We start from the raw sequence: 211,621 nt of genomic DNA on the forward strand, positions 1-211,621 counted from the left end.
TGTGACTATACACAACACCACTGCACTGTACCTTTAAAAATGGGTAAGATGGTAAATTTTGTTATGTGTTCTTTTTACCACAATTAAAAAAACAGTTTTATAACTTGCAATGAGACAGATGCCAATATATAAAATGCTATTTTCAAATGATAGTCAATGTTTCATAAAACAATGGTAGGAAAATTGTGCAGGAAATGAAACATATTATATTTGTCTTGGGACATTTTATAAAATAATTATAAAAACATGAATTACTAGAAAAAGTGAGCGTGAATGTAGCAGCAATGCTACTTTGCTATGGAAGTTCTTATTACATTTTTATTTTTTATCATGTATTTATTTATTTTAGAGAGAAGAAGGGGGGAGAGACATCAGTTTGTTGCTCCACTTGTTGATAAATTCATTGGTTGATTCTGTATGTGCCCTGCCCAGGAATTGAACCCACAATCTTGACTTAACAGGATGATGCTCTAACAACTGAGCTACCCAGACAGGGCATGCTAGGAAAGCTTTTAAACACTCGTTTCCGCACAGCTCATGCACCAGCCACATCCCACCAGACCGCATGTGTACAGCACAGAGACCCACATGCCACCAACACAAACACTTTATTAGGGAATGTGTGGAGCCTCAGTCACCTGGCACAGCACACGCCATCACCATCATCATCAGCTCTCCTGACAGACACCGTCCAGACCCCAGGGATGGGGAGGGAAATGCTGCTCCTCATCTCCTGCTCTGTGTCCTCCACCGGAAGGATGGCCGATTCCAGAGCCACTCCCACAGGCGAGCTGTGCGGCTGCTGACATTGCAGATGGACGCAGGTTGGGAGCCCCGAGAGGCTTTCAGCAGTGTAAGAAAAGCCTTTGCTCTCTGGTAAGAGGAAAGACAAATTAATTAACTTGTTAAATCCTTCCTCTTAGCGAGCACAGAGCAGTCAGTTCCCAGTAGTGCCAAGCATCCTCGTCCTCGCTTCTCTCCACGTTCCCATTTGTGGTTCCAGAGGTCCTCGAAAAAGGCACGGGTGCGCGCGAGTCGCACAGGGCAGCCGAGGAACATCTGTAATGTTAAATAAGTCATAGCACTCTTAAGTTTGTATATATGTAGGTCTAGATGGAACTTGCTTCAAGCATGACACCAGTCGCATGAGTGCTTGATCTGGATATTCCTTTGAGATACAGTAAAACTCAAGGTATCCGCGCTAGGATTTATAGGAAGAATTAAACATTTTGTAATATTTTGCACAATAAGCATAATTTATCACACACCAGCCCCATTGCCACATTGAAGCTTGCTGTGTTAAAATCCACGGCTCATTTCCTCATCTAAATCGATTCCTTTAAGAATATTATTGACAAATAATTCTTGCTGCACCCTCAACAGAGCAAGTGATTCCCAATTGAAATTAATTAAAAACTATCTAAGAAATACAATAATTTGAGAAAGGTTGTCTAATTTCACATTACTCTCAAAGAATGGGAATTATGAGAAAATCTTGATTATAGCATCATAATTACTGATTTTGCTGAAATAAAGGCAAGAAAACCAAAACTCATAGAATAAATATATAATATTTTATGAAGCATGTATGTTTTTATTTTAGCTCTCATTCAAACATCATCAGCTCATCAAGAGATAGCCAGTCACGTGCGGTAATAGTTAGATTCAGTCCTTTTTGACACTTTGCTGACTTTCAGTCATATAAAAACCATAGCTTTACACATACTTTATATTTTGTTATAATGAAGGTATCTTTGTCTTAACTCATTTACTGTTGATTAGTTGCATTTATACCTTTTATATATTTAGCTCTATGGTATGTAGAACTCCATTTGCATCTTGTCCTGGAACAACCAGTGTTTGGATGGATTTGGTTGAGGGACCTGCCCAGGGCCATGCATGACCCAGATGCCTTGTCTCTCATTCAGACATGTATTTAATGAGCACCTACTGGTTGCAAGGCATGGAAATTAGGCCAAGAGGTATAGTTCACGGTCCCTATTCTTGGGAGGGCGCCTGCTTATAGTGGAGGTCAGACAGACCTGTATTCGGTCATGGCGCTCATGGTTCCACACACACCAACTTTTAATTCAAATGGGCCAGTGCTGAGTCCACCGGGTTCTTACTGAGTGGCCTGAGGCAAATGTCTCCTCCTCTCTGAGCCTCAGTTTTCTCATCTGTAAAATGGGGATAATAACAGTACCAACATCACGGCGTTATGACAATTAAATGAAATTAAATGTGTATTTTAGTTATCTATTACTGTGTGACAAAGCATCCCTAAAACTTCATGGCTTAAAACAACTAGCAGTTCTTGTTTCACAATTTCTCTGGGTCAGGAATTCAGGAGTGGCTTCGCTGGGTGCTCTGGCTCAGGGATTCCTCACCAGGTTATAGTCAGGATGTCAGCAGGAGCTGCGTCATGTAAAAAAAAGCAGGGGCTGGAGGATCCGTTTCCCAGAGGGCTCCCTCCCATGGCTGTTGCAGAAGCCCCAGTTCCTCGATGGCTTCTTGCAAGAGGCCTTCATCTCTCACCACCTGGGCTTCACAATACGTGCCTAAGTGTCTTCAAGGTGTGGCAGCTAACTTCCCCCAAAATGAGTGATTCAGGCAAGAGGTGGGAGCAACGGTACCTTTTTATGACCCAATCTTTGAAGTCAACATCATCACTTCTGCTTTATTCTATTCATTTAGAAGCAAGTCACTAAGTCCAGATCACCCTTCAGGGGATGGAATTAGGCTCCACCTCCTATAGGGAGGAGGACCAAAGAATTGGAGGGGCATATTTTAAAACCACTACAGCAAGAAAATGCTTAGCAGAGCATCTGGTAAGTAAGTGCTCATGGTGAGTACCATAATTATTTCCCATGTTTGTATTTCATTGGACAGTTACCAGGGTTCTTTGCATCCCTTGCTACATTTAATGTTCATAAGAATCCATCAGTAGCATTATTTCCATTTTACAGATGAGGAAACTGAGGCTCAGAGAAAAATGAGTTACCTGGAGTTACAGAGACATTGATGGTAGAGGTGGGGCTGGAACCCAGACCCTTGTCAGCCTTGTAGGATAGCAATAAGCCAGGCTGTTTTTTTGTTGTTGTTGTTGTTGTTGTTGTTTTTAATAAATTAGGACTTTTTTTTTTTTTAGTTTATCTATTTATGTTTAGAGAGAGGGTAAGGGAGGGAGAAAGAGGGAAACATCAGTATGTGGTTGCCTCTCCTGCACCCCCAACTGGGGACCTGGCCCACAACCCAGGCATGTGCCCTGACTGGGAATCGAACTGATGACCCTTTGGTTCACAGGCTGGCCCTCAATCCACCAAGCCATGCCAACCAGGACCAGGCTACTTCTGGGATTGCATTCTAAAGTACCTGGAGAAGTCTGAAACGTACAGAAATCTAACAAGCCATGGTCAAGGGCAGCAGCTCTCCCAGGAGCAGAGGGCAGGACAGGATGGAAGGAATCTGACAAGTGTGCAAGAGGGAAGGGACGAGACAGGGTGTGGCTGGTGCAGAGAAGATGCCATTTGAGCATGACGTGCTGAGGGATCAGGGCCAGGAAGGGGTCATGGAGAGAGACCCGGGACAAGTGTCGGCAGTACCCAAGGATAGACTGATGACACAAGTGACCACATCTGAGGGCTTCCAGCAAGGCGACGGAAGGTTGGGTAGGCTCAGGGGTGGGATGGTGCAGGCCAGTATTAGCCTTGGAGGGAGGGGCTCCTTGGAGACAGTCCCTGCAGCAGAGGAGAAGGCCAACTTTGAGTACATACCTGGGGCTTAGAGCAAAGCTTTCCTGGGGTCAAACCCTGATTCCACCACCTCTAAGCTGTGTGCCCTTAGACAATTTCTAAGCCTCTCTAAGCTAGGCTTCTGCAACTACAGGGGAGACAGTAATATCCACTGAACCCGTCCTTGTGCCCCTTATGCCCAGAATAGACACATCTCTCAGGAAGCCTTCAACACACTGCGCTGCTTATTTGTCTTCACAGGGTAGGCAACGCAACTGTCTGGAGCCTCACTGTCCAGCACAGTAGCCACTAGCCTCCTGTGGCTACTTAAGTCCAAATATAAATTAATTAAAATGAAATATAATAAAAAATTCACTTCTCAGTTGCAAGTCATATTTCACATTCCTCAACAGCCACATACTACTTAGTGGCTACCGTAACCGTACCATTCAAAATGGAAGATTTTCATTGCTGCAGAATGTGCTGCTGGGCAGTGTTGGTTCACAGCAGCACGCACTGTCCAGCAGAGATAATGCAAGCCACGTGCGTAATGTTAAGTTCTCTAGTAGCCATGTTAAACAAGTGAAGATCCACAGGTAAAATTAAGTCTAATAACATATTTTATTTAACCCAATATATCCCAAATACTATTTCAACATGTCACCAATATTTGTGGGTGTCTTTTAATTTAAGTATAGTGGGGATACAATGTTATATTAGTTTCAGGTGTACTCACTGATTTTTTTTCAAACTGTCAATGAGACATTTTCCTTTTTTTATTCAAGCCTTTGAAATATGGGGTGTACTTTATATTTATGGTACATCTCACTTCTCACTGGTCACATTTTGAGTGCTCAATAGCCGCACGTGGCTGGCCAGTGGCTACTTAGCTGAGCAGAATGGTAGCAGAGCACAGGCCTGGGGACCTGCAGAACTGGGTGTGAATTCTCCCTCTTCACCTGCTGCAGTGCTGTGCGGCTTTGGGAAGTTATTCTCTGAGGCTCAATGCCCTTATCTGTAAAATGGCTGTGATACCCTATATGTGATATTATAATATAGGTGACACTGTTATAGTCTTATGTGATATCATTATATTATCATTATGTAATTAACTTGCATATTATTACACCAGGCAGTGATTGTTGTAAAGATTAATGGTAAATGCCCCTTGTGGTGGTGGTTGTTACTATTACAGGTTACCCATCAGGCTGAGTTCCAGGAGGACAAGGACCAGGATCTGTTTATCTCCTCCCCTCTCCCCCTGTCCTACCCCTCTGACCCCAGCCCCTGACCCAGAGCTCCCCTCTCTGTCTGGGCCTTTCTCTGTTGTTAGACAGGTGTGAAGGTTGCTCAACTTTCTGCCCGTCCCCACCCCAGTGTCTAGCTCAGAGCTCATGACTCAAACTCAGCAAACATTTTCATCCCATGAGGCAGTTGGTTCAGAAATCAATTCCCCTGTGGTGAGTGGGGGCCAGGAGGGAAGAAAGCTCTGGGCTGGGAAACAGGAGACCTGCTCATAACTCCATCCACCTTGAGTAGGTTACTTTCCCTCTCTGGGCCTCACTTTCCCAATTGGAAATGGGCAGATCAAGGCCCTTTCGTGGCACCTATGCAGCTGGTAATGAGGCCTCTGCCAGTCAGACTCTGCTCAGAGGAGGGAGCACCACAGATGTGTCCCTCCCACACACACAGCTCCAGGGGTACCCTGTTAGAACACTCTGTCCTTGTACTCTGAGGAAGAGCCAGCAAGCCCAGGAACCTCTGGGTAAAGTCTTGTCTGCTGCGCGCCACACCACCCAAACCGGAGCCTGGGGCTGTTATCGGCTGGGTCACGAGGTTCTAACGTTCCCGGGAGCCTCACCCAGCACCTCAAGTGGGGCTTACTTGAGGTGGGGTCTTTTCAGTGAGGATCCGGTTAAAATGAGGAGATGGGGGGCCTAACCCAATGACTGGTGATCTTATAAGGCCCGAACCCCAGGTCTTCTGACCCCAAGGTACCTGCCTACCCCCTCCCTCCACTGAGAAGGGTGAGAGAAACCAGCTTGTCATCTCGGCTCAGCCACTCACCAGCTATGTGACCTTTAGCAAGTTTCTTAACTTACCTCAGTTTCCTCATCCATGAAACAGGTATATTAGTATTTACCTTGTATGGCTGTTATGAGCCTTAAATGAGCCAATGTAGGTAAAGCACTCAGAACAGTCTTAGCTCTCATGGGTACTGTTCAGCTGTTCGCTGTTACATTATTTTTTGCTGTTACATGTGTGTGTGTGTGTGTGTACATATAGCTTGATGTTATATTATTACATTATTTATAGTACTAATACTATTATATTATGTGAATTATTGTCATATTTACTTCACATGAAGCAGATGGAAAAGGAGGCAGCATTGGCACTACTGAAGCATCCCAGGCAGTTAATGAACTTGACCTTGCTCAGTCCTTACATCTACTCAATGTGGGTATTATCACTGCCCCCCATTTCACAGACAAGGAGACTGAGGCTTAGAGGAATAAAACAGCTCACCCAGGATCACACAGCCAGTCGGTAGCAGAACAAAGATTCAAACACAGTTCTGACTCCAAAGGCTTCCTGGAGAAGAACTAAGCTCTGGGTTCTATGACTGAGTTTCTATAAAAAGCAACCAGTTCATGCTCCTTTCTGCTAGAAAAACCTACTCCCTGGATGCTCTCTAAAAGTTCTGGCCCCATGTTGAGTCCTTTTAATCAGGGTCCCTATGACTGCCTCCCCCTGTGGTCTTAGTCCCCACCATGGCCTTGTTGGGTCCTTTCAGGACAGGCCTTTACTGCAGCCAGAACAACCAGGAACTCAGAAATCTCCCTTTCCACAGCCTCATTTGCATAATCCCCACAATCCAAAGCGGACTCAGCTTTCCTTTGTGATATTAATTAAGCAGAGGAAAATGTCCTGGGGAAGGAGAACAGGCTCCCGATTGTCAATCATTGTTCCCATACGCTATTCCTACGGTTTGTCCCTCCCGCATATATCATGAATGTGGTGCAGAAGCAGAATTCAGGAATTAGAGGTTTGAACTGGCCCCATGGGTGCCCCATTCCTGTGTTCCCCTGGGGCTACCTGGGCCCCTCGAACCATGGGTGGAAGGAAAGCCTGGCCCCTGCTCAGAGATCAGCCATGGTAAAGGTTAAACATTCTGATGCGTGACAAAACGTACTGTTAGCATTTAAAAATTAATCCCAGAGGAAAATAATAGACAATTAGTTAATAGGTGAAATAGACAAGCTGGCTGCTTTCCAAGGTCATCTCAGGCAGTTACTGTGCTGAACTCTGCCCAGCCTTTGAGATGATCCTAGAAAAATGAGAACCACCCACCTGGCTTCCTTGGATTCCCCTTGAGCTCCCTGTCCCAGCCCTGTGGGTGGGAGTCTGAGACCACTGCCAATCCTGCTTGAGAACCCAGAGAACATCTCACTTCTGTCACCCACTAACTCTCTGGGTGACCTTGAGTTCATCACTTTTCATTTATAAAGTGAGAGGGGTGGAGAAGCTGATGGGAGGCTTTTCCAAATTTAAAACCTCTAGGATTCTGCCATCATCAATATCAAACACTTAGAGCAACATCTTGGGGCCCGCTTCTCAAGAACAGAGTTGTCCAAGGGAAGTCTGGACAGGCTGAGAAGTGTGGGCCTCAAATCCCCTTCTCTTTCCCCCTTCTCAGAATCTCTCCTGGACCCCAGGTGCCTAGTCCCATCTGATCGCAGAGATATTGTACAAAAGCACCCAGAGATCTGAGTTCTAGTCCTGACCCTGGGCAGAGCCATTCCCTTTCCCACGAGACCCAAGGGCAGCAGGACTATGGACTGCCCAGGGGCCCATGTGGTGGCATGAATGCTATGCCCACCTTGGGCTGATGTGCCAGCTGGGCCAATCCCAGTCTCTCCTGAAAGACACAGGGTCAGGCACTCAAGGTGGGTGAGAACGGGGAGAGTCTGCACAGAGAAGGTCGGTCTTAGAAGCCTCCAGCAAGCATCCTGAGAATATTTGAAGGGGTGAATGAAATAATACCTGTAAACTAACTGCTCAGCACAGCCCCTGGCAGCTACTGTTATCATGAACTCAATGACTAGAGACACCCCAGATTCCAAATAATCAGAAATCATGATCAGCTCCCTGCCCAAGGCTTTTGCTGGGATTCATTAAGGCCTGATCACAGAGTAAAGATTCCTGGTATTTGATTGCCAGATGTGTCCTTCCAAAAACTCCCATGTCATTTTCTTGCAATCCGGAGAATTGTCACAGCTCATATGCCACCACTTCCTGGAAGCCTGCCTGCTTATCATCTTCCCTTCTCTTTATCCATCCTCCATCCATCCAATCATTCACTCACCCATTTCATAGATACTTCTAGAACACCATCTTGTGCCTAGTCCTGTTTAAATGTGACCCAGCTACAATATTTGCCTATTGGAGCTCACTCTTATCCAAGAACCTTTCTAGAGAGTTCAGCTACACCTGACCTGGTTATATGACTTTCTCCTTTCGTGTTTCCCCTACCCCAGTGCCCATCCCAGTCTGGGTCTTCTCTCATTGTGCCCGGATGGGGGCAGCTCCCCTGGCCTTCAGTGCCAGCTCATCAGCCCAGCAACCCCACCCTGCGCCTCTGTTACCAGGCATCCATCAAAACAGCTCTTGCAAACTCCAGAAGAGAGGCAAACTGGGAAACAGGTGGCCATAAAAACCCTGTTTACTCCTATGTGACGCAAAGATCAAAGTGCCCTGTATCAGCTCCATGGGCAAGGATAACAACCTTTTACCTGGATTTGGCACTCCACAGTGTACAGAGGTGTTTCCCATCTCCTGGCTCCTTTCATCTCCCAGCAGGGCCCCTGCCACAAGGAAACTGAGGCTCACAAACTGATATAATCACCCAGAGCCATACAGAAAGTAAATGGCAGCATTGGGATTTGAACTCAGGTCTCCTAATATTTAATCCAGTGCCTTTTCAACCACGTTACTGCTTCAGAAAGGCTTTAACCTGGGGGTCAGGGGACCTGGCTCCCAGCCCAGCATTCATGAGTCTGCTGAGTGACCTTAGCTAAGTCACTTCCTCTCCTGGCTCTTGTTTCCGCTGTGAGGGCTGCCCAGCTCATGAGATTGTTGTGAAGATCAAAGCAGTTGACAGATGGGAACAGGCTGAGGAGACAGGCTACCCACTGCAAGCCAGACACACACCCACCCCATCAGGACCCTCGGGTACAAAAGCTGGACAATCTAGGCTCTCCTAACTCCCAGAAGGAAGTGACTCTTTGGCTTTAAGTGGAAATTCCCATGGCTCACAGACACTGGGCAGCACTTTATTACCTGTTCCTAATGCTATGAATGTTCTTTGTGATGGTGAGAGAGAAGTTTTGATTCAGTATAACAAGCAGTTGCTCATACCCATAGGCCAGGCCCTCTGGGATTCAGAGGTGAGCAGGATGCAGTCTGCCCTGAGGGGCTCCTTGTCTAGAGGGGGCCAGGAGCTAGCAGGGAAAGGAAACTAACGACTCACAGGTATCTGCTAGTGGTGGGTGCTTTGCATGTGTCCTCTTATTCTATATTCACAACAAGCCTGTAAGCATTAAGCCCATTTTACAAACAAAGAAACTGAGGCTCAAGGTCACACAGGATTTGAACACATATCTCCCTTACCTGCAAAGCCCAGACTCCTTCCACTCTGTGAGGCTGCTTTGCAAGAATACAAGATGAAGGAAATTGAGGTGTGTGACTTCAGCCTGCTGGGGAGTTTGGAGACAGCTGGTTGACCTACGGCAGGATTCCTAGAGGACGTGGTACATGACAAGGTATTCGGAGGATGAGTACCATCCTGGAAGACAGGAACAGGAGAACGTGGTCCGGAGTGAAGCTGAGTATGAGAAGGGCTTGGGGGCGGGCGTGGAGGATGCTGCTGGAGCTCTGAGGACAAGAGTTTTGCTGGAGCAGGGGAGACCTGGTGGTGAAGAGTGGGAGACAAGACCGGGAAGGTGGGCTGGGTCCCGTTCCTGAGGGGCCTTACCTGCCAAGCAAGGCAGTTTGTATTTATCGCAGGGAGCACTGGGGAGCCATTGAAGACTTCTGAACAAGAAAGTGGCTCAACTGGAGATGGAGCATGTCAGGAAAACCCTCCAGGGGCTGGAGGGTTAAGAGCAGAAAGTTAGAGAAAGAGGATGAGACTAAATGAGATCCCTCCCCTATATGTCAAATAATTAAAAACATCAAGCACTAACTGTGGGCTGGGCTCAGTGCTAAGAATTTCACCTGTTATCTTGGTCCACACTATTATTAGCCCATGTTACAGATGAGGAAACCAAGGCACCGAAAATTGGAGTGGCTACTCCAAGGTCACAGCACTCAGAGAATGAGGAGCTGGATTTGAAGGCAGGCACTCCCTCTCCCAAAGCTACAACCCTTCAGAATGAGAGCAGGACAGAAGTCCTTTTACAGAATGAAAACTCAGATGACCTTCACCCCCGAACGCTAGTCCTAAAATGGGATGAAGACCAGGGGTCAAAAATGGAAACCCAGGACCCCTGCACGTCCTGCCATGGGCAACCATCACTCCGCGGATGCTCTTACTGTTGCATTAACTTGCATGACCGCCAGGTGGCAGTGGAGATACTGGTCGCTCAGAACCGCAGCCCAGCCCAGCCTCCTCCAGCTGCAAGTCACAAAGAACCAGGGCTGGCGTTGAGGAGCGAGGAACAGGGCGGCTTTCAGGGGACCCTCCCCTCCTGGTTGCTCCTCTCCACAATCCCTGCAGCCTCTGTGCCTAGAGGAGCATTTAAAGCAGAGCTGTGTTCGCAGGTACCTTCAGGTGAAGCAGGAAGACAGGAGAGAGTTGCCAGCTTTAATGGCCATCTCTTTTCTGGGATAGTACACGGCCCATAGCAATACTGTTACCTGAGAGTTTTTAACAACCCAGGGTGATGCTCACTCCACAGTGCTAGGTCGGTGAAAAAAGAGGACACAGCACTGTGCATACAGCAAGATTAAAGTTACGTGCACAATAAGTGTGCCTAGAAACATGCCTGGAAGAAGTGGATCAAAGCACTCGCAGTGACTCCCAAGCCGGGGAAATTACGAGTGGTCTTTGTTTTCCTTCTTAACTCTTCTATATCTTCTTTATTTTTAACAATGAGTGTGGCCTACTTTTATTATGAGGCAGAAAAAGATTTTCTTAAAAGAGGAAGAAAGAATATTAGCTATCAAGATTTTTTTTCCCAACTCCTCTAGGAAGCCTGCCCTTCTCCTCCTCTGTGTCCCTGGAGGGTGTGGACAGCCTCTGTTAAAGAGCAGTTTTTACTCCGTAGGGTAGTTATGGCTGTCAGGGTCTAAATCGATGCTATTCAATATGGTAGCCACTAGTTACTAGCCACATGTGGCTCTTGAGCTCTTGAAATGTGGCTAGAGGGAATTCACAGATGCAGAAATATAAAACACACACCAGATTTCAAAGCCTTACTATGAAAAAAAGAACGTAAAATAGTTTATTAATGATGTGTTAAAATGATATTTTTGGATATACTGGGTTAAATAAATATATTCAAATTAGCTTTACCTGTTTCTTTTTACTTTTTCATGTGGCTACTAGAAAATAAAAAATTACATATAAGACTTGTATTATGAGAAAATAAAAAATCACATGTGGGGCTTGTACATGGTGCTGGTCCATGAGCTTCCTGAGGGCAGTACTGTGGCTGCCAGCTCAGGCTCAGAGAAGGAAAGGGGCCTATATGAGGACAAACAGCAAACCAGTGGCAGAACTAGAACTTGAGCCAGGTATCTACTAAAAAATTCCCAGCCTGGCACTGGTTCCAGGTGTAGTCTGACTCATAACTGACCATGTGCCCTCAGTCCCGCATCACGACAGAGAAAGGGCACTGGCATGGGAGTCGGAGACCCAGCTAGACTAAGAGGTGACTTCTATGTTTTCTGCAGACTCTGTCCCTCAGCATAACACATTTCCCTTTCAGAAACCCCTTCAGCTTCCTCTTCAGGAATAAGGCCTCAAAGGAAAGCAGGGGGCAGAGAGCTTATTAGCATCTCCTGGTATGGCTGAAATGAGGACACAGGTCCTACTGTCCCCAGTGAATTCACGACACTGAGAAAGTCAGGGTTGAAAGTGGCCTCAGATAAATCATCTTGGTCAATAACCTAATTCTGCATTTGTGGCAAGGGGGGGCCCAGAAAAGCTGAGTGTCCTGTCTGAGGACACACAGCAAGTTAGGGAGAGCTGGAACATACCCTAGAGTCTCAGTCTAGGGCTATAGAGGCCAGTCCAGTCCCATAGTCAAGGAGGACAGAGGCATGGACAGGTACCCATGCTGCTAAACCAAGCTCATGCTGGCTCCCCTGGCTCAGATCAATTCATTCTCTACCAAGGGCTTCCCACGGTGCTGAAAATACAATCCATAGTCCTCCTCCATGACCTAATCTCTCCCATGCTCCAGCTGCTTACCACACTTCAGCTGCTTTTCCTAGAAGGGACCCAGCATATTCCCACCCTAGGGCCTTTGCATCTGTAGTTCCTTCCCCCCAGAACTCTTTTTCATACTTTCCCATGGTGGCTCCTCATCATCCAGCTTCCATCGGTCATGTTTCCTCTTCAAAGAGGCTTTCGAAGATCCGCCCTGGCTAGAAGAGCCCCTTCCCTCAGTCCCTCACTATCCCACAATCCCATCACCCTGTTTTATTGTCTTCCCAGCATTCATCATTATCTTTTTAAAATTTTTTACTTATTGATTTTTAGAGAGAGGAAGGAAAAGAGAAAAAGAGAGAGAGAGAAACATAGATTTGTTGTTTCACTTATTTATGCATTCATTGTTTGCTTCTTCTACGTACCTTAACTGGAGATCGAACTCACAACCTCGGCTCATCAGGATGATGCTCTAGGGTGTATTTATCATTATCTTAATTATCTTATACATATATAGGTCTTCCCACAGCAGAATGTAGGTTCTAGAAGAGCAGGGCCTCATCAGGCAGATTCATGGCTGGTTCCCAGCATTCCCAGTATCTAGCATGTAGGAAGTACCCAAGTAGTGTTTATTAAATCAAATTTGATTGAAAGAGAAGTGGACAAATCAGGTCACTGAAGCCTAGTTCCAGCCCCCCAGCCCCCACCCCACAATCCGCTGTGTGTCCTTAGGCAAGTACTTTTCCCCCTCTTTGGACCCCAATTTCCCTTTCTGAAAAGTGGAGCTCCCACTACTGCCAGCCTGGCTGGCAGGGGAGGCTGGTTGAATTAGCATCAGTCTGGTTGATGGGTGTGAACACTGCTTTGTAAACTGTTAAAGTGTGATTGCAAATGTGAGTAGCTGTTGTCATTAGACAAATGAAGCTCAAGCCGCCTCTTCCTCTGCAGAGGAGGAGATTGGGTCAGAGGCTCTATGGGGGCCTCCCACCCTGGCAGTGTATTGTTCTGAGTTGGGCACTGCCTGCAGGTAGCTCACAGTCTGCAGCCGTGATAGAGATAAATGCAAATAGAGATAAACAAGCTGAGACACCAGCAATGGACTATCCTTCAGGAAACAGATAATAAGTGCAAATGGTCTGAGAGGGGGTGAGGCCAATGTCAATTAAAGTTCTTGGTAGGGGGTAGGGTGGGGCCAGATCCAAGCCATCAGAGTGGAGAGGGCACAGCTGGGACAAAGGCAGAGCTGAAGGCAGTTGCCACAGTGACCAGTGAGGAGGGGTCTGGCCAGACTGCAAAACTCAGGCACCCTATAGGATCCCAAATGGGGAATAAAATAATGTTTAGGGAGAGAAAGATGGGAGTGAAGAGGGCTTTATTGTACTATTATCACCATTTTCCTTTTAGTCAGTTAAAGGCTCTGGACTGGTATCTATTTAATTATATAATGCGGAGTGAGTGACTTCCCTCTTTAGGGCTCAGTTTTCTTATCTGTGAAATGGGGATGCTGGAAGAGGATGAAGTGACTCCCTGATTCTATTCATTCATTCATGGAAGGCACAGGGCATTAGCACTGGGGTAGGACAGTCCTGGTGTGAGTTCTAGCTCTGACTTGCTGTGTGACCCTGGACAAATTACTTAACCAGTTCTCAGTTTCATCATCTGAAAAGGTCAGCACTACCTCATAGGGTTGAAAGTTAAGGGGGACAATGTATAAATAAAGCTTAGCCAAGTGCCACCTACCAGATCCTTAATGAATGCCACTGCTGTTCCTATTTTGAGTAAACGAGGGTGGTACCTCTGGGGATGGGTGGGTGGGAACAAGGGCCTGGGGGATAGAAACAACAGAAGAGCTGGATCTACCTAGCACATAATAGGTACTCAAGAAGTATTTATTGACTTGGGAAGGGGTGGGGCACTGGGGAGTCCCATAGCTTGGAGCCACTCTGCCCAGGAAAGGGATTCTTGCCCCAGGATGGGCCAAGCTCAGAGTTTCGTAGACTTTGGGCCCCCTTCAAAGTCTGAGAAGCAGGAACTAAAAATAAAGGCAGTCCCACCCCAGTGGATCTTGAACCTGGTCAAAGAGGACTCTGTAAGCTTAAGCGAGTGGAAGTCCCCACACATCCCATTTCCCTCCTCTCTGCTCACTTCTGCCCTGTCTCCTTCCCAGGCAGTCTCTCCCAGCCTTTGAGGTTCACTTCCTCCTGGTAGCCTTCCAGGATGAGGCCCATTTCACTTGGACTCTTGAAGCTTCAAAAGATGACCCAATTTTCCAAAGTCTGTAGTGTCCTTTTCTTGGTATGAACTGTAGGCTAGGCCCTGAAGGGAAAGGATCACAGGGATATTTTGATAGTTTGTGGGACAAAGGGACAGGAGAGGTCTGGGTGGCACAGACTAAATTTAAACTGTCTGTACCTCCACTAGGCTCTTACACCCACTTCAGAGAGTGGGAAGGTCCTGGTGAAGTCTTGTTTGTCAGCAGTGAGTCTCTCAAAGGCCAGGGGCCCTGCCCTGACGATCCTGAAGGCCCTCTGAAGCCCGCCCACCCTCCGGCCTCCGCAAAGCCTGTTGTTAATGATGGTGGTGATGAAGGCTGTCAGAGCAGGGCCGGGCCCACAGCGATGGAAAAAGGGGCTGTGTCCTCCCTGAAGGGACAGCCACGCACAAAACCGTGGCTGCACAGACAGGTCCATTCCATAAGTGGGGGAGAGGGGCTTCCCCGGATGCCCTCAGTCGGTCTCCTTCACCCCAAAACTGTATTGGGAAAGATGTACAGAGCAGAAATCCAATGTACAGATAGGATGGTCTGCAGGGAGGGTCTCCTGCTCTGGCTCAGAACAAGGCGGGGAAGGTAGGCCTGGGGTCTGCCTGCCAGGGCCCGGCCCACCCCTGCAGGAGTGACCCCCCAGGCCCTCCTGTTAGCTCCAAGGCCCATTCTCCCGGGCGGAGGCTCCAGCCCAGTCCCAGCGCCTGGGAAAGCCGTCTGTTTTGTTCCCATTCCCGCCCCCGCCACCCACCCCCCCTTTCTCTCTCTCTCTCTCTTTCTCTCTCTCTCTTTTTCTCATTCATTGCAGTTCGGTCCCTTTCGGAGCCACAGGGACCCGGTGGCAGGGCTAAGGCGAGAAGGTGGCACTCCCGGCCCTGACAGGTAGAGCCAGAGTCTGCTTTGGGCAGACCCTTCTTCCGCCCTCCCCGCTGGTCCCCTCTCCCTGCCCCTGTCAGCCGCGCCAGACGCTCTCCGGCTTTGCAGCATTCAATAAAAATTCAGAAACATTTGGGCTGAAATCGCTGCTTTATCTGGAGGAGCCACAGCGCCGGGAGAGACCACTGCTGCGCGGGGGGAGCCCGGTGTCTTCATAGCCCGAACACGAAATATTTCCGCACTCCAGCGCCCGCGCTGCCCGCGGGTGACACGGAAGATGCGTGAGACCGGGTACCGGGGGGGCTCCCGCGACCAGCTGGAGTCCACGGTGCGCGTATGAGGGCGGCCCACTGGCCGGGCTCCCCCCGCGCCCGCGGCTCAGGTGGGCTGTGCCCAGCGCTGGCGGAGCCCGGGTCCCCGTTCTGCCCGGGCTGGATGGCTCATTCTGCTGGCTGCGCGGTGGCGGCGGCTGTGTGTGCGCCGCGCCTCGCCGCTCCCCCCCGGCCCCCCGAGCCCGGGGCGCGCGCTCTCGCCCGGGCCGTCCGGGCCCCGCGGAGCCGCGGCCCGAGGCCCCGGGAAGCGCAGCCATGGCCCTGCGGAGGCTGGGGGCCGCGCTGCTGCTGCTGCCGCTGCTCGCCGCGGTGGAAGGTGAGCGGGCGGGCGGGCGATGGGGGTGGGGAGCGGCCGGGCACGGGCGGCCGCCGGCGCCCACCTCCGCCCCGCGGCCCGCAAAGTTTGCCCCGGGGCTCGCACCGGGCGCAGGTGGCCGCGGGGAGGTGTGTCCGGCCGCGCCGGGAGGTGCGGGCCCCGCGAGCGCCCGGGCAGCGGCGGGCGCTGATTGACTGTGCCAGGAGGAAGCGAAGGGACCATCTTGCCGAGGCTTTGTAGCCAGCCGGGCAAGCACCGCCCAGGGCCGGGGGCTGCCCACGCGCGCTCGCCGCCCCTGGCCCGGGCACTCCTTCGCGCCGGCCTGGCCTTGCTCGCTGCGGGGTTGAGGGGCGCCGGCCGGGGGACCCGACTCGCAGTCGGGGCTGGAAAGTTTGGCAGGGAGCAGTAGGCGGGAGGCACCGCTGCTGGCCAGGGTGGGGGCTCCGAGTCCGCGCCCCCGGGATGCGGTCGGCACCCCGAAGAGCGGGCAATGACAAGAGTGGAAGTGAGCGCGCTAGCCCGTTGCGCCCGTGCCTGCCCATCGCCCGCGGCGTACAATGGGGTCCCCTCCCCGAAAGGACTACGGGGGGATGGGTTCGTGGGCATCTCTACGCTGCGCGGGGTCTGCGAGCACCCCTGCCGGCCACCGCCCCGCTGGCGGCAGAGCTCAGCGTGGCTGCTGGAGCCCCGGGAACTTTCCAGCTGCCGTCAGGGCCGGACCAGATGCTCCTGCCATGTGTTGGCCTTGGCCAGGGTCGCTGGGCCGTCTCCCCAAGGTACCACTGACCCCCAAAGGGATAGGAGGGTTGCCAGGTTTCCAGAGCCAGTTTCCTCTGGAGGGAAAGTTAGTGGGGTCTGGGTGTGCCCACTAGAAATGGCTGAGCTTGTAGGGTAAGAAATGAATATGAATAATGGTTCTCGTGTGTACAGCACTACAGTTTTCACACCACTTTACAGTTTGTAAAGTACTTCACACTCTGTGCAGCTCTTTGTGGTTTACAACATGCTGTACAGTTGACAAGGTACTTTAGAATTACACAGTACTTTCCCACCCACAATTTAGTTGGATTTCCCAAAATAAGTCTTCCCCAGAAGCCAGGTATGATTCTTGCTTCCTTGTAATGAATGGGGACCAAGGTTAAGTAGTCAGTGGGTGATAAAAATAGAACCCAGGTCTGAGGTCTCTGAAACCTGGGCTCTCTGCACTTTGCTAGGTCTTGTTCCTAAACTCCATCCAGGATTCTTCCATCATGGGCTGAAGGGTGAAACATATGTACACTTATCTCAGTCCACTTTGGGGTAATGTGACACTCTCTTCCCCTCTTGCAAATCAAAAACAAACAAACAAACAAAAAAAACCCCAAAAGAGATCCAACCAGACCAGGGGACTGCAGCCTCTGGGAATGGCACAGTGGGGATCATGATATAACTTCAGTTTCTCTCTCAGCAATGAGTGCTTTAGTGACCATAGTTCAGGGCGTGAAGGGGTGACCCTTGATGGCAGTCACAGTTCTGGCACTGAAGCCCCTGTCCTCTGGCTCCTGGAGGTTTTGGAGGCTGCCTGTGGTTTCCTGGTGTTGGGCCACTGGGGCTCTGAGGGAGCTATGAGGCCCTGGGTGTGGAGGGCAGCCCTGGTCCTGGCTGCTGGCGGGAGCTCCCTGGCATATGGCTGAGGTACCACTTATTAACTCTGGCTTTGGGGAAGTGACTCATGCATTGGCCCACTATACATTGGGATGTTTACAGTATTATGGGGAGCTTGGCATAAATATTGCGATGTAGGTTGCAGTCAGCGGTGCTGGAGGGGAAGAAAATTGGCCCCTCTTTCATTGGAAGAAGCCTGGGCGTGTTTTTAATTACTGTGGGGTAGATGGAAGGGCCACCTCTGTCCAGCCATGGCTCTGGCAGGGGATGTTGGTATCTGGTAGGTTGTGCCCAGTCTGGACCCTGGACCCTAGACACAGGGCTGGTTGGTCAGCTGCTGACAAAGCAGGAGAGGATGGCCACTCAGGTTGCCACTTCGGGACAGGGTGGGAAGAGGGCTGTGGCGGGCATCCCAAACCTCATTTCAAGCTCTTTTTTTGCCCCCCTGGACACTAAGGAGTCTAGTCCATTAGGATTTGACAAGGAGCTGACCAGATGGATGCAGAGATGGTATGAGGTAGAGGTTTGGGCCCGCCCTGCTTTTAATTTCCTATGGGATCCTGGGCCAGCTCCCTTCCCTGCAGGGACCTCAGTTTCCCTGGGTGTAAGATGGTTCTATCATATGTACCCTACTTCCCCTCTCTGAGCCTCGGTTTCCTCGTCTGTCCAATGAGGGTGATCATGATGCCCATCCTGCCTGCCTCACTAGGGTATTTGTGAGATTCAGACCAGATAGTGAATGGGAAAAGCCCACCCTAAAGAACTGTGTGAGGCCTGTGGGGGCTGGAAGAGTTGGGTGGACAGTTCTGTTTACGGCACATCCCTGAAGACCCCAGGATCCTCCTGGAAGCAGCAGTCTGTGGAAATGGGACTGAAATCTTGCGGTGGTGGGAGGACAGCCCCTAGGGCTCCCAGTACCCAGAGACATGTGGCCACCATGCCTTTGCTCTTCCCCTCCAGTAACAAGGCTGTTTTGTGCATGAAGGTCCTAAGATGTCCCCAGCCTTTGGAACGTGGAAGAAGAGAGGGTGTGTGTGTGTGTTGTTGGGGAGGACTCCTGGGTTAGGATGGTGAGCTTATTATCTCCCTAAAACCATAAGACCCCCACAGGAAACAAATCTAGAGCATGTAATGTAAGACTTAGCGGGGCATGGAAGTGCTCTGGGGACACATTCAACAAAAGAAGAGGCCGGTGACAGACCAGCCACTAGATGGAATCCAAAGGTTGAAGTTTAGAGAAAGTCAGGTCGCCTCTGTGCATTTGTTCATTTGATCTCCAAATGTTTCTGGAGCTTCCTCTCTGGCTGGTGCGGTGCTGGACCCTGGGGTGGGCAGGGAGGTAGGGGAATAGCAGACAGGAAAAACAGTTGGCAAGACATAATGTGATAGGTGTGTCCCAGAGCGCCACCAGGAGGAAGTTGTCAACCACTGGGGCAGCAGAGGCGGTTTGGGAGGGAAGAGGGTTGTTTTGTCATTTATGGCTTTGTCCTTTCCTCATTTTCCCACTCTCCATTCTCCCTGAAAGGAAACGGTCTCCGCCACCTGTCACCCTAACGAACTGGGCTCTCAGATTAAGGAGGTTGACTCTGGGACTTAGAGGAGGAGGAGAATTCTGCCTAGAAAAAGAAACAGTGTATGTGAAGACGTGGAGGCATGGTAATTGGAGACGGACTTGGGTGTATCTGAGGAAAGCAGGCGTTGAAGGCAGCAGTGGAAGACGAGGTTGAGAATAGAGGGCGGGGCAGGTCCTGAAGGGCTCTGAGGGGAGGGCTAAGGAGTTTGGACTTGATGCTGAGGGTCGGGGGAGCCTTTGAAGCTTCTTGAGTCATTGAAGGGACCTGGCCAGATTTGTGTTTGAAAAGATCCCTGACTTACGTGGCATGTTCAGATGCGCCCAGCCTGCTCCTGCGCTGTCCAGGAAAGGCCAGCCTGTGCATTCTCTGCTAGACTGTGAGCTCCCTGAGGAACCTCAGCTGGCTCGTTTTTGTGTCCACAGCATGGGACAAAGAGCTCAGTTCAAATGCCCTGCCCCAGCGGCCTCCCTGATGCCTTAGCTGAAACAGACCCAGTTCTGCCCCTTTTTATCCTACCTGCTTTAACACCTGTCACCACCTGAAACGTATCAGAGATTCGTTAGTCTCCTTGTTTTGTGTCTGCCTTGCCCACTAGACTGTACACTCCAGGGAAGAGGATTTTACCTGCCATGTGTGGTATAGCATCCCCGTACCCAGAACTGTGCCCAGTTGCGTGAGTGCCCAGTAACTGAGTGATGCGGTCAGCTAAGGAACGCTGAATGAATGAATGTTGAGTGAACAAATGAGTGAATGTATTATATTGTGTTATGCAGTAAGTACCAGAAGAATGACCCAGAGATGGAGGACAGGGTCTGTCTGGCCAGGGAGATGAAGGAAATCTTCCTGGAGGGGGAAGCCCAGGGTATGGTTTGCGGGAAAGTGTTCAGGATAATGCATAGACCAGTTCAGTCAGAGTTAAGGATTCAAATGGACCAGCAGCAGCTATGTGTTGGATAGGTCCCTCCCTTATGGGGGTCGAGGGAGCCTGCCTGTCCTCTACCCCTCCTACCCCCACCCAGTCCTCTACCTAAGACCCAGCGACCTTCAGTGGGATTAATTTGGAATTGGTTTCCCTTTTATGTTTGTTTCTTTTGCTTCTCATTTTTAAAGGAGGCTGCTTTCATGTATTCATCTTAACCAGGAAATCAGGGCTTAGATTTAAAACCCAAGTGCTGTAGAATTTAAAGGCAAGTTGGCTTACTCATTCATTCCTCCATCCAACCATATATTTTATAAGAGTCACTGGGCACCTATTCCATGTCAGGTGTTGGATGGGAGAAGGGATTCCGGCTTTGGTGGGGAACAGGCCCAGCTGACTTCACAAACAATGTGGGGTAGAAAAGGCACAGCCATTGGGGCAGTCAGACTTGGATTCAGATCCCAGCCCTGATCCTCAGGGATTCCTGTGGACACCACATAAAGTGTGAGGCACATGAGCGTGTACGTTAGATACCGTCCTCAGCCCCCTGAGGTCCCCTCCCTCTGGTTACCCTAAGGTGTCGTCGGTGATGGCTGTGTCCTAATTTGGCCTCTTTTTTGGCATTTGGATTGTCCAGGCAAACAAACCAGCCCTCAGGGTCTCCCCCAGCCTGTCCCGTGAGGTTGTCCTTCCTGGCACATTTGGCCCCTGTCATCAAGGTTTCACATCCACCTGAGCCAGGGTGGGGGCAGCTGTGCTGAGCACCTCTGCCTGCCCAGAGCTCACCTATTAGTTGAGGCCAAAGGTCAGATCCCTGCTCACAGAGAGGGCCCTACAGGAAGGGGTGGATGGAGCTGGCTGGTGACCAGAGGCCTGGGCTGGGCAAGGCAGGGGAGCTGTGCTTCCTCGGAGAGTGGAGGGGTGAGATCAGGGTGGCCTCCTGGCAGAGGTGGGCCTGGCCTGCACCTCCAACCATGACCCTGTCCCATCTAGTGGCCTGGTCTGCTTGCCTGACCTAGCTGGAGATTTGGTAGATCAGTAATGAGGCCAGGGTGGGGGACGTTGGGGGTTAGAGGGTTGGGGGTCTATATTTTTACACACTCCCCAGGTTTTTTCCATTGGGCAAGCAAATTTGCCCCCCAGTGACCTAAGATAAAATGCTGGACTCCTGGGAAAGAGAAAGAAACCTCAGCAGGAAACTAGAATAAAGACCGAAATGAACTCAATCAGTTAGCGCCCACTGGCCTGCCGGCTGCTGTACACCGAGAGGCTTGGCTGGGGAAGGGCAGGGCGGGAAGAGTGTTTGCACAGCTCACAGGGGTGTGGCGGCAGTTGATGTTAACAGCACCTGGAAGCTTCCAGATTGGGATCGGCTCGGTCTGATAAGCTGCCTTGAAAGCATTTTAGGGCCTTTTAAAGCGGCTGCCTTCTGAAGGGTGGAAGAGGGGACACCTGTCTTCCTGGCACCCCTGTGTCACCTGGGGGCTTACCTAGGTCACCTCACCCTGGGCCTTGCTAGGTGAGTTTCCTGGAGCCATCTGTTGCCCTGCTGCAGCCCCTTACGGGTGGAGGTGTCCCAGGGAGACCTTGTCTGCTCCGTGGCCTTGATCAAGTCATGCGCTCTCTTAGCCTCAGTTTCCTCATCTGTAAACTGGCCTGTCAGAGGCTCATGGCGAGGATTAAATGAGATCTTGGATACAGTGACTAACAGAACATGGATGGAGCCAGTACTCATCTGTTGTCATTATTACAAAATGTCATTGTTCCTTTTTCTGAAATCCCACAGCCCTGACCACTTGCACTCTTTGAATAAGCAGCACAGCCTGGAGGTTGTAAAGAAGGGTGTTTGGAGTTAGCCCGTCCTTTACTGTGTGCCCTCTGGCCAGTTTCTTAACCTTTCGGAGCCTTGGTTCGTAAGACTCAATACTGTAATTGTTCCTTGCTCTTGATATGGTTGTGAGGAATGAATGCGTTAATCTGCTAAAGACTAAGTTGAGTACCTGCTTCAAGTGTGATGGGCACGTGGTCTATATTAATTGTTGCTGGTACTGCTTGATACCAGTCAGAAACTGGATTCAGAGAAGGGGAACGTGGGTGCCATTTCACTAAGGGGGGTTCTGTCTCCAGCTCTTCCCCACCTCTGAGTCTCTCTTACTCATGGGTGGTTGAGAGGCCCCTCTAGTCTGCCTCTCTGAGTTTCACCCAAGTTTTCCTCAAAGACCCCATCCTTATCCCAATTCATCCTCCCTAATCCTAGGATCCTCTGTGGCTGTGCCTTTCTTCCTGGCCGTATGCCTGCCAATGCCAACTTCCATGCCATGATAATAATAACAGCCATCAGTTCTTGTGCAAAACACAGTACTAAGGGTATTGTACACATGATCTCATGCAATTGACCCAAGAGCCCTACCAGGTGATTTTATTATTACGTCTACTTTAAAGATTAAGAAACCAACGCTTAGAGAGTAGTGGCCCAAGGACACATAACCAGGGAAGGGGAGGCAGGGATTTGAACCCAGGTCTGAGTGACTCCAAAACTCATTCTCTTTATTGCCATTCAAGCAGCTTCTGGAATGTGCCTCCCGGCTTAGAGGAAGGGCTTGGCTCTGGCGAGGGTCTCCAAGGCAGCCGTCCAGCCTCTGACTCCATCAACATCCTGAGATAATGCAAGCAAGAGGGTTCTGGAACTCACAAATCTGCCATAAAAATGCAATCTCTGTCATAATGGTCAGAATAATGTTGTTCTAACTTAGACAAATCGGGTGTTAACTCATTTCATTGCAAGGGGCGCCTCCACAGAGAACTGAAACTATGGAATAGTCACAGGGCCATTCATAACTTCTACTTCCAAATCCATTAGCTCATTGGGTTTTACCGGCAACTTGGTAAGTGGGCAGGAGCCATGGGGCCCATTTTAGAGATGCGGAAACTGAGACCTGGCGAGTAACATGATTTGCCCAAGATCAGTGGCCAGACCTGGCTTGAAGCCTGAGGCCACTCTCAATGGCCCCAAGAGCATCAATCCAATTTGAATTCTTAGCCAACATTTAAAAATCAAGAGCTTTTACAGAGAAATTCTGTTTCTGGCTTCTCTGAAAAGTCAGACAATCTGGCTTCACTGGGCCCACATTCCCACATGGCCACAGTTGGCTGGAGCTGAATAGTGGCTGGCTCTTCAGACAGAACATGCGAGCGCTACGGGTGATTCGCCACCAACTTGAGCCACACGTCTGCATTACTTGTCCGGCCCCTGTAGAGTTTGAGTTTGCCTTCTAGATCTGCCCTGTCTCTCTGTGTGATCTGGAGTAAATTACTTCTCCTCCCTGGACCTCAGCTGCCTCTTCTCTGAAATGGGGAGATGGGACTCAGTAATTTTGGGCGCCTCTTCCAGCTCCAGGATTCAGTGCCCAGTGCTGGGCTTCACACAGGGAGAGGAGAGCTATAAAAAGTACAGGGTTCTGTCCCTGGAAAGTGTATTGGTTATCTATTGCTGCATAACAGGCCAACCCCAAAATGTAATGGGTGACTCAGTGGGTTGGCCGGGGTCATTATTCTGCTGTTCCAAGGTGTTAGCTGGGGTCACTCATGAGACCGCCCTCAGCTAGGCTGTGCTGGAAGTTCCATCACGGTCTCATGGACAACACTGATGCCCTGGTAGGGGTGGCTGAAAGACTGCCCCCTCTCTCACGCCTCACCATCCTTTACCTGTCAATAGTCTAGACTGAACTGTCTTCCATGACTGCTGTCTCCCAAGAGGGTAAAGTGGAAACTGCAAGAGTTCTTGAGGTCTAGACTGTAATGTCACAAAACATCACCCCTGCGGTAAGAGCATGTCACAGAGCCATCTCAGATTCATCCCAGGCTTCCTTATCAGGTTCAGGGAGAGGGAGAATATGCTGGGCTTGATTTTCTCTTAAGTCATTAAGGGAGACACACTCAGCTCACTCTCAGTGATTTAACACGTAAAACTTGACTATGGATTGTCCAAAGTCTCAAGGTGATGCCGGGAGCTCATTGTCCCAACCTATTCCCTCCACTGTTCGCACACATATCCCTGGGCTCTGGGCCACCCTGTGGTCCAAACTCAGATTTAACCGCTCTGCTGCTTAGTGGGAGGAGTGGCTTTGTGCTTAGTGATGGGAGGCATTGTTGGTGGCTATTATTTTTGGAGGCTTTCTGCCCCAGGGAGTTTATGGTCTCATGGGGTTGGGGTCACAGGAAGCCAGAAACCTCATTCCCTACCTTCTGTTCCCTCCCACTGCACCCCAGCATCGGCTTCCAGCGTTATCTGCCTCCTGTGAGAGAGCAGGGACGTGCCGTTTCTCCTGATCCTATGCCTGGCGCAAGGCCTGGCTCATGATAGGCACTAAATAGGTGTTTGCACAATAAAGGAACCTACAAATTAATTAAAACTGGCAGCCCAGACCATAGATATTCAAAACCTGGCCTGAGGCTTGAGGCCAGAGGAGGCGGTCCTGGACTGGCAGGATTGAACTTGGAGGTGGGGGGGAGGTCACATCACCCCTCTGGGCCTCAGTTTTCTCATCAGTAAATTGGGGGTGATGATTTCAGCCACCTCGGAAGCTGTGCCAAGGAGCAACTGTGTTCTTCACCCACCCAGCAAAGAACCTTCGATGGTGTGCCTGGCGCTTGTCACTCCCACCCAGGGGCCACTGTAGGCGTAGGAAAGCAATGGAGGAAATCTAAAAAGTCTAAACGCATTGGCCAGTTGCTATCATTTCTAACTTTGGACCACGGGTTGGTTCAGAGCACATGGAAATTTGCGCAGATGCTGAGGGGGCAGGTGGAGGCCACTGAACTCTGAGCATCACCTTCGAAGATGTGGTGAAGACGAGGGGTGATGCATAGTCAGATTTGACATGTTAAACCATTGAGCAAGAAACAGGGCTTCTCTTGGCCAACCCCAATATGATAAGAAGTTCCAGGAGTCCTGGCTGGAGGTCCAAGGCTCCCACGCAGGCCTGGACTGTGGGTGAAGGAAGGGAGTGAGTGTTAGACAGCGGTGTCCCTGGGAGAGCACATGTCCTGTCTGAAGAAGCAGGTGCTGCTCATTCCCAACCGTGCTGGGTCTGGGTTCAGTTTTGCCGGATCTTCTGATTTGCAAAGTTCTGATATTTTTGGAAAAGCTAGTTTTTTAAAAATTTTTATTCAAGTTACTCTAAAATACAGTCTGGCCAAACCAAAGCCTGTTTTCCAGCTGGATTTGGCTTGCTGGCTAGCAGCTTACAAGCTCTAGTGTAGGAGTTTGGGGGAGACAGGTAGCAAAGGTATTGTTATCTCCATTTTGCAGATGGAGAAGCTACTGTTTAGAGAGCTGAAGTGACTTACCCAGAGTCACACAGCTGGTAGGTGCTGAAGGTGTTAAAAGTGCCCCCCAACCTTGAATTGGAGAGTCTCTTTTCCTGTAACTTCCCGCCACAGTTTCTGTTTCCCACCTTCCGGAACAATCCAGGAACATAAGCTCCTTCTTGCAGGCATCTGTCACGTTTGCAGGCAGAGAGCCTCTCTTCCTTCAGTTTCTGCTTTGAGGGCAGAGTGGGAAGAATGGAAGGCGCAGGGCCTTTGAGTCGAACCATGTCAGGTTGGACCTCTGGCTCTGATGCTTACACACAGCATAACCTGGGCCCTTTAACTTACCTCTTTGAGCCTCAGTTTCCTCCACTCTAAAATGGGGTCAGGAAAGGCTTCCTAGAAGAGGCGACTTCTCAGGTGGATGTTAAGGAATAGCCAGGCGAAGAAACTGCAAGGCCAGCGTTCCAGGCAGCGGGACAGCATCTGCAAAGACCCAAATGGGAGGCCTGGAAGTGTACAGTGTATCTGCGGAGCTGGAAGGAGCTCTGTGTGGTTGAGAACAGGGCATGCCAAGCACTGGGGCGGGGTGCAAGCTGCCTGGCCCCAGCAGGGAGAGAGCGTGGGGTCAACATTCCCATTATGGCGACGACATATGTCCACAGCACCAACTTGTCACTTGGCCTGAGTCCATGGGAAGCCGGAAGGACAAAAAGCATCTGAAACATGTAAGTGGGGAGAAAGCGGCTTAGTGCCCAGTGGGATGCGTCCCGCCTGAATGGGGCTTCTCCGCCTCTCACGGGGAGGCAGAGCCTGGGAACAGCCTCGGCCAGAGCCCGTGGGGCCTTTCTGGAACCCACGAAAGGCTGTGGCCCAGGGAGTCTGTTCGAGTCAGGGCCCCAGCCTGTATGTCCTCTTGCCTGTCCCCATCAGTGTCAGCTGTCACTCCCCATGGCCTCAGATGGCAGCTCCTGCGGCTCTCGGGAGAATAGTCGAAAGGGCTCCTGAGCTGCCAAGGAGGCCCTGATGCCGGGTGTCCCCAAGTGGGCCCGGAAGCCCAGCCATGCCAGTGAAGCTCGGGACTCCCTTCTGACTGGCCCCTTCTGGAGCTGAAAGGTTCCAATGTCCCCTTGGCCTGGGTCCAGGGACACAGAAAAGGCGGGAGACATCAGGGGAAGATCCTGGATTTGGAGATAGGCAGGCTGTTAAAATCCTGACCTTCCCACTGGCCAGGTGCGCCAGCTTGGGTAAGTCGCTTCAGCCCCCTCAGCCTTGGTTTCTCATCTGTAAAATGAGGATTATGTCACCTAATTTGTTGTTTGGGGAATTAAAAGAGATAATGTATGAACAGCAGGTGTTTGCTGAACCTCTCCTGTCCTGTTTCTCAGCTTTTCAGTGAGAATCGTAATAGTAGTAGTAACAGCAGCAACAACTAGCACTTATTGAAGGCTTGCTAGAGACCGGGAACTCCATTTAGGGGTTATTACCTGCTTCCTCTAGATTAAAAAATTAAGACTTAGAGACATGAAATCATTTGGCCAGTAATGGTGGAGCTGGAATCCAAAGTCCGACAGCCTGACTTTAAGATATATCCACACAGAGCTGATGTCTTTTCATTCTTTAAAAAAATTAGTTAAAACATACAAAATGTTGCAAGTATAGTAAGATAAGCACCCATATATATCTTTCACCCGGATTCAACAATTAGGAACATTTTTGCCACATTTGTTCTCTTTGTATGGTGTGTGTATGTGTATATGCATATGCATGTATTTTTCTGAACCATTTGAACATAGGTTATAGACATGGACAAACAATTAATGTTTACTGAGATCCATGTATGTCTAAGGCCCACTTTCCTAAGCACTATCTTACATCACTCTGCCTGGCACACAGTAGGACTTGAATATTGGCAACAATTAGGAAGAATAACAGGTATTACCCACAGCCCACCAAGCACTCCCCCTGTTACCTCATTCAATCCTTGCTGTGGCCTAGGAGGGACCTATTAGTGGTGTCTTCCTTTTCAGAAGAGGGGAGAAAGACTGAGAGGTTAAGTAATTTGCAGCAAAATGTGAACTTGGAACTTTCACGCGTGTATGCTTGACAGCAAGGCTGGCCTACAAGATGTTGGGGATCTGCTTCTCTCCCCTCCAGGTTTACCCCTATTGTAGCCACCTGAGCACAACCCTGGGCAGCTGACTGCAACTTCACTCCCAGCTGCAGCTGGACGTGGCCCGTTTTCTCTGTAAACCAGGGGGCAATTATAGAGGCTGGTGGACTTGTAAAAATTGGGGATTGGCCCAGGGTCCCCTGTTAACCACATGGTTACTGGGTTTCTAGAATCCATCATGCTGTTTCCTGGTGCCCCTTGCCTGGGGACCCTCCTCACTTCCTCTCTCTGGCTAATTCCTGCTGCTACTTATTAAGTCTTAACTTGAGCATCTCCTCCTGTTCGAATCCTCCCGTGACCCCTGTCTCTGGTCCTACCCCTTTTGTGTGTAGTGTTGAACCTCCTGTCCTTGGTGGCCTCAGTGTTCTTGGTGGCACCTTGTGTTTATGTATTTTATATTTCCCAGCTTAGACCATGCTGTGCACTGTGTCAACCGGTCTGGTTTCCCCACAGCCATACTGGGTGATCCTGTACCATACTGATTGGGTAGCGTACAGTTGGATCGGTGGGTAGGAGCTGAGTACTTGGATGATTTGAATGATTGTGAGTTGGATTGATGAGTGGGTGGGTGGATGGATGGGTGGATAGATAGAATGGCTTATGGAGATTACATGGATTGGATGGCTGGGTGGATGAGTGGTGAATAATGGCAGGATGGTTGCATGTTTTAGATAGTTGGGCGGATAAACGGATGGAAGAATGAACAATCACCAAAAATCAGAGTGCATTTCTCTCCCTCAGATTCCCTTTGCTGTCTGACCTGTGGTTATTTCCTTTTTCTCCAGTTTCTGAACGTAGAAGGGGTTAGCAAACAGCATACTCCCAGGGTTTGGAGAACCTTTCTGAGCCATTGACTGTGGATTTGCCAAAGATTCTGCACTGGGGAGTTCTGGAGAAGTTGGCCCCCAAAGTGAACTTCTGTAAAGTAAATCCTATTTTCCATTGACTTGGCTCACGCTTTGGGAGATATGTTCCTGCTGTCAGGGGCTGGTGCTCTTGGAGGCTGGTGACAGGTGGGGGAAGAGCTGAAACTCCCCCGGGCATCAGCTGCCCTGAGCCTCCACTCACTCAACCTTGAGAGTGGGCTGATGCTGGCCAAACATGGGAGCTTGGAGCCAAGGGGAACAGATTTGGCATCTGGTCCCAGAAGCCTCCGCTGCCAGTGGGATGCTATGCTGCTAGGCTTCTGGGACAGCACGCTCAGTCTCCTCCAGACTTATCTGTTTCCTTTCATTTGCCCATACATCTTTACCTCCATCGGGTGGTCCCACTCTCCTCCTCCCACCCATCCATCCATCCAACAATAATTTATGAAAGCCTCCAGGATGCTGGGGGACATAGAGAGGAATTGAACAGAATTGACATTCTGATGTAAAAATATTATATAGCAGCAGAGGGACAGGCAAGTTCTCTTTCCTCTTCCTCCTTCTCCAGCTCTTCTTTCTCTTCTCCTTTTCCCTCTTTTCTTCTTCCATGATCAACGTCATCATAGCAGCCTTCCACCATTGAGTTCCTATTAAGTGTGGGGCACCAAGCTAGCTGCTTTTCTAACATGTTCTCATTCATTCCCCTCAACAACCCTGCATAATAGTTATTAGCACTTGTTTTTTGGATTAAAAAAAAAAACAACAACAGATTCACAAATGTTTAGTAATATGACGAGTATGTACTTGTGTGTAAGATTTTCGAAATCTGTTGAGTGCAAAGGGCTGGCGGGGAAGGCACATTGGTCAGGCAGGATCTTTGACACTCAGTGGATGGAATGAAGGACATTCTCAGCAGAGGGAATAGCCTGAGCAAAGGCCTGGAGGCTGGAAAGGGGCAGGTTTGTAGAAGCCACAGTGAAGGAAAGAGGGAAATGGCAGAGGAAGCTGGCAGAGGAGGCTTGAGCCAGGCAAGAGAGGCTTTGGGTGGCAAGTGACAGTGTTTGGACTTGATGCTGGAAGTAGTTAGGAACCACTGAAAGAAATCAAAAGCAAGGAAGGGTTTAGGAAGATGGCCATGGATGGGCATTGGGGGGAATATCAAGAAGAGGGAGAGGCAGGCTGGAGGTTGGGTCAGGCTGCTCCGGTCTGGCCTCGTTTAAGCCAGACCCTGGGTACAATGTGGTCCTACCCAGCTAGCTACTCTGGCCACAGGAGGGTCCAAGATGTAGCAACTATACTGGGAGTGGGGGTCAGAGTGGTGGGGATCATGGCACAGTGAGCATGTCAGGGAAGGGCAACTGCCTGGACCCCTTCTCCCCTGGTTAAAGCCCTCCAGCTCCCAGAGAGCTCCTTGGGTCCTGTCCCACCCCACCCATTCCACTCTTTGGTGCCAGGGAGAGGCTGTGAGCACTCTGCTGGGGCTCTGCTCCTCCATAGAGTCTGAACACCCCAAGCAGTGCTCCAGGAGTTACCCTTGAATACAAAAATTCCAGAGCTGGACACGTAGAGAAACAGGCCCAGAAAGGGACACCCACTGCCTGAGGTCACACAAAACCAGTAGCAGGCCTGGAACCTGGGGCTAGGTTCATAACTACTAAAACTTTTCCCATGGGAGAGAAAATCTTTAAAATCAGTGGCTCCCTTTTCTAGCTTTACAGACTGGGATGAAGACCCTTTGAGAATAAGGTGGGATAAAAATAAATAATGGGCATTTAAAAAATGACTTAACCATTCTGAATTTCAGCTTACCCTTCTGTAAAATGGGAATAAGAATGATAAAACTAAAACATCTAGTCACTTCTTCTCCCTGTAAAAATGTATCCTTCATACAGGTACTTGGCCTGGAATATAGCAGGTGTTCCGTAATCAGGGAATGAATGAATGAATGAATGAGTGAGTGAATAAATTAGGGGTAGTCACCATTTAAGGGCCTCTTACAATGTGCCAGGCACTGCACAAAACCCTCTACATGTAAAATCCTGCTTAATCATCAGAACAACCCTTTTACAGATAAAAGGTTTTCTGGGCAGTGGAGCTGGGATTGAGATCCTGCTCTGTGAGACCCTGCTGGCTGCTGTATTCTCTTCATTCCCCTTCCCTGGACCCTAGTTTTCCCTCTGGAAAGCTCCAGGGCTGATCTGTGACCTCCTCAGGGTCCTTGCACATGGACTTCCCACGGCTAAGGATCCTAGATTGTTCTGCCGATCATGACCAACCCCATTCCAAAGGGAAAAGACCTGGAGGTTTCTTGACACTTGCTTCCCCTCCTGGGACTGGAACACCTGCACCTCTGTGGTCTCCTTGCCAGCTTCCCAAGGGGCCCCAAGTTGGCCTCCAGACAGATCTGCCTGGATGGCAGCACCCGGTGGCTATCGGGAGGGGCGTTTTCTCCGCACCCTGATGGCGTCTGTCCCAAGGTGCGAGGCTCCAGCTGCACGCGGCGGGCCGGGCTGCCGCTCTGTCTGGAGCGCTGCTTGGAGAAACAAACACAGCTGTGTTTATTCCAGAAATTACACATCCTGATAATCTGCTCACGCGGGGTAATGCCTCCCAGTTAGGATCACAGGGGGAGCCACACTGAGTTTCCTGAATTTGTGGGTGGATTTTAATGCTCTGTGACAACTGTGCTGTTGAGCAAACCTTGGCCAGAGAGTAGACCTCAGTCAGCGGGCACCTAGACCTTGGGAGGTACCGAGTTCTCAGAGCGGTTGGTGATCTCACTTGGGCATGAGATGCTGAGAGGAGAGGACCGTTTGCCTTGAAATCTCCAAATTGGGAGATTGGAGCCTGACAGTCCCCACCCCTGGCCATGCTGGGACACAGAGACATGCAAACCTATATTAGGAGAACTGGATCTGGGACTGGATTTTGAATACAATCAATCATGTTGTTTTTCTAAAACATTTCCATGATCTCCTATTGCTTTCAGGATAAAGAGCCACCCTTCTCATGGCCCAGAAGCCCTGCTTGGTCTGGCTGCAGCCCGTTCTGTGGCTCGTCTTCATCACCCACTTGGCCTAGCAGCTCCAGCCACTCTGGCCTTTCAGTCCCTCACACTCCCCACGCTTCCTCCCACCACGGGGACTTTGCAGAGGCTGGTCTCTCCTCACTCATCACCCAGTTAATTCTCACCCATTCTCTAATTTTTCAGGGATGTTTTTCCCTGAGCTTCTGATAGCGCCGCAGGCCAGTCCTTTGCAGCATTTGTCAAAGTCATAATTTGAAAATAATTAGTGTTTCCTTGATTGTTTCTCTTTCTTCTCCCAAACTATAAATTTCACAAGAGCAGGGATCATGATTGAATTGCTCCGTCACTAAATTCCCTGGGCCTAGCATTGTGCCTGGCCCATAGTACGTGCTCAATAAATATGTATTGGTTGGAAGAATAAATGAATGAATGAGTGAACAGTTCTTGGAGTAAGCAAAAGGAAGATACGCTTTTGTTTGTTCTTTTTTGTGACAGTTGGCAGAGTGCTGTGACATCCGTCATTTCCCTTTAATTGAACAGACTGGTATTGAAGTCTGCAGGGGCTTGGCACAGAGCCAGGCCCCAGGATGGAGGCGGGGACCTGAAGTGAGTCAGGCATCATGGGCCTTGTCTTTGGGAGCTTACACACTAGATGAGGTGCATAGCCCCCAGCGACTGTTTTTCAAGAGCGACCGGTGAGGATTCTGACACTGACATTCAGGGGAAGTGGCTTGGTGGGGCCACATAGCGGCTAAGTGTGGACGGATGTACACTCAGATCCGGTGGGCATCAAGTCTGCTGACCCTTCTCCTACTTTTCTCTGGCACTCAGATGGGTGGTGCAGCAGGGTCCCTGGTCTCTGGGGGTCTGCAGCCTTGTGCCTTGATATCCAAGCCTTTTACCAGTGCAACTGTGGACAACATGGACTGTCCTGCTCCGTGGAGCTTTCCTTCTAGTGGGCAAGACTGAAAATACTATCTAGTGAGCAGGTCAGGTGGTGGCAGTGCCAAGAAGCAAACTAGAACAGAGGAAGGGGGACCAGGGAGCCAGCTGGAGGAGAGTGGCCAAGACGGATCAGGACAAGACCAGCGTTTCAGCACAGGGGACCTTTAAGCAGAGGCCTGAATGAAGCAATGGAGGGAGCCCTGAGGGAGAGTGTTCCGGGCAGAGGACAGACAGGACAAAGGCCCTGAGGCCAGTGGAGCAGAGGGTGAGGGGAGAGTGGTAAATGACCTCAGAGGGGAGGGGACCATGGTCGAGACTTGGCTTCTGCCTTGAGAGAGATGGGTGTGGTAGAGGGTTTTGAGGAGGCAACAGGATCTCACTTGTGTTTAGAAAGCGCCACTCCTCCAGGGACGCGGGCGAAACGGGCGACAGGAAAGAGCCTCCGCAGAGTCCAGGTGGGGAGATGGTGGTAGTGGGACTGGGGTGGCAGTGAGGGGTAAGGGGTGGAAGGGGGAGGGGTGATGGGGGGCGTAGACCTGTTGATAGATAGATGGCCCTGGCTTTGCTCCCTAATCTCCATTCAGTGGGAGGGGGAGGGAGGGGAAGCACCATGTGCTTCTTATCGCTCTGACCCTTCACCCTTCCACCCACCCTAAGAGGCTCTGTTGGGGTTTGTGATGTGGAAGCATCTATCTTCTTTTTCTAAGATAAATTAATAATTTATTAATAATTTGATCTCTTGGCAGCTGCATTGATGACGCCAGCATGTGCTAGACCATTCTGGGGGGCTGGGGGGCTGAGAAGCAGGGAAGAGCCTGATCCGAGTCCAGGTCCAATGTGGTCAGGACTTGCTGGGTGACTTTGAACAAATTCCTGTCCCTCTGTGGGCCATGGTTCATCTATCTGTAGAATAAGAGATGAGACTTCTGCCCTGGCCTGCACTACCTCATGGCCACCGTCCTTGGACCTGCACATATTAAGTACCTGCTGTATGCTGGGGTGCTTAGAGAGATATGGAGAGGACTAAGCCTTTTTGTCAGTCTCAGTAAGAGGACTGGGTTAAACAAAGGACAAATGTTGGGCCCAAGATGATTAAATAAAAGCAGGACTGGGGCCACAGCACAGGGTGGCTGACCGAAGGGCTCTGCATCCACACCAGAGAAGTTCAAGTCCTGGTGCCAGCTCTTACTAGGTGGGACCATGGAGAAGTTGCTTCCCTATTGGTAAAATGGGGATAATAATAGTCCCTACCTTATTAGGTTGTGACATACAGTAAGTGCTTAATAAATGATCAGCATCATTGTGTAGAAAGCAGGGCACAGAAGCCAGAGCTGGGAATGCCTGTGTCCAGCCTTTGCCCCTGACCCATGCCCAGTTGGAATTTGCCTGACCCTTGGTTCAAGCAGTCCTAGGTTTCCCCCTTAGGTCTCATGCAGAGCCCAGCAGCAGTGGCCTCAGGAGACAGCACCCTCTAGAGGAAGGACTCCGCTTCAGCACCCGATAGGTCATTTTTAGGCTGTGTGACCTCAGACTGGGTACACAGCCTCTCTGAGCCTTAGGGGTGATGAGCTTCCTTCCCCATTTGTGCAAGAGGGGATCATAAGGAGTCCTGCTTTTCAGGGTTGCTGTAGGGATGAAATAAGAACCCATTTGGAAAGGGCTCAGAGGGTGGGGCTCAGCAAATTCTGGCTCCCTTCTGTCCATATGTGTGGGCCAGCTGCCTCCCAGGAATGGGAGCTAAGAGCCGCAGGGGCCTGGGAAAGGTGAGGGGGCATGAAGAAGGTGGTGGGCAGATGCCTGGAGGTGGAAGGCAGGAGGAATCAGGGGAGGGCTCGGTAGAAGGGGGGGCGGAAGGTGGCTCTAACAGTTCTCTTTAATGTTTGAGAAAAATTTTCCCCATATTCATATAATTAAGATTATTTTTTTAATGGTGCGTTGAAACAAAAACAGTCCATTTTCGTATGACCTCATTTCATTCAACACCCCCACCACACACACACACACACACACACACACACACACACACACAGGACTAGATTTTGAAGCTCTTCTGTGCTTCTGCTGGAGGGTTTTTGTTGTTGTTGTTGTTGTTTCCTCCCTTAGCAGGTAAATATTTAGAGATCCCCCTTTACTTTCTGACACTGCAGCTCTCTGCAGTTCATAAGGCACGTTCACAGCACTACACAGGGGCTCCTCCTGTATTTCTGCAGGGGCTGCGGGTCACTGTGATCCACCCCTGGCGGTAGGACCACACTGCCTTCCTCTTTTTCCCAGCAGCATCTGGCCCAGGACCTGGCACGTTCATCAGTTGAATACAGATGAAGAATGAGGCCCATAATACAAATGAGGAAACTGAGGCTCAAAGAGGTGAAAGGATTTGCCCAAGTGGGTTTTTTCCCAGATTCACAGGCAGGACTCTCCAAATTCTCTGTGTGTCTCCTTCTCCTTTATGGTTTAGACTTTCAGATGGGAGAAGAAGACCCAAAGAGGACAAAGGACTTGTGCAAGGTTACAGAGTGAGGAGTAATGATAGAATGACAAAAATTATTAGCACAACGTGGGCTTTACAAAGTAGGTTCACATTAATAGTAATTAGCATACACTGCAGCCTTACTCTAGTTATATTGCCTTGTTGAATCTACCACTGTGAGGCAGGACTATTACCTCTGTTTTCAAGATAAGAAAACTGAATCTGAGAGGTCAGGAACTTGCCCAAGGCCACACAACCAGTAAGTGCCAGAGCTGGGATTTGAACCCATGATCTTCTAACTCCAAAGCCCATGCTCATAGCTATTACATCAGGCTGGCTGGAGTTGGTGGGGACAGAGCCAGGAGTTGAATCAGACTCCAACTTTTGGCCTCTAGCTTCCAAAAACAAAAGCACAGGCAAGAAGCTGCCCTTATCAGGAGCTCCTGAGTCGGGGAGGGCCCCCACTCGGAGACCAGCTTGGGGTGTGGCGGAGGTCTGGTGTCTCTCCCAGGCCCTCTGTGTGGGGGGCTTGGCAGCAGCCACTGCTGTGGCCCCGCCTGTAGGCAGCGGGCCCTGCTGACTCTTCAGGATTAAGTAACCCTCCCTTCACACACACCTGTGTAGTTAACAAGGTCCTTTCACCTCCGAAGTCTCAAATGAGCCTTGGAACACCCTTGTGAGATGAGCAGGGCAGGGGTCCTCAGTCTTCAGGTGGGGAAACTGAGGCGTGGAGGTGTGTACACCCCCCAAAGAGTGCTACAGGAATGTTACTATTCTTTGGCTGTGGCTGTGGTTCTTCTAAGTCATGAGAAGCTGACAAACACCATGAACTCCACCTCCCAGAAGAAAGAGGCCTGGCACACATGCTTTTGTATACAATTTCAGGGAACTCACGCATTAAACACTTGTGTTTTCTTGCTCTGTGGTGCTGATGATAATGATGACAGCATCGTTTTATTGAGCACCTACTTTGCAGCAGGCAGGCTGTTTAATGCTCTGCATACATTATTTCATTTAATCCTCATAGCTGTCCTGCAAGGTGGAGAAAGCAAGGCTCAGAGAGGCTAACACTTACTAAGCTGGTATAGGAGGGATTTGAACGAGCTTGGCCGGACTCTGAAGGCTGTGCTCTTTGGCCCCCGTCCTGGGGAGAGGGTACAGTGTTCTAGCACCCTCCAGAGGCTGTCCTGAAGAACCAAGGGCTCTGGGCAAGTTCCAAGTGCATTGTAAGTTACTGCCTGCGGAAGAGGAGACCTGTGCTGACCTCCTTCGCCTGGGGTCTGAGCAGGGAGAGCACCGGACCAGGCCTATCCAACTCCCGGGACCCCCATCACAGTGGCCCTTCTTCCACATCCTAGGAGTCTGATTTGAGGGCCTTGGAGAGAGCCCCTCTCTCCAAGGAATTTGCCTAGAAAGTTCTGTATGACTGGAAAATCTGCAATTTAAGCTGGACTGTTTGGCTTAAATGACGGGTGTTTCCCTTCCCCGAAATTGCCTTCCACCCTAGGGTGGCCTCATCATTCTTGGGGGACGCTCAGAGCTCCTTGGAAATGAGTCAGTACTGGAGGGTTGACAGACCCTGAGCTGGGCTTTGGTCTGGGGGCATCAGTGGGGCCTACAGGCCACAGTCTGGTCCCCAAAGACCCCAGGAGGAGGCCCCTCATAGCTTCAGCACAAGACCCGGAGGTGGCCTCTGCCTGTTCGTCCCTCATTAGCAGCCTCAGAAGTCTTGTGTGGTGGTCAAGAGTGTGGGTTCTGAAGTCCAGTGGACCTGAATTCAAATCTTGCCTCAGCCACTCACATGTTCTGTGGCCTTAGATAGGCCACCTTCCCTTGCTGAGCCTCAGTTCTCCATCAGTAAAGTGACAATGGTCATATAATACAAAGAGGCACATAGCACCAGGCCTGGCACAGAGGAAGTTCCCAATAAAGAAAATAATGGTCGGCCATCATTATTGTTGCCATAAGTGGAGGACGGAAGGAAACCCATCACCTAACCTCTAAAAGTGTGTGCAGGTGGGTGTCTGCAGGAGGCTGGTCAGGGTTAGGTCTTTCTTTCCTCCTTGGTGTGATGGTACCTGGAGGGGCATCAGGTAGGGAGCAAGCAGGCAGGACTGGGGGAAGGATGGGGATAAGGAGGCCCCTCTTGCTTGGTTGGTGTAGGGAATGAGGCCCCAGGGGCACAAAAGCGTCTACCCTTCCATTTCTCCTCCCAAATAATTCTGGAGGCTGGACAAAGAGTTCCTCGGGCCCTCCTTCCCAGTGCATGAGCATGGGCTCCGTTTAGCTGTCCCCCTCCCTACAAACCTTCCTTGGTCACCATGCTGGCCAGAGCATGATTCCTCCGGGGGGGTGGGAAGGGGTCTGGGAGCATCAATGGGACCTGCAGGCCGCAGTCTGGTTCCCATAGGCCCCAGGAGGAGGCCCCTTCACCGCTTCAGCACAAGGCCCTTTGAGGGTGGGGGCAGTCTCTGCAGCCCGACACGTTTGTGCCGTTGACACTGTGGCAGGGTCACTGCGGATAAAGGCGCTGCCCAGACCCCGGGCCCAGCCTGGAATGGGGCTTTCTTGTCAGAGAGGAGCTTTTCTTCCCAGTGCACTGTGCGGCGGCGGCAGGGGGTCACCCAGCCTGGGAGGATAATGGAACTTTGCTGATGGAGACACAGAAACGAGCCCGTCCCCCCCCCCCCCATCAGAGCTGGGGGAAGGGGGAGGCGGGGGGCTGCTAGTTGGCTCAGAAATGTGTGCTGCCACTTTGGCAATGGCTCTCTTGAGTGGATTCTGAAGGGGAAGTACAACCAAGAACTTGGGACTCCCCCCAGAGGCCTCTGGGTGTCTGTGAACCCAACCATCCGCCTGCCTAGAAACCTTGGGCAGTCATCCAGTGTCTCGGTTTCCTAATCTGGCTGCTTTACGGATCTCGGGAGAGAGTACCCGGGCCAGGGTCAGCATGGCCCTTTTCATCTGTGCCTCCCTTTCTCCCTGGCTATTCCAGCTGCTCCCCGACTCTCCATCCTAACCGTCTCCAGGCCTTCCCTTTCCTCTCTTGGACCATCTCAGTTCCTTGGGACCCCACGGAGCACCACCACTGAGTCCCCAAAACTGCAGCTCAACCCGTGTTACTGCCCTGCTCAGACCTCAGGCTCCTTGTTGTCTAAAAAGTCAAAGTCAAACCCCTTCTCCTAGTTTATCAACCCAGCTGTCTGGTGACCTGGCCCCTCCTGACATCCTTCCTGTCCTTGTTATTCTCATCTGTAAGCTCTGGGTTTTATACATATATGTCATAAGCTCCTGTTCCCCCAGGCCTTTGTTCAGGCCTTAGCTGCTGCCTGAAATTATTGCCTCTCTCTTACTTCTCTGTCTGGTGAACTCCTAGTCATCTTCCAAGGCCCAATTCAAATGTTCCCTCCTTAGTATTGGGTTGGTCAAAAAGTCCATTTAGTGTTTCTGTAAAATAAAAGACAGATTTTTCATTTTCACCAATAACTATTGATTTGAATATTGAGTATGTCAGCTATCTCCTGCATGGTATAACATCGTTGATTGTTCTCAATTAATGTCTCAGTTTGATCGCTATAAACTTCAGTTGGTCTACCTGACCGTGGAGCATCATCCAGAAATCTCTAGCATGTAACTTAGCAAACCACTTTTGACATGTTTGGTCAGTCACGGCACTTTCTCCCTACACTTCACAAATCGAGTTTCAGTTGTGTTTTTACTTTTCTTGAAACGATAAAGCATGATATGCCGAAAATGTTGCATATTTTCTTCCATCTTCAATATTAAAATGGCTACACAAAAACTCACCAATTTTGATAAGGTTTTTAAAAAGTGCATGCTGATATGACAGCTGTCACAATACAATCTAATGAAATCGTTTCTAATTAAGTTAAAGACAACTAAGTGCTACTAGGGCCATCTTAGGAAAAAACCAAATGAACTTTTCAGCCAACCCAATACATCCTGCTCTGCACCCACCATTAGCCCTTCATTCACAACTCTGTAGATATGGCTAATTTTGTCCACATTGCCCTCCCCCACTAGACTGGAATGTGTAGAGTGTCTTTTTTTTTAAAAGTATATTTTATTGATTATCCTATTACTGTTGTACCAATTTCCCCCTTTGCCCCTGCCTCTGTCTGGTACCCCCCATTTCCTCCAGCAGTCCTCCCCTTAGTTTATGTCCATATAAGTTCTTTGGTGTCTCCATTTCCTATACTATTCTTAACCTCTCCCTGTCTATTTTGTACCTACCAGTTATGCTTCTTCATCCCTAAACCATTTCCCCATTTCTCCCCCTTCCCCCTCCCGGCTGATAACCCTCCAAATGATCCCCATACCTGTGACTGTGTTCCTGTTCTTGTTGTTTGCTTAGTTTGTTTTTTTAGATTCAGTTGTTGATAGTTGTGAATTTGTTGTCATTTTATTGTTCATAGTTTTGATTTTCTTTTTCTTAAATAAGTCCCTTTCACATTTCATTAAATAATGGCTTGGTGATGATGAACTCCTTTAGCTTTACCTTGTCTGGGAAACACTTTATCTGCCCTTCCATTCTAAATGATAGCTTTGCTGGATAGAGTAGTCTTGGTTGTAGGTCCTTGCTTTACATCACTTTGAATACTTCTTGCCAGCCCTTCCTAGCCTGCAAAGTTTCTTTTGAGAAATCAGCTGACAGTCTTATGGGAACTCCTTTATAGGCAGCTCTCTGCTTTTCTCTTGCTACTTTTAAGATTCTATATCTTTAACCTTTGGCATTTTAATAATGATGTGTCTTGGTGTGATCTCTTTGGGTCTAGCTTATTTGGGACTCTCTGTGCTTCCTGGACTTGTATGCCTATTTCCTTCACTCAATTAGGGAAGTTTTCTTTCATTATTTTTTCAAATAAGTTTTCAATTTCTTGCTCTTGCTCTTCTCCTTCTGGCACCCCTATGATTCAGATGTTGGTACGTTTGGAGATGTCCCAGAGGCTCCTTATACTATCCTCGTTTTTTGTTTGTTTGTTTGTTTGTTTAATTCTTTTTTCTTCTTGCTCTTCTGGTTGAATGCTTATTTCTTCCTTATGTTCCAACTCGTTGATTTGAATCCCGGCTTCATTCCCTCCACTGTTGGTTCCCTGTAGATTTTTCTTTATTTCAGTTAATATAAACTTCATTTCCTCCTGGGTCTTTTTTATATTGTTGCCATACTCAACAAGTTCTTTGAGCATCCTGATCACCAGTGTTTTGAACTCTGCATCTGATAGGTTGGCTATCTCCATTTTGTTTAGTTCTTTTTCTGGAGTTTTGTTCTGTTCTTTCACTTGGGCCATATATCTTTGTCTCCTCAATTTAGCAGCCTCCCTGTGCTTGTTTCTTTGTATCAGGTAGAGCTACTTTGACTCCTTGTCTTAGTATTGTGACCTATTGTAGAAAAGGCACCTGTAAGTTATGTGGGACAGAGCATTAGGTAACCACTAGGGCAGGGCGGTCCACTTCACAACTTTGTGGCTCTATGTGCAGGGAGGGCTCAGAGAGGGGATAGTGCTGCTGCCTGGCTTCTGGAGGTTTGCCCTGCACTCACCCTATTTCCAGTCATTTCACTTACTCCTCTTATATGACTGATGCCCTTCCAGCTGTTGCCCTGGTGCTGTATTTCAGAAGGGCTGGATCTGTGTACATTCTAAATTTATGTGGGTTATGAAAGTCTGGCAGTTTTTTCTGCTGCCCCAATCCCCACTGACTTTTACAGCTAGAAGTTATGGAGATTTATCTTCCTGGCGCTGGAACCCTGGGCTATGTGGTCTGGCCTGGGGCTGGGATCGCTCATTCCCAAGGTATCCCTCCTGATTTTTATCCACCACACATGAATGTGGGACCACCCATTCCACCGCCACCGCCACCTCTCCATGCCTCTCCTCCCATCTCTGCCCATCCTACCCGTCCGGATGAATGTGGTTTCTTTAACTCCTTGGTCATTGGGCTTCCATACAGCTTGATTTTCTGATGGTTCTGAGTGTTATTTGTTTTGAGGTCTAGTTGTGATTCTTTCTGTAGTTGCACGAGGAGATGAAGCATGTTTACCTACACCTCCAACTTGACCAGAAGTCTTGAGACTTATCTTAGTTGTCACTGGGCCACTAGTGCCTAGCGCAGAGTCTTTGACCAGCTTTCTCTCAAATCACTGTTTATGAATGAAGAAATGAATGAATACATCGCCCATAAAAATAACTTCCTCCTCAATCCTAGAAGCTTTTATAACTCAGCATGAGGCCCCCACAAGGCCTTGGAAGTAGGAGGAAGTGATGACAATATGCAGGCTTTCCAATACATCTAAAACTAGGTAGACCCTTGGATGAATTTGAACCAGATCAGGTGGCTCTTTCATCAGCTGGCCTTGAGATGGCCTCTAAGTTCAGGACTTTCTTGAGGCAGGACCCAAGGAAACCATTTAAAGTGAAAAAACATCAACTCATCTCAGAGATGAGAAATCACCACTTTGGGGCCAAAGCATTCTTGGGGACTCAGCCTGGCCCTGCCCCCACTTTGGGAATGCTTTGCAGAGTAGCACAGATGCACAGATGGTTTTATTCACTTGGGAGTCTAGTCTTAGCTTCCGTTCCCCTCTTCCCTTTATCATTGTCTTGTTTCTAAATATGCCTGCTCTGTCCATGTTTGTGTTGATCTTTTCAAAGTGAGAAAACCTCAAAGGTCCTTGGTCCCAAGCCATCAAGCAGCGATTATAAATAATAATGATGGTCGTGAGAGTAACAGTTTCTCTCCAAGCATGCCTGGGTGCCAGGTGCTTTGCCAAGCTCTGCTTGTTCCTTATTCCATTGCATCTTCATAGCAGCTCCTGTGGTAGGTGCTACCAGTATCCTCATATGGCAGATGAGAAAACCAAGGCTCACAGGAGCAAAATCATTTCCCTGAAGTCACCCAGCTAGTAAGGAACAGAGCCAGGATTCAAATCTACAGGTGAGTTTCTTGGGCTTTCCTGTTCTAGGACGGCACCACACCCATTGGTCTGTTCATTTATTCGCTCAGTAGCCATTTACGGAGTGCATATGGTATTATTAGTCATTTTGATCATTTATTCATTCCTTGCATTCAATAAATGTCTACTCTGTGCCAGGGCTCTGCTGTAGAGGTTTCCAGGGGAGATGAGATGTGAGCTGGGCCTTGAGGCTGGCAGAGAGGAAGAGGGGTGTTCTCAAGCCATGGTGGAGGAACCCCTTGGGGTCCTGCAGCCTGGCACATTGGGGATGGCACCCCTGGGGCATCGGCAGTGAGCAGCACACTCAGGAGTCTGGGTGGGCATACTGAGGCATGCTCAAGGTTTAGGAACCAACCCCCCACAGCCTCTCTTAATCCTTCCACTTTTTTTTTTTTTTTCCACAACATCATCCCTGCCTGAGCCTCATTTCTGAAATGGGCTAACCAGGCTTAGCTTACCTGGCTCTTCTGAGACCTCAAAGAGCTCATCTGTGTGGAGGGCCTATCCTAGTCAACCAGACCCAACCCAGTCTGGGCATTTCTGGCGGCACATGGAGAGGTGACCCTTGGGCAGTCACAATCAGGAGAAACTGGTCTGAGCCCGAACCCACACGGCCCAGCAGCCCCTGAGCTGGGAGTGGAAGGCAGCCTCCCCTCCCCCACGCACCCAGCCTGGCCTGGAATCAGACTCAGATTTGATGAGTGATTCATAACCTGACGCTGCAGAAAGTTGTGCCGGGCCGCAGAAGGGCTGCCCAGGGTTTGTGGTTTTGAATGCAGAGAAGAATTCCCTCATCGGCTCAGGGTAGGATAACTTACTTGTTGAGAGAGACATTTTCACAAAATAAATCCTTAGAGAAACCAGGCGCTGAGGCAGGGAGGCCTGGGGAGGGATTATCTAAATAAACCCCGTTTTTGAAGCTTCAGGTCCAAACGATTTGCCTGAGCCTTTTGTTGCTTCCTTGTACTCAACTTGAGGTCCCCCATGACCCTGAGATCTTTTTCAATGGTACCAATGCAGCCAGACCCTTTCCAACTGGGTGATGTCCCATCATTTGGTCTCACTGGAATCCTCTTCAACAGCAGTCATTGGAGTAGTTTTCTCCTTTGGGGGAGTAGGCATTATGATTAGTCTATTATACTGTATTTAAAAATCAAGGTTGATGTTCATATTTTGGTCAGGACAGTTCTTCCTTTTGTGGGATTGTCCTGTCCATTGCAGGATGTTTAGCACACCAGGCTCTGGCCTGTGAAATGCCAGTAGGGCCTCCCATGGTCACGATGCCCTGACAGTCCTCCAAAGGTTGGACGCGTGGCCCTGGGGTCCTGAAGTCCAGCAGGTTACAGGTGGCACTGCTTTGGCATCAGCATTGAGCAAGCATGGCCGTGAGTCTAGGTTGTCATTATAATGATCAAACCACAGCCTTGCATCCTGCCACCCTCAATAGCGTGCCGTTCCTTGCGCTCACCCTGCCCTTCGCTACCACCCTGCCTTTGCTCCTGCTGTTCCCTGGGCCTGGAATGCCCTTCCTTCCAGCTCCATCTTCTCCCAGAGCCCTTTCCAGCCCAAGGAACCCCCTGTTTGGAGCACAGCAGCATCATGCTGGCTCCTCCACTCTTATTGATGTGTGGCCTGGACTCGGTCCTCAGCTCTCTGAGCCCCATTTTCATCAGGGAGATGGGGAGAACTGAACCTTCCTCCCATTGTGGATTGTACGTGTACATCTCTTAACTTGGTGCCAGTGGAGTGAACACCTTGTCAGTAGGAAGCACCCCTGCCTGGCCTTGCCTTCCCTGTTGAAGGCAAGGATTAGCACCCCAGCCAGTCCACACTGCTCCCCTCTGCCCACCTCTGTACCCCATGCCCCGGGCCTCCCCTGCAGTGGTGGAAGGGGCAGCCCTGCCCTCCATGGGCTCCTCCTACCCAGCAACACTGGCCTGGTTACATCAGCAAGGAGGGTGCCGTGTGGATCAGTGGGCGTGAGTTAAGGTAGACCATGGGGATGCTGCTGCCTTTGGTGACCTGCCCCTCCCCCCACATCCTGTCCTTCCATCTGATTGCTTCCTGAGGCTCTCCCTCCAGCAGCAACCTTGGGAGACATCTCCTTTCTCACCCTGGGGCTGCTGGGACTTGTCTCCCTAACCTGACATTTCAAAAGTCCGTCCCCTCCACTTTATCCTCCTTCTAAGTAAAACTTAAAACTGCGTTCCTGGAGCTGTCTGTTTTCCCTCCCCTCCTGACACCTGGCTGCTCTCCCCCCAGCCCACTGCCCCCCAGTCTCCCTCTTATCTAAATCCCAAGGCGTCTTGTCTCCCCTTGAGAGATAAGGGGATTCCCTGTCCTCCACCCACCCGTCAGCAGATACCATAGTTGCTCGTCAGGCGCCCATTGCCTGACACTTAAAATAACTCCTGGCACATAGTAGGCACTTAAATACTTGTAGTGTGAGTGAATGGACTGTGGCCCGTCTGTGCCTCCTATTTGGCAATTTGTTGTGAAAAGCCTCAGGGAAGGCAGGATGCATTTGCTCTGACAGCCTGGTTTTCTTCCCAGCAAGAAAACTCCATCAGCTTCTCACTTAGGCTCCAGCTCGGTGTACTAATAGTCACAACAAGAACAACAAGAATAGGTAACCTGCATGAAAGTGTAAAATGTGCCACACCTTCGGTGCCCATCCCTGCGGTGGGCTCTGTTTTTCTCCCTGGTTTAGAGATGAGAAAGCTGAAGCTCCGTGGGGTTAAGGCAGCTGCCCCCAGTGGGGAAGTGGTAGAGTTGGGATCTGAACCAGGTCTGGGCCTCCAAGGCCATGCATATCATCCCCACCCCACACCTCTGCACCATTTTATCTTCCTTGCAAACTTGTCCTATTACAGATAGAAAGCTGAGGCTCAGAGAGAAAGACTTGCCCAAAGCCCCTGGATGAGTTGGTGGTAGGGTGGGCAACCATGCCATGGCCAGACCCAGGCCCCCTGCTTGTGGGCTCATGTGCATCATCCTCCTGGCCCATAGGAACTGGGGGCTATCATGCCCATGAAAGCTTCGCTCATGGTGTGATCAAGTCACAGGTCTCTAACATCAGGACTGCCCGGCTGATATAGGAGGTTGCCCAGAACAAGGCAGGCTGGAGACAGACAGCACTTTCTGTGTGCGGGGTGGGTGTAGGACTAGCCCGGGCTAACGGTGGGAATGTCAGTGGACAGGGTTGGTTTGACAAAAGGTGTTAAGTGGGGGAGCTGGAGCTCCCTACAGTGTTGCGAGCTCCTCAGCCTCACCCAGATCAGAAGGAGAATGGGGTTCATCAGCTCTATTCCGTGTGCTTTGATGTTGCCTTTCTGGGCAGAGAAGTGCAACCCCCAGATTTGCCCAGGAGTCCTGTTCCATTCGCACTGTGACAGATCAGAAGCACAGAGGGGCCTGGTGTCTGTCCATGGACGTGACTGGTGTGTCCAGCTGGCGCTCATCTGGTTTCTGTGACAATCTCCAGCTTATTTTTCAAAGCATGTCCCTGTGCCCTTCCACATCCCACAAGCAGCTGGCAGAGTGGGGAAATGGCAGGATTGGTTTAACTTCTCTGTATGCCACAAGGCTTGGGGAGAAAGACCTCCAACCACATAGTGGTCACCTCTGTTCTGATCAAAATCCAATAATGACCAAGAGCCTGCTATCAACCAGACCCTGGGCCAGAGTGTGGCAGTGGGAAGACCATGCTTAGATGCCTGCCCTCAAGGAACTTAGAGCCTGGAAGCAGAAAAGAACCTCACAGACATGGGACAACCGCAGCTTAGACAACTACTTCAGAAGAAGTTGTTAAGGGCTGGTTGGATCTGGTAGGGAGGCCGGGGAAGGCTTCCTGGAGGAAGTGACACACATGTGCAGCCTGAAAGATGAGTTGGGAGTTGACCTGGCTCAAAAGGAAGGGAGTGTGCACCAACCAGGGGGAATAGCTTGGGCAAAAGCCCAGCAAGAGTATGGATTCCTGGTGGCTGAAAGGACCTAGAGTGGCTGGAATTGAGAGGTTGGGGGAGAGTCAGGTGGGCTGAGGCTCAGAGACCTGTGGGCTTCTGGTCAGGCCCCCACCTGCATGTCCTCACACTTGGAGCAACAGAAAGCCAGCCATTCCCGGGGAGAGATGAGGTGGTGAAATTGACCTTTCCTGAAGAATAACATAGCCTCTTGATGGACCACATGGGGCATTCGAGGCCCTCTGGCCACACTCCCCTCCCTGACCCCTCCCACAAGGGGGGGTCTCACTCCCACTTTTCAAGATGGAGAAGTCAGTTCAGGAAGGTGTTAAGTGTTTTCTTCATGAACTTCCAGGAGGGAGCAGAGCAGCTGGGATCCAAACGCAGCTCTGTCTGAGGCCACGTCCACACACGTCCCACTGCGCCCTTTTCTGATCTGCGGCAGCCTCGGGGTGTAAATCCTTTTCCTTCTCAGCATTGCTTCCCTCATTTCTGGAAGTGGGTTAGGACCTTCCCTGCCCCCCTCGTAGGGGATGTTGCCAAGTCAGATGAAATAAAGGATGAAGTGACGGCCAGTTAGAGTGGGTAAGCCCTTCCGTCCAAGCCTCTTAGTTTATAGAAGGGGAAACTGAGGCCCAGAGATAAGGCTTGGCTGGCCCCAGATCACACAGCCAGGAGGCAGCAGGGCTCAAATTGAAATTCGGGCTTCTGCACGAGCTGTTTCAAATCAGAAACATAGGTAGAGCCATGGACAGGGCAGAACCAACTGCCTTTTGCTCCAGTCTTGGGCACTGGGCCCTTAGGCTCATGTCTGTCCATCCCGGGCAGAGTGGCTGTAGACCAGACATAGGCCCAGGCCAGATTAATTGTAGTAATAAATAGCTAAAATGTATTAAGTACTTTCTATGTGCTGGACTCGGTGCTTAGTGCTTTTGCTGAATTAAATTATTTAGTCCTTGACATTGTTCCCCCGGTCAGACTCCAACAAGGTTTGTGAGCTCTGGACCACCAGGTCCTTCCAGGGACTCTTTGTCATGCTGGTAGGGCAAATCAAGCTCCTCCAAACGCCACCTGCCAGGGGCCAGGGGCAGGGCTCTGAGATGACTCACCCACCCAGAGGAGCAAAGCAAACACGTTAGAGAGTCCTGTGGCCCATGAGCTGCATTGCCAGACCCCCAGTCATCGGGACCTTTGTCAGCATGGACAGCCTGTGGTAGAGTCGTCCGGATTCCACTGCCACTCAGTCGCGACCTGTCTCATCACCTGGGATGAACTTTGTCTCCTTTTGTCCGTGCCATGACCTCTGGAACCCGTCATGCCATGGCGCTGAGCGAGTCTGCTAGAGGGGAAGGACAGGGATGTTGGCAGGCCCTGCTCTGCCGCTGACGTGCTGTGTACCTCCAGGCAAGTCACTTCACTTCTCTGTGGCTCTGTTACATCATTTGGCAAATGAAGATAATGACGCCTACCTGGCCGAGTTGCGCAAGTCCAATGACAAAGCACTTGTAAAGGAGCTGGCAGAATAGCACAGGGGATGAGTGTTAGTGTAACTCTAAAGCCACATTTCCCAGTTTCAGTCCTGCTCGCCTCTTGATCAAATTACTTATCCTCCCTTGTCTCAGTTTCCCTGTCTGTAAAATGCAAGAATAAATCTCTGTTTCATTGGTTACTGTGAACATTCAGCATGTTTTTACACATAAATCTCTTAAAGCTTGGCATAGGATAAGTGCTCAATAAGTTTTGACTGCTGTTCTTATTTCCATTCATCTTTCCTTCTCAACCTGCTTCTATTCTCACTTTGGCCACTGGGAAACTCAGAGCAAACTCTGTTTCCTGATTACAGTCATTATCTCATCCCAGATTCATAGAACCATTCTCCTTCCCTTACCTCTAAGGGCTTTCTGGATGCTTTTTAAATGTAAATGGAATTTAAATATTATATATATTTAGATACTAAACTTCTCTCCAACTCTTTCTAGAAATAGCAGAGTACGTAGTATTTATGAAAACCAACGGAGTAGGCTACACATGTCATGGAGCCTTTTGTCTGCGGGCTCCTTCTCACCAGGGGCTGTCCCATTCCTTTGTAGTTGTGACTTTGGTGGATCCCAGCACCTATTGGTGCCCGGGAAAAGGGATGGGGGCAGGGATCGGGAGGCGCAGTGCCTAGTACAGGGGTGGGCACATCATAACCATCCAGCAGAGACCTGGGAGTGAACTGAGCAGTTCAGACCAAGGTGCCAATTCCACGCTCATGACAGAAAGTGTTTTTGGTTGTCTGACGTCACACATCTCAGCAAGACCTCAGTTCCCACCAAGGAAAGTTGTCCCTCCCCGCTCCTCTTGGAGGGAAGAGAAATAGAAGCTGAGGGTACTGCTCCCCCTCACACCCTCCCCCAACCCTGGGTAGCTTGCGTCCACCTGAGCCATTACGTCACTCATTCAGCCAACAAACTCAGCTGGGCCTCCATTGGGTTCCAGCCATGTACGAGAAGCTGAGGGGGCTGAGATGAGTGGGACACCCAGAAAGACAGACAGACAGACAGACAGACAAACAGAAGGATAGGTCTGAGGAGAGCATGCAGGAAGTGCTACAATTACTGTCATCAAGACATGTGATTTGACAAAGGGTGTTTTTCTCAAATAGAATTTATTTATAGCAACTGTCGCGCTGTGAGTGCCAGCTCCGTGCCCAGAGCTGTGCTAAGCCCTTCATTTGCATTATTGTGTTGACACCCCTGCCACCCAGCCACCCTCTGAGGTGGGAGTTCATCCTTCATTGGCAGAGGAGGAAATGGAACAGAGCAAGGATGTGACTTGCCCAGAGCAGGTCAGAAATGGAATTTAAAGTCCACCTCCCTATGAGAAGAAATGGAGAGTTTAAATCAGGGCTGACAAAGAAAATCCAGGGCAGGGGCGGTTGCCGACGCAGTTCCAGGTTTTCAGCAGTCGAGGGGCAGCAGAGGGAAGGGACGGGGGCGCAGTGGGCGCGCTGGCCCCAGCTCTTCCCTGGCATCAGAGGTTTGTGCTCTGCTCTTCCTGGAGTCCCAGGTCAACGGAGCCAGACTTTAGATGTGCTTTAAACCGTGTCCAGCAGAGCAGACTCTGGGAGGAACACGGAAATGGCATTAAATGACATTGAATCACACGGTAAGAAAGTTCCCCTTGCCTTCTCCTCCACCCCTGCTGATTACTCACGGAGAAAGTCTCTGTTTCCTGCCAACATGTCTCTAACACCTTGCTGACAGCCCCTAATCTCCCTTTTCAATAAGGAAAAGCAGGCCTCAAGCTCAGACCCTACTAGGGAGCTGGAATGCCAGAGCACCGTCTTGCTTTCATTGTGTACAATTTATATCTTTTTATTTTTATTTAACAAACACATAGACAGCACTTAGTAAGTGCCACTACTTTGCAAATATTAACTCCTTTCATCTTCACCACAACTTTATGATATAGGTACTCTTAAGATTTTCTTCTTACAGATGAGTAAGCTGAGACACAGAGAGGTTAAGTGACTTGCCTGAGGTCACACAGTGAGTGCCAGAGCAAGGATTATGAGCCCAGGCGGCTGGCTCTCCATGGGCCATGTTCTTAACCACCTCATCAAACTACTTCTGATTATAGGAATCAGTGCTGGCTTTCTTGTACAGTAGCAACCTGATTTTTCCTCTACTAATGAATTTGTTTCAGAAAAAAAAAAGAAATGCGTGAGTTACTTTAAAAGTATAATTCCAGTGGTTACATGTTCAAGTCCTAAAAATAGTTCAGGAATAACTGAAGTTTGAGGAACTCTGGTCTAGTCCAAGCTCTTCATTTGGCAGTGGAGAGGCTGAAGCTGAGAGAGGGCATGGGACCTGCCTAAGTAAGGTCACGCAGCCAGTGAGCCTATTATCCGCCAGGGCAGATAGGGCTCAGATCTCACCTGTGGCCCACACCCTGTCTGCTTCCTGCCTTCCAGGCTGCTGGGACACCTGGAAGGAGGAGTGCTGAGGTGTGCTCACCTGCCTGGCAGTGCCTGTGTGCTGTGACAGGATCCCGTTACTTCTGCTGTTCCCTGCACAGGCAGGCCCGTCACCCCAGGCCCAAGCCCACATCAGCATTTTTTTCCACCCGCTGAGCTGATGTTTGCCACAGGCTCTATATTCTCTCCCAGGTCTCGGTGCAGCCTGAGTAGCAGTTGGTCCTCAGCCTGCTTATCAGTGCTCACCTTCGTACCTTTCTAGAGGGACATGAACTGGGTTTAAATCGTGTTTCTACCATGTCTCCATCTTCAGCAGGATGCTTGGCCACACTGACCTCTCCTGTCCCCACGTGTAAAGTGAAGAGGAACAGGGTCATGGACAGTGGCCGGAAGGACAGGAAGTGAGTTGTGCCTGCTGCCCAGAAAGGTAGGAGCAGATGTCACTGCTCTGCTCCTTTTAGAGTCACTGGTCTTCAGGGCCACCTCCTTGTCCTGGAGGTTACATAAGGCTACGCTGAAGAGGAGAATAAGTTGGGGTTGTTGTCCCCATCACAGAGATGAGAAAATCAAGGCCAGCTTTTCCCCCCATCAGGCCCTGGTCTGGAATTCCACTCATGGGCCTTGGATCTTGGCTGATCATTAGCTCCATGGCCGTGGGTGGGTTGTTTCTCCTGTCTTGGCCTCAGTTTCCTCATCTGTCAAATGAAAGCGAGCATGCAGGATTATCGCGAGGCTTATACTTGATGAATGTCCTTTGTCGTGTCTGAAGCACTCTGCAGATGTTATTTATGACTGTCTGTATGCCTTGTGTAGACAGAAAAATCACTGTGCAACACTCCTACCATATAGATGGGACATACAAGGGAAATAAAACCCCCTTTCCAGTCAGAACCTCTGAAAATGGCCCGATGGAGTTGGATCTGGGCTGATACTTTGTTTCTCACTCATTCTTCCAGTCAACAATCTGTTTGCACCCCCTACTGGGTGAGGCATCTTGGTGTGAAAGAGAGAGCATTAGCTCCAAAGTCTGGCCACCCTGGATTTGCATCCCAGCTCCCCCCGCCTTCTGGCTGTGTGATCTTGGGCAAGTCGCTTCACCTCTCTGAGCTCCAGGTTCCTCCTCTCTAAAACGGGGACGATCAGAGGACCTGCCTCACCAGGCTGTTGTGGGGAGTAAATGAGCTGGTGCGTGTGGAATGCCTGGCACACACCCTGGTCGCTACTTTGTTGTCTCATTGGCACTCCACTAGGCTCTTGTGGCCGATTCAGGCAGGTTTGGCAGACACACAGATCAGTCCCACGTCCTGGTTGAAGGAGCCTGGGTGCCACACCCAGCTTAGGTGGTTAAGGAAGGCCTCCCTGAGCCAGTGAAAGGGGAAGGAAAGGGCACACCCAGCGGAGGGATCAGCCCAGGCAAAGGCTTGGCGTCCTGAGAGGGAACCGTCTCTGCCTTCGGCTCCTTCGCTTGGGCTGTGTGTGGGGGAGAGGCAAGAGACGAGGCTGCTGAGTAGACAGGCCCCCCGGGGACAGTTTGTTGGAGGAGCTTGACAAGGTTAAGGATCTTCCCCGAACATCCTTTCACTTCCCCTCAATAACCTGGTGTGGATCTATCATCCCTGTATTTATCTAAACCCTTGCTGGACCCATTTATATCCTCAGCCTCTCCAGCTTCTTGGCGTAATGAGCTCCAGATGTGAAGAGGGGGCCTTCCCAAAACCTCTGCCTCCAGCCCAGAGGGTGCTGGGATTGGGGGGACGAAGGGAAAGACTTAGAGCCTGCTCCCCAACCTTGGCTTCACCCTGACATGGGCCTAAGACACAGCTTAGGGTAGGTGCTGCATCCCTGGGGGTTCCAGGCCACTGCAAGACCCTAATCCTGGACCTGAGCACGCTGCAGGCCAGGACATGTGTGGGCTCCTACAGGGGCACCCCATAGATATTGAACCCACTGTGGCCACCAGGAGAGAGATGGGCCAGCCAGGAAGCTCTTCCAACCCACAAAGGTAGTAGAAATATCCCCAAGCCAAACCAGAATGTTGGGGCTTGAAGGGGCTCAGAAACCTTTTGTCCTGTGGTTTTCAGTTGTCAGCTTCAATTTCTATTGTCTCGAGCTGTATTTTCACTGTTGTTCTTGAAATGACTCACTTTTCTATTTGCTGGAGTACAGTTGCCCCTCTTATCTTTGGGGGACATGTTCCAAGACCCACAGTGGATGCCTGAAACTGTGGATAGTAACAAACCCTACATACACTGTTTTTTCCTATACAAACCTATGATAAAGTTTAATTTATAAATTAGGGACAGTAAGAGATCAACTAATAATGAAATGGAACAGTTATAACAATATGCTCTAATAAAAGGTATGTGAATGGCTTTGGGGCCATCATTATAAAATAAGGGTGATTTGCGCACAAGCACTGGTACCTCAATAGTCGATCTGATAACCGAGGTGGCTACTAAGTGACTTAATGGGCAGGTAGCGTATATAGCGTGGATATGCTGGACAAAGGGATGATTCATGTCCTGGATGGGATGGAGCAGAGGTTTCATCACTCTGCACAGAATGGGGTGCAATTCAAAACTTATTTACTATTCCTTTCTGGAATTTTCCATTTAATATTTTCGACCGTGGTTGACCGCAGGTAACTGAAACTGCAGAAAGTGAAACTGGATTAAAGTAGGATGATGGTAAATGTATAAAGGGAAATCCATATCCTCGCCGTGAATAAAACACCAATATCTTTTGACACAAACAGAAGGTCGCTAACTACAAATACAGCAGAAACGGGACAGGGTGATCACAGTCCACCTGGAGACTCAGGCGTACTGTCTCCGCTGGGCTCCCGCAGAAAAAGGGGGCTCCTGTGACTGGGTGCAGGGGACCAGAGGGACGGGGGAAGCAGGCAAAGGTGACGCAAGAACAGGTTACGGAGCTGGTCACTGCCGTGGGCACCTGGGGCCCGATCTCACCGGGGCCTTGTGTGGGGCCGTGGAGCCTGACCTCGGCATCACCTGTCCCACCAGCCACAGCTGCTCATGCAGAGGTACTTCCCTGGCACTTTCCTGTTTGCTCTTTGTGACAGCATGCAGGCTCTGCGGGCACTCAGGCAGAAGTGAGGGGCAGGTAAAAGGAGGAACAGTTGAGGCGAGGAGACAGTGCCGCACGGGCCGTGAGCCTGAGCGAGGCCCGGTTGCAGCTGGTGCACTTGCCTGGTGTCTCAGAGATGTGTTCGTCTCCAGGGAAGAATCTCTCTTTGAGGGAGCCGGGGTCTGAAGAGAATTAAAAGGGGGGAAACATTCTCACTGTATAGTATTCTAGAATGCAGGGTCAGGTCCCACTAAGTCCTCTCGCAATCCCTGTGAGGACGTAGGTCCAGGGAGGGGAAGGGACTTGTCCAAGGCGCACAGAAGCGACAAAACTCGGTCCTCCTCTCACTGCACCGACCTGCCGTCCCCAAATTCATTTTTGCTCACTTTTACCGTTTTTAATATTTTTAGATGGATATAGGAGAGGGGATCCCCAAGTTGAATGGGCAGGAGGCTACCTTCAGCCAAGCTATTGTCTGTGGGATGAGCCAGAGCCTCAGAAAGGCCCACCTGCCCCAGTGATCACCCTTCCTCCCCCGACCCCCAGTCCAGTCAGTGCCCTCAGGTTGAACCTCTGGGTCCTTGCTGTTAGAGGAATGACACGGGGCAGAGAGGAGAGCCATCTCACTGGCTCTGAGAAGGCTTCCTAGGCAAGCTGGATACACTGAGTTCAAATCTTGGTTCTGCCCCCTGCTGGTCACATGACCTTGGACAATTACATCACTGCTGTGGCCTCAGTTTCCTCATCTGTAAAATGGGGATAATACAGTGCCTATCTCACAGGAGTGTTGAAAAGATTAAATAAGGTAATACATGTAAGTGCTTCCAAATAAGCCTGGCACAAACACTATGTTTGCTGCTATTTTTATTATTATTACTATGCACAGGGAAGAAAGAAAGGAGACTCCCATTTATTTAGTTCTTAGGAAGGGCGAAGCGCTGTCCCTTCATTTTGCAGAGCTCATCTTATGCGATCCTCAGGACAACTCTAGAAAGGTAGTTCTTTATCAGAGGAGAAGGTAGGGTTTCAGGAGCATAAGTGAGGTGCCCAGGGTCACACCATTGTGGGGGTGCAGCCCACATTCTGGACATATGGATTCCCACTATATGGACTCAGACAAGGTGGGGAGGTGGGGATGTGCCGTGGAAGGATCCAAACCAGCACCTCCGAGGGCTCTGGGGCGGGGGTGGGGAGACAGCAGGCTGGAAGGGGCGGATGGGGCTGGCTCAGGAATTCCGGGGGAAGAAGCTTGTGCTTTCTCCCACAGGCACTGGGGAGCCACCAGCAGGCCACAAGCAGGGAGTGACATGATAAAAGGGGTGTTCAGGACAGGTCTGCGTGGCTGCGGTTTCAGGATGGATGGGCAGCAAAGGGGTCCGCAGGGGAGGCAGGAATCTCAGCTGAGTGGCTGGACGGGAAAGGTCCCTTGGGACAGTCACAGACTGACCTCCCAGGACCCCGGGGCAAGGCCCAGTAGGGTCAGGTCCATGGGCCTGAAGTGCTGAATGGGCTCCAGAGATCCCAAGCCTCCTTCTCTTTGCCAGTTTTCAGCTTTATCTGGGAGTCTCCGGAGGGCGTCCGGCTGGCCGCCTGCAGATTTATGAGGTGTGGGGGAATCGGTGGGGCGGACAGGCGGGGTGGTGGGCCCATGAGGCAGGCTTGGAAGAAGAGGGGGAGGGGGTGGATGTTCCCCAGCCCACAGACACGCTCTGACACCACTTCCACCTGGGAATCCAGGTGGCCCCATGATGGCACGACCTGGTGCCACCACTCACCATTTCTGAGACCCTGCCCTGGGCCGGGCCAGGCCAGGAACCCAGCACCTGCTGCCTCAGTTGCACCTCACAGACACCCTGAGGGGTGAGTAGAGAGGGGCTACATATAAGAACCTGAGACATGGGGAGGCTATCGCCAGTGGGGAGCATGCTCCAGACCTTCTGTTCCAGGGTCAGAGACGCCTACAAGACTGTCAGGAGCAGGTTACACACAGGATGTGTGTATGATTCCTTTTGTGACTTTCAAAGGGATGAATATGCATTCATGCCTCCTTATACAGATTTTCTGCACAGTGAAATGTCTAAATGATATTTGATTGTGACTACTTCTGGAGAAAGAGCCTTGACTTTTCACTTTTTACTCTTCTATAATGCCTTATAGTAAGCATATCCTTTTTTCACTTTAAAAACTGTTTTTAGAATTCAGAGTAATGGCAGGGGCTGATGGTGGAGAGTGAAGGGAGGGCCTTCTCCATGCTGGGTGGGGGGGGGGGGGTGATGGATGGGCTGCTGTTGTGGGGTCTAAGGATGCTCAGGGCTGGGGTCACTGTCTCTCTGCTCAGAGCCCCGCCCCCCAGGAGACCCCAGCCTCACTGGGGAGACCCTGCTGATCCACATGCAGACAGGCAGTGGGCACTGAAGGGAAGCTGTGAGCAAACTTGATTCAGCGGTGAATCCAAGTCTTTGCTCTTTTACTTCCAGCTGTGGTCTTGAACACATGTCATTTCTCCGAGCCTCAGTTTTCTCATCTGTGTAATGGGGATCCTAATGTTACTAAAAATCAGACTGTGGTCACTATGTTTAGGCTGTTATTTTTTAGGTGTGAGGATCCCCAGAGCTTTAAAGCACCCTGCCAGATGTCCAGGCCTCCAGCCTGGAAAGGCAGAGGGTCAGGGAGGAGTGTGTGAGGCCACACAGAGGGAAGGCAATCCCTCCTAGGAGGGGACTTCCTCGGCCGCCAAGCGAGGACAGGAAGACTGGCAACGCCGGGTAAGGGCACCAAGCAGCCCTTGCATCGAGGCCTGGCAGCTAGCACTCATTCTCATGGGTGCTGCCCCCCACCCCCCAAGTGGGGCTCGGGCTCTGGGACATCCATGATGCAGGACACCGTGGTGTCCGTCCCGTAGTCAGCTAATGAACTTGCCAGGGAACCAAATCAGATCAGGAGCATTTCCTCCTCCGGGGCTCTGCTCTTGCTTTGCTTCTGCTTGGAACAGGTTTCCCCGGCTCTTTTCCTGGCTCGCTTCCTCACCTGCCTTGAGGCGTCCTGGAAGAGCAGAGCACAGCCGCTAACCACCCCGAGCCTTTGGCAAAACCTTCAGGCCCCCGGAACCACAGTTGTGTCACCGATAACAGGAGGACCCAGAGGCCTGCCTGTTCCCTTGTGTGCCCCATGTACCCTCGGCTGTGGGACCTGTGACCCTTTGTTGTTCTTAAGGGTGGTCTGCTGCCCTCTGTCTGTCCTGTCCCCCCACCCCACCCCACGATCTGCATTGCGTACTCCTCCAGCACGAGGCGGCATCTCGATGCTCAGTGAGGGTCTGATGAAGGAATGAAAGGCCACGTGGCAGGGCCGCTGTGAGACAAGCACAGGACAGGACAGTGAAGGGGAAGTTCCCTGCACACCGAAGTGCTGCTCTGTCCTGGGGCACCGCGCCTCCCTTGACGACAGCAGCCCCTCCTGTAGGGGCCGCTCTCCAAAACCGCACGTACCTGGTGGTTCCCGCGGCCCACGGCAGAGCCTACCAAGCCAGACTGGGGGCCCAGTTGACAGCAGGCTTGGGTGTTGGGGGACAGGACTGCCCTCCAGGGCCTGCCTCGAGCCCACCCATGCATCACTCTCTGCTCATCCACATAAGGCTGACACACATTAGTTTTCAAAATGCACCCACATCTTCTCATGGATCATACGTGCCAAGCTGCTGAGGCAGCTGCGGTAACACAACCCACCCATTTTACAGCTAGGAAAACTGAGACTTAGAGAGGTGCGTGTTTGATTTATTCAACTACAGCGTAATCTGATTTAGCCCTGCCCTCTTGAACCCCAACGTTTGATAGGTGTGGGGTACTGAGAAACAATTACTGGTATATCCCAGTGTGAGTTGAGGGGTGGGACCCCTAGAAAGGGGGGTAGAGGGAGCCCAGTAGGTGACCTTTGAGCCATGCCCTGAGGGCTGAGCAGAATTTTGGTGGGTAGGGTAGGCTGAAGGAGATTTTTGGCTAAGATCAATTCCAGGCTTCGCAGTGGGGGGCCTGCTTTTTAATGACAGGAGTGGCTGGCGAATGGAGTAGGAGGGGCAGGCAGGAAAGGGGTTGGGGGGGTGGCAGGAAATTCATTCCAGGAGCCTGGCACATAGTAGGCTCCCTGTAAGTGTTGGTGAAAATGACCATTAGTCTCATCTGGACCTTCACCTGTGGGTACTGGGGAGCCACCCACAGCCCCTGAGTGACAGGGTCTGAGTTATGAGTGGGGAGGCAGAAGCAGGGTCTCAATCCACATGTACTATGCTTTTGCTTCTCATAGGTCCTCCTGCCCCACCTGAGCCCCCTTTTCTGGCTCCAGATGGCTCCACCCCTGTCCTTGGGTAGCAGCTTCCCACCTTTCCCAAAGCCCCAGCTCTCTGGCCATAGGAGGGTCAGCACGTGAGTGTGGTTCACACGCGCCCCCATGTCTGAGAAGGCTGATACAGCTGGGGGAGATGACACAGAGGGAGACCAGGCCAGCTGTGCATACCCCAGGGCCTGCAGCGGTCCCTTCCACCCGATACAATCCATTATTCGCTCCTCCCGGGGCCTTTCCACCGTACCAGCCACACCCTAGCAAAGTGGCCTGAGGACCCTTATGATGGTGGCTTTGGGATAGTTATGATGACAGCCTTGGGAGGGTGGCAATGTTTTGAGAGGGTGTAAGATCCCGTTTAGCTTTTTTCTCTCATCTTCTCCACAGCCCTGCATAGGCAGATCCCTTTTTTCCAGATGGGAAAACTTCAGCTCAGAGAAGGGCATTCCCTCACCCAAGGCACACAGCTCAGGCCACGGTCACACCAGGTGGCTTCAGCTGTCTCTGGAGCCCATGGTCTTGCCAAGTGCAGGTCTGTGAGCTGATCCAGGCTGGCTGCCTCAGCATCACCTGGGAAGCTTGTTGAAAATACCAATTCCCAGCTATAATTGCCAGCTTGCTCCAAAGATTCTAAGTCTTTCCATCTTATGGAGTGAGGGACAGCCAGGACTGGTGTTTTCAAAAGGCACCTGAGTCCATTGTGACGCACAGCCAGCTGCTACCCTGCACCACTGCCAAACGATGTTAAAAACATTGTGAATTATGTGAAGAAAAAAAACAGAGTGGAAAGAACACACCAAGACATTGGCAGTGATCCTGTAGGGGTGGAGGGCCAATAGGGGGCAGATGATTATTATTTTACTTCCTTCTGACTTTTCTGCATTTTCCAAATTGTCTTTAATGAGCATGTATTGCTTTTATAATGAGAAAAATAAGCAACAGAGGATCTGGATGGGAGCGACGGGGAGAGGGGTGAGGTTGAGAGTTGGAGATGTGCTTAAACAGACCTGGGTCAGGGCCCAGCTCTGCCTGCCCACCCCCACCGCCCTCAGCCACTGGGCTCTTGGGCAGGGTACCCCATCTCCTGAGCCTCAGTTTCCTCAGTTTCCTCATGTAAAATGGGAAAACCTCAGAGTGTGGCTGGAGGTGCCACTGAGATAATTCCCCGTGGCCAACAATTGTCCCTCCCCTGCCCATACCTCTCCTTCCCTGGTAACGGTGCCCATTACCCAGGACACCCTTTGCTGCCAATGTCCAGTTGGAGCCTCCTCCCCTGCTCTAGCCCAGACCCTCATAGACTGTGGAGCCAGTGGGGGCTTTGGGGACCCCCCTCAGCCAACCCCATTTCACAGCTGGGGAAACTGAGGCCCAGAGCAGCCACAAGATTGGGCTGCTGGCTGCGGTTGCCCGGGCACGGGAGGGGCGGATGTGTGTGCGCTGCTCATCGCTCTCCCTGTCGGCACCGTGCTCAGTGTGTGTGAGGGGCAGCAAGTCACCATCTGTGTTTTCCAATAAAAGAAAATGAAAATTGCAGCACATTAAAAATAGCTCAATTGGGATTCCTCGCAGGGCTCTGAAGCCTGCTGTGACAGAGACGCCCGGCCTCCCTCCCTCTTCCTCCCAGGCTGGCACCACCACCACCAGGAAGTCATCTGAGGCAAACGTCTCTTGGGAGGGGCCAGGGTACAAGCAGTGTCCCCAATAGCACCAACTGAGGGGGGGCATTGGGAGCCCCAATTCTGGCTTTCCAGCTCCCAGGTGCTGGTGTCCAGGATCTCGGGGTTCATTAGAGGCACAAGAAGATAGAGCCGTATGCCACCCCACTGGGTGGACTCTGGACCCGTCTGCCCCCAGGTTCCCAGGGCCTTCAGCTAGAGCTCCTATCTCCCAAGGATGTCACATAAGTGATGCCCTGTGGCAGAGAGGAAGCCCCCCGCCCCCCGCATGACTTACTGGGTCTCGAACAGGCCAGGACCCTCTCTGGGCCCGTGTCCTCCTCTGTACAGCGGGGATATTGACAGAGGCTGCAGGAGTGGTGGGTGAGTGGGCTTCTGAGCCCCCGTGTGCTCGTTTGAAAGGAGGCTGATTTAGGTGTTTCCCCTTAGGGTATGTGAGAGAGACGGAATGAGAGGGCATCAGCAAGCTCTCTGCTTGGTGCCTGGCATGCACAGGTGCTCGGCGAATGGCCACAATCATGATCCTTCTCACTCTGCTTATTTCCTGTGAAATGGGAATGTGAGGGCGAGCTGTAGGAAGCCTGAGTGAGGTCATACTGGGGACAGCTCTGCACAGGCCACACTGTGAGGAAGGGCTGGCATCCATCTAGGGGTGCTGGTGCTGTGATTCTCAGAGAGTCTCTTTCTCCCCCCCGGGGTCCAGCCCTCTGCAGGGTCCTCTTGCACCTGTGACTTCTGCTACCATGCAGTCTTCTGTGAGGCAGACAAGGGAGCATAGTTCATCTCCCTGAGGCCCAGAGGGTGCTGGGGCAGGCAGGCAGTGGCCCCAGGTCCCACAGCCTGGCCCGCAGCAGAGGTCCACCGCCTGGCACCAAGGAAGGGCCCGACCTCCCCATGTCTGGCCTGTACAAGTAGAACCAGGCCACATCCTGCTGGATGGCCTGAGGCGAGTTATATCACGTCTCTGAGCCTTAGTTTCTTTATCTGTAAAATGGGGCTGATAACAGTTCCCATGCTTTGGGAAGATTGGGTCCTAGGCAGGGCTTGGCACGTGCTAAACACTAGATAGACCGTAGCCCCAAGAATAGCCCACCCCCACTGTGCTCTCCCATCCATCCAGAACAGAGATGGTTGCTGGGCCCACCAGTACCCAATCATACGGGGTCACACCTGCCCTGCCACAGCCCCAAGCCTCTCTGGGACATACACAGGGGCAAGCAGGGCTGGAAATGCTGGGAGGGCTCTCCTCACTGTAGCTGCGAATCCCCAACCCCCCCCCCCCCCCACTGCCCTCTGTCAGCAGAGGAACTTGGCTTGTTCTCAGTGGCAGAAGGGAGCGAGTGGGGTTCTTGAGGATGGAGCAGTTACTGGTATGCAGGAGGTGCCCACTTTCTCTATTAAGGATGATGATGTGTTAGTTTCTTATTGCTGCTGTAACAAATTACCGCATTTTAGTGGCTTAAATCAACACACATTTATTCTCTTACAGTGCCAGGAGTCAGAAGTCTGAAATGGGTGTTACTGGGCTGAAGTCAGGGTGTCAGTGGGGCTCCGTGCTCTCCAGAGGCCCTAGAGAAGCATCCAGTGCCTTGCCTTTTCCAGCTGCTAGTGGCTGCCTGCAGCTTTTGGCTTGTCGCTCCACCCCCTCCATTGCTGAGCCCCTCACTGCTCCTGTGCTGCCGTCTTCGTCTTCGCTTCTCTCTAACTCTGCTCCTGCCTCTCTCTCACAAGGATCCTTGTGATTGCATCGGACCCACTTGGATAATCCTGGATAATCCTCCCATCTCAGAATCCTTAACTTAATCTCATTTGCAAAGCCCCTTTCGCTATGCAAGATACTAGGCACAGGTTCTGAGGATTAGGATGCAGACATCTTTAGGGGTGGAGGGCACTGTTCTGTCTGTCTGCCTTCTCCTTGACCAGAGGGGCCTGACCAATGTGGATGATAATAACAATACCACTCTGAGTGCCTGCTTTGTGCCAAATTGTGTAGAAATTTGAGTTATAGTAATGACAGCCAATATTTTACCGAGCACTTACTATATAGCCAGGCACTGGGCTAAGCACTTTCCGTGCATGACCTCATTGTCACAACCACCTGCAAGGCGAGCACTGATGGTATTCCCATTCCACAGCTCAGGAAGGGGAGGAAGTGGCTTGCCTGAGGTCACTGGATTAGGAAGTGGGGTTCCAATGTAGATCTGACTGCTGGGCCCACACTCCCAGCTCCCTGGGGTACACCACGGGATCCGTTGCTCCCCTGGCGTTTGGACCCTCCACTTGGGTTCCACCACCAGGCTCCTGCTGTCCTGTCCCTCTTGTCTCACCGTCCAGTTCTGCCCACCGTCCAGCTCTGACCCTCGCTCTGACGGTGAGAACCAGAGTTGCTTGATCAGGTGGGTGTTACCCTCGCCAGTCTGTGGGTTCCTCCAAGAAGGGGCTGGGGCCATGCTGGGCGCACAGTAGGGAGTGTGTTGGAATCAGAGAAGAGGAGACCTGCAGGGTGTGGAGGACTGCATGGAGAGAGGGGAGTGTGTGAATCCCTGAAGAAGTCTCTGTCCAGTGGGAAGTGCAGAACTGGCAGCCAGACAATCTGGCCACACCACTGAGCAGCCGACTCACAGCCTTGGTCCACGCCTTTCTTTCAGAGGTTTTCTGTCTGCAGAACAGGGCTCCCATTGCACTCTGTCCCCTCTCAAGGTCGTCAGGAGGCACTGGCCGTAGAAAGCCCCAAAGCAATGCCCATGGGCACTGTTACTCTCTGATCGATCTCCAGGGCCCTTCCCTGGTTCCTTCTGTCCACCTCAAAGAGCCTCCTGGGGCCCTTCTCTAGGTCTGTGTCACTGAGTTTTAGGCACCCCCCCAACATGGCTGCCTCGCTATGGGGTCTTGGACCAACCCCCAGGCTGCCTCAGTCTTCCCATCTCTACATTGGGTGCTATTTTTATGCCTCAGTCCCTGGTGTTTCCCCTTCACAGCTTCTGCAGGACTGACAAGGAGCCTGCCCACCCTAGGGAAGCCTCTCCCAGCCCCCCGGTTAGCCTGGTCAGCTGCCTGGCGAAGGGGCAGAGGGGCGGGAGACTCAGGGACGGGAAGGGAGCACATATTCGCCATGCTCATTCAGTCACTGGCTCAGGGACGATTCCTTCCTTAGAAACTCCCTGTTCCTGGCAGCCTCCATCAGGGTCTTCCCGCCTCCCCAGAGAGCTCAGTTGTAACCAACGGGAAATGGGACAGATAATTGCAACTTTAAATAAGGCCAAGTTAATGCTCCCTGCCAGGCCCAGCACGAGGGACTTGCTGAGCGTCAGTGGGAGGCAGCGAGAAGCCCCAGACGGCACTCAGAATCCCAGTGCTGCCACCAACTCCCTGGTGACCCCAGGCAAGTCACTGCCCTCCTCGGAGCCTCCTTGTCCTCATCTGTTAAAAGGGAACCAAACGGCATCAGCTGTGAAAAGTAGCTGGCACAGTTCCTGCCACGTAGTAAGTACTTAGTGGCTGGAAGTCAGGGTTATAACCATCATCCCTGTTCAAATGCAGCTGCCCATCCCACTCCATCCCAGAGGTTTCTCTGAGAGCTGTTCTCAATACTGTTGGTCTCAGGTAAGGAGGTTTGATAAAAATTGTGGTTCTAACCTCACCTGAGCTAAGCTGAGTGTGCAAGGCCTGGTGCTAAGAGCTTTGCATTCATACCTGGAGTAAGGCCTGTTCAGTGCTCCCATTTCCCAAATGAGGTCACTGAGGCTTCAGACCTGGAGTGGATGTGGGGCCGAGAGAGCCAGCAGGGAAGAGATCAGGAGTACCAGTCAGCACAAGGAGGCAGGACCACCCACCAAACACCTTTACCCTATAAAGGGTGCACGCCAGCATGGTGAGATGCTTGAGGTTCCAAATCCAATTTCTCCATTAGGGCAGGAATTCCTGAGCCTGTTCCCAGCGTCAGCAGGTCTGCTGGGGCCACCCCAGGATGCTGCTGCTGCCACCACCACTCCCACAGAACTCACTCCAGTGTGGTCCTGGGGAGCTGAGGGCTGATCAGGGCAGGAAGCTTGGCCTGACTGGCTAGTGGTCCTGTGATCTCCTAGGTGGACCAGCCTAGTGGCACAGCCAGCCACCTGGCAAGACTGCTCTTAGCTAAGTTCTAAGGCAGGCCCAGCCCAGGGTGTTGGTGGGTTTCGCACAGGCTGCCTGCTCACCATCTGACATGGCCTCTCCTTGTGCTTGGGGGAGCTATCTCCTGGTCACACAGGACACCAGGAGCCACCACATTCTGCTCAGCATCCAGCATTGTAGGACCCCTGCTGCTATCCAAACAACAGTCTAGAAAAGGGCATCAGACACACTCTGGTGAAGAGTGACCCAGACAAGGGGCATCTAACCCAAGGTGGAGAAGGGGGCTGGTAGTCAGGGAAGGCTTCCTGGAAGAAGAGATGCCTGACCTAAATCTTAAAGGATAAAGAGGAATTTTCTAGGTGAAGAAGATTGGCATCCTGGGCAGAGGAAGCAGCTTGAGTAGGTGAAGGAGGCAACAGGAGAGTTTGGCACATTTAAGGAACTTCTCTTCCTTGCCCTGGGCTTAGCTCCAGCTCCTCTGCCTGCCCGCCATGCTCCCATCTTTTCAGAGAGGGTGTTCCCGGCAGGGGGATGGCCAAGAGCAAAGGCTCAGCAGTAGGAGACAGGAAGGGCCTGACAGTGGGCAGACTGGCCCCATGGGGTGGAGCAAGATGCAGTCAGGGTCAAAGATCAGGGTCAGCCCATGGAAGGCCTTGAATGTCAGATTGGTCTGGATGGTGATGGAAGCATCTCTGCCTGGCCCATCTGCACCTGGTCAGTTTCCCAGGGCAGCACTGGCCTGGGGCCTATAAAATACAGGTGACAGAGAGGGGCCCTGCCCTCTGAGGATGAGGGCTGACCTCGGAAGCCTTTCGTGACTTCATGGAATGGTCTCTTGCACAGGCAAGATGTCTCCTCTGCCACCATCTCCCACCTGAAGCCAGAAAAGTCCATTGCAGGTAAAGTGACTGTCGTGGTTCACCTCAACAGGCAGTGTCCTCCTGACGCTTCTCAGGCTGCAAAGGCACCCACAAGTTGTGGTGGAAGATCACCGGACTGGGTGTCAGGTGGCCTTGTTCCCTGCCCATTCCTCCTTCCTGGTGACAGCCTCCCACCTATGGGACCAGGTCATGCCTACTCCCTGATTCCGTGCTGTCACCCTTGGGCCTGAAAGCCCCTCTACCCTTCCTGACCCTACCACCTGCCCTAGCCCCAACCTGAGATAGTGAACTCCCAAAAATCTCCTTGGAGTCATGAAGGAATTTGGGTCACATAGCCCAGAAATCAGAGTCTGCCTTCCCCACCAGCTTGCAGGGCATCTTGGCCCACTAACTTGTCCTCACGGAACCTCAGTTTACTTATCTGCAAAGTGGGAATAGTGATACATCCCTTGAAGGGTTTTGGGAGGCATAGATGAATTTAGATGTGGTCCTGGACATCTGTTGCCTGGCACAGTGCCTGCCATAGAAAAGGTGCTCAGTAAATTGTTGCCATGAGTATGGAGATGCCAGGGGTAGTGGGTGGTATTCCCTCACCTCCTGGCTGGTCTCCTTCTGCCTGCATCTGGCTCAGGGGACCTCTCCCCCCACTGTCCTCACCACCCCGAGGGCCCCCTCATTTGTGTCCTGTTTCTTCTCAGCCATATCACGAGCCCCAGCAGCTCATGTCGGAAGCTGTCAGGCCTGGCTATTTATCTGGTGTCGCCTCCCTGGGTATCAGGGGTGGTGGGGAATGAACGGTCACTGATGATGAAGACATGGAGGCTCTTATCACAAAGACGATGATGAGGAAATGCTGGGCAACTCTCTTGAGAAACAGCAACACATGAGAAAACACCCTGGCAGAGCTGTGTCTGCTTAACCACCTGAGATGCGAGGCCTAGTTGGCACGTGAGTCCAGGGGCTGAGAGGGAGCAGGTGGAGGTGCGCTGAGCAGAGATGTGCCCTGGTGGAGTGTTGTCTGTTTTTGCCTGAGATGCCCCTTTCAGACTGTGCAACAGGGGACCACAGTGGAGGTGAGGCTGTCCTCATTTCCCTGGGCCCTTTGTGGGGTGTAATGGGCCTCAGTCATATCCATGCCTGATATGATAGGGAAGCCAGGTCTATAGGCCAAGGGGGACCCCATGAAACAAGTTTTCTGGAGGCAGAGAGAAACCAGGTCCAGAGACAACAGGAGAGACCCCAGGACGCCAGCCTGAGCAAGGGGCCAAATCCAAGGGTAAAGTCCTTGGGAACAGGAGGTGGGAGCCATTAAGGAAGGGTTCAGAGTTTGCCCCAAATCAGCACTGTTTTGGTTTTTTTTAGGTCAGTGACAATGTCTATTTTTGATTCTCTAGTACCTAGCAAGGGTCTGGCACATAGTAGGTGTTTAGTAAATGCAGGCTGACCGGGTGGGAGGTGTAGATAGATGAGCAACAGATTTTTAGGTGTATAAGTGAGTGGGGTAAATGGATGGGCAGGTAAATGAATAGGCAGGTGAATGAATGGTCAGGTGGGTAGACAAATGAAAAAAAAAAAAAAAACGAGAGGAAAGGGAGGGGGTTTGTTTCAGTGAGAAGACGGATAGATGGGTGGGTGAATGGATACCTAAGTGGGATGCTAGATGGATGGGGCGCCGAGTGGAATGTCTGACGGATGGGGTAACTGATAGGGGAGAAGGGTGGATAGAGAGATGGGTGAATGTATGGCAAGAAGGCAGAACAATTTCCTAAATGGTTGCTTGGATTGGGTGGTTCAATGGATGGATGGGTATGAGCCTGGGTAGGTGGGTAGGTGGAGGGGTGGGTGGATGGTTGGGTAAGTGAATGGAGGGAAGGAAGATAGCTATGCCAGTGGGTAAATAGGTAAGTGGGTACGTGAGTGAGTGGGCGGCAGGATAGTTTGTGGATGGTTGCAAGGATTGGATAATTGGAAAAATAGATGGATGAGCGACTCTGTGGGTCAATGGTGAGTGAATGAACAGTAAAATCTCATGTGGCTAAATGCCTGACATCTTGCCCAGAAGCAGAAGGGTGGTCTGGATTCTGGGATTTGAGTTAATTGTCCTTCCCTGGGAGAAACCAGTGCCAATTAGGCAAATAGACCCAGTCCCAGCGGGTCCTGCAGCAGGCATGCTAATCGACTCCAACCTGACAGACCCCGGCTTAGACTCAGTGGCCTGCATCTTATTGACTTGTAATTTATACCCACACACATCCAAAAGGGTTTGAGATGATTTATATGGTAAACCTGCACACAACAGGACAGCTAAAAAATAAAGTGAGAAAGCAAGAGGCCACGGAGCGGAGTGGTTGCAAGTGTACCTGGTTCACCTGGATCTGCTGCTCACCAGCTGTGTGACATGGGGCAGGTCGCTTAACCTCTCTGAGGCTCATTTTTCCCCATCTATAGAAAGAAAGGGAGGAAGCGACAAAGGAAGGAAGAGAAGTTGCTGTACTGGGAAAATGTACGAATGATGAATGGATACCCAAGTGGGATGGTAGAGGTACGGGTGGGTGGATGGGTGGATGGTGGGTTACTGGGTGAGTGGAATGGTAGATGGATAAGGTGAGAGGGCGGATAGACAGATGATGGGTGGAGGGGTAAATGTGGACAGTAATAATTCTAGCTCATAGGATGTTGTGAGCATCAAAGGATACCATCTATGTGACAGCTCAGCACTGTGATTGGCACTAAGTGCTTTGAATTATATAGTGTAAAGAGCCATCTCGATGTGACTATATTTCTTGGAGGAAGAACCCAGACTGCAAGTGAGGCTGATAGTGTAAGCAGGAAAGAGCATTTACTACCTGAGTAGGCTGGGGGCGGGGGCGCAGCGAGGAGTAAGGTGGATTAAACAGAGGCTAAGTGTCACCACCGTGAACCAGACTCAGCCCTGCCCGCTCGGCGCTCACAGTCCTGTTGGGGCTGAGGATGAAAAACAGTCACAGGGCAAGGTGGCAAGGGCAGTGGTGGGAGATACACATAGGACTGTGGAAGCCCCAGTGCTGGGGTCATCAGGAAAGGCTTCTCAGAGGAGGCGACATTTGAGATGGGTCTTGAAGGATGTGTTTGAGTGTCCCAGGCAGGTCAGGAGGGCGAGCAATGTTGCAGGGAGAAGAAAGAGCATCTCGAGGGCCCGGGTGCAGAGCGGGAGCTCTGTCCAGTGGGCAGAGAGGAGATGCAAAATATTTAGCAACTGCTCAGAAGGAGTGTCAACTGTAAACAGCTGGGGTGCCAGGCCTCCTGCCTCCATTAGCCAGCCTGCAGTGGTTCCCAGCTCTGCCACATCTGGCCAGTGGCCGCCTGAGTTTCTTCTGGTCTTCTGGAAAATGGCTGTGCCGATTGTTCCCACCTCACGAGGTGAAGTCAAGAAGTGCTCAGCACAGCGCCTGGCACACAGGAGGGGTTCCGTAATGCTGGCTGCCATCACTATATTGTTATTACCTCCTTAGCAGGAGGGAAGGGTCATTCATTGAAATAAAGAGACTTTAAAGATTAAAATTCAACAGGCAGGTGCTGGCTGCAAGAGGCAGCCTGGTGTGTCAGCAAGGCTCAAGGGTAATAGGCCTGGGTTCGATTTCTGACTGGCTGTGTGACCTTGGCCAAGTCACCTAACCTCTCGGAGCTTCAGTCTCTTTATGTATAAAATGGGACCAGTAATGCGTCCCTCAGGGTTATCCTGGGGACTGACGGAGCTCTTATGTATAGAGGGCTGTTCCCAGCCCTGCCTCCCTTCCTTTCCTTCCCCAGGAAGCCCTGGTGTTCATTTACCGCCCACCCCCCCACCCCCAGCAACCCCTTCCCAGACCCCCATCCATCATCCTGTCCTTTGCGGAGGTTAAGTGGGTCCCCAAGCAGCGAATCCAAACTCTCCCGAAGTCCTGGCCTCACAATGCGGCCCGCTGTTAGCAAGCAGCCCGGCTGGCCCGGAGGATTGGGTTTCAGCCAGGCGGCCGGCGCTGGCGGATGCCCAGGCCAGCGGCGGGCAGGCGGGGGACAGAGTGGAGGAGCTGGCGTCGTGGGACTCCTCCGCCCCGGCCTGAGAAAACAAGAGTAGGCTCCAGGCAGGCAACCGAGGCAGAAAAGGGCCTCTGGCAGCAGGAGGACAAGGAGGGGTATGTGTGCGAGAGTTCTGGGCAGAAGGATTTTACATTAGCTGGGTCCCCTTTCCGTGAGCCCGAGGACGGAGCAGGGGGCCAAGCTGGAAAAACAACGCGCTGCCTGTTGGCAGGCTTTACCTTAAAGATCCGCAGCCTTCCCAGAGCCTCCCATGGCTTCTCTGGCAGTGCTGTACCCCACTTGCTTGGGCCAGTGACCCCGAGGTCCTCTCAGGCAGTGATCCTCATCCGGGTTTTAGAAGAGAGGCCTTCCCGAACCCAGTCTGCTTTTTTATGACTGTGTGACTTTGGACAGGTCTCTTAGCCTTCCTGGTCTCAGTTTCCTCATCTGTGCAGCCGGGATAACAGTGCCAGCCTTGCGGAGTGTGCGGAGTGATTGGCTCAGGGCCTGGCACCGAGAGATGGTCCATGAAAGCTGTGATACTTCCCCCTTCCTTTTGTGAGGCAGCATGGCCTGGTGGTTCCTGGGGTCAGACCAAAGAGGCCAGATCCTGCCCTGCCCCTTGCTGGCCATGTGGCCTTAGAGGATTCCTTGATCTCTCTGAGCCTTGGTTTCCCTGTGGGGTTGCTCTGGGATGTCAATGAGACAGGGTTGATGAAGCACCTGCCCACCATTGGCCCCCCAAGAGTGTTAGTGATTTTCACTGATATCTTCAGCCTTTGCACATTATAAGAACTGCCTGTGGCCAAAGCCTCTGTGGATCCTCGCGCAACCCATTTTACAGATGAGGAAACTGAGACTCAGATGGGGTGACTTTTTCAAGTCACCTAGCTTGTTGATGGCCTTGAACTTTACCTCCTGATTCCTGGCTGTTGCCTCCTCTTGGAATCTCCAATTTCAACCTCGGCAAGAATGCTCCAACTCCCAGCCATTGGTAGCCAGGGTCTGGCCTCCAGACTGTGGCTGGCTTCTCACCAGGCTGTCGCACTGTAGACAGGCCTGTGTTTGAGTCACCCCAGCGCCTTTAGCCCCAGACAGGGAGCAACTGGAGATGCTGGGAAGGGTCCAGAGTAGCATCTGCTACTTGGGTTACACGCCAAGCTGATTTGCTGCCTGGGCTGTGGGCTGCTGGCCAGTCTTGAGTAAAGACCCCGGGGAACAGCTACTAGGTGTCTGTCCATCTTTAGGACAGACAATGTTCTCAGGAGAGACCACATCACTACACCCTTTAGGAATCCGCATTGATCCAGAGCTCCGCATTGCCTAAGGGACAAGGCCCAGACTCCTTGGCCCCACCTCCAAGGTCCTACATGTTCCAGCCCCATCCTGAGTGGACCATATCCCTCCAGGTAGCGTTTTGCTCCCACGTCATGGGACAGAAGTTCCAGTGTGGTGCAGTGGTTACGTGCATGGGCTTTGGGGCGAGGCCCTTCACCACTTCCTGGCCATGGAAACCTTGAACACCCTCTCCTAACTTTAGTTTTCCATCTGTAAAGGGAGAAAATAAAGCACCGAATTTACAAATAGTTTCAATGAAAGGTGATAATGAATGCTAACCCCTTACCCAGAGCCCATGCCTGACCCCTGTGCTGTCCCCTCTGCCCACCATGCTCTGCCCTCTCGGCCTCTCCTGACTTCCTTCTAACTCGGTCTTCAAGCCTCCATTCAGTCACTTCCTCTGGTCGCCAGGGTGGTACTACTACCCAAATTGCCCCAGAAGGTCATCCCTCTGTACCTTTGATTCTGCTGTGCCTACGTGGTGTAGCCCTCTCCTACTCTCCCAGCTCCAATGCCACCTCCTCAGAGGCGCCTTTGCTAATTCCCTGGTCAAAGCTAATTCCTCCTTCTCTGGGGTTTCCTGGCCCAGACTGGAGCAGCCTTTCACTTTGCCTCTCCCTGTAGAAAGTTCACGTGTTAGGCACTTGCTTGGAAGGCCCTTGAGAGAAAGACCTGCTGACCTGTTTCTGTATCCCCAGTGCCCAGCACAGGGCCTGGCACTCATTAGGTCGAGTAGACATTCATTGGTCTTCTTACTTAACCCAGAATTCAGGGACAGCTGCCAGCTAGAAGGAGCCTTTGAGCAAAGTTTTGGAAGAGACGTCAGCCACGCTAACAAAGCTGGAAGGGCCAGGCATCCCACAGAGAAAAATATGGAATGGTCAAGTCACCAACGCCCGAGGAGACAGTGCCTCTGAGAGCAGAAGGAAATTTAGGGTGTCTGGGCAGTAGTGGCACAGGAAAGTGAGGCTGAAATGTAATTAGCCGGCCCGGTCAGCAGCGGCCGTGAATGCGTTGTTGAGGGGCTAGGACTTTATCCTGCTGGCAGGGAAGCTCTGAAGGGCATTAAGCTCAGTTAAGACATGATCAGACATGGGCTTTAGAAACATCACGCCGCTGTCGTGTGGAGGTCCAACACCTCCACTGTGGGCCAGAACCAGTTCTCTGCCAGGGCTGGGGATACATGCAGTGGTGTAGAAGTTAATCACAGAGCCTCCCACCCCTGGTGAGGGCCCTGGGAGACTTTGCATCAGCAGGATGTCACCTAATTCTTACATGACCCATTTTACAGATGGGGAAACTGAGGCCCAGAGATGTGCACAGGTTTGCCCGAAGTCCCACACTGGAGGGTGTCAGAGCCAAGGTTCTAGCCTGGACACTGTGCCCCACTCCCCTGCTCTCCTTCCTCCTTTCCCTTCCTGTCCTCACACAGGCCACACAGGGAGAGAATAAACACAAACAAAAGGCCCCAGGGTTTTTTGTTTGGTTTGTGTTTGTTTTTTAAGGCTATTGCTGTGGCATCTTAAAAATAACACAGATGTGGAATGAGACAGACGTGAGTTCAAATCCTAGCCCTGCCTGTGTGCCCTTGTACAGGTTCTTCAACTCTCTGACGTAAGTTTCCTCATCTATAAAATGGGATTAATAATATGTACCCCTCCTTCCAGAGTGTCATAAACCTGAAATGGTATTTAGAGTGCTCAGCTCAATGCCTGGCACACAATAGGCACTTAATGAGAGCTCTTCCTTACTTCTTTGTAACTCTGACGTAACTGTCTTTAGGGCAAAACAGTGTCTGTGGCCCTAGACAATTATAATCCAAGAGGGGGCCAGACCGAGCTGACCAGGGATAGGTCAGGGAGCAGAGGGTGACCAGCCACCCCCGCCTGAAAACAGAGTTGTGGTAGCGCCCGCCAGGGCCCCGCACAGCCACCCTCCCGTTGGGCCCAACGCTAACAACGCTAACGACTTCAGTGTGTCTCCCTTTTTAGCTCAAATATTTCTGAAATGCACACTGCTCCTTCACACATAGCCGGAAGGGCCTGGGGGCCTCCCCAGCCTGTGCAATCAGGGCCTCCTGATTGCTTTCTTCTGTGCCGTCTCCAGGAAGGAGAGAGGGTGCGAGTGCAGTGGGGCCAGGCCCAATGCTGCTCTCCGGGCCCGAACCCTGCCTCCCACTGAGGAAAGCATTCTGGGCTGGTGGCTGGAGGCCCTGGTTCCAGCTTTCATCTGGATGCTGAGAATCTGTGCACACAGCCTCATTTTCTCCTCTGTTCATTACAGCATCCAGGGCTTGGGAACTGGACATTTCCACGGGGCTAACCAAGGTGGGAGTGCCCAGAGGCAAGCCAAAGGACAGAGTTAGGCAGGGTGGGACGGGACCGGCGAGGCTAGCAAGCATGTGGGCAGGTGGACATGGTCCAACAAGGGGGCCTTGGAGAACTACTGAGCCTTACTGGGCAGCCGCAGCTCCGCCTCTCCAGGCTTCACCCTCAGCTCCTACCACGCCCTGCCCTACCCTTCACCACCATTAACTCCCACAAACCATCTGCTGCTCACCTTGCCTTTGCCTCTGCTGTCTCATCTGCTCACCATGCCTTGCCTCTCCTGATTTCCTTCTAACTCAGTCTTCAAGCCTCCATTCAGAGTCACTTCCTCCAGGAAGCCGTCCATAAATGGGACATGTTCTTCCCTTGCTTCCCACATCTAGTGCTCATAACCCACAGTACCCCGTGCACATCAACATTGCTGTCTTTGTCACATAGTGTGGTGATTAATTATCTGTGTACAGTGAAAACAGCATCCATTGCATGAGAGATTGTCATTGTCACAGTGGAGATGGGGTTGGAGACATTTCCAGCACTTCAGAGGCAGTTTGATGGAGCCTAGTGGTCCCCAAAGCCTGGGAAGTGAAATGATGTTAGGTATTTTGCAGGCATTTTTAATTATAATAATCTTGTGTTTACTGTCCTTTTTATGGCAAGTGATACTGGTTTTCCATTTATGATAATGATTACTTTTCCTCTTTAAAATGCACTTAAGAAAAAAGAGTCAGCTGGAAGCAAAAGAGTAAATAAGTACAGGTTGTAGGTTAAAATGGCTGAAGCCAAGAATGTCCTGATGAAGCAGAACACTAGCATGTGTTCAAATCCTACAGTTTGGTGGTGGTGGTGGTGGGGATTCCCTAGTGAGGGTAGAGCTACTATATGCCAGGCCCTGTGCTGGATCTCAGAGACCCTCAGAACCAGGACCTAGCACCTACCCTTTGGAGAACCACAGACCACCGTAAGAACCTGGCAGACAGGGTCAGTTCCCACCCAGAATATCTGCAAGTGCTAGGACAGAGCTATGGGGTGTTATGGATTCAGGAGGACTTCCCAGAGGAGGTGACCTGAGTTGAGACTTCAGGGATGAGGAGATTTAGAGTGGACAAAGAAGGTGTGGAGGGGGAGAAAATCAGAAGGAACAGTACGTGTGAGTTGTGAGGTACAGGGGTGAGAGAAAGCACCACCCATTCTATGCAACTGTTGAGAAGCTCATGAATGGAATAGATGTGTAACCCCGGGCAAATTCTGAGCCTTTGGAAGCCTCAGTTTTTCCATCTGTGAAGTGGGACAGTAACCCCTATCTCTTTGCAAGGTAGCGAGAATGTTGGTGAGGTTGTCTGGCTCCTAATAAAATCGTCAAGGACATGAGCTTTCTCCCTTTGTAGATTTTTGGGATCAGAGGGGAGATGTCTGGGGTGTTTGGAGGAAAAGGAAAGAAGTGCTGGTGGTGAAAATAGGGCTCAACTTCCTGGACCCACCCAGGTTCCTGAGACAAGAACTACTATTCCATGCCCTGGGAAACTGAGTTTGACTTCTGTGTTTGGTTTGAGAGGAACAAAGGGAACTCATGACATTCCAGGAAAGCAGCATCAGACAGACTGGGAAGGGCTCCCCAGAGGTTGTGGCCATCAGGCAAGAGACTGATGTTTGTCAGATGTTGGCAAGCACAACCTGGGGTGGGGTGGGGGAAGGAGAGCCTAAACTGAAGCCTTTTGGACCCACTTTCACTTTCAGGGGCCACCTAATGAGTTCAGAGTAAATGGCGTGTGTGCAGGTGCTGGGTCAGCCCAAACACACCACACTCAATCTACGAGAGAATAATGTCGCTTGCTCAGGACCTGCTTTGTGCTGGGCTCCAAGCTAATCCGCTTCCCATCACATTTAGTCCCCCCTCCCACCTACACTCAGAACGTATTGTGGCAGTTGTCTAGGTGAGGAAACTGAGGCTTAGAAAGGTTACGGGTCCAAGGTTACAAAGCAGGTAGGCAGCAGAGCAGGTTCACTAAAATCGAAGTCTCTCTGAGCTCCCAAACCCTAGTTTATCTGCTCTGCTACCTACCCTTTTTTCAGAGGGTGAAGGGAGGTGTCATCATTGAAAAGCAAATGGCCCTGTGTCCCTTCCTGCCACAGCCCCACTGGCCACAGCCCTGAGGGGAACAGCTTTCATAGAGGTGGGCTTCCAGGCAAAGCCCAGACTGGCATTCTCCGAGAGGTCTGCAAACTTCACACTCCTTAGTCTGTTCCTGTCTGTGAACCAGGCAGCCTTTGACTTCCAGTCCTTCTGAGATCCTCCCTTGCTTGTTCCAGATGCGGAACACAGAGTGGGCAGTGGGAGCCCCTGGTCTGAGCTCCCTGGGAGTCAGCACCAGCTCTTAGTGTATGACTTTTGGCAAGTCGTTTGCACTCCCTGATCCTGAGTTTCCACCCATACGGTGAGGATGTCAGTTCGCAGTCCCTCCCCTGGGCTGTGGAATCCTCCAGGGCTTGGCCTCTGGGTCAGCCCAGGAATCCAGCTGAGGGGTGGGGCCACCTGCTTGGCGGGCTTGCACCCGACCCCTTTCTCATCCCAAGCAGGGTCTCTCCTCTCCCTTGTTCGACACAGCTCCTAGCAGCTGTTCCTCAGGCCCAGGCAGAGAGCCTGGCTTGGCGCGTCTCTGGCTGAGGCCGATGAGAGAAAACAGGTTAAAAGTTCAGTCCTTGTTCTCTCCAGGAAGAAAAATCTGTAGCATTCGGAGTGTGAAAAGGAACCCTTTTTTCAGCTCCAAATCAGCACAATAGGACTTCCCTCCAATTCGCCATCAAAAAGACGCCCTTGGCACTGGACTCCACCATCCCTGGCACCTCCCTTCCCCCATCGCCAGCCCCCAGTGCAAAGGAACACAATGACCACAAACAAGCCACTGACCGTCATGGGGACACTGCTGCATCCTCTCTTGTCAGTTTGCTGGTCTGACTGGGGTCATGTCTGGCTAAATGCTTCCTCCCATCCCCACCGCCCCAGCCCTAGTTCAAGACTTTGTTTCTCCCGTTGCGATCTTCAGAGCGGCCTGGACGCTGAGCACCCTACCCCCACTCTCCTCGTCTGGATTATCCAGTGACCCTCAAACTAAGTGTCTAGAAGTTTACAGGGTAGGAGGCAGGGGACCTACACATACCGCTCTGCCACCAACTCCTATGTGATCCTCAGGGAGTCTCTTCCCCTTCTCTGTACCTCAATGGCTCTGTGCACAGAACGAGGCGGTTGGGCTGCACCAGGGATAGGATCTGAAATGATGGATGCTAGTTTCCCAGAGCACTGTGGTGAGATGATGCATCATGCCGCCACAGCGCATGGGGATTGATTGGCGGTGCCTGCCCTGGGCACAGAAGGGGAGAATGGCAGCAAACGTGTCTCTCGCCCACTCACACTGAGCTCGGTGGCATGGAAGGACCAGCTGTGACCCTCTAGGTCTCTCCACCTACTCGCTCATAGCTAGTTGTGACCATACCTCATTTCCACTCTCAGACTGACCTGTTCCACAGTAGAGTCTTTCTATTGATTGTTTTCTGTTCAGCGTACCCAGCACAGGGCCTGGTACAGGATAGGCATCAGGATATATCAATAGTTGTTGAATGACTGCTTGAAAGGGGCCAATTTAGGTCCGATCAGTGCACTGGGTGGTGACCCTTTGCTCTCCCCACAGAAACGCTGATGGACTCAACGACAGCGACGGCAGAGCTCGGCTGGACTGTGCATCCTCCATCAGGGGTGAGTCAGTGGCTCCAAACCCTGCCTGGTCCCCCAGAGCATTTTGGGTTCTGCTGCAGGCCCTAGATGCCCACTCACATCCCAGCCCCTTTCCCTCCTTCAGAGCCCAGGGCCAAGCCTCTCATTGCCCTACCCACCTGGCCCCCTACGATTGGTGCAGTGCCAGTTACCATGACAACATGCCCATGGTATCCTCAGGGTGAGGCTCAGAAGTAGGCACTTACACTGTCCCCTTTTAAAGATGAGGAAAGTGAACTGTCATTTCCTGAGCACCCAGTTTATGTCAAGCACCTTTCCACATATCACCTCTGCTCCAAAGGGGGAGGAATCACCTCCATTTTACAGGTGAGGAAACTGAGGCTCAGAGAGTTCTAGCCACTTGCCAGGGGCCCTACAGCTAGTAAGGGACAGGACTCAGGTTTCTACCCAGGGCTGTGACTGAGTCCTATGGGCCCCCTTTCTGGGTTCTTCTAACACAAGGATCCCCCTCCCTGAGCTTTTCACACCTCCTTGCACTCAGTAATCTGAGCCCATGTAGTCTGCAGCTCCCAAAGGGCAAGATCAGGCCCAATTTCCAATTTCTCTTTCTCCCTGCACCAACGAGCCCAGCACTTGCATACAGGCTGTGGGCTAAGACTCCTGAAATTCTCTCCCGATTCTGCCCCTCACCAGTTCTGTGATTTGGGGCCAGTTCTTTAACCTCTCTGAACTTTAGTTTCCTCATCTATAACATGGTGCTAATAATGTCCTCACAGGACTCTTGAGGGGTTTTCCTACAGAGCATCTAGTACAGTGCCTGGCATAGAGCGGGCTCCCAATAATGAGTAGTTACAATAACTATTGCCATTGTCATTGTCACTGTCATCAGGTTTAATATCATTCCCTCATCCCCCTGGTCTCTAGGGAGGGCATTGGGCTCCCACAGCCCATCCCTTCCCTTCCCCCAACCCTGGCATCTGTGCTGGGACTCAGCTGCTGCCCCATGAAGCTGCATAACTCAACCCCCTCAAGACTCCCCCAAAGCCTGTGCTCTCAATAGGCAGGGCCCAGGGTCAGGCTTCTTTCTGTAGCTCTTTCTTGTCACCAATTTTCCATCTGTGAAGGCGGCAGGGCCCACAGCCCCACCCTGCCAGTAATGAGGCCAGGCTCGGCTGCAGGGCCCCCGGACGCAATTATTTGGGGTGTTTAGGCTGCAGGGCCTCCGCATGTTAATTAGAGAGAGGGGAGAAAGGCAGAGTGCTCTAATTAAGTGCTCTAATTAAGTTCTGAAGAAGAGCAGTGGTTGTAACAAGGGGCTGACTTTGTCACATGGTACCGTAAAAAGAAAAAAAAAATTAAATGCAATGTAAGGAGCTTCAGAGCCGCCATTGAAGTAGAGACTGGGCCAGCAGGCTTCACTCAGCCTTCCCCACACACACTCACCCTTCACAGCATCATCCCTCTCCGGGCCAGCTGCTACCGCTCTGCTCTGTGCAGACTTGGCCCAGAGAATTGGAGGGAGACAGAAGGACAAAGCACACCCACTTGAGAGTGACAATCCTCCCACCCCCACCATAGTCATATTTGGCAGTTGGGGAAATAGAGGCCCAGAGGGGGGAAGTGACTTGCCCAAGGCCACTGTTGGGTCCTCATGTTTCGAGGCTGTGTGGGCAAACACCTGAACGGGTCTGGGTCTGTGTGACCTGGGTCAAGTGAACTCACTTCTCTGGTCTCTATTACTTCACCTGTAAAATGGGGATAACCATACACACCACGTGTGATAAACATGACAAAGTATATGAAATCCTATCAGCCCTCAGCCCCTGGGCCAACATGGGTGGGAGGGGGTGCTCTGCTATTGCAGTTCTTTTGGGTCTACCCTTTCTGGGGCTATCTACTCCGGGTGAAGCCAGCCACCACCAAAGGGGACACAAGAGAGGGAGGGGAACAGTAGCGACCCTCAACATGCTCTCAGCTCTGCCAGGGAGACCAGAGCAAGGGGGCCGGGATGCCTGGTGCCCACCCAGGCAGATTGTCCCTGGTGAATGCAAACACACAGCCAGGGCAGAGCCTGCTGCCAGAGGTTCCAAAAGGATGGACGGAGAGGGTGAGAGGGTGAGAGGTGCTTGAGGAGGGCACAGTGCAAATAAAGGCTCAACACTACAAGGGGCCATGGCCTTTGGGGGTCCCTGAGGAGAGAATGGGTCGTGTGCCCTTCCAGTCCCAACTTCCCAGGGCCCACCTTGGCCCCCTCCAGCCGTGAGGCTTGGGAACTCTCAGCTGCTGTGAGGGCCCAAGCTGGGGCCAGGAGGATGCTGAAGCTCCTACCCAGGGCAGGAAGGGTGGGAGGTCACCCTCCCGGTACCATCTTAGCCACTTTTGGCCCTAAATCTTGGGTTGCTGTCCAGAGAAGGGTCCTCTCTTCCCAGTCATAGGGGTGAGGGTTCATCTTCCACTGGGTAAGAGTCCCTGAGGGCACAGACTGTGTTTCCCTGGTCAGACGGGGAACTTCCAACAGGCAGAAGTTCTGTCTCCCTCACCAGACTGGTAGGTCCCCTGGCAAAAAGCTACATCTGCTCTCAGGGAACCCCAGGGGGTAAGGACCACCTCTGCCATCTTGACTAGGGGAATACCAGGAGCAGGGTATGTGCCCTTGCCATCAGACAGGCATGTCTCCCTCCTAGACAGGAATTTCTCAGGCCACGGCCATGTCTCCACCTCAGTTTGGGAGCTCTGTCATAGGTGGGATCGTGTCTCCCCCATCAGACTTGGAGGCCCCTGATTCTAAGAGGCCTGTCTGCCCCCAGTCAGACCATAGGATTCCCTAAGGTGGGGTCTGTGTCTTTCCTTTCTGGGCATCCCCTGGGGCTAAGCCCCTCCCTCCCCCACCTGACTAGCATTTCACCCACAGTGGGAAGAGGTGAGTGGCTACGATGAGAATATGAACACGATCCGCACATACCAGGTATGCAATGTGTTTGAATCGAGCCAGAACAACTGGCTACGGACCAAGTTCATCCGGCGCCGCGGCGCCCACCGCATCCACGTAGAAATGAAGTTCTCGGTCCGTGACTGCAGCAGCATCCCCAGTGTGCCCGGCTCCTGCAAGGAGACCTTCAACCTCTATTACTATGAGGCTGACTTTGACTCGGCCACCAAGACCTTTCCCAACTGGATGGAGAACCCGTGGGTGAAGGTGGACACCATCGCAGCTGACGAGAGCTTCTCTCAGGTGGACCTGGGTGGCCGGGTCATGAAGATCAACACCGAGGTGAGGAGCTTCGGGCCCGTGTCCCGCAGCGGCTTCTACCTGGCGTTCCAGGACTATGGCGGCTGCATGTCCCTCATCGCGGTGCGCGTCTTCTACCGCAAGTGCCCCCGCATCATCCAGAATGGCGCCATCTTCCAGGAGACGTTGTCAGGGGCTGAGAGCACTTCGCTGGTGGCTGCCCGGGGCAGCTGCATCGCCAATGCTGAGGAGGTGGACGTGCCCATCAAGCTGTACTGTAACGGGGACGGCGAGTGGCTGGTGCCCATCGGGCGCTGCATGTGCAAAGCGGGCTTCGAGGCCGTGGAGAACGGCACCGTCTGCCGAGGTAAGAGCCACAGCGCCGCGGTGTCCCTGCAGATGCATGGAGCGGGTATTGGGCCTGGCGGCCGGGAGGTCAGGCTGGCAAGGGCAGTGGCCTGGAGCTGACCGTGGGGCATGTGGGCAGGGCTTTCCCAGGCCACAGACGTGGTTCAGCTCCTTAAAGGGAGGCATTTGAACAGCACTTCTTGATGGATGAGGGTACTTGGAGGTACTATAGGGGGTTGCAAGATGATTTTAGTCAGGTGAGGATAACTTTCTCGTTTTAATTATTGTATGAATATTATCTGATGCTAAGTGGTGCTTTATTTCTTCATGTCCAAAAGTGATACAGTTTCCTTCTTAAGAAAATGCATAGGTCATCACATTGATAAGTTAACATTTATTTAGCTTTTTCTGTATTCGTCAGCATAGGCCAGGCTATGCTGAAATGACAAAACAGTAGAAGTTTGTTTCTCACTGCTCCCTGTCCATTGGGGGTCAGCTTAGGACGATTCCTCCCTTCTGGGAGCCAACCAGGTGGAGGAGCCACCGTTGGAATGTCATGATCACCAGGGAGAAGGCAGGAGCGAGTGTGGCAGGTTGTACACGGGCTCTAAGCTTCTGCCTGGAACGGCCCGCACATCACTCCATGCTCATTTCAGTGGCCGCAGAGCAGGTCACGTGGTTCCTTCCAATGTAAAGAGATGGGAAACGACATTCCACTGTGAGCCAGGCCTCCCGACCGTGACTTCGCCGTGTGCTGGGCACTTGATGTGTCTAACTCCTGCAATCCTCACAAGAACCCTGTGAGGGAAAATGCCATTTTAAGAAATTAATAAATAAAATTTAAAAAACATTTTAAAAAAAAGAAATTGAGGCTCAGAGAGCCCTACGCTCATATAGAGTAGAGGGATTCCAAACTTCCCCTCCCCCAAACCACTATGCTGCTTAAGTTAATTTGAGGGAAACATTAAACAATACTCCAGGTAGTGTTTGATTATGGCAAAGAATCGCAAAGGTAGGTTGTAAACTTAAGAAGTTTGTAAGAGGTCCTGCATGGTGATAAGAAGGCTGTGAAGGTAGGCACTTGGGTTCAAAGCCCAGCTCTGCTGGTTATTAGCTGTTTGTCCTGGGTCGAGTTTGAAACCCTCTTTCCTATGGTGGTTGTGAGGATTCAACAACTTAAGACCTGTAAAGCACTTATTATGGCCTCTAGTACACAGTAAGAGCTTAATGAATGTTGAATAAATGAGATGATGTATACAAAACCCAGCCGGACACAGGTACTCTGCCAGGTGAGCTGTGATGGTGATGGTGGTGGTATAGAAGATTGGAAGCCTGTTTGTTCCTCCTCCTCGTGACTTCCCATTGGAATCAGACCCTGGCATGCTCCAAATGTCAAACTAAGAGTTTGGACCCTATTCCAGGGGCCCTGAAGAGCCAGTGAAAATTTAGCCAGGGGTGGTTGCAATGGTTCTCATCTTTACAAAATGTTCTCATGTCCACCGTCTCCATAGTTTCCCTGCTCCTGCCCTCTGGGCATTTTAAAGGTCCCTGGGGGGATACATGGAGGTACAGGAGACAGAAGCAGTGGCCTGTGGGGAAGCTACTGCAGTGACTGGCATCCACGCTGCTGGGGAAGAGAAAAGTAGGGTCAAGGGATGTTTGACAGGGGGTCGGGATGACAGGTGGACATGGACAGGAAAGGGGGAAGGGGAGGGATCAAAGGGAACAGGGAATTCCAGCTTGCAGGGAGGTGATGGACCCAGAAAAGAAATGGGCAAGCTAGAAGAAAGGCTGGTTTCTTGGGGCAGATAACTGATCTGGGTTTCTATACTTGAGTGTGAAATTGCACAGCCTTGGGAGATGGCAGGACCTGGGGGTGAGGGGATAGAATCAGTCACTCATTGCTTGTTGCGTATTCACTCATCAGAGCTTCCCTGCACCTGCTCTGTGTCAGACCTTGTGCTAAGCATCAGGTATGACGGAGAAGAATCTGACTGTAGCCCTGTCCTTCTGGAGCTCCCAGTCGGGACAGACTAAATGAATGAGGGAGGTGATATGTTAGCCTTACTTTAATAGGAACTGCTCAGGCTGCAATGGAAGTGAAAAAGGAGGGAAGGCTTCACAGAAGAGGTGACATTGGAGCTGGGACTCTTGGGAGAGAGAGATGTTGACTGGATGGCCCTGGCCATCGGGAGGATGGATCTGCATGACAGAAGACCTGGGGACATGAATCAGTGTGGGCCATTAGGGGGACAGGTAAACTATTTGCTATGGCTATGGCTAAGGGCTCAAGGACGGAGGTAGGAAGAACTGTCACTCACTGGAAGGGTGCCCAGAGAGGAGGTGTATGAGTTACCTGTTGCTGCATAACAAGTCGCCCCCAAATTTAAAATGATAAATATGTATTATTTCATAGTTTCTAAGGGTCAGGAATCCAGATAAGACTTAGGTAGCTGCCTCTGGCTCATTCACTCCTGGGGTTGCCACCAGGCTGCAGGTTTATCTGAAGGCTCGACTGGGGAGGGGTTCTGCTTCCATGTCACTCACATGGTTGTTTGCTGGCCTCAGTTCGTCACCACACGGTCCTCGCATATATGCAATGGCTTACCCCAGGACAAGGGATCCAAGAGAGTGGGAGAGTACCCAAGACAAACGCCACAGTATTTTCATAACCTCATCTCAGAAATGACATTACTTCTGCCATGTTCACTTCATTAAAAGCGAGTCACCAAATTCAGCTCATACTCCAGGCAACGGAATTACACTGGGTGTGAATGCCAGGAGGTGTAGCCACTCTCTGGGGCCGTCCTAGAGGCTGCTTGTTCCAGGTAGCTTCTCTCGAGTCTAGGTTTCTGCACATAGTAGGGCTCCGAGGTAATGCTGGAGCAGGGTGTACACCCAGCCCTGGCTCCCTTCTATCCCAATTCTTCCTCCTCAGCCTACAGCTTGCCCAAGGCCCAAGCCCAGCCAACCTCTGGGTGTGAATAGAGGCCAGTCAGAGTATGATTAATGAGCTCAGGGAACCAGAAGGACACCAGCTGCTGCAGTGGCCTGCGCCGCAGCCACCCAGGTGTGGGGCTGCTCCAACCCAAGTCCCACAGGCATGGACCCTGCTGGCCCAGGACGTGTGGGAACGGTGATTACAGCTCACATCTGAGATGTTGGCAAAGAGCTTTCTCATCCTCTAGCTCAGGGATTCTCAGCCTTTACTATGCTTCAGAATTCATTAGGAAGTTCGTTAAGATGCAGATTCCTGGGTCTGGCTCTGAGGTGGAGCCAAGAATCAGCATTTTAAAGCAAGCAGCCCTGATGCTTCTGTGACAGGACCATTTGCTCATCAGACACACGATGTAATAACACATCCTTGGCAGATGATGACCGCAGGCCCAGCCCCTCACCACCCACCCAGGGAGCATCCACCCTAAAGCATGAAAGGGGACGTGAGCAGAATCTCAGGGAGGGTATGGTTTGTAAAGACCCATTTAATATTGAAACATAATTTGATAGGAAAGAATCCATTACTTTGTGAATAAGAATTAGAGAAAATAAGGCAGGATAAAGTTTCTTTGGCAGGTAGGGCTAGGAGTCCTCATGCGGAGTGGCCACCATCCCAGGGGTGGGCAGTGGTAGCTAAGGAAAGGTGGGAGGTCCCAGTGGACTGAGTAGTTTATGGAACTAATGGTTCAACTGAGTGAATCGGCCCAGCTTTCTTGGTGCCTACTGTGTGCAGGGCGCAGTGAGAAGGAGAGGGGCCTGGAAAAGCCAATCAAACACCCAACGAGCATGTACTGACTACAATCTGCACCCTGTTTAGCCCTCTAACAGATACTTACAGAGTACCTTCCATGAGCCAGGCACATGCCAGTGCTGTGATACATAGTCGTGAACATGGTGGACACATTCATTGCCCTCCCAAAGTTTTTAGTCTGGGTGGGGGAATGGGAGAAAATAGAGATGGAAAATGTTAATGAAGAAATAAAATAGTTATAGACTATGATGCATGGAACGAGAAAAAAAAAATAGGGTGCAACAGTAGAGATCCAAAGGAAGATCTGCTTTAGCCAGGTGATTCAGGAAGGCTTCTTGGAGGTCAAATCATTTGAGCTGACAAGCCATCCTGGGAAAGCTGGAGGAGAGTGCCCAAGACTCAGCGATTGGCTCCAGTGACTACTGGATGAGCAGGGGACTCAGACACATGGGGAATAGGCAGAGCATGATCCTTCCAGAAATTAGCTCCATCCAGGCAAAGCTCTTTGAGAATATGAGAAAGAAGGCATTTTTTTCTGGCAAGGAATCTAGAATGGCTTCAAGGAGGCATTTGAACTAGACCTTGAAGAATAAGTAAGAGTTGAATGGGTGAAGGAAACGAGAGCATCGTTGGTCAAGGAGTCGAATGCATAAAGGTCCTGAGGTGTGACAGTACAGAGCATGTTTGGTGGGTGTCATGTGACTTACGGGGGTACAGGACTAGGGCATGACTTTCCCCTATTCATCCACCTGTTCACTGTTTATTGAGTGTTCAATCTGGGCCTGCACTGGCCATACAGCTGCCAGGTGGGGATTCCTGGGACTTCCTTCAGAAGAACTCTGCCCCCTTCCCCTACTCCAGTCTCTGATCTCCTCAGGATCACAGTCCCCGATGGGTCTTGCCACCCGCAGATCTGCTGGGGCCGGCAGGAACATAGCTCTCAAATTTTTCTCTGCAGTACCTGCTCCCACCATTTTCCTGACTCTTTCCAGATACTTATGGGTTTGATTGTGAATGTGCCCCTGCCTCAGTTTTTCCAAGTTCCTCTCTGTGTCCTTATTTTCCTTGGTCTGTCTTTTTCTACCTACTCGTCCATGCCCATCAAGAGCCCCAATCTGGCCACTATTGGGGGCCCTGCCCTCCTCCCTCCCAGTGGCAGACTCACATCTATATGGGGGCACAGGGTTTTTTAATAGCTTGGACTGGGAGAGGGGCAGCAAGCCAGCAGAGGGGGGGAGGATGGGGGTGTAGAGGGGGGAAGGTGAAGGCATATGTCGATCTTCTGGCTCCAGCTCAGACTTCCCAGTTCCCAGCTGCTGGACCTCTCCTCCCAGCCTCTCCCTCTCCTCCTCCCTGCCCTGCTTGGCAACCCCCAGCCTTACTTTCTCTCCCACCCATGGCCCCTCCTTGACCTTGGCTTTGCAGACCTGGTTTCAACCCACCCACCCCAGCTCTGCCTTGTACTAGTTGTGTGACCTTGAGCTAGCACTGACCCTCTTGCAGCCTTTGTTTTCTCATCTGTAAAACAGGGTAAACAGAAGGGCTGTGGTGCAGAGTAAATGAGAAAATACCTAGAAAAGTGTCATAAAAATAAGAATAAGGATTTTTATGAACTCTGTCTTTTGCCTGTGAATTTTTTTTTCTTTCCTAAGGAGCTTTTTATTTTGAGGAAGAAAAAACATATCTTTATCACAAAGGTGATACAGGTTATTTGGTGAATCGTTAGAAATTACTGATAAGCAAAAAGGAGATAATTAAAATCACATTAAAATTAAAGTCTGATAACCACTGTTAATGGACTGCTATAGATCCTTCTAGGTGTATTTGTGTGTATATACACATACTGACCTTTTTGTAAGAAGAAAAATGAATCCCTGCTAAAAATGCAAAAGCATTTTCGACTTATTAATATTTTATGGACACTTTTCCATGTCATGTTAGATCTACAGTATCATTTGGGGAGGCTCTTACAATCCCATACGGTAGTTCGCCGTGATTCACCCGCCCGTCCTCTAGGATCGACACATACATTGCTTGCAGTTTTTTCCATCTTAACTCTCTGGGATGGTTAAGCAGGGATGGATGTCATTGTCCCTCTGTCTTTTTATACTGCTGCTGGTATTTGCGTAAGATGCATGTCCAGGTGTGGAATTGTGGGGTCAAAGGGTATGTACATTCTTTAGAGCTCTGGACACACTTTGCCAAATTAGCCTCCAGCAAGTCTGGACTGGGAGACCCTCCTGACAGCCAGCTTGCAGAGTGCCTGTTTGCCTGCATGCTCACCAGCATGAGGTATTATCCCCGTGGCTTTGTTTTCTCCCACAGTCCTTTGCTTCCCTAGCCAAGGGAGGGAAGGGCCAGGGGCTCTCTCCAGCTCTCCCTCCGGGCAGCCTCCTTCCCACCCTGTTCTCAGCTTCAGCCCTTCCCACAGAGGCTGGACCAGTGGCCCAGATGTGTCTGCGGGGGCGGGGTACGGCCAGCCTCGGAGTGAGGCGGGGGGAGCCTGCCAGCTGGCAGAGCCTGTACTGGCTGGGGAAAGGGTGTGAAGGTTGGAATGCTGGATGGAAGGAGAGGCCCAGAACCCCCACACACAGAAAGTTCTGCACACACAGAAAGTTCAAGGGCAGAGTGGAGAGGCCCAGCTGGGGGAGGGAGAGGGGTGATAGATTCTCCCTCTAGACCCCCAGGCTCAGGCCAGGGCTGAGACCACACAAGCCAGCCTTTGGGGAAGGGGATTGGAGGGGGAACCTGGCCAGTGCACTCAGCCTATTCAGGTCTTTGGTCCTAAAAATTGGGAGTCCCCCCTCCCCTATTTCCCCTTTCCTACATTCTCTCCGAATCTGTTCTTGTTCACAACTCTCTGTCCATCTGTCCATCCGTTGGTCCTCCTGTCCATGTACTCAGCCATCCAAGCCATTAGACACCCACTGAACAGCAGCTTCTGGTTTTTGGTCCTTGGGTGCTTGGTGATGTCTTCGAGGAGGACCAGGAAGCTAACACACACTGAGCGCCTATCATGTGCCAGCAATTGGGTCCTTGGAAAGGTCAGTCATGGCCTCTGCCCTGAAGAGTGACCCTGTGTACAGATGTTGACAGATGTCTGTGCAGACAGTGAAGGTGGACAAAGGCACCCAACTCATCCAGGGGAGTGTCATCCAGAGCCACAGTAGTCACTTGTAGGCTTCCAGAAAAGGGGGCTGTTCAAGTGGAAGCTGAGTGAGGAATTCGCCAGGAGAGGGGAAAGTGTAAAGGCCCCAAGGCAGCCAGTGTGGGTGCTCCTGGGAAGGGTTAGAGTATTACTTTAGCCCTCTCTCTTCTCAGAGGCAGCTAATTGGAAAGATCTGGATATCTGGACATGGGGTGATTCTTCCTCTCTGGTTTCATGTTCCCTCAGGGGTATAGGCAGGAGATACTGGATCATTTTGGCTCCAGATCTTCCTAAAAGCTCCTTCATTTTTCACTCAAACAGCACTCCCAGGCGCCTACTGTGCACTGGTCCCCAGGCAAGGTGTGGGCGCTGCAGAGGTGAGGAAGACCCTTCTGCCTTCCCGGAGCTCCCAGCCTGGGCTCGGGGAGACTGCTCTCTCCGTAGCTATAGCCTTGGGCCCTGAGGAGGAAGTTGAGGAAGAGCTGTGGGCTTCCTGGAGGAGGAGCTGTTGTCCTGGGGCTTTGGAGAATGAGACACTGAGTGCAGGAACTCATTTAGAAAGAGATGGTCACAAAGCATATTGATTTTTTTTTTTTTAACACTGGCCTCTTGCTGACCGTCAGACAAAACAGGGGTGGGGGGTTGGAGGAGAGGGGTTCTTGGCGGAGGGGTCACTAGGGTTTAGTTCTCTGCTGCCACAGGGCCGAGTGAGTCAGAGACCGGCAGGAGCCCTGAGAGTCTCCTCAGGGCTGGGGGTGAAGGGTATCCTGTGTGCCCACCCCTGGGTTTATGCTGTGTATGCTGCATTATCTCATTGCATCTTCTGCTGATAGAATTAGCTGCACTTGACACATGAGGAAACTGAGGTCCAGAGACAGTCAGCAAGTAGCCCAAGGCCACAGAGCTAGGAAATAGCAGAGGCAGACTGTGAACCTGGACCAGGAGTGGGCCGGAGCCTGCGTCCACTCTGCCCTGCTGCATGCCTCCTGGATTTCTGAGGCAGCCCCGAGGTGGTAGAAGTGAAAAGAGTCTGACAAATAACCCACGGAGGGGCTCACCGGCGGGACTGTGGGGAAGGAGGGGGCTGCCCCAGTGGGACAACCACAGGGGTTTCCTGGGAGAAAAGAGAGGCCTGTGATTGAGCCTTAAAGGATGAGTTGCTTTCATATCAAGGGATGTTAGGCAGGATGGAGCAGGGTGCCAGGGCCAAGGCTCAGCAGTGGGAAAGTCCCTCCTTGTGCCGAGGGGACACAGGCCTCTGGGAAGGAGGCCCACGCAACCCTGGCTAACCTCTTGTCCAGAGATGGGAGTCCCCCATCCCCCGCACAGCATTTACTGGGTACTCAGCTCATGCTCCCTTTTTGCACAGGAACCTTGTTGGATACCCCATCAGATCAGGAAACAGATTGAGGACAATGGTGACATCCCTTTTGGGTGTCAGAGGCAGGTGTGTGCTCTCATGCCCCCCACTTCTGATTTCTTCTGTTTCTCAAAGGTGTCAGATAGGCTTTGTAGCAGGAATTCGGTACTCATGGACCAGGCAGCTTCTCACCCCGGGTCTCAGTGACTCTCAGTCACCCTCAGGGTTAAGGATCATCATCCCCATTTTACAGAAGAGGAAACTGAGTCTCGGAGAGAGTGAGCAGCTTGTCCAAGGTGACACAGGAAGGAGTAGGATTTGAACTGAGACCGTCAGACTTTTCAGCCCCTGCGCTGTCCTCTCTTGGCCCCAGACTGGCCTCAGACCCCCGAACTCACCGGGCTGCGGGGCGCAGGTTGCCTCCAGAACCCTCCAGCAGGACCATAAACAGCTGGGGAAGTTCCCCTCCCTCCAGCTGCTGCCTTTCATCTGGCTGGGCTTCGGGATCTGGCAGAGAGGCCCGTTTAATGAGGAAGTTTATGCATTTAACAGTTTAAGCCTTTCTAAGCCTGTGGTACAACAGGATTTGGGAGCCGTTAACAATTCTGTGTGGTTAAGAGATTTTCATTGCTCTGTGGCAGCTGGCTCTGTCTTCATAGGTCCCACTCTGGGCTCTACCCACCCTGCTGGAGCACCTCCCTCCTGGGGCGCTTTTCCTCTGACCCCATCCTGCTGCTTCTCTCCTTCTCCCTACTCAAGCCTCCAGGTATAAACTTTAACCTAAGAGGAAAAACTGAGGCCCAGAGGGGGAAAGGAGTTGCCCATGGCCACACAGCAGGCTAGAGAATTGTACTGGGACCTGCCTGGCAAAGCCTGAGTCCCCCACCCAGACTGCCTTCCTTGGGGTGGAGGGAGGAAGGACATTATATTGTTAATTTTTTATTGGCAGAATTTACAAAGCCCCTCTAAAACCAGCATCTGATCCCTACTAAGGCTTCGGGGCAGGGAAGGGTGGGGTGACTTGCCCAGGTTCCTTACCCTTGTCAGGTATAGAGCTGACAGCAGACCTCAGGCCTCCTGAAGTTCTAATGAGAATTCATCACCCTGTACCACATTGTTTTGTTTTGTGCCTTTTCTCATAGCTTGGGGTGGAAGTGCCATTTGTAATTATAATGTCTTACATATGTACACTATTTATTTACTTACACCCTGCCTTGTTCCAGAAAAGCTTAGAGGCTGCATTTGTAGATTGGGGCTCACCCTATGAGATACTTTGATCTGAAGGACACCCACACAAGAGAAACAAGGCAAAGGTTATTATCGCCATTTCTAGAGACAAGGAAACCTGAAGCTAAGAGAGGACCTGGTTTCCCTGGGGTCACATGGACTTCGGGGACAGAGCTGGGACTGGAACCCAGTGCTCCAGCCTCTGAGGCCTGGGCTCTCTCTGGAGCCCCTTGTCTCTAAGATGAAAGCTCCCTACCTCGTCTGTGCCTCCACCCCTGCAGGGTTGAGACTCCAGGGTCCCCTTGAGTCTCCATCCTGGGTGGGAAGGGGTAGGCTGCCTCCGGGAAGAGTTCTTCATGGCCCAGAGGATGCATGGTTTGTGTGAAAAGGAATGATGTGTGGGTGGGCTTGGTGGGATGAGAACCAGCCCCTGACAATCATACGGAAGAATTGGCTGGGGGTGGGGGTGGGGCAGGGCCTCCCTGAGGAGTGGGCTGGCCTTGGGCCCCCTACCCTCTCTGGTATCTCATGCCCTTTGTCCTTCTCCAGGCCTTCCCAATCTTTCCACAGAGCCCTGTGGAGGTTGGATGCTCAGGGTTACTACCATCCCCTTTTGCAGATGAGGAAACAGGTTCAGAGAGCAGGTGACTTGCTCCAGGCCACACAGCCAGTAAGGCCATGTAGCGCCTGTTGTCTGGTAGAGCGTGAGCAGAGGGCTGGGTTGGGCTTGGGAGCCCGTCAGAGCCATTTCCCACCTATGTCCCCTGCAAATTCTGGGCCCAGGGCCTCATGTTACCCTGGCCCTTTCCAGGAAATCAGACTTAAGTTTCTTCCCTTAAAGGCATCACCATCTGATTAGCAACATTTTAAAGACCCAAGAGTGGTCGCTGGCCTTTTTGCGCTGCCTGGGCGGGCTGTGCAGCTTTGAGAGCCCCACATCCGTATCCCTGGCAACCCTGGCCTGGGCTGCCCTCCCCCCACACCCTGCTGTCAGAGCTGGCTGTCTGTGGGAGCTCCCTGGAGGCCCAGGAGGGATGTGCGCGCTCGCAGGTGCTGGTTCAAGGCAGCAGCTCCCCAGCACGCAGTGTATGCGTGTGCACCGGCCCCATGAGGCGTGTAAGGGTGTGAACTGGGCCTGCTGGGAGTGTGTGTGCCTGTGTGTGCACATGCCATTGCCCGTGCAGGCCGCCCTGGAGCCTGCTGCAAGTCATTACTGTCCCCGTATTCATGTGTTCCTGAGTTTCTCTGACGTGCCCCAGCACATGTGTGTGTAGGGAGTAGCATACTCATGCGTGTGGTGGATCAGTTGAACCCGTACCTATAAAGGAACACATGTCCCACATCAAATAAGTGCATCTACCCTGGGGTGGGGGAATTCCCTGTCTGTGTCCTTGGGTACACATGTCCTGGGTCAAGTAGCTGTGTGTGTGTGTGCATGTGTGCTTGTGTGCACACCCACCCACAAGGACATCAAGACAGAGTATATGTGTGCATGGGTCCATTTGTGTATTGTATCAGACCACATGTATGTGCACTTGAAAATGGGTATTTATGAGCATGTGTGTGTGCATGTACGTGTACTGGATCAACTGGTGGAGTGTGTGTATGCGTGTGGGATAAACACATATGCACACACACACTTTCTAGGGGGCAGGATGTCAGAGCCATTGATTTTCTGTCTCTTAGAAATTCCTTTTGAGGGTCTCTTCATGTCTCTTTCCTGAACCAAAGCCAGTGGTCCCAACGTTCTTCAGACAAACCGGGCCCAGTTTACAGCAAGACGCTGGCTCTGACCGGCCCACCTCCCTTGTTAGTTGTGTGCAGAACACGTACCCACAGAATCTGTTTATCATTCGCAGGAAAGCATGGGGTGCCGTGGTGGGGTGCGGTTGGAGCACTGGGCTGTGGTCAAGTTCATTCAGGCTCCACCGTTTTCTATTCGTGTGGCCTTGGGCACTTCCCTTCACTTTCTGAGCCTCTAGTTTCTCGTCTGCCAAAGAGGACAGGGTGGTGAAGATGTGAGGACGAGGCCCCGCCGAGGCTGGGGATAGTGACTTCTCTCACGTCTGTCCAGGTGTTAGGTTTATGTAGCACTTTCACCTCCTTCCAGGGACAGAGGCTGTGTCTACACAGTGCCCCCGAGCAGTCGGCAGGGACAGGCCTGCAGAGGAGCCACTGGGCACGCGTGGGCTGTGCGGTCCTGTTGTGCACTGGACCTGTGCTCCGAGCACTTGCCTAAGGTCACCTCATTTCATCCTGGTCACTGCCCTCTGTGGCGGCTGGCATTATCCTCATCTCCCAGAGGAGGAAACTGAGGCCAGGGTACTGCAGGGACTTCCCTGAACCTCACAGCGGGCCGCAGGTGGCAAGCAAGGATCCGGACCCAGGTCCGGCTGGTTCCTGAGCCTCCCTGCCCCATTTCAAGAATGCTTCCTAGAGAGGGCAGGAGTAGGAGGCCGGGCCTTGAGGGATGCCCAGGCCCCACAGAGGGCCGGATGGCGTGCAGGCCCCAGGCACCGTGTGAGCAGAGATGCAGCAGCACCAGGCTGGAGGAGAGCAGGCCCTTCAGCCTCTGCCGCCCACTCGGGCACTCCCTGCCGCTTCCCCCTCCAGATGGGCAGCTCCTCGACAGGGTCCCCTCCCACCCCTCACGCTGCAGGCTTTGTGGCCCAGGAAGAATGCCTCTCTTTATCTGCTGGATGCCCCTTCCCTTTGATTCTCCTCTCCCCAGCGTCTCTGCTGACCCCTGTGTGTTGGGAATCCAATTAGAGGAGCGGATGGAGAGAATGACAGCCGCTCCGAATCCCGCCCCAGCCCCTCCGAGCACGCCTGGTGGAGCTGCAGGCAGCTCGGACCTGCTCATCATGCCGGCCCTGTGCTGGGCTTTATGGGGATTAGCTGCCTGGGATGGGGGGTGGGAGGCACGCTGCAGATGGGACCAGAAGTGATGCTGGTGAATGTCACATCCCAGGGGAGAGGAGAACCCCACACCCTGCAGAATCCAGCTTGGGGAAAAGGGAAGGAGGAGAGAGGCAGGCTGGCCTTGACAAATACTGAGCCACCCTGGCCTATAAGGGTACTTGGGTAACGATGGCCCAGCTGTGTTATTTGGTCCCCCATTTGAGGCTTGGAGGGTCGGGCCCAAAGCTAGACTGAGCAGAGGTTGCAGCCAGACTATTGTCTGCCTAAGGTGGGGAGAGGGCCAGAATTTCCACCTGGGAGTAGCTCCAAGGGGTTGCTTTGATTGCAGGCTTGGACTACTGTCATGAAACTTCATTTGCAAAATGCTTTATATATGATGTACTGGGCACACTAAGGAATGGGGAGAGGGCCGCCCCTAAGAGATAGTGTCTAAAAAACCACCCACCACTAACCACTCCTTGGCATGGTCATCAGACTAAGACCAAGACCATGCCCTTTCGTACCCAGCACCGCAAAATTACCCTCTTGTTTTACAGCTAAGGAAACTGAGGCTCCCAAAACCATAAGGCCAGTTTCCAGCAGAGCTCATTGCCTTTCCTTGACCCCACTCCCTACCTCCTGAGCGAGGAGAGTCTCCAAAGCCCCCTCCCCAAGGTGGGGTGTAGGATCTGAGGAGGTAGATTTGGGGTCCTCAGGGAAAAAGCAGCAGCCTCTTCCCACTCCCAGGAGCACAAGGTAGAATAGGGTCTGACTCTCAGCCCATGGACCAGCCAATGCCCCGGCCCCTCTGGGAATAACTGGAGCCTACTGTCAGCCAGGCCTCTCGCTGAGCCTGAGCACAGAGGGGGATCTGAAGTGGCCTTTGCCTCCAGGAGCTCACAGTGGAGAGAGACAAGGAGACCCTGATGCACAGGGGGTGGCGTGTGTAAAGTGGGGAGCTGAGGACTGACTGTGAGGACCCACAAGGGGGACTGGGAAATGGGGATGGCACCACACCCAGCCTGGGAATCCTGGGGAAGGGGTACCTGAGCGGAGACCTGGAGGACAAGCCGAAATAGCTTGAGCCTGAGAGGCAGGGTAGTTTGGGGCTTCCAGGGGTAGGGCACCTGCCCACCCCCTCCCATCCTCATTCCACAGCTGCCTGGGCTGGGCAGGGCAGACCCACCTCCCACCACGGAGCCCCACAGGGCTGCCCAGCTGTGGCCACCTGCCAGGCCTGGCAGAGTTGACAGCCTTCGGATGTTCAGCATCTTTAGTAAGAATCACCCCCGGGGTGGGATTGTAGAGCCTTGGGAATCCCCTGGCTGTCCCTGGCCAATCACAGCAGATAGGAAACCAGTGTCTGAGAATGCACATTAGAGACCCAGCATTTCTCTAGCACGTACACTGTCTCCTCAAATCCCACATCAAGCCTGGGGAGCAGGAACTGCTACCCCATTTTACAAGTGAGAAATGGTTCCAGAGGCAAAGGGACTTGCCTACACTCACAGAGCATGTTTATTTATGGAACCAGCATTTAAACTCAGGAATTCATAGACCTTTGCCACAACTCAGGGCTGCCACAGCCAGTGCCTGATATCAGTGTATTGTATTTGTGTTTTGGTACTTCTGTCCCATCATGCTGCCTGGCACATAGTAGGTGCTTAGTGGGTGAGTGTGGACGGGTAGATGGATTGATGGATGGATGGATGGAGAAAATCAACCAATTGATCTATTCTTCCTTACCAAGTGCCTTTAGGAAACAAAAAGCAAAACTGCCCTGACCAGTGTGGCTCAGTTTATTGGGCATCATCCTGCAAACTGAGGGGTCACGGATTCAATTCCCAGTCAGGGCACATGCCTAGGTTGCGGGTTTGGTCCCCAGTCGGGGTGTGTACAAGACACAACCGACTGATGTTTCTCTCACATCGAGGTTTCTCTCCCTCTCTTCCTCTCTCCCTGTCTCTCTAAAAAATAAGTAAATAAATATTTAAAAACAAAAAACAAATCATCACCAACTCCCATTCTGCCAGCGAAGACCATATTAAATATGAATTAATCTTTCAGCTCAGTTCTCGGGAATACAAATGGGAAGAGCATGTGAACCCCAGAGAGCAAGAAAAGACACCCCAGTTTGCTTCCCACACCTGCCTGGGCCTGAAAACACGTACTCACAAACACACACACGCACATACACTCACTCACTCACACCCTCCCTCACAGCTGGTGCATCTGGCCAGGACAGCTAGGACAGAGCTCGCAGGACAGCCCTCTCTAGGGACCTTACCATCACCCCCACCCCACCCCCACCTTTCCACCTCCCCACCTCAGCTCCCCTTACTCTGAGCTGGGGCCCCTTGTCAGTGGAGGCCTCTCCAGGCTCAGCCCTGGCCCTGCCAGCTCTACCCATTACTGCATACACATCCCTTCCTGCCCCGCTGTTCCCTCTGAACTTGACTCCTCGCCTTCCCCTTTCTTCCTCCCTCCTCCTCCCTCTGTCTCTCCCTCCCCTCCTCCTTCTCTGTTCTCTTTTTCTTCTTGTCTTTTGGTGTCTCTGCTTTGATCGGCTTCCAGTCTCATCCTCTCTCTACTGCCCTTCGTTCCGTCTCTGTCTCTCTCTCTCGAGTCCTCTCTGTGTCTCTCTCTCCCCCTGACCCCTGACCCGCACCCTTCCCCGGCACCTTCTTCCCTTAGGCCGCAGGGGACAACTGGCTGGTGCCTGGACACATCAGGGGCCCTGGGTGAGCTGTGGGCCCCACAACCCAGACACCCAGGGGTCAAGCTGGAGTCCAAAACAGCCCCCACTTCTCCCTCGGGGAGGGGCACGGGCACCCGCACACCAGGACAGCAGCTTCAGTCTCCTTGCCGTCCAGCCAATGGAGTCATCAGCCAGGCTGAGACAATCTCCTTAGCAGTCGGTTTACTTGCTGTACATGCCTGTGCTGAGCAGCCCAGCCCAGGTAAGGCCTGGCTCAAGGCCGGCATGGGCTCCGTGTTCACAGAGCCCTGGTTCTGATGCCCACTGTGCCCCAAGCAGGTGCCTCCACCTCTGAGTCTCTGCTTCCTCATCTGTAAAATGGGGACAGGAGAACTGGCTTGGAAGGGCCAAGCTAGGCCCAGGTGATGATCTTAAGCAAGAAGAGTACCCAGGGTTCTGCCTGACACAAGCAGGTGCGCAGGGCTGGCTATGGAAGACAGAAGATATGGGCTTTACCCTCAGGGGACCCACAGCCCAAGGGAAGGCTAATCAGTGAGGGGGGTTCACCCCCTCGGCCTCTGAGGGGCTGGTAGAGCCATGATCAGAGCGCATTTACCACTGAGGTCAGAGCATGGGGGCAGATGAAGGGGTTGGAGATCAGGGGTCACGGGGAAGAGGTCAGCCTAGGGGGCTTTGGAGGGCCTCAGTCCTCCAGTGATGCTGGGGCTGGCCTCAGCGGGAGCCATAGCTGGGGATTCAGCCTAGGGCCTGGTTGGTTTAGAGTTTGTCAGTCCAGGGGGTCTCGAGCATTCGTGGTCAGCCCCCCGCTTTTCCACCAGGGCTAGAAGCATGCAGGTTCGGATTGGCGCCCCCAGAGTCCACAACATTCTCGGGTCACCTCTGTCCCATGCTGGCCACAGGGGGCCTAGCCTGTTAATTCTGAAGGGACTTCAGAATATGCCAGAGTGGCACCCTGGTTTGGCATGACCCATTTCTGTGTCCTTGAACCACACCCATGCTCTCTGAGCCTCAGTTTGCTCATCAGGGCCTTTGAATAGATTCAATGAGGTACTGCAGCCCAGAGTGGGTGCTGGGTAAACGTCCCCCAACCTCCCGCAATACCCCCCAGAGTGGAAATTCCAGACCTGCCCCTCCCCTCGTGGCCCGACGTGGGCCCTCCATGTCAGGAGCTGACCTCCCCTCCCACGGCCTGAGAAGTCTGGCCCCCGAACGCTTTCGCCCTCTGTCCCTCCCTCCACCGTCCTGCGTCCTGCGACCACCCAGCCCAGCCAGCTGTGAGCAGCAGCCTCCCTCCTGCCCACCCCGGACCCAGGGGTCAGCAAGCCTCCCAGCGTGGGAGGAGGGCAGAGACTGAGATTCTACTGGGGGGTGGGGGGGCGGCGCTGAGGGCGAGGATGAGGCAGGTGTGGGGGCAGGGGTAGAGAGAGAGCTCATCAGTGCACATGTCCCTGCTAGGGGCCTGCAGATGTGTCTGAGGATCTGGGAGGGTGAGCCTGGTGAGAGAGACAAAAGAAGGGAGTGAGCTGAGAAGCTGCCGGGTGGGAGGCTGAGCCCATTTGTATGCAGCGGGAGCAGGAGCCCAGCAAGGCGGCTCTGCAGAGGCGTCTCCATTCCCAGGGCCCCAGAGGAAGCACGTCGACATCCATGCCCACAGAACCCTCCCTCGAACCACCCTGCCCAGCCCGAATTGTCCAGGTGGGGACACTGAGGCTGGGAAGCCACCTAGCAAGTGAATGGCGGAACTGGCACTGGAACCCAGCCAGCCCCCTAGACCCTGGTTCTTCCTGTTACTGAAGTGCCCCTGGGGACTCCAGCCAGGTGGAGAGTTGGGCAAACGAAGAACTGAATGACCAGTTGATGTCTGTAAAGTGCTCAAGGCAAACATTTTGTGATAGCTCAGTAATCCTCATGCAACCTACAAGTATGTGCCTTTTTTAATCATCCCCTCATTTATAGGCAGGAAAAGTGAGGCACAGAGAGGTGAAGAGACTTGCTCAAGATTATACAGCTAGTCAGAGGAAGAGACGGGGTTCAAACCCAGGCCAGCTGCTGCTAGTCTGTGCTCCAGTCTCTGTGCCATGCAGCCTCTTAGAATGAGCAGTCCTTAAAACGCAGGGACTGTTACCTCTCTGTTTCCCTGGTTCTGAGCACTGGCCTGACACATAGCCAGTGCTCAGCGGTGCTTGCTGAGTGTATGAATGGGTGAGTGAGAGGGGCTTCACCAGGGGACGTCTTCCCAGGCTCCAGGAGTCCGGCTCTCTCAGCACGGACCTACTGCTAGTGCTTGGCCCCCATCCCCACCCCCACCAGGCAGGTGTTGGCTGTGCTCTCCATGGGGCCAGGCCCCACCGGGACAAAGCCAGGGCTGCGCCTGGGCGGCCCAACCCCAGTGCAGGCTGAAGCTGCTAACAGGCTGGAAATCTCTTTTGTCAAATCCTGCGCTGCCTCCAACCTCCTTTAATTAAAGACAATTAGTGCTTTCAGCCCCTCTGCACAGCTCAGCTCTCCTGTTTGCAAACACACAGCTGCGGGAGCTTTGTGGGCACCCCCACCGCCGCCGCCCCCAGCCCCGCTTCCCCAGAGACACACAGAGGTGCCTTTATTATCAGCACTCAGGCTGCAGCACCAATAGGCGGGTGGCTCAGCTCAGGGGAGGATGGAATGCTTCCCAGCGAGGCAGGGGAGCGGCAGGAGCTAGGGACCCTGGGTGGTCCGACACACATGAGCCATGGGTCCTCTTCTTCACAGAACACCTGTGGGCACCAAGTCCAGCTGGGACAGACCTGCCACCTTCCTTTCTTCCCCTCCGTCTTGATCATCTGGGCCCTGCTTAGGATAGCTGCCCGTGTATTTTCTGTAAGAACCTTCTACCTGACCTGGGCCGTGCAGGGCACAGTTGCTGGCCTTGAGTGCCACCGTAAGAAGGAAGGAAAGGGAAGAAATGGCTTTTATTGACCACCTGCTGTATGCTAGGGCTCTGGCTCTGCACAGCTTCGTTCTGTGGCATTCCCATTTTATGGACAGAGAGGCCAAGACTCAGGACGGCTCAGCAACTTGGTCAAGCACAAATAGGGAGTAGCAGAAACGGCAATCAAAGCCAGGCCTTTGGACCCGAGCATACTAGTTAGACCTAGGTATACTAGGAGACCAACCTTTTGGAGGTCAAAAGGTCATCTGTGTGAGCACCCCGCCTGCCTCAGCCTCTGTGGACTGAGTCTGTGACATGGGCAAGGCAATGTCTGGCCCATCTGGGTGTTGATGAGGGCAAAGGTATAGCCATGCCCTTCAGGAGCTTCTAGTTGAAGGGACAGAGCTGTGAACAATGGCAGTGACCAGTAATAGTAAGTGCTCTGCGGAATTCTCTGGTAGCACAGAGGTGGGAGTGATGTTTGCAGGGGGCGGGGAACACATTTGAGCTGGTGCTTAGGGATGAAGAGTTATTCTCCAACAAGTGGAAGTGGGCAAGAGCATTCTAGGCAAAGGCCAGGGGCATAAAAGAAAAGCAAATTCCAAGAAAGGTGAGCGGTTCAGGCAGGAAAGGTGTCACTGTGCCCATCGTGGATGCGGGGGATAGAGACCCAGCTGTGCTGAGTGACCCTCTAAGGTCACACAGCGAACAGTGCTGGATGGGGAGCCTGGCTGCCCTCTGACAGTGTTGCCGGGGCCACCGCCCCTTCTCAGCACAGTTCTAAATTGACATCATTTGCAAACAGTTGATGAGGGCCTTTCCCCCTGGACTCTTGACGCCAGAGGGAAACCATGTCTGGTTTTGTTCACCTTTGTATCCCAGGGCCTAGCCCTCTTCTGGCATGGAGCAGGAGCTGAATAAGGATCTGCTGAGTGAATGAAATGTCCCAGTGAAGGCATGTGATAGGCCTGTGAGCTGCCACTCTTCCTTCTGGGCCCAGACAGACAGCACACATCTATCACCACACTCTTCCACACAGTCCATAAGGACCCCAGGCAGACTGCTTGGAGCTAGCGTATGTGTTGAAATGTATGTCCCTGCGGAGTCAAGTCCAGGGTCACATTTGCAGATGAGAACTTCCAAGTAGGATGCTTTCAAATGAGGATGAAGGGATAATAATAATAACTTAGCATTCACTGAGTGATTTCCATATACCAAGCATACTTCTGAGTATATTTAATTCCCCCATCACCCTTATGACATGGGTATTCTTCTCATTTTACAGAAAGGTAAGCTGAGGCACATACATCACTAACTTGTAGGGCTAGGGTTCAAATCCAAAGAGCCTTGCTCCAGAGTCATGCTGTCAACCGCTATGCCACACTGTCTCCCCGCTATTGGTGTGGGACCTCTTAGCCCCCAGAGCTGGCCACCTTAAGGGCTGGTGGACATCCAGTCTTGCTATGAGGCCCTGGGCTTCTTCCCCACCAGTGGAGACTCGAAAGCTGAGTTAGAGGCGGCAGGGCCAGGCTGGGCCTGGGATCCATCTGCCTTTCGGCAGCTCCAGGCCCACTTCCTTCAGCCTGGACAGCTTCCCAGTGGTGCCTTTGCAGGCCCTTTCAAGTCCCCTGGCACTCCCAGCCCCACTTCCTGCGACCCCTGGCCTGGGTCTGACCCGCTCCACTCAATTTCCCAAGATGAGTTGCAGAAGCTGCGGGGTCTGTGTGCAGAGTCGGGAAAATTAACGAGCTGCTCCCTGGCAATTGGCGGTTTCCAGGCACCAGCTGGCCTGGAATATTTACTCCGCACCCTCAGAGCAAGACAATTAAGTGGAGCTTAGGCTAGGGTGCAGAGATGGCTACAGGTCAGACGGAAACCCTCCTAAGATGTTTTTCTAAGGGATCAGTGCCTGCGAACAAGTTTCCAGAGAACTGCAGTCTTTATTCATTCTTTTTAATATACGACATATTAACACATGTAACATATAAATATATATTCATTTATTTAGCATTTACTATGTGCCACGCTCCTTACGTGGGTTATCTCATTGAATCCTTACCTTTTCTCTGCAAGGTATACATAGTTATTCCCATTTTATAGATGAGAAAACTGAGGCCCAGCAAGGTTAGGAGACATCTCCCAGATCACACAGAGGAGCCGAGATTTGATTGTCGGTCTCTGACTCCAAGCTTCTGCTTCTTGCCATCGAACAAATTTCCTTCCTGGTCTTTAAGAATGTATAGCACTGTGTTAGGCACCAAGGATAAGCCAGGAGCAAGAGAAGACCCAATGTGTGCTGTGCACCTGTTCTGTGCCAGGCAGAGAAGAATAAGAGAATGAGACCCCTTCCCTGACCTGAGAAGTGCCGAGTTAGAGGTATATGCTGTGCGATACATTGATCCCAAGAAGGTCTGGCCAGCTCAAATCAGTTCCGAAGGTGGAGCAACACTGCACTGAGGAAACAAACTTTGTTTTGGGCTTTGAAGGCTGAATAGAAGTCTGCCAGGTGAAGATGGGCGGAAGAGCATTCCAGCAGGAAAATTTGGCATGGATACTATAGTGCTTTGCGTGCTAGGGAGGTAGCACAACGTTGAGTGTGGTGTTGAGATCATTGGGATGGGGACAGGAGGAGCAGAGAGAACAGAGCAGACAGTTGGGACAGATGGAAAAGGGCCTTGAGGGCCTGGAAGCAGGTTGGACTGAGTGGCTCTTATGCCAGAGACCTGGGCACTAGCCAGAGGGAAGAGGCACAGGAGACAGGAGAGGGAGCCAGATGCCGCCAAGGCCATGCTGCAGCCAGAAGCACGCAGCTCGGTATCACACAGCAGGGTTTCCCTAACCTCTGGTCCTTGTCCTGTCCCCTGGGCCTCCTGGCAATGAGGAGGGAAGGGAAGGGAACAAGCTGGTTGCTTGGTTATTGAGCCACCTCCTTCTGGCTGCCTTCCAGGAGCATTAGGTCCACCTGTCTTCCCCCAACCCCCATACTGGGCCACTGCTAACTTACTCTGTGACCTGGGGCAAGTCATTTCTTCTCTCTGACCCTCAGTCTTCCCAAAGGTCAAAGAAGGAACTAAACCAGAGGTCTCTACTGGCCCTCAACCTATGCCTCTCAGAGTTCTCAGAAAATGAGTGGGGAAGCACTGCCTCTTGGGAGTCTCCCCGTGGGTGGAGATGGGAGCAGGGAGTGTGGGGACTTCCAGTGACAACCAACTCCAGTGGAGATGTCAAGGCAGGAAATTTCTTTTTCCACCTCTCTGCCCCCTAGTCCCACCCCCATCCAGGCTACATCTTATTCCTTGTCTCTTAATCTCCTCTAAGGTATCACTTAGTGCCTGTCATCTCACCCCATGGCTGGGAAGGCTCAAATGGGGGACTCTCGGACATCCTGACACACCAAAGAGGCTACCTATTTGTGCAGGCTAAGGTGCAGAGATGTCCCCGTCTCCAACCCCATCCAGCCCACTGGCAGCCTCAGAGTGGCCCCTTATTAAAGTGCCCTATACCCTGCTTTTAGGGTGAGGTAACAAGGGTTGTCAGAAGAAACTGGGTCCGGTCTCAACTTGACAGTCAACTTGCTGTGTGACTCTGGGTGAATTCCTTACCCTTTCTGAGCCTCCATTTTTCTCATCTGTACAATGAGGGAGGTTGAATAAATGAATGGTTCTTGGCCCCAAGTGTGTATGAGGATCACCAGGCCCCCATGCTGTTGGTCTGAGTAAGAGCCCAGCCATCCTGTGTTTTGAGCACTGTTCACCTAGGAGATCCCAAGGGCCAAGTTCAGCTCCAACACTTGTGAACTCCACTTCTCCTTTGACCCAGTTTTGGCCCCTCACGCCCTGACAACCAGGACCACAGAGCCCTTCGGCATCAGCCCGTCAGCCCGCCACACTTGGGATATCCACAGGCCAAAATATCATTCTTCCCCCCTCCCCCTACCCCTTTCACTCTCAGTAGGGCTTTCCCTGAGCCAGTCTGTCCTCGTGGGTGGCCTGGGTGAGATGAGGGGCTAAAAATAACCCTGCCTGAGCACTGGGAATAGAGAGCAAAAACCATGTACAGGAGTTCAAGGGGAACGAACCTACTCAGTAAGCTGGACATAAAATCTCAGCCTCAACACTGCTTAGCTGTGTGGCCCCGGGCAAGTCAGTTCACCTCTCTGTGGCCCTGGACATCTGTTGTAAAATGTAGGCATGGCCCTGACCTCTCTGGACATTGGAGGAGTGTGAAATAATAGCGAATTTAGGCACCACCAATCAGTGCCACCTTGCCCCAGATGTCCTTCCTGGCCCAGGAGAGAAGATTGCGAATCTGCAGCCCTGCCAGGCGAGGGAAGGTGGGGTGCCCAGAGCCTCTTGGGGGCCACCTGGGGATTTTCCACTAGGTTTCCATTTATGGTGGGCAGCAGTGATGTCAGAGAAATCACGGAACACATTTTGTTAGAAAATTAATAAGGAACGGATTGAGATGGAAATTATGAGCCCTTGGAAACCAGAGGGGGGGTGTGTGGGGTTGGTACTCAGAGGTGCCAGACCCACCTGATTGCGTTGGGGGAGGGGGCCTTTCAGAATGAAGGAAGTTGGGAGTGGGACTGCAGAGAGTGAGAGGACTGTCAAGGCAGGGGGGCTCCTGGGCCAGCCAGCAGGAGACGGTTAGGAAGGGGCTTCCTAATCTGCATCTGAGCCTTAGAGTACTACTCATCTGGGGAAGGGGCATGCTAATAGTTGTGAGGAGTAAAGGAGGCCCGGGACCAGCCTGGTGATTCTGGAGCTACGAGAACAGTAGCCGCTTCGTCACGGGTGGGAGGGAAGAGTTGCTGTTCGCTCCATTTGAGACTCTGCCAGCACCCTGCCCCCAGCAGGCCTTTGGTGAGTGTTGGTAGAATGGCCAGATTGATGGATTGTTGGATGGACGCACAGATGGACGGACAGACTGGACTGACAAAGAGGTGAATGAATGACTGCAAACCACACTTCCTGGCACAAGCGCCAGCAGCTGACATCTAGTACCCTTTAAATTGATTCTTTGTAATTTATTATAATTAGTCATATTATACTCAATATATTATGTACTTATGTCATGGTTCGTTATTGGATCTGTTATAGTTCTTTAAAGTCCACCAGCTACCTAATACTTCTCTGTTTACAAAACACATGCATACCCGCCAACTTGCCTCATCCTCACAACAACTTGTCAGGCAGGTCCTCTTATCCTCCTGTTTTCCAGATAAGGCAATCCAGGCTCAGAGAGGTTCAGTAACTTGTCAAGGGTCGCACAGCTCATAAGTGGCAGGGTCAGAATTCAAACTGTGGGTCTTTTGTCTTTGTGGGACACTGCCCACTGGAGTGGGTCCTTCTGAGTGGGACATTCCAGGAAATGTGGAGCCTGACATGAAGGTGTAAAGGAAGGGAGGGAGACATTAGGGATGGGAGCAAGAAGAACAGGCATCAGAGATCGGAGGCTGAGGATGGGGATAGCCCAATGCCTATTCAAGGGTGTGGTCTAGCTCCCTGTGGGGGCATGAGGAGCCTATGCCACAGGAGGCTGACCTTGAGACTGGCATCTCTGACATCTGAGGTGGGTGCTGGTGCTACCAGGGTTGGCTGGAAGACAGGGTCAGCAGCAGGCACCACAGGCCTCAGGAGATGGGTGGGCATGCCCAGATTTTTCTGCATGAAGTATGCGGGTGCTGGTATCACTGTCCACCAGCCATGTGAACACAGCAAATGACTTCACCTCTCTGAAAGTCGGTGTCTTCCTCTGTAAAATGGAAGCTGCAGTAGGACAAGTCAGGGAGCCTTCACCTCCAGAACCCTTTACACAAGAGCACTCAGGGCACGTGGCTGGGCTCCTTGTCAGTTACCAGTATTCTATTCCACTGGAACTGCCTCCCCACTTCCCCCTGAAATACATGCACTGGCACTCTGCAGACTGTACCCTTAGATCTGAGGTTGAAAAATAGCAGTCACCGTGTTTATTTGTTTGCTCTTATTTATTTACTGAGGGCCTATTGAGTGCTAACCTTGAGCTTAACTTAGTGAACATAGTGGGGCGCTGTGTCAATTACTCAAGTTTACCTGGGAAACAAGTAAACAGACTATCGCCGTTCAGTGTGCTGAGCGCTCTAATGCAGGTAGACGGCCAGGGCACAGCGGGAGCAGAAGGAAGGGCCTCTGTGCACCTCTGCAGGGGTGATGCTGCAAAGGAGGGATAAATGGATGGGTAACAGCACCTACTTTGTCCCATGCCATCTTTTCTGTCCATTTCTCTGTCAAGCAGTTCTTCTTGCAACGTGTTATTGTAGCCTCATGCCCACTTTGCAGATGTGGACGCTGAGGCTCAGAGAGATAAAGGAACTTGCTCAAAGTCACACAGCCAAGAAGCCAGATCCAGCTGAGGTGCATTTACTTTCAAAGCTACTGAGGTGGGCTGGGTGGGCTGAGGCAGAGCCCAAGGAGAGTAGAAGGAAGCAAATGCTCCACACCTAGCAGCCCAGAAACCGAGTCTTGGCCAGGCCAGCCGAAGCCACTGGCAGCTGTGGTTTACAAGGCTCGGGGCTGGCCTGAGATGTTTTGCTTCACAAATGCACGCCGGCTCATCTGGGGTGAGTTTGCGCCTTTATGAGTGTTCTTCAAAAGCCTAGCTCGGCTCCATGCCGGTCACCATGGAGACGGCTCTGGGTGGCTGAAACCGACCGCCCTCTGTGGCCACGCGTGAAGGCTGCCAGGTGCTGGGGCCAGCACCACGCTGGGTGGGGCAGCCACAGAGGCCTTTCTGAGACACTTGTTGAGGGCCAGGAGGTGAGGGATTAGATCCAGCTTTCATGAAAAGGGAAAAGGTGGAGTCCTCATCACTGGCAGCAGTATCTCCCCCCCGCCCTCCGCCCTTGGATCTGGACAGGCTAAAGCTGAGCGGTGGGGGGACTGGATTTGAATTCCGGACATTGGCTGCACACCCACCCATCCTAAAACTCTTGCCCCAAAATCCCGTTTTGTAAATAGGGAAGCCAAGGCCAAGTGAGAAGTGATTTGCCCAAGGTCACCCACCAAAGTAGAGACCAGATAAAGCCTGTTGCCTTCTGCTCTGAGTCCAGGGCTTGTTCTGGTCACCATGAAGCTGCTCAGTCAGACCCGAGGTGTGGCTGGGCCCCACTTCAGGCCACAGCCGGGGTGCAGGCAGTCCACATTTGGAGGAGGGCTTGCTGGCTGGGAAGACGGCCTGAGCCCTGCATTGGCCCCCAGCCCTCCTTGGCTCTAAATTTTGGTCCAAGTCTCAGGGGCTGTTCAAAGATTCCAAAGGCATTTGAACATTTTGGAAGCAATTTGTCAGTCCTGGAAGCTGTTCGAAGGCTCCAAAAACGATGTAAATGTTCCAGAATCTGTTTCATTTGCAAAGGGTGTTGTTCATGGTTTCCAGAGTGGCTTGAGGTCCTGGGCGAAGATCCCCAAGGAGGTGTGGGGGTCTGAGGCCAGAGCATGCTGACAGCCCTGGGCAACGCTGGAGGTGGAGCTCCCACCAGGGTGAGCTCTGCGCGTTCTCTCCCTGGACTCAGCCTGTGAAGCCACCAAGTCCCTCGGGGCACCTGCTGTCCCCAGGAGCAGAACGTGTGTGGGTGTTGGCAGCAAAAGGACAGGCTTTAGAACTCAGCTTTATCATACACAGGCTGAGTGACCTGAGCCCAATTACTCACTCTCCTTGGGCCTCCTTTTCCCCATCTGTAAAATGGGGGTGATACCGCCTTTTCTGCAGATCTGACTGTCCCTTTCCCACCTCATCTCAGGCACTTGTGGGGTTAGGCAGAAAACAGAGATCACCACCCTCCAGGGCTCGTTGTCGCTTTTCTAACTGCTCCTAGGTGTAAATTTGGGGCTTTATCCAGGATGGAGGCCAACCTGAAGTAGTTGACCTGCTAGCCCTCTTCAAACCGCACTTCCTGGACCCTGAGGCCCAACCCTGTCATGTCCTGTCATGGGGGAGGAGCCAAGGAGCCATAGACTGGGCTCAAGGCCCTGGTTGACCAGGAAGGCTCGTCCCTGCCCCTGCCCCCATGGAAGGTTCTCTCTGGTCCAAGTCCCAGTTGTGCCTTTTCCCCTCTCCATACCGCCCCACCCCAACTGCCATCCCCAATATTCCTCCCTCCAACCTTATCCTTGGCCCAGCTACCCTACCCACACCCACCAGTGCCTTCTGTCTCGAATTCGCCATTCTGTCTGCTTGAATGCCTGTTCCACTCTGACACTTATACGCTGCACACGCGCGCACACACACACACACACCGTGACCCCCCTGGGTCTCCTCTGCCTCTAGCCCCCATGCATCTCCTGGTACTGACTGGAGTGGCACAGTCCACTCTTGAGGTCTGTCAGCTCCTGGGATAAAACCCTTGCCACCCAGTGACTCCCAGAGCACCAGTATGGGATGAGCCTGGGTGTGGAGTCAGACACCCCCAAGGCTTGACTAGGTCTCTTAACTGCTGTGTGACCTTGAGCAGGCTTGTGGTTAAGCCCCTCCTTAGCCTCAGTTTCCCCCTCTATAAACTGGGAACGATGTCATGCTCTGCCCAGCTCCTGGGTTGTTGTGAGGGTCAAATGAGGCCATGGATAGGAGCGAGGTGTATAAACTCCAAAGTAATAACACTGATGGTGGCTGAGTGATTTGCTTAAGGTCATTCTGGGAAATTGGTGCCAAACCAGGACCTCAGTCCAAGGCTTCCACAAGGGCATTGCTGAAGGCTTCTGCCTGCAGAGCCCCAGCTCATCCTGGGGCCTCTAAGAAGTTTTACTTTTCTGCAACTCCCTGACCCACTTGCGGGGCTGCGGGCAGGCGGGCAGGCTCCCAGCTGGGGCGACCCGCCAGCAGCTGACTGCTGCGCTAAATGCATCACGCTTCCCGGGAGACAGGAAGATCGATACAGTGGAGAACGGGCAGCTTCGCTCGATGCCACAGCCAGCCCCCAAGGGTGAAAATGAGCCAAGAATAAACACAACCGGGCCCGCTCCCCACACAGGGTCAGCCCAGGCCAGACTGAAATGATGTGGATTTGATGTGGCCACCTGTGGCGTCATCATCATCATCATCATTGTGCCAAGCAATGCTGTTGGGCCACACACTGTTCTAGGTTTGTTGTTCATTTGTTTTTAACACATGTTAACTCACTGGATCCTCACAACCACCCTTTGAGGCAGGTATTGACATAGCCTCCATTTTATGGATGAAATGTAACACAGAGAAGTTTTGTGACTCACCCAGGGTCACATAGCTAGAAAGTAGCCCAGCTAGGATCAGAACCTACACCTGCCTGGCTCAAAGCCCATGCCATTGCTGTTGTAGAATATTCTGCAGCTTTTTTAGTCACACAAAAGACTCTGTGGCCACCCACTCTGACACAGTCATGGGCTCCTTCCTGCTCAGAATGCCTCCTCCAGGCCTCATCTCTGGCCCTCCCTGTGCTTTGGCCCCTGAGCTGCATCTTCAGGGCATAGAATGTGCTTCAGCCAGATGCTCCTTAACAGGATGGGGGAGGCGCCTCCCCAGCACATGCCCTGATCATCCTCATCCTCATCCTTCTAGAGCTCAGAGCCGGCAGGCTAAAGGTGGGCCTGGCTGCCAAGGTCACTCTGGTCATGGGAGACCTCCCCCTCCTCTTGGCTGGCATGAATTCTCAGGGACCTAAACCCTGGACTGGACTGGTCTTAGTATCATTGCCCATCTGCCAAAGCAACACGTACCCATAGCCACGGATTGGCCAGCCAAGGTTTTACCACCGCCATACCTCACAGGTGAAGCAGGACAAACCCAGCCCCAAGTTTCTTGGGGTTAGGCTGGGAGGTAGGAGAGATGATCGGGACACAAGATGTGGAGCTGCTGAGTGGCAAGGGCCCAGCCCTTTGATCTGCTCCCTAAAGGGCAGCTCAAGTGGTAGGAAGTGTGTGGGCTTTGGTGTTAAACTCAGTTGGGCCCATCCTGGCTGTGTGATCTTAGATAAGACACTTAACCTCTCCGAGCCTCAGACTGTTGCCTCCCTTTCACCTTTCCCTGAATCAGGTGATCTGTCCGCATTGTGCTCATCCTTTCCATCCCTTGAGTCCAGTACACCTGGCCAGCCCCCCATTACCTCCTGCCTCAGTCCCACCCCCAAGTCATCCTCCAGCCTCCCTCACCTTTGCATCTGTCATAAAGTCATACACCAAATTCTGTCTATTTTTCCCCCCTAAAGATCTGAGTAGTCGCCTCCCCTTCAGGCCCCAATTCCTCCTGACCCTGGTCCAGGCCTTGTCGTCTTCTTCCTGGATTCGTGCAGCAGCCTCCTACTGCTCCCCGCCTTCCCCCTTCCCTGTCAGTCCATTGTCCTCTGGCAGTTCTAGAGCCATCTTTCTAAAACAGGAATCTGGTCATGTTGTGTATCTACCCAAGACACATCCTGATTGCACATAGGATAACCTCCAAGTCGTTTCCATTCTACAAGGCAGGCCCGTCACCACCTGGCCCAGCACCTCCTCCCACCACTCTGCCTCCAGACACACTATGCAGCTCCGATGTGCTGGTGCTGCCTCGAAGCCTTTGCACATGCTGTTCCCTTGGCCTAGAATTCCCTTCCTTTGCCCTCTCCCTCACCATTCATCTAACACCCATTTATCCATCAGGTCGCAGTTTTGACATCACTTCCTCCAGGAATCCTTCCTTAACCCCTGCTCCCCAAGACTGGGATAGTTGGCCATCCTGAGCTCCCATACCCCCATCATAACAGCTGTCCCTCTGAATTGTCATCATCTTTTTACATTCTTTCCCTGCCCACTAGGAAGGGGTTCCCCAGCCCACCCCAGGCCCTCTGTCCCATGGTAAATCTCACTGGACAGCTAGTCCCAGCTTCTCCAGGGCCGTGCTGCGAGACTTCAGGCCAGTGCCTTCCCCTGTCTGTGCCTTAGCTGCCAAGGATCTAGAAAAAGGCGAAGCTGAACTAGATGACTTCTCAGGGCCCTGCTAGCTCTACAGTTCCACACCTTGGTGTCACAGTGGATGTCCCACTCTCTCCCAGTCTTTGTACCTTTTCATTCTGTCTCAAAACTCTACCTCCAATGACCGCTTCTCACAATCTGGGCCTCTCTCACAACACTTTTTCTCCCTTTTTGTCCCCAGACTTCCTGTGAGGACTGAGGCCTCCTTTATGTATCCCTAGATCCAGGTCAAAGGGCAGGCCTGGAAACCTCCCTGGTCCCCCTACCCATCCTCCCATCATGGGACCTACCATCTGCACAGGCCCAGTAGGGCCATTAACTCACCATGAGTCAAACAAAGCTATAAATAAGTAAAGGGGTGAGGGCTCCAAGGGGGCTCGACCCCAGCTGGCTGCCAGTCTCTGGCCAGATCCGGGGTCTCGACTGCCCCAGGACGAACTCAGCCTGACAGATCTTGACGTGTCATCACTGTCCCCAGAGAGTGATGGGTAAATCACCAGGCCTCTCTGGCCCCCATTAGTGTCAGTAATTGCCAATCAATTTCCTGGGATCCTGGTGGGGAGGAGGCCCCTGGGTGCCTCTAGTGGGGAAGCTACATCTAATGGCTTTTATTTGGATTGCTGCAAATTGATTGGGTTTTTTTTTTTTTTAATGGAGCTCTGGTTTTCCTCCTTGCATCCTAACTACCCCCTCTGGGACATTTAGGCCAAAAGATGAGCGATAGCAGGACTTTACTCTCCGGAAGCTCTGAGACCAGCCAGGGCTGGCCCCGCCCACACCACTCCCCTGTCCTCCATTCAGCAGGCACGTCCTGAAGCCACAGCCGCAGCTCCCACTTCTCTGGCGGTAACCCCACCCCAGGGCTTCTCAAGGTTACCAGTTGAAACCTCACAACCACGATGTGATTTGTATCACCGTCCCCAGGAAAAGATGAGAAACCGTGAGACGGGCTCAAAAAGGTGACTAGGCGTGGCTGCATTGACAGCTCTTTCTGGCAACCAAGCCTTGGTCTTCCCATCTTTACATGTACATCTCCAATGCGCCGCATATAAAGTGATAATGATCCCCCCTAAAAGCCAGAGAGCTACAGGAGTTACAGCTTTCATGTAGCTGCCAGGGAGAAGGTTCGCTGATGATAATAATAATGGCAACAATCGCAGCCGTTATTTACTAAGCCCTTAATTATGAAACAGAGTCTATATTTCATTTCCTCCTTAGAACTGTGCCGGGTAGGATGCATTATTATAACCATTCCACACATAGGGAACTGGGACTCAGAGGTTAAGTGACTTGCATAAGATCATTCTGATTATTAGTGGTAGAACTAGGATTCAAATAGGTGTGTTTGAATCCACGGCATGCATTTTTAACCAATTTCTTTCCATTTGGATTGTGATTGACAGGAAACTGAATAATATTGACTTAAACAAAATAGGAGTTTATTCCTCTCTCAGCTAAATGAAGTCCAGAACAATATTCGATACACAGCCACTCCATGATCACAAAAGTCCCAGGATCCTCCTTTCCTGGTCTCATGATCTAAGTTTGCTGCTAGAGCTCCAGGCATCACATCCACATTCCAGCGAGCAAAGAAGAGAAAAGGATAAAGACAGACATGCGCATTTCTTTTAAGCACACCCCCTGGAAATTACGCCTGCCATTTTTTGCTAACATCTCATTGGCCAGAACTAAATCACATGATGATATCCATCTACTCCTGATTCCAGGAGTTCATATGTCCAACTAAAAATCAGCAGCTATTATTAAGGAATGAGAGGAGGCCAGATACTGGGACAATCATCAGTGACTTCCATTAGCATCACTCTATGTTTAGACTGAATTTTACAGTGTCATCTGATAAGTCATCAAACCCAGCTTCCTAGTATCCCATAAGAAGAGCTTCAAGCCCTGAGAGGGGACGTAACTTACCCAGGATTGAACAACAAAAAAAGAACTGGGCAGATCCAAGTTCAAAAGCCTGTCTTAGTCACAAAACCCAAGCTATTAACACAATACCCTATGTCTTTCAAACATACTGGGAACTTTCTTCTCACTCTTGGATTGTTATTCTCACTTTCCCATTTTCCCCTCTCCCCTTCCTGGGACTTAGGTTAGTGGCACTTTGAGGCTTCTTTTGGCCCCTGGATTGAGTGACAGAGGACCTGATCCTGTTCCCAACATCTGTATATCTATACATCTATAGATGTCTGATCATGGCCCTTGGTACTCTCATCAGAGGGTCTTAAAGGTCTTTCCTGCTCTGACAGCCTATTTATGAGAGCCTCAGGAGCTAAGGGTAGCTTTTGCATAGCAAATGTAACCCTAGTGCCAACAGAGCTGTATATTCCTCTGCATGTGAGGCTCAGAGGTGGTACTTGTGGGAGGAGAAGGCACTTGTGGGAGGGGCAGTGATTAAGGTCCTGGGATGATGCTGGGAAGAAAGAGTAATCTTGGTTAGGCATTTACTATGCACCAATTATAGTACTACAATAAATGTGAATAGGTTATACCTCCTTATTAATAGACAATGACTCTTCGGTAGGGTTAAAATAAAATTAAACCAGCTTCCTGTTCTTTAGAAAAGACACATCTAAAGCAAAATGGTGATGTCAAAAGTAAAGGGATGGAAAAAGGCTTACTGAGCAATACTTAAAAGAAATTTTAAAATAAAGGCAAAAACAGAAAGCAGAAGTGGCAGTATTATTACTGTCCCTATTTTACAGCTGACGCTCAGAACAGTGAGGTGACTCACTTAAAGTCATGTCACCCCTAAATGGCAGAGGTGTGATTTGAACCCAGGCCTTTCTGTCTCCTAAATTGAGCTCCTCTGGGAATGTCTAGTTGCCTTCAATAAGCTGACTACTGTCATAACCTTGACATGATGGGGTACTGATCTGGAGCCAGGTGCGTGCCATCACACAGCAAGGCTGGAGGGGGTGTGAGTGAAGGGAAGGCTGAGTTGGCCCATCAGGACCAGTGCCGGGTTGGGCATGCACCAGCCTCTGAGTCAGAGCCTGTACCGACTCCCACAGTGCCTGCCAGGTCCTACTCTGGCCAGCTGGTTCCAGCAGAACTCCAGGTCCAGCACCCTCAAAGGCCTCTACCCCTTCTTCCCAGTTTCCAACCTCCGATGGAGGCTAGGATGAGCCACATGACTGAGTTCATGCCTGGAAGGGAGCTCCCTCTGCCTGGCATGGGGCAGCAGGCCTAGAGGCTCCCTGGGGACAGTCTGGCAGTGGTCAGGACCCAGTCCCAAGCTGAAAACCTCTGAGACCTATGTGTACCCCGACCAGTTCCAGAGCAAGGGCAGAAGTGGGGCCAGAAGCAGGTCCTCCTTGTTTCCTAGGAAGAACTGGGCAGGGGACCTTGGGTCCAAGTCTTAACTATGCCACATTCTCTGCACAAAGTAGGATCTAATCCTATCCCAACCAGACAGATCCTCCCTGCAGCTAGCACACACACATGCACACAGCTCCCAGAAAGCACCCCCAGCTGCCTCATTCCTCTAAGCTTTGTGCATACAACAGAGCATGCAGAGAGAGGCTACCTAACCTTTATTCTGCTAATCTGTCCCACCCTTCACAACTCAACTTGGGTATCACCTCCTCCAGGAAGCATTCACTGACCCCTCCTACTTCTGCATTATAATGGATAGAACACTGGGTTTGGTGGTCTGTTTACTTGTATGTCTTCCCAGCTGGCACATGGACCTTGACTTGAGGAGTGTGGATGGGCTTTAAGGAGGTTTGTGAACTCATTAAAATGATCCACAAAATGGTTTCTGGGTGTGCCTGTGTGCACTGTCGGGGAGCAGCAGTCATAACTTTGATCCGGCTCTCCTGAGACTCACTGCTGTAGACGGTGATGCTTTCCTAGTCAGGAGCTGTGCCCGTCACTGTATTCTCGAGTGATATGTAACAGAGGCAATAGAATAAATATTAATTGAATGAATATTGGATGAATAATTTGACGGATGACCTTAGGCAAGTAACTTCACCTCTCTCGATCTTGGTTTTCCCATCTGTAAAGCGGAGGTGAGATAGGGATCCCACTGCCTAAGCTTTTCCTCGTTTCCGTATCCTCCTCTACGCTAGTCCCTCGCATAGTGCCTGATCCACAGTACCTGTTCAGTAGGTCTGTATGAGAGGAATGAATGGACAGGTGATTTGGTAGGTAGGTAGAAGGAAAAATCTGTTTAGATAAATGAATGATAGTGAGTAAATGGGTGAGTGGCCGCTGCATGTGAAGATTTAATAGACGTATCGGTAGGTTCATTGGATAAACAGATGAATTAGTGGATAGGAAGACTGGTTGATGGATGGGTTAATAGAGCGAATAGATGGATGAGTGTCCAGATGAATGACTAGATGAATGGGTTGGCAAAGGAAAGGCTAGATAGTTGGGAGGGGGTGGATAAGTAGGTAGGTTTTTGATAAAAGATTCAGTAGATGAGTAAAACAGATGAATATTTGACTAGATGAATCACAGGTGGATTTGTGAATGATGGGTAAATGGATGGATGGCTGGTTGGCTGGCTGGATGGATGGGAGAAGGATGAGGGCTTGGGTAGATGGGTGGATGAAAATTATAGACCAAATTTTTATATGTGCATATAGGGGATTATGAGGTATTTGGATGGATGAACTAATGGACAGGTAGATGGGTAGACTGAAGATCAGATAAACAAATGGGTGGATAGGTAGAAACTACACAAAACGTGTGTGTACATATGTGCATAAGGGAGGTATAGAATGTTTGGACGGAGGAACTAAAGGATGGATGAATGGGTGGGATGGATGGAGGGATGGATGGATGGATATGATGGATCCGCAGATCTATCATCTGGTAGATGAATAGAAGGAAAGAGGGGAGGGAAGAAAGATGGCCTCCATCTAACCCTGGCCAAGGAGCGGTGACGCAGGGACAGGGATTCCCTGTGTGCACAGCTGGTTTGCAGAGCACAGAAGCCACACCTTTCTCCCAAAGTCTCTGTGTGTTGGGCCCCAGCTGAGCTCTTCCTTCCCATGAGTCCAGGGTCTTGCTGGCAGTGTCAATGCTCCAAAACTGATGTAGGAGGGAGACAAAGGGAGTGGGCAGACACTAGGGCCGGAGGGAGGGTGGGAAGATGGCGGGGGGGTGCACCATTGGACAGCCACCCCTGTGTCCTCAGCTCCGGAATGAAGCCCCGGAGAAGGGCTGTTCATATTTCTCTCTTGAACAGGGAGCTGACATTAATGAACAGCTAATTAACATCTTGGAGTGCGATGGTTCCAGTGTCAGTGTCCCTAATTAGTCTCGCGCTAATCTGCTTTAATTAACTGTCCCTGTCGTGGTTTTAATTTAATTTTCAGCTCCAGCCCAGGATGGCAGCCCTCTGAGCATTCTGTCCCAGGGAGCCTGTGACCAGGGCAGGGTGGGCTGACCAAAGCCCGATTCCTGGGGGTATTGCCAGGCATCTCAGGGTTGGGCCAAGCTGGTAACAGAGCCTGGCTCCTCCCTGGTCCTGGGGACAGGAAACCCTGGGGTGGGACACTTTCCTCCCTCTCTCAAGGGAGTGTTCTCAGGTCACCAGTGGCTCCCAGAACATTCATAAGTCAGGAACACAGCCTATGACGATGTCTCAGTCTCAAGCAGGCCCCATAATCTGACCACACTCTCTGGACATGAGCTCTGGGTTCTGAAAGACCTGGATTCATGTCCTAGTTCTGGCACTTCCTAGATATGTGTCCTTAGGAAAAGCACTTGACTTCTCTGAGCCCCTGTGAAATGGGGCTGATCATCTAGGGGCACCCTACTCTCACCAAGATGCAGTTTTTCGGGGGTGATCTGCACACCCAACTCCTTTATGTCCAGGCAGAGCAAACACTGACAGTCATCCTTCAGTCAGCAGTGGAGAAGACTGGGAGGGAGCTGATATCAGGGTGAGAAGACCCCTGGACTGGGAGTCAGGATGCCCAGGTCCCAGTACCAGCTCTGCTGCTGCCCCCAAGTCTCAACTTCTGTGGCTTCTGCCCACTCCCATGCATACATTGGAAGAGGCAGGGAGGGTGCTCTTCAGGCCCCTGCAGGCTCCAACTGGAGATAGAGAGAGCATGGGTGTGAAGCTGGCTCAGAGAACCCCAAGTCTAGAACAGGAGGAGGTCTAAGTGGGAACTGAGCACTAGGGCCACCCTGGGGGTCAGGTGAGGCTCCTGCATTTTGCAAGGCAAAGCAGGCGTCATCTGGGAGGAGGTCACTGCCTTGGTTACAGGGTGCTGCTGCAGGACTTTGCAGAAAACAAATCTACATGCTTGCCCCCTGGCAGGAGCCAGAGAAGCATCCACCAAGAGTTAGACAAATGAGGGTCACCTGTGGGGAAGCTGGCTGGTGACAGAAGGCAGGGAGGGGTAGGAGAGCCCAGAAGGACCCCTTGTCCACCTGGTTTTCCCTGGGAGCTAGGAGTTCAGGGCAGGGGATGAGGACTGAGGCTTGCGGGCAGAGGAGGCCCTTTCTTTAACCTGAAGGCACTGGGGAGCTATGGCAGGATTTGGAGAAGGAGTGTGGCATGATCAGGTGATTGGCCACTGGCTGGGGGTGAGTGGAGGAGTGAGGAGACAGGAGGCGGGGGTGGCTGTGACGGGGCTGCTGTCTTACTCAAGGCAGGGAAGTCTTGCAGAGGTGGAGCGGGCTCGGGGAGACTTCCTAAAGCACTGAGCTAATGTATGTAAAGTGCCTGCTCTTTAGAAAAGACAGGGTGCGCCTCCCTCTCTGGTGGCCTTGGCCTTAACAAATTCGTTTGGAATTTCTTCATGGCAACAGCTCTGAGGCTGTACCTCACACTTTTTCCAACTGGGTTCACAAACCTCCTGATGGGAAAATCCTAAATGGATTTTTAGGGGCCCAGGAGTTCGAAGAGAATTTTGGATTTCTGTGTTTTGATTTAATGCTGATTCAAAACAAAAAAAAGTCAAAATTGTTTTGACCACTTTTAAAGCAACACAAATTTCATAGTGGTCTCTTACAATGGATGGGCCTGCTGGTTTCCAGCCTGCCATCTGAGGTCTGGAGAGGCAGTCTTCCAAGGAACATTTCTTTTTCCAAAGGGCCCGAGCTGTGTCCAGCTCTGAGAAATGCTGTCAGACTGGCCTTCCCCCAGGACGTCAAGCTCTTCCAACACTGAATCCATTTCTAGCTCATCTCAGTGTCCCCACGGCCTGACACAGGTCTGAACCCAGGGAGGGTTTATAAACTGAGGTGGATTCTCTCTCTCTGGATGCCCCACAGGCCCCCTCCCCCTGCCTTTGACCTCCAATTGATCTTTGTTTTCAGTCCAGCAGAGTCAAACCAGTTTTTCCAGAAATTCTCAGTAAATTAGTGTGGAATTCAGAGCTCCTGCCTCTGAGCTCATATGAAAGGAGAATAAACCCTCACCTTTTCTACTTCTCCTATACCCTGCCTCATGGCAATCTGTTCAGACTATGCCACCTCCAGAGAGCCTTCCCTGGTTTCCCCACGTGAAGTCAGACCTTGGAGCCCCTGGAGCTCCTCCCTGGGCCCAAGTCCTCACTTGATCTGTGTTGTCCACGTTCACAACAGGGAACTGGATTCTGGCATCTGTGTCCCCTACTCTCCCCCACACTCTCTGGCTCACAGCAGCAGCCTGCAGAAACCGGCTGGTGGATGGACATGTTCCTGAGCTGTGTTCTCAGCAGAGAGGCCCATGGCCGCCAGCCTGGCTACAGTCATAGAGAGGTTTTTGCTATCCATCAAGCCTAGGTTTCAACTGCGGCTCCACCCCAGTCAGCTGGCAACTTTGGGCTGAATGCCTTGAAGTCTCAGTTTTCTCATTTGGAAAGTGGGTAATGATAGCATTTACCTCGTAGGGTTTCTGTGAGGACTTAATTGAGGGAATCCATATAAAGCGCCCAGGGCATAGTAAATGCTCAATAAAAAGAGGCGCTGGCAGCGATGGTGCTGATGAAGTGCTAGAGCCCCAAGCCAGAGCCCTAGCACCCCCACATCTAGAGGCAGAGTGGTTTATGCAGACCCAGCGTGGAGTTAAAAGAGGCCTCATTCTCAGTTTAGGGGTCGGCTCTGTGTGAGATCTACTAACCCTCCCCTTCTGCCCTCACTCATGCCAGCCAACAGCCAGGCCAGAGCTCAGGCAATGACAAGATAACCAGCCGAAGGTGGTGAGACCTACATCCCCAGAGACAGACCAGAACTGCAGACACGGGCACCTGTGGTCACACTTGAACGTGTGCGTGTGCATGTACTCGCACACACGCATGCAGAGTAAGGACAGGAGGCCTCTATGGAGACTCCCAGGCAAAGACAGACATTTCCGAGCAGGAGCGCATAGGGCAGAGAACTCCAGTCTGCTGCTTCCCTCAGCCCAGCTCCCTGGGCGGATTCCCACACCTGCTCAGTTTTATCTAGGCTGAGCCAGATCCCAGGGGTTATGGCTGTTTGGGGTCTGTGTCAGCGTCTGGGAGAGAGACCACCAGGGTCTCTGCTGCACAGAGATGTGGGGGACTGCACGGCGACTCGGCTGTTTCCGATGTGGGGCTCATGAGGGAGTGCACATGTCTCTCCATGGACCCTGGTGGGTCACAGCAACAGCAGGGCCTGGGCTGCCCCGCAGTCCTCCCAACAATAGGGGCCGGGAGGCAGCAGGGTGTCCACACCTCCTCGTCCCTCCCACTCCCTCCCTGGGAGCTCCTGGGGCCTCTTCTCCATCTGCACTGATGACATTTAGTTGACTCAATCCTTATTCTAGCAGAAAGAGGCCAGAGGGTCCAGACCGTGGAAGAAAGCAGGAGACCTCTCTGAGGGAACTGTGAGTCCCTGCCCTGTCAAACGGCCAACAGCCAAGGGCTGGCAGTAGGGACTGTCATGAGGTCAGGCGACCCAGGATGTTACGGTCACCGCCTGTTAGAGCCGCAGGATTGGACCGTGTTAAAGTCCCAGCTGAGCAAGAATTTTAGAATGTTACAGGCCCAGAAAGGTTATAATCATGGAATTATAGAATGTTGCAATCATGTAATCATAGCAGCACTAAGAAGACTAAGCACACAGAAGACTAAGACACGAGTTTTAGAATGTCGCAGGCATGAAAAGGTCATAATCATAGAATTATAGACTTTTACAACTGTAGAATCTTAAATTTTTAGCTTTCCAAGTAGGGATTTTAGAGCGTTACAGTGTGGAGCAGTGCCCTGTTAGGGTACACACACACACACACACACTCACACACATAGAATATTCACTGGTGGACTTTGAGGCAGGAATCCTAGAATGCTTTAGTAGCAGAATGTCATAGTCGAGGTCTTCAGCTGTTACGTCCCACTCAAGAATTAGAGAACGGGAGAGCTGGGGAGCATCTTACACGTACTGTGCCAGACCCCATGTCCTCGACGAACTCATTACTCTTCACAGGACGGACTGGGGAGGGTTGGGGAGGGCTGGGAGGCAGGAGCCACACTCAAGACCTCCAGGCCCTGATGTCCTGGCAGGGAAAGTAGGAGCAGTTGTCTGGGCCTGTACTTGGCCCCTCCCCACCCCCAACACATTCCCAGAGGAGAGAACCACGGGGCAGTGCTTCTCCTTTTGCTGACTTGTCCCTCGGATGCTGCTGGGTCAGCCTCCAGTGTGTGGGCTGGAAACCTACAGCCTCGTAGGGTCTGGTCCCACCCAGATTCCGAGCCAGGGTGTGCGGGGCCATGGGTGTGTGATTCCCAAAGGCGTTCCCCCACCTGCCCTGACCCTCACCTGCCTGTCTGGTGCACAGATGACCACAGATGATTTTCGCTGAACACCCGTCCCCCATCAATCAGTCATCCATTCAGTCAGTCTTCATTTTCAGATCACCTTCCGAGGGTCAGGCCCTATTCTGGGCATCGGAGAGATGGATATAAATCTAGGTATTCCTCTGCCATCAGTAAGACAGTGAAGATGTTTGGAGATATAGAGAAAGTGCTGTGGGGTCAGAGGGGTTAGAAATGGCCAGGGCATCATGGAGGCCTTCTTGGAAGAAGTGGTGGGTCTTAGAAATAGACAGAATTTGGATATATTCTATAGGGATGGCAGTGAGGGCATTCCAGGCAAAGGAAGCAGAAGGAGCAAAGGCCCAGAGACAGCCGTGCGTGGGATGGTTGAGCAATCATCAGAGCTTCTGCTTAGGCCACGTGAAAGGTGCCAAATGATAGAAATGGGGCACAAGTAGTAGGTTTGAGTGCCAGGCTACGGAGGCTGGGTTTGTAAATGGTAAATGGCTGTGCAAATGCATGACAACACGTGAGGTTGACTGATGGGAAGGGAGGACCAGAGCTTACAATTTGCTTCTCCTTCTTTTAGAAATAAGAAACTGCAAATTCCTTCCCAGGACTGGTGGGCCAACCCCGGGCCGGGCTCCAAAAACAGAGAGAGAAGGCTCTAGCAGGAATTCCAGGGGTGGGCTCAGGGGTGCTGGCTGCTTAGCCTTTGTCCCGGAGGCTGGCAGCAGACACCAATCTCTGAGGGGTGGGGCGGGGTGGGGGAGGGGCTCAGGCACTGAATGAGCCCCCAACGGGCCCCCAGCGGACCGCAGGATTCCTTCCAGTTCTGTGCAATCTCTGGTTGTGTACTCAAGGCAGGCCATCCACACCAGAAAAAGAGCCAGACAGGCCTGCGCTCAAACCCCAGACTGGCCTGGTGTTGCTGCATTAGCTGAGCAAGTGACATTATCTCCCCAAGCCTCAGGTTCCCCATCTGTAACCTGGGGCTAATGGCAGAGTCTCCCTCTCCGGCCTATGAGGAGGGAATGGATGCCTGGCCCCGAGAGGCTTGCGAGTTGTGTTTATTCCCTTTATGCCAACCGTTCTAGAGCGAACAGGAGACATTTATTCTAACCTCCCCATTGCAGAGCTAGGCAGACAGGCCTGAAAGCGACAGCAGGCATCACAGAGATAATGGCCAGTCCCACGGTTGCTGCCTGCAGGTTGGGAGCTAAATGAGGGAAGAGGGCGAGAGCTCCATGCTGCCTCCAGAGTGTGAAGCCCCAAGTCTGAAACTGGGATGATCAGACAGGCCATGAACCCAGGGGCTCCCAGTTAAGCTCAGCAGGTGCTGACCGTGCAGGTCCGCGTCGGCAGCCTGTCTACTCTGTCGAGGGGCAGAGAAGCAGTTCCACTGAGGGTGAGGAGTGGCTACATGGCTGGGAGTGGGTATTAAAAGAGGCTGCTGTAAAGTGCCTTGCAGAGTGTCTTGCACGTAGTAGGTGTTCAGGCCCGGAGAGGGATTATGGTCAGGGTAAGTGAGCGCTGGTTACAAACCCAAAACCGGGATAGGAATGACCCATCCCCCACTGACCCACTGCCACAGAGTGACAGTGTTTTGCACAAAAACTCTGTTTCAGGCACTATGCGCCCTCTGTACATTTATCAATTCAACAAATATTTATTGTGTTCCTACTATGTGCTAGGCAACCTGCTAGGTCCTTTGCATAAATCATCTCATTTAAAACAACAACCTTTACCAGGGAGTCCACTATTATTTCCATTTTACAGATGAAGAAACTGAGGCTCAGGGAATGTTTTCCCTAAGGTCAGACAGAGCAGGGCAGGAATCCAGGGCTTTCCAAATCCAGAACCTTAACCCTACACCACACCACGCTGGCATAGATATCAGGAGTTGCTGACTGAGATGTTTAAAGGGAAGATCCAAAATGAATACTGACATCAAGTCCCCACAGTGGCTCTTGGTAGGAGATGCTGACCTGGGGCTCCCTCAGGAAGGTGTGAAATGTTGACATTCCTCCCCACCCCCAGGCTCAGGAGGAGCTGTATTAGGCTGCGCTAGAGACAGAAGGCTGACCATGATGGATTCCAGAGGGGGCCTATCCATCCCCCTAGCCAGAGGCAGCCAGGATTCCATTAACCTGATTATCTGCCCCACATAAACCTGCAGAGGGAGCCCCGGGAGGGAGGGGGACTGGGGAGCGAAGGATTGGGCTTCCCCAGGCCCCTAATGGAGCAGCCAGTGGTGCCGTTTCCTTCTGAGGCCCCTGGCTCTTCAAGCAGGGAATGGAGAGAGGGATGGAGAGCTGGCAAGTGGGGACAAGAGAATCCAGGCTAGGGGCAGCAGCAGGGGCCATCAGAACAAAGAGCCCTGTGTTACTGTGCCTGTCCCACTCTTGTATGACCTTGGATAAGTCACATCACCTTTGAGTTTTAGGATCCTCCTCAGGAGGACAAGCAAACCAGTGCTGCCCCTTCATGTTGCTGGGCAGGTTAGCAATACTGTGCCAAACACACAGTAGGTACTCAAGAACTGGTGGCTGTTACCATGGCCATGATTGTAAAATCTGGACCCTTCTTAGCTTGCTGGGCACACGCACATCATTCCTTTCTTTCTTTCTTCTTTCTTTCTTTCTTTCTTTCTTTCTTTCTTTCTTTCTTTCTTTCTTTCTTTCTTTCTTTCTTTCTTTTCTTTTCTTTCTTTCTTTCTTTCTTTCTTCTTTCCTTTCTTTTTCTTTCTTTCCTTCCCTCCCTTCCCCTCCCCTCCCCTCCCCTCTCCTCCCCTTCCTTCTCTCTCTCTCTCTCTCTCTCTGTCTCTCTCTCTGTCTCTCTCTCTCTCTCTCTCTCTCTCTCTCTCTCTCTCTCTTCCCTCACCCAAGGACATGCTTATTGATTTTAGAGAGAGAGGGGAAGAGATGGGGAGAGAATCATTGAGGTGAGAAACATCAACCAGTTGCCTCTCGCACCTGCCCCAACCTGGGGACCAAACCCGCAACCTAGGTATGTGCCCTGGCTGAGAATCGAACCCACAACCTTTCAGTTCATGGGGTGACACTCCAACCAGCTGAGCCACAGTGGCCAGGGCCACATCCAATTTTTTGTTGGAGTCTAACAACACTTCTTTAAGACATGTGAGAGTTCTTATCAGAGAGGTTAAGGGATTTACTCAGAATCACACAGCTTCTAATGCTCTGGCTGTGACGCAAACCCAGGGATTGTTACAGTGGGCCACCCCAGCCAAGGCATTCTTCTTTAGTCTATTCCTCTGTCAGGGTTCAGATCAGGTGCCCTTCTTTCAGGAAGCCTTCCTTGAACACAGTCTGGTGAAGGAGTCTTCCTCTGTTTTCCCATGGCCTGCTGAACTTCCTCTGTCAGAGCATTTATCAGAGATGGTCACAGTTATTAGGTATCTCCACCCAAGACTGAGGGCCCAGCCCATGCTTTCCATAGAAAGGGACGGGCGCAATAAACGTTTTGTAAATCCCTGAAGCTACTCCCACACAGGGTGGCATGCAGATGTACACGGCCTCACATGAGTCCACAGTCATGCATATGCACAGTTATGCACGTATGGGTTGGTGAGTATACATGTACACAGATAAGAGGGTGTGCTTTCTAGAACATGGTAGATAGAGCATGGATGCCCCCACCTTCCCACACCCATACAAACACACAAAAATGCTAGAGATGATACTGGCACAAACTTGGAGGAAAGGAAGATCTTTGGGTTACTTCTTTTTTTTTTAATTGAGGTATATTTGACATACAGCATTATATTAGTGTCAGGTGTACGGCATGATTTGGTATCTGTATACATTGTGAAGTGATTATCACAATAAGTCTGGTTAACATCATCACCTTACATAGTTCCAAAAATTTTTTTTTGTTTGGGATGAGAAATGTTAAGATCTACTCTCTTATCAACTTTCAAAATGCAGTGCAGTGTTATTAACTATAGTCACCATGCTGTACATTACCTCCCCATGACTTAGTTATTTTATAACTGGAAGTTTGTACCTTTTGACTCCCTTCATCCATCTCTCCCACCCCACCCCTGTCCCTGGCAACCACCAATCTGGTCTCTGTATCTATGAGCTTGGTTTTTTGTTTTTGCCTTTTTTTTTTTTTTTTTTTTTTTTAGATTCTACATATAAGTGAGATCACACAGCATTTGTCTTTCTCCAACTTACTTACATAATGCCCTTGAAGTCCATCCATGTTGTCACAAATGGCAAGATTTCATTCTTCTTATGATTGAATAATATTCTGTATATATCACATTTTCTTTATCCATTCATCCACTGATGGACTCTTGGATTGTCTTCATAGCCTAAATATTGTAAATAATGCTGCAATGAACCTCGGGATACATATATCTTTTCAAATTAACATTTCACTTTTCCTTGGATAAATACCCAGAAGTAGCATTACTGGATTATATGGTGGTATAATTTTTTGAGACACCTCTGTACTGTTTTCTGTAGTGGCTGCCCCAATTTACATTCCTATCAACAGGGCACAAGGGCTCCCTTTTCTCCGCCTTCTCGTCAACAGTTATTTCTGGTCTTTTTTACAATGTCCATTCTAACAGCTGTGAGGTGATATCTTATTGTGGTTTTAATTTACATTTCCCCTGTAAGTAGTGATGTTGAGCATCTTTTCATATATCTGTTGGCCATCTACCTTGCATCTTCCTCGCAGAATTGTCCATTTAGGTCCTCTGCCCATTTTTTAATTAGATTATTTATTTTTTTGCTATTGAGTTGTATGAGTCTTTTATATATTTTGGATCTCAACCCCTTATCAGGTATATGATTTGCAAATATTTTCTCCCACTCAGTAGGTTTCCTTTTCATTTTGTTGATGGTTTACTTTCCGGTGCAGAAGCTTTTCAGCTTGATGTAATCCCACTTGTTTATTTTTGCTTTTGGTGTCAAATCCAAAAAGTCATTGCCAGGACCAATGTCAAGGAGCTTACTGCTCGTGTGTTCTTCTAGGAGCTTTATCTAAGACATTCAAGTCTTTGTATAAAACAGTCTCTTATAAAAATCGGTGGCAGGCCAATTTGGCCCATTTTGAGTGAATTTTTATGTGTGGTATAAGGTAGTGGTGTGGTTTCATTCTTTTGCGTGTGACTTTTTTAATTTAGGGGATTTTTTTCAAATAACAGATGGAACAAAAATATAGCCATACAATGGAAAATAGGAAGAATAAGATTGAAATTAAAACACGCTAAGATTGTTTGGGAGGTAGATGGTGATATCAGTTAGATAACTAAACACATCTGGTGCATGACCTTGGACAGTTACATACCCCGAGTCTTAGTTTCCACATGTGAAAAATGTAGATTAGCAGTCAGCAAACTATAAAGGTCTAAAGAATTAATACACAGCTCAAATCTGCCATTGTAGCGTAAAAGCATCCATAGACAATACATGAACAAACAGGCATGGCTATGTTCCAATAAAACTGTATTTTCAAAAACAGGTGGCAGGCTGAATTTGGCCCATTGACTGTAGTCTGTCGACCATGATGTAGACAATACTATTTGCCTTGCCAGGATAGTGATAACATAAAGAATAGTAATATCCACGTCACACAGAATTAGCTTGATCAATGGTCCCTATTGTGACTAAGAACATAGCATGAGGGCATGTACACATATATGTGTGCGTGTATCTACAAAGACAAGCAGACATGTAGATCTGTTTGCATACATTGATATAGAGAAAGACTGAGGTGTATCTATGAGCAAATTTTGTGCACACAAAGAGATGGGCATGTGTATGAACATGTATTCATACATGTAGACACATCCTCTGGAAAACAGAATAAGAACAGGGACCTCAGTGGGTTGAGGATAAAGTGGGATGATGCTTGGAACACTGCCTGGCACATTGTAGGGACTTAGGAGTTCACTTTTCTTAGATGCGGGGACAGGTTCTGGAGACACAGGGAGGGGTACACGACACGACACACATTCACACATGTACCCACAGAGGGATTTTTCAAGCTCGTTTCCAGCGAAAGCTGGGCTAATGGGGAGGTCATCTTCGTAGCCAGCAGGTGCCCAGAATAGCCCTGACAGGGATGCAATTTAGCTTTCTCCTGAGATGCTGGGCGAACGAGAAGAAAAGGCGTTTTAATCCCTTGTCACGTCTCCTAGGGCTGGAGGACATGTGTTGAGTTGGAATTTTTCAACTTCAGCCTTTTTTTTTCCTTGACACATCCATCCCAGAAACATCTGTGAGATAAAACAGAGAAGGTCTTATGAATTCAGCTCATACTCGGCCTGAGCTCCCACCCCGAGCCAGCGAGACATGAATCACCGGCGCGGGGGCCCAGCAGCCCCGCCGAGCCGCCTCTCCAGCAGGGCCCCGGCCTTTCCTGAGTAGTTGCTTTTGATTTCCCCGAAGCCTTCTGATGTCTACACTCCATAGAGCATGTGTGTCCAAGGGGCGGTGTGCTGAGACCTCAGCTCATGCGACAGGTGATGTCAGCTGCTCGTTCCCCGGGCTCGGCTGGGTCCTGCTTTGCACTCAGGGTGCAGAGGTGACCCAGACGAGGGGACCTCACTTGTCCCCATTTTCCCCTTATTTAAAAACACCAGAGAGGAAGAGTGCTATTGTGGTTTTACAAGAGGTTCCTCCACAATGCACTGCATGGCAAGTTTTTATCCTTGCAAACAGCAAGGAATGCGTGGTAGCTGCTGCTGGGTCAGGGGTCAACCAGCCACGGTCTTACAGCCAGCTGTTAATCCAACTTGACCTTCTAGGGGCCCGCATGCGCCCTGCAGCGTCGGATTCCACCGGATGGTTGTAAATCTGGGCCTTCTCTGCCTGGGCTCACATTCTGTCTCACCTTTTCTGTATGTGTCAAGAAAACGTTGTGGGCTCCAGAGCTGCAGCAGTGCCTGTTGGCCTTCTGTAGCCTGCACCCAGGACCAGGGAGGGGTGGACTGGCCCTCATGCTCATGTCTTCTGTCCAGGGGACAAACCCATATTGGGTACCTGCTGTGTTCTTGGCCCTGTGCCGGGCACTGAGGAGTCTGAGAGGGACAGGCAGAGTCCTGCCTTTAGGAGCCAACAGTCTCAGGAGGTGGACAACCGGGGTGGTGATAAGAAAGGCAGAACGATGCAGACAAAGTCCTGTGGGGGTACAGGAGGTGGGAAGAGAGGCCTTGGAGCTCTGGAGGGCTCCTCTGAGCATGATTTGAACATGCGGAATAGGAGGTCACAGGGTAAGCAAAGGCACAGAGGTAGGGAAGCTAAAGAGTCATTCAAAAGATGTCCCAGCCCGAACGGGGGAATTATCCTCAACACCGAGGTGTTACAAAGTAAGTAACCAAGGCCTGAAGAGAGGAAGTGGGCTTCCCACTGTCACAGCAGCCCCCGACCCCCAAATCCCTGTCTAGGACCATTTCCATCGTCAGGCAAGAGGCTCGCTGGTGCCATTCCCTATACACACAGACACCCGCTTTCCCTGCTCTGCGGTGTGTGGTGGGGACGATGGGACATTTGCAGGGTCACACGGTTTTAGGAGCTGCTCCTGGTGGAAGGACGGGGCCTCTGATCCCTCCAGATGGGAGAAAAAAAGAGTTTCTCTAGTCCTGAGGTATCTGTCCCTACGCTCATTGTATAGATGGTGAAGTTGAGGCCCAGGAGACCAAGTCACATACCCAGAGCTGCAGAGGGTTTTGAATGAGATGAAACCAGGCTTGTAGGGAGCTAGGGAGAGGGTGGTGAGTGGATGCCCCACCAGGTCCAGCCACTTTCCCATCTGTTTCCAGTCATCCCTGTCTTCCTGAGGACAGTCCCAGACCAGTCCTTCTGTGTGGCTGCTCAGGTTAGGTTCTCACCTTGGCTTTCCCCACCTCCTTCCCATAATCCTTAGCAACAGACAGGGAGTCAGACAGAGGTAGGAATGCCCGCCCCGCCCCCTCACTTGGATGGGGCTGGCTCCTGTTTACCCAGCTGCTATGAGCCCAGGCCAGGGTCACAGGGAAGACCTTGGAAGCCTGTGGTCCAGCTGGCACCCCACTGCTCAGGTCTTATGACCCCTTCTCTCCCCTTTGAGACCCCTCCCTCAAAGAGGTGGCCCAAGGTGGGGCTTGACCTCTTGGGAGAGGGGACGTTAGCTCCTGTTACAGCCCCTTTATGTCTCCAGTCTTTCATCTGTCCTGAAAAAGCAGAGGTGGCTATAAGGAAAGAGGAAGGGCCGTGGGACATAGGAGCGGTTAGTAAGGGCAGGTGGATGGAGCACAGTGTTTGGAACCAGAAGTCCCAGCTCTGTGGGACCCTAGCAAATCACATGCCCTCTCTGAGCATTAGTGCGCCGATCTGTTGACTGAGGGCCGTGGTCACCCCTCTCTTGCCAGAGCCTTTGTGAACCTCAAGTGCAATAGTGAATGTAAAAATGCTTTGTGAAGTCGAATGCAAACAGCTAGAGATTGGGACCGTTATTTGATTGACATAAGAGAAATCTCTGTTCAGATAGGTATGTGCAATGGACCAGGGGCAGGAGCATTGGCCGAGGAGTCAGAAGACCTAGGGACTAGTGTAGGCGCTGTGTGCCTCTGAACATGAATCCTCGTTTCTCTTTAGCCCCACTTTCCTCATATTAAACTGGGGTAATAAATCCTGTTCTTTCTACAGAGTCTCATGATGACCAAGGAAGATTTTTCATCCAACCAGCATTTACTGAGCACCTGCTGTGCACCAGGCCCTGGGCTAGGCTGGCATGTGTCTCTTGTCCTCCCAAAAAAATAATATTAGAAGAGGATGTATTGCTCAGAATCCTAGTGTCAGATATAATTGAGTCTAGTTTCCTCATTTTGCAGATGGGGGGGTGACTTCCCTGGGGTATCAGAAATGAGGAGCATCCATTGTTGCTCCTCCTGAATCCAAGGCAGGCATTATTAATCAATCACAACACTCTTCCCACTAAACCCAACGGTACTTCGGAATCCTTCTCAACACAGCGTTGCAGGTAGCTACCAACTGATTAAAAGTGGACAGCAAGATGAAACTATTTGCATACCAACCCCAAATCCTAACCTTAGACTTATTCAAGGTCATTTGGCCAGAATTCTCAATGATGGGACTCAGACCCAGGTTTTCTCACCCATTCTGCCTCTCTACTTACTCCTGAAACTAACTTTTAGTGAGTACCAACCACATGTTCAGATTTGAACGAGGTTCAGAGCTGAATAAGACCTGCTTACAGGCTCACGACTAGTGAGGTAGAAATTCAAAGGGAAAATGGTACGGGGCTTAGCTGGAGATACCCAAGTTCCTGCGGGAACTCCAAGAAGCGTTCAGGCGTGGCAGTCCCCAGACAGGGCTGTGGGGCTGGGTGGCAGTTAAGGAAGACTTCCTAAAGCTAGGGAACATGGCAGTCAGCACTCAGCCAGCAAACAAATGTCACACATGAGGTCTAGTATAGGATGCAAATACACTGGGCTTCCCTGGGGGTGAATGACATCTGTAGCCTGTGAGATCACGAGAGGAGGGGGCCACCAACCCTGGTGAACAGAAGTTTGCAGTGCTGACAAGGAGCAAAGATGGGATTTGAAAGGAGTGGCTTGGGGGCAGAAGGGGAAGTCTCTAGGGTGGCTTTCCTAGTTGGGCTGAAGCACCATGACATATGCTGCCTGGCTCCTATTGAATGCACCCATCGTACCCTGCACCTCTTCATTTGTGGCCCCCACCATGCTGCTCGTTGTTGGATGTAGGTTGGTCTTTCCTGGCTGGACTGGAAGCCCTGATTGGGCAGGTGCTGGGCTCTTTGTTACTAGCTGGGACTTGAACCTGGCCCTGGCACAGGGCCTCCTGGCTCGTATTAGGTACTGAGTAAATCCTGGATGGGTGGATGGCTGGATTGCTGGATGGTTGGATGGTCATGCAGCCTCTTTAAGCCTACATTCTCCTCTGCAAAATTGGGGAAATAGTAACAACCTCCCAGGGGTGTGTAAGGACTAAATAAGGTGATGTGGCCTTTAAAGCCCCTAGAATAGTGTCTAGCATTATTTATTGAAGGAATAATGATGATCGTTTAAGCACGAGTGTAAAGACACTCTTGATAGATAGCTCCTGACAAATGAATTTTGCATACTCTCTTCCTTGATGCTTAAAGAAAGAGGGAGCCTAGGACACGAGGGTTAGAAATAAAACCCAGTAGTAACTATTGAGCCAGGAAGACCTTGGTTGGGAAATCCTGAAAGTCCTTCAAAGCAAGGAAGAGCAGAGCTAAGCACTTACTTTGTGCAGACACACTGTTCCAAGCACTTCACATATGTTAACTCATTTAACCCCCACAATGACCTTATATGATATGCATTGTTATTATCCCCATTTCTCATATGGGGAAACTGAGGCATGGAGAGGTAAAGTGAGTCGCCCAAGGTCTTACAGCCAGGATGTGGTCTGACTTCCAAGGCCACTCTCTTAACCACTTGAGAAGCTCACAGAGAAAGAGTTGTACTACAGAGTAGCCATTATGAAGGGCAGGGATTGTATATGATGTCTTTCTGTCCCCAGCAGGGTACCTGCCACATAACAGGTTCTCAGTCGGTGTCTGTGGAATGAATGAGTGACTCTGCCTGCCAGCAACCCTTCGGGCAGTGGGAGAGGCTCTTATAATGGTCTTAGTAGACAAAGGGCAGGGCTTAGTGCCTAACTCATCTAAGATGACTGTGTCATATCTAAGTGATTGGCATGGTCAGTTTTAAAGCTCTCTTAGGACACATGCTTTGCTGTCTATTCCTGCTGTCACTACCCATAAGTGGCCTTGTCGGTTACTGCCCTGATCTTAACCAGAACCTCCCGCTGTCATTCCAGTCTTTGTAGAACAGGAGGGAACTGGGCAGCAAGCAGACCTGGTGCCATGGAGACCACATTCAACTCAAAGCTGGAGGTGGAAATCGGGGCCCATTCCTGCCACCAACACCCACTTGTTCTTGGGCAGTCACTTCCCTCTCTGAGCCTCACTTTCCTCGTTGGCACGAGAGGCCAGTGGCCAGGAAACGTACTGCTCAGGCAACAGAAGCAAGGGGTGTGGTTGTTCTGGGAAGTTGTGATTTACGGGCTGGTTTCAGGAGCAGATGGCCCAGTCATGAAGGTGGGAACAGCAGGAGGCCGTAAGAAATGTGAATGGCAGCCTGTGCCCTGTCAGCCCAAAGTCACTTCTCCCCTACCGGTCACAATGCCTGAAATGTCCACCATCTGATTAACTCCTGGCATGAAGGCTTGGTGTCTTGGGAAGGATCCTATTCTAACACATGCAAGGTACACAGAGTGTGACATTTGAGTCCCTGGCAAAGACACATCCTTGGCCTCTCCCAGCATAAGCTTGGTTCAGAGGGCACGAGACACAGCTGGGGGCAGAGGGTGGACGCCAGCACCTGGGCAGGAGCTGAGACCTCGAGCAGGGGTCCCGTGGGGAAGCCACATGCCTGGGATTGCGTGAGGACCAACAGGAGGACCCTAAAAATGAAGCAGAGAGCTGCCTGGGAGCAGCCTTCTTCCCTTTGAACTTTCTGCCAACGAGCAGCGTGGCCACAGACTCCACGCGGCCCAGAAGGGAGCCTCTGCCAGCCCCCCGGGCACCTGTCCCAGAAGCCTAATTACCAGCTCTCAATGGGCAGTCAGCTCGCTGATTGAGAGTCCTCGGGGAGAAGGCACTGCTGAAGTCATGCAATACTCTGAAGGAAACACTTTTATTCCTTCACGCAAGCAGAACATGGCATCTCAGCTCTCAGCCCTTATGTTCAAGGCGGGTGTTACTGAAGGCAGAAGAAGCTGCTCATGGGTCCTCATTAAATCCGACCACATCTCTCCACCCTCACTGCCACTGCCCTGTCCGTCCACTGCCATCTCTGCCTGGACCACAGTGCAGCCTCCCCACTAGTCCATGCCCCGCTCAGCAGACAGAGGGACCTGTTCAAATCGCAGGTCGCTTCACAGCCCTGCCTAAAACCCTCCAGCGGTTTCCATCTCTTAGAGTCTGTCTGCATCTTCTCTCTGTGCCCTCGAGACCTGGCTGGGGCTCGCTTTTCCAGCTCTGCCCCTTCTCCCACTCTCTTGCCCCCGTTCACTCCTTTCCAGCCACTCAGACCTCTGCCGCTTCTCAGACACTCTGGGCTTCTTCATTCCCTCCTGAGGAAGGGCCATGCAGAAGCTGTTCCCTCTACCTGGAATCCTCTTTCCCACACTCTCCCCACGATTAGATCCTTCCTGTTCCTCCAGGTCTCAGCTCACGACCGAGTTAGCTCAGAGCAGCCCTCCCTAACCACCCCAGTTACAGTACCTCACCCTCACCCTTGGCCCCCTCTGGCACATCACTTACTATTTATTTGCTATCACTTGTCTTATTTGTGGCTATGTGTCCAGCAGCCAGAACAGTGCCTGGCACATAGTAGGGCTTCATGTTTGTTGAATGAATGATCTCTGCCAGGAGAAATGGGTGATCCTAACAGCCACTTAATGAGCCCCTGTAGGACAGGACGTGGCATCATGCAGCTATAACTTCATTTTGTCCTCACAGTATAAAACCCTACAACGAAGTATCCCCATTTTACAGCAGAAGAAACTGAGGCCCCAGGGGTTCAGGCAATTGTCCCAAGGTCATGCAGAGAGCAAGAAGCAGAGACCCAGTCTTCCTGAGCCTAAGTCCCCACTCTCCCTGCTATGTTACGAAAACAGGTGTTATCATCCTCGTTTTACAGACAAGAGAACAGTCTCAAAGGGGTGTACCTTGGGCCTAAAGCCCTCAGCCAGGAAGAGCTGGGGCTGGGATTTGAACCTAGAGTGCTGCTTTCTCTCTCAGATGGCAGGAGGCCCAGACAGCTAAGAGGCTGGCCTAGCCAGATAGCCATCTGTAATGTGAGGGGATTTAGAACTGGTCAGAGGACTGTCTATTTTGGCAGCAGGGTCCAGGATATGGGACAGACCTGCCAGGAGAGAAGGTCACAGTAATACTAACATCTAACCTTTATTGCTGCACATTTGCCAGTGTTCTAAGTGCTTCATGTATGTTAACCATCTTCTCGAAAACCTTAAGAGGGAGATAGCATTATTATCCCCGTTTTGCAGATGACAAAACTAAGGCACAGAGAGTTTATGTGACTGATGCAAGGTCACCCATCTAGGAAGTGGTGATGCTGGATTAAGCCCAAGCACTAACCACTGCACTGCACTGCCTCTCTGAGGAGACACAGCCAGGCATGGCTCCAGAGCCCTCAGGTTCAGACAAGGACTCTGAGTCCAGCAGAGTCAACAAAGCCTGCCGCCGACGGCACCAGATTCTGATCCTTGGGACCCTAACTGATTCCAGCCCCTTGGGGGCTCTCAGTATGGTCAGATCTGGACGCTGGTGCCACCAGGCAGCTAGGGTAGATCCCAGCTCTGCCGCCCTGCACTGTGTGCTCTAGGCCAGGCCACTCACACTCTGAGCCTCGGGATCCTCGGTTGTAAAACAGGCCCAGGAGTTCCTCGGGATGTTGTAATGAGGCGAGGGGAGAAGACGGAGCTGACAGACGTCCCCACCCAGCCCGGGGCCCTGCCCCTTGCATGATGAGCGAGCAGTGAATGACACAAAGCACATGGCTTCTGTCTCAGCTTAAATCCCTGCTCTGCCACTCACCGAACTGGTGGTGTTGGGCAAGTGACTTACCTCTGTGCCTGTATCCTGGGTAAACGAGGATAATTATAGTATAATATGAGATTACAGTAATTAATCCACACAAGGCACTTAAAAAAACAGTACCTGGCCCAGAGTAAGCTCTAAATGTGAGCTGTTATTTATCAGAAGAGTACAAATGTTTAAATATTAGCTTTGGCCTCTCCTGGAACCAGGGAGACTCTCTCAAACAAGGTTGCCATGAGGTCATAGAATGTACTCTAGGAAACTGTGCTCTCAGCCCTCACTTGGTGACAGCGTGGACTTACTTCCTCTGCAGGCAGACCCTCGCCAGAAGTTGTCTCCCACCCCCTCTTCGTCTTCATTTTTCTCAAGGATTAGAGGCGTTCCCTATGGGTGCTGGAGCTAAGTGCTTGTCAAGTTTATGAGCTTTCAGAGCCACTTGTAGTGACAACCAGGCCTCCCCATTTTTATAAAGACTGAGATAAGAGAAGTTTATGAGATTAGAGGTTTGTCATCATCCTCTGCTTTGATGTCTGTCTGTCTGTCTGTCTCTCTCTCTCTCACTTTCCTCCTCTTATAAAACCAATGCACAAGCTGGGAACAGCAGCCTAGGCCCCATAAACATGCTGTTCAAATAAAGGAGACATTTAGGGCCAGGTTGAAGCGCCATTTAAAGGTGATTGCTCTAAAATGACCGTGTCTGGGCAATTTGTCATGAAGTATCCCAGCTGTTGGCCAAAGAGCCCTCGTTCTGCAAATCTCACTGTTAGCTCATAGTTTTCAACTTTTGGCCCTGTAAAACTGAGAAGGTGTGGGATTTTTATGAGATGTTGGGGTCTCCAGGTATTTTTAAAGTAACTTTTGATGAGGCCATCTATCCCTGGGAAAGCTTTGGATCAGTTAGCCTCGGAGGAGCCCTGCAGAGGAGACTGGGATCCTCAGGTCTCCCTGCACATCCATGGGGGACTTTATGACCCAAGAATGTTCCAGTCCAGGGATGGGGCAGGCTTATTCCAATTCTCTATGGGTTCACAAACCATCCTGCCAGAGGCAGAGCTACCTGATCCGCAGGCAGCAGGCACAGAGGCGTCTAGGCATAGTTGCATGCTGGATGGGAGGCTCGTTGCTGTCCACCCCTGCTCCTGCCTGCCCACCCAGCCTCATGTCCTGCACCTCCGCACTCCCAGACTTGGGGCTCCAGCTGCAGGTCCTCAGCCTTGCTGTGTAGCTTCAAACCTCCACACCTTTCCCCAGGCTGTTCCATCTGCCCAGCCTGCCCCTCAAGTGTTACCAGCTCTCGAAAGAGCCATGTTAAGGCCCCTTTCTCTGGGCTCCCAGGCCCAGCACGTCCTCCCCGCATACATCCCTTGGCACTGGTCACTGCATGGGCCAGCAGAGGCCAGAGCACGGGGACTGAGGCATGAGGAGGCCAGGTCCCGAGCAGGCTGCTCAGAAGAAAGGGCAGAGGGCCCCCGGGCGGCCATTTGAGCACCAGCATAGGACCACCCCTGGCTCCCCTGCTGTGAGAGAGTAAAACCCCAGACTCCATCACTGAGCACACAAAGCCCCTGTGGCATAACTGCAGGTCACCCTTCTTTACTTGGGTCCTACTCTTCCTCCACAGCCCATGCTCTGGCCAGCCTGCCAGGCCCTTCAGCCCTCCTTTGCACACACTGTCCGTCTGCCTCAAATGTCCTTCATCTCTTCTGGCCCAGACAGACTCCTACTCATCCTTCAATACCCATGCAAATGGCTCCTCCTCTGGAAAACCTTCTTTAAGGACCCTTTTAGCAGTGGTCTTCAAGGCCAGGGTCTCTGTTCTCACCCACTCTTGTGCCTAGTGCCCAATACAAAGCTGGGCATGATGATATTACTTAGAAAAACCTTGTTGGGCTTAATTTTTTTTTTTATTAAGTCTGTCCCCAAATCAAGGGCAGGCCCTAGTGAGACCACACACATGATCTCCAATCCCCAGTATCTAGAAGGGCTGGGATGGGGAGGCAGAAGCTGAGCTACATTTTAGGGAGAGAACCCATCCTTCCCGGGGATCCGGACAAGAGGATGCTCCAGGGCAAGCGGGGCTTCGGAACTCTGCTGCGTGCCTAGGAAATGCTGCCCAGGACAGTTCGCACCTGAGACCCCACTCCAAGGCCCTTCGGCACCACCCAGGGACGGCTACAGATGGGAAACAAGCTGGAGGCCTGAGATGGGCTGTCCGCGCTCACTCATTGGACCTCCTCTCAATGCGGAACTCAGAACTGACCTTGCCAGAGCAGCAGGGAGGGTGCCGGGCTGTCACTCTACTTCCACTCTGATGGCCTAAGACCACGTTGGCTTTTTCAGCAGCTTTTGGCTTGTGGTCAACTCAAACCCCCAGATCTTTTTCACTGGGATGTCTGCCAAAGCCACATCTTGTGCATTTGATTTATGGCTTGGGTTAGCTGAGGCCGGTGCCTGCTCCCCAGAAGCCAACTGGAGGAGGGCAACGTTTCTGTACCCCTAGGAGGCAGAGTGATTGCAGGCCCCCCAGGCCTCAGTGTGAATGTGGGCAAGCTCTGCTTCTCTCTGTTTGTGTTTCCTAGTCCCTTCTCTTTGAGGCGCCAAGTGCCAGGACCTCTTGAATGGGATTTTCATTAGCACTCAAGTCACAGGTTACCAGGGCTCAAGCTAACCAAACTTGCAGGTCACTGGGGGAAGTGATGCTTCTAGAAATGACCCAGAAGGGCAAGGAGGGACAGGCAGGAGGGACAGACAGGGCCGGGCTCCTGAGCCTGGTGTCCATGTGCCCTGGGGAAGGCACTTCATTGCTATGAGGTCTCTCATCTGCAGCATACAGGTGACAAATCCCATCCTTATGGCCTTGTTAGGACAAAGGCTTGTACCACCTTGGCAAACATCCTTCTCTCTGGTGATTGCATTTCAAATGCCACCTTTTTAGAAAGGCCATCCCTGACCACACTGCCTGAAGGCAGTCACAGATTGTGTAATAGGCATTTGTGTTATCCCTTGCTTCTTTCCCTCTGTCACTTTCCCTAAGTCCTCAGTTCCATGAGGGCAGGGACCATGTTTCCTCATTCACTCACCCCTGTCCCCCCCAACCCTCAGCCCCAGCACAGAGTCAGGACTCAGCAGTGTGTGCACAATGACTGTCAGGGACTGAAATATTCCTTCGGACTTTGCCTACAAATTCTAATTGTGTTAGGTGAGCTAGGGATCCATCGAGAAGTGAGAAGGGAAGCATATTTATTTCCCTCTGCCACAAACAAGGCCACTTCCCCGCCCTGGCCCTCAGGGTTCCCAGCTGCAAAATGAGGTGTAAAGTGAGGGATTGAACAAACTCTTCTCTAAAGTCCTTCTAGCTCTAAAAGACTGTAAGTCAGCACAGGAAGGGGGAGAAAATTGTATTGAATTTGTATTGCCTGTTGGGTTGAATAAAACAACTTCTGCCAGGAAATCTCTCTTACTCTGTCACTTTCTCCACTGGCCTGGAAAAAACGGCCCTGAGCAGGCCTGGGCCTGCGTAACCCACACTGAAAAAGCCCTAGGCTCCTCCTGCCCTGGGCCGGGCGTCGGGGCCCCTGAAAGGTGTGTGGCAGCTGCTTCCCCGGGGGTTCAGGGGTTTGTTGCCTTAACCGTGCTCATGGGCAGGTAAAAAATTCCAGACATGTTCTCTGCTGACAGCTAATTGTGTCCTTTATTAATGACCATGGCTTTCTTGGGGCAGGTGGGAGGAGGGAGGAGGCCATTCTCAGCCTAGGGGGCTCCCTCAGGTGGAGCTGATGACCACATTTCTGGATCCCATAGAAGGGGAAGTGCTATATGAGGTGACCCCGAAAATGTACCCCCCAGCTGGAGAGGGGAGGGGCTTTCCCAGGCTCCCCAAGCCTCAGCAGGGGTGGCTGGCGCCGACAAAATAAGGCAGGGATTCAGGAATCTGGTGGCCCAGGTTCTGGGTCCTAAGTTGGCCCCTCAGAACACAGCCATCAAAGTACAGTGGATGGCCTGCAGAGAAGACCCACGGGTGGGCAATAGCCCGTGACAGCTTAGGCGATGCTCCCCATCTCCATCTGGCCATCACCTCCTTGTGGCACCAGGACCGGGCCCTCCAGGTCCTTCCTCAGTGACCCACTACACCACCTGTCAATACAGCAGCCAGATGTGCAGGGGGACTCAGTCTGGCCCTGCCAGATGTGTCAAGCTTTCCCAACACATCCGGCTTCCCCTCAGGCACATTGTGATTATTATTTAACACTCCCTTTTCCAGCATCTGTGAGGCCAGAGGATTGCAGGCTGGGAGGCTCGACCCCCCTAAAGGCCCAGGGACCAGTTTTCTCAAGGACCCTGTGAGGATCTTTATAAGCCCTGGTACAGTGATAACCTCAAACTGGAAGGAGGGCTTTCATGAACCTCTATTTGTTCCCCATTTTCTCACTAGGATCTCATGTTAGCCTAGGGAGGAAGGTAGAGTGTGCAGCATTAACCTCAATTATAGAAGAAAGATGTGAGGCTCAGAGTGGGACATAGTGAAGAGGTAGCTGAGCTAGGGCTTGAACCAGGCAAAGGAAATTGCCGTGCAAAGGCCTTGGGGTTCAAGGTGGCCTGGATGTGCTCTACGACAGCCAGGAGGCCGGTGTGGCTGGAATGGAGTAGACAAAAGGAAGGGTAATAGTAGTAGCAGGGGTAGCAGGAAGTTCAGAGAGGCAAAGGGAATACAATTACAAAAGAGAATAAAATACCAACCAATTAATTTAACCAGATGTCAAGGGGGCTTTTGTGCTCCAAGTGAGATAGGAGCTGTTGAAGAGTTTCAAGCAGAGGAGCAACCCATAGCTGATTCCTGTCCTGCAGGATCATTTTGGCTGATGTGTTGAGAGCAGACTGCTGCCAAAGGAAAGTGGGGAGGTGAGAGGGCTGGGGCGAAAGCCAGGACACCGGTCGGGAGGCTACTGCAACGGTCTGACAGCTACCACTCCTCTTCCCCTCTGTCTTCCCTGCCCATCTGGGCATCGGGACTCCTGGGCTGCAGCCCCAGCTCCATCAGCTACTAAATGGCTGTGTGACTTTAGGCAAGTCACTGTCCATGTGTGGCTCATCTATTCTGTAGTCATAAAATGAGAAGCTTGAACCAGAAGGTCATGAATATTCTCGACTTCCAATGACCCAGACCCCACCTGCCTCTCTAGCCTCATCTCCCACTCTCTCTCAGCCTCGAGCTTCAGGCTTCAGTGACCCTGAACCCTTTGGAGCTCCCCAGGCACACACCATGCTGTTTCCTGCCTCTGTGCCTTTGCACAGGCTGCGCCCCCCCTACCTGCAACACCCTCACCCAACCATAGCCCTTCCCGTGGAAAGCCTGTGCTCTTCATCAGGTCTGGGTGGCATCCCCTCCAGAGGCTTCCCCTGACCTGCGCCCTTCCTCAATGCCCCCGGCCACGTTGACAGGCCCCACTGATCCATAAGAGACAGTAGAATGAAGCGGATGTGGAGACTCAGAGCTGGCTTCATATCCCAGTGACGTCTCTGGAGTTGCCCCATGTTTTTGAGCCTCTGTTTCCACATCTGTAAAACAGAGATAATGATATTTCCTGATCCCAAGGTCAAGGTGAGGATGCAGTAAGATTGTAAAGCACCTAACCCAGTGCCTGATTCTAGCTGCAGAGAAAGGGCTTTGAGTAAAAAATGTGGCCCCAGATCGCTTGAGTGGCCCTGGCCAGGACCCCAGGACAGCCTCCCAGCAGTGCCATGGCCCAGGGGGGTTCCTGTCCACTCCTCCTGTCACCAGCCCCTCCCTCCCCTCACCTCTTCCATCAAGGCCTGGTCAAAGCTGCCTGCCGGCAGCCACACAGCACTTGGAAATGTCCTTAATTGCTTCACCAGAGTGGGGAGTCACCCTGCAGGCAGATAATTAAAAAGTTCAGAGCTTGATTAATTGGGAGGAAATTGGAGGAATGGGGCCGCCTGCTGGGCGGGCGGGAGCTCCCAGCCCCTGTGTGGGGAGAGCATGAAGGGAGGCAGGCCAGAGCCAGGACCGGGGGGCCTGACAAAGGGTCCAGGGGCTGGCCGGGCCAGCGTGGAACACCCTCACCTGCCTGTGCTGGTTGTGGGGTGCAGGCTCTTACTCCCCCAGGAGACTGAGCTCTACCACCCCCCACACCCACCTACAACAGGGGAGAAGCTGTCAAGAGACACAGTGGTCATGAAAGTTCCGGTCACTCTGGCCTTGGGGTCAAAGGTTCTACCAGTATCCTCTGTGCCAGGCAATGAGCAGGGCAGGCATGGTGGCTGTCCTCATGGAGCTCACAATTGGGCAGTGGGAAGGTGGGACACGGGGAGACAAATGTTAACCAAATACCAAGAGGGACAAAGGTGGAATGCATTGAGAGCCATTCCTGGGGTCACAGGGAGGGGTTCTGGGGGCCCTGACATGTTCTGGGGGGCTGCAGAAACTAGAACAAAATCTCCCGTCCACACACAAGCTGAGTGACCTTACGCATAAGATCCCACCTTTCTGAGCCTCAGTCAGTCAACAAACGCTGCCTGAGACCTGCTGTCCATCAGCTCTCGGCCATTGTGGGTTCCTGCTGTCACCGGGCTTACAGCCTTGCGCGGGAGGCAGAGAATCACGGCCGTGTAATCATGCAGTGGCGGGCGCAAAGTGGTGTGGCCTCAGGAGCACAGGAGAGGCCCCAGTCCCCGGTTCTAGGAGAAGGACCAAAAGGTGATTTGGGCTAGAGCTGAGATGTGAAGGATACAAGGAGTTAGCCAGGCTGGGGCTGGGACAGCGTATCAGAGGGAACTGCCTGAGCAAAGGCCCAGAGGTGAGACCAAGTAGTTTGTTGGGGGGCTGGACATGGCCTACTGGGACGGGATCTCAGGCGCAGCTGGGAGGTGCTGGGGCTGAGGCTGGACTCACCACAAGCACAGGGGAGCCACTAAAGGTTCTTGAGCAGAAGATGGACTGGGTAGATGGCTGGTATAGAGGCTGGCCTGGGAAAGCCCTGGATTTCCCCCTTCTGGCAAAGAGGAAGCATTTTCAAACAGTTCCTGCCATTGCCTTCTGACTTCTGTGGTCCTGCCAGCTGCTGGCAGGGAAGCACAGAGCCGGGGTCCCGGCAGGGGCAGGCAAGGGAGACCTGGGCATGTGGTGCTGGGGGGGCAAGATGACTGATATCCCCTGGGTGGTCCCAGTAGGAGCTACTATCACAGGGGAATGACCCTGAAGCGCTCTCTGGATTTAACCTGGCCAGGGAGGACCCCCCCTTTTCAGGGGAGGGGAGGGCCAAGGATGGGAAGGGTATTGTCATCAGGCTAGAACACTTGAGAGGCTTCGGAGGCAGGAGTTAGAAAGAACGTGGACTGTGGAGGCACAGGCTCCGCCCCTAACTCCCAGAGTGACTTTGGACAAGGTATGGGCTAGGGAAGCTCCAGGCTCAGCACTGGAAAGGCACATGGTAGCCACAGGAATTAGCAGCTCCTTCTATCCCAGGAGCTCGCCGCCTGCTTGCAGTGAGCCTTTGCCCAGGGCACAGAGGATCGGGCACCCTGCCCAGATCAGCTCAGCCCAGCCCAGGGGGTCTGACTCCACTGGCTCAACCTCAGCAGCAAAAACAAGACACATGCAAAATACAAACACCACTTTGCATGAGGGAGACCCCCAAACCCCGCCCACTCAACCACAAGAACAACACAAGCTCAGCCCTGACATATGCACAGCACAAGCCCCAGAAAATACACAGATCGATTTTTGCACAGTTCAGGAGAAGGTTGGGCCCAAGGTTGGGTCCCTGAGCCTGTCCACAGCCAGAGTCCCACTGCTGGAAGGGGCCATAGAGATGGTCCGACCCAAGTGCAGAGCGAGCTCAGAGCAAGGGGCCGCGACGGCAGCTCAGCCCGGGCCTCCGTGCTCCAGGGTCAGGACTCTCCCCTGTTTGGTCAAATTTCTTTCCCTGACCCAAACCCAGAATTTCTTGGCGATCCCGAGGCAGGAAAGTACGTCATCTGCCCTTTATACCTCAGCAGAGCCCAGAACCCAGTCCCTGGCCCCTCTGCCCACAGCGGCCAGCACTCAGGCCTGGCTAGAGGAGAGTGTTCCAGCCCCCACTTAAAGGCAGAGCATGGGCCTTTTGTCTCAATGTCCCAGTGCCTGGCACATAATAGGGGCTTAATAAATGCCTGTTGAATAAATTCATCGCTCACCATCTCCCCAGTCGGACCCACAGTCCTGAGGGCTACATCTTTGTCTCTGTAATCGAAAGTGGTGAGCCAAAAATGAATGAAGATAACAGCAGCAAACACGTGTATAGCATTTAATGTGAACCAGGCAGGCACTGTGTCAAACGCTTTCGCTGTATTACTTCATGTCATCTCCACAACAAATACAAAGTCAGTGTTATCATTATCCCCATTGTACAGACCAGGAAACTGAGGCACAGAGTTTAGTAACATGTCCACGGTCACACTGTTAGCAAGAGGCAGGCCTGGGACTTAGGCTCAGCAGCCGACTCCACAGTTCATGCCCAGGTTCAATGTCATCAACTCCTGCTCAGGTTCTCAGTAGCTAGAGCTAAACTGTGATGGGCCATGCTCTGCCTAGAGTCACCAGACATCCAAAAGACAGAGAAGCTCTTCCCCGCCCCTGAGGCCTGCCACTCGGCACACGAGCCTTTGACTTCATTGTAGCGTCAGTCATTTTGGGGAGTAAGCCAGAATCTCTTGGAAGAGGGAGGGGAGCAGAGCAGCAAACCAACCAGGGAGGCTCCAAGGATCACCCAGTGCCAATTAGCAGCCCCTGCGTGCCAGGCCCAGATGGAGCCCTGCCTTGGCCTGACTCGGGGCTCATTCGGTCAATTATCACCTATCCCTGGAGCCCAGGGGGCAGGCGGGAGAAAATCTGTTTCCCTGTAATCCTCCTCCCCACTCCCCGGCCGGCTGCCATCCATCCCCGCCTGGGGTTCCCTGGCCAAGGGCTCTGAGCATCAGCAGAAGGCGGGTGCTGGCCGGCTGCTTTGGCCTCATATCCTGTGTTTGGGGCTCAGGCTTTGCCTGTCCCTTTCTGAGTGACCTCCTCAAGCTCCATACCCTCACAGGAGGCCTGACAACATGGCCTCTCGTCCTGACATTCAGCCACTTGATAATTTCTGTGTCTGGCAGTACCTGGGCACAAGGTCTTTGGAACCACAATGACTTGCAGTCAAACTTCAGCTCTGCCATTTTAGAAGCTGTGTGACTTTGGTGTGGTCCCGCGCCCCCTCTGAGCCTCAGTTTCCTCATCTGTAAAATGGGGGGGGTGGTTGATAATATTACTTCAGATGGTCATGTGAATTTAATGAGAAAGTCCATGTAAATCACTTGTACTGGGCCCAGCACCTGGAAAGCACGTGGTAAGTGGGAATTATTATTGCCTTTGAGTGCTGGATGAGTAATCACAGCTAATATTTATAGAGCACTTGCTAGGTGTTCTAAGTGCTTTGTGTATGTGAACTTATCAAACCCACAACCCCTGCCCTCAAGTTGCTCACTGTCCAGTTGGGGAGACACACCTGGCTTCATTCAGAAACTGAACTAACTGAGCACCTACTATGTGCCAGGTCCTGTATTAGGTGATAGGCACGTGGAGATTAAAAACCTAGCCCCTGCCCCAACCAGCGTTCACCGACCAGTGGGCAGAACACAGAGAATTCACAAAGGGTTAGGTCCAGTGGTGGGATAGAGCTGGTGTGCGCCGGCTTGGCTTACAAGAGCCAGCTGTGGGCCTTTCTTCCCAACTCAGTTATCTCACATTGGTAGTTGGGAGCATTTACACCACAGCAATCAGCAGACACAACAGATCAGGGCTCTACCACCCTGTGCCCCCAGTCAGCCATTTACCAGCACATCACTGCCTATGGAGCACGTGTCTGGGGCGCTGCAGCAGAGGCCCGAGTTATCTGTTGTAGAGAGAGGAGGGCAGGCCTCCCAGAGGTGCACATGTCAGATTCACCAATCCCAAGGGGACAGGACGAGCAAGGAGAAGAACATTCAGGCAAAGGGAGCAGTGTGTATGCAGCCAGGGCATCTAGGGAACTGCAAACACATGGGAGAGGTGGCAGATGGGGCTGGAGAAGTATCCAGGACGGTTGCCTAAGACTACGGGTGTTTCCAGGATAAAGGGGCTTGCAGTTTGAAAATCAGGATGAGTAGATCATCCTGGCAAGTGGACAGGCCCCCTTGGAAGACCCATGGAGAGAACAAATGAGACGTGGAGAGGGATCTGAGCATCCATGTGGCCTGATGAAGTGGTGATGATGATGGTGGCACCAAACCTGGCATTTTCTTGACTAAGTACTTCCTTACCCACTTTTTTATCTGATTCTCACAACATCCTGTAAGGGGTATATTTGTTGTATTGAGCACCTACTATGTGCCCAACATTCTGTCACGAACTCGGGATGCAATGAGGCCAAACCTGATTCCTCTGCCCTCCTCTAGGTCCTTCAGTGCAGGGAAAAGACAACACACACATTTACAAACTGTCTTCTGTTATACAGTTGACCCTTGAACAATGCATTAGGGGCACCAGCCCTTCGAATCTATGAGTTCAACCAACCTTGGATGGAAAACAGTATCTTCAATCATGTTGTGAATGTGAAAAACTGTTCTTAATCCATGGTTGGTTGAATTCACGGATATGAACGTATAAGCGGACCTGTGCAGTTCAAACTCATGTTGTTCAACAGTCAACTGTAATTACAAATTGTGATTCGGGACCATGACGGAAACAAACACAGACATTATTGTGAGAGAACTGCTTTAGTCCAGGTGGTCAGGGAGGGCCTGCCTCCCCAGGAGGTGACATTAACGTGGGCCCTGAAGGATGACACGGATCAGCCGTGGGAAGCACACCCAAAGAGGGAAGGCTCCTGGAGGAGGCAGCCTAGGGAGGCTCAGAGGGGGCCAGGACACGCTAATGGAAGAGGACAGCCGGGAGAGCGGCCCAGATGGAGGGGCTGGCACAGTGCGGAGGGGAGAGCAGGCAGCCACCCACTAGCCGGGCCCAGAAATTGCCAGCAGATGGAAGAGGCATGCTAAGCTGGGCAGGCGCTCACTGAGGAGGAGCCAGAAGGATCTTGGCCTTGGAGCCAAAACCCTTTGGCATCTATCAAGATGGCCCTAGGCCCTCACAGGAGCCCTGTGCCCCATTCTACAGCAGAGAAAACTGAGGCTCAGGGAGCCCCTTCAGCCAGCCAGCAGGGAAAGGTTGGTGCCTAAGAAGAAGGTGAAAGGGAGGGAGGGCAAGAGGCTCAGGGGTCCCAGAGCCAGTGCAGCCAAGTGGAGAGAGCGCTGGACCGGCACCCAGAGCAGAAGGTGCCAATCCCTGGTCAGCACTCATGGGCCGTTGACACAATGCAAATCCCATAAAGGTGCTTGTAGTGTGGTGGTTAGGAAAGTGGCCCCTGGAGTCAGACCACCTGGGATCAAATCCCAGCTCTGCCATTATAAGCCCACATCCTTGGAAAGTTGCTTCACCTTTGTTCTCTCGTTCCCCCACCTGAAACCCCCTGAAAACAGGGATGATAACATCATCTCCGTCACAGGCCCGGGGGAGGCTTGGCTGAGTTATTACGAGTTAAGTCCTTAGAGCAGCGCCAGCATTTCGTAAGTACTTAATAAATGTCGGCCGTTTCCTCTTCACGCTCTCGAGCCCTGTTTGCCGGTCTGTGCCGTGGAAGCCCCAGTAGCTCCCCAGGGGCACTCATCTCCATCCTTGCTGGTGTCTCTCTGGCCTGGTCGATGTGTCAAAGTCCTGTCTTCCCCTCACCTGGCAGCTCCTCAAGGACCTGGCTCGGGTGGCATCAGTAGGTGGTTGTTGATTAGGACGGTTTCCACCTTCTGGAAGCTCCCTCCAAAGGCCGGCAAAGTAGGGTCCTGGGGGTGGGGGTGCCATTTTCTAGCGATAAGCCCTGAGATTGTAACTGCAACCCCTCACCCCTCCCAACCTCAAGCCAGTACAGCTCATCAGCTGCAATTCTCATGGCCACTTTATAGGGTAGGTGCTCTTTCCAATGAGAAAACTGCAGGATGCCCAGGAGATCTGGTATTTGAACCAGATAGTTTAATAATGCCAGGAATTGTTCTAGGCATTTTTCCCTAAATTAACCAAATGTCATCCTCACCATGACTCTAGGAGGTAGATATATTGTTGTCCCCTTTTTAGAGATGAGGGAACAGCTTAAGTGACTTGCCCAAGGTCACACTGCTGGCCCAGGCAGTGCTGGCATTTGCCAGGCAGCTTGCAGACCAGCCATCACTCTTCACTGCATGGTCTCCAAAGCCCAAGCTCTTTCCACTTAAGCAGACATTTTCTAGAAGTGTTTATATGGAGTGTCTACTGAGTGCCAGGTTCTGAGCTAGGAACCAGGGAAGGAGCTGTGAATCAGACATGGCTCCAATTCTCGGAGAGCCGAGAGGATGGCAGGAGACCCCTTGATGAATAATTATGGCAGGGGAATAAAGCCCTCTGAACTCAAGAAATGTTGGCACCAAGGAGAACGGGGTCTCCGAGGCTGGAGCTGGTTGAAGGCCTGGGGAGGGGTGATTTGCTAAGACTTGGACTTGAAAAATAAGCTTGAAGCCTGAGCTGTAAAAACGATTTGGGAAATTTATGTTAGCCATTTATGTATGAGGAAAGCGATGCTCAGAGAAGTAGAGTCGCTTACCAAAGGTCACACAGTGCTCCAGCACAGAATGTGATCCCGGTGAGAGCCCCTGGCCTGTGGACAGTTGAGCCACATTTCGTCCCAAAGAGGAACTTGCCCCTTGCAGAGCTCTTCCCTTGTCCACCTTCTCACTTACGCCTTGCGTGATATCCCCTAGGGCACCACAGCAGACCTGGGATTATGAACCCCAGTAAGTGGAAGAAGAAACAGGCCAGGAAGGGGGCAGGACCTAGAGCCCAGCCCAGGCCCAGGAAGAAGGGTGGGGTAGATTGGCACACAGACCCATACAGGAGTGGTCACCTCTTATAGAACCTAAGCCCTGAGCTGCAGGGCCTGAACCCAAACCCTGAGCATCCCCCAGAGCAGGGAAGGAGGCCGAAGACCCCATGAGATCCCAGATGGCTGAATGCCCACCAAGTGCAAACACTGCCCTCTTCTGGCCATCCATAGTACTGCAGACCCCTTTATTTTAATAAATTAATCAAATACCTACTATTGTAACAGTTACTATTCATTGGACACCTATATTGTGCAAAGCCCTATGTCATGTGCTTTACACACTTTTGCCAAATTCTCACAATGGCCTGTAGAAATGGGCTTTAGAATCATAATTTTACAAATAAGGAAACAGTCTCAGTTATGGGTAAGCCTCTTGTCCAAGGCCACACAACCAGTACAAAGCCAAGCTGGGACTCAAACCCAGGTCTGTCTGCTTCCAAAGCCAGTGTTCTTGCCCTCTCTACCACGCCGCCTCTACATGCTCTGCACTGTGCTAGGACTTTCCTACTGTAACATAATCATCTCAATCATCCGGAGCCCAGGCCTCTCGGTCCAGGAATCAGGGCCCAGCCAGCCATCAGACCTCTTCAGAGCTCTCAGACTAAGTCAGGATTGTTTCTAGAAGCTGTGGCACAGCCAACCTGGAGTAGGTAGGGAAGGCTGGCCAGGGGCCCCAGCGGAATGCATAGACAGCTTTAAAGACAAGAAAGCACGTAGCCTGGAACCTTCTGGGGATAGCTAGGACTGCCACGTTGGAAACCCCCCCAACCCAAGAACTTCAGGAGATGCTGTTGCTCAGCAGTGACGCTGTGTGTCCCCTCCATAGTACTGTGTGGCCTACCACGAGGCTGTGTGGCCCCTTATGATGCTGCGTGTCCCCTCCATGAGATTGCGTGGTCCTCTCTGTGCTTACTGGCTTACTCAGTGACTTTGTCTTTTCTCCTAGCTTGCCCATCTGGAACCTTCAAGGCTAACCAAGGGGATGAGGCCTGCACCCACTGTCCCATCAACAGCCGGACCACTTCAGAAGGGGCCACCAATTGCATCTGCCGCAATGGCTACTACCGAGCAGACCTGGACCCGCTGGACATGCCCTGCACAAGTACGTCTAGGGCCCCTAGAGCGATGTCTGAGTCCACAGTCACCTGCAGAAAAGCCCAGTGCAAAGGCTGGGCTGCTATCCGGCTATAGCCAGCTTTTCCTGAGCAAAGAGCAGCCAGTACCTGGGGGAAGCGGAAATGGAACCCTGGTTGCAAAAGGACCATCCTGGGGTTGTCCCTGGGATGGTCATGCTGCCAACATGCAGATACCCACAGAGCTGGCATCTGGCTCCTTACCTCCTTCTGCTAAGTCACATGGAGGATTAAGTCAAGGTCTTGATTCACAAAGGGACAGGGAATGGCAGGGCTGGCAGAGGAAGACCCAACGCAGGTGGTGTCTGTGGCAGAAAAGGCTGCCCAGTGTTCTAACCTGGCAGCGGGTCCCTGAGTCACAGGCCAAGGTTCTCTTAGAAAGGGTGACTGTGAGGGCAGTGACAGGAATGGCATTCAGCTGCAAGTAACAGAGAGCTGGCCCCACTGGCATGAACCATAAGGACTTATTCTCTCCCATAACAGAAGCCCAAAGAGAGGCACTCCTGGGATGGGAGGGTAAGTCCATGGAGTTCTCTGGAACTTGGCTTTTTCTTTCTGCTCTGCCACACATGGCATGTGGTTTCTATCTGTCAGGTCTGCTGCCTAGTCCATCACACGTGTTCTAGGCAGCGGAAAGAAGAAGAGGGATAAAGGGATGTTCTACAGCTGTCTCCTTTTAAGAAAAAGCCCTAACCTATAACTTCCACTAAAATCAGTAGCCAGCACTTCATCACAGGCCAGGAAATATAGTCTCTCAGTTGGACATATTGCCACCTGAATAAAATTGGGTTCTGTTCTAAGGAAGAAGGGGAAATAGTTATTGCGTGGGTATAACTCCCAACACAAAAAGACTGCCCCTAGTCACAAACACCAAGGAGGCTGGCATCCAGGGAGAAAGGTTTAAACAGATGTGCGGCAGGATGAGAGTTATATTCTAGAAACATCTCTCTGGTGGGTGGAGAGGAGAAAGTATACAGAGGAAGCATTTTGGGAGGTGTGGGCTGGAGCCAGGGCAGAGAGATACTCCCCTAGCCCCCACTGACTGCCACCTCTCCCCCTCCCCAGCCATCCCCTCTGCACCCCAGGCCGTGATCTCCAGTGTCAATGAGACCTCAGTCATGCTGGAGTGGACCCCGCCCCGCGACACGGGAGGCCGCGAGGATCTCGTCTACAACATCATCTGTAAGAGCTGCGGCTCCGGCCGGGGTGCCTGCACCCGCTGCGGGGATAACGTGCAGTACGCCCCCCGCCAGCTGGGCCTGACCGAGCCCCGCATTTACATCAGTGACCTGCTGGCCCACACCCAATACACCTTCGAGATCCAGGCTGTGAACGGCGTCACTGACCAGAGCCCCTTCTCACCTCAGTTCGCCTCTGTGAACATCACCACCAACCAGGCAGGTAAGCACTTCCCAGGCGGGCTCCGGGAGCAGCGCCACGCCACGCCGTGCCAAATGGGTACCCAGCCAGCCCTCGTTAAAGACGCCCTCCCATCTGCGGCTTCCTCTTTTCAAAGGCTGTGTGTGTGATCCGGCCGCCGGGGAGAGTGTTACCATTGTAGGTGTGTTTATAATTGCTGTCACTTGTTGAACGTGCTGCATGACGGAGGGTGAAAGTGGAGCTGCTGTAACAAAATGGCCTGACACTGGGGGCCTAAAGAACATGGAAGTGCATTCCTCTCTCACATAGGGCCCAGGGGTGAGCAGTCCAGGTTAGCAGGGTCGCTCTGACCCACCCTCCAGGTGGGCTCCTTCCATCTTGTCTCACCGCCCTCCGTGGTCCAAGTGGAGTCGCAGGCATGCATGGCTGTGTCCTAGCCACAGGGAGGGCAGGCGAGAGAAGACCCCGGGCAGTGATCATGGTCTAAGCAAAGAAGGCCAAGGTGGCCCCCATCACTTCTGTGCACCGGAGGGAACTTGGTCCTGTGGTGTCACCAAACCACGAAGGAGCTGGGAAGCATAACCTCTCCCGGCCTAACTTAAACCCACCACGTGGGAGGGGGAGAGACAGGCTCCGTGAACACCTAGCAGTTTCCACAGGTGCTTTCTTTGAACTTTCAGCCCGCTCCAGTCTAGCTCCACCAGAACTCCTCTGCCTATGGTCCCCTTTAGTCATCCTTTCTGGGACCCCAGGTCACCCTCCATTTCCACCCTGCTTTCTGTCACAGCAAATAAAAAGTTGCCACCCAATGCAGTCTCACCTCCACCCCCTCGTCCAGTCCACTTAGGGGTCCGGCCCCTTGTCTCCTCCGAGACCACTGTCCTCAGGGTCACCTGAGGTCTCCTTGTGGCCAGGTCCAGGAGATGATTGTGGCCTCACCCCCCAACCAAGGACCATGTGAGATTTGCAAGAACCTTATGGTGGTACCTGTGGGCAGAAAACTCTGTGGTTGGCACTGTGAACATGCCCCCCCAGTTATTCACACAACAGTCCTTGCCAAGCGTGCTGTGAGCGGGATCTGGGCCCTGTCCAAGGAGGAGCCAAGGGAGGCCGGGCTACAGGAAAGAAAGGGAGCAGGCTGTCCAGCCCACACAGGTCCCGGAAGGCTTGCTATAGGAGGCAAGATTAAAGGCCCAGCAGAAATCTGGAGGGAGTGATAGAAAGAAATGGAATTCAGGAGGCAAGGAGGGCGCGCACAGGACACAGAAGGGGAGAGGGCAACCAGGTGGACCCGGCTGAGGGGTGCATTCCACACTTGACCTCGCTGCATCCCCCTGGCCTCCTTGAGTAGGAGGCATCTGTGTCCCCATTTTACAGATGGTGCGCAGAAAAGCAGTCACAAAGCAGGAAGGATAAGAGGCAGGGATTCACTAGGTCTAACAGGCTGCAGTGCTTGGACTAAATCCATGGTATGTCCAAGGGCCCTTGAGTGTGACTGTGGGTCTGAGTGTGTGTGTGAGTGAGTATATTTGGAGACTGTATGGGTTTGTCCTGTTGTTTGGGTGACTGTGTTTCTGACTGCATGTGACCTCGTCTTACTGACACATGCGTTCGTGAGCGCAAGATTGTAGGTCTGAATGCGGTCTGCCTGTCTGTGTGTTTGTGTCTGAGGAGTATGGTTTTGTTTGTGAGTGTTTGTGGCATTGCTGTGGCTGAGAGGGCATGTGTCTGAGCGTGTCCTGCAGCTCTTGCAGATGCCATGGGTGCATTTAAGTCCCACCCCGAGTGGAGCTGACTCGGGGTGGGCAGGCTGAGAGGCCCTCTGAAGACAGCAACTGTTGGCAGAGGCACCTAACAGATCGCAGCTGTGAGTCTCTCCAGCTTGACAAAGCCCTGAGGTAAAGAAGCCAGGCTCCCAGTGGGAGGCAAGGGGGGGAAATCCTGCAACAGGGAGAAGCTAGAATTCCCCAGAGCCCCTGAATTTCTCTCCCTGGCTTGGGAGGGAGGGGCGTGCTTCCCGGCATCCACCTGGGAGCCCCAAGGGTGGGACTGCCTGCTCCAGAAGCCTCAGCATATCAGCAGCGAGGCTGGAGTTGGGGCTATGGGATGGCACCCTCTTGTCTGGAATTGGAGGCTCCCAGAGCATAGAGATGGCACAGAGTAGAAGTGAGGGGCCTACAGAGAGGAGGTGCGAGGAGGGCCCTCAGGATTGAGGGATGGAAGCAGTGAGAAAAAGCACTGGATTAGGAACAGGGAACCTGAGTCTGAATTCCAGCTTTGCCATTTATTTGCTGGGTGATCTTAGTGTACTAATCAGTTATTGCTACCATACCACTGTGTAACAAAAGCGCCCCAAAACTCAGTGGTTCACAATGATAAACATTTATTTTTCTCACTCACTGACCCTGGTGGGTCAATCAGGGTTTAGCTACTCAGCACGGACTCCAGAACGTGGACTGCATTCGGTCTGTTCCATGTTTCCTCCTTCTCGTTGGACCAGCAGCCACCCAGGCTTATTTCTCCTGTGGTGAATGGTGGGAACACGAGTGGCCGGGCCACGCCAGGCCACGCCAACACCTGTCTGCTTGTGGTGCACTCACCATGGAAAATGAGTCCTGCCGTTACTTGACAGAGGGTGTGGGTGCATAATCCTGTCACAGAGAGGAAGAGCTAAGATACCTGACCCAGCCTATCACGCTGGTGAAAATCACTCCCCCGCTCTGGGCCTCACTTTCCTCACCAAATTGTGCATCAGAACTATATGAGAGCTTTTCAGAAGACAGGTTCTGGACTCCACCCAAAACCTGCTGAATCAGAACCCCAGGAATAAGCCGAGAATCTGCATTTTTACCAAGTGGCTCCAGTGTTTCTTACCGTCAGAGAAATTTGGGAAACTCAGATCGAAGGGAGCCTGAGCCCCTGTAAGCCCTCCAAGCCCCCCAAAAAGCCCCGCTCTCACAGATGGCCAGCCACACCATGCCCACCACACAATCCCCCTTTGCCAGATGAGGAAATGGAAGCCTGGAGAAATAGAGTCCTTTATGCTAAGTCCCACTACTAAGTGGCCTCAACTAGGATTTAACCCAGGATCATGTGACTCCAAGTCTACACTGGAGAAGACACGGTTCCTGTCCTTGCAGATTCATGTCCTGGTTGGGAAGATGAGGCATGGACAGTCTACATATAAGGTGGCATGCGTGAGGGCCCTAGGAGGGGTCAGGGAGGTGAGGGAGATCACAGGCAGGAGAAATCATTTCTTCCTGGGGAATAGGAGAAAGGCATGCCATGGAAGACTTCTGGGAAGAGGAAGCATTTGAGCTTGATTTTGAAGAATGAAGAAGCTTCTAACAAGCAGAGATGGAACCATGCAGGGGGGGAGGTGTCCCGGGAAAGGGAGGTACAGGAAGCAGGCCAGTGGGAGAGTTCTTTCTTTTCCTCCTAAGCAGCAGACTCCTGTGCCACAGGGTCTTTGCACATGCTGTTCCCTCTGCCTGGAATGCTCCCCCCACCCCCAACCTTTCTTCAGACCTGAATTCATCTTCATTGACCTCCTTGACGTGATCACATGCCCCAGCACCATGGCCCTCAAGTTCCCTTGGTTGAGTTTTTGCCTTGTCTTCCATAATTTCTTTCCTGTCCATCACCACTCAGTGTACGCGGCGGGTCTGCTTTTCCTCACCATGGTTTTCCCGGCACCTAGACAGGAGCGCACCACAGTGAATACTCAGTGGACATTTGCAGCAGAGCTCAGAGAGGCGTGGAGGGAGGGAGGGGTGGAGAAGTACAATAAAGCTGGAAAACAAGACTGGGGACTTGATTTCCAGACAAATGCATCCAGCAGTAGGTTTAATCAGACCCTAAAATTCAATATGTAAATATCTAGCTCATTGCCTTAAAAGGAAAAAAATACTTCTTTGGGGCAAATGATTGGGCCTTGCTTGCAATCCCCTGGCATTCACCGGGGTCTGAGCTGTCTTCTGACTTCATGAAGCCTTCATACCATCTTTGAACCCTACCCCGCCATTCCAGACCGACTTTCTGCCCCATGTTCATGAGTCTTCGCAAGGGACCCCTGAGGAAGGAGGCCTTTGGAGAGGTCAGACAGATTCCCAGGCTCACTCAGCTGGAAAGTGGCAGACCCAGAATTCAGCCTGGCTGTCCAGGGTCTGTGTCCCTTAACACAAGCAAACAAGACCAGAAAGGGACAGGAGAGGACGAGCCTCAGGGAGGGGATCCGAGGAGATTCTCTGAGGAGGTGGCATGTAAGCTGAGATCCGAATGAGAAAGCAGAGACAGCCACGCAGACCTGGCTGTGTGCAGCACGTCAGTCATGTGGGGCTCATCCTTGGGGCTGCATCCTGTCCTTGGCTGCCCTCCAGGGCTGCATGCACACGATTCTACCCTCGGCAAGCTCTGAGCAGCTGCACCTCTGCCCGGCTCCAGAGCGCGTGGGAAGGAGTGGGAAGAGTCTGGGCTTTGGCATCAAGCCAACCAATCTGGCTTTGAATCAAGCCTGGCTGCCCACCAGCATGTAGCCGTGGACAAGTTACTTAGCCGGCATCTTCCTTGCAGGACTGCTGTGAGGCTTTGAGCTCCTGTTCAGGTGCCTCGTAGGCTGCTGGGCACAGGCAGGCTCTCAAAAAGCCACAATCATTCTACAGTCACTCTTGTCATAATAACAACCCACGTTTACCAAGTGCTTGCTATGTGCCAGACACCGTTCCAAGTCCGTAATGATGAATCTTCACAACAAAACTATGAGGTAGATCCTATTATTATCCTGTCTCTTAGGTAAGGAAAGCAAGGCATGGAGAATTAAGGGACTTGCCTGTGGTCACCAGGCAGCCAGCGACAGAGCCTAAATAATGACGTCGCTGCATACTCAGGGCTCAGTGTTGGCCGGACACAGGCCTTCTGCAGACGTCAGGCGGGCTGTGCAGATGGGCCTGTCCATACCACAGCCTGGCCAGAGGAAGGCAGCCTTTGGGGCCACTTGCACCAAACAGGTGATTGAACGGTTAGGGAACTCCCCTGTTGTCCTGTGCTAGTGGGTCATGGGGGAGAAGAGGTATCAGTCCTGGGCTTGGCTCACTTGGCCCTCATCCAGCACAGCCCTTCCCAATCTGTGTGGACAGGCCCTACCAGGAGACCTCACTTCTCTGAGCCTCAATGTCCTTGCCATCAAAATGGGCACTTATTTATCATTTCGGCTTCCGGGTTGGCCACGAAGCACCTAGGACAGAGTGGGTGAACAATTACATGATGGCTAGGCTTACAATGAAATCAGATGGTGTGTTAATTTCCTGTGGCTGCTGTTACAAAATCCTGCAAACTTAGCAACTTAGAATGACACACAGTTGTTACCTTACAGTTCCATAGGTCCGGAGTCCAGTCCTGATCTCATCGGACTCAAAGCAAGATGTCAGCAGGATGTATTCCTTTCTGAGGCTCTATGGGATGACCCATTTCCTGGCTCGCTTGGGTGGCAGCCGAATTCAGTTCCACGTGGTTATAAGGGGAGGTCTCCATTTCCTGTCTGACCGTCAGCTGGGAGCTGACCTCTCCGGTTCTTGCCCATGGCCCCCTGTCTCTCAGAAGCAGCAACAGGGCACCGAGCATTCCTCACACTCCAGCTCTCTTGTCTCTGACCCTCATCTGGGAAAGGGTTCCCTCTTTTAAAGACTCAAGTGATTAGATTTGGTCTACCTGGTTAATCCAGGATAATCTTCCATCTCAAGAGCCATAACCTTAATCACACCCGCAAAGTCCCTTTTGCCATGTAAGGTAACGTAGCCACAGGTGCCAGAATTAGGACGTTGACATCTTTGGGGGCCATTATTCTGCCTATCCCCTCAGCATTGGCAGGGGCCTTGCAGTTCAGCCAGTGCAAACACCTCCTTTTATAGAGGGGAAAACTGACTTCCGGAGAGGTTCCTAAGTGGCTACCCAAGATCTGCAGCAGCTCCTGGCAAAGCCTGTCTCCAGCAGTCTGGCCAGGTGACACCACTCTACACGGCTTTCTCGTGAAAAGACTTCCAACTTTCCAAAGCCCTGTCTGCCACCATGTTCTCCTCTGATCCTCCCGCCCTCCTGGGGGTCGGGCACACGGAGGCTCAGTCTCTAGAACTGGCATGAGCACGTACTCACTTACTTCTCTCCCCGGGGGCGGAGGGGATGAGAGAGAACGGGGCCAAAAAAGCCTCTGGTGAGGCCCATGCCTGGGGAAAGGAAGAGAAAGGGAGCGGGCACTTCCCTCCCTGGGCCAAGCCCTCTGAATGCATCGTCCTCTTTGATCCTCCAAGCATTCTGCAGGGAAGGCATTGCCACCCTAGAGTATCAGTTAAGACTGAATTTGGCTGCATGTAACAGGAAGAAAAATAACAGATCGCGGCTGTTTAACAATCAACCATAAAACCAAATGGCGTAAAAACAAGAAGCACTTATTTAACTCAAGAGTCTCTGGGTGGGCTGGCTGGGTCTTGGCGGGGGGCAGTCACACGGTTGCGTTCTGTTAGGGCTTTATTGCATGTTTGGGGTTGACTGCTGTCAGCTGGTTAGGAGTGGCCCTGGCTGAGACAAATGGGACAACAACTCTGCTCCGTGTGTCTGAGCCTCCAGCAGGTCGGCCTGCACGTGTTCGTTCCTGGGCAATCACGGGGAACCAAGACAGTAGGCAGGCCCATGCGGAGGGCTTTCTCAAGCCTCCACTTATATCATGTTTGCTTATATCCCATTGGCCAGAGCAAGTCACGTGGCCAAGCCCAGAGTCAGAGGCAGTAGGGACCACACAAGTTACAGGACAAAGGGTATAGATATAGGGAGGGGATTAACATAGCAAGTCTACCCTGGTGGCTTAGATAAAACTGAGGTTTGTTTTTCTTATGAGGAAAAGATATTGCAGGATAGGAGTTAGGACAGCTCATGGAGTCATCAGGGATCCAGGCTTCTCAGAACACAGCTTTCTTTTTATCCTCGTGGGCAGAAATGGCTGCAAGAGCTCCAGCTGTCACTTCCATGTCCTGGGCAGCAGAATGGAAGGAGGAGAATAAGAAGGGTAGGACTCCTCCCCGTGAAGGAAGCTTCCGAGAAATCACACACTTCAGCTTATATCATAGGCAAGCACTTCTAGCTTATAATAGGGCCACTTCTAACTGCCAGAGTTTGGGGGAAATATAATCTTATATTTGGGCACAAGGTGCCTAGGTAAGAACCAGAGTTTTGTTAGTTTGAGAGAGAAAGAGTGAATATTTGGTAGGCAGGGAGCAGTGTCTGCCACTTCTCATTTTATAGCTGAGGAACTTGGGCTCAGAGAGAGAAGTAACCTGCCTGAGGTTGCACCATCACCTGTCCGTAAGAGACCTGGGATCTGAACCCTGAATGCTGCCTCTTCTCCCCTGCACCACCACCGCCGCCTTTCAAGAGCCTCTGCTGAACATCCAGCTACTCACACTGCTCTTTGAGCGTCTCAGTGGCCCAGACATCCAGCTACACGTGGCTGACATCCCTTGACCCCTTACTCTGGGCCAAGTTCTTTATATTCAGGTCTTCATTTAACCTCCCAACATCCCTGCCATTGTCCTCATTCCACAGAGGAGGAACTGAGGCACAAAGAGTGAGGTAGATGGTCCGGGTTCTCTGATTTGAGGCTCAGGCTCTTGCCATCTTGCTAATCCAGGCGCTGGGTAGGACTGGGTTCCCTCGGGCCGCCACAGGTGTGGGATCAAGGCAGTTCAGCAGCCCACTGGAAGGTGGGTGATGAGATGTGGCCACAGCACCAAGCCCAGGGCCTGGCCTCTGCCTGCTCAAATCCCACTTGCAGATAGGGCCAGGCAATCAGAGGGAGGACAAAGCCAACCGGGTGCCAACCTGATCCTGATCCCAGCCCTGCCGCCTGTGAGCTGAGGCACTCTGGGCAAGAGACTTGATCCGACTGTCACTTTCCTCATCTGTAAAATGAAATGATTAACCCCTACTCCATCTGCTTGTGTGGCAGCCGGTAAATCTACACTGAATTAAGGGAAGAATGAACGAGCAGATGAGTAGCCAGTTGCCACCCTAGACAAGATATTTTCTCAGGTTCAAGAAAAAAAATGTATCTCTTGGACCTGTTTTGTTGTTGCTGTTGTTTTCTGGGTTTTTTGTTTTTGTTTGTGTTTTGTTCCAAAATGTGTTCCACAAACCACTGGTTCCAAAAGACATGTATATTATGTGAAAAAAGGGTTCTGAAGCCAAATGAGACGTTGACCGCCAGGTTTCTCCCCTGCAGGACTTCTCAGAGCCTTGATAAAGGGGTGCGCAGAGCGAATCCCACAAAGTGGGGTCTAGAACTCTGTGGATCTCCAACTGTCGTGGCCATAGAATACCTTTTCTTCATGGAAAGTGCCACCCCAGCACCAGTTCTCAGCTCCTCCTTTTTTCTGTCCCACACAACTCTAACTTTGATCCGACCAGAAAGAGACCAAGGCCCATTTTTGGAAGTTTTATGTGTGGAAATTCTGTTGTGAGAATTATGATCAGGTCATCCAGCACTGCAGTTGGATCACTGGGAGTTAACAGCATTGCTATGGGTTTAAGAGACAAACACTCAAACAGCTATCCTCTTATCAACCAGAAACTCTAAGAGCCCTGTCTTGGGTCAAGTATTCCTGCTGCAGACCCTGGAGAGCATGAGCACAGTAATGAACAAGTGATGTGCTATTGCAGGCTGGCTGGTCTGCAAGGTGGAGGGGAAGTCAGGGAGGGCCTCTCTGAGGAGGCAGCAGTTTAGCTGAGACCTGAATGAAGAGGAGGAGCTGGCCGTGAAAGATTTGGGGGAAGAGGATACCAAGCAGAAACACCTTGGGGCCAAGACTCTGAGAAAGGAACGACCTTGGTATGATTTGGAACAGAAAGGCAGCCAGTGTGGATGGCACTTGGGAGCCAGGGGGTGAGTGGCAGGAGGTGACAGGCGCCAGGCAGGCGGGCCTTGCAGGCCATGTGCAGCACCTGTGTTTTATCCGGGTGCAGTGGGAAGCCGCTGAGGGCTGTCAATGGTAGTGAAGATGTCAGAGAGGCAGCAGGATCTGAGAGTCCGGGGCTGGGGTTTCAGACTGCCCAGTACCCAGCGACTTCCCACTCCCTCTAAGCTCAGGGAGTCTTCTGACTGGTGAAAGAGTAAAGGCAGAGTGTAGGGGTCTCAGAGCTCAGGGCTATGGAGGCAAAGCTGAGCAGGGCCAGGGTCATAGGCTCCAGACTTCCTGCCTGTCAAAGGATCCTAGTCCCAGAAGGCCCTTAGAGACCACCTCGGTCAACCCCTTCATGCCCTGAGGGGGAAACGGAGGCACACACAGAAGTTAATGAAGGGACAGGATGCTCACCCAGGGCTCGCTGGAGGCAGCAGGGCCCCTGACCACCTGCTCCAGCCAAGCAGGCCCTGCCTGGCTGGCTGCCCCCCCCCCTTCGCCTCTCGGCCACAAGCCTCTTTTGTGCTTGCTCCCTAGGGCTCCATCTCCTTGCAGGGGTCACAGGACATCACTGACCCCATCGCCCTGCCGGCATGCCCGGCTGGTAATTGAAAATACCAGAATTCCCTGAAGACCAACTTACAGGGAAACCTGACACCCCAGGGTGGGCAGCGGGCGGCAGGAGGGATGGAAGAACATCCAGCTGTTCCCTTTTCTCTGCTGTTAATCCCCGTGGATTTCGGGAGAAAGGCCAGCTCTGCTTGGCCCCCCTTGGCCCGCCTTGATCATCTTCCCAGCAATGCCGCCTCCTTGCCACACCCAGGGACACAGGGCTTACAGGATCAGAGCCGGGTTAGCTGCCTGTAACCCAAGGCTGCCAGCTAAGCCTGCCAGGCCCAGACCCCCATGGCCGTGTGGGACCTGCCCCCACGAACAGCTGAGCCAGAGCTTCGGCCAGGGTGGGCCAGCTGGGTGGTGGGTGAGGGGAGTCAATAGGAGCCGGGTGAAGTTAGCTTTGCAGCAACAGAATGGGATCTGGACCAGAGTGTCCTCAGAACCTTCTGAGGTCCACTGCCTCGCAGACCTTCCAGGTTAGCCAGCATCAGCCACGGCCGCTGGAGGGAAAAGAACTCAAATCCCAGCTCCATTGCCTGCTAACTGGGTGGCTTTGGGCAAGGAACTTCATACCTCAGTGCCTCCCTTTCCTCATCCATAAAATGCGTATTATAATAATAACAACCCCACGGGGTTGATATAACGGTTAACTGAGTTAACTGACATGAAGTATTTGGAAAAGAACCAGGCGTAGAGTAAACAAGGAAGTGTTAGTTGTTAGCTGTGGGAGCTTTTTTCTTTTTCTTTTTGCTTTTTCTTTTTTTTTTTTTTTTGCTGGGCATCATTGGACATACAGGGATTGTCAAGATGACAAGCTTGATGACAGCTTGTGTTTTAGTGGAGGAGCAGGTTTCCATCCCTATCACTGTCCTTCCGTGGCGCTCCAGTGCCTCAGAACAGGGCAAGCTCCTAGGCCTGGAGGTCTGGCCCACCTGCTCGGCAACCTCGGCGCCTCTTGGAACCCCTTGTACCTCTGTTACAAGACTGAGCCTGAGGGCCTCAGGAACAGGCGAGGCTGAGCAGTGAGAGGGGCAACCTCAGGCAGAAGCCAGGCTGGGAGAAGCAGCATAGTGGGTAGAAAATATACTAGACTAACTGGTCTGGGCTCTGGTCCTGGCCCCATCGCCACCTGCTAGGTGACCTTGGACAAGTCATTTCCCTTCTCCAACCCTGAATCTGCTGTTCCCAGTGGGGTCCACAGGCCAGCAACATGAGCAGCAGCTGGAGCTTGTTAGAACTGCAGACGCTCAGGCCCCACCCCAGACCTGTAGAGTCACAATCTCTGGGGGCTGGTGCTCAGCAACATGGGTTTTCACAAATTTGCTTATGCCCCTCAAGATTGAAAAGTGCAGTAATCTATGGGGATGCATTCTACCACTCTTCGTCATTGTTGGAAGGTGAAATCACAAGGAACAAGGTGTAGGGAGAAATAGTGTTCCCTCTTGGACTGTGTCACGTTGGCCGAGTCCCACAATGGGGGCATCTGTGGCCCTGCACAGGTCCCTCTGCACCCTGTCGGCTCCCTGAGGTGTGTGGCCGCAACTAGGTGTTTTCCCTCTCTGCTCCCACAGCTGTCTCTGGGCACCCTGTCATGCCATCCCAAACCCTGATCTCTTGACCTCTCTTCCAGCTCCGTCGGCTGTGTCCATCATGCACCAGGTGAGCCGCACTGTGGACAGCATCACCCTGTCATGGTCCCAGCCCGACCAGCCCAATGGTGTCATCCTGGACTATGAGCTGCAGTATTATGAGAAGGTACCTAAGCATCTGGCACTCTTCCCACCCCCGCCTCCCTGATGGCCTCTCCCAGGCTGGGTCCCCAGGTCCTACTGTCCTGTAAGACGAGACACACCTGTGAAGCAGAAAGAGCACTGAGTCTTGCCTTTCCGGTCTTAGGGGATCAGGCCAGCAATCTCAGTAAAATGCAGCAGTCACAGCCCTTTCCCCAGCAAGATACCTGCATCTTGACTTTAGCTGTCCTGAAGTTCTGAAAGACCTGGATTTCTAAAAGCTGCATCTACTATGCAATAACTGGTCATTTAGCCATTCTGAAGCAGATTTGAAACTGCTCAAGAGAGTTTTTGCACAGAGTGGAGCTTCCTCCTGTGTTGCTCTGATGCCAGCTAACACACTGGTTTTCATTTGCCTGAGTGCTCTTGGTATGGAGAGAGAGTGGTTTCTCTTTGAGCTTTTCAATCAGACCCTTATGACTCCCTTCAGGAACCTCTAGGAGCCAGGGACTCAAGGTTGGAAGTCACTGGTGTAGTAGAAGGAGCATTGGACTAGGAGTAAGAAGCCGTAGGTTCAAATCCCAGCTCCGTCCATAGCCAGCTGTGTGACCTTGGGCAGATATCTTTCCTCTCTGAGCCTCAGTTTCCTCCTGTGTCAAGGGCAAATGAGACCACCTCTCTCACATGGGGGCTGTACAGGTCAAAGAGAAAAAGCAGGTATAGTGCCCAGCAGGGTGGCTGGCCCTCAGCAAAGAGTGTGCTTCCCCTTCCTCTTCCTTCTGCTCTGCCCGCCACACGGTGGACAAGGGCTACACGATGCAAGGTCCGGTGAGCTAAGCACATCTGGATGTGAGACCCGCACAGTACGGGGGACCAGCACAGAGCAGCTGGACATCAGAGGCCCAGAAAACTCTCTTTTGACTGGTGGCTTTTCTTACCTGCTCTCTGAGGCACCAAACAGCCACAGAAGCTGCAGGGGCCCCTGGAAAAGGTTTCGCTGGGCTCCCTTTCAGACTAAAGTGTAAATGACTACAGGAAGTGCTTTAGTTGAGGCCAAGCCCACTAGGAACTGCAAACTGATGAAAAGGCTAGGACTGAGAGGAAATGAGGTGGAGACAGCTCCACCTCCTGACACCCAGCCATCCCCTCCCCTTCTATTAGCTCCTGCATCACCCAAACCCTGTTGAGTCTCAGGGGTTCATCACATCCCGCTCTAGCCCCACTCACCTGGTTTATGATGGTTTCCATGCTCATCCCCTCCTCTTGGCAATGGATTCCTAGAAGCCAGGGACCACATCTGTCCCTTTCACCACATTCTCCCCAGCGCCCTGGGCCTGGCACCAAAGAGACACTTGAAAAATATTGGTTGAATGAATAAGTGATGAATCCCTTCCATGGCTTGTTCTTCAGGGGTGTAGACCTTGCCTTTTCTCTGCTGTGTCCCCAAGAGATGATGTGAATGAGGACGCATCTCTACCTTTTGCTGGGCTCTGGAGGGCCTTGAAGGAGCCGGGCATCCCAGGTGGCAGGGCCAGCTGGTGCCAGGCCCAAGAGGCCCGGGCCCTGTAGGAGCAATCGTGTCCACTTCCTCTGGCGGGGACAGCTTAGCAACTCAGAATTCAAAAAGGAAAAAAAACTAATTAAGAAGCTTTATGATTAAATGAAAGTAAAAGTATCTGTCCCCAAAGACAGAATCGGAAATGAGGAATCCCGACACAGGTCCTGCCCACGACCCATTTCCTACCGAGATGGGAGGGAGTAAGGAGGCAGTTGGAGGTGTGAACCAGGAGGCAGCTCTGCCCTACTTTCTGCTGCTGCCTGGGCATCCCCAGGCCTGTGCCAGAGGTGGAGGACCAGCATGCCTTGCAGCAGCCATAGTCGTCACCTGCTCATGTTTCATGAGTGCTCACTGTATGTTAAGCGCATCACTTCCATTATCTCATTCATTCTCTTACTGTTGATATTCACCGCCTTGGGCAGGAAGGGAAATTGAGGCACAGAGCAGTTGTGTAACTTGTTCAAAAGCACCCAGCTGCTGAGTGGCAGAGCAGGGACTTGGACCTGTGCTCTCACTCTTCATTGGCTCTCCTGCCTCCCAGCTCTCTCCCAGGGATACTTCTGGATAACCCTTAAGAGTTGGGCAGGACCAGGCTCTGATGAAGGGTTTTCAGCATAAGTGACAAGAGAGGGACAGGACTGGGATGGCTGTGAGAAGCGTGGCCCTGCATCTATCATCCCCTCCTCTCAGGGGCCAGTGCCTGGGGGCCAGTTTGGTGCCTGCCAGTGGGGAGGTGGACATTGATTCACTCAGCCTTCACTGTCACCAACTTTGGACTGGGTGCCAGGAATACCAGGAGTAACCAGACATGCCTGGAGGCCTTCCCTTCACAGTCCAGGGGAAAAGTCAGGTTCGGATACAGGTAACCATTAGGATGTGATACAAGCCACGGAAGGGTCAGCAAAGGTTCCATGGAGACACTAAGGAGGAGCCCATAATCTTGGCATAAGTGAGAGGAAGTCATTCAGATGACATTTGAGCTGATCCTTGAAAGAAGCTAGGAGTTCACCAGACAGACAAATGATGAGAGCAGGGGCAATCCAAGTGGCAAGAACAGCATGTGCAAAGGCCCTGGGGCAGGAATGTGCAGGCTGCACTCAGAACAGAGAAGGCGAGTGTGGCAAGAGACATAAACAAGGGAGAGGTCAGTCGAGGTAGAGTTTGGAGAGGGAGGCAGGGCCAATTGAGGTGGGCCTTCTAGGCCTTTGGAGTCTGGATTCAATTTCAAGTACCATTGGAAGCCATCAGAAGGTTTGGAATGATGTGATCTGACTCAGATTACTTTAAGATTCCTGTGCCTTGCTTTGTGGAGAATAGACTACAAGAGGGTCCCGGGAACACAGGTAGACCCTGTACAGGGTTCTCATGGGACACCCAGTGAGAAAATGTTGGTAGCCTGGAGTTGGAGAGTTGGCAGCAGAGATGGTGAGAAACTGACAGATTCAGACAATTATTTTGAAACTCAAAGGACCAGGGAAGTGTGATGGTCAACTCCCGGTAGATGGTGGTGTCTTTTCCTGGGATAGATATGGGTTTGTGATTTGCAGGTGTAGGTATGGTGCTTGCCAGGAGTGGGGAGGTGTAGCCAAGAACAGACAGGAGACTGTGCAGAGGAAGAATAGGGTAGAAGGACAGGATCCAAGAGAATGGCAAGATTTAAGGAGAAAGAAACAGGAGTCGGTCCAAGTGTCAGAGGAGATGCCGGCAGAGGGGTAGCCAGAGAACCAGGAGCAGTTTTTGTCCTTGACCTCTCGGGGCAGGCTCTGACATCCCAGCCACCTCCTTCTACCTTCCTGAGTCAGCCCCGCCTTCAGGGAGGTGAGACTTATTTCTGACAAGTCCACAGCCCACTCTTCCCTAATACTTCAGAATCCTCCTGGTGTCTGCAATTGATTCCTTTAATGAATGCTCTAGGTCTCCCCAAGCAGGGAAGTTAGGTGCTGAGCCCTGCAGCCCCGTGTGGGCCCCACCCCCACCTCCTTTCCTACTTTTCCTCTTCCTCTTTAGAAAGGGCTCATTTGGAGCAGCCTCTCCTTTTGGCCTCTCCCCAGCTTTGCGGGGATTTCCCAGCCTGCCTGGAGCCCGGAGCTGACAAGCACTTTGCTGGAAGTCTTCTAGAGGCTGCTGATGAATGGTGTCAGCTAGACACGGCTAGCCTTTGCCACCGGTTCCAGCATCCCAGAGGAGGTGGCCTCCTTTGGCAGCTGCCCCAAAGCACGGGTTCATGTTCCCTTTGGCTCCCAAGAGCTCAAAAAGAAGAGTCACTTTGTGAGGCCACCTGTGGTGGTTAGGCCCTTGTAGGCCCCATCGATTTATATACCTATTCAACAGAAATTTCTACTTGGCAGACGTGAAGGGAGCTTCATGTAGGAGCAAAAGTTGGGCGAGGAGGGGGGTGAATGAAAGTCCAGACTGCTTTCCGGGTATTGCCCAGTGTACATGGAGCAGTATCTACATGGGGAAGTTTCTTCGCTCATTCATTCACTTGTGCATTCATTAATCCATGTAATGAACGTTGCCAATGATCACAACAATGGCAATAACCAACACTTACTAGAATTGTGCTAGACTATGTTAAAAGCTTTACCCATTATTTGCTGTTGAATCTCTACAACCACTGTGCATGGCACATAGTGGTGTTATCTCATTTTAGAGATGAGAAAACTGAGGCTCATAAGTCTTAAGCAATGCGCCCACTGTCTCGCTGGTCCTTAGTCTGTGATTCTCTGGGTAAGGACTCAAACTAAGGATTAGTGGAATTCATACTAAATTTCTTCCTCTAACCCCTTGGTGCTTAATCCTTATTCACATAAGGGTACTCTTGGTGGGGGCGCAGGGGGAAGTTGATGGCTGTAGATCAGCTCCTTTGTGCCAGGGACTAACTGATCAAATTTTATTTTCACAACCCTGAGTGGTTGGAATTTATGGTTTCATTTTCTGGAATAGAAAACAGGGCTCAAGGAAATGAAGGGTCTTCCCCAAAGTCACATTGCAAGCAAGTAGGAAGAACTGGCCTTTGAAATGACTTCCAGTCCCCTGCTGGGTCCTCTGCCCCACATTAGAGAAGGAATCCACTCAGATTGGTCCTTCGTTCTCCCAAGGCACCTATGCCACCGGCAGCTATCTCCCATCTTCCTCGTATAATAAGGAACTTGAAACTTGCAGCCTAAGTGGGCACCCAGTCTGCAGAATCCATCCCTTTGGCAGCCAGAGCAGATCCCATGTTAGATGGCGGCACTTAGTGGCCAAGCGTGGTAGTGCATCCTGGGTTCATAGATTGTCAATAGTCAAAGATTCACTCTATGTCAGTAGTTAGTGAGCACCTACCTACCTACTGTGTGCAGAGCCTGGGGCTCCCCGAGATGAATGAGGTAAAGCCCCTGCCCTCAGGGAACCCAGAGTCCTTAGAGAAGACAAGTCTATATCAGAACAATAAGTAGGAGAGGAGACAATGGACCTGCAACCTCTGGCGAGGGTAGCTGGGAAGTCACCCCAGCAGAGGCAGCCCTTGTGCTGGGTCTTGAACAATGAGTAGGGAACTGCTAGGCAGAGGAGGAAAGGGTATTTCTGATGGGGTAGCAGCACTTGCAAAGCCTCAGAGCATCCAGGGAAGGTAGGGCTGTGAAATAAAATCAAAGTTACATTTGAATTTTTTTAAATAAGTTTTAGTATAAGTATATATCAAAGATTGCATGGGCCCTGGCTCATGTGGCTCAATGGATTGAGCTCCAGCCTGCGAACCAGAGGGTGACTGGTTGGATTCCCGGTCAGGGCATAGGCCTGGGTTGCGGGCCAGGTCCCCAGTTAGCGGCGCACAAGAGGCAACCACACATTGATGTTTCTCTCCCTCTCTCCCTCTCTTTAAAAATAAATAAATAAAATAATAACACTGTAGTTACCTAATTGCTGTCTGTAATAACATTGCTCCTGTTGAACTTCATTGTTTTAGGAGAGCGTTCAAGGCCTTGTGCATCCCTGACATGCACATGATTGGCACGTCCAATCAGGTGTGTGTTTTTCTGCTGAAAGGTTCATAGCTTTCCATTAGCTTCTCAGTGGGGTCCCAGATCATCAAAGGGTTACGATCTCCCCACTGTTCACTCTTCTGAACTGGGCTCTCCGAGACCAGGGCCTGTGTTTAACCTCTGTGGGTCCCCAGTGCCCAGCCCAGGGCCAAGTGCAAAGAGGGTGTTTGGAGAAGGGTTAGCTGGGCAGCTGACAGATGCCTGAATGAGCATCAACTGGGCTGGTAATCATTTGCCTCCCATTCAACCACATCTCTGCCCCCACTGCAGCAGCTGGCTCTTTGTCCTATCCCAGGCTCCTCAGGTCACCCCGGCAGTGCACAGGTCAGAGCTGGCATTCTGCATCTCCCAAGGGAGGGAACAGTAGGTCCTGGGTACCTAAATACTTGAACATTAGAGGTGGCTCCTGCCTGGTTTCAAGTCCTAAAGCAGCTCAACTGACCTTGAGTCTAATTTTCACTTTCTGGGTCTTAATTCTTGCCTGACTCAAGTGTGCTAAGGCTGGATGGGGGTCCTCCCACTTAATCCATTCAGGCACAGGGCAGGGAGAGGGATGCAGAGGTGAACAATGTGGGCTTCCAGCAGTCAACAAGAACTCACAGTCTAGACCCTAGAGTCTGCCCATAGTGAGCACTTAGTGTATGTGTATTAGTCAGCTGTTGTTGAGATGATGCTGCACAACAAACGACCCCAAAAATCCAGTGACCTACAAGCGGCTGTTTTTCTTGCTCCTGGGTTTGTGTCTGTGGGTCAGCTGAGGTGGCCCTGTTTCATTCTAGGCATTAGGGCAAGGTCTTTTCCACGTGTTTCTCCTTCTGGAATGAGCTGTTACCCAGGTTAAGCCCCGCTCATGGCAAATGGCAAGATCACAGGAGGCCAAGGCAAAACAGCAAGGGCATGTAAAGCCCCCGCTTGCATCATCTCCTCTAGAATATTCCAGTGGCCAAAGCAAGACATGTGGACAAACTCGGCATCCATGAGGAGGAGAAATACACTCGGCCTTCTTTTGTGGGAAGCATTGCAAAATCACATGTAAAAGCTGCAGTTGTATGATTCTGTTACTGGGAGGGAGTTAAGAACTGGGAATCACAGATGTTTATCCGGTGGTCAGACCCACCCCAAGTGGCAGGAGTGGTCAGTGGACTCTGGGCCCACTGCGGACAGCAATCTCGCTAACCGTCCTCTCTGTTCCTCGGCAGGAGCTCAGTGAGTCCAACGCCACAGCCATAAAAAGCCCCACCAACACGGTCACTGTGCAGGGCCTCAAAGCCGGCGCCATCTATGTCTTCCAGGTGCGGGCACGCACCGTGGCAGGCTACGGGCGCTACAGCGGCAAGATGTACTTCCAGACCATGACGGAAGGTAAGAGGCTTCCAGAGCACAGGAGGAGGGCACTGATTCCACAGACAGAATGAACTCTGGGGCCGCCATTCCTCCAAAGTGCCTTTGTGCAAATTAGAAATGTGCCCCTGCTACTTAATGTCAACCCTCCTTCCCTCCTGGCTGGGAGCCTTCTTGCACTGTACGGACCGCACGGCCAAGTCTGTGGGCTGGGGAGGGCTATGATACTCCGTTACCATCACGTCAGCCAGGCCACTTCCTTTCCCACTACTCCTGGGAGCTCAGCCCTAACTGGCAGAGTCACCTGAGCAAATCACACTCATTCCTGGTTCAGATTTTTCTCAACCATAAAATGAAAGCATCATATTCAATCTGAGAGTACAAAACTATCTTATCTATACACCACTCCGATGACTTACAGTTGGATTGAGAAGAATTCTGAAGCCACATCTGAGTTCAGCAGGAAGAAGTGCCAGAATGGGCTAGTAACGTCTACTCTGGGAGGTTGCAGCCCATGTATTGTGTGTCTCCCAGTCTAGGATCACATGGTCTCTAAGTACCCTTACTACTCTAATAATCTTTGAGGAGCAACATAGTTCAAGAATGTGGGCTCTGATGCCTGATGGATGGAGATTACGGTGGAGATTCAGCCCTAACTGAGCAACTTACTGTACCTCTCTGAGCCTCATTTTTCTCATCTATAAATGGGAATGATAACAACTATCTCATTATCATCATCATCATCAAACTAGTATAAGGATGAAGATGAATGTATAGGACATAGCACAGGGTTGGTACTAGGTCTCAAAGATAGTAACACTCAACAAATAGTAGTTAAGATTATAGTTGTCCTTTCTGTGAGTGTGGGAGCCCTTCCACCCTTCAGCCAGGCTCCAGGACAGCTTTCCTTCTGACCAAGCTCCAGCATCCTTTCTTGGCATCAGCTTTAATGCCTGGGTGTGAGCCTTGGCTTTGGCCTGGTTGAAATTTCAGAGGCTCCTGGGCCTGTACCTTAGAATAATCCTCCCTTACTATGCCACCATCTCTTCCAGCAACAACTCTGTAAAATCCCCCTTCCTCACAGCCAGCGTTTCTCACCTCGCTAAGCCCTCTTGCATCCTGGATGAGTGTTAATGACATGAGTACTGGAGGACTGTCCCAGCATCCTTTCTTTATCAATTCAACAAATGTCTGCTGGTGCTAAGGACCCAGAACTGACCTTGTCCCTGACTTTGACAACCCCCTGTCTGGTCATGAACACAAATGAGAATAATAATAAAATGAAATACAATGGTGTTGGTGGCACTGGGAATGTACTGAGTGGTTTCCAAGAGCCAGGCCAATGCCGAGTGCATTTTACACATTATCTCACTTAAGCCCACAGCCGGGGGTCAGACCGACCTGGGTTCAAGTGCTGGCTTTGGCCACTTTCATGACCTCACTAAGTCTCAGTTTCCTCATCTGTAAAATGGGGTAACACAGGCAGTGCATCAATGGGCTGTTCTAAGAATCAAACAAGATACATCACATACTTAGCACAGTGACCAACCCTTAAAGCACTAAATAATAATAGTACTGAGTGCTTACTTCTGCCACATGTTATTCTAAGTGCTTTACACAACAGTCCTATAAAATGGGAAGTATGATTGTCTCCACTTTACAGATGAGAAATCTGAGCCACAGAGAAATCCGTCACTTTACCAGAGATCACACATGTAGTAAGTGGCACCCTCGGGACTCAAACCCAGGGAGTCTGGCCTCAGGGTCTGTGCTTATAGCTGCCTCTCTATATCAATGTTGAGATGGAGGTATTATGCTCATTTTATAGATGAGAAATTGAGGGTCAGAGCAGTTCATAGACTTGTCCAAGGTTACTTGTGAGCAAACGACAGCCAGCTCTCCAGCTGAGCAGGTGACAGGTACTCTGAGGAGCAGGAATAGAGCCTGGGATCCCCGGAGACCCCACAGGGTGAAGGAACGTTAGGATGCCCAGAGCCAGGTGTGACCACTGCTGTGTTTTCTCCCCAGCCGAGTACCAGACGAGCATCCAGGAGAAGCTGCCACTTATCATCGGCTCCTCGGCGGCCGCCCTGGTCTTCCTCATTGCCGTGGTTGTCATCGCCATCGTGTGCAACAGGTGGGTGGGTGTCCCCCAGCCCCTCCAGGCCTCCTGAACAGTGTCTGTGAATGAAGGAGGCGTTTCCATCCGGACAGGGACAGGGAGAGCCCCGGTCGGCCTGGGTACCCTCAAGTGGCCTCCCACCGCCTAAATGGCCACCATTAGCAGCCCATCCCTTTGGGTTAGGCACTGCTCTTGACAAGTCCACTATTCAAGGAGGCGGCACATTGAGACACTGATACTTCAGTATGAGGAACGTCTCAGAACAGTGGGCTAGAGCACGGCAGGACAGTGGAGGGGCAATGCAGGCCGCCCTGTTTTTGCAGCAGCTGAGGCCCCTTCGTGAGCAGGACCACAAGCAGAGTGTCAGTGGGAGGCTGTGGAGCTCAGCGGAGGCCCCCTGACTGAGGAGGCTGGAAAGGTGGAGAGGACACAGACAGGAGGAGCTGGGGGAAGGGCATACAAGTGGCTGGCACAGTGCGTGCAAAGGCGGAGGTGGGCTGGGCCCTTGACTGCTGCTGGGCGCATGCAGAGAGAGACTCTCTGCTTCCTTAAAGAGTTCCCCGCTTTAGAATAGACTGGGTCATAAGGTGAGATGGTCAGAGCTCCAGGATTTCTGGGGTCAGGGCCCATGGCCAGAGGAGATAACTTTACTCTGAAAGGGGCTTGACTGGAGAGGGGACACGGAAAATTGTGAGCCTGGACTTGAAGTGGGAGAGGTGGAAAGGGATGGGTTGGAGGAGGACGGGTGAGGCTGCTAGGTGAGGGGAAGGCAGGGAGGCCTCTGGCAGGGATGCGGTTTCAAGGGTCTGCCCACCCTCTCCCTATCACCTGCTGTGGCTCCCAACTCCCCGGGCACTTCCAGGTGGCTCCAGCCCTTTGCTCTTGTTCCAGAAGACGGGGGTTTGAGCGTGCTGACTCGGAGTACACGGACAAGCTGCAGCACTACACCAGCGGCCACAGTATGTATCCCCAGCAGGGCCGGCACCCCCGGGCCCTTCCCTGTCTGTTCCCTGGCAACGTCTCCAGCCTTCTTTCTTGATGCAGTCAGACTGAATGTCAAGCTGTTCCCTGAACGTGCCAAGCCCACTGTCACCTCTTGGCCTTTGCATGTGCTGTTCCCTCTACCTGACTGCTCTACCTTCTTCTCTTTACCTGAGTATCTCTTACTCTCCCTCAGGCCTCATCATGCACAAACCCCTCCGAGAAGGCTTTCTCAGCCCCCACCCAGCCGGGACTTAGGGCCCGCATCTGTGTTTGCACAGCGCCCCTCACCTGGCTGCACCGTCATGGCCGCTCCCTTGTCTGTCCAACATTATAAGAGGAACACTGGAGACCTGGGATCATGTCTGACACTCACCACAGCCTCCCAGACCCAGCACACTTCCCACGCATAGTAGTCACTAGACACGTGTTTCTAGAACAAGTACATGACCCAAATGAGATGAGGCTCTGGCCTGGGAGATAAGAGAGAAGGGAGGTTGGAGGCCCCGTATCATTCCTTCCTGGTAACTCGTCTGGTGACTACTCACTCCCACCCAGTGCCTCCCTTCCCCCGCTGTCCCATCCTACCTTAGGCCAGGGCTGAGAGCACATAGCACATGGTCCACACGTACCCAGAGCAATACCTCCCCCCAAGGGGCCCAGCAGAAAGAAAAGCAGAGTGTAGATTCCTCTCCATTTGACCAGCAATTGTGGCAGAACCAACAATCTGCATGGAGGGTGGGGATGGGGAGAAGGTGTGTCTAAGACCTCACTCAGTGAACAGGAATTCCAAGTAGGTCTAATATAGGTTCTCAAACTGTACTCAGTGGGGGACCTAGGGTTCCTCAGGTGGCCACTGGGTAAGGGCGCCCTCGGCATATCCATTCATCGTATTTGTTGTGCCCTGCTCTGTATGCCAGGCACTGTTATAGGTGCTGGGGACACACAACAAACCAAACAGCCCTACCCTCATGGAACTTATACCCTAGTGTAAGGGACAGAGAATTTTAAAAAGTACATGCAGTTGATGAGTCAAGCATATGGTATATTAGAAGATGAACGTGCTGCTGAAGAAAAGGCAAAGTAGAACAGGGTAACGAGTTGAGAGTGGTGGGGTCAGGGCTATGTAAGGAGCGGGAGTCAGCTATGTAGCAATACCTCAGCGAAGAGCATCCCAGGCAGAGGGAACAGCCAGTGCAAAGGCCCTGGGGCTGGAGTGTGTCTGGAAGGTTTCAGGAACAGCCAAGGGGCTAGGGTCACTGGAGCAGAGTGAGGAGGCAGGAGGAGGGAGTATGAGGGGCCACAATAGGCAGATTCTTCTCAATCATAGCAGGGCCTTGGGTTTTCATTCAGAGTGAAATGAGGAGCTTCTAGAAGGGTCTGAGCAAAAGGCTGTCGTGCTCTGAGATAGTTTTGATAGGACTTCTCTGGCTGCTGTGTAGAAAATGCCCTGAAGAGGCTGAGGTGTGCCAGGCAAGGACAGAAGCGGGGAGACCTGTGAGGTGGCCGTTAGTATAACCCAGGGAGGATATGACGGTGGCTAGACCAGGGTGGCAGCGTGGAGATGGTGGGAAGTGGCTGGATTCTGACCTATTTTGGAGGCAGAGCCTGTAACGTTGCTGCAGGATTGGATGTGGGTGTGTTAGAAAGGGCAGAGTCAAGGAATTCTAGATATTAAGCCTCTGGGTAAAACTCAGTTCGAAGTTAAATTCTTGGGCTTAACAATCACTGTAGACATAAATATAAAAATAACTGAACCATTAAAATTTCCAGAAGACAATTTAGGTAACTATTTAAACTGATACGTGAATGGAAAAGGACTTTCTGAGTGGAAAAGCAAAGGAAGGATCCCGTGAAAAAGGCAGACAAATTTAACTACCCAGAAATAAAAATCACCTGTACATTAAAATAAAAGTCATAAATTACATCATGCCCTCCTATTCCCCAAGTAATAAAATCATGATCGTAGATGTGGCTAAACATATTGACTGTGTTCTATGTGCCAAGAATTATTTTAATGCTTTTCATGTATTGATTCATTTAATCCTTGTAACTTCCCACTGTGGGTGTGAGTAGACAGGCACTGAGAGGTCCTGCCCAGGGTGGGAGCTGGGCTGCAAACCCAGGGTGCGCACTCTGAGCCACCCTGTGCTGTCTACACCTGACAGAGCTAGAATTAGGTAGGTTCGCACATGCTGTCACCTGGAGCCATTTGAGAGCATCACTATCGAGTCAGTAACAAGAAAAAAGGGGACAGCAGGGACTTATTTTAAAAATAGAACCCAGAATTTGTTCATGGAGCAACATATTCTAAAGCTCAAGCTCACTTCCTGCGTCTGAGCAGGGCTGTTTTTTTTTTCAAAGCACTGGAACAGAAAGGGGTGGTGGGGGCTCTGGGCATGTGTCTGGAAACCTTGATAAAGTGCGCGCACACACACACACACACACACACACACACCAGGCCATAGGAGTGGGTGTGGGGACAGGGCTGCGGGAGCCTGAGGAGAAAGCACAGGTCTCCATTAGAGGGATCCAGGCAGGCTTCACGGAGGAGGTGGCATTTGATCTGGACATAAAGGTGAAGGGAAGGGTGTTCCAGGTGGAGGAAACCACCTGAACAAAAGCATGGAGGTGGGAAAGTGTGAGGTGTGTGCTGGCATGTAGAGGACCAAGAGCTGTCAGTGGGGTCATCACTGAGAGCTTGGAATGCTGAGTAAAGACACTTGCCTCTGTCCTGAAACACTAGAGCCCTTCTGGTCAGCACGCCTGGCCAAGGTCTGACGACAGCATTTGATGGGTTGGCAGCCCCCAAGTAGTCTTTGAGCTCCTACCTGTGCTCCTCCTTAGCTGCCTGAGCTGCCCCAACAGAAAGGGCTTCCCCCAGTTCTATTAGGAAGGAAGCTAAAAGGCAGTCCCCGAGTCCCACAGGCTGGTCATCTCCAGAGAGCTTGTGTCCCTGCTCTGAAGGGGGCTGGCCTGGGGAAGGAAGAGTTATGGCTGAATACTCCAGGAGGGTGATCCCTGGACCAGATCTGGTTGGATTTCATCCAGGAGGCAGTGAGCATGGTGATTAAGAGTACAAGCCTTTGGCTCAAGTCTGACAGACCTGGGCTCAAATCCTGACTGTGCCACTTGCTAGCTGTGCACCCTTGAGCAGATGACTTGCCTCTCTGGGCTGTAGATTCCTCATGTGTGAAATGAGAATAATGATCCCTTCCTCCCAGAGCTGTCGGGCAGAGGAGATGAGATAATGCATATCAAGAGCCTGGCACAGTGTCGGGCACAGACAAAGAGCTCAGTAAGTGGCAGCTGCTATTCTTCTACCTCTGTCATCTGGAGTCTGCTCAGTGCTAGACATTGAGTGTCTATTTTGTGCTCAGCTTTGTGCAGTGCGCCAGGGGATGGGGGCATGGGGAAAGAACCGGTGCCCCTCTTCCTCCCAGACCCCCACAGTCTAGGGTGGTGGTTCTTAACCTCTTTGGGGGTGGGGATGGGGAGTCTTAGGCTCCTCTGAGACTGCCAAAAGTTTTGGATCCTATGGCCACAGAAATAAAAGTTGGCATGTGTGTGTATATAAAATGGCAAGATAGGAAAATCCAGAAAAAATCTATACTTAGGGATAGCTTTTGGAGAACTTTGACTCTCAACAATATTTATTTCCAAAATGTTCAGGCTCTAGGGAACATTCATTACTTTTCTAATTCAAAAAGGGAATAAAAATAAATGCATTCCACTTTAAGGGGTTACCAGACTCTAACACCTGTCCTGTCCCACAACCCACCATGGGACTGCCAGTGGATCACAGACTCAGATTAAGAAACCCTGACCTAAAAGGGCTAGACAGACAAATAATCCAGAATAAAGCTCGTGTGTGTAAGGGCAGCAGTTGGCAAACGTCTCCATAAAGGGCCAGATAGTAAATACTTTAGGCTTTTGAGCCATATGGTCTCTGTTTTAACTACTCAATTCAGTCACTGGAGCATGAAAGCAGCCAAAGGAACGTGAGTGACTGTGTTCCAATAAAACTTTATTTATAAAACCTTACTGCACAACAGACAATGGGCCAGTTTGTCAACCCCTCTTTAGAGGTTCCACCTCCTAGATTCCTGGAATGACAAACAGAGGCTGAGAGTGGTCAACTAACATGTCCAAGGTCACACAGCTGAGCAGGGTTGATGGCCCCACTCACCAACCAGCCAAGCCTTACTGTGGCCCAGGGACTCCAGCTCCCAACTCCTAGAGCTGCAGCCAAAAAGTCACAAGTTCCAGAGCAGTGGGAGTAGGTGGGCAGGGAGCTGGGGAAGCGGGAGGGAGGCCTGCGCTGGGAGAGAGGGCCAGATGGTCTGGGCGGCAGAAGACCAGTCATCTGGGAGGGGCAACGAGGGATGGATCATCGTTCCCTTCTTTCAATGCTTTTGTGGACTCAGTGCTGGGGTCAGAATTGGGTCTCTGATATCCAAGTCACCTCCTTCCTTCCCCTGCATCAAACAATAAAAATTCACACCAGATCAGGAAGTAATATATCCATGTCCTGACTCATGCTGATTAACAGGGAAGTTGAGATCCAGAAAGGCTCAAGACTTGGCTAGTGGGGGACCCCAGAGGTGGCCCCAGGAGCCACAGGTACTCAGACACTGGTGAGGCAGCCCTCCAGGCTCTGGGGCTGCCTGGGAGGGCTGAGGCAGCTGAAGTCTCCTGAGGGGAGAGGAGGCTTAAGTTAGGCCTTGAACTATAGGGAGACCTTCTTAACAGAAGCCCAAGAACATGGTCTATTGCCTCCTCTTTCTGTACTTTTGTTACAGTTCTCTCCCTTCCTTCTTGACTTCCTCTTCCTTTACTTTGAATCCCTGATTCTCTATCACAAGAGTGACAAACCTATCCATCCTTTTTTTCCCTTTTATCCCCACACCCATAACAGACATTGCTCATCGGTCCTGAGAGTCTTTTAGCAGCTCCAGGAATTCATTACTAGCCAGTTAGACTTGGAACAAGAACTAGAACCTATTTGCTCTCCCTGCTGAGCAATCTGTTCCCCTCGCCCGTCTGCTCAGTGCCCTTCTGCTCACTGAGGTCCAGAGAGGTCACATGACTTGCAGGAGGTTGCCCAGTTCATAGCGGGGGTCACATGGGAGTATGTTTCCCTCCGTGAATGGACTGGCTATCGCCTTTCCATTTGTCCGCATCTTGAGTCTGTGCAAGTGACCAAGCCTGGTCTTATCCCCCAGTGACCCCAGGCATGAAGATCTACATCGACCCTTTCACTTACGAGGACCCCAATGACGCAGTGCGGGAGTTTGCCAAGGAAATTGACATCTCCTGTGTCAAAATTGAGCAGGTGATTGGAGCAGGTAGGTGGCTGGTGCCCTCCCAGGTACTATGGCCTCAGCCATGAGTGGAGTGACCACCCCGATGTGTACTCCTGGGACAGAGGGTAGGATGTGGGGCAGGAGCCTCAGAGAACACTCCAGGGCCCAAGGTGGAAAAGTACCCCATCAACAGATAGGGAAACTGAAGCACGGGACTTGGGAGGAGCTTGCACATCACATCACAGATTGAACTAGGTCTGGAACCAGTTCTCCGGACTCAGTCCAGTGCTTTGTCCTTCTCACCATTCAGCCCATGTCCCTCCCTCCATCTCCCCAGGTTCCCCTACATCCTCACCCCACGCCTGTCCAAATACCATGGGACAGCCATGAAGAGTTTTACTCTTACTCTCAAAGATGGCTGGGACTTCCTTGGGACCCTATATTCCACAAATGGGTTCTGTGTCCAAGATGATGAGTTGGCCATTGAGGAGGCTACAGAAGTAGAGGTTACAGGGAACAGGGGGATGACCCTTCCACCTTGCAAGTGACATCTTGCCTCTCGGTGTGTCTGTCCAGGGGAGTTTGGTGAAGTATGCAGCGGCCACCTGAAACTGCCAGGCAAGAGAGAGATCTTTGTAGCCATCAAGACGCTCAAGTCGGGCTATACTGAGAAGCAGCGCCGGGACTTCCTGAGCGAGGCCTCCATCATGGGCCAGTTCGACCACCCCAACGTCATTCACCTGGAGGGTGTTGTCACCAAGAGCACACCTGTGATGATCATCACTGAGTTCATGGAAAACGGCTCCCTGGACTCCTTCCTCCGGGTAAGGGAAGCCAAGAGGGTCAGGGACCATGAGTTGGACAGAAAGAGGAGTAGTGGGCATAGCTTCCTACTGTCAGAACCTGAAAGGGTTTTGGAAAACATCTAGATCAGGAACGGCTTGCATGTTGCCACTTCCCAGTCCCTTAGCCACAGCAGGCATCACTAATCAATCCCAGAAGTCTTCCCAAACACACCCGAGGCAAATCTCAGAATCCTTTTCAATCCAGGAAACTACGACCAATTGATCAGAGTTGGCACACAACCTGAAATCTGTTGCCATCCATGCCCTTAGACAGCCTTCTCATGCACAAGAGAAAACTGAGGCTTAGAAAGGTAGAGTTTGCCCAGGGTCGTCCAGAGGGTCAAGGGGAAAGCCAGGTCTCTTGACCCCTAGTCCAGAGTTATCATGGGATTTTGGACTCCCCCAAAGGACTATAGGCCAGAGGGAGGAGTTCAGAGCACAAGGCCAACAGAGGAACATTTCAGGGCCCCTAGGAGGCCACAGTCAACCAGACAGACAGCCATTGGACGCATGCCATTGGACTAGATGCCATTTAGCAAACATTTTTTAAGCACCTAGTATGTGCCAGACCCTTCCCCTGCACCCTCTTGTTGAACGCAGACAGCCCTGGCAGGGGGGTGTAACTTATACCCGTTTAACACACAGATGAGGAAACAGACTCAGAGGGATTAGGTCACTTGCCCCAGGTTGCATAGCCAGCAAGGGGCAGAGCCAGATTCAGACCAGCTGTGTCTGCTGCACGGTCTCCGTTCTCTCCACCACCCCGAAACTGAGGCTCCACATGGAGCCCAGGCCGGGGTGGCAGGGTCCTGGTTTCCCGTTGTGAAGAAGATCCAGAGTCTGATTCATACCCTTCCATTTACTCTTCATGTTCTCCCCTTCTCCCAAAGCAAAACGATGGGCAGTTCACCGTCATCCAGCTGGTGGGCATGCTGCGGGGCATCGCGGCCGGCATGAAGTACCTGGCCGACATGAACTATGTGCACCGCGACCTGGCTGCCCGCAACATCCTCGTCAACAGCAACCTGGTCTGCAAGGTGTCTGACTTTGGCCTCTCGCGCTTCCTGGAGGATGATACCTCAGACCCCACCTACACCAGTGCCCTGGTAAGATGGAGGCAGAACACACTGGAGACAGTGTCAGGAAAGAGGGCATACACATCTCTCTCTCCCTCAGTGTGTCTCCATTGACACCTGCTCATGCCAACACCATGCTGGGCCCCAGCGATACAGACATAAACATGGTTCCTGCCCTCTTGAAGCTCACAGGCTGGTGGGGACACATGCACAGAGCAACATGGAGTGACAAGGCTATATGAGCCAGGACACCAGCTTTGGGAGGTGGAGAAAGGCTTGTTAGTGGGGGTGATACCTGAGCTGAAAGCTGAAGGGCCAGTAAAAGTTTGTCAGGTACCACTCTCTTGTGGCAGGGTCACATACAGGCTGTGAGGGGAATGGTGGCGAGCAAGAATACTGGAGAGAAGGCAGGGCCAGATCTTGGAGATTCTGAACGGCCATGCTCGTGACTCTCCTGAAAGAAATTAGTTGTTGAAGAGTTTTAAACAGGAAGGAATAGGACACAGTCCCTGCCCTCAAAGAGCTCGGAGATGGTACAGTCAGAGCCAGGCAAGGAGCAGATGATCTGAATACTGTTCTGTATGAGACGTGCCTCTTTGATTGAGAGAGATAGGGTCCAGTTGTAGGATTAAACAGAGTGAGCAACTCTTTGGGACTTAAGACTTTCAGAGGGACTTCAAGGGTGTTTCCAAATGTCAGAGTGGGATAAGGCACTTCGTGCAGAGGAACAGCATGTGCAAATGCCCAGAGGTCTGAAAGAGTATGGTGTGTTTGGGGAACAATAAGATGCTTCATGTGACTGGTGCAGCACAGGGCATATAGTGGGGCGTATCGAGAGCTGAGGCCGGACCAGTCAGCCTCCCACGCATCAACCCTCCTCATTCTGTTGCACAGGGTGGGAAGATCCCCATCCGCTGGACGGCCCCAGAAGCCATCCAGTACCGGAAGTTCACCTCGGCCAGTGATGTGTGGAGCTATGGTATCGTCATGTGGGAGGTGATGTCCTACGGGGAGCGGCCCTACTGGGACATGACCAACCAGGATGTGAGTCTCTTGAGAGAGAACCTCTCTCACCAGCCAATTGCGGAGGGAATTCCAGCATCCCTGGCCTTTTGCTGATCTCCCAGAGAGTGGGATCAAAGAGCTCTGAGATCTTGGGTGAGGGCAGTGCCCAGCCCAATAATGGCTGATTCAGATGTCTGTACAGGACCCTGGACTCTCCAGGGAGACAGGAGTAGGAAAGGTCCACCATCTACAAATCGGCAAATCTCTAGGATGTAGTCACCTTGTGGCCAGCCCTGAATGAGACTATGTCTGCCATTCAGGTGTTTAATTTGGGGACAATATGATTATTCCAGAAACCAGATGAAGTTATCAGCTACTGTTATGATCAGGTGCTAAACTAGAGAAAGCAGATGTAAAGGCAAGAGCAGTGTGGGTAAGACGAGCAGGAAGTCTTCAAGGGATGGGGGCACTCACACAGTCATGGGACCTGCAGACATGAGGGATTCCAGTGGAAAGAACAGCCTGTGCAGAGGCCCAGAGGTGGGACGAGGAGGGGCTGTGTTGGGGAGCAGTGAAGAGAAGAGCTGTTTGGAAGGTTGATGAGGTTCAATAATAGGGTGTTTGAAAGTCAACTCAAAGAATTCCAATTTGCAACAATGCAGAACAAGGGTGACCTGAAGCTGCTTCTTGAGCAGTGGGGGGTGACCCCTGCCCCTGTCAAGCTGGGAAGATGAGTCTGGCCCTGATGGCAGGACAGACTGGAGAGAGGGCTTTGAGCTCCTTTCCGTGACGGGAGCCAGGTGGGGGAGGTGGGAAGGAAACACAGGCTGTGCTGTGAGGCCCCACAAGGAAGGTGTCTCACCTGGAGCTGTAAATGGCACTGAAATCAAGAGTGGTCACTCTGCGGTCAAGGGCCAGAAGGAGGAGTCCTCAGGGCCATCCAAGCCAGGAGGGGACTCAGATGGTAGGGAGGGTGGATCCTGAGGCAGAGGCTATTTCAGGACTCTGTACTTCTCATGTCCCAAGATTGGGGCCGAGGGAGGCAAGCGCCCATCTGCCAGGTCAGATGAGGGTAGACCTGGTGGGAATCCAGGTGACGTCCCTCCCTGAGGCTTCCTGGGAGAGGTGGAGGGCAACCAGAGGGGTGTTCTGAAAATCACTGGGGGCAAGACAGGCCAGGCCAGGGGCAGATGCTCTCACCCACCCACCCAGCCCCACCCAGTCCCACTCAGCCCCTGTGTTGTCCCCAGGTAATCAATGCCATAGAGCAGGACTATCGGCTGCCACCACCCATGGACTGCCCAAGCGCCCTGCACCAGCTCATGCTGGACTGCTGGCAGAAGGACCGCAACCACCGGCCCAAGTTCGGTCAGATCGTCAACACGCTGGACAAGATGATCCGCAACCCCAACAGCCTCAAAGCCATGGCGCCCCTCTCCTCCGGGTATGGCCCGGCCCTGCCTTGGCCCTGCACCCTCTCTGCATGGCTCTGCCCCAGCTGGCCCTTACCCTCTCCAAATAACCTCCCACCCCAGCTCCTCCTGCTTCAGGCAGATGCTCTGCCTAAACAGGGACGGGCAAAGGTAGTTTGTTGGGGTGCGGAGGGATGCAGAGTGCATGCTGGGTGGTAGAGGAAGTACTTTTAAAGCATGGTCAGATAGGATAACATTGAAGAAAAATTAGCAGAATCTTGGTTGGTGAATAGATGTGTTCATCACTCAGTTTTCTCCCTAACTACCCTCATACTGAAACCTGTGCTCTCTAACTTGCATTTGCATCTTCCTTGACACAGACATACACACACACACACACACACACACACACACACACACACAAGAACATTGACCTACACACATGCATGCACACAGGAACATAGTTCTAATCATATGCATGAACATGGACACAAATGCTCATCCTTATGTTCATACACACACAATCTCATACATGGATACACACCCAATTCTCAAACTCACACCATAGGCACATGAGCGCACACACATTCAGCAGTACATACCACACACACATGTGCCCCCACAGCAGGCTCCATCAGGCCTGTAGCCACCACTGCCTTGCTTGGATGCTGTCACAGGCCCCACTCATGACCCTGCACTTTCCGGGACCCTTAGTCACACAGGGATTCTGAGGAGCAGGTATCCTCAGGGTCCAGGGCTGGCAGTGTCCAGAGACTTTTTGGACCCAAGTCCTTCACATGCCAAGTTTTTGTGGCCAACAGATCTTCGTGTCTGCCTCTACGTGTTGCTTCTCACCTGGACCCTGAGTCAGTAGCTCCTGACTCTCCAGATATAAATACTGGAGCTTTTAGCCTAATGAAGGTCATTTCACTCAGACCCAGCCAGGACGTCGCTCCCATTAGTGAACCAGCCTTGTCTGGACTTTGGAGGTGCATCCACACGAGATCGGCATCCTACAGAAAAGCCAGGGTGGACAGGGCTGAAGAGTGGCACTGGGGGGAGGAGACAGGGAGTCATCAGCAATAGTCCAGCTGAGCTCCCTCCTGCTGAAATTAGAAGTATGAGGAAGGGTATCCTGCCTCACACATGGGCCAGCCTCTCAGCAGTCCCCACAGAGACTTCCCCAGACATTCCAGGTAGCCCCTACTTTCTCATACACATGGATGTGTGCACATTTGCACAGGTTCAAACTCACACCTACCCACACAGAAACACATCCATACACACTCACTGCGTTCACACGTGCAGGTATGCCTGCAGCCCACCCTTATCTTCACCCCCATGCCAGCACGTGCCCAGACCAACCATCTCTGTTGCCACCCCTAGAATCAATCTGCCGCTGCTGGACCGCACGGTCCCCGACTACACCAGCTTTAACACAGTGGACGAGTGGCTGGAGGCCATCAAGATGGGGCAGTACAAGGAGAGCTTTGCCAGCGCCGGCTTCACCTCCTTCGATGTGGTGTCACAGATGATGATGGAGTAAGTGCCCGGCTGCCTCCACCCACCCTACCAAGCGGGGGCTCTGGAGACCGGAAAGTAGGCCATGTGCCAGCAGGAACATGGGGACCAACGGGTGAGATGGCCGACTTTGGAGCCAGTTCCAATCAGCGCCCAGGTCTGCTTTCCACCTACTGGCTATGTGACCTTGGGCACATCACAGAACCTCCCTCTGCCCTGAATTTTCCTCCTGTAGACCGGGGTTGTAGGAAAATCAAAGGAGATAGAAAGTGAATGGGAACCTAGTAAATGCAGGTTCCCTTCCACTTCCCCTTCCCCAAAGCAGAGGAGACAGGCGCATCTAGGTGTCCTGGCTCCTAGCCATGTGCTCCTTCCACCTCAGGTAGTCCCTCACTTCAGCTCCGGATGCCCACCCCCCTCCCCCAAACCCTCACGGCTCCCCTTGCTCTCTTTAGCAGGAAACCCCAGGAGAAGCCCAACCTGCTCTCTACCTGGCCCAAAGTCCCCTCCACCCCCACATTTCTCTAACACACGTGCTTCTCTCCCAAAGGGACATTCTCCGGGTTGGGGTCACCTTGGCTGGCCACCAGAAAAAAATCCTGAACAGTATCCAGGTGATGCGGGCACAGATGAACCAGATCCAGTCTGTGGAGGTTTGACGTTCAGCAACCTTGGCTCACCTCTTCCTCCAGGCCCCGCCCCCTCCACCCACACGCTGGCCCTCCTGGTTCTCTGTCCACTGACGGGTCAGCCACCTGCCAGGAGGCCACTGCAATAGGAAGAACCAAGCAGCATGCCAGCCACCAGATGTCACCAAGAACACGTGCAACTCAGATGATGGAAAAAATGGGAATGGGGGCAAAAGAATATAGATCCTGGGAGGGGGCGGGAAATACAAGGAATATTTTTTAAAGAGGATTCTCATAAGGAAAGCGATCATCATTCTTGGGGGGGAAAAAGGGCTTGGGAGATTCGTGCGATTTGTCCAGTTGGAGACCAAAAGCAGTTTCTCTCCAACTCCCTCTGGGAAGGCGACCTGGCTGGAGCCAGGAGACACTTCCAGGAAAACAAATGTGAAGGGGAGAGACCAGGACCACCCCCCTCTCCTGTCCCCAGGATGCTCTTCCAGGCCTCACTCAACAGCCACGTGCCCAGCAGACAGACAAGCAGCCACCGGGAACCACTCTGGGAACGTCCATTCCCACTGCCATTGGGCAAAAAGAAGAACTTTTCTGTCTTTGGAGAATATTTTAGAAACTTCAGTGAAAGAGACTGTTTCTCCTGTTGGCTCATGGGGTTGAAAAGGGACTCTTATCATCCTGGGTCAGGGAGAACACAGGGACACCAGAAAGGTCAGCCTTCCTGAGGCTGGCCACCCCCCAGGTCTGCAGCTCCACGTCCATATCACGCCCACAGCCGGTGGCCCGGCCCACTGGGCGCCCACTCCCGACAGCCCCCACCTAGAGGACTGACGCCGCAGTGACCACCATCAGCTACGACTGCCACTGAGGGAAGTTGATCCTGCATCTGGGTTTGTTTACAGCGGTTCGTGGACTGGGGGTATTTTGGTCAGGGGTGAATTTGGTTTTGGGGGTTTGTTTGTTGGGGTTTTGTTTTTTTTTTAATGACAATGAAGTGACACTTTGACATTTCCTACCTTTCGAGGACTTGATCCTTCTCCAGGAAGAAGGTGCTTTCTGCTTACTGACTTAGGCAATACACCAAGGGCGAGATTTTATATGCACATTTCTGGATTTTTATATGGTTTTCACTGACACCCTTCCCTCCTCTCCCTGAATAGAGTTCCCACCTGCTGCCAGGCTTCACCAAAGCCAACTGCCACGGGACCATCTGGGCCATTCAGACACTGAGTGAGATTTGGGCAGAGGTGGGGTCCACGGTGGAGCAGCGTCCCCTCCCCCAGGACTGTTTTTGAAAGCAACAGACTGAGCAGGAAGGAGGCTCTTGAAGCTGCAGAGCCAGAGTTCTCCGCCCACTTGTCCACTCCTTCTGCCCCAATATACCCAGTGCTTTCTAGGCAAATAGGCCCCTTTGAGGTTCCCGAGTGCCCTCCAATGGCCAGAACCCAGTTTTGCCTCTGGGAGCCTAAACCAGGCTGCCTCAGAGGCCAGGCCTCGGCTCATTCACTGTGATATCCCAGCCTCCAGAGCATCCTCCTCCTCAGAAACGTCCAGGCATGTTCCTTTCCTCCCTGGGAGAAAGTGTGTGGTTGCTCTCCCACCCCCTTCCCTCCTCCAGACCTCTGTCTGCCCAGACCAAAAGGTCTTGGCCATAGGAAAACGCATCCATCTGCCAAGGGGTCTGGCCACAGTCTCCCTCCTGTGAGCCAACACAGGCACTTGGGTGGACCAATCGGTTAGTGAATTGAATGGAAATAAACACTTTAGTTATAAAATGACCCCTGTTCTCTGTTAGTTCCGAGAGAGAGATGCTGGCACCCTTGGAACTTGTCAGGTGACCCATGGCGCTCCCTAAGGGACCCCCTTCCACCCTCACAGAAGGCCCAGGGCTAAGGAAACACATGGAGAACACCCAAGTCCCTGTGGCCTTTCTGACTTCGGCTTATCAAAAGCACAGACAGTGAAAAGAAGTGATTTGAAAGTGGCTCAGGATTCAGCACTTGGTGCCTCTGCAGGACACATCAGGAGCAGGGAGCTGACTGGTGCGCTTAGCTCCCCTGCGCCAGGGGAAGGGGGTCCAAGTATTAGGTGATAATGGGAGTGTGAGGCTTCCGGACTACTCATGGACCCCCAGTCAAAGCCTCAGGAACGATCACCTTATCCTGATCAACTAAGCTCTGTGCAAACGGGCTCCTGCTCACACACAGGATTCTTTATGTAGGAGGCGCGGCAGGGACGCCTCCTCAGGACCTTTCCCTTTGTGCCCGGGAGACTGACCGGTGGGGAAGATTCAGGTCACAGGTGGCCCAAGGGAGCAGCCAGCATGGACCAGCCTGTTGTCCATCTCTCACCTGTTCTCCAGAGCCTGAGGGACAAGGGGAAGGGATTACAGAGGCGCATGCCTCCCCAGGGGCGGGGGGTGGGGCAGAGCAAGCCACAGGGAAGGCCTTGGCCCAGCCGGCCGCCCTTTGTGCCCCAAAGATGCCCAGCACGGGTGGCAGCTGTCCGAGTACACAAGGTCACCTTCTGGAGGGAGCTGCCCTGATGCTCTTCAGATTAACTATCTCCCCAGCCTGCATCACCACCACCCCAACTGCTCCGGGGCCCCCACAGGGGGCTGGCACTCAATGCTTCCTGTCAGATGGCTTCCTGTCCTAAGCCGCTAGGCTGGTGTCTGCTAGCCAGCACGTCTGCCCATCCACCCTCCAGGGCCCTGGGTCCTCTGGTCCTGGGCCCCCACATGCCTGCTTCTCAACAGTAAGGGTGCTACCCCAACCCTGTGTGTCTCCACTTCAGGGTAACAAACAGACATCACTGTGACCATTCGGGGTGCAGGCAGATATCTGCCTCCTGCTGCCGGAGCAGCTACCCCCCCACCGCCGCTCCTCGGCAGGGAGTGGCCGGCCTTGCTGCTCACCCAGGCGGCTCTGAGCCGCCACGCCGCCCGCTGCCTGGTTACTAATCCTTTCCTGGCTCCATCGTCCCAAGTGCCAGCCCCACCTGCCCAGCAGTGTAAGGGGAGCTTCCGGCTGCTCTGCACACAGTTGGTACTTGAGGAAAGAAAGCTGCCTTGTGAACATGGGCCAGGGCACCGTGGAAATGGGACCAGCTGCTCTAAAGAGGGTCTGACAAGTAGATCTCCACAGGACCAGGCTGGGAGACAGAGAGCTGTGCCATCACCTCCGCTCCGACTGCTCCGGAAGCCCTCAAACGAGTTCCTGTTCGTAATCAGCAGCCTTCTCCTTAGGGGGTGATATTATCAACTGGTAAGACGTAGGCAGACCCATCAGAATAGATGGCAGCATAGGGGACCCTTAAAGGACTCGGGGCACTGACTGATTAATAACCAGTGGTGCCTCCTGCTCAGATGGCATCGGCGGGACTTTGCCCACTTTTCTAGTTGGTCCCCACACTGACACCACTCAGGGAGCTCTCTGCCACCCCCTTGTGTACAGTCACTAGTCTTGCACCCCTCTAAAATCAGGGGCTCATCTCCAGAAGACTGGGAACTCCCTCCTCTGCCCAGCCCTTCCTCACACCTGGCTGAAGCACAGAAAGGAGCCAGGACCCAGGCCACCCTGCCCCCCACCCCACCCCACAGCGCTGGGCCCTTGGCCACTCCTGGCCCTCTCCTGGCCCCTGGAGTTCCAAGACTGTACCAAAGGATGGAAGACTCTTGCCAGGGAAAGTAATGTAAATGCATCCCAAGGACAGGATGCTGCATATTGGTAGAGAAAATGCATCCTGCCACCAGTGTGGCAGCCTTGTTCTTGTCACTAACTGAAGACATGGATCTGGGCAAGCCACTTCCCTTCACTGAGCCTCAGTCTCCCATCTGTAAAATGAGAGGATTAGATTGGGTAGGCAGGGCATGCGAAATACTTTATACATCACAGCCCTGTGAAAGGGACTATTTCCTCCCACAGGTAGGGGGAAACCTGAGGCTCAGAGAGGGGAGGTAGCTTGCTCAGGATTACCCAGCCAGGAAGGGGCAGAGCGAGGTCAAGTTTATTTGCTTCCATTGCCCATTCCACACATTCAATCAGAGGACGGAAAGCACTTGGTGTCAGAGGCTGGCTGGTAAGAGAAGGAAAAGCTCAAATGGGCTGGGGTTGTCAGAGAGGGCTTCTTGGGAGAGGCTGTCTTGAAAATGACAGCGGTTGAGAAAAAGGTCATTCCAGGTGGGAGGTAGATGATAACCAAAGATGCAGAGCTGGAATGCTCCAGACGGGAGGAGTTTCGTCTGCACGGGCCAGCGAGAGTAGCGGGAAGTGAGGTGGATGCACCAGGAAGGTGAGGCAGTTCGGATGTGATACATAGCCCAGCCACAGCAGGTTCTTGAGCAGAAGAGTAGCAGAGTGAGCATCCGGTTCCAGGAGTCAGGCCAGCCATGGAGATGCGGGGGAGGGGCAGGGTGCCTTGCAGCTTCCCCCTGCCCAGGGCAGAAGAACCCCCTGGAGCAATCCTCATCTATTCCAGGAGAATCCAGGCCCTGCTGTTCTGTTATCCATCCTCACTCACTGACGCAGATAATCCAAAGAGTCATTTCAGCTGCTTGGAACAGCAGGGTTGGACTTGGTGTTACCTGATTCTTAATTCGGCTGCGTTTGACTGATACCCACCGCACTCCTCCAGGCGTCTCTCAGAGCTGCCAGGCACTGACCAGAGCTGAGGAGGTGTGGGAGGCAGTCACGGCCCGGGCGGGCGGGCGGGCGGGCAGCAGCCATGGCAGAGCCCCGAGGGGACAGAGCAGAGCGCTGGTGCACATAGAGCTGGAGGTTGGGTGGTGGCATGCACACTGCTTAGGGACGCCATCTCCGCCCCCAGTCACCCTGGCCCTGGTCGATCGCCCAGCCATGTTGCAAGGGGCTGGGGTCCCACACTTTACAACGGCATGCTATGCTGGGGGAATCACTCTGTGCATGCACACACCTGCCGGCCTTGACCCAGCCTCCCAGGAAATGGGTCCTGCCATAACACAGCATGGCCAACGGCCTCAAAGCTGGCCAGTTTTCCCTTCAAGCAAACCAGGGTCAGAGTGTTGGTCCCAGAAAGTGACTTGGCCTTTGTTCTATAGCACAGGAAAGCTCAGGGACACCCCACCGCAGGCAAGCAGCAGGGGGCTGAGGCCACAGGGGTTGCACTAATTGCTGAACACATACCATATGTCAGGCCCCATGTGTAGAGACCTTAGGGGTGCTACCTTCCCCCACTCTACAGGTGAGGAAGCGGAGTCCCAGAGGGATGCCAGAGGATGCCAACCTCTTTCCCACCTCCCAGGATTTCTCAAGTTTTTGTCATCGTTCACCTGTATCAGAATCTGCTGGGTTTTTTTTTTTTTTTTTAGGTATATTTTATTGATTATATTGTTACAATAGTTCCAATTTTTTCCCCTTTGCTCCCCTCTGCCCAGCACCACCCCTCCCCCAGCAACCCCCCCCGCCCCCCCGCCGCCAAGTCCATGCCCATGGGTTGTACATACAAGTTCTCTGGCTTCACCTTTTCATATATTTTTTCTTTTTAATAATTAATTTAGCAATAAAAAATAACAGTCCCTCCCTCTCAGACTTAAGACCCACTATAATCTTATAAAGGACAATGGGTGAAGGTCTCGAGCTCCTCTGGCTGCTTCAAGCTGGACATGGTCGTCGTCCTACCTACCCTTGGGTCAAGAAATCCCTAATAAGAGTGGGGGTGGGGTGGCCTTCCCACATGGGGAAGGATCTTGCAGGCTCCAGGTCAGGTGGCTGTCCCTGGGCAACAGCATGCTCGGTTTAACAGGCTGGCATCCTTGTTGTATTCCAGCCACTTAGTTCAGCCAAACCGTTGAAGAATCTCCTGTTCTTGCTCAGCTTGCAGACTCAGTTTCCTTCCCAACCCCCTAAATCAGGACCTTCAAGGTCAAGCCCAGGAGCCTCTGTTTTTAACAAGCTCTTCCAGGAGATTCCTCCAGACTGAAATCCTCTCTTCACTTTCCCCACGATGACCTTTGCCCTGATGTCTGCAGAGAGAGGGGCTGGTGGAGACAGGGATTAGGGAAAAGCAGGACACCGCCAGATAAGATGCCCGAACTCAGACATGGATTAGGACCAATGAAGCAGGGGGTAGGGCTGACCCTCAAGAATGTGTTCAGACTGAGCTAAGCTTTCAGGAAAATTAGAAAGCCCCCCAGACCCTGAGTCTGTCTGAGTTTAGCTTCCCAGCATGAAGGCCGCCTCAGGAAAGCCGATATAGCACAAAAAAGCAAGAACGTAACACTTTGGAGCAGCCTGGCAGCCCACCCAAGGCCACCCTATGGAGACCCCACGGGCCCCAAGGCTACAGTCCAGGCCTGTTCACTCAACACCTGGCCAGGTGGGCCAGGCAAAGGCAGAATGGGGCTTCCAGCTGGGCCTGGAGCTTCATATGCACCCCCACCCCCACCACCCCTCCCCCCAACCCAGACTAAGACACAAGGCTTTCTCCAGAGCAGGGTGAGGGAGTGAAGGTCCAAGTCTCTGTCAGTTCTAACAGGCCGTTAGAGAAGGGCAATGGGAGAGGGGGAAGGGGAGGAGGTCAGAGCCAGGACCACATACCCTCTGGGGACCCCAATGAGACTGCACGAGTTCCAGAATTTTAACATTCCATAGGTAAAAGGCTCCAAGATTCTAAGACTGCAAAAGTCCGTATTTGTAAGATTCCAATGGAAGGATTCCATGTTTTTAATAGTCTCTCATCCTATGATTTTATGCTGCTGATTCCTGAGACTTCAAGTCCGCTGTGCATTGTTAGTCCCCAATCTGAGGACCCTGGCACAAAGAAACAGCAAGAATGAGAGAGGGAGGGAGGGAGGGGGGGGGGGGGAGAGAGAGAGAGAGAGAGAGAGAGAGAGAGAGAGAGAGAGAGATGGCAAGGGCGATAGCTAAAAACAGATACTACAGATCCTAATAAGAGCTCCATCCTTTGAATCTGAGTCAGAGGTGGACCTTCACAAGGGCCAAGAGCCTTCCTGTGATGCTGAATTTCTCTACGTGGTAGAGTGGCAGAATTGCCCACACCTGGCTGCTCCAGCTGAGCTAAGGCCCATGCGGGCCACAGTGCCCATTGGCTGGTGGGCATAATAGGTGAGCTCAGGAGCCAAGTGGGGACCCTACTAGCTAGGGGTGGGGAGGGACTCCTCTGGAGTAGAACCCACCCACTCTCCAAGGAGGAAGCTGCAGGGCCAGGGATTTGCTGAAGAATCATCCCCAGGTATACCACTTTCCAGTGCAGAGCTGATTATTTTTTATTATTTTTTTTTTCAAGGCAAGAGCTGGGGGACAACCTATTTTTCATCTTTTAATTTTAACTCTGAGCAACCATAGGGTCTTGCTGCAAACCTCAGAGCCAGGCGTCTTCCTGCTAACACTCGGGGTACAGCATTATGGCCATACAGTCCCTGCCCCATTCCAAGGACCCTTCAACCCTTTCTGGTTGAGGCTACTGCCTATGGGATCTGGGATGCCAGCCGAGGAGGTGCCTCTGGATTGCTCAGAGCTCAGTCATCAGTCTGTCTGCTTTCCGTGGACAGGGACTCCAGTGGACAGGGACCCCGGTGGGCAGGGGACACAAAGTCAAGTCTCTGAGGCTGGCCCAGGGCAGGCCCGGCAGGAACCTCACTCCCAGCCACCCTCTTAGGAGTACAGAGAAGAGCAATGACTGGCTGGTCAGGCTCAGCCCCAAATCCTAATCATAGCTGCTATTTCTTGCGTGCCAACAATGTGCCAGGAGCCTTGCTTACCTTTTTATACCGTGTCTCACTTAATCCTCATACAGCTCTGTGAGGAAGGTCCAGTTATTATTCCTGCTCCACAGACTAGGAGACTCAGAGACGTGCGTGGGGGTTTTCCCAGGTCACACAGTCGGCCCGTGGTCTCTGACGCCAGCATCTGCCCTCACGGTCCCTATGCTATGCTGCTACCAGGGACCCCCACTCAGCCCCTCCCCGCTATCAGACCCTTTGCCAGTCAAATCCCAGAGATCCAGGGGGCACTCTCTTTGGGGGGCATTTGGACATCCTAACCTCCTAGAGCCACTGTCCTGGGCTACCCTCCCCCAGCCTGGGCCACTCAGGCCAGAACTCTCAACCGGGGGGATGGGGGGGCATGTCTGGCAGGGTTTCACAGACCCGTTTCCTCTGGTCATAAACAGGGTTTTTCCTGATAACGCTGGGGGGGTGGGGAAGTGATGCGACTGTGGTTCCCACGGCCATGGGTCAGACCTGGACCCCCACTGCTGTGACCAAGGCAATCTCACCAGCTGGGTCCACGGGCCCCTGGCCCTGTTACTCCAATGCCTTTGTAGGAGTATTTTTAGCAGAACCTTTTTTTTTTTTCCAAAATAAATGTGAATTGTAAAAATTATCACTTGGACTCACAAGGGTTTTTTGTTTGCTTGTTAGGTTGGTTGGTTTGGAGTTCTTGCTGAGGTTCCCTGGGGAACAAATGGGGACCCCTGGAGGTGTCCGACAAGGTTGTAAAGCTTCGCAAGGGGTTTTCCAGGGTTAAAGATGAAGCCAGGGCTAGGACTGGGACTGGGCCTGGGGTTGCGGTTGCGGTTGAGGCTGGAGTGGCCTGGCCTGGGGAGGGGCACTGAATTGGAGCAGTAACTCCTACGTGTTCTAAGAATATACATTCAAGTTGGAGTTTGAGCTCTGCTGTCCAGGGGTCCAAGGGTTTGAATGCCAGCTCTGTCCCTTGTTAGCTATGTTTCCGTGGAGAAGTCACATAATTGCTCTCTCATTTTCATCTCTGTAAAATGGGGCAATAACATCTAACTCCCAGCACGTAGGTGAGGATTGGATGAAATGAAACACGTCAAGTGCTCAGCACTCCCCATTGTGGGCTCTTAGGATTTGGCCGGGAAGGATCAGGGCCCACGTCTGCTCTCCACAAGCAGGACAATGCCTGGCCTACATCAGCAGCTCAATAAACGTTTGTCAAGTAAATGTCCATTGAAGCTCTGCTTAAAAAAAAAATGGAAGGGGGCACTCAGGAAGGGTTCATTAGGCAAAATTTGGACTTGGGCAAGTTGATCAAATTTCTTTAAATATGCTTAAAATACTATAATTAAAAGTGCAGTGTGAATCTCTAAAGGTTTCATCATTTGCAGGGTTTCCCATTTTGGAGGGAGCATCTCACAGGACCAGGGAGAAGCACACTTGGAGAATTTAAGGAGCCTGGGCAGCACTCTGGCGCTCAGAGGTACACAGCAGAGCTGAGCCTGAACCTGGGCCTGCAAACATGATGGGCAAGTCACAGGGGAATGGGGTCTCCGTGGCTGTCTTTTGCTTCACTCGCTCATTCACTCATTCAGAAAGTACTTAGTGCATCCCTAATACACAGCGGGAGCTGCATCAGACACCATGGGGGAAACAGAAACGGTGCCACAGTCCAAGTGTTTACAGCTTCTGGGAAGGTTGCAATTGACCCTGAATGGGAGCCCCTGGGGGTCCTAACCAGGGTTCTAAAGCATCACTGGGAGTTTTCCTGGAAGCTAGAAATGGACAAAGCATTTCAGGTAGAGGAACCAGCAGACACAAAAAGGTATGGAGTCAAGATTGATATATTTTGTGATGTGAATTACTACGTAAGTGAAGTAGATATAAACATGACTACCATATTAAAAATAACAAATGACAGCTAATACCACTGTGTACATATCAGCAACAGGGCTGCCGGCTCCTATGAGGTGCTCATGGGTGCTAGGTGAAGAAGATTCCGAGAGCCTGTGATGAAGCCAGCTGGGTCACACACCACCCTTGGGGACAGAGCAGTCAGAGCCCAGCGTGCAAACTCAAGGCCTTCCTTGCCCACCCTGGGGCCTCTGACCCATCACCCAAGACAACATCTGTTTGTCCCAGCCCAGTTCCTCTGTGAAGTCTAATACCCTTTGCTAGTCCCACTGCCCCGGGCCCTGGCCCACACTGGGCTCCTCCTGGGCTCTCCTGCCCATTCTCAGATCCAGCAAAGTCTCCTGGGGGGTCTGCTCTCAGCGCAGGGACACTGCCCCACGTCTCCCTGCCTCCCAGCTCTCTTACCAAACCCTTACTTGTTCCTCTCAATCTTCTTCTCACTCTTCTTTCCACCCAAGGGGCAGCTGAGACCTCTCGTTGCCCCTCCTGGCTCTATATGGATATGCACAGGCTCCCTCATTTCACAGGGACACGGGCATTGTCGCTGCCAAAAACGTGTCACCAAGGAGAAAAAGGGAAACAGGGGAGGAGCTTTCCCCATAGTCTCTCACTGAGTTTGGCATCATATGGCCATGGAGACCCCTCCCCCAGCTCCAGGTGGGACTGTAGAAATGTCCTACCTCCCACCCCACCCCCACCAACCCTTATCAGACCAAGGCATCTGCCTGGACCAGCTCTGCCCCAGACACCCTGATGGCTCAGCATGTGGAGTCCTGGGGCCACCAGCCCCCCTCCCCCTGCCACTCTGACACCTCCTCCCCCTCTGCCTCTCTGGATGGCACAGTGGTAAAACTTGAGACTCTGGCTACTGCTGCTGCTGCCACAGCCCTCCTTCTCCCTGGTGATGGAGGTTCCGAGGCAGCAAGAAATGAGCTGGCGCCTGCCCCAGCCCCCTTGCTCCAGCCTCCCACCCCTCTATACTCACACACATGCATAAAGACCCCCCTTTACCCAGAGGCACCCACACATTTATACACACTCATTTGTGCCATCAGCTACATGCATACACAAAGCCATAAAATCCCCCACACCCATATATTCATGTGTACACATGCACACATAGATGCAGGCTCATGTTCAAACTCACCTCCCCACTGACCAAATTGCATACACATACACACCCCTCTGTCATGTCAGGACCACAGATAACTCCCAACCCTTCCTTTCAGTCAGGCAGGGTTCTGAGTGCTCTGCATCAATCATCCTGCTTAATCCCTTAAACCATGCTTCCTAAACTATCTGCAGTGAAAGGCCAGGTCTGCTTCGGGGGAGGGGGGTTGTTTTTAATGTCCAGTCTTTTGCAGATCCTGGCAGATCCGGGCAAGAGAAGAAGTCAAGGAACAGAAGGGCCAGGGTGTCAAGTATGTACTATCACCCACATAGTTATTGAAAGCATCAAGAGTCACGCTGGAGAGGTTGGAGGGCGTGACAACAAGCCAGGAACTAAAATAGTCAAGGCATGAGGCGTAGGGACCCCTGAGTTGCAGGGAGGAGGTCTGAAGAGGATGCAACGAGGATTCAAGCAAGGGAGAGCTTAGCAGACCCTACCTTGCAAGACCTTCGTGAGAGTCAAATAGTTAACGGGGACCAGCATGTGGAGTCCTGGCAGAGTGCCAGCAGAGAGCTCGGGGGCTCAGTGTTATACTCCCTGTCGGGTTGGGAAGCACCGGGATGAAGAGTGAGCCACTCTTCCATTCCATGGAGCCACTCTGCCCCCTGGGGGCTGGGACTGGTAATAGGGCAGAGCTGAGCCCCAGAGAGGAAGCTCAGGCCCCTGGGGCTGGGGGTGAGCCGTGAGGACTTGACTCTGCCCCCTTCTCCCCACCCCAGCTGAGGTCCAGGCCAGTGTAGGGAACCAGAGATACAGTGATAGGGCAGAGGGGTCCAGTGGATGCCAGGGAGCCTCTCACTTGTCCCCATGCCTGCAATCCCACCACAAAGGGTCTCTCTTGGGTTTCAATTCTATTACTCTCAGAGAAACAGCTGAGAAACCCTGAGGGCTCTCAGGAGGGAGTCTGTGCAGGCTTCCTCCCTGAGGCTCTGGGCTCTTTCCATCTCCCATCTCTACCTCCTCCAGGTGAGAAGGAGCCGTGACCTGACCACCCAGGCACGAGGTCCACAGCCGGAGGCCTTCGCTTGGGTCTTGCCTTTATGGAGTTTTAATCTCCCCAGAAGGGAAAGCCCAACACCCTGCTTCCCCGCATTACCTACAACCCCCTCTAGGTCATTCCGAGAGGCTCATGGTTTACTGCAACAGCCCTTACTGAGTCTGTCCCTGAGCAGTCCTGGCCCCCTCCCAGCTGCCCATAGTAACCACTAACCCCAGGCCAGGGACTGGCTGATGGAAGACTATCAGAGGACTTGCCCTTCATCCTGGCTCTGTCCCTATATCCCTGTGTAGTCGAGGTAAGTTGCTTCACCTCTCTGAGCTTCATCCATCCAGCAGACCTGTCTTGAGTGCATTCTCATGCCAGGCACTGTGCTGGGCACGGGGGTTACATCTGGGAGCAGGAGAGATGAAGTCCCTGCTTTCCTGGACTCTGCAATGCTTATTTAAGAAAGTAAATGAAATAATGGCAAATCACCCTAAGTGCTGGGAGAGAAATCAGTGAATCTCTGTGGTACAGTAAGGGAGGAGGGCAGACTTTAGACAGAGTGGTGGGGAGGGCTTCTCTGGAGAGGAGAGTCTGAGCAGAGAGCTAAAGGATGCAAAAGCAGCAGCCATGTGGAAGTCTGAAGAAACAAGTGCAGAGGCCCTCGGACCCCTTGCCCTGGAAGGAGAACACTGTCTGGGTGTTCTTCAAACGCTGCTCAGCGCAGCCCTGACTCCAAGGAGGTGCCCAGCGGACCTCCCGCAGGAGTCGAGGGTGGCACTTTCTCCAGAATAATTCTGCTGTTAACTGTTTTAAAGATCTAATTTGGTTGTTTTTTGAAACGAAATTACATGGCTGAATGGTGTTCCGAAACCACTAGAAACTCGTCTCACTTGTGATCCCAGGAATAACAACCAGTTCACAAACCAGCTGAGGTCCAGGGACTCACACCTGGCGCAGCTCTGCCCTACCCCACGTTGTCAACTACTAGGCATCGCTGTGGCCTTACCTTCCAAGCCTAGGCTGGGAAGCTTGAAGGGGAGGCAGGGGAGGCTCCGGACAAAGCCTGGGGTCTCTGGGTCTTGAATACGGGCCTGCGCAGCAGCCGCAGCACCCGGTACGTGTTAAGGCCCGGCACGTCAAAGCCTGGGGACAGCCCGTGGCGGTCCAGGGGGTAGAAGTTGACGAGCTGCCCATGCTGGGCCTCAAGGGAGAGCCAGGTGTCGCCGAGGGGCAGCGCGCACGGGAACAGGCGGGCCACGTGCAGCTGGAAGACGCGGCCGCGCAGGTGGCGCAGCGCCAACGTACGGAACGCGGGGGGCACCAGCGCCTCTACGCGGGGTCCGAACTGGCGCAGGCGCAGCTCGCCCGCCGGTCCGGCGCGCACCTCGTAGAAGGTCAAGTTCGCGAAGGTGAAGTACCCCGTGAAGGGGCGCGCACTGGGTGGTGGGGCCGGGCTGCGCTCGGCCTCCCGGAGGACCCTCTCCATGGCTGGCAGGAGCACATCGTAGGCCTGTGCCACCAGGTCGGGCCCAGATGGCCGCGGCCCGGCCAGGAGCAGCACGAGGCCCAGGCGCAGCGATGGCACCAGGGAGAAGGTGGCGGCATAGCCGTCCAAGTCGCCATCCTTTCGGACCACGCGGTAGCCCCTTTGCGCGTGGAACTCCCAAGGGGTGCCGGTCTCGTTGGCGAAGTAAGCGCCCGGGCAGGCCAGCAGCGGCGCCAGCAGTGTCTTGGCCGCGTCTGGCCCCAGGATCCGCTGGGGCCCGCTGCCCAGGAGCGCCATGGCCAGCTTGGCCAGGTCGGCGGGGGTGGAGTACATTTGGCCTGACGGGCGGTACCAGCCCAGGTCGTAGAGCGGTGCGGGCCGCCCGCTGCCGTAGAAGCCAGCCGCCAAGCGGGCGCGGACAAGAGGGGTGAGGTCGAAGCCTGTGTCTGCCATCCCCAGCGGCTCCAGCACGTTCTCCAAGATCCAGCGCTGGTAGTCACCCTGAGCCGTGTGGGCTGCGAGGACATGGGCCAGAAGCGAGAAGGCCAGGGTGCTGTAGTGGCACCTGGAACGGGAGGGGTGGAAACTGGGATGCAGCCCAGGATGAACACCTCCAGACCCTAAATAGCCCCTTCCCGTCTGCTCAAGCTGTCTGAAATGTGACCAGAGTTTCACTGGACTGGGTGGGTCAGGGAAGGAACCTGCTTCGCTGCATCCCAGATGGTCAGACCCAGCAGAGACTACCAAGATCACTCATTCAGCATCCGGAGAGAGGAAGGCTCAGAGAGAGGTAGAGACTTGCCCTGGGTCTCACAGCAGATAGAGGGAGAGCTGGGCTGGGCAGTGCACCTGGTAAAACAAATCTTATTGGTCCTTTACACTGTAGTATGATTCATTTTAGCAAATGGAAATCTAGGGTCTTAGATGATTCTGGGGGAAGGGGAGAATTTTAGCGATCATGTATGTAGCTCAAGGATAAGAAACAGGAGGCAGGGTTCACCCCTCCCTTTTCCCTAGCCGTGGCAGACACCAATAATCAATAAGATGTCTGCCTTCTTTTCCAGAGGAGGAGCAATTTCAGCATCCACAAATCCCTTTAGACATCCCTGAACTCCAGGGCAGCCTCCCTTTTTTACAGATGAGAAAGGTGAGATTCCAAGAGGCAAAGTTGTCTGCTCCAGGGTCACACAGCATGTTGGTGGCAGAGCTGAAGGCAGGACTCCACCCTGCGGATGCCTAATCATTACCTGGGTCCTCTCTTCCTCAGGGAAGTGGGGCCTGAAGCTCAGCATTTGGAGAAGCAGAGGGGCAAATGTGAAAAAGGGGCATCTCCCCTCTGACCCCCAAAAAAGGCCAACAGACCTGGAAGGGTGCTTCTTAGAAAGGGGGGCACCAGCTGTCCTACGTCCAGCCCCTCTGCTCCCAGAGTAGGGCTTCTCTGTTCAGTGGCCATCCAGCTATCCACTCCCCATCTCATCAGTATCCCATTTATTTCCATGATTGATTTGACAAAATCTGTATTTATGTCGTTTATCTGCTCCCTGAGAGGAATGCTCATTGTTGATTCACAGGAATGCAAACTCCATGAGGAGGGACCTGGTTGGATTTGTTCGCTACTGTGTTGCAGTTTAGCACATTCCGGGCACAGAGTAGGTGCTCAATAAATGTTGAGTTGATGAATGGAAAGAACTCGCGGTTCAAACAGAACCTGCCTTGCTGTACCACCCCTCTCCGGGCCCCAGTCTTTTCAGCTGTGGAATAGGGGTTGTATTCGGTGATCCCCGAGGTGTCTTCTGGCTCTGACCACCCAGGATGAGGTGATGTGGTCTCTATCCCCTCAGGAGGTTGCTAACATTGGCAGAGCATCAAGGTGCACTCCTCACCTGGTTCCCGGGTCCGCCACCAGCACGTCATCCTTGAGCAGGCTCAGGGCCTCTTGGGTGCTGCCCCTCCACAGCAGCGAGGTGGATCGGAGCCTTCGGGGCAGCCCTGGGGAGGAGCAGTGGTCAGACCTGCCAGGCCAGCTGAGGGTGGGATCATAGCCTTTGAGGGCACTACCTCCCACCTTCCATCAGTTGAAAGATAACAACAACGAAATCATCTAAAAAAACAAAGACTCTAGAGTCCAGGATGGATTCTAACCCTGTTTGTGTTTCACTGGGCAAGCCACTAAGCCTCTCAAGCCCCAGTCCCCTTATCTATACCGTGAGGGAAATAATTCCTCTGTCGCAGGGATGGTGTGAGGATTAGGTGAAATAAAATGCTTAGCATGGTGCCTGGTCATATAACTGCTCAGAAAGTAAGTATCAACTATAGAAGTTTGATTCCGTAAAAGTCTTGAGATCAGTGGCCAGTTTTGTGGAACTGGCTCCGCTAACCACTTGGACTTTTCTATTTATTAGATGTGACAAGTGTTGGCAAGATCACAGGATTGGGGTTCTTTCCATCCATCCACTCAACAGTAGATTTCAAGCCTCTGCTTTGTGCCAAGGACTGTTCTGGGTACCAGGGATTCAGTAGTGAATGAAGTATCTGCCCATGTGGAGTTTACATTCTAGCAGAGGGGACAGACAACAAACAAATTAATATTTATGCTATGGAGAAAAATAATCTGGTCAGAGGGAGACCTCGCAGAGGTGACCCTTGAGAAGGTAAGACCTGGAGAAGGCAGAGGGAACAGCAAGTGCAAAGGTCCTGAGGCAGGGATGTCTTGGCATGTTTGAGGAATAGCATGAGCATAGTGTGGCTGGAGAGGAATGAGAATGGGGGAGACTTTGGAGGTGCGAGGTATTGAGGGTGTGGGTACCAGATCCTATAGGGTGGAACAGGCTACCGGAAAAACTTGGCTTCTTCCCTGAGTGGGATGAGGCCACTGCAGGGGATTTGAGCAGAGGAGTGATGTAATCCGACATATCAAGGTTACTCTGGCTGCTGTGTGAACACAGACATTTGGGGACAGTGGCAGAATCAGGGAAGCCTGTTAGCAGTCTTGCAAAAATCCATGTTTAAATGATGATGGCCTAGGAGTGGATGGATTCTGAACATATTCTGAAAGTGAATCCAACAGAATTTGCTACTAGAAAGGGTGTGGAGGGTGTAGGAGTGAAAACTGTCAGGATGATTCCAAGGCTTTTGGCCTGAGCAACCAGAGGATGGAGTCCCAAGTCCTGGACTTAAGTTCTGACTCTAGCACTCCTTGCTGTGTGACCCCAGACCATGTGCTTTACCTCTCTGAGCCCATATTTGCTCATCTTTAAGTAGGCTAAAGCACCTGCAGTGGTTTTTCTCTGAGGTTTTACAAGACTTAAGAGAATGGATGAAAAGCTCCAAAAATGGGAGAAAGCTCTAGATTAGGATGGGGGTCAGTCATAAAAGACATTGAGAGCCTAGAACAGTTATTCAGGCTGCTCTATGCTCGTCTGGTCCCTTTGGGACTAAGAGGAGACATGACCAAAACACTTAGAGAGCCATGGGCTGGGTTCCCCAGATATAGATGAAGAACAACCCACAACACACCCCTAGAGGGAGCCCTGGAGTCAGATTAAAACCAGGGTGGATTTAACAGGAGGCTCACAAGGTCCCTCACCTGTGTGGCCCCTTCCAAGGCCTATCTCTAATTTTGAATTTATAACATTGTATTCTTAAAGAGGACCCCTGAAATTACATCTGCATTAGACCCTACTAAACCTAGGTCTACCCCTGGCCGTAATAACCAGAGCTACATTGACAAGTGCCTGCTGTGTGCCGGGTACTCTGCTAAATGCTTTATACTCATTAGCTCATTTAATCCCCCATAATAGCCTGAACTAGTCATTTCCCAGAGGAGAAAAACAAGGCTCGGAGAATTTAAGTGACCTGCTCGAGATCACACAGCTGGGAGGAATTCCAGTGTTCGTGCCCTTAACGACCAGACCAGCCTCCGCCAAGGACTGAACCTGTCCTGCCCGGGCTGCCTCAGGGGACTCCCGCTCTCACTGAGGCCCAGGCTCACCACCTTCTAATGGGAGCAATAACCAGCCACGTCCACTGATGGAGACCTCAGGCCTGAACTCACTTTGTAAAATGACAAAATGATGGGCACTTGCAAAGAATGCCTACCCTTTGGGGTTGACAGATTGATGACTGTAAATAGGAGCAATAAAGGGCATTTTGGGGTGAGGCACGTGGTGCCTGCCTCCTCCTCTTTGGCTGGGTCACTCCCCATGCAGCGCAGCCCCGCTGCCACCCACGCCCACCCCTTCTTTAAACCGATCCTCCTCAGTCACAGATGGCAGATGGACATACAGGCCAATGAAGGGTCATCTAGAAGCTTCCAGACCTGCCCCTCAGCATCCAGCCTGTTCTGATCCAGTGCTGCCCAGTGTCCCAGCCTGCTCCTGCCCTTCCATTATGTCGACTTCATCTTGGCTTATTGCATCACCACTATTATTATTATCATATAATTTATCTTTAATAAGTAATTCACTTACATTATTCAAAATTCAAATGACACCAAAGGGTACATGATGAAAATTTTTTCTCCTACCCTCTCCCCAGCCACCCAGTTCCACTCCCTGGATGCACCCCGTTGTATCCATGTCTTTAGTTCCCCTCCAAAGATATTTGAGATACACATAACACATGTGTGTATTATATATACATTACATATGCATTATGCATATACATTCATATATATGCATTATATGTGTATATTATACATATGGTAGCTTACAACATATGCTATGAGGGTTTTTTCCCACTTAATATTCTATCTAATTCTCTCTCAATACATAAAAAACATTATTACATTTTATAAGGCTACAAAGTATTTGATTGTATAGCTGTGTCATATTCATTCATTCCCCTACTTATAGATATTTAGGTCATTTCAATCTTTTGCTATTACAGTGCTGTAGTGAAATACTAACTATGTACATACCTCCTTACTACATGTGTGAGTACATCTGTAAGAAAATTTCCTAGAAGTGTAATTTCTGTGTCAAAGGATATGTACATTTTTAACTGTGATAGATATTACCAAGTGCCCTCCCTGCAGGCTGCACCTATTTCATCATAACCTTCCCAACTTAGTGCACCCAGCATTTGGGTGTTTGCCAGTCTGAAAGGGGGAAAATGTCTCTCAGTAGTTTTAATTTGCATTTATTTTGTTATGAATGAGGTTGAGCATCTTTTAATATTTTTTAATATTCTTAAGAGCCATTTGTAGTTTTTTTTCTGTGAACTGTCTATTCTGTTCCCATCTTTTATCCATTTTTCAGTTGGACTGTTGGCTTCTATATTGATTTGTGGGTGATCTTTATATGTTAAGGGAAATTAGGTCTTCATTAGAGAATTGTCTACAAATATTGACTTGTTGACATGTTCTTGACCTAAGAAGCAGATCCTGACATGTCAACTTGCTTTTGACCTACCAGCTGATCTTGATGTGTCCACTTGAGCTGAAGTCCCAGGCTTCGCCTCAGCTTTTACCTCACCAGATCCTTCTATCCCTAGCCCACTGCCCAGGGAGGGTGAGAGGGAACTATGGCTATTTCAGGAAGCAGGCAGAGAGTGGACCCAGCCTGGCTGGGTGGTGATCTGCTCCTTGGTTCCCCCACCTGAAATGTTTGGGACCAAACAAGATAAGTTTAGAAGCACTCACCCGAGAGCTGGCTGGCCATCCTTCGGAGGGTGACGGGCGAGGGCCTTGGGGCTGGGCCCGCCTCCTCCAGCCCATCCATCAGGCTCTGTTGTTGGGGGGCTGCTGCCACACCCAGCGGGTTGTTAATGGTGAAGGTGCTGGCATATCGCTCCAGAGGGTCATCTAGGGAGGCTACGGTGCCCTCCTCCCACAGGCGGTACAGCATGAGGACTGGAAAGATCTTGGAGACACTGGAGATCCTGGGCAGTGTTGGGGGCGCAGGGACATCCTGTTGGCCCTACAGCCCATCTCTAGCCTGTGCCCCAGCCTCCAACTTCCTGGCATTCTAAGAAAGCACTGAGTCTGCCTTATTCAGCCACTCTGATGGAAATTCACCAGCCTCGGTAGAGCTGGCTTTTGAGGTGCTTGAGAATATGCCAGAGGCAATGGGGCTGGGCTGGATGGGTACTCTAGAGCATCTGCCCCATGGCAGGCCTTCCCCCAGGGCCTTCCCACTGTGGGACAGACCTGGGTCAGGTCATACCTCTGCCTCTCACCAGCTGGGTGGTCCTAGGCAAGTACTAGGCTCTCTGAGATCCAGTTCCCTCGTCCACCTCACAGGTTGTAGAAAGGATTGAACAAAACCGTGCACATCAAGTGTTTGGCAACATCACTGGCAGGTAGTGAGTGCTCAGTAAGTGACAGAAAGTATCATTGTTGTCCCCGTACTTGGCCCACAGCAGGTGCAGTGTGAGTGGAACTGCTGTAATTCTCACAATTTCTCTGGGAGCAAATGCACTCACTTTGCATTGTGAGCTTTAAGGAGCCTGTGGGCAAAACCGAAGAGGGGAGACTGAGTGTGCAGCAGAATGTCCACAGTCGCTTCCATCTGGGCCACTGCTGTCAGGTGGCAGGGACCTGGGGCAAGAGCCCTGGACTGGTTACGGTTCCCTTGTGGCACATGGAAGTGAGGGACGGGCGGGGCACAAGGGCGCCTCTACTAGTTAAGGAGGTTTGGGGCTAAGGGTGCTCCAGAAGGAACTCCTTCCTGACCTGTTACCCATGTGGTGTGATATGGGCACTCACTGGTCCTCTCTGGACCTCAGACTCCTCATCTATTAAATTGTCAGGACTTAATAAAGGCCCCTGACAGCTTGGACACCTGACCTCCCCCCCTCAGTCATGATCCTCTTGAGTCCCACTACCTCCTAGGTCCCCCCATCCTCCCATCCTTCACCCCCTCTTCAGGACCCTGGAGGTCACCCGGCTGACCGGTACATGGTGGACTCATTGGGGGGCCCAGAAGCCGGGTCTGAGCCATTCTTCTTCCCGTAGTTCCCAGTCCAGAGCACAGTGTCATTGTGGATAACAACTGCAGACATGGCAGCCACCCCGGGGGCAGGCAGAGCCCGACGAAGGATCCCGTCCACCTTGGAGAAGAGCAGGAGTCTCGGAGGGTGGGTGCAGAGACACACCCCACCTGGCATCTGCACACCCTGCCCGTTCCCACGCCACACCATGCATACAGCACCCCCGCCTGGTTCCCTCCATTCTCCCCCGTCCCTAGCTGCAATCAGAGCAGTTCCCTTAGAATCTGTTTCATAAGTGGGGCTTCCTCATGAGATTTTTGTTCAAAGAAACATTTCCTTGGCAAAACATAAGGAGGAGACAAAAGTACTGCTCTAGTCAAACCCTTTCTTGTCGGATGCCCTAGGGAACCTCCAACAGGCCTAATCTGATCCCCTACTATTGGAGAATTCACTATTTCTAGAAGGCCCCTAAGTTCTCTTTGAACATGTATTGAAAATATCTCATTCTTTTCAATGACGAAGTATAATGGTGACAACAACAGCTAACATATACGGGCATTTAGAATGTGCCAGACACAGTATAAAGTGATTTCCATATATCGTCCCATTTAATCCTCATAAGAAGTCAGTGCTAATTTCCCCCCATTTTACAGATGAGAAAACTGAGTCTATGAGATTTATGAAGTGACTTGCCCAAGTGATTAATGGCTAGTGGAATCCGCGTTAGAACCCCACGCTCATTCCAGCCCCAGTTATTAATAAACTGCAGGACCACCTTGCGAGTGATTTTACATATCCCAACTTGAGTTCTGTCTACCTGTAGCTTCCACCCCCGAACTAACTTTGCCTCTCTGGATCTCAGTTTGCTCCTCTATAGGTAGTGATTCACAAGATATTCATATGCAGAGGTTAGCACATACAAGGTGCTAACCAGAAGGCAGCATGGTTATTCTTGTTGCTTTTTCCTTCATTACTATGATCCCGCCCCCCACCCCCACCAGAGAGCCACATGGCACCCTTCTGTTCTCTCTTTCACAAAAGTTTTTCATGTATTTGCAGACAGCGATTGTGTCTCTGCACTGGGTGGAAGCATCAGACTCCTTCCCTTCAGCTGTTCCTTGGATGACAGGTTCAAATCCCCCCATCACGCTGCTGCTCATACACTTCTGACCATGTCCCATCTGTCTGTATATCTCCTAAGGGGAGTGACCCAAGTGGGTGGGGCCTGACTGGCACAGACCAGGGCTAGCTGACAGTCCCCTCTACTGTGAGGCCATCCTCAATGGTAAATGTTACGTTGGGGAGCGGGGGGAGGTTTAATTATTTTGCAGTGGCCTCTGTGATATGGGCTCTGTCATCCTCTCCAATCTCATCTTTCTCCTCCCTCCACCTATGGCCCCACCAGACCAAATTTCCTCATAGGTCTCTGAATGTGCCTTGTATCTACTCTGCTGACTCTGGGTCTTGACTCATACCATTCCCTTTATCTGGAGCACGGCCTTCACCTCCCAAACTCCCTTACTATTCACCTGCATATCACCTGGGTATCACCTATTGTTCCCATCTCAGCTTGGACACCGCTCCCTCCAGAAGCCTCCCCTGACCCCAAGGTCACTTCCTTTGTGCCCCACAGTCCCCTAAACTTCCTTTGTCTTCATTGTTACCCCTGTGTTATAAAGGTATATTGTCTTGACTGTTCCCTCACTTCCAGACTAGTAGCTTCTTCTAAGAACAGCAGAGTATCTTCTTGTCGTGCCCCTAGCACCTGGCATAGAGTAAGTGCTCAAAAATTACGTCATGAGCAAATGAATGCCACTTCCAGAGAGTGTACCTCCCTCTTTATCACCCAGGCTTAGCACACCCACTCCTGGGTCATCACTGACCTTTTCCAGGGCCTCCTTCAGCACAGGGAGCGGGTGGGCCAGGGGCACGGGCTCAGGGTGCTGGGGACACATCCTCACAGGGGCAGAGGTCTCTTCTGGCCCCAAGGAACCTGCAGGGGACATCACATAGAAGGGGACAGAGATCAGGATGGGAGTCTAGGGGGTCATCCTAGAGGAGGTGGGCAGGTGGCAGCAAAGGCCAGAGCCATACCTTAGGGCCAAGCCTCCCAGCTGGCAACAGCCTCATCAGATGTCAGGGTACAGAGACCAGCCATGGGTATCAAGGGGCAAAGAGCAGAGTATGCCAAGAGAAGGGACAGTTCCACATGTTCCAGCTGCTGCTTGACCTCAAGACACCAATGAGGCCACAGTTCCCAGTGGCAGCCCTCCTCTATTGCACAACCAGCGTCTTCCTTCCATGTGATCAGCAGACTTAGACAAGTTCTAGCTCCTTGGGGCAGGACCAGCCACATGTGTCCGTCTGTCCCTGTTTATCCAATTCTGATTATATCTTTGGGTGGAGAAGTGGACTTGGGACCCCACTTAGGCTTCAGGCATAAACTACAAGGGACAATTCATTATATCATCAGAACCGTGCATTTGGGCATGGGGAACTTGACTCTCATTCTGCTGTGATCTGACTGTATGGCTTCCTTGGAAACTTGCGGGAGAAGCATGAGCCTTGGCAGAGCAGGATTCAGGCTGAGAGATCATCCCAATGGCCCCAGACCTCCCCTCATCCTCTGAGGACGGTGCGGGGGTGGCAAGGGTAGAAGCACCCAGAGGAGCTGCATCCCTTTCAAATACTTCCAGAAACTACCCAGAACTGAGACAAGACTGTAGGTTCACTTTGGCCATGAATTTTTTGAGCTCCTCCCACCTCTTGACTCTGGCTGGCTTTATAACTTGCTTTGGCCCAAAGAATGAAGCAAAATTGATCATTGATCCTGGGCCTTCCAAAGTTAGGTCTTAATGGTCCTTTGCTCCCTGAGAATATTGCCCCCTCCTGGACAAGCCTGGTATAGCAGCGTTGAGAACGAGAGTGTAGGGAGGGCCATCCCCCCTCTCCCAGGTGACTTGCCTGCTGCATTGGAGAGAGTTCAGGTGAGACCAGCAGCAGAACTGCCACCCAGAGCCCACAGACTCATGAGAAAGAATAAATCACTTTGTTTGCAGGTGGCATTAGGATCTTCATTTCATACATAAGGACATCAAGGCACAGAGAGGTTACATGACTGGCCCAAAGACGCACAGGTAGAGTTGCAGTCTCAGCAATGGTTATGAGAGTCCCCAAAATCCTGGATCAGGAGTGGCAACTCAAAGCCCACCAGGACCGTGTGGGTGGGGAGAGACTCAAGGATGTTTCTGCACTCACCGGTCTCCAGCTTGGGGAGGTGATACTGCCACAGGAAGCAGCCGGTCATGAGCACAGAGAGCACGAAGAAGAAGCTGCAGGAAACCGGGAAGAACCACTTCTTTTTTACCTTCAGCTGGCTGAGCCGCCAACCAGCCTGGAAGGAGGAGGACACAGGGCACAGCCCCCATGGGGGTCAGCCAGAGGGAAGAGAGAGAGGGACTCCTACCCGGGCCCCTCCTAAGCCTTGTGTTCACCCAGATATCATGAAAGTCCGCAGCTTGGAGTAAATTTCACACCCGTGAAACCAAGGTTTTTCCCAGTATGGCCCGGTCAACAGCTCTGCCACGCGTGGACCTCTGCACCTCCGTGCCTTTGCATAGCACATTCCTTCTGCTAGGCATGCTCTCTCTCTTCTATGTGCTTAGCGGTATATCTAAGACCAACTGAAATGCCACCTCCTCCATGAAACCTTCCACAATTTTCTTCACCCAGGTCCCCTCCAAGGCACTTGGAAAAAGCCTCCGTTACAGGGCAAAACCAACTCTCTCTACAGTACAACTGTTGTTCAACTACTATTAGCTGATCTGCTTAATGGAGGCTGAGTTCCCCAAGGAAGGGGCCACCTCTTCATTTTCTTTGTCTCCTCCATGGCTTCTGATTTATTCTGGTTTGTTTTGTTCACTGTGGCATTCCCAGTCCCTGGCACATCACAGGCCTTAATAAATATTTGTTAAATGAAAGGATGGATGAAAATAAAATATTCTAGGCAGAGTGGAAACCCTCTGTGTACCCTTTGTGATTTAACTCTTCTCCCCTTCCCGCCAAATGAAACACCCATTCTGATCTTGGTGTTTATCATCATGCATGCTTTTCTTCCGTGACCGTGTTTATGCGTCCATAGAGAGCATGTAGGATTGTTTTGCACATTTTTAATCTTATATAAATGATACCCTACTGTATTACTCTCCTGCAACTTCCTCTTTTTCCAATTTGATACATGTAGTTCTGGATTATTCATTTCAAATTCTGTGAGGTATGCTGTTGTATGAATATACTTCATAGTGCAATAGAGCATGGAGTTGGGCCAGGCTGACTTAAAATGTGACTGTTTTATACATTTGAGGTTGGATCACTGTTCCGAAGAGTGAAGTTTCTGGGTGGTAACATATGGCCATCTTCAGCTTAACCAGATTCTATCCAGTGCCCTCCAAAGTTGTTCCAATTTACACTCCCACCACCTATGATTCTCATTGCCATTTTTAATTTACTTTTTCTTTATTTGTTTTTTTAATTTCTTTTTTGTTGTTGTTCTATTACAGTTGTCTCAATTTTTAATTTACTTTTTCTTGATTACTAATAAAGTTGAACACCTTTTCGTGTGCTTATTGTATACATTTATGTTAGCTTTTCTGTGAATGGATTGTTTTTATCCATTGCCTGTTCTTTTGTTTTTTTCTATTCAGTTTTCTTCACTTAGACCTCTTTATAAGTTCTAGGTACTCTTACTATGGCTTGTCTGTTCATGATGACTTTCACTGAGAGGCAGAATAGTGTAGAGGAGAACCCTGGGCCAGCTTGCCTGATTCAGAATCTCAGTTCAACCACTTCCTGGCGGCGTGACCTTAAGGAAGTTATTTAACCTCTCGTGCTCCTGATTCCTCACCCGTAAAATGGAGAAGATAGTAACATTTGCCTCATAAATTTGTAAGGATTAAATGAATTCATATATATAAAGGTTGTCATGTCTGATACATTGTAAGACCTATCAGCTGAGGAGAGGGCTTTTGTGCTGATCCTGGTTATTGCCAATCAAATTTATCAACAGTGTCTTTTTTTGTTTGTGTGTGTGTTGAGTGTGCTTAAGAAATCCTTCCCACAGAGGTCTTAAATATAAATTTCTAAACTCTCACACACAAAAAAATACTTTTGGTTATGGTGTAAGGAATGGATTTAATTTTTTCATATGGATAATCAGTCATTTCAGCACCACTTGTTAAATACGGCCACCTGTCCCCCACTGGCTTCTATGCCATCTCTGAAACACACAGGTGTCTGCGCGTACTGACACCTGTTTTCTAGGCTCTGTTCCATTACAGTCTCACTGAGTTTCTGGTCCATCCCTCCCTATCCCATCCTCCACTCTTCCATAACAAGGGTCGTTCACTTTCTCTGTGACAGGTACTGTCCTACAGGAAACAGTCTGGCCAGAGAGGCTTTCTGTGATCTGACCCCGACCAACCCCATGGGCCCACTCCTGCCTCTGCTCCTTCCCCTTGCGTCTTTATGCTCCCACACTCTGCATCGTTCCCCTCTGTGCCTTTGCACCTGCCGTTCCCTCTAGCTGCTGTTTTCCACTTGACAAACTTGTGTTCCTCCCTTAAAACCCACACGCGACTGTAAAGCCTTCTCATCCTCGTCCAGGCAGACCTGCGGTCCCCTCCTCTCTGTGCACACCCCATTACTGCATTGTAATAGTAACCTGCACCGGTTCCTTCTGGCTTCTCTGTGGCTCCCTACCAAGTGGTGAGTGTCCCTAGAACCAGGATCATTCCTTTCTGGCTCTTCTGCCCACAACACCTGGCACTGGCAGGTTCTCAAGAGATGCATTTTGAACTTTGCATTGTCCTGCAAGTTGAAAGACTTAGGTTTAAATCTCAGCCCCACTTCGTGATTCAGTTATAACTCTGGACAAGTCCCTTCCCTTCTTGGGGCCTCCATTTCTCAACCACTGGAGAGAGCTGGGCTATTTGTAAAGAGTTTATTTGTACATTGGGAAATTTCATTGGATTTCTTTTTTTTTTAATAATTTACTTATTTGTTTGTTTATTTATTTTTAGAGAGAGGGGAAAGGAGAAAGAGGGGGAGAGAAACATCACTGTGTGGTTGCCTCTCACTTGCGCCCCCAACTGGGGACCTGACGTGCAACCTAGTCATGTGCCCTGACTGGGAATCGAACCAGCGACACTTGGCTCGCAGGGTCATTTGATTTCATAAGTATCTTCCAGTTCTGAAGCCATTCTTTATTCATACTTTCCAAAGATTGGAAACAACCCAAATTCTTTCGACTGGTGAATGGACAGACTATGGTAATCCATTCAATGGAATACTGCTCAGCAAAGTAAAAGAACGAACTACCAATACACGCAATGAGGTGGGTGAAGAGCAAATGTGTTATGCTAAGTGGAATAAGCCAGACTCTAAAGGCTGCAGACTGTATCATTTCATTTTCATAACATTCTGGAAAAAGCAAAACTATGGGGACAGAAGACAACTCAGTGGCTGCCCGGGGTAGAAATAGGGTAGACTACAAGAAGCAGAGGGGGTTTGGGGAGATGATGAAAATGTTCTATATCTTGATATGGTGGTAGCTGTAGGACTCTATGTATTGTTCAAAATTCTTAGAGCTGTACACCAAACAGAAAGGATTTTATTGCATGTAAACTATACCCCAGTTTTTTTTTAAATGAAGCCATTAAAGACCCCAAGAACATTTGGGTGTCTCTACCTGGGTGTCAGAGGACCGACCCCAGACACAAGACTGTGCCTTGTGAATGGGGCTCTCAGACATTGTCACGGGTTTGTATGGACAGAAGGTTTGAAAGTGCTCCCCTTTGAGCATGAGCAAAGGGCCGCTGGGGCAGGGCCAGTGAGGGTGCCCTGGCACCATGGCATGACATTCTCAGGTGAAGAATGAAGCGCAGACATTAAATGACTTGCTGAGGTCATGGACAGCAAATGATGGAGCTGGGGGTCTAGCTCTGTGCTGTGCACCACCGCACCCTCTGCGTGTGGCTGGGGACTCTGCACCCCCAGCTTTCCCGCCTCTGGGGCCCAGCCTAATCTCCAGGCTCAGGGTTTATTTCAGTAGACCCTGCAGTGCAGCCAGTATTTCACCTCTAAGCTGCTCACATTTTGACTTACAGCGGCCAGTAGGAATCCCTTCCCTCTCCCTTCCCAGCTGGAAAACGCTGGCAGGGGGAGGGCTCGGGAAGAGCCAGGCTCACCCCTAACACAGAGCCCCCAGCTCTTTCCCTGGTTGCTCTCCAGCGCACAGACCCTCACCTCCTTTCTCCTTGTCACTGCCCGCTCTGGGACAGCCCTGCTTGTCCAGTCATACATTCAGAAACAAACCCCAAGGGCAAGCTGAGTGCCAGGCTACGCCCTGAGGCTCCGTGCCTTTGGCCAACACCTGTCCCCTGTGCAGCCAGCAGGATGGCGGAGCGGTCAGACACAGGTCTCTGGGCCCAGGCAAAGCATGACTTGATTCTGGTTCTGCCCTTACTAGCTTTGGACAAATGACTTCACCTCTTTGAGTCTCAATTTCCTCATCTGCATAATAGGAATGGCCTTTGTTCCTACACCCATAGAACTTAGGTAAGGGTAAACGAGGTGACTCATGCAAAGCCCCAAGGAAGCTGCTCACCAGTTGGCAGCTAGTGTTGTTACTATAATTTCTCTAGGGACAGATGTAAACAGGTCATGGGCACAGAGCTCTGGGGGTGGGAGTTGTGGGAAGGAAAGCCTCATTAAACAGGGAGCTGGGGATGAGTTGCGGGCAATCCAGTCAGAGGCCTGGAGCTGTGAAAAGGAAGAGGAGCGGTTTCTGGTTTGTCTTGAGAATTCAATGAGTTAATACACATAAAACACTTGAAACTTCCTGGCCAGTGGTGCCCACTCTAGAAATGATGGGATGATGATGAAGGTGCTGTGGGGTGACTGACCTAGGATGACATTCGAGGCAAGACTATGTGGGGCTGAGCCTCACCTGGCTCTTCATTCCCTCCATGGTGTGGAAGGTTCTGCTCATTGATGATTCAGGTCTACAGCCAGGAGACACTGAATGGGAAATTCAGTTAGAGGAGTGAAGGCAAAGACAGATGGGGGGGGGCAGTTTGCAAAGAAAGGAAGGGGACAGGATGGGAGGGAGGCAAAGCAACCCCTCCCCTTCATGGAGCTCCACCTCAAAGGCAGGCGAAGCCAGCTCAGAACACCCCCGGGGGTGGCCAGCTGCTTGGATCTGCCCAGGTCTGTCCTGACCCGAGCATTGAACATCCCAAGTTCCTCAGTCCCAACCAGGGGAGTTGGTCACCCTTTCAGACCCCCAGGGTGCTTAGTCCCAACTCACCCTCTTCTGGAAGGCTCAGGAAGGATAGGGCAATCCAGGCCCCGCCACGGCTGGCCAGTGCCTCTCGGTTCCAGGGGACAGGGTTCCAGAGGACAGGAATGGCTTCCCCGGCTCTGAGGCACAGGCTTACCCAGCCTCCCCAGGGGCTGGCAGATGTGGTGCCCGATTTCCCCAGCACTAAGCCGTCTGTGCCCTCCGCCATGGGGATTAGTTCCTGAGGTCCCTGGGCAGCGGGGATCGGCGAACATCTGGCAGGGAGGCTGGACAGCACCACGTGACCCAAGGTGCTCCAGGCTGGCCAGCAAAGGAACGGTCTCTCCAGAAGGAGTGTTTGCCAAGCCCAATATAAAAGAGGTGATGGGGGGCTGCCAGGCAAGAGCCCACCCACAGGCCTCCCAGCCTCATCCACCACCCACACCAGCTCCTCCTCGGCTGCCTTTGAGGAACCTGGGGCTCCAAGGAACACCGCTGGAAGACCACTGGGGTCAGCCTACTCGTTAAACATTCAGATAACTCGTTTCAAATCCCAGTTCTGCCGCTGCCGGTGGAGCCTTGGGCAAGTCATGCCCCCGCTGTTTCTTCATCTAGGTTAGAGTAAGGATTAGGTTGCAATGTAAAGCAGGTAGCCCAGGACCAGCACCTAGTGAGACTGTACAAAGGTTAGCGTTTTATTGTAACTTGGCTTTTATGCCACAACTTCTACCCAGCCCCTGGGGCAGACATCAGATCTTTCTCCATGAACGTTTAGAAAGTCACGATCCATTGATTTTACGCTGGCACAAAAGAGAAGATATTTGCCTTCTTGGCACTAGATATGAGCACACAGTGGAATTACCTGGTGTTAACTTAAAAAGCCTTTAAAGTGAGAGGCAAACAAGCATTTATTGAAATCAGTAAGAGCAGCTATTCGGGAATCATTAATTTAGGCAGAAGCCCAAATCATGTTCTCATCAGGAGACAAAGGGAATGGGTGTTTATGAGAAACGGAAGGGGAACAATTCCGTCAGTAGAGGGAAGGGGTGCAGATAATGTAACATGGTGATGTTAATTCTAAACAGTTTTTAATTTTCAGTCCACTGGTCATCAGTCCAATAGTCAGGATAACTGCTTTCCTGTTATCTTTGCAAATGGTTCTTTTGCGAGGCACAAGGTTGCTTAGGCCTGTCCCAAGGTTATCTGGCCCTGTTTTTAACATTCCAAGGTTTGAGGTATAAAGTAGCTCCTCTGGCATGGAAGCTCTGGCTCCATTTTAAAGTGGCTCCATTTGTCATATTGTTTATACTGGAGAGCTTTTTTAAAAAAAATTGCTGTCTGGGTTCCACCCCAGACCCCCCAACCCCCACCTCCCAAGATCCTGAAATAAGCCTGGGAGCTTTTTTTATTGTTTATTTTTTTAAAAGATTCTATTTATTTATTTTTAGAGAGAGGGGAAGGGAGGGAGAAAGAAAGGGAGAAAAACACCAATGTGTGGTTGCTTCTTCTGCACCCCCAACTGGGGACCGGGCCTGCCACCCAGGCATATGCCCTGACAGGGAATCGAAACAGTGACCCTTTGGTTTGCAGGCTGGCGCTCAATCCACTGAGCCACACCAACCAGGGCCTGGGAGCTTTTAAAAACCTCTGTTCTCTGGGTCCAACCCCCCCAGAGATCCTCAGGGTGCCACTTGAACATCATGATTTTTGAAGACTCCTTGGTAATTCTACTGTGTGGTCAATGCTGAGAAGCATTGCCCACACCAGTGAGTCTCCAACTCATTTCAAATGTGGGTAGAAATAGCCTAGGGATTGAGTTCAGTTGCAGGTTCTGAGTCAGTGGCTCAGGTGGGAGTCGAGAGTCAGCATTTCTCACAAGTTTCCAGGTGATGTCGATCCGGTTCGTGGACCACCCTCTGAGGCACAAAGCTTTGCAATTCATGGATGAACTGCACCAGCTTCCATATCACTACCTCAGTGGCCTCCTAGCCACCTTGTGGATAGACCAGGCTTGAACTATTATCTCCATTTTGCTGACGCTCGGGGTTGGATATGTGAATGGGTGGAGGCCAGCCTTCTGGATCTTCTTCTGTTTCCCCTGTGGCCAACCTGTGGCCAAAGGTATGGGCTGGCCTGGGAAAGGGGATTGATTGATAAATTAGTGGGAAGAGAGCTGAGTGGTTTTATCCAAACTCTACATTACATGGCTGGTGAAACAGGCTCGGGGAGGGGAGGTCACACAGCTAGCTAGTTTAGTGACAGCAACGGTGATGGGATCCAGGTTTTTTCCATTTGACCTGGCTGCTCGGTTCATCTTCCCCGAGGCACAGCACAGGCTGGGCAGCCTGCCTCTGGGCCACATAGAGAGTGCTGGCAATGTGCCAGATATGTGTGCGTAGTGCTTTCTGTTACCTCCCTTGGTCTTCACAACAATCCCTGGGATGGGTTCTATTCTGTCCCCATTTCACAGATGAGGGAGCTGCTGCTCTGAGAAGTGAGGTCCCAGGAATCCCCAGTGGTTCTCAGACACTGGTTGTCTTACCATCAGATTAGGAGGTCCTCCGAGCAAAGGCCACGTCTCATTCTGGTTTGTCTTGCCAACCCAGGGCTGAATATCTGAATCAGTTAATCCGCTCCAGAGTTCTGCACCTCTGCGGGAAAAGCCTCTCATCCCCAGGACACCAGCTCCTCTCTGCTTGCCCTTTGCCTCTTGCCCCAGCCCCAGTGAAGCCTTTTCTGACCGCCCAGAACAACGCCACCCCTCCCGAATTTCGCTAACTGAAATCCATAGCCTGTCATAGAGAAAAGTGACCACACGGTGGCAGTAGATGCCCATGTGTAAAATGTTCCTCCTCTGAAGAAATCCATTCCTTGAGCGCTTCTCTTCCTACAAGCATTTGTCCAGGGATTTTCCTCTATGAACGAAGAAAATCTCCACAACAGCCTCTTGAGGGAGGAGTTCTTCATCCTCTTTGTAGCTGAGAGATCATATTAGTCCTTTGCTTAAATAACCTTCCACAGCTGCCCACTGCTCTTTGGAAAACCTCACGGTCTTTATCTGCATAGCCTAAACCTCACCCAGTGAACCCTTGAGTCAAACTGCCAGAGTTCAGATCCCAGCTCCACCACTTAGTACTTACATGATGGACTGGACTTCTTGGTTTGACTTGGGCTTCAACATGCTCATCTGTAAAATAGGTCATGAAATGGAACCTCA

General features: G+C 51.8%; 2 protein-coding genes across 4 annotated transcripts; one reads left to right on the forward strand and one right to left on the reverse strand.

Moving 5' to 3' along the window:
• The first annotated feature begins 15,880 nt into the window (after window positions 1–15,880).
• EPHB2 (EPH receptor B2) lies at window positions 15,881–179,931 on the forward strand. 3 transcript variants are annotated; one of them, XM_090268759.1, is made up of 16 exons: window positions 15,881–15,952; window positions 75,256–75,320; window positions 78,211–78,895; window positions 145,156–145,311; window positions 146,408–146,743; window positions 157,910–158,034; window positions 164,792–164,954; window positions 166,962–167,070; window positions 167,947–168,014; window positions 173,262–173,384; window positions 173,919–174,166; window positions 175,078–175,293; window positions 176,158–176,307; window positions 177,519–177,712; window positions 179,067–179,222; window positions 179,752–179,931. In XM_090268759.1, the coding sequence occupies exons 1-16, from the start codon at window positions 15,892–15,894 to the stop codon at window positions 179,858–179,860; spliced, it is 2,964 nt and encodes a 987-aa protein (XP_090124885.1). In that variant the 5' UTR covers window positions 15,881–15,891; the 3' UTR covers window positions 179,861–179,931. The 3 variants fall into 3 exon arrangements, with proteins under 3 accessions (XP_090124885.1, XP_090124886.1, XP_090124884.1); XM_090268760.1 differs by having other exon boundaries at window positions 167,950–168,014; XM_090268758.1 differs by having other exon boundaries at window positions 15,884–15,952; window positions 164,885–164,954.
• A 12,734-nt stretch (window positions 179,932–192,665) lies between these two features.
• On the reverse strand, window positions 192,666–203,457 carry LACTBL1 (lactamase beta like 1). Its single transcript, XM_090268248.1, has 6 exons — window positions 203,325–203,457; window positions 201,950–202,059; window positions 200,029–200,186; window positions 198,778–199,016; window positions 195,020–195,125; window positions 192,666–193,701 (listed from the first exon to the last, which is right to left on the reverse strand). Exons 1-6 carry the CDS (start codon window positions 203,371–203,373, stop codon window positions 192,666–192,668), a joined length of 1,698 nt encoding a protein of 565 aa, XP_090124374.1. The 5' UTR covers window positions 203,374–203,457.
• Between the last annotated feature and the right edge of the window lie 8,164 nt (window positions 203,458–211,621).

Source organism: Furipterus horrens, unplaced genomic scaffold (genome assembly GCF_987537825.1).
Source record: "Furipterus horrens unplaced genomic scaffold, mFurHor1.1.pri manual_scaffold_3, whole genome shotgun sequence".
Lineage (NCBI taxonomy): Eukaryota > Metazoa > Chordata > Mammalia > Chiroptera > Furipteridae > Furipterus > Furipterus horrens.

What these genes read in the sequence shown, in the direction of transcription:
- EPHB2 (XM_090268759.1), top strand. Translation starts at nt 15,892, where the DNA reads ATGGCCCTGCGGAGGCTGGGGGCCGCGCTGCTGCTGCTGCCGCTGCTC. An exon ending in GCTGGACATGCCCTGCACAA is followed by an intron (nt 145,312 to 146,407) that starts GTACGTCTAGGG and finishes CCCCCTCCCCAG; the next exon opens with CCATCCCCTCTGCACCCCAG. An exon ending in TGAGCAGGTGATTGGAGCAG is followed by an intron (nt 173,385 to 173,918) that starts GTAGGTGGCTGG and finishes GTGTCTGTCCAG; the next exon opens with GGGAGTTTGGTGAAGTATGC.
- LACTBL1 (XM_090268248.1), bottom strand. Translation starts at nt 203,373, where the DNA reads ATGACCGGCTGCTTCCTGTGGCAGTATCACCTCCCCAAGCTGGAGACC. An exon ending in AATGAGTCCACCATGTACCG is followed by an intron (nt 199,017 to 200,028) that starts GTCAGCCGGGTG and finishes AACACTGCCCAG; the next exon opens with GATCTCCAGTGTCTCCAAGA. An exon ending in GATGGCCAGCCAGCTCTCGG is followed by an intron (nt 195,126 to 198,777) that starts GTGAGTGCTTCT and finishes GCTCCTCCCCAG; the next exon opens with GGCTGCCCCGAAGGCTCCGA.